The 288,358-nt window shown below is 43.0% G+C and overlaps 1 protein-coding gene and 1 long non-coding RNA gene across 3 annotated transcripts; both read left to right on the top strand.

The window, feature by feature from the left end:
• Positions 1–7,494: 7,494 nt before the first annotated feature.
• Positions 7,495–12,487, top strand: LOC142653002 (uncharacterized). The gene is made up of 3 exons (XR_012848013.1): positions 7,495–7,714; positions 10,587–10,747; positions 12,371–12,487. It is a non-coding gene; the product is annotated as an uncharacterized LOC142653002 (long non-coding RNA).
• A 103,173-nt stretch (positions 12,488–115,660) lies between these two features.
• ZEB1 (zinc finger E-box binding homeobox 1) lies at positions 115,661–266,643 on the top strand. 2 transcript variants are annotated; one of them, XM_075827486.1, is made up of 9 exons: positions 115,661–115,757; positions 199,226–199,420; positions 205,752–205,814; positions 211,579–211,740; positions 218,591–218,793; positions 219,321–219,426; positions 224,070–225,844; positions 259,493–259,673; positions 264,061–266,642. In XM_075827486.1, exons 1-9 carry the CDS (start codon positions 115,700–115,702, stop codon positions 264,588–264,590), a joined length of 3,273 nt encoding a protein of 1,090 aa, XP_075683601.1. In that variant the 5' UTR covers positions 115,661–115,699; the 3' UTR covers positions 264,591–266,642. The 2 variants fall into 2 exon arrangements, with proteins under 2 accessions (XP_075683601.1, XP_075683600.1); XM_075827485.1 differs by lacking the exon at positions 115,661–115,757 and adding an exon at positions 117,976–118,162 and having other exon boundaries at positions 264,061–266,643.
• Positions 266,644–288,358: the final 21,715 nt, after the last annotated feature.

Here is a 288,358-nt window from a genome sequence, read left to right as displayed (position 1 = left end):
ATCCAGTAGGCTGCCCCCTTACTATATATACATACACACAGTCGGAATATGGATGAAAAATGGCTCATGTGAAACTGGCTGTAGGATAGACTCTCCTGCATATATTCCTCTGCCTCGTCATGATCGACCTTAGACAGAATTAGGGCGCTGGGGACATATTTATATGGTGAACCTCGTCCCAACTGCTGTCTATGGGGCTCAGCAATATCTTACTGTGTTTCCATGTATTCTCTAACTTAAGCAGAGGTATAATAGTAAGAGCTTTTGACATCCAACATCTTCACCTCATAAATGTGATCCTAAAAGGTTTTCATCTACATTTTTACATACCATACATTTTTAGTTGATAGGTTCAATGCGAAACATGTGCCATTTATGACCGCTCCTCCCAAACACGAGAACAAAGTTCTATTCTCATAATCTGTTTTCTTACGTGTTCAGTAGATTCTAGTATACTGCGTGTCTTTTGCACAAAATGCATAATCTTGCCTGTGTGAATAAGGTTTAGTTCCTCCGCAACTGTCCGCATCAATGCCGCACAGAATCTGCGTTGCAGATTCTGCGGCGGATCTGCCCAAAATGTGCAGTAAATTGATGCGGACTAGCTGCTGCGGACTGCGGTAAAAGTGCTTCCCTTCTCTCTATCAGTGCAGGATAGAGAGAAGGGACAGCACTTTCCCTAGTGAAAGTAAAAGAATTTCCTACTTACCGGCCGTTGTCTTGGTGACGCGTCCCTCTTTCGGCATCCAGCCCGACCTCCCTGGATGACGCGGCAGTCCATGTGACCGCTGCAGCCTGTGATTGGCTGCAGCCGTCACTTAGACTGAAACGTCATCCTGGGAAGCCGGACTGGAGACAGAAGCAGGGAGTTCTCGGTAAGTATGAACTTCTATTTTTTTGACAGGTTGCTGTATATTGGGATCGGTAGTCACTGTCCAGGGTGCAGAAACAGTTACTGCCGATCGCTTAACTCTTTCAGCACCCTGGACAGTGACTATTTACTGACGTCTCCTAGCAACGCTCCCGTAATTCCGGGAGCCCCATTGACTTCCTCAGTCTGGCTGTAGACCTAGAAATACATAGGTCCAGCCAGAATGAAGAAATGTCATGTCAAAAAAGCAAGACGCATCCGCAGCACACATAACATGTGCATGACAGCTGCGGACTTCATTGCGGAATTTAGAATCTCCATTGAAGTCAATGGAGAAATTCCGCCATGAGTCTGCAACCAGTCCGCCACTGCTCCGCAACAGACAGAGCATGCTGCGGACACCAAATTCCGCTCGGCAGCCTATGATCCGCAGCGGAATTTTACGCATCGTCTAAACGAACACTTCTAAATTTAAGTGGAAGTCAATGGAGAAACGGCTCTGCTGCGGATTAACGCTGCGGAGTGTCCGCAGCGGAATTCAAGTGAAATTCCGCCACGTGTGAACCCAGCCTTAACGTTCCACCCTTGCTGCATCACTCTGCACTTTCAGTGTTGTCGCAGATTCTGGCAGGATGACAGACTCCAGCAACTTTATTTATATTCCCTCTATTCTAGCTATAAATGACTGTAACTACTGTTTGACTTTCCTCATCCATTTAGATAGTAAGCTCTTGCGGCCAGGGCAGGGTTTTGTGCTTGTAAATTGCTGCAGAATATGTAGGTGCTATATAAATACAACAGGTGGTTATTATTATAATTTATTATTATAATTTATACTATTATATATTGCTACGTACTGTATGTATACTGTTATATATGTGTGTGTATAGTGTTAAATGGTTTCAATGGTGACGGATCTGGTGCCAATGATTTCCGTTTGTCTCCGTTGTGCAAGGGTTCTGTAGTTTTGACGAAATCAATAGCGTAGTCGACTACGCTATTGATTCCGTCGAAACAACGGAACCCTTGCACAACGGAAATAAACGGAAACCATTGGCACCGGGGCTCCGTTCTGACGGAAAGCTCAGACGGAACGTCGTAACGGAGCCCTGACGCAGATGTGAACAAAGCCTAAGCCTTATATGTCTGTATATTGTTACAGAGTTTTTTATACTGTTATATGGGTGTGTATACAATTTATAAAAGTGTATACTCTTATGTTTGTATATTTTTATGTCTTTATACTAGTGGTTCCCAAACGGGGTGCCGCGGGACCCTGGGGTGCCGTGAGAACCCTCCAGGAGTGCCGTGACACTCCTCTCAACCACTGCGCTTAATGGAGCGCTTGATGTCTCTGTCCATATATGGACAGTGACATCAGGGGCAACTCCTGAAGCAGAATCCCTAATCACAGCGTTGCCGGCGCGGTGGCCGGTGATTTGGCTCCAGAAGAAGCCCCTGACATCACTATCCATAAATGGACAGACGTCAGGGGCTTCTCCTGGGGTGGAATCCTCAGTTACAGTGTCGGCAACACTGTGGATGTGAAATCCGCTTCAGGGGTTGCCCCTGATGTCACTTTTGCATTAACTTCAGTGGCTTAAAAAACGCAGGAAAAAAAAAAAAGTTAAACAACGCTGTCAATTCAAAATCTGCCTCAAAATTCCTGAAGAAATTTTGAGGCAGATTTTTTCTGCCTTACAAAAACACACCCCAAGAGTGTAGTGCTTGTTTTTAGCCGTTTTCTGACTTTCTCTAAACAATTTTTGGTAGGTGTGCCCTGAGGAAATTTTATTTCCCAGGGGTGCCTCGAGTCCTAAGATAAAAATTTACTTTTAATTGATATGTAGTAAAATAATAAAATAATCTTGTGGCACACAAGATAAATTGTGACTGATATTCAGTCACTTGTAGCTTCAACGTTCTGCCTGTTACAAAATCCCTATGTCAGGATATGTGACGGAAAGCAGATATACTAAGGTACAGTAGAGTATAACTCAAGTCCTGGCCGGGAACACAGCCCTTTCACTAGATAGACTGACACACTGAAGCGATGCACTGTTTCCTTTATCTTCGCTAGTCTAGATTGTAAACACAATGTTGCGATATTAGTAAGTATTCATTCTTGCACTCAAGGTGAATTGTGACTACTATTCGATTATGGACAGCTGCAATGTCCTGCCTGTCACAACTTCCCAGCTCAACCCCTTAATGACCGGGCCTGAAAAGGCCTTAATAACCAGCTAAATTTTTCTGTTTCTACCTCTCTGCCTTTCAGCAGCCATAACTGTTTTATGTTTTCATTGACATGGCTGTATGAGGCCTTGTTTTATGCAGGAGAAATAGTAATCCCCCGCCTCTGCGGTTTGGGGGTAAAAACAATAATGTAATTTTATGGCGTGAATATAGAAAAAAGCGATTCTTTGCATCGTTTTTCTTGTTTATTTTTTATCCCATTCACATTTTATGCTAAATACTGTTAAATTAATTCAAGTTATTAGGGTCATGTAGATACCTAATATGTGTAGGTTTTTTGTTTTTATGTAATGTAGGGACAATAAAAAAAAATTGGGGACATTTTTTATTTATTATTATTTTTTGTTACTTTCTTTAAAAATCCCATTAACAGAGAACTTTACTTACAACTTTATCTTTTACTTGTAATGTATTAGCATACTCTAGTTTGCTAATACATTATACTATGTCACTTTGACGCAGGCTGCTGTTAGGGCAGCACATGGTGTGCCCTAACAGCAGGCAAACGAAACATCAGGCAAACTAAACAGACAGCCCTGGGGTCCTTTCTAGGTCCCGAGGGCTGACTGCAGGGGGATTCCACGGTCTTTGATCACGTCACCAGTTTTCCGATGATGCAATCAAAGAGGGGAGTTCCCTTTGATCATGCCGCGATCACGGACAGCAGTGATCAAAGGGTTAAACTGCTGGGGTCGGAATGTTTTCCGACCCCAGCTGTGTACAGGAGGCTGCTCTAAGATCAGGAGCTGTTAGTTACAGCTCCTGCTTAGAGGAGGAGTGCTCGTCAGCCTCTTCTACAGCGACGCCAAAAGATGTAGCTGTAGAAGAAGCACCTGCAACACCTGTCGTCAAAAGACAGTGGGTGGTCGTTAAGAAGTTAATGGGTAAGTGAAGGTAGACAGATTACTGGGGTACAGTGAAGTGTAAGGCCCCATGCACACGGCCGTAAAAAACTCCATAATTGCAAACTCGCCCGGTTCTATTGGCCTCGGACACCTAGTGCTACGGAAAGGTGTCCGTGCCATAGAACCGTGCCGGGAAATATGGAGCATGTTCTACTTTTCGGATTTTGTATGGGAGCACGGCACAAAAATGCCACCCACGGGTGTCAGCGGCCGGCTGTGCCCGCTATCGCGGGCCGTGATTACAGGCATGGCCATGTGCATGAGGCCTAAATCAAAACCTGGGAGGAAACTCAAGCCCTTCCACTGAATAGACTGATAGACTATAGCGATACACTGTTTCCTCAGCCGCAGCTAGTCCTATGCACAATGTTGCAATATTAGTGAGCATTCATTCTCTACGCGTTTCCCTTCCCTTATTATGAGGGGGATCATCAGGAGATTACAATGTAACAATAGAATATTTAAAGCAGTGAAAACTACTGTTTGACTGCTGGATGGATAAGCTGTTCAAACTGCAGAACTAGGGCCCTGATGGTGGACTCTAGCTGCTCGATGTTAAGGCTGGGTTCACACGACCTATTTTCAGGCGTAAACGAGGCGTATTATGCCTCAATTTACGCCTGAAATTAGGGCTACAATACGTCGGCAAACATCTGCCCATTCATTTGAATGGGTTTGCCGACGTACTGTGCAGACGACCTGTAATTTACGCGTCGTCGTTTGACAGCTGTCAAACGACGACGCGTAAAATGACTGCCTCGGCAAAGAAGTGCAGGACACTTCTTTGCAATGTAATTTGAGCCGTTCTTCATTGAAGTCAATGAAGAGCAGCTCAAGATTTATGAGCGTCACAGACGCCTCGCATAATACGAGGAGGAGCTTTTACGTGTGAAATGAGGCAGCTGTTTTCTCTTGAAAACAGTCTGTCTTTTCACACGTAAATGCCTGCTATCGTGTGCACATACCCTTAGCCGCCAAGACAGGCAAGACATTGCAGCTGTCCATAAGCGAATAGTCGTCACAATTCACCTTGAGTGCAAGAATGAATACTTACTAATATCGCAACATTGTGTTTACAATCGAGACTAGCGAAGATAAAGGAAACAGTGTATCGCTTCAGTGTGTCAGTCTAGTGAAAGGGCCAGGACTTGAGTTATACTCTACTGTACCTTAGTATATCTGCTTTCCGTCACATATCCTGACATAGGGATTTTGTAACAGGCAGAACGTTGAAGCTACAAGTGATTGAATATCAGTCACAATTTATCTTGGGTGCCACTGTAATATTTTATTACATATCAATTAAAAGTAAATTTTTATTTGAATCCACTATTCATTCGGTGATAGTGCATGTGTGTATATGTTATGATATGTGTGTGTACTGTCCTATGTGTGCATACTGTAATAGTGTATGTATATTATTATATATGTGTACTGTCATATGTATGTATACTCTTACACGTATGTATCCTTTACCTGCTATGGCAATACTAAGTGAATGTGAAGACATTACCGCTGCTGTCTTTTCTGCGCACATACAGTTTCCATCTCATCATCTTCAGACTTTCTAAGGTGTTTTCCCTCAGGTCACTTAATGGGAATCTATGTGTTGCTTCACAGCTGGTAAATGACACAGTAAATGAAGAAAAAATAAACACTGTGGCTTGGATCCCCATCTGCATGATATTATCCTGTCCTGGTCCACAGGAAGTGAGTAATCATTTAGTCCTGACAGGTACACATTCTAACCACCTCTCCTGGAAGCTCAGACATTAAGGACAGAAAGTTTAGTTCAAGCCTTGGCTACACTGAGCCTCACATATCTATCAGATATCACATCATGTTTATTACCGTAACTAACTGGATACAAAGGCAACAATGTAGCGTTAGGTATAAATGCATAAAAAAAATCTGTTCTATATTAGTAACTCAGACTAATTATAGACATTTTAGGATGGAGCTCTACCAGCAATACATGCCTTATATTAACTTAGCCAATAGGTGGCAGTACAGAGGCAATCCATTCTGTCAGTGCTCCCATAGGTGATATAGGATCAGTGACCACTGTACACCATGCGGGCAGCTGGGTCTCTTTCAGTAATATTGTGGCCTGCTAGTAAATAACTACATGCACTGACCAGTAGAGGTCCTCAGCGGGCATAGCATAAACACAAGTATGAAGATGCCCAATAATGACCCCACCAGTTTGTATAAAAACACAATGAGGAATTGTATAGCATTCTGTATTCTATGGGTAGCTTTACAATAATCCTAAACTCTGTCATTTACATGCTTTATTACAATTTGGAATCCCCACAACTTTAGCTAAATAATGTTCTTTAGAATGGAGAAGACTGAATAACAAAAGGCTGCTGAGATCGATTTTTCGTCATTTTCTCATAATGATGGGACAAGGGTTACTCAGCACCAATTATCAAGAATAATCCCAACCAGAACCAAATGGTAATGCACCAAGATGCCAACACAAGATTTATTCTAGTCACCCCTCCCATGACAATGTGTTGTTCCTGTCTCATCAAGTGTCCTCTACATGAGAGCTGTACAGCACCCACCTGGCATTGAACTATAATTCAGACAAATCCTTATATACAATATAATAAGCGTTTCTTTCTGATAGTGATTATAGTTATTGTATCTAGATTATGAGTGAAGCTCACTTTAATTTTAGAGATGTTATGAGGGGTGTTAGTACCATAGAAGCAGCCTCTGTAGTGTTTGGTGCCTTTAGTGATTAGCACCATAATGTTAATAAACAGGGTAGAAGAACAGTTCAAAGGGCCATACAAATAATTTCTTCTACAAAGGATGGACAATCCCTGGGCCCTCATATCCTGGGGTGGGAGGTATGTTATCATGAACTAGCACTAGGAGGTAGCCATATTATGATTTTGCTATAGGTCTCCTGTTTGGGGGCATGGGGAGGGATGTGTTCCCGGGTGCTGGGTGCCAAGGAGCACCAAGAAGCCACTCATATACAATAACACCTTCTAAGACAATTGGACAAGTATTGGACCACAATGAATCACACACGAACTATTACCACAATATATATATATATATATCTTTATTAGAAAACCATTCAGTTAAAACAATACATAGCAGTTACGTTTACCCATAAAAAAAATGGATCCCCACATAAGTCGGGTCTAAAGCCTTAACATAATAAAGTGCAAATAGTGCAAAAAGGCAGAGTGGACATACTATTGGTGCAACATGTGCAGCTGCACAGGGGCCCAGTAGGTAGGGGGGCCCACTTACACCTTAACAGCAGCTTTGTACTCTCTATTAGATTGCATGTATGGAATGAGCTATTGACAATGGCTCAGAATAGTTCATGAATTGTTAGGTAGACATGACGGCGGGGTGTTCTTTGGTGAGATAATGGAGAGTAAGGGGCCCACATACTGTTCTTGCATTGGGGCCCTCTGCTGTCTATGTCCGCCACTGCAAAAAGGGGACTGGTAACTATATCACAGGATGAATAATATGGATGAAGGATCATCCAGAAATTCTAAGGCATAAACAGAAACCCAGTCCAGTAGTAAGGTCTACAGACCAGAGCTATGAGGGGATCCAACCCCAAAACGTGTTTCGCACGTAGCTTCTTCCAGGGGGCTATCAACGCAGCCCACTGATTGCAATGTTGGCGCACAGAACGAAGGTGACTGTCCTGCAAGGATTTATCCATATTGTATTATAAATATTTGTACTTTCCCTTTTCACCTTCGAGGTGACGGGGTTATTGTTACGTTCAGATGTCAGTACCATGAAATGAACACATTGTATACTACTAGTGAGTGTAAACGTTGTGAAGAATTGAGCGATTCCAGGAGCTTTGGTGTCAGCTGCTGTGTGAACGCAGTGCAGTAGGATTTACTCAGGTTCCCGTGTGCTTCTCCTCGGTCCTTATAAGGACACTGTTAATGTCTTGTGCAGTCCTTAGGCTCTAATAGGCATGCTTCCTCTGAAGAGCTCCATACGGTTTGGAACGTACCTTTTAGCCAGAAAGTTGAGAAAGTTCACAGTAAAGGATTTACACTAGGATCTGTGCAGACATATTGCACTGAAAGAATGTGTAGGAATGCAAGAGATTCTTACGAACAACCATGTTATGCCTAAAATAACACACTGTTGTATCATGGGTTACTTCATCTTGATCATTTTTAACTTTATGTTGAGTGTTTGCAATGAGTTCCTGCCCATAGTGAAGCTTGCAAATTAATTTCCCTACTTTGCACAAAAGTTCATTTTGAGGCGAGACTAAAAATTGTAACATTTTCAGGGGATTCATACTTTCTAGGGTTAATGGGAAGAACGTCCAATAGTTCAAGACATGCTGCTCAAAAAATAAAGCCAGCCACAATGCCTATATAATCATGCCTGGTAAATTCCCAAATATTAATTTGCAGTGACAGCCACAGTGTCCGTGTAAGGGTATGTTCACACGCTAGCTGTCATTTACGTGTGAAAAGACAGACTGTTTTCAAGAGAAAACAGCTGCCTCGTTTCACACGTAAATGCTCCTCCTCGCATTTTGCGAGCCGTCTGAGACGCTCGTAAATCTTGAGCTGTGCTTCATTGAGTTCAATGAAGAACAGCTCAAATTACGTGGCAAAGAAGTGTCCTGCACTTCTTTGCCGATGCAGTCCATTTACGCGTCGTCGTTTGACAGCTGTCAAACGACGACGCGTAAATGACAGGTCGTCTGCACACTCAAATGAATGGGCAGATGTTTGCCGACGTATTGGAGCCCTATTTTCAGACGTAAAACGAGGCATAATACGCCTCGTTTACGTCTGAAAATAGGTTGTGTGAACCCAGCCTTACAGTGACAGCCTCAATGCTCTCTTCACATAGACAGCCACAGCAATGTCCCCATAATAATGTTAACCACAGTGTCCCATAAGATTGACAGCCAAAGCGCCGCAGAATAATGCCAGCCACAGTTCCCCCACTACAGTGTCAGAAACAATGCTCCCATAACAGTGAGAAACAAAGTATGCCCATAATGCCAGCCACAGTGTGTCCATAACAGTGCCAGCTAGCGCCCCCATAACAGTGCCAGCTATAGTGCTCCCATGACAGTGCTAGTTAAAGTATCTCCTTAACCTGAACCATACACAGTAGCTATAAAACACTTGTCGCCTCCATAGTTTACCAAGATAGCTCATAAGTCAGTGGTCTCCAACTTGTGGCTCTCCAGCTGTTGTGAAACCAGAACTAGAACTAGAGTTGACAAGAGTTGACAAGACCATTGCTGATAAGGGGATGAATGGGGCCCATGTTGTGATTCTGATTGGTTCAGAGGGCTTACTGGGTGCCATTTCCAGTTATTTTCATATAGTACATGGTAGCATTGGCCCAAATCAAGGGGCCATACGGTGTGCGCAGAAACCCCCATTAGGTCCTTTCTATTACTGTATCTGGATTCTGACGTTTGTTTCCCTATAAATAACACATATTAGAATGTTTTCTTTTGAAACTATTTTGAAAAGGGAAAGTGGAAAATCTTTTCCTGGTAACCAATCAACTTAGTTTTTCTAACGGGCTTCAGAAAAGTGATCTTTAGGATTAGAATAGTCGCTATGGTCAAGACCACTGGTTTTATATAAATGTATAGTTTTATGGTTTTTATACATTTTCTCCACTATCTTGTAAGGTATCATGCGATCAATCCCTAGAAGCGTCTTTTAATCCTATAAGTTAATGCATAATTTCCATAGTGACATATGATAACTATGATCTGTCTAGGTGTTAGTTGTTCTGATTATTGAATTGTCTTGCCCCCAGCATTATGTCTAAAGGAAATCAAATTACAGACCATTATATGGACACCGCAGATGTTTTCGGCACAGTCAGGGTAATGGCTTCATAATGGTTGGAGGGTCCCCGAACATTGCACTTATGGAAAATTAATTTGTGTTAGTCATAGAAATACCCAAGTAACTGTACACCGTTTAAAGACAGGCTGCGATATAACAGCCGATATGGAGTGGGATTGTCGAGATCAGGGAAGTCAGATATGAGGAAAGGAAAGGCCTCATGCCAAAATACTGTGGAAAAACTGTCAATTTTGACTTCACTTGAAAAAAACAATATGGCCACATGGTTGACTTAGAAAAAAAAGGATCAATGCTGAAATGATTCTTTACTGTAAGAGCCGTGGAGCTGTGAAATAGAAACTGCGGATCTCTTAAAGGACTTGAGACTTTATTGTTCCCTTATAATAAGCCAGCGTTAAGATTTACTAACTGTATATAATACCTGGTTGAATTTAATTACCACTAAGATATTTTTCATCTGTTAATTTGGCAATTTGGTAGTTGTCCTGAGCACTTACTTACCTTGTTTTGAATCAACCAGTGTTCCTATTTCTTGTGTTTTATGTTTGTTAGGGTTGTACTTGAGGGATAAAAGTTGTTATCTATTACTAATTATGAAACTGCATCATAAAGAAAGAGCAGCCACTAAATACTATAGAAATAAAATGACACTTTGTATAAATGAGTGACAATTGCCCCCATGTTATCAAGTTGCAGATTTTCCAAAGATGAAGGGGAGAAACTCACTTCTAAGGTCAAAAAAGTCAATATCAGGGGGCAACACCATTTTTTCCCTGAAACATATTATTTCCCTGAAAATGATGCATTATGGGGGCAACAGACAGCCCCGAACCAAGATACAAACCGATGAGGTAAACTAATCCTTTAGAAAGATCTTTTTAAAAAATAATAAATAAGCAGTTAATCGGAAACACTTAGTAATTATTCACTTAAAGGGATTTTCCCAGAATCATAAATTATTACCAACCCCCTGTTCCTCCTCACTGTTCAATCACAGTGATGAGGACATTGAATGGGGCGGTGGTCGAGCATGCGCGCTGCCGCTCCATTCAAAGTCTGTGGGGATGACGAAAACAGCCGAGTACAACGCTCTGCCGTTTTTGTGATTTTCATAGACATTGAATAGAGCGGCGGGCACATGCTTGACCACCGCTCCATTCAAGATACTTCTCACTGCAGGGGGTGCAGTGAGAAGCATCTGGGGGTTCTGGACCCCTGCTCACATAATCAGAGAGGGTCCCAGCAGTGGGGCCCCCAGCGATCATAAAATTATCACCTATCCTGTGGTTAGGTGATAATTTATGAATCTGGGAGTCCCTTTAAAAGGGTTTTCCGGTTTTGTGTAAATAAAACCTAATTACTGTAAAAATGAAAAGTTATACAACTTTTTAATATACTTTGTGTTTCAATTCCTTTCCATTTTCTAAGATCTTTGTTTGCTGACAGTGAATAAGAAAACTCCTGCAAACATTCAGAGGCAGCGAGCCTATACATACCTAGTCCTGCTCTCAGCTGGGAGGTGGATACAATTGTATACAGTCTAGACAATGCTCTGAGCGTTAAATACAGCAGCAGCTTCACAAATCTCTCTAGTAGTACAATGTATCAGTATGGAGTCCAGGCTGTTTAATCCACAGAGCCGTTACCTAGATATAATTTATCCAATTCTCAGCGGAGATCAGGACTAGGTATATAGGGATATGCTGCCTTTTTATGTAAACAAGCGTGTTCTCATTCACTGACAGCAAACAAATATCTGGAAAATGCTGAGGAATTGAAACATAAAGTACAGTATATGAGAAAGTTGTAAAACTCTTTATTCATGCAGTGACTAAGTACTATTTATATAAAACTGGAAAACCCCTTTAAAGTTATCTGGCTTAGAAAACACATTTTGAAATATCCTGTAAGAGAATTCAATAGATGCGAGGCCCCATCACCTATTAGCCAGAGTGAAGAGCAACTACAAAAGGAAAGCCCATTGATGTCAATAGGCATTGTGTAATACTTCACTTCCCCTGCGGTGGTGCTGTAGGGCAATTGAATCTTGCTGTTAGGCTCCTGTGAAGACTAAAGCTGATTGCAGGGGGTCTCATCAGCGAGACACCCTGTCTAGGGACCCTTGTAACAAAAAGACATGGTTAAAGTGGACAAGCCCTTTAAGGGAAAGTAACTTTACAACAGAACAGATGGCAGACTATCGGATTCAGATATAGTCCTAAACATAAGATCCCCTGATATGTTAGCTTAGCCTTATTGTTCAATAATGGCTGAATACCATGCAGAATGGCCATAGCAATATATACTGTAAGTTAATTCTGAAGAACTTGATACCAGGCCTAAAAATGAAACCAAGTAGTTTTGCAGCTGTGTCCCTAAGTGTAACTGTTATAGGTTAATAAATGGCCGTGTAGCATAACAGAGTAGGATTTATCAATCTATCACAAAGTATTTTCTTTACAACTGTACCACAGAGATCTCTTAGAACCGGAGAACTGATTGTTCCCTCTTGGCGCCCTCTTGTCCGACCTGATTTGGCGTTACTCTGAATCGTACATGTTCCTATCCACACCTACAGTTTCCCTGGCAAGCGAAGGGTTGACCTTATTTCATGTGTAATAAAAATGCTTCCTTATGTCATCCAGATGTTGTTCCCATAACAGTTATTCCAAACACTAGAATTCTATTCTTAAGGCTAGGAATTACATTCTTGAAGACGTTTGAAGCTTGGGTTTTATTGAATCAGTACTGAGGTTTTGTTTCACAGCACAATAAATTTTGTGCTGTAGTTTTACTTTACCTCTGGAAAAAGAATTGCTTGTATAGAATATCTTCACCGCTACTGTGCTGGTTTTCCAACTAAAACAGATAACTCGTGGGCCGCAGGGTTTTAGTTCAGCAGCGAGCAGAAGTTGTATAAAGCGGAGAACTTGGATATGGCTTCGTGTAGGATTCTCAGAGGGGTGTTGTCACATGAAATGGCGCCTGCAATTATTTTAAATTGGAGCCTATGAGGTCGGGGAAGTTAAAACTGGTCTGGCTAATACAAAATTGTGCTCAGATTGATTGTCACTTATTACCCCCCTATTTATAACCCCCAGTACCCAGTGTTCCCAGGGGTTGTACTGCTATCAACTGCCTGTAACATTTAGGCCTTATTCAGACGTAAGTAAATTACGTCCGGGTGCTGTCCATTGAAATAACTGATAACACACGGACCCATGCAAATCAATGGGGCTTGTCACACATGCGTGATTTTTCAAACAGCGTGTGTCCGTTGCGTGAAACTCACTGCATGTCCTATTTTGGTCTGTTTTTGCGGACCACGTCGCCCATTGAAGTCAATGGGTGCGTGAAAAACACGGACAGCACACAGATGACAAAAAATTATGAGAAAGAAAAAACAAAAAAAACAGGAACAGTCAGTTATAAATGGTGGATCCTGTGTTATCTATAAATAGGTGTTACCTGTCAGTGTAATCCTGCCGGTGATGATAATGAGATGACTGCTGAGAAGTGATCTCTACAGAACAGGAAGGGTCAGTTTATTGTGAGGCTCAGTGACCAGAGTAAAAACGAAAAGATTATAGGATTTTTTTTTAATATAGGTAATGACATGAAAATAATTATATTACCAAAAATTCTTGATATACTTGATATAAACAATCAGTCATTTTGTGGTGACACATTCCCTTTAAAGTTAGCCATTATTTGTCTCTATGGGGTATACTAAGCATGGGCGGTGGCTTAAAGAGACTGTCACCACATTATAAGTGCCCTATCTCCTATATAAGGAGATTGGCGCTATAATGTAGGTGACAGCAGTGGTTTTTATTTAGAAAAACGATCTATTTTAAACCACTTTATGAGCGATTTTTAGCTTTATGCTAATGAGTTTCTTAATGCCCAAGTGGGCGTGTTTTTACTTTAGACCAAGTGGGCGTTGTACAGAGGAGTGTATGACGCTGACCAATCAGTGACCAATCAGCATCATGCACTTCTCTCCATTCATTTACACTGCACTAGTGATATAGTTATATCATTATGTGCAGCCACATACACAAAGACTAGCATTACTGCAGTGTCCTGATAATTAATATACTCACTACCAGCCTGGACGTGATGTTTATTCAGAATCCTGACACGTCTGTAGCGTCTCTGTGAGATTTACAGCAAGGCAAGCGTAATCTCGCGAGATTACGATGTAACCTGTCATTTCAAACGAGATTACGTTTGCCTTGCTGGAATCTCACAGAAAAGATTCAGAAGTGTCAGGATTCTGAATACACATGACGTCCTGGCTGGAGGTAATGTATATTCATTGTCAGGATACTGCAGTAATGTTAGTGTTAGTGTATGTGACTGCACATAACGATGTAACTATATCGCTAGTGCAGTGTAAATGAATGGAGAGAAGTGTATAACGCTGATTGGTCACTGATTGGTCAGCGTCATACACTCCTCTGTACAACGCCCACTTGGTCTAAAGTAAAAACACGCCCAGTTGGGCATTAAAAAACTCATTAGCATAAAGCTAAAAATTGCTCATAAAGTGGTTTAAAATAGATCGTTTTCTAAATAAAAAGCACTGCTGTCACCTACATTACAGCGCCCATCTCCTTATATAGGAGATAGGGCACTTATAATGTGGTGACAGAGTCTCTTGAAACCCTTTAGAACTCTTTTGCTATTTTGGGCCTTGAGGACACAGCTATTTTTTAATTTTTTCATTTTTTTCATCACTGCATTTCAAGGGTCATAACTTTTTAATGTTTCAATCTACGAAGCTGTATCAGGGCTTGTTTTTTGCAGGCCGAGTTGTATTTTTTAACTGCACCATTGTGGAGTACACATAATATATTAAAAAACTTTTTTGGGTGTGAATAGAAAAAAGTTTTTTGGGGTTTTGTTTTTACAGTTATCATAATGCAGTAAAAATGTCTTGTGAACTCTATTCTGTGGGTCGTTATGATCACAGCGATACTAAATTGATATAGTTTTTTTTCTGTTTTTCTACTTTTGTACATTACATTTTTATTTAATTAATTTGTTTTTGTGCCACCTCATTCTGAGAGGTATAACAGTTTTGGGTTTTTTTTTCACCATCAACGGAGCTGTATGATAGCTTGTTGTTTGCGGGCCGAGTTGTATTTTTAAATGGCACCATTTTGATAAATTTTTAGTAACTTTTTTTTGAGGCGGGAGATTGAAAATAAACAGCAATTTCGCTTTTCTTGGTTTTTTAACTTACACTATTCACCGTGCTGCATAAATAACATGTTACCTTTATTCTATGGGTCGGTACGATTACAGCAATACCAAATAACTACAGGTTTCCCTTTAATGTTTTACTACTTTTGCAGAATAATAGCAAATTTCACTGCCAAAAATTGTATTTATGTCGTCGCATTCCAAGAACCATAACTTTTTTATTTTTCCATCAATGTAGCTATGGGCTTGTTTTTTGCGGGTTGTTACGATTGTGACAATACCATATATGTATCAATATATGCACTCCAAAACGCATTAGTACTAAGGGCTAGGTCAAGGTCATAGGCCGACCTCCCATATATAATCAGATAGGCAACTCTATTTAAATATTGAAACCACAGAGCGAAAAGAGCTTGTAGCCAGGAAATTATGTTAAACATTAAAGATTTTTATTAACATATACACAAGTACATTCATATAAAATATATATAGAATACAATATGTAAAAAAGGACAAGACTCTAGAAAAAGTTTCAAGGAGCACACATCGAAAATGTCAATATGCAAAAATTAGGTTTGGCTATATTATCCATTAACACAGAATTTAGTGACTATCGTGAAAAGGTACCTCTTGTGGGGCAGGGTCACATTACAAACAGCCCCATATATAAACAGAGATATTGTATAGGGATCTAGATACCAAGTGTTGCATCAAGATAAGCTACCTTAACTTTGTTACTGAAAGATCAGAGGTGTTGGATAAGGCTTACCTATATTGAATAGCAGTGATAGTACGATGTGTGCTCCAGCACAAAAGCCCCAACGCGCGTTTCGCTATGGTATTGTGCTTGGGGCTTTTGTGCTGGAGCACACATCGTACTATCACTGCTATTCAATATAGGTAAGCCTTATCCAACACCTCTGATCTTTCAGTAACAAAGTTAAGGTAGCTTATCTTGATGCAACACTTGGTATCTAGATCCCTATACAATATCTCTGTTTATATATGGGGCTGTTTGTAATGTGACCCTGCCCCACAAGAGGTACCTTTTCACGATAGTCACTAAATTCTGTGTTAATGGATAATATAGCCAAACCTAATTTTTGCATATTGACATTTTTGATGTGTGCTCCTTGAAACTTTTTCTAGAGTCTTGTCCTTTTTTACATATTGTATTCTATATATATTTTATATGAATGTACTTGTGTATATGTTAATAAAAATCTTTAATGTTTAACATAATTTCCTGGCTACAAGCTCTTTTCTCTCTGTGGTAATACCATATATGTGTATATTTTTTTTAACCCTTTTGCTAATTAAAAGTACTCCATAGAAAAAATGTTTTTATTTTATTTTCACTCTGAAAACTTTTTTTTTCTAATAAACTTTATTAAACTGTGATGAACTTTTTTTTTTAGCCCCACTAGGGGATCCCACAATGCAATCTTCTTTTCGCTTATATAATGCTTTGGTATATTCAGTATACTAAAGCATTATTGCCTCTCAAAGTAAAACCGACAGGCAATAAATAGGCATATAGCCAGGGCAGGCCTGGGGGCATTTGTTAGGCCTTTGGTTTCCATGGCAACCCACCAGTGACCTGCAATCGCGTTGCCGGGCACCGATGGGGAGACAGCTCCTGTGCCAGTGCCACCTACTGGGTGTACCATTATATTCTATAGACTTTTAGGACAAGGTATGGCCATTTGCGCAAATGGGTTAAAACTAAATAAATACGCCAATCTTAAACTAAAACTGCACTGGAACAAAATGTGGCAAATTTATTAAGAAGTCCAGTTTTTAATTAATTTAATGTGTTTTTTGCATGTTCGTGCGCCAGTACATCAAATATACGCCTGCTATGAGCAGGGGTAAACTGCGCTGTTATTTACGCCAATTTCTGGCATAAGGTATAGTCAATCTTCGGTCTGCTGTAGGCCACACCCCTCTTGTTAAACCCCAACCACTTTTATTGCCACTTTTGAAAAAAGGCGAGAGAAGCATAAAATGCAAAAAAATCGCTAATTATTGCGCAAATATGGCGTGCGCCATCACTTGCAACTTTTCAATGCCACGAAAGAGGCATAAAGCTGATAAGAAATTCCGCCCTCAATTCGGAGCCAAGAAACGACTCTCTCCGGCGAACGTGTAGACAGGACAGCTTTGCCTGTCCACTCCATTTGCAGTGACTGTGCTAAAGGCTTATACAGGGACCAGTCCCGCTTACCACTTTCCCCCATATTGACACTGGAGGGCAGCAGTAGTCTAAGGCCTTGTTCAAACAGTGCAGATTTGATGTAGATTTTGCATGTATTTTTTAAGCCAAAACGAGGAACGGAACCTAAGGGCTCGTCCACACACAGCGGAATTGCTGCGTATTTTCCATCCGGAATTACGGACAGAAAATACGCAGAATACAGTAGCAGCAAAGTGGGTGAGATCTAATAAATCTCATCCACACACTGCATAAAAATTCCAACCAGAAATTGTTCTGCGGCGCGTATTTTTCATACCACAGTAGGTCAATTCCTGCTGCAGAACGTGGACTGAATTGCTGCGTTTTTCAGAGGAGATGTCGCCATCTCCCAGCATTGAGAAAAATGCAACAAAATCCGCACCATTTTCTACAGTAACAAACGCAGGAAATGGTGCGTTTTTGCCGCATAGTTAAGTCAGCTACTTTCAACGGAATTGCTGAAGAAATTCCGTTACGTGTGGGTTTCTAAACAGAACAAATATGTAAAGGAAGGCCTTAAAGTGTCTCCTCTCCTGAATCCAATTCTAGTTTTAGCTTTAAAAATGCATGCAAAATCTGCGTCAAATCTCCACTGTGTGAATAAGGACTTAGGCGGATTCATACGCAGCAGATTTTTTGGCAGAAATTTTTATGACTGAAAATCAGTTCCATTCACCTGCTACAGAAACAACCACATTGTTTTGTGGCACGGTCTTACATAAAAACATGTCAGGGCTGAACATTTCTAAAACCACTGCCACACCGCACAGTCGCCTTTAACACCTATCTCCGGCAAAACCTTTTCTGTGATATAATAACAATGAAGGAGGATTCAGGAAAACGACACGACTGTCCAGGCAACACCAGAAGCGTATTTCCCGCATGAAGTGATGAGGGGCATGTGTAAAATTGGTGCATTCTGATGTCATAATGCGGCGAATATACATATATTTTTTTATGTACATGTAATAGGTAAACTCTATTATAAACATCTATTTTAAATATATAATAATTAAAGTATGATGATATCTAATTCATATCTATCTATCTATCTATCTATCTATCTATCTATCTATCTATCTATCTATCTATCTATCTATCTATCTATCTATCTATCTATCTATCTATCTATCTATCTATCTATCTATCTATCTATCTATCTATCTATCTATCTATCTATCTATCTATCTATCTATCTATCTATCTATCTATCTATCTATCTATCTATCTATTTATCTATCTCTATCTATCTATCTATCTATCTATCTATCTATCTATCTATCTATCTATCTATCTATCTATCTATCTATCTATCTATCTATCTATCTATCTATCTATCTATCTATCTATCTATCTAATGTTACACTTTGTTGGTTTAAATGAACAGTGGTTTGTTTTTTACATCTGGAATAACATTGTCTGCTCCATCCAATCTGTGTGTTGCCATATGGCACAGTTTAGCTAGGCATCCTTCTTACAGGAAACTGAACTATTCCAGGTCATCAGTCTCTCTTAGTGCAGATGGTCATCATGGGACCAACCCCCACCTCTACCTTCATAGGTGACGTGGAGTCCTGTTCAGTCCACATATGTGAAAGAGAGAAAAGCCTCTTTACATACGTTCTCTTGTTGATAGAAAAGTTCCCTCCTGGTCTTCTCACCTTCTTCTTGCCTTTCACTACGAGAAGCTGAACTGAAGTTCCTGCTTCCCCACATTCTGCGATGAATCCACCTCTATCTTCTAATGTGACCACTTTTTTCAAATAATAACTTAAATTAAGGCAAACTACATACTATAGGCGAAAAGTGAAGGCCAAATTATTACTTAACCCCTGAATGAATGGCTATTGCGTCTGTGCAGGCCGCGTGGTTTTCACGCGGCTCGCATGGACCAATAGAAGTCTATGGGGCAGTACAGACAGTCCGTGCTTTTTGCGCAGCGTTTGTCCGCTGCGTAAAAAGCGCGACATGTTCAATATCTCGGCGTATTTCGCGCATCACGCACACATTGAAGTCAATGGGTGCGTGAAAACCGCGCATGCCGCACGGAAGCACTTCCGTGCGAACTGCCTGTTTCGTGCAACAGCTGTCAAAAGGATGAATGTAAACAGAAAAGCACCACGTGCTTTTCTGTTTACAAACATCCAAATGGCGTGTCATAATGATGGCGGCTGCGCGAAAAGCACGCAGCCGCGCATAATACGCTGATGACACACGGAGCAGGTAAGTGGCTTATGCGCAGGCAAAACGCCTATGACAGACCATGTGGCCATTGTAAGGCCCACCCAATTGCCATGGTTACGCATCAGCAGCCCGCAATCACGTTGTGCATGTATGTCTCGGAGTGCTAAGGGGTAAACTTAGATGCTCTATGAAAAGAATATGTGATACTGATCACATCCTCAAACATTCCAGAATAAATCAATGTCACAATATACACAGACAATCAGAAATCATACATGCAGAAAGCTATTAAAGCCGATCTGTTATTAGATTATGCTGCACAATGTGAGGGCGGCATAGTATGGGGACAGGTCCACTCTTCTATTAGCCATGACGGCAAATCAGGTCAAAAAAATGCAATTTGACCGTGTCATGTGAACACAGTCTTAGCGTCTGCTGCAATTTACAATTTCTGAATGAAGATGTGCTTCATCCACATGAATCTCCAACACTGTCACAATGTCATCATTTGAACTAGTCCTTAAAAAGATTAGGTAATGAGAAACCCTTCACCTTCAAGGTTAATGTTTCATTCTTCACCTCCCATTTTTGTGTTGTTTTTATTCCTAACCATGGCCCTTGGAAATATGTACACAAGGGTTCTGGATTCCATATGTCTATGTATATCTCCCATCTGTCTCCCCCTTCCCTTGATCGGACATTGCATATTGAAAATGCCTGTTTATCAATTTGCTTTATATTAGGCTGGGGCTACACAAAAATTGTTATTGAGTTGCATGTACATACATTTTTATGTTACTTTTTTTGGAACAAGTATACTGTATCAATAAAAAAGACATGGGTAGTAAAGTTCTGCCAAAGATTAAATTGAAGCAGTTGCACTATAAAGTCTGTTTGTAGCCCTGACCCTAAACCCCACACACTATGTTGTGTGTATTAGGGTATGTTCACACGCACTAATTACGGACGTAATTCGGGCGTTTTTGCCCCGAATTACGTCCGAAAATAGCGCCTATATAGCGCTGACAAACATCTGCCCATTGAAAGCAATGGGCAGACGTTTGTCTGTTCACACGAGGCGTAATTTACGCGCCGCTGTCAAATGACGGCGCGTAAATAGACACCCGCGTCAAAGAAGTGACCTGTCACTTCTTTGGCCGTAATTGGAGCTCCAATGAATAGCAGCGCCAATTACGTCCGTAATGGACGCGGCGTTCAAGCGCCTGCACATGCCGTTACGGCTGAAATTACGGGGATGTTTTCAGGCGGAAACATCCCCGTAATTTCAGCCGTTACGGACGCCCTCGTGTGAACATACCCTTAGACAAGATACAACTTTATCCTCTCCAGCACTGCAAATTGTTTTCTACCTGAAGCACCTTTAAAATGTAAAAGTATCCAGAAGGGAAACTATAGCATTAAGACATAAATCCCAACACGTGACTCCCAAATCACAGGACGTTTTAAGTTTATATGTTATATGGACAATATATGTTAAGATGCTGAAAACATATTGGAACGCTCATCTGATCAGGGCATCCATGATTTACTGCACAGCTGTCATTATAGACCTGTTATTGGCACATTTACGCCCAGTGATGACAATATTTTACTACGCTAATAGATTTGCCTTTTGATGTCTACCTGTGTCTATAGAAGTGAAGTGGTAGGCCGGGCGCACACGTAGTGTAAAAACTGCGGATTTCATTGCGGAAAATCTGCAGCGTATTTCAGTAGCAGCAGAGTGGATGAGATTTGAACAAATCTCATCCACATGCTGCGTAAAAAAACACTGAGAAAACATTTAAAAATTTACCTGTGGTGCATTTTCTTAATCTGCAGCATGTCAATTTATGCTGCGGAATCGCTGGTTTTCTGTTGCAGAAAGCAGATATTGCCATTTTTTCAGTGGAAAAGCTACGATTTCGCCGCAAAAGTCACAACTCAGAAAAAAAAGTCTATACTTACCCAGATCTCTCTGCTCCTGCACCAAGCCCGGCCTCCAGGGATGACATTTCATCCCATGTGACTGCTGCGGCCAATCACAGGCTGCAGCGGTCACATGGGATAAAACGTTATCCCAGGAGGCTGGGCTGCAGTACGTCAGAGGGACGCGTTGCGATGGCTATGGGTAAGTATTGCGTTTTTTTTATTTTATGTGCCGTTTTCCACAGCAGACATTCCGGCTGTAAAACTGCACCACATTTTGGTGCGGTTTTTCGTGCAGAATTCCGTTGGGGCTTCAGGGTGGATATGCTGTGTACCTTTATGCAGCGTATCTGCCCTGTGTGAACATACCCGTATGCTCATTCCCTGCCTGGCACTAGACCAGGTACAATTACAGCATGACAACGCAGTCCAAACCTCCTTGTGAAGCTTTTATTGTAAACATCTTCTTTTATATAGAATATTATTAGAAGAAAAATAACAATAATCTGGAGACGTGTGCATGTCTGGGACTCCAGGTACCAGCACTGCAAAGAATATTCCAGGCTGTTGATACACATTAGTCACTTGGGTTTTTACAATGTTTTTCCCATTTCCTTTCTCCCATCTCCTCTGTGGTCAGCAGTATAAGATTCCACAGGACTCCCACCTAAACACACATTTCCTGTTTATATTCTCGCCGCTGTTCTCAGGTTAAGGAGAGAGTTTACTCAAATAATGTCACAGGAAAGCAGCCACTTACAGGTGAATGGGACTGTGACTTTCTGCTGAACTTACCATATAAAATACAGCCGGTCACGATGTAACAAGCATGCAAAGGCGTACGTACCCGAGACAGACCGGGAAGCTGCTATGGAGTCCATAGATGGGGCCCAGGTTGGCTGCATCCCTTATTATAGTGGGTGGTGAAGACCCATGCAGGGATCCATCCACAGGCCCTAATATATATAAGTAAACAAGAAAATGAACCCAAGAATCAAGGAAATGAGATAGGGTGCAAACAACAGGTTGTTAGGGTGGTAAAAACCATCACACGAAAGAGGCCCAATTTTTTACTTTGCTATGGGGCTATAACGGCTGAATTCACTGACCGCCAGCATCTTCCACTTAGTCGTGACCACAGACCTCTGAAGACGTGCTGAAGTCTCCTCCCTCTGAGACGCGGACTGCTCTCCTCTTCAGCTGATGCCCGTAGTGCATCTTAAAGGGCCAGCGCACAGGTCCTTTCCCAACCTATCCCAGCACACCTGGAACTTTAAAAGGAACTCTGCCCACTCCTTCCTTGCCTGAGCAATATTGTACTCGGCACACCTTGCTTGTGTTACAAAAATATATATTTTTATTATGGATGCCAGAGGCTGCATGTGCGACGTCGACGTTTCGGTCAGACAGACCTTCGTCGGGCACTGAGCCGTGCTGGGGACTGGATCGGTACAAAACACAGAGCGGTAAGCCGCCGGTTACTGACCACAGCAGCGCTATATACGCATCATATTTTGTACCGATCCAGTCCCCAGCACGGCTCAGTGCCCGACGAAGGTCTGTCTGACCGAAACGTCGACGTCGCACATGCAGCCTCTGGCATCCATAATAAAAATATATATTTTTGTAACACAAGCAAGGTGTGCCGAGTACAAATTCTTAACCTACACCCGGGTTGGGACCCTACCTCGAGCACCCAAAGAAACCAGTGCCATCTGAACACAACCATATGAGCAATATTGTGTCTTCCCTATGTTTGTCTTGCGAATGGTTCCTTAGCTGTATCCCGTATCCTGAATCCCATATCCAGTATGTGTCCAGTTCCAGTGCCAAATCGAGTGTCCGAGACAACTTCACCATCTGTGCTCGGTACCCGTGCCAAATCGAGTGTCCATGATGACTGTACCATCTGTGTCTGGTGCACGTGCCAAATCTAGTGTCCGAGGCTACGTCACCATCTGTGTCAGGTGGCCGTGCCAAATCTAGTGTCCGAGACTACGTCACCGTCTGTGTCGGGTGGCCGTGCCAAATCGAGTATCTGAGATGGCTTCACCATCCATGTCTGGTGCCCGTGCCAAATCGAGAGTCCGAGATGACTTCACCATCTGTGTCTAGTGCCCGTGCCAAGGTGAGTGTCTGAGAGGACTTCACCATCTGTGTCCCGGTGCCCTTGCAAAGTCCAGTGTCTGAGACGACTGCACTACTCCTGCACGGTGTCCTAGCCAAGTCCAGTGACTGAGACGACTGCACTACTCCTGTTTGGTGTCCTAGCTAAGTCGAGTGTCTGAGATGACTGCACTACTCTTGTCCGGTGTCCTAGTCAAGTCCAGTGTCTGTGACAACTGCACTATTCCTGTCCGGTGTCCTAGCCAAGTCCAGTGTCCAAGAAGACTGCACTACTCCTATCCGGTGTCCTAGCCAAGTCCAGTGTCTAAGACGACTGCACTATTCCTATCCGGTGTCCTAGCCAAGTTCCATTGTCCTGCACAGGCCTACTTCCCCTGATTGTCTGGCATATACCCACCTCTAACTTTCCAGGTACTTTATCATCACTGACTCCCATAGACTCTGTTGATCAGCAGCTGCTCCATTACGGCTGAGTGGCCCTGTGGGTCCACATACCTGCCAGTCATTACAGGGGGCCCCTCATCTCTATGTATGCCCCTGCAAGGTTGTGATGTAGTGGCATTGAATGTAGACAAATGAGCATGTTTAACTATTTCTGATGCCCCCACCCAAGCCTATGGAGAATGATAGCCCATGGTTGTTCTGCTTTTCAGCCAAAAACTGGGACTAAGGCTTCGTTCTTAGAAAAGGTAACACCACCTTGTTGACAGGTTATAAAAGTAAAAAAGGGGTTGTCGTGGGTCAAACCCTTAAACAGAAGATATTACCAGGACAGATCCCTTTAGGCCAGCGGAATTCTGCAGCAGCCGCTTTTTACATTTGTTTCTATACATTTTTAGGAAACTTAGTTCAGACGTTGCGGAAAATAACTGTGCGGAAATCAGGCAGCGGTGCAGAATTCCCCCCCCCCCCCCCCAGCAGGCACATTATGTTGCGGAGAAGCAGCGGAATTTCACTGCGGAATACAGCCTTTGCAATGCAATAACTGAAATCTGTGGCAAGTCCACTGTGATATCTGCAACGTGTGAATTACCTGTCAAATATGCAAATGTTGGTGCAGATTGGTTGCCCACCTTCCCCGAATCTGCACCAACATTTGCAGCGAAAAAATTCTGCCATGTGTGAACGTGGCCTTAGACTTTTTTTTAGATGCCATAACACCATGGTACAAAAACATCAACCTGAAAGTTCTTTCCATTTCCTGCCAGTCATCAGCACCAGACAAAGAATTTGTTTCCCACTTTACTACTTTGATGGTATTTTTTTAATTTTTTTAAACAGGAATAAAATGGGATTGACTGTAGATATGAGAATTATTATCAACAATCAGAATTTGATGATTTTTAAAGGCGTATTCCATTTATTAACATTTAACTGTATAGGTGTTAAATGTCAGATCCGTGGGTGTCTAAAATGGGGGACCCTCGTGGCCCCCCCCCCAACTGTACAGCCCAAGCAGGAGGAGTTGTATGAATCGGTGGCTGATCACGCACATGGCCGCACCATGCTCCATTTTAAAGTTAAAGCTATAATACTTCCCATGGAGTTGTATTGAGTTTCCACACGCATGCTCGTCCAGCGCTCAATACAACTCCTCCCCACTACAGTCTTCCTGGGACAGTGCAGTCTCCCATTCTAGAGATTATACGTTATCAATGTTAAAGAGAACCTTTCAGCTGCCCATACATGTGCAGCTGAGTGCAGCATGTAATGGGCAGGGATGCACAAATCCTGGGGCACTTTAAATTTTTTCCTACCCTCCTCCGTTATTTAGATATCAACGGACCAATGATTTTCTATCTTTCCATCCTAAATGCAGAACTCTCCATTTTCAGAAACACTGTGTGTGTGTGTCATAAACCTTTATTATTAGGCTATAATTCACACTCATTTAGGTAAATCTGCTTTTACAGCAAAGGCTGGTTGAGGTCTTCTACAATTAATATAACATGACCTCAGTTCACAGCGGGCTCTATATGGATGAAGGGCATTTTCAGGTGATTAATTTCGAGTGTCTGTTATCTGTTAACCTTACGTTGTTGTTTTTTGTCTTTTTGTTTTCTTTCTTGCAGGTATGACACAGTCTCGTCTAGTTCACAGTGTAATTAGAATGTAATTTGGGATGCAGATTTATTTCTTGTATACCTCTGGCATGACTTCAGCTTGCTACTGGCAGAATAGAAGAGGCTGGACGCAGCTGCAGGCTTAAGGGAAGCCGACATGACCGTCCTGGTAGGGAAAGGGTTAATGTTACGAGGTCAGGGAAAGTTGAAGGAGCTGAAGGAGGGACGGGGAGGAGTTAAGGGGGGCGGGGGGGCCGTTACTGCGCTTCCCGCTGTTTCTCGGCATTGAGCCGGAAGCAGCGGGAGGAGTAACACACAGTAAGCAAAGCTCCCCGTTGCCCGGTTTTTTAGTAATGGCAGAGGCCTTGATTTTAGAGCGGCTGCGCGCCGCTGCTGTGCACCACGGTCCCGGATGGCTGGTGCATTAACGCGGATCCCGGACGCTGTTTCGCCACGTCGGGCACGGCGTTCGGGGTCTGTTGTAAGGGACAGGCTCCCCTCCCCCGGCCCCCCTACGAGCATGGCTATGGCGGCGGGGGGGGAGTCGGCAACAACCGCTCCTGCGCTGGGCAGGCAGAGAGCGGTGGCAGGGGTGACGGCGATGCAGGCTGTGTCGACCCGTCCCTCTCGGCGGTCCCGACCTCCAGAGCGCCTTAGTCCGGAGGTAGTCCCGCGGACACGGCGTCGCAGAGGGAGCCCGATCCCGGACGCTGCAGGCCAGGCAGCTGGGAGGACCGCCCCTTCCCAGGCCCTGCGTCCTGGCAGGAATCCCAGGCCGCGACGGGGTCCGGCGGTAAGCAGGGAGTCGCAGGCCGGGCTCCCTGTCACCCCTCCCCCATCAGATGGAAGATGTCGAGAGCAAGGTACGGCCGCCCCGCATGGTGATGTTCCGGCCAGGGGGCAGGCTTCGTCAGGATCGTCTAGACGGACGACTAGATCTGCAGCGACGTCGAGGCAACAGGTCCGGTCGGAAGTCTGGGTCCCGGCGGTCGGGCGGCAGGTTGCCGGCCCATCGGTCAGCGCGTCCTCATCCCCTTTCCGAAGATGTCGTTGGGAGGGACAGTCGTCGGCGAGAGAAGAACTGGAGGAAGGTGAACTGGACGTCTATCGTCGAGGTCAGGATGGTCCGGCTGACGGGAACACAGCGCCTGTGCAGCCCGGTGAGTGTATAACTCCATTATTGTCTTATCCAGCGATTTTTATGTCGGGTGTCGGCGGGGGGGCTGCTAGCATAGCATCGGGGGCCGGTAGTGGCGCGGGCGGACGCGACGGAGCGGGTTTGGCAGATTTAGTGGGTTGCTTACGGGAGCTGGTGGGGCGCCTTGATAGGGCCGCGGCGCCGGTTGTAACGGAAGTGTCCCCTGCGGTAGTTTGGGAAGGCCCCAGGGACGTGGGATCGTTGCAGGCGCGTCCTGTGGTGGCGGTTAGAGAGGCGGTCGCGGTGTCGGTGCAGACTGAGGCACAGAAGGACGGCGATCGAGTGCGCATGGACGATCGTGCTCGGGGGGAGGTGTATGTTTGTTTTGAGGGTCCGTTGGGGGCGCATTTAAAGCAGGAGGTGCGTGATCGGATCTGGAAAGATGAATACGTTGAAATTTTTTCTCTCTTGCCGCTGGCTAAATTCAATTTGGATAAGAGCAAGCGGGATGAGAGTAAAAAGGACGAGGAGGAACGGCGGCGGTATAGGCTTATCCCGCAGACGTTCGTTAATTGGTCGCAGGCGTTCGCCATATTGGCTAGTGTGATAGGGGAAAAGGCGCCGGAAAATTGTTCGGCGTTATTTTGTTATTTTGATGCTATTGGGGAGGCTCATAGGGCGTATGGGGGTCAGGCGTGGCTGCGATATGATGAGCAATTCCGTCAGCGGAAGGCGGTTCGGCCGGCGATTCGGTGGGACCAGAAGGATATTGCTCTCTGGTTACAGGTTACGGCTCCGGTTAGGCAGCCCTTTCCCGGGAGCGGTGGCCAGGGAGGCCAGACTAGTCAGAGTGGACCAAGCGGCGGGGGAAAGGCGGGGTTTTGCTGGCAATTCAATGAAGGCCAGTGCAAGTTTGGGGCCACGTGCAAGTTCAAGCACGTGTGCTCCGAGTGTAATGGTGCATCACACGGGGCGGCAAAATGTCTGCGGAAAAAGAGGTCCGGGAACCAGCACGGGGCTGGTCAAGGGGGTGTCGCCGGTGAGGGTGGAAAGGATGGCCCCTTATCTAAATGAGTATCCGGATAGGGCGGCAGCTAAGTTGCTTTATGAAGGGTTTAGTGTTGGTTTTGTTATTCCTCCGCCTACTTATGAGGTTCCGGTTACGCGGAGAAATTTAAAATCGGCTTACTTGCATGCGGAAGTCGTGTCGGAAAAGTTGTTAAAAGAAGTTTCGTTGGGGCGCATGTCGGGGCCATTTGTGGAGTCGCCGGTAAAAGATTTAGTTGTGTCCCCTTTGGGTATTGTCCCTAAACGCGAGCCCGGAAAGTTTCGTTTGATTCAACATTTATCGTATCCCAAAGGTTCGTCGGTAAATGACGGGATTGATCACGAGTTGTGTTCCGTAGTTTATACCTCATTCGATAAGGCGGTGGGGTTAGTGCGGGCTGCGGGTCCGGGGGCGCTGCTAGCAAAAACCGACATCGAGGCGGCGTTCAGGTTGTTGCCGGTCCACCCAGAAAGCCAACGGCTGTTGGGTTGTTTTTGGAATGGGGCCTTTTACGTGGATCGGTGCCTTCCGATGGGGTGTTCTCTTTCTTGTGCATACTTCGAGGCGTTTAGTAGCTTCGTGGAGTGGGTAACGAGGGGAGTATCCGGGGTCGATTCGTTGATCCATTACTTAGATGATTTTTTGTGCGTTGGCCCGGGGGGTTCGCCGGTTTGCGGTAACTTGCTTCATGCCCTGCAGAAGGTGGCGAGGGATTTTGGGATCCCTTTGGCGCCGGAAAAAACGGAGGGCCCGGTAGCGACGATTTCTTTCTTGGGAATCGAAATTGACTCGGTGGCAATGGAGTGTCGGCTCCCGGCGGATAAGTTGGGTGCTTTGAGGCTGGAGGTGCGACGGGCTTGTAGAAGGAAGAAAATGTCGCTGAGGGAGCTTCAGTCGCTGCTGGGGAAGTTGAATTTCGCCTGCCGGATTATGCCGATGGGGAGGGTGTTTGGTAGAAGGTTGGCGGCGGCAACGGCGGGAGTGCGGGCGCCGCATCATTTTGTGAGGCTCAAGGAGGAGCACCGAGCTGATCTTCAGGTTTGGGATGACTTCTTGGGCCAGTACAATGGTCGCTCGCTATGGATGGCCCCAGCGCAGGATACGAGTGATCTGAATATTTTCACGGATGCGGCTGGGGCGGGTGGCTTTGGAGCTTACGGGGGGGGTCCGTGGTGCGCAGGTCAATGGCCGGCTAGCTGGGTGTCCAGTGGATTGACGCGGAATCTGGCCCTGCTCGAGCTGTTTCCCATCGTGGTGGTGGCTACCATTTGGGGGGACAGGCTCAGGGATAAGAAGGTCCGTTTTTACTGCGACAACATGGGGGTGGTGCTTGCCATTAATAACATCACGGCGTCCTCTCCTCCGGTAGTTCAATTGTTGCGACATTTAGTGTTGGTGTGTTTGTCGCTGAACGCGTGGGTGGTGGCGGTGCATGTCCCGGGTGTACGGAATTGTGTTGCTGATGCTCTTTCTCGCTCGCAGTGGGACCGGTTTCGGGAATTGGCCCCGGGAGCGGAACGTCTCGGTTTGGCGTGTCCGGATCATCTATGGGATCTGGTATCGGTCCCGTAGAGCAGCTGTTACAAAGGTCTTTGGCGCGCACGACGTGGAGGGCTTATGCTGCTTGTTGGAGGCAGTGGGAGGAGTGGGTAAGAGAGTTGGGTGATGTCAATACGGATAGAGACAGGTTGGTGGCACTTTTGTATTGGTTAGGGGATGCCTGGGAGGGGGGGTTTTCAGTAGCGAAGGTGAACCGGTTTATATCCGCGGTGGCGTTTGGGCTTAAGTTGCGGGGCTTGCGGGATGTATCGAAGGAATTTCTGGTATCGCAGGCTTTGAAGGGGTTGCGCAGAGGTAGGGTGGAGGCGGATAGTAGAAGGCCGGTGTCGTTTGCTTTGCTGGGCTTGTTGGGCGGTTCATTGGCATCGGTATGTCGTTCTTCAGATGAAATGGATTTGTTTCGGTTGGCTTTCTCGTTGGCGTTCTTCGGAGCATTTAGAGTAGGTGAGTTGGTGTCGCCAAGTACTAAACAGGCAGGGGGGCTGAGATCTGGGGAGGTGTGCCTTTTTGCAGATCGGTTGGAGGTATGGTTGCGTAGATCAAAAACTGACCAATTAGGGAAGGGAAAACTGATAGTTTTGTTCGCTCTCCCGGGGTCGGTCATGTGCCCAGTAGAGTGCATGCGGGGTTTTACAAAAAACAGGGGGTCTCCAGATTTGCCTTTGTTACGTCATGTGGACGGGTCGTTCTTGTCCAGGTTTCAGTTTGGAGCTGTTTTTAAAAAATGTTTGACGGCGGTTGGGGTTGCAGCAGGCTCATATTCATCTCATTCCTTCCGGATTGGCGCAGCAACGGAAGCAGGGCGCTGGGGGTTGGATGATGAGGGGGTGAGGCGTATTGGTCGTTGGGAGTCTAAAAGGTTTAAGTCTTATGTCCGCCCCCATATGTTGTAATTTTGTTGTTATGCTTGCAAATGTTATATGGTGGTGCCTAACTGTGTTTTCCGTTTCAGATTCGCCTCCTTGTCTGGTGTGGTTGATGGGTCATTCATACGTGCACTGGGGGGCTTTGAGGGCGGACGTCCGCCCGGATGGTCGCCAGTTGCGCATTCCGCGACAGGATGCGGTTGTGCATTGGCTGGGGTTTAGAGGTATGTCGTGGAACAGGGTGTTGGCGGAATTCCAGACATATGTGCGGCTCGATAGGGTTCCGGAGGTTTTAGTGTTGCACGTGGGTGGGAATGACTTAGGAGTCCGCCCTTTTCGTGAGTTGGTGCGGGATATCAAACATGATTTGTTGTGTTTGTGGGTATCTTATCCCAAGTTGGTGGTAGTGTGGTCGGACATAGTCCCAAGGAAGCATTGGCGGTTAGCTAGATCGGTGGAGAGAGTCAATAAGGCTCGGATAAAAGTTAACCGGGCGGTGTCCCGTTTTGTGGCGAAGAACGGGGGCATTTGCGTGAGGCATAGGGATTTGGAGTCAGGATTGGGGAATTTCTGGAGGAGTGACGGGGTTCATCTGACCGAGGTTGGCATTGATATTTGGAGCTTGGCTATAGCAGAAGGCATAGAAAGGGCGGTGGTGGTGTGGAGGAACTCACAGGCTTAAGGTGGTCAAGGCCTGTTTCGCGGTGGCGGGGGGAGTCCTTGAGGCCAGTCAGTACAAAATGGTGGGGGGGTCGCATCGGGGGTATGCGTCCCCCAAAAAAGGTACATGGTTGAAGACTTCATCGGGTGTTATCCCTTTGAAGTGGTCTTCTGGTAGAAGGTATGTCACTTGAAGGCTTCATCGGGTGTTATCCCTTTGAAGTGGACTTCTAGTGGTCGGTATATCACTTGAGGGCTTCATCGGGTGTTATCCCCTTGAAGTGGACTTCTAGTGGTTGGAGCCATCTGCAGAGGTGAACGGTGCTTCCGAGCTGGTTTACGGCTGGAGGTAATTAGTGGTTTGCAGATGGCTAATTCGGTGTGTTCTTGAAAGGAACATCTGAAGGGGCTTCAAGGACTTCCTCTGCTCGGGTTAATGTTAACGTTTAATTGTTATTTATGATTCTGACCCATGTTGGGTCATGTGAATTATTAGGAGGAATTCTCTGGTGGATTCCTAACTAGTTATCCGAATGTTTCGGATTTAAATTGTTTTTATAAAACTGTGAAATTAATAAACGGCTGCTGTGGCCATTTCACATCCAACCTCGGTGTCATGTGTCGTTACTAAATGGGGATGGGGGATAGTATGGTTTAAGGTTAACACACGACTCTACCTAGGCAGGTCAAGAAGAGGCTGGACGCAGCTGCAGGCTTAAGGGAAGCCGACATGACCGTCCTGGTAGGGAAAGGGTTAATGTTACGAGGTCAGGGAAAGTTGAAGGAGCTGAAGGAGGGACGGGGAGGAGTTAAGGGGGGCGGGGGGGCCGTTACTGCGCTTCCCGCTGTTTCTCGGCATTGAGCCGGAAGCAGCGGGAGGAGTAACACACAGTAAGCAAAGCTCCCACCCTCCCACCCTTGTTTTGTTACTCCTTAGGTCTTATGTACGTCTGGCTATGAGCGTTGTGTTTTATTTTGTGTGCTTATTTAACATGTTTTTCTTTTTTCCGGAGTAGGTTCTGTTGTCATGGCAGCTGGCGGGGGGAGTCCTTGAGGCCAGTCAGTACAAAATGGTGGGGGGGTCGCATCGGGGGTATGCGTCCCCCAAAAAAGGTACATGGTTGAAGACTTCATCGGGTGTTATCCCTTTGAAGTGGTCTTCTGGTAGAAGGTATGTCACTTGAAGGCTTCATCGGGTGTTATCCCTTTGAAGTGGACTTCTAGTGGTCGGTATATCACTTGAGGGCTTCATCGGGTGTTATCCCCTTGAAGTGGACTTCTAGTGGTTGGAGCCATCTGCAGAGGTGAACGGTGCTTCCGAGCTGGTTTACGGCTGGAGGTAATTAGTGGTTTGCAGATGGCTAATTCGGTGTGTTCTTGAAAGGAACATCTGAAGGGGCTTCAAGGACTTCCTCTGCTCGGGTTAATGTTAACGTTTAATTGTTATTTATGATTCTGACCCATGTTGGGTCATGTGAATTATTAGGAGGAATTCTCTGGTGGATTCCTAACTAGTTATCCGAATGTTTCGGATTTAAATTGTTTTTATAAAACTGTGAAATTAATAAACGGCTGCTGTGGCCATTTCACATCCAACCTCGGTGTCATGTGTCGTTACTAAATGGGGATGGGGGATAGTATGGTTTAAGGTTAACACACGACTCTACCTAGGCAGGTCAAGTACAAACTCCCCCTAAAAAGCTGTTTTACCCTTTCTTCTCATATGAAGTATGTCAGTATGGCTACCAAATAAGTGAATGTACACTTTAAGAAGCTAGCTGCAGCAATTCTGAGAGGGGTGTTGTAGTGTTTGTGGGAGTCTTGGCCTCAAGGGTTATATTTTCAATGTGTTATGCAAAGGTGTAGGTGTTGTGTGCAATGAACATGATCTCGAAATAACTGGAACTTTTAGTTTGCTCAAACAAAATAAAAAGTAAGTAAACTTTTAAACATAAAAATAAATTCAGGCCTGAGAGTGTAGGAGTACTGACTCACATATTATACCGCTTGCAGCCGCTCAGGTGGATCGCTACCTCTGTTATATCTTATTAAGACCTAATCATCTGATTGTAACATTTCTTCTTTTCTTATCTCTTGTTCTCTGGTTATTAGGAAATGTTTTATGGCTATTCGTACCTTTCTCCAGTAGGTACCTGAGATTAATTTTTTGAAGCCATTTCTAAGGTAGTAAGAAAAGTGTCCAACTTTAGTGCCACTCGTGGGTCCAGAATAACATCTGTTTACAGTCCAAATTATCTCCTGATGGTATAGATACATTTTAGAATCTCACCAGATTCACCTCTGATACATATACTGTTCTGCACCTGTGTGTCCATCTCATGACCAGGACAGGTTTTTATTCCCTGGAAGTAAACAGTGAAGGTTCCTATTGAATGCAGCAAGCAGAGATTCTGAAAATTTTAATTATACAAAGAATAACCTTTATTTGCTAAAACTTTATAACCCAATTACCCCTTTCCTCCACAGCCATTTTTAGTTTTCTAATTTTTGCTTTTTCCTCCCCGCCTTCCAAAAGCCATAACTTTTTTATTTTTCCATTGATATAGCCGCATGAGGGCTTGTTTTTTGCACGACGAGTTGTTGTTTTTCACGGCACCATTTATTGTACCGCTTAATGTACTGGGAAACTGGAAAAAAAATCTTTGTGGGGTGGAATGGGAAAGAAAACAGTGATTACTCCATAGTTTTTTGGGTTTTGTTTTTACAGCGTGCACAGTGCGATAAAAATGACATGTTAACTTTATTTTACGGGTCAATATGATTACGAAGATACCGAATTTTTATAGTTTTTCTATGTTTTACTACTTTCACAAGGAAAAAACGCATTGTTAAAAATAAAATTTGTTTTGTGTTACCATATTCTGGGAGCCTTAACTTTTTTATTTTTCCGTCGATTAGTCGGTGTCAGGGCTTATTTTTTGCGGGCAAGCTGTCGTTTTTATTGGTACACATGAGACTTTTTGATCCATTTAATAAAGACCTTTTATTTCATTTTTGTGAGAGATAAGGTGATCAAATCTGGTGTTTGAAATGTTTTTTGTTTTTTTAGTGCGTTTACTGTGCAAGTTAAAGAGGCTCTGTCACCACATTATAAGTGCCCTATCTTCTACATAATGTGATCAGCTCTGTAATGTAGATTACAGCAGTTTTTTATTTAGAAAAACGATCTTTTTTGACCTATATTAGATTTATGCTAATGAGTTTCTCAATGGACAACTGTGCTTGTTTTACTTTTTGACCAAGTGGGCGTTGTACAGAGAAGTGTATGACGCTGACCAATCAGTGACCAATCAGCGTCATACACTTCTCTCCATTCATTTAGTCAGCACATAGTGATCTTACTAGATCACTATGTGCAGCCACATACACACACATTAACGTTACTGAGGCGTCCTGAGAGTTAATAGACATCACTACCAGCCAGGACGTGATGTCTATTCACAATCCTGACCAAGGGCGTAACTAGGAAAGACTGGGCCCCATAGCAAACTTTTGACTGGGGCCCCCCCTCCCCTGGGTATCACTCAACCCCCCCTTGTAGATAGTGCCTCCCTATAGATTCCGCCACACAGCGCCCCCTATAGTTAGCACCATACAGCCCCCTGTAGATAACGTCATACAGCCCTCCCCCTGTAGATAACGTCATACAGCCCTCCCCCTGTAGATAACGCTATACAGCCCTCCACCTGTAGATAACATCATACAGCCCTCCCCCTGTAGATAGCGCTATACAGGCCTCCCCCTGTAGATAACGCCTTACACCCCCTGTAAATAATGCCATACACCCCCTGTAGATAACGCCATACACCCCCCTGTAGACAACGCCAGACAGCCCCCCCTGTAGATAACGCCAGACAGCCCCTCCTGTAGATAACGCCAGACGGCCCCCCTGTAGATAACGCCAGACAGCCCCCTGTAGATAACGCCAGACAGCCCCCCATGTAGATAACGCCAGACAGCCCCCCCTGTAGATAACGCCATACAGCCCTAAACCCCCCCCTGTAGGTAACGCCATGCAGCCCCCAACAAAAAACGGCCTATAGTTTGTCCTACAAAAGACATGCATCCCCTATCCACAGGATAGGAGATACATGTGTGATCGCTGGCAGCGATAAGGAGAACGGGGGACCGAAAGTTCCCCGAAGTTCTCCATGACAAACCTTGGACTTCCGGCGTCTGCAGTTCAATAAAAATGAAAGGCGCGCTGGTCACGCATGCGCACAAGCGCGACCGGTGTGCAAGTCATTTCAATTGAGCTGCAGACAGACCCCGGAAGTCCGAGGTTTGTCATGGAGAACTTTGGGGGACTTTCGGTCCCCCGTTAAACTTATCGCTGACAGTGATCCCACATGTATCCCCTATCCTGTGGATAGGGGATGCATGTCTTTTGTAGAAACAACCCCTTCAGTGTCGTCGCGCTGTAGCAGCCATAGCAGCTGCTAGCGGAGCCTCCGGCCATGGTAGGGGGGGCCGTGCCGGCGGGCGAAGCGGGCCCCCTCATGCTGCGGGCCCCCTCATGCTGTGGTAGTTACGCCACTGATCCTGACACCTCGGTAACGTTTGTGTGGGATTTACAGCACAGCAAGCATAATCTCGAGAGATTACGCTGTAAATGACAGCGCAGCGTGATCTTGATGTGCTGTGCTGTAAATCATACACAAACGTTACCGAGGTGTCAGGATTGTGAATAGACATCACATCTATAACTCCATAGGTCATGACTCCATCAAAAATGACAGTTTTTCGAAATAAAAAACACTGCTGTAATCTACATTACAGCGCCTGTCACATTATGTACAAGATAGGGCACTTATAATGTGGTCACAGATGCTCTTTAAATAATGTTATATTGTAATGGTTCAGACTTTTACGGACGCAACAATACCAGTTATGTTGTGGAACTTTTAATGTTTTATATATATATATATATATATATATTTTTATATATATATATATATATATATATATATATATATAAAATATTTAATCGTATTTAACTTTTTTTATTAGTCCCCCCAGGGACTTGGACCAGCGATAGTTGGATCACTTGCACCATATACTGCAATACTAAAGTATTATCAAAATATAAACTCCAAAAGCAGTTCTGTAAAGGGCTGGAAAATGTTTGTAGCACCAACATCCCCCCATAATTTACCATATAAGCAGCTCCATAGATACATAGACTATACAAGAAAGAACCAGAGCATATAGCCAACCGTATGCAAAAATATAACAATTTTATTATACAAATACAACAAACAATTATTAAAAAACATATAAAGGCACGACTCTAGTAAAGTTTTTATAGAGCAAGACAATTCTGCTGGATGACATGTAAAAAATATTTAAGGCTGTACTAAATGACTGCAAGATTTTATTTCCAACCCAAAATGGGGAATCATGCTGATTAACTCAAATCCCTGTAAACGTATATAGACTATTAGGAAAGGGGAAATAGGAGAAAGTGTCAGTGCATGCAGATTTAGCTTAAAACAGCCTTACCCATAGCAGCAAAAGGAATTTCGCTCCACCACAGAGACCCAAACGCACGTTTCACTGTAAGTGCTTCCTCAGGGGTGTGTAGATTTGTGTCCTGAAACTATCCTTCCCTTATATACTGTAGAAATAGCTGTTGTGTATCATCACCGTAGTGAGAAAAGCGGCTCCAAACGCCGGAGCGCACGCGTAACAAGAGTTCCGGACATGCGCAGTGCGCACAAGGAGCCGAAGAGGGCAGTGCATCGCCGCCAGCAGACAGCGCGCATGCGCACCTCACCACCGGAGATGATTGCTAAAGAAGGTAAGTCCAAGAGATCTAAAGAACAATTTCTTCGCTTTATAAATAGACATTCTGGGTTAATTAACTAAACATGAAGTTAATGATAGATTTAATCAATAATCATATTTACATGTCCCCAATGAATAACCATAGATGTCTTGGACATGGTAGCAGGAGAGGGGCACGTAGGGAGATGTGACACAAAAACGCCTTGACGCGCATTTCGCCTGAGACCGTCTTAGTCTCAAGCTGACGAAGCCGGTCTCAGGCGAAACGTGCTTTTTTGTGCCACATCTCCCTACGTGCCCCTCTCCTGCTACCATGTCTGTAGGTACGGTTTATTTATATTTATATTCTTTGATGACTCATTTAGCTTAATTTTAGCTTACCATCTTCATTGCTGTATCTGGGGCTTAGTTTATGTGCATTTATCACCTATTTTTGCGTACCTATAGGGTTTATATTTGACTATCTGGCCATTGCTGCTTAGTTAGTCATGCTTTGTATTTCATGGTGAGGTGGAGTGTGGGATGTTTTTTGGTTGAGATGGGTTGTTCTGTTTACCCCTGGGTATTATTACATCTATACCACAGATGCTGCTCTTCGTATGTGACCTATTCTACTTTGTTCATTTATATATTTATGTGATATAATGTATTGTTATTTATTACTAATAAAGATTTATATTTTTTGATACATGGTAGATACATATTCTTTCATTCTATTCTGGGTGTTATGTTCCCTGCACTTTCTGTGCTTTTAGGTTGTTCTACTGTGAGAACTGATTGGACAGTATCAGTCTGTGTAGGGAACCCCCCCCCCCCAATCCGTAACACCCAGTTATCAATTTATTCATACATTTGTAGGAGGAATAACAGAGGAACGGCACAATGCAGAGTTCTAAGGAAAGATGTTGCAGAAGTTTTATTTAATCAGGAATACAATTATTTACTAAAACAGACATGTCAGGAGAGGAGACAGGTTCTCTATAACTAGGGGCTTTAAGGTGTCAGAAGAGTCCTCTGATTATACGCTGAGCACATCTTGCCCTAAAAATGGGACCCCCAGCAATCAGCTGTCAGTTGTGGGGGGATCTAGCAGAAAGTGTTTATTTCCCCTACAATGCCACTACAGTTGAACAGTTTATTACATTTAGATGTTCAGTGAGGGATCAGATGCATGGATGTATGTTTTTACTTATTTACTATTTCCCATTAGCACAATCAGGGGCATAACCATAAAGTGCTGAGTCCCATAGCAAACTTTTGAATAGAACCCATCACCGGAGCATTTACCAGACCCTAAGGCCTCATGCATACGACGGTAGCCATGTGCACGGCCGTGATTTTCGGGTCGGCCAGCTGCGGACTGTCAGCTGTGAGCCGCCCGCAAATCGCGAGCCATGCACATGTCCGCGGCCATTATTTTCAATGAGCCCGGACCGCAGAAGACGGCCGTAATAAGGCATGTCCGTTCTTTCTGCGGTGCGGGCTCCCGGACCATGCATGGACTGTAAAAACTTTGGTCGTGTGCATGTCCCCATAGTAATGAATAGGGCCGCAATTCTCCCGTGGATTTTCGGGGGAATTGCGGCCGCAAAAGCACGTTCGTGTGCATGGGGCCTAAACCAGACCCCAAAATAAATTCAGACCCCAGACCAGACCCCAAAATAAATTCAGACCCAGACCAAACTCCAAAATAAATTCTGACTAGAGATCAAACCCCTAAATTAATCAGACCCCAGACCAAACCCCTAAATTCATTCTGACCCCAAATCAGACTCCTTTATTCACTTACCTCTCCTTGCTCCGAGGCGCGGCCGCCATAAAGAAGCTCCTGTCACCGGCATCAGGACCTTGTATGCACCACTAGCTAGCTTGTGTGCCAGGCCCCCCTAACTGAGGAGCTTGATGTTGCAGGAGGGCCTGTAGCCCCTTGGTAAAGTGGACCGGCAACCCCTATAAATACGCCCCTGTGTACAACCTCCCATTCTTAGTCTTTTTCAGCTCAGAATAAAGATAATTCGTCATGTCCTTGAATGGGAAGGTTCCAGCCTTATGAATTGTAACAATTCATTGAAATGAAGCTGTAATTTTCCCAAGTACAACGAAGGAGGCTTCATCACTTGTTAAACGAGGGCCTAAAATAGTACAGTGATGGAAAATGGTCTGAGTCTCTGTGCCTAGAGGGCTAATTTATTCAGTTCAATGTTAATATTGCACATTCCCATCTAAATACATTTTACCTTTTAATCAAACCAATGTCAATGACTTAATTGATCCATATAACACAATACATGCATAATACTGCATGAAGCCCATTCTGCATAGAGATTTACAGAAGCAATAAGTGTTCTTCTTGGCAAAGAATGGCAGTAAGCTCTGTAATCATTTTCTGCAGCTGTTGAATGTATTAATCCGGGTAGGTTCATTCTCGCTTCTATGGGATTTAGCTGAATTATCCTGAAATGATACGCACAGTAAAGGGACAGGTAGAGTTTCCCACCTTTAATATACTGTAGTCGTATCTACTTATTTCATTGCATTGACTCCTTCTCCTTTTATATTCAGTTTTTTTCCGTGGATAGAATTTTGTTAAAAATAGCTTTCTTGTGAACTGTCTAAATAAATTATATGGCAGAAATGAAACAAAAGATGTGCTGTATTTTTGGCACAGAAAGCATCAGACATAGAGTTGAAATATTTCCAGGATCTGTATCCTATACAGACATTGGTGGTGGTAGATACAGTCTGTCCTGTAAATAATGCAGGTTTACCTTGGACATACATGAGAATACGATGTGTAATACTAAATTGCACTCAAATTTGCCTATTTTATTATTGCAATTAAAGAGATTGTCTGGTCTTGATAACCCATTTTCAAATATGGTGTGAGTTTCGCTACCTCTGGAGGACCCAACACATCTGTGCAACACATGGACAGCCCATTGATTTTAATGAAAACTGTGTAATGTTTCATTTCTCCTGCGGTGGCGCTGCAGGGAAAATTAACACATGATTATAGGTTCCCCCACAGATTACAGCTATAACTGGGTGTCGGAGAAGTGAGGAAAAGAGGGATTGTACAAATGGGGACAGAAAAGGGAAGGTCCAAAATGGGCCAATTCCTTTAAATGGGATGTATCAGTATCAACAATTATCACCAATCCACAGGATAGGTGATAATTGTCTGTTTACTGGGGTCCCTAAACCCCTGTTCCTCCTCACTGAGCCCCTCCTAGAGTCAGGAGGAGCTTAAATGGAGCGGCATTCAAGCATACGCCTGCAGCTCCATTCAATATCTATGGGACTGATGTAAAGAGCCAAGCGCTGTACTCGGCTGTTTCCGTTAGTCCCATAGACTTGAAATGAAGCGGCAGTGCACATGCTCAACCACCACGCCATGCAAAGTCCTCCTCACTGCGTTCAAGCATTAACGCAATTGGTGGGGGTCCCAGCGATCAGACAATTTTTACCTATCCTGTAAATAGATGATAACTGTCGATTCTGGGAATACCCCTTTAAGTACTATCCACATAGGCATTTGTTCAAACAGATAAACATTTTACCAAACGCAGTGGTGGAACTACCGTGGCCCGCAGCATTACGGGGCCTATGCCGCCCGGCCCAGCACATAATATTTATGTGTTCGGTATGTGCCCTTTAATGCCTGGTGGCGTTACTAGCACAGGGCATCCGGGACCCCGGGCGACTGCCAGATTCCTTAGGACACAGATAGAGTTGAATACTATGGCAGAGCAGAAAGCTAGCTCCCTGCTCTGCCATTCACTATGCTACATGCCACGTTAGGCCTGCAGCCTATAAGGTGCTGGGACAGAAACCCTGCGCAGGCCGGCGCGATGAGTCCACACAATCAAATTGGAAAATATATGTCCCAAAGTTACATAGCCCCTGACAAAGCCCGTGCTGTCATAGACAGTCTGTAACTACTAAGCTTGTTGCCTGTCAAAGAATGTTACATACTGTAAGATTGTTGCCCCACGTGAGTCAAGTAAAGACCGGCTTGTTTAAGTTACAACTGTGTCGGCCTGATTCCTTCTGCCATCCTAGAGTGTGGAGCCACAAGGGCCAAAAATATCCAGTCCATAAGGTCTGACCCCCTTACACACAGTCATAGAGTGTCGCACATATATTATGTATACATTTCATGTAGCCACCAGAAGCTGTCTATATGACAGGCATACTCTACAATTATTGTACAAGACAATAATACAAATACTTTAATATGCTCAAATGTGTCTACCAGTCCTTTTTATTACAATTTTTCGCATGTTTATAGCCACATCTTAAATCACTGGCTATCGGATTTTACAAGTCTCATTAAAAATGATTACATTTAATTTTAGAAGTGATATCTGCACGTTGTTACTGCCCACCGGCCCAGAAACTATTCAGATAATACAGTAGAACGGCATGTTATGTGTTCACTATAAGACCGTGCAATAAATGAGAAGCAGAAGTCGTTCCTTTCTAGATACATGAAAGGCCTTGTAAATTACTGGGAGAGTTCCTCTATGTTAGAAGGGAGCATCAGTCTCTGGGAGTAATGAATTTAAATTAAGTATTGTATAAAAATATGACCCTTATGTCTCTAAAAGGTCAGAATAGATAATAACCAAATTGAATGGCATTGAGGAGCTATATTTTGTCTAAATTGTAAGTGCATAAAAATGACTGGAGCTAGGCCAAAAATATATCTTATTCATGTAAAAGATAATAGTTACATATTATGATATATACAGTCACAGGGGAGACATCTTTCGCCCTTGTCCTAAAATGTTTTTAGAAATTCACAAGTCAAGAAGAGTATCAGGCCATCCAGGTAATTTTTACTCAACTTTATGTATAGAGTAGAGATCTCCAACCTTGATCCTGACTCGACAAATATCGTAATCCAAAGAGTAAAAATACTACTACTGGAAACGCGATGTTTGGGAAAAGGGACAAGTTGCAATCTGCATTGTCTGTGGTTGAGAGGCAGCTTGCTGCAGCAGAAACCTTCTGCTATTTTTCTATCTGCGATGGAGAGCAGACAAGTAAACCACTGATTGTTTTAGCTCATCTCTAGTCATTCAACTGAACCCCAAGACAAAAGTTAACTCGATCTGTATGTATGAAAGAGCGATCGCATCTCCGCATCTCCAATATGCCAGATTCCACAGACTTCTTGGTCCTGCTGGGTTCAGAGTCCGCATTATAGGGAGTAGGACGTGCGGGATCGGGTGGTAACCTGTGTATCCGACGAGGGGGATCCTGGAGGGAGCGGGAAGACTGGCAGTACAGGTCGTGTGCTGGGTGGGAGTCTTGGAGTGGAGTTGACTATCCCTTGTCAGAGTATGCCAGTGTTCTAGCCTGCACAACATGCAATTAAATATGCTAATATCCATGTATTGATGGTGAATTGTATGATGTTACTTCTCAACACTTGTTATGTCATCAGGCACTATCGTTTCTTTGTTTTTGTGTTATATTCGCTTCCTGGTTATGTGAATATTGTTTTCATTGTGCATTTTTCCAAAATAATTTTTTTTGTGATTTAAGACAAAAGAAGGAACAAAAGGTACCTCCTATAGATTCTATTTGCATTACCATTGATTTCAATGGTAATGATTCCATATCAGTTGGTTTCGTTCCGTAAAGTTTCCGTTGTTTTCACGGAAACAATAGCGTATTCGATTATGCTATTGTTTTCGTGAAAAATTTTTTACGGAACAGAAACGAACGGAAACCAACTGCAATGGAAGCATTACCATTGAAATCAATAAAATCAAACTATATTTCCGTTCAGCTTTACGTTCATCTGTTCCTCTGACGGAATGGATAAACGGAACAGGTCCTTAGAGTCAAGATAAAGATAGCTACATCTGTATATGTTGAGTTGGCTTCCTGTAAGCAATAAATGCCCTTATCTTTTGCCCACCAACCGCTTTTTGTAAACAATGATTTTGAAGATCACACAGTCAACAATACTACTGCAAATCTCTATAAAAAAAACGCTTCTTCGCTACGGTATGTGCTGTACAAACTATGAACATGTCAGGCATGTGATGTCACAAAGTTTATCCAACTCAGGAACTTATAAGTTTTGGCAATTACACTTTCCTCTATCAGGGTTAATGTACAGGTTCTCTTCCATAGAGCACTATATATTTTGTACGAACGGGGCTCTGTCAGAGTTCAGTTGTGGCGTGCGGCCGCTTTGAAATAATACGGGAGGAGCCTAGTCTTTAAAAAAGAGAAAAATAAGTCAGTACAGAGTGGGTAGACTTGCCGATCGGGGCTTGAGCCGCTGTTGGATAGCCGGGCAGGGCGAGAGCTGCCAGATTGGATAGCCGGGCAGGGCGAGAGCTGCCAGATTGGATAGCTGGGCAGGGCAAGAGATGCCAGTTGAGATTGCCAGGTAGGGTGCAAGCTACCAAGTGACTGATCCACCAAAAAGACTTTGTATTGCTAGGATAAATGGCGTACCGCCAGCTCAGCACTTCATATGAGAACAAAGATCCCTGCACCACAAGTTTAACTTGAGACTGAACCATTACCCAACACAATGTCCCGTTCCCACCAGTTAAATCAGAAACCGATGACTATAGAGCCTATTTATTAGAGGAACCGTCAAGCTTATGTACCAAATATTGTAACCATGAAGATTGTGCCTCTGTTGGAGTAAAGTTCTGTCCAGCATCTTATAGCTGTGTCGTCTGAAGTGCTTGCTGTACAATTTCCTCTGTGGGGCAGTAACCATCCTAAACCCTCTCCCACCTGTTACACATGTGTGCAGAATGTCCATGGACAGTCTTGTATGAGTTTTAATAAACACAGCTCCTACATACAGCATGTAAGATCTCAGCTCACTTAGTGCATTGGAAATAGCGCTATTTACAATGTGCCATGACTTCTTGCACTCATTCCAGGGGTGGGATGAGGGATTGGTGGAAAACACAGCTGCCTAGGGCACCATTGAGTTGGGGGGGGGGGGGCAATTGATGGATTGAGGGGGAAAACGCTCCGTCTTTAAAATTCTTTGTACAACCAATTGGATTCTCTGTCTAAACTGCTGATAATGCTGTAGGTGCCCCGGGTCCAATTATTTTGTGTGCACTAGTGAGCAGTGCGCTGTCACACATACACAGGGTAAGGCAGCCGACTGACCCAGTGATGAAAAATGCACGTAGAAAGGTTTGGAGGGAACTGGTGAGTATGTATTGTGCATAAGAACGTTAGGGATTGGTGAGGAAGGATAAGGGGACAAAGGCAATTAAATGAATAATTATCTATTCGACAGATGAACTCCAGGGATCAAGGGTAAGGATGCCTTCCTTACCTTTCTCCTATGAAAATTACAGATTGTCCTGCAACAAATAAGCCCTCACACAGCTCCGATGGAGCGTTCTAAAAGCGAGTAAGATTGGGCATCATTTATGAGTGCGACACTGGCCACTCATCTGCGGATAATTGTTTATTTACTACATTATTATACCTAATAATTATACCCTGATGTTCTCTGCACAGATTACATATATCCTGATGTACTCCGCACAGATTACATATTATAAACATTACACATTATAAACTGAAATACCAGCAAAACCCCAAACAGAACTATTACCAAGCAAAATCTGCGCACCAAATCCAAATGGTGCTCCCTCACTTCTGAGTGCTATAGGGTGCCCAAACAACAGTTTACATCCACATATATGGCATCGCCATACCCGGGAGAACCTGCTTAAAGATACTCTGTCACCACATTATAAGTGGCCTATATTGTACATGATGTGAGCGGCGCTGTAATGTAGATTACAGCAGTGTTTTTTATTTAGAAAAACTATCATTTTTAACGGAGTTATGACCTACATTAGCTTTATGTTAATGAGTTTCTTAATGAACAACTGGGCGTGTTTTACTTTTTGGCCAAGTGGGCGTTGTGGAGAGAAGTGTATGACGCTGACCAATCAGTGACCAATCAGCGTCATCCACTTCTCTCCATTCATTTACACAGCACATAGCGATATAGCTATATCACTATGTGCAGCCACATACACACACATTAATGTTACTGCAGTGTCCGGACAATGAATATACATTACCTCCAGCCAGGACGTGATGTGTATTCATTCTCCTGACCACTTCTATAGCGTCTCTGTGATTTACAGCACAGCACAGCGAGATCTCACTGTAAATGACAGCTTACAGCGTAATCTCGCGAGACTACGCCTGCTGTGCTGTAAATCACACAGACGCTACAGAAGTGGTCAGGATTCTGAATACACATAACGTCCTGGCTGAAGGTAATGTAGATTCATTGTCCGGACACTGCAGTAATGTTAGTGTTTGTGTATGTGGCTGCACATAGGGATATAGCTATATCGCTATGTTCTGTGTAAATGAATGGGGAGAAGTGTATGACGCTGATTGGTCACTGATTGGTCAGCGTCATACACTCCATTATGAAACTCATTAGCATAAAGCTAATATAGGTCATAACTCCGTCAAAAATGATCGCTTTTCTAAATAAAAACGGCTGCTGTAATCTACATTACAGCGCCGATCACATCATGTACAATATAGGCCACTTATAATGTGGTGACAGAGCCTCTTTAACATTTTATGAGGTATTTGTCTTTATTGGCACAAACTCGGCACAACATATTGTGCACTAAAATGACAAAACACTGGAAAATTGCAATCTTAACTTTGCACCATCCGCTACACATTAACCCCTCTGCGCACGATGACGTAATAGCATGTGGTGGTGCAGGGGGGCTATGTATGGAGCGGGCTCATGTGCTGAGCCACTCCATTTGCTGCAATACACAGCTGACACCCGGGACTAATGGACAGCAACAGCGATCACGCTGTTACAAAACAAGTTAAATAAAGTTATTAGTAGTGAAATAAAAACAAGTAAAAAAAATAACTTTTTCCCATTTTTCTTCTAAAGTAATGTAAAAAATAAACAAAATTGGTATTGCTGCATCCGTAAAATTCCTAACTATTACAATATACCATTATTAAACTCGCAGCATGAACGCCGTAAAAAATAATAAATTGAAAATGCCAAAATCGCATTTTCACCAATAAAAATTACAGCTCATCCCGCAAAAAATAAGCCCTCACACCGCTCAATCGACCAAAAAATAAAAAAGTTACGCCTCTCAGAATGTGGTGAAAGAAAACTTTTTTTTATCAAATAGTTTTTTCTTTGTAAAAGCAGTAAAATGTAAAAAAACGTTATAAATTTGTTATCAAATTTGTTGTCACCGTAATCGTATAGAGACGCAGAATAAAGTTAAGTTGTCATTTTTACCTGTAAGAATGAAAGTTGTAAAAACGAAACAAAAACAAAATACAATGGAGGGATCACCGTTTTTTACAATTTCAGCGCGCATAGAATTTATTTCAGTTTCCCATTACATAACCCAGTACATATGGTACTTTAAAATGTGTCAATAGAAACTACAACTTCTCCCGCAAAAAGATATGCCCTCACACTACTTTATTGACGAAAAACTAAAAAAGTTATGGCTCTTGGAAGGCGGGGAGTGAAAAAATGAAAATGAAAAACAAAAAATGGATCAGTCCTGAAAGGGTTAGTTAATTTCTAATGAAAAAAACATTTATGACCAAATTTGGGGTATTACCGTACTCGGGAGAAATTGCTTTACAACTGTTGGGGTGCTTTTTCTCCTTTATCCCTTATGAAAATGAAAAAAATTATTTTCACGGCCTAATTCTATTGAATTCTGCAAAAGACCTGTGGGGTCTAAATACTCACTATACCCCTAGATAGATAGATGGGGTGTAGTTTACCAAATGGAATAATTTTTGGGGGGTTTCCACTGTATTGATCTTTAAGGGGCTATGCAAATGCGACATGACACCGGAAAACCATTCCTCCTAAATTTGAGCACCAAAAGCCAAATAGCGCTCTTTCCCTTCTGAGCCCTGCCATGGGTCCAAACAGTCGTTTATTACCACATATGGGGTATTGCCATAATCAAGAGAAATTGCCTTACAAATGTTGGGGTGCTTTTTCTCCTTTATTACTTGTAAAAATTTGTGGCGTCAAAATGCTAAGTATAGCCCTAGATAAAATCCTTGCAGGGTGTAGTTTCCGAAATGAGGTCACTTTTGGGGGTTTTCACTGTTTTGGCACCACAAGACCTCTTCAAACTTGACATGGTGCCCAAAATATATTCTATAAAAAAAGGAGGCCCCGAAATCCACTAGGTGCACCTTTGCTCCTGAGGCCTGTGCTTCAGTCCGTTAGCACACTAGGGCCACATGTGGTATATTTTCATAAATTGCAGAATCTGGGCAATAAATATTGAATTGCGTTTCTCTGGTAAAACCTTCTGTGTTACAGGAAAAAATGTTTTACAAATGAATTTCGTCAAAAAAATGTAATTTGTAAATTTCACCTTGCTTTAATTCCTGTGAAACACCTAAAGCTGTTTTGAATACTTTGAGGGGTGAAGTTTTTAAAATAGGGTGATTTATGGTGACTTTCTAATATATAAGGCCATCAAAGCCACCTCAGAATTAAACTGGTCTCTGGAAAAATAGCCTTTTGAAATTTTATTGAAAATGTGAGAAATTGTTGCTAAAGTTCTAAGCCTTGTAACGTTCTATGAAAATAAAAGGATATTGAAAAAACGATGCAAACATATGGGAAATGTTAACTAGTAACTATTTTGGGTGGTATCACTATTTATTTTACAAGCACATACATTTAAATTTTGAAAAATTCTTATTTTTGCAAATTTTCTCCAAATTTTTGTGTTTTTCACAAATAAATATTGAATTTATCGGCCACATTTTTTCACTAACTTAAAGTACAATATGTCACAAGAAAACAATTTCAGAGTCGCTTGGATAGGTAAAAGCATTCAAAGTTATTACGACATAAAGTAACATGCTAGATTTGAAAAAATCGGCTGTGCCACAAGGCCAAAACAGGCAGTGTCCTAAAGGGGTTAAAAAAAAACACTGCCAAAGAAGTGTGTGAAAGAAGTTACTTGCTTATCTCACTCCTGTTTTTTTTCCACATCAACATGTTAGAAATAGTTCAGAACACCATAAAGATTCAAGTTAGGCCCCATGCACACGACAGCAAAAAACCTCCGTTTTTGCGGTCCGCAATTGCGGTCCGCAAAAACGGAGCCATTCACTTTCATTGAACACTGACACCTTTCTGTAGCACTACGGAAGGGTGTCAGTGCCGTGGAAATGTTCCGGGAATTATGGAACATGTCCGTTCTTTCGCATTTTGCGGGCCGTGCTCCCATACTTTGTATGGGAGCACGGGCCGAAAATGCGGCTGTCAGTCAGGCCGTGATTGCGGGCACGGTCGTGTGCATGGGGCCTTAGATAAGAATCTCAGTGTAGAAATAATTGTACGATAAACTTTCTTTGAGAAAGGTAGAAATATTGCATAAGTGTTTCAAAAATGGTAGTAGAGATAAACCCCTTACCCCATGGCCGGAAGTAGGACACATAAGCTTTTTTGCGAACATAAATGTCTGCTCACACATTAAACAGCATTTTTCTAAATCAGGAACCACAAAAACCTGGTTTTTTTTTAACCTAAAAACGGTGCACGTAAAGCCACCCATACCTGTGTCTAGTTTTGAGTGTTGTAGAGATGTATACATGCATTTTCCATCTTGGCTGCATTCACCATAGCTTCAACCAGGGGCGTAACTAGGAAGGACTGGCCCCCATGGCAAACTTTTTACTGGCGCCCCTCCCCACTTGTAGATGGCAGCCCCCATCTCCCCCTTGTAGATAGTGCCATACAGCCCCCCTTGTAGATAGCGCCATACAGCCCCCTGTAGATAGTTCCATACGGCAATACTCTAGCCAGGGATTCCAGCACTCCAGGAGGAGTCCCTGATTTCATTGTCCATATATAGACAGTGACGTCATCAGTGGCTCGCTCTATAAGTGGAATTCCCAGCCAGACGTCGGCAATGCTTTGGCCGGTGTTTCCGCTACAGAAGGATAGCTCCCTGCTCTGCCATAGTGTTCAATAGTATCTGTATCCTAAGAACGCAGATACTATTGAATGTGGCGTTACTACCGCTGTAGCAGCCATAGCGGTTGCTAGCGGCATAGGTCCCCTCATGCCACGGCCCCGTAGCAGCCGCTATGGCTGCTACAGCTGCAGTTACGCCACTGGCTCCAACAGCTGTTCAAGTAGAGCTCCCTGGTAAAATACTATATTTTCTTGTATGAACACTATATGTACCCTGTAGATATACAATTTGCTCTTATATTGGTTACTGTGCAATGAGAGCATGTTAACCAAAGGTAATGGTTGAAATAAAAGTCTGCACTGTGCTGGCACATGAGGTGAGCAGTCTCAGTAGTGGTTTAGAAAGGGAGAGATTTGCACACATAACGTGCCTTGAAGGGGTTGTCCACTTTGGATAATACCATTTTGTCTGAAGGGTTCCCCAAGGATAAGCTGATCACAAGATATCTAGCTGCAGCAGCCCCCAGCACTCAGCTATAATCTGTGAGAAAACCTGGCAGCAAGTTCCCTTCCAGCTGCACCACAGGGGACAATGGACTGACCGTATGATCGTGATGGGTTCTTCCTTAGAGTGAAGACAGCTCTTTGTAGCCCATCTCTGCTCTGGCTGCAAGATAAGGGCCCCAACTCAAAATTCCCTAATAGGGTGTTTGAAGATGTTTTATCTAAACCAGATAACCCCTTAAGAGGTTTATTCCAATAGACATTTATGCTATATTGACAGACTATGCCATAAATGTCTGATAGATGCTGGTTTCAGCTTTGGGATCCGCATTTATCTCAAGAACCAGGATGCTTTCTTCTATATGAGTCACAGAAACAGCGTAGCATGCCGACCTTGGCTGTTTTTGTACTCCCGGCTGACTCTACACTGAGCCTGCGCCTGGATGGCAGGGCTGGGGTTGGGAGACTTCCGTCCTCGAGATAGGTGCATGTCCCAGAGAAGGGACCTGCATTTATTAGACATTTATGGCATATCCTGTGGATGTGCCATAAATGTCTAAGATGGGAATACCCCTTCAAGTTGGTTATAGACATCTGTTAGTCTATTCATTAAAGGGATTTTTCCATCAGAGATATTTATGACATATCCACAGGATATGGCATAAATGTCAGATAGATGCGTGTCCCACCTCTGGAACCCGCACCTATCTCTAGAACAGGGTCCCCTAAACCCCGTTCTACTGCTCTGTGTTGTGGCTGAAGTGTGTGATTCCTGACCCTGATTTACGGAAACGGCATAGCACGTTGAGCTACGCTGTTTCCGTAACTCCCATAGTAGTGAATGGCAGTTGGCTATGCATTTATTTTTTCTTCTGTCTACATCCACCTTACCCACTGGGGGAACAAGACTCCCTGTTTTTATGTCATTTTTCCGATAAAATTGGAACTAGATTCCATTTTAACTTATTCGTGAACAACTTTTCATTCATTTCCTGCGCTGGATCTCAACTTTCTTTCTGCTACAGTTACAGGAGCAGCGTAGCCTGCGAGTTACACTGTTTGCGTAACTACCATTCAGTTCTATGGGACTTATGGAAACAGTGTAGCTCAGCGAGCTACGCTGTTTCAGTAATTCATGGTCGGGAATCACACGCTTCAGCCACAACGTAAAGCAGTAAAACTGGGTTTAGGGGGCCCCGTTCTAGAAATAGGTGCAGGACCCAGAGGTGATCCCCCCATGATCCCCACCGTTCAGCAGAATGAAGGCCACGGCTTCTTCACTGCAGTAGCCAGCACAGTAACACTGCGTGGCTGTGCCTGGTCCTGCAGTGCGAACCACACTCAGCACCCTTCACTTGATTTGGCTGAGCTGTAGTACCAGGCACAGCCACACTTGTTACTGTAATGAAGGGGCCACATTGCTCCAGAGAGTGGTCCTGTTCTTTGGTTCTGCAGATCGTGTGGGTCATGGGGATAGGCCTAAGGATAGGACATTAATGTAATATCCCGGAGAACCACTTTAATAGTCCATTCATTCAGGATTCAAACACATTTGTGCTGAAACCTCCATGCTCATTACAAATATGAGAGGAACCTTGGGGTAACAGTAGTTCATAGTGGGCAGAGGAAAGAGGAAGGAGAAACAAGAAATGTAAAGTAAGTAATTTAATGTAAACATAATAAATTATTTAAAAAGATTGTTTGTGCAATAGGCGTCATGTATGCATCCCGGGATTGGAAGTTCCAATTATGTTTTAGATAAGGTCCATTTACATGAGCAGATTCCTGCCGAGTGACAAGCGCCGATCAATGATAAAGACATTGATCAGCACTCGTTTGCTCCGTTTACATAGAGCAATGATTGTATTAACGATTGTTCATCCCCATACAGTTTCCATATTGTCGGCAGTACATCCCCTGTTTACACAGGGAGATGTGCTGCCGACAAACAACCATTTTATAGTATAAAAGATCCTTAAAGCCGAATGTCGAGCGATTGCTCTTTCGTCGGCTGATCGCTGAAATATTTACACAGGCCGATGATCGTGGATGAGCGTTCGGATAAGCACTCGTTCGCCCAATCATCAGCCTGTGTAAAAAGAGCATTAAGATCATCTCGTCATAGGTTTTGCTGTGACATGTAATAGTCACATTTAGCAGACAATATGTAGGCAAACATATGGGCGACAGATGTTGCACTCATGCTGTCCCCTTCTTTCTGGTCACGTGCAGTTGCAGAGTGTGGATTGCAGGTACTGTAGCTCCAGGCAGGAAGCCGGGGCAGGAAAGAGGTCAGACAGAAGGTAAACCTGGGCTGGTAACATTGAAAACACACCAAGACCAGCATTTAAGAGCTAGTTTTACACTGTTGTCCTATTGAGAGACGAAAAACTTGTTTATAGAAAAAAAATCACAGATAAAGTCTATTAACTGGTGTTTGTTTCCCACTTCACATCCTTTTCATGACCCGTGGGCAAATTGCCCGCACCCATGTTTGCCAACAATGCAGTTTTTCTGGAGAAGGGAGTCCTGCACAGGTTCTTGCCACCAAGTTGTAAAGGGAATAGTACAAACCAGGACAGGGCCCCCTCTCTTTAAAGGGAAGGTGTCATGAAAATTTTCTAGTGCTTTTAGTATGTCATTAAAATAAATTTTATTTATTTGTGTTTTTTTGTTGTACTTTTTAATTTTTCCTTTCTTTTACTTCTCTATGGGGCAGCCATTTTTTTTTTCATCTCTGTATGTGTCGATTAATGACACATACAGAGATGGAATACGGCACATACATCCCCATAGAGAATGCGAACGGGAGCATGCACCGCTCCCACACAGACCAAAAGGAAGGTCTTTGGTAGAACGACATCCGGCACCATTTTCATGTGGACCGGAAGCCGCAGCCGGACAGTAAGATGACGACTTCCGGTCACGACTTCTGGACATATGTTCAAGGCAGCGCAGACACAAGGACTAGGAACGGAGGCGGCAGCGGCGGCAGGAGCAGGTAAGTTATGTTTGTGTATGTATGTTAGTGTTATACTGTCTGATTACCACTGTATCTAATCCTCATACACTGTGCATTCGCTCAGAAAATGGCAGCACACAGTGTAGGAGGTTTGAACATTCAAACCCCTCCTTTCTCCTGGCGCTAGCCAGGATAAAGGAGGGGGGATTGTGTGAGGACACTAGAGCGAGTGTGTCTACTCCAAATTTGCAGCATAAAGCAATGAGGTTGCTTTACCACATTGCTAATGCTGCAATTTTGGAAATTGCTCCGTCTAGTGACCAGCACATGGAAATGTTATAAATTAGAATCTAATTTATAATATTTCCTGACTTGTGAAAAAATTAAAACAATGTGTAATCATTTATATACTAACTGTTTAACTGAAAAAAAATAAAAAAAATTCTAGCGACACATTCCCTTTAAGGACTGCAAAACAGCTGCATGGTTTCCCTCTATGGTACAGTTTGTACCACAATGGCTATTCCCTCCTAAACTGAGTTGTTCTTTTGAAGAGCTATGCGTCAAAACATATATTTTGAGTAATATTATGGATCCTTACTGCTGTAGAAATATTTATCCCGCCATAGTCATTCTACGGATGGTTTCCTTTACTTCTAAAAAAATGGGACATTTGGACAATTGGGATGCAAAAAATAGTTGCTAATGAAAAACACTTGCCAGCCCTCTCCATACATGAAAAGTGCCTAATTAAAAGTACTGGGACACGTGGGTAAAAAAATTGTGGGCAGCATGTGGGTTTCCTGGGATCCCTCTGGAGTCTGGACATAAATTGATCATCACCACATTGCACACAGATGAGATAAGTACTAGCTGCAGCAGGCTTTTTCTTGAACACTGTCTAAACTATCTGTAGATATCAAAGCTGAGGGATAGGATGAAGCTTTTGGGCCTTGATACCAGAATTTTAGCTGGGCCCACCATCAAACCCGTCATGGTTTCAGATTTAACATCATGTTTATACATATCTATTGGTCCATGCACAGAGATTAGGATCCACCACCACATGGAATATTCCTCTTGTCAACATGTCAGACTACAGGGACATGGTTTAACACAAAATATAAACATAAAAGTGCAAAGTGGTGAACAATCTGCTGTAATCTCACAATCGTGCCACTCCCTTACATAGTTTTACACGATGATCAGCAAAAAAAACAACATTACCAATCACCTTTTGTACAGGCATTGATCGGTTGTGCCCAGTTGGGACTATAATCTCTGTACCCATTATAGCTTTGCCACTTCATCTAACTCTATTCAAAACAACATGGTTTGAGATGAAGTTTGGTAAATATATTAAGATAACAAAAACTTACTTTATCCAGTCCCTAGAGTCTATATATATATATTTTTTTTATTTTTTTATTTTTTTTTACAGATTCCTCTTTAAGCAAACTTGAAAATTAAGTAAAAACAGTGGAATTGTCTTTCTAATTAAACATGGACGGTAGCATGATCATAAACAAGTAATTGTTTTGATAATCTTAATAAAAAGAGATTGGTCATTACAATTGACACATGAAACATGGTAATTATTGTATTTGCAGAGCCCTTGCAAAGGTGAACATAGACGAGAGGGAACCCCGTAGCAAAGGTCAATGAGCCACCCATTATAGTGCTGGGTTTTGTCACTCAGGGCAGAAGGGCTGGGTGTTCGTTTTCCCCTCTCTGCCTTTTCCTGGACCCATGGACCAATTTCTTAACCCCTTATTTGCTAACAATTCCTATGGAGGGGGGAGTTTTGCAGATGTTCTTGCCTCCCAGTAACAAAGGGGATGGGACCAACTCCAACCAGGGAAGACCCACTTTCTCTAACGGCCCCATAGCAGCCTTATGGTCTGTCTTTATGGTATGCATGACCTTGCCTAATTATCAATATTGGCGTGTCACTGTGTAATAATGAAAACAATATTAACAATTTTTTTTATTGGCTGTAACTTTTTAAGCATTGGGGCTTCTCTGAGACCCCTCTGGACATAGGATGATAAATACTACATACATAGGAAATAAACACCAACTCCCACTTGCAACATACTTAGACATTATCTACAATGTAAAAAGGGGAGGGACTGTGACAATCTCTTGAGATCATTGGTTGTCACAATTTATTATATCAAATCTTATGAATGCCTGGTCAAAATATAAACTGTGTGGGGTGCAAGAACCCAGGGATACTCCAAAAAAGAATGGGAACTAGCATCTTTGAGCTCTAAATCACAGTACATAGGGCAGGAGTTTCCAACTTTTGGCTTTCCAGCTCCTGCAAAACTACGACTCCCATCATTCCCTGACAGCATTGGAAATTGTAATTTTGCAGTTCTCCTACTGACACTATATAACTTGTAAAAGACCATATGAAATGATTTTTTTGATTTTTAAATTTTCAAACAGTTAACTATAAACTGTGTGTGTGTGTGTGTGTGTGTGTGTGTGTATGTATGTATGTATGTATGTATGTATGTATGTATGTATGTATGTATGTATGTATGTATGTGTATATATATATATATATATATATATATATATATATATATACATACATACATAAATACATACATACATACATACATACATATACAAAAATCATTATACATGCAAATCTCGGGAGAGTGTTTGCTTTGAGAGAGGACTTCCTGTAGAATGGACTGTGTGGCAGAAAAGGACAATGGCTATTATGTACATGAGCACATTAAGGAACCCCCATGACGATATGCCCTGCAGAATCCAGCACCATTAATAATCAGCCCATCATTTCCTTTGTCTGCACTGCCCTAATCTTCTATTGGGATTTTACGAGTCATTTCTTTTCTACTTGACTAAAGAAGGGGCCACGTGGCTTGAACATACAGTACGAGTAACATTCATGTAAATAAAGGGCAACTTTTAATGTTGCTTAATTCCTTACCTGCAAAATTAAAGCTGAAAGGAATAGTGCGAACCTGAATGCTATAAGAATAAATTATTCAATTACACACATTACACATACCCTGCTTTCCCCTGAGGTCTCTTTTCTGTAAATTATTAACACACATTAGTTCTCGGTTGCTGATCAATTATCTCTTAATGTTTCATGTGTGTTTTATTTGTGCAGCTAGTGGTATATGCATAAACAAAATTAGTTTTATATTTCTCATCACAAAAGAATATAAGTAAAATCCAGAGAGCAAGGAGAGCCTGAGGACAATGCACTTAATGTGGTAGTAAACGTGTATCTAATAGAGTGAATGGGTTCTGAAATGTTTTCATATGTTGAATATTTAAAGGGTATGTTCATATAAAAAGCTGAGTCAGTTTGCAAATACATTGCACTACTGATCCTAAGTTACAGCCTGTACTATAGTTCAGAGCTGCATTCACAATTCTGCTGGTTACTAATGAAAACAGTCAACAAGCTTGTTGTCAAACACACCCCTAACAGCTTAGGTGAGTTTTTATAATGCAGTGTCTCCAACATCAGATAAATGTCCCTGGTGTAAATAACACAGAATGTCAAGAACCAGAGCAAACTTAGTTCAGACATTGAATGCTGGCAGGTTTCAGCTCTGAAGCCTGTAGAATGGTGAATGCAACTCTAGGCTATAATACAGGCTGTAACAGGATCAGTACATAATTAGTGATGCAATTTATTTACAAAGTTATTCAACAATTTTTACCGATTTAAACTGTACTGGAGGAAATACACTGTAGCGTTCATGGCCACGGGCCATCGGGTTTACTCACCTCCCGACACCCGAAGCCATGGATCAGTGAGCGCTAGTCCCCATCTCCTTCCTAGGAGACGCCAGCGCTCACTTCCGCTCTGTTCTGCTGTGTCCCTTAAAGGGCCTGCGCGCGCACATCAGGAAATCATCATCATCAACGGCCCATGATTTCCTGGTCTATAAGAAGGCCCCAGCCCTTCTGATCCTTGCCTGAGCGTTGTTAGTTTATCCCAGTCTGTCTTGCAAATGGTCCCTTAGTGTTTCCCGTTGCAGTTGTTACCCATGCCCTGTTACCTGTTTCTGTATCCCGTACTGTTCTTGTTCCTGTGCCTACCAGTGTTGGAGTCGTGTCTACTGCACCTGCTGTCGTTTGTCACGTCCCATGTCTTCTGCCACGTCAAGTGTCTTCTGCCACGTCCAGTGTCTTCTGCCACATCGGATACTGCCCGCCACGTCTGGCGCTGCCTGCTGCACCGGCCTCCATCCGTGCTGAAGCCACAGCCACCATCTGGACTAGTTCAGGTACCCAGGAGTTACTATCTACTATTGACTTTCATATAGACTGTGACCTGGTCAGCTGCCTCTCAGCTATGGCGGAGCGGCCTAGTTGGTCCACATACCCTGTGACCGTGACAGTACGCTCAGGCCATGGAACCCGCTGGCCAGTCAAAGACCGCAGTCCAGAAGATACAGACGGAGATGCATGACCTACGCACACGTCATTCAGGCTGTGAATTCTATCCTGGTCCGTCTGGATCTACTCACTGTTCCACCTCTGGTTCTTCCTCCTGAAGCTGTTGCTGTGCCACTGCCCGTTGCTCCTCCTGTTTGTTCCGGATCCACAGTTCCTTTGCCTCTTCCTCCTCGCTACGACGGTGATCCCAGAGCATGTAGAGGATTTATTAACCAATGCACGGTTCATTTTAGGCTACGGGCTCATCTCTTCCCCTCCGAGAAGGCCAAGGTGGCATTTATCATCTCCCTTCTTGCTGGCAAGGCCCTCGCATGGGCGAACCCAATCTTGGAGCAACAAGGACCTGTATCCTTGGACCTAGCCTTGTTCCTGCAGTCCTTTCGTGCCGTGTTCGAGGAGCCGTGTCGAACATCCTCTGCCGCAGCTACTCTGTTGACGCTCAAGCAAGAGGGTTCCAGATTAGGGGAGTATGCTATCTCCTTTTGTACCCTGGCAGCCGAGCTGGCATGGAAAAATGAGGCACTGGTGGCGACATTCTGGCAGGGACTGTCCTCTCACATCAAGGACGAACTGGCAGCCCGCGACCTTCCTTCTACCTTGGATGCCCTCATCCTGTTAGCCACCTGGGTTGATATGAGAATCCGGGAGCGCACTCAAAAGGTTCGACAGGATAGCCGGGTCCACAGACCAGCACCCTCGGTCCAGAGACCACTATTGCCTTCCCCTAGTGCGCTACCTGAAGAACCCATGCAGGTAGACAGATATCGGTTATCTGAACAGGAGACGCAGCGCAGACGCTCCTCTGGACTATGTATGCATTGTGGCCTTAAGGGTCATTTTGTGCGCCAATGCCCACAGAAACCAGGAAACTACAGTACCTAGGGTTGGTTGGAGAGGCAACTCTAGGTGGAATGTCTCCAAATGTTAAAACCTCTCCCAAATTATCGATTCCTGTGGCCATCGTCTCCGTAGAGACGTCACATCCTTCCTCCGCCTATCTTGACTCTGGAGCAGCTGCTAATTTCATCCAGCAGGATCTAGTGGATCGTAAACGTCTACCCACAGTCCGTCTGGAGAGAACCCTGGCTGTTGCCTCTGTGAATGGTCTACCACATCCCGATCCGATTATGCTCATCACGGAGCCGTTAACACTACAGGTCGGAGCTCTTCACTTACAGCAGATCACCCTCCTGGTACTACCTAAGGCTATCAATCCTATCCTGCTGAGTCTGCCATGGCTCTGTCTACACGCCCCGGTTCTTGACTGGAGTTCCGGAGAAGTTCTTCAATGGGGTTCCAGATGCCATAGCCATTGCCTGTCACAAGTCTGTCCTGTTATGCCCCCTCTGCATCACTCACTCTCCGGTCTACCATCTCAGTATGCCAGTTTTGCGGATGTCTTCTGCAAACGAGAAGCTGAGACGTTGCCTCCACATCGGAATTATGACTGTCCCATTGAACTGGTTCCTAATGCTTCTCTTCCCCGTGGACGGGTATATCCTCTCTCTCCTTGCCAGAGACTTTATCTATGTCAGCCTATATCAAGGAGAATTTGGAGAGGGATTTTGTACGAAAATCTTTCTCCCCGGCTGGGGCCGGCTTGTTCTTCGTTAAGAAGAGAGATGGATCTCTTCGACCCTGCATTGACTACCGTGGTCTCAACCAGATCACGGTCAAGAACAATTACCCGTTGCCACTTATATCCAAGCTGTTTGATCGCATACGAGGAGCCAACATTTTTCCTAAGCTAGATCTGCGGGGGGCTTATAACCTAATCCGGATTCGCCGGGGTGACGAATGGAAGACGGCATTTAACACCTGCGATGGGCACTACAAATACCTGGTGATGCCCTTCGGACTGTGTAACGCTCCCGCAGTATTTAAGAAATTCGTCAATGATATTTTCCGAGATCTCCTCTATATGTGTGTTGTAGTTTATCTCGATGATATTTTGATTTTCTTCCCAGATCTGATGACCCATCGGAGGCATGTCCGTCAAGTTCTGCGACTAAAAGAGAATCGCTTATATGTCAAGTTGGAGAAGTGCGTCTTTGAAAATAAGGCTTTGCCCTTCCTGGGCTACATCATCTCGGATCAAGGTCTTAAGATGGATCCTGAGAAACTAAAGTCTGTCCTGGAATGGCCACGTCCTCAAGGCCTAAGGGACATACAACGGTTCCTGGGATTCGCTAATTTCTACAGGCAGTTTATTCCAAACTTTTCATCTCTGACGGCTCCCATCTCCACCCTTACCAAGAAGGGTGTGAATGCCAAGGTATGGACTCCAGAGGCAGAGTCCGCATTCATTAGCCTCAAGAAAGCCTTCACTTCAGCTTCGAACCTCCATCATCCTGACATATCTCGGCAATTCTCATTGGAGGTGGACGCTTCCTCTGTTGGTGCAGGCGCACTTCTGTTCCAGAGGAGCTCCAAAGGAAAGGCAATAGTATGTGGTTACTACTAAAGACTTTTTTCTTCTACTGAGCGCAATTACTCTATTGGAGATCGGGAGATACTGGCCATCAAATTGGCTCTGGAGGAGTGAAGACATCTTCTAGAGGGCGCAGCTCACCCCATCTTGATCTACACCGACCACAAAAACCTTACCTACCTTCAGTCCGCTCAACGACGAAATCCTCGTCAAGCCAGCTGGTCGCTGTTCTTCACCCGTTTCCAATTTCTGCTCCACTACCGTCCCGCTGACAAGAATGTGAGGGCCGATGCCCTGTCCAGATCGTTTGAGACGGAGGACACGATGGAGTCCCTTCAGACTATCATAGACCCGTCATGCATTGTCACTGCTAATCCTCTGCAGTTTAGAGACATCCCTCCGGGGAGGACTTTTGTTCAGTTGGCAGACAGGAGAAGAATTCTCAGCTGGGGACACAGTACTAAACTAGCTAGGCACGCTGGTGTCCATAAGACCCGAGACCTGATTGCTCGTTACTTCTGGTGGCCCACGAAACCTAAAGATGTTCTGGTCTTTGTCTCTTCTTGCACAGTGCGTGCTTCTAACAAAGTTACTCACTCCAAGTCAGCCAGCCTGCTCAACCTCTGCCTGTACCCAATGCCCCCTGGCAGCACATTGCAATAGACTTTGTAACAGACCTTCCCTTCTCAGCAGGATGCAACACTGTCTGGGTGGTGGTGGACCGGTTCTCTAAGATGGCACATTTTATCCCGCTGACCGGCCTACCTTCTGCTCCCCGACTGGTGAGTCTCTTCATTCAACACATATTTCGCTTGCATGGCTTGCCTCTTCACATTGTGTCTGACCGGGGGGTTCAGTTTACCTCAAAGTTCTGGAGAGCCCTCTGTAAACTCCTGGATGTGAGATTGGACTTTTCCTCAGCCTATCACCCCCGGTCCAATGGGCAAGTTGAGAGGATCAACCAGATCATGGAGAATTATCTCCGCCACTTCATCTCCTCACAGCACGATAACTGGGTACAGCTTCTTCCATGGGCCGAGTTCTCATACAACAACCACACAAGTGAGTCCACCACTTCCACTCCATTTCACATTGTTGTGTACAGTCAACATCCTAGAGTCCCTCTTCCAGTGTCGACTTCTTCTCAGGTACCCGCTGCTGACTCTGCATATGGGGACTTTCTGCAAATCTGGCAACAGACCCGGTCCTCTATTTTGCTGGCAGTCGATCGCATGAAGCGAAAGGCAGATACAAAGAGAAGAGAGCCGCCTCAGTATTTTCCGGGTACTAAAGTCTGGCTGTCCTCTCGGAACATTCGTTTGAAGGTACCCTCATACAAGTTTGCTCCCAGGTTCCTCGGTCCATTCGAGATTCTACAACAGATAAACCCTGTCTCCTATAAGTTGCGGCTGCCTCCTACCTTCAGTATCCCCAACTCCTTTCATGTGTCCCTCCTGAAACCCGTGGTCCTGAACCGCTACAGCTAGACTTCTAGTTCTACAGTTGCTCCCAGCGGTTCTTCTGATGTATTCGAGGTGAGGGAGATCCTGGACTGCAAGGGTAGGAGGAAGGACTTTCTATTTGGTGGACTGGAGAGGGTTTGGTCCTGAGGAGAGGTCCTAGGAGCCAGAAGAGAACCTCAGTGCTCCTGCTCTTATTAAAAAATTCCTCTCTCGCTCTGGTCCCAAGAAGAGGGTGAGTAAGAGTGGGGATACTTCGTGTTTACTCACCTCCCGGCGGCCGCAGCCATGGATCCGTGAGCGCTGGTCCCCATCCCCCCCTCTGATCCTTTCCTGAGCGTTGTTAGTTTATCCCAGTCTGTCTTGCAAATGGTCCCTTAGTGTTTCCCGTTCCAGTTGTTACCCATGCCCTGTTACCTGTTCCTGTATCCCGTACTGTTCTTGTTCCTGTCCCTACCAGTGTTGGAGTCGTGTCTACTGCACCTGCTGTCGTTTGCCATGTCCCGTGTCTTCTGCCACTTCCAGTGTCTTCTGCCACGTCCAGTGTCTTCTGCCACGTCCAGTGTCCATCCATGCTGAAGCCACAGCCACCGTCTGGACTACTACAGGTACCCAAGCGTTACTATCCACTATTGACTTTCATATAGACTGTGACCTGGTCAGCTGCCTCTCCGCTATGGTGGAGCGGCTTAGTGGGTCCACATACCCTGTGACCGTGACATACACGTTAATGTATGTGTACATATGGTCCTGTCTAGCGGTTTTTGTTGCCTTTATATAATAATATTTCTATACATATGGGTTTGTGTCTATGTATTTGACAGGGTGGCACATAAAAGGTTTGTGATCATCATCAGCTAGTGAGTTCAGGTAACAGAAAAATTATGATTTGAAGCACTTCATTCTATCACTTCTGTTTTTAAAGGGGTTTTCCCATATGTGACATATCCACAATTTATGCCATAAATGTCTGATAGATGCGGGCCCCACCTCTGGAGCCCTCACCTATCTCCATAACGGGTCCCCCAACCCTGTTCTGCCTAGTAAGGCGGTCGTTGGCTGACACATCCAGCAGAAAACGAATGAAGAGGTCGCCGGAATATAAAACATCCAAGCTCGCTGTGCTACGCTGTTTCTGTAACTCCAATAGAAGTGGATGGGACTTTCTGAAAAAGTGGAGCACAGCTAGCTCCGCTGTGGTCCACAACTCCTTTTCACTCCTTATCCTTCTCCGGCACATTTAATTTCTCTCTCCCCATTATCCGCAGCGATCACTAACTATCCCTCGCCTATGAGGGAATGGAAATGGGCCCTCTTAGTACAAAAAACAACAACAACTGTAACTGAATATAACATATATTATAATCTATGTAATTTATCATTCTCTTTTTCAGTGTGAACTTAATATATAGTACTTATTCATTTGCACTGTATTTTGCATTTATCTATGGTAGGATGGGCCGGGATGGAACAGTTGTGCGGCTGAACTACAAGTCAATGTAGGAAAGTCATGTCATGAGTCACGTCTTATGATACAGGTCATGTGATATGCCCAAAGTTTATGTCTTGCAAGAGCCTTAAGGGGGTTTTACACTGGGCAATTATCGGGCAGACAAGCGTTCACAGATAATCATTGCCGATAATTGCCCTGTGTAAACAGGGCAGCGATCAGCAGATGAATGAGCAAATGCTCGATCATCTGCTGATCGTATTGTTTTAAAAAAAGTAAAATATTATCGTTGCCAGCAGCACATCTTGGTGTGTAAACAGTGAGACGCGCTGCCGACATGATAATAATGTATGGGGACGAGCGATCGGAGTAACGACCGCTCGTCCCCATCCATAGCTCCTTGTGACAGGAGCAAATGAGCGGCCAGTGTAATAGGGGCTTTAGACATATACACAGCAATACCAGAGAGCTCCGTACCTATACGTTGATAACAATTACTACACTAAGGCCTCATACACATGGCTGTGCTACAAATCCTTCTTGTACGGATCCGTAATATGAGACCCATAGCTTGCTATGTACCTATAGTGTATCTCCTCATAGCACGTCAAATCATATGCTATATCACAGATATTCTGCAGAGAATATGCTCCTAGAGAAGAATACTGTAGCACAAGGAGTCCCTACCGGTCCATATTACAGACTTGTATGGGACTGCGTACCACCATACAGGAACTGTGTGTATGAACAGTAACACAAATAAAGTTGCCAATAAATTGCAACATCTGCTAGCTATCCATCGTATAGCACAATCTGAATGTTCCTCTAATTTGTGTTGCATCCCTTGTTTTTCACTCATCCCTCACTGCTCCAATCTTTCATCTTCTTATCTCAGATCTTTCATCATCTCTAATTTTTGAGCTTTGTACCTGCCAATCTCCAGTCTTCCCCTCGTTCTCTCCCTAGCCTCCCTCCGATGCCTTCATTCACAACAAATATACGATAATATGTTGAGAAATGAGAAATATATAACTGTCACTTAAACAAAATAATACATGAAACAAGGAAAGAGTTATATTATACATCAACAAAAACTACTGTATCTAGCTAGGAAACATTGAGAATACAAATCACTGGATATTAACTCAAAGTACTCAAACACAGATGAAATAGTATGTACAGGTAATTACACAAACACGTAGAAATGAATTGACACTTGTGTCCGGTCTTTGTGCTTGGTCTGGGATTTCTTATATTTTTGGATATCTCTACCATCATTTCATCTCTTTATCATGGAATACTTTACTGGTTTTATATAAATGTTTAATATCAGTACTTTGATTTCTTTTATACTTGTGTGTCGTATTTGTGTTTTTTTTGTGGAAATATTATTATTATTATTATTATTATTATATAATTTGTATAATTTTTGACTCTTTAGGATTTTTGTTGTGTATTCTTTATATGTAAATTTCCCAACTTTAGCCACTGTATTTTGTTACTTGCTTTAGAATGTACGTTCAAGTGATTGTCTTATTGCATACACGGGAGCTGCCAGAGAAGTAATTATAGGGGGTGCAGATGGTGCGGTTACACATGGGCCCTGAAGCCATGATGGTTCCCAAATGGTCTCTGCCCCAAATGAGGAGACCAGTACTATAAAGATGTTTGATCGTTAAGGGGCTCTGTTCCCCATTTTGGGGCCCAGAAGCTTCAAGCTATGCATCCGAAAGCCGCTGCGGCAATAAGTGATTGCCACGCGTCCAGCACCTAAAACCCCCAACATATATCTGATCTTGATGGGAGAGGTGTCCATTACCTGATAATTTTCCCTACAGTATTACACGGTGGGCAATTAGATGGCCCTGAGTCCGCCAGCGTGGGAGACCCTGCCTGTTAGCGGCCCTCAGCTCTGGCTCAAAGAGTTGAGTCCCTTGCAGGGTTTGTCCAACCATGTAAGGCCCCATGCACACGGCTGTGCCCGTAATCACGGCCCGTGATTGCGAGCATGGCCGGCCGCCAACGGCCGCCTGAATTTTCAGGTTGTTCTTCCATACAAAGTATGGGAGCACGGCCCGTAAAACACAAAATAATGGACATGCTCCATAATTCCCAGAACAGTTCTACGGCACGGACACCCATCCATAGCAATACGGAAAGGTGCCTGCGGCCAATAGAACTGAATGAGACCGCCGTAATTATGGCCCCTAATTACGGCCGAATTTACGGTCATGTGCATGGGGCCTAAGAGTGTAATAACACGGAGCTGTAATGGTGCAGCAGAAAGCAGCTAACCAAATAAAATTGGATGTGGTCTTTGCCGTGGATTTAGATGACCACTAATCATCCACACTGACATCACCACTGTGGCCAATAATTTGCTACCGCATTCACATGTCAGATAAGCCACCTCATCGCTGCAGCCTAGTGAGCAAAGACTGGTGGTGATGGGGACCATCGAGTGGTCGGACAATGTGGGTTATTTAAAAGGTAAGTATGTGACTACCGCCAAATGAAGCTCATCAGTGGGTTTTCAAAATGTGGAAGAACCCCTTCACCACATTGTCTGACAGTCCTTGACACATGTGTGGTGTCCTCCAGAAGACGTTTAATCCCCTCAAAGATGAAGAAACACACAGATATATGATATGGCAGTTTAGTGGGTGCATCCATTGACTTCTCTTAAGCAACTTATAGATTCCTGAAAACATAGAGCACTTACAGATGCTCTTTACTGTAGTAACAAAGCTTTTTTTTTTTTTTTTATATATATATATATATATATTTATTTATTTATTTTTAAACAATGCTAAAAATAATTGACTATTTTTTTCTCACTTTAACTAAAATAATCAGTTAAAATAATCAGTTATAAATGCTCAAACTTCTGACTGCAGGATGTGCTGGAAGCATTGCTTTTAAGTAATTAGTCCCTTGTTTTATCTGCTCCAAAAATATGGGAAACTGAGAAAAGTAAATCAAGGAAGATAAATGACTTTTTCTACCTTAACTTCAGACTAATTTATGCATCATTATATACCTTGTAAAGAACATTATAAACAGGTCTGTTAGAGATCACACATGGCATACAGACAGCTGGACTCAAGTAACTCTCTTCTATAGCCCATAGTTACAGGAGAGCATGGTCAGAGAACTGAAAAAAGTTGGCACTTGTGAGCTGAAAGGCCCGGCTCCCCAGACATGAATACATGATGTGCATAAATAATTGGCCGCTTCATTCACATGGAAAACCTCTGCATGACAACTTCTATTCACGTCCAGAAAAGGACATCGTTTTTATTTCTGCCTCCTAGTACTTTATAGAACGTATTTCAAATGTTCAGAAATTAACTACGTTTTTTAACATGAATAATATATTCTATTGCCTATAAAACAGAGGGGTCATACCAGAAAACTGGGGCAGAGGAAAACCTGTTGTGATGTCCATGTTATCCATTCTGATGATTTCTCTTATGTTGTCATTGTTAGATGGGTTGCCATGTGAAACACCACTGTTTTATTTGCACTAAATTTTTTATATGAATAAATAAAACATTTCTGGCTTCCTTGAGGCTCACTACTCTTACAAATAAAAGTTATACACGTTTTCATGAACAATCTGGTACCCTACTGATCTGAGGCAGCTGATCACTGCGGATTCAGCTTCTCTCACCCCGGCCATCTATTGTTATCGCCGGGGTACCTGACCACCGCAGGGGAAAGGTAGTTTTACATGTCGGCCATTAAATATGAATGGCCAATAAGGAAGTCCTCAAGTGGTGCTTCCCCCTCTATGATGTCCATATAGCCTACTAAAGTATATGGAGTGGGGTCTTCTTTATGACACAACTCTAAAAGGGTTGTTTCATCTAGACAACACCTTTCCGTATGCCTTATTAGGGCACATATATATGTCATACAGGGGTCCCCCTCAAAAGACATTTCTATATCAGTCAGAGCAGAAGGATCTGGCTGACCTGGCATGTCCGCATATTGTAATTCTACATTTCCCCTATAGTGGCCGCTGCAGCAGAAATGTTTAGTTAGCTGGAGCTTCCCTCAGCAATAACAACTGATCGCCAGGGGTTTCTGCAGATAGTCCTGTGGGATCAGCTGCCCTTTTATGAATGATTTAGGGAATTCTGAATTAATAAAGGGGGGCACTTCTGTTCAGGATCCTCATCTCTTGGCCAGAGTAGAGAGTGGGTGCAAAAGAGTGTGTCTCCCTCTGGAGGGCCTGTCCTGTCTTGTATTACACAGACAACCCATTCAATGGTAATGCAATACTAAGTAATCATAGATGTAGGTGATACAAAAAAATAAAATATAAATCAACTGAGTAACAAGGGAAGATCACCTAGGAAGGTGTCAAATCGAACCACGGACACAATATAGAGGAGGAGGTAGAACAAATTGCTACCGAAACGGTGTCCCAATTAGGAAGAGTGAGAGGAAAGGGACAATTCTGGTCCAGGAGTGGGCAAAAAAGAGACAATAGATATTTGGAAAGAGAGAGTAGAAGCAGGAGGGGCAAAAAGGAAAATGTAAACCAATCGTATTGTTTTCGATGCACAAGTATTGGAAGGGGGAACAAATCGTTCTAATAATGTTGCTCATAGATTTGTGTTTATTTTTTTAAAGAGGACCTGTCGACTCTCATGAAATATATGTTTGATATGATATCTATACTTGTATTTCACAGAAAATAACAATGCTGGAGCATTCTTAGAACGTTGCAATGTGTTGTTCCTCTGTTATTCCTCCTAGAAATGTATAAATAAATTGACAACTGGGTGTTTTCGTTTCCCTTTCCAGTTGACATACTATCAACTCGAAACATCCAATTGTCAATTTGTTCATACATTTCTAGGAGGAATAACAGAGTAATGGCACAATGCAGAGTTCCAAGAAAAAATGCTCCAACATCTTTTAATTATGGGGAATACAAGTATTTACTAAAAACAGACATATCAGGAGAGCAGACAGGTCCTCTCTAAGTGTCCCTTTGAAAGGAAATACCAGCCTTTTCCAGGCGGAACAATAAAATTGCATCCCGGCCATATATTTTCTGGTATAACGACAAGAATATTTTACCATTAAACTCCAGATTATCGAAAATAAAAGAATTTATTTTAAAAAAACTCCAGATTATCCAAGTACTTGCTTTGTATGTCCAGCTAAACTAACTATACTATTTGCATAAACACCAATGTTGTCACGGTGTTCTCTAAATTTGAAGCAATGTGGTAATTGTCCTGCTAGTGGCGACATCAGCTGCCCATTTATTATATGGAGGGATAACAGCTCGCAGCTAAATGTCTTATTTGAGCATTGCATTAAACAGTAACGTTATAACTACCAGAAATTGCTGCATGAATGGTTTTTATGCATGCAAAAAATTATGTCAAATAAAATTATGTATTATCTGAAATTGACGTCAGTTTACATTACAAAGTATCTAATTTCAGATTAATAATTTATTACATAAAATAAAAAATAATGGGTATGTAGAGTGTATTAACGGACTCACAATAGAGGTGAGGTCACATGCTTATGTATTTGCATATAAATTCCCATGTAGGCCATAAATCCCTATTGATTAGGTAACATAAATGCTCCTACTGTGTGTTTGTAATGCAAATGCTTCTCGGGGTGAGCAAAATGTGTACAGATGTATGTTCACTGAGTATTTCATAGATCCTGTTTAATCTAAAAGGGACATTTATGACACTATTGAACTTCATCTTCAGTCTGAAGAAAATTTTGCAAATATCTGGGTAATGGTGTATTCACAAGGTGCGGTTTTGCCGCGCTTCTGGCTCTGCGACTGAAAACCACACTGAAAAACGCATGTGCCGCTATTTTTCAAATTGCCGTAAAAACGACAAGACCGCACCGTGTGAATACACCCTTAAAATGACATTTTAGGCCTAGACTTTTGTAGCGCTACTGATTGATTTTTATCTCTTGTGTGGCAGCTGCAGTCCACAAGATTGAATGCAATCTTGTAGCTCAATAGTAAAAAATGAATCAGGAGAGCTACAAGAAGTTTTGTCGTATTTGACAACCCGAGTAATAAGTATTACCACAGTATCCAGTTGTGTAACCAAATGGAAAGACCAAGTATACCATGTGCTAGAGCAGCGGCCCCCAACCTTTTCTTGCGTGCAGGCCACTTTCAAATATGAAACGTGGTTTTATAGGTTTTAATTGGGAAAAAGTCTCTCTACCAAGTCATATGGAGCTTACCCTACTCATTTCGATTTGTCACATGCTGGAGAGCCACATGCAGGGTGTCCAGCGAGCCACATGTGGCTCCTGAGCTACTGGTTGTGGAACACTGCCCTAATGGTTACGCATAAATCTCCACCACAAAGTAGAAAGTTCATTTGTCCACAGGATAAGACCATTAATAAAAATCCTAAGGAATCGATTTTTGTCTACATCGTACATTTTCCCAGATCATGTAATCGTATTCTCCAAGCCCTACTATGGATCCAAGGTTTCCATATACTGCCCCGATAAGTCTATATGTAAGATGTCACTGATCAAAAATCACTTAACTGGATCCAACCGCTCCAGTGATCCCACTATGTCTTCTAATAGTTTGCCGCTGAAGCCAGTGCTGGCCATGACAACTTGACAACCAAGTAGCGCTGGCTTATAGGAAATACTACATCTGCTAATGCTGCGTGTTTCTCCTGTTGATATGCTTAGCGCAGCCTTCATCTGTAACCTAGCAGATGACAGTAGGGAATGACCAGGACGGCTTTGTTCAGGTTAGTAAAACATCAGGGACATGTATTGCTCCGTAGGTCTGGCCAGAGACTGCATTTTCAGTTTTGGCACCAGCAGTTCTAGATTCATAAAGGAACGATTAACATGTCCCGGTCCACAATCCCAGAATATAGATCTGGGGAAAAGCTGCATGGTGACAGTCAATGGGCAACAGCTTTGGCATTGCAATTCTGTGGCTGCTGAGCTCACATCTGCCAGCATTCCCTGCTTATTTTGTGTCTGTACCAAGTTTCCTTTGGTGATTTTAATTTTGTAAAAAATCTAATACTGTAAAAATATCTTTACAACAGACACTGGAAAGTAACTTGATGAATGAAAAAAGTCAATTTTTCAGAGTGCATTACAGCATAGAGCAAAAATTCACAAACTCGTTACCATTAAAAAAAAATCCAAGCATGGGAAACCCCTAAAACGATCCCATGCCCGCAGTAAAAGTTCAAACTGTTGCTGTCTTCTGGGGAACCCCTAAGAAAATTCCAAGGCTGGAACAAAATAGTTTAGAGTATTGCATTATAAGAGCTCTGTTGACAAACTGTTGACTGGAACCAGTAGCAACCAACAGTATTCTGAAGGCAGCTATGAAAGGAAATCATCTTAAAAGTACTATATATATATATCACTAGGGCAAGCACCTTTAGATAAAAGCATATAAAATTATCTATCATAGCTGAAACGGAAGACATAACCACGACCATTCAATACAGTATACACCAAAAATTCCAAATGGGGGTTTAGAAAATCGTATAGGTGGCGCTCCACTCCCACCATGTCATTCAACAGTGCTAAGAGTGTTCATGTTTTCTCACCCAGACATTTCCTGTTTCAAAAGAATCATGGGTGTGGGGAAGCAATGTACTATTTTACAATATTCAAATTCAAGGGCCCATCCAGTGGGGACACTACAACACCTTTTAAAAGCAACTTTTCAGATATAAAGTAGACACTGAACTGGCACCAGTGGATGTTAATAATAAAAAAAGACCCCAACAGAATGAAAACACTAAGGTTTCTTTCTCACTACCGCTAGCATACGTTTACCTCTCATCCGTCAGAGGAAGAGAGTATTGAAATATTAAACGGAAAAGCAATGGTTCCGTTAGAATTACCATTGATTTCAATGGTAATTATTTTGTTTCAGTTGCTTTCCGTTTGTCTCCGTTCGCTAGGTTTCCGCTTTTTTTCACTGAAGCAAAAGTGCAGTCTGCAGAACTTTTGTTTCTGTGAAATAAAACGGAAACCTAGCTAAACGGAAAACAACAGAAACAAAAGAATTACTATTGAAATAAATGGTAACTCTAACCGAACCGTTGCTTTGCCATTTAATCTTTCAATACTCTCTTCCTCTGACGGAAGAGAGGTAAAGGTATACTAATACTAGTGTGAACTTAGCCTAAGGCCGGATTCACACGAGCGTGTGCGTTTTGCGTGCGCAAAAAACGTGGCGTTTTGCGCGCGCAAAAGGTACTTAACAGCTCCGTGTGTCAGCCCCGGCATTTCGATGTTTGTAAACAGAAAAGCACGTGGTGCTTTTCTGTTTTCATTCATAGTTTTACAGCTGTTGCACGAATCACGCTCGTGCCACGGAAGTGCTTCCGTGTGGCATGCGTGATTTTCACGCACCCATTGACTTCAATGGGTGCGTGATGCGCGAAATACGCACAAAGAACGGACATGTCGTGAGTTTTTCGCAGCGGACTCACGCTGCGTAAAAATCACGCAACTGTCTGCACGGCCCCATAGACTAATATAGGTCGTGAAAATCATGCTCGTTGCACGGACGTATATCCCGTTCGTCTGAATAAGCCCTAACCTACATATCAGCTTGCAAAGACTTCTACTATCTCTTCTAATTTGTCAAAGAAATAGTGGCACTTAAAGGGTAACTAAACTTTTAAAAAAGTTTATACATGTCATAGACCCCGACCAATCACTAAAACGCAGTGGCAGAAGCGCTCAGGTGAGTGCTGTGCCTCTTCGTTTCTCATCGGCTTTCCTCAGAGCGGTGTACAGACTCGTAGACTTTCTATTGAGCCCGTACACTGCTCCGAGGAAAGCAGAGCCAATAACAAACGAAGCGACAGATCCCTCACCCAAGCAATTCTGCCGCTTCATTTTGGTGATCAGTGTGGGTCTCAGTGCTCAGACCCCCACCGATCAAAACTTCTGACATGTCACTATGACAAGTCAAAAGTTGTTTTTAAAGTTTAGTTACCCTTTAAAAGGGTTGTCTGTTAAAAAAAAAAAACATTTTTAAATACCCTATCATGGATTCTGCATTAATAGACAAGGATGGGTCCAGAGTTGTGAGCGGCTACAATAAGTTTTTCTAAATCTGGAGGACCCAGCATGTCTGTGCATTACAAAGACAGCCCATTGATTTCAATAACAGTGTAATGCCTCACTTTCCCTGTGGTGGTGCTGCAGGGAATACATATATATCTATATATTTTTTTTAAATTAAGGTCCTTCTTCTTTAAATCTAGTCTAAGGCATAAAAGGTTTTGCCCTGTTTCTTGATATACTAATCCAAGACTGAACATATATAACGATGATTAAACTAACTATGTTAGTTTAATCTGGGGCTGAAAGAATTTTCACTGCACAAGGTCAATAGATGTGTAAAAAAAAAATACTGGCAGTGCTAAACACTCGTGGCAACTGTTCCAGATCGATTGTAATGAGGCACTAATTAATTAATTATCTAAATTAACAGAGCAATGAGTACAGATGCATAACCTTCAAGCTCGTAAATCCAGGTGCCAGCCACAGAAGGAGGCTGGTGAGAAAAGACTCTGTTGAAATTCTTTGTATCAGTGATTCCGATTCCCTTGACTTTTTGCTATGACACGAGCCGATTGTAGACTTGTAATTCTCACACTCTGGAAAGAAGGGGGCACTGTATTCAGCTTAGTCCATGGACAATGATATATTCAAAAGGCTTCCTACACATGGAGCCAGCAGCTGCAAACAGACAACATTTCACATTGAATCATTTCTCCGTACAGGTGTTTTTCACACAAAGTCAAAGCTGGCAAATTTATACCAGACCTGGCTCAAAACTGAGAGCAAATTGGCAAATAGAAAAATGCACTGTATTGTGTAGTTTACTAATTTGCTAAGTGACATGTTAAGCTTTTTGTTGTCATGGAAAGATTAAGTAAAATTAATGTGTAATTTGTCAAAATTTGTTTGCAGGAAATAGGGCCTAATAAAATGTACAGTCTGCTCTGCCTGTAACTTCTACGTCAGCATCCATCTATAAATGTGTAAAGTTATAAATTATATATATATAAATGAATAATTCAAAAATTAAAACTAATATACTAGTCCTTCTCAATGAATTAGAATATCATAAAAAACTTAATTTATTTCAGTAATTCAATTCAAAAAGTGAAACTCATATATTATATAGATTCATTACACACAGAGGGATCTATTTCCAGCATTTTTTTTCTTTTAATGTTGATGATTATGGTAACAGTGAATGACAACCCAAAATGTAGTCTCTCAGAAAATTAGAATATTATATAAGCCCAATTTAAAAAATTATTTTTAGCACCAAAATGTAGGCCTACTGAAAAGTATGTACAGTATATGCCCTCAATACTTGGTCGGGGCTCCTTTTGCATGAATTACTGGCATGGAGGTGATCAGCCTGTGGCACTGCTGAGGTGTTATCAATACGGCGTGGCATGGAGGCGATCAGCCTGTGGCACTGCTGAGGTGTTATGGCAGCCCAGGTTGCTTTGATAGCGGCCCTCAGCTCGTCTGCATTGTTGGGTCTGGTGTCTCTCATCTTCCTCTTGACAATACCCTATAGATTCTCTATGAGGTTTGGGTCAGGCGAGTTTGCTGGCCAATCACGCACAGTGATACAGTGGTTATTACACCAGGTATTGGTACTTTTGGCAGTGTGGGCAGGTGCCAAGTCCTGCTGGAAAACTATATCAGCATCTCCAGGGTCGGCCTTGGGATAGATGGCGCCCCGTGCGAAATGATCTTTCGGCGCCCCAACCCCTTCATTAAAAAAAAAATGCCCCATAAAAAAAAATTATAATGCCCCTTTAGTGCCCCCATACATTATAATAATAATATTTAATAATATAATATATTACAACCCCTTCAAGGACACAGTATTTTGTCCTCTAATTGTGCCCACAGTATTATGCCAGCTGTAGTACCCTACACAGTATAATGTCCGCTTAGTGGCCCCCACACAGTATAGTGCCCTCCAGTAGATTTTCCATACAGTCTCCCTGTAGACTGTGCCATAATCCCCCACCTCCTACTTGCAAATCGTGCCATACAGCCCCCCCACCTCCCTCTTGTAGACAGTGCCATACAGTCCACCACCTCCCCCTTGTAGACAGTGCCCCCAAACAAAAACCAAAATTGTACTCACCTAGGCCCCGTTCCCATGACGAACTGAGCTGCTACACGACGGAATCCTGTAGCCTAGTACAGAGTTTCCCAAGCTTTTCAGATTCGAGGCAGCACTAGAAAAATAAAATTTCCGCAGGGCATCCCTACCAAAAATTGTTGCACGAAAGACAGAAAACGGCTTAAAAAAAAGCACTACACTCGTAGGGTATGTTTACACAGTTTTTTGTAAGGCAAAAAAAATCTGCCTCAAAATTCCCTCAGGAAATTTGAAGCAGATTTTGAGTTGACAGCATTGTTTGACCTTATTTTTTGTGTTTTTTCTTAAGCCGTTGAAGCTAATGCAAAAGACGCAGGCAAAAAAGCTCCAAACAGGCGCCACAGGTATTTTCTGCCTCCTATTAATTTCAATTGGAGGTCAGAGGCATAAACCACTTGAAGACCATGAGCGCCCCACTCACAGTAAAATGACCATCAGCCCGCCACTCACAGTAAAATGACCATCAGCCCCCCACTCACAGTAAAATGACCATCAGCCCCCACTCACAGTAAAATGACCATCAGCCCACCACTCACAGTAAAATGACCATCAACCCACCACTCAAAGAGTCCCCCTGTAGGCAGTACCACACAGCCCTTTGTAGGTCGCGCCACACAGCCCCCTTGTAGGTAGCACCACACAGCCCCCTTGTAGGTAGTGCCAAACAGCCCCGTTGTACGTAGCGCCACACTGCCCCCTTGTAAATATCGCTACACAGCCCCATTGTAGGTAGCGCCACACAGCACCCTTGTAGGTAGCGCCACACAGCCCCCTTGAAGGTAGCGCCACACAGCCCCCTTGTAGGTAGCGCCACACAGCCCCCTTGTAGATAGCGCCACACAGCCACCTTGTAGATAGCGCCACACAGCCCCCTTGTAGATAGCGCCACACGGGCCCCTTGTAGATAGCGCCACACAGCCCCCTGTAGAGGGCGCCAAACAGCCCCCTGTAGAGAGTGCCACACAGCCCCCTGGTAGGTAGTGCCACACAGCCCCCTTGGTAGTGCTACGCAGCCCACTGTAAGTAGTGCCACACAGCCCACTGGTAGGTAGTGACACACAGCCCACAGCCCTTGTAGATATCAAACCCCCCCTTCCTGTAGATAGCGCCACTGTAGCTCCCTCTCCTGACGAACTGAGCTGCTCGACGATGGGATATTTTAGCCTAGTACAGAGTTTCCCAACCTTTTCGGACTCGAGGCAGCACTAGAAAAATAAAATTTCCTCAGGGCACCCCTACCAAAAATTGTTGCACGAAAGACAGAAAATGGCTTAAAAAAAAAAAGCACTACACCCGTAGGGTATGTTTACACACTTTTTTGTAAGGCAAAAAAAATCTGCCTCAAAATTCCCTCAGGAAATTTGAAGCAGATTCTGAATTGACAGCATTGTTTGACCTTATTTTTTGTGTTTTTTCTTAAGCCTTTGAAGCTAATGCAAAAGACGCAGGCAAAAAAGCTCCATACAGGCGCCGCAGGTATTTTCTGCCTCCTATTAATTTCAATTGGAGGTCAGAGGCGGAAACCACTTGAAGACCATCAGCGCCCCACTCACAGTAAAATGACCATCAGCCCACCACTCACAGTAAAATGACCACTAGCCCCCCACTCACAGTAAAATGACCATCAGTCCCCACTCACAGTAAAAGGACCATCAGCCCACCACTCACAGTAAAATGACCATCAACCCACCACTCATAGATTGTCCCTGTCGGTAGCGCCACACAGCCCCCTTCTAGATAGCGCCACACAGCCCCCTTGTAGATAGCGCCACACAGCCCTCTTGTAGGTAGCGCCACACAGCTCCCTTGTAGATAGCACCACACAGGCCCCTTGTAGATAGCGCCAAACAGCCCCCTTGTAGATAGCGCCAAACAGCCCCCTTAGAGAGAGCTACTCAGGCCACTGTAGAGTGTGCCACACAGCCCCTTGGTAGGGAGTGCCACACAGCCCCCTGGTAGGGAGTGCCACACAGCCCCCTGGTGGGTAGTGCCACACAGCCCACAGCCCTTGTTGGTAGTGCTACGCAGCCCACAGCCCCTTGTAGGTAGTGCCACACAGCCCACTGGTAGGTAGTGCCACACAGCCCACAGCCCTTGTAGATAGCAAACCCCCCCTTCCTGTAGATAGAGCAACTGTAGCTCCCTAAAGGAGCGGAATCCCCGTGTGGTCGGGGATTCCACTCCTTGATGTTTCTGTCCATATATGGACAGTGACATCAGGGGAAACTCCTGAAGCGGAATCCCCATCCACAGCGTTGTCAACGGCGTGAATGGGGATTCGTAGGGTATGTTTGCACACTTTTTTGTAAGGCAAAAAAAATCTGCCTCAAAATTCCCTCAGGAAATTTGAAGCAGATTCTGAATTGACAGCATTGTTTGACCTTATTTTTTGTGTTTTTTCTTAAGCGGAATCCCCATCCACAGCGTTGTCAACGGCGTGAATGGGGATTCCACTCCAGGAGAAGCTCCTGTCGTCTGTGTCCATTTATGGACAGTGACGTCATTGGCTTCTCCTGGAGTGGAATCTCCGGTCACAGCATCTGCAACGCTGTGGACGGGGATTCCGCTTCAGGAGTTTCCCTGATGTCACTGTCCATATATGGACAGAGACATCAAGGAGCACTCCAGGAGCGGAATCCCCGGTCCCATGGGGATTCCGCTCCTTCAGGGAGCTACAGTGGTGCTAGCAGATAGCAGAGCAGGGAGATGGGTCGCACACCCCTAAGGCCGGCCCTGAGCATCTCCATAAAGCTTGTCAGCAGAGCGAAGCATGAAGTGCCCTAACATTTCCTGGTAGACGGCTGCGTTGACTCTGGACTTGATATAACACGTGGACCAACACTGTTACTCAGTGGTCCAAAGTCCTGTTTTCAGATGAAAGTAAATTTTGCATTTCATTTGAAAATCAAGGTCCCAGAGTCTGGAGGAAGTGTGGAGAGGCATCACAGTCAGTGATGGTTTGGGGAGCCATGTCATCTGTTGGTGGTGTTGGTCCACTGTGTTATATCAAGTCCAGAGTCAACGCAGCCGTCTACCAGGAAATTTTAGAGCACTTCATGCTTCCCTCTGCTGACAAGCAATGAATAGACGCGATGTCTATTCACAATCCCGACACTTCGGTAACGTTTGTGTGGGACTTACAGCACAGCAAGCGAAATCTCGCGAGATCACGCTATAAACTGTCATTTACAGCGTGATCTCGTGAGATTACGCTTGCTGTGCTGTAAATCCCACACAAACGTTACCGAAGTGTCGGGATTGTGAATACACATCGCGTCCTGGCTGGAAGCGATGTCTATTAACTCTCAAGACACTTCAGTAATGTTAATGTGTGAGTATGTGACTGCACATGATGATCTAGATCATCATGAATTTATTCATTATGTGCTGAATAAATGAATGGAGAGAAGTGTATGATGCTGATTGGTCACTGATTGGTCAGCGTCATACACTTCTCTCCACAACGCCCACTTGGTCAAAAAGTAAAAACACGCCCAGTTGGGCATTAAGAAAGTCATTAGTATAAATCTAAAATAGGTCATAACTCCGTCGAAATAAAAAACACTGCTGTCACCTACATTACAGCGCCGATCACATTATGTAGAAGATAGGGCACTTATAATGTGGTAACAGAGCCTCTTTAATGTATATGCATTAATACTACACAGTCACATTATTATGACCACCAGCTAATATCCAGAGTAACCGCCATGTGCAACATGGACAGCAGCTGGACGGGCTGGGAGTTACTCAATAAGGTGCTGGTAGGTTCTCTCAGGTATCTGGAGCCATGTTGACTGCAGAACATCCCACATTTGCTGGAGGGTGCGTGGCGGAGGATCCATAGAGCGAACAAGACGATCGAGGTCCCACAGATGCTCAATTGAGTTCAAGACTGGTGAATTAGGGGGCCAGGGAAGCACTTGGAAGTCTTGGTCGTGCTCTTCCAACCACTGTCGGACATTTACAGCCGTGTAACATGTCACATTGTCTTGCTGGAAGATTCCATCTGCCCCAGGGAAGACAAACAGCATGTATGGGTGGACGTGATCTGCAACGATGGATTCATACCCAAATCGGTTAAGAGTGCCTCCTACATGGAGGAGTGGGCCCAGAGAATGCCATGAAAAAATTCCCCAGACCATCACGCTGCCGCAACCGGCTTGTGTTCTTCCAGCAATTTGATGAACTTGAAGATCACAGAGGCTTTACACTGGAGTTTTTTTTATGTCCTGGCCCAAAAAGTTGACAAAGGTGATATATTGAAATAATGCTTCTGGTCAATAATTTGATTTCTAATGTGTCAGTACAACCTTCAACCTGTCAAAGATGGAAGAAGAACCAAAATTGCAAAAAGCAAATAAACAGGTAAATATAATTTATAAGTCCTTTGTAACAAAACACATGATAGCAAAAGGTGCATGTTTCTGATATTCAGACTACTTTAATTTTGTGCATGACACTCCTATATGGCTCCCAGAATTATTACATATAGCCTTACTGTCTGCTTTGACCACTTTTGTGCTACCCCGGTAGCAGCTTTTGTAGAAAGGTTGCCTCTGTCTGCATCCTGATTGGGCATAAACATATGGAACAAGGGTACAGGAGTTAAAGGCGGAAGGCCCCTAATTTGATATTGAGCCCATTTCTACTGTATGTATGCCATGTGGCTCTGTGACAGAAATGTTGGTGACAGTCGCATCTCATGGTATAGATTATGTGACCAGGAGTGTAAAAAGTAATCAATACGCCCCATAGAAAAGTTATAAAATAGTACCCCACTACAACATGACCATCTTCAGAGTTCAGGGCATGAAAAGATTATGATTATTTTAGACTCCAAACTATTCTATGTGTATTTTCATAATACACAGAGATAATGCTCACAGTATTTAAATAGCACAGAAATAATCCCCAGAATATTGTCACAGCAGTGATGTCACAGTACTGAAATAATCCCCTCAGCAAAGTTACAACACAAGGATCATCCAAACAGTGATGTCACAGTAGTGGTATAATGCACATAGTGATGTCACAGTACAAGGACAAGTATAAAGATAATACACACTATAGACATAATGCACAAAGTGGTGCCACAGTACAGGAATATTACACATAATGATGTTATAGTACAAGGATAATGCACATAGGGATATACAGCATAGAAATGATGCACACACTCGTGTCACAATACAGTGATAATCTTTTTAGCAAAGTTACAACTCCGGAATCATGCAATCAGTGATGTCACTAGGATAATATACCATTTGATGTGACAATGTAAAGATAATCCACAGTACTGGCTGTAGTGTCCACGGCCGCGGACCGCCGTTCCTTCTCATCCCCCGGTGGCCGCGGCCATGGATCTGTGAATGCTGGCTGGCATCTCCTTCCTAGGAGACGCCAGCACTTACTTCCGCTCCGCTCGGCTGTGTCCCGTAAGGGTGCGCACACACCCTCATGCCTGGCCTTAAAAGGCCAGCGTGCACACATGAATTATATTACAAATTAGCCCTAATCACTCTGGACTATAAAAGGGGCCCTGCCCTTTCACTCCCTGCCTGAGCGTTGTTTGTATTCCCATGTTAGTCTTAGCAAATGGTCCCTTAGTGTTATCCTGTTCTCAAGTGTTCCTGTGCCCTACTACCTGTTCCTGTATCCTGTGCTGTGTTGGTTCCTGAGCCCTATTGAATGTTGGAGTCGTGTTCTGCCATCGGTCACGCCTGCTCTCGTACCCGCTACGGCGGTGCGGCCTAGTTGGTCTACATACCCACAGATTATGAAACGGCATAATATACAAATTGAGGTCACAGCATAGGAATAATATATATAATGGTGTAACACCCCTGAAATAATGCACATAATGATGTCACAGCCCAACAATCAGTGGCGTAACTACCGCCGTAGCAGCCGTAGTGGCTACGGGGCCCACGGCATGAGGGGGCCCGTGTCGCCCGCCGGCACGGGCCCCCACCATGGCCGGAGGCTCCGCTAGCAGCCGCTATGGCTGCTACAGCGCGACGCCACTGAACACGACTACGGCAGAGCAGGGAGGTATCTCCCCGCTCTGCCATTAAACAAAAAGACATGTATCCCCTATCCACAGGATAGGGGATACATGTGTGATCGCTGGCATTGATAGGCAGAATGGAGGACTGAAAGTCCCCTGAAGTTCTCCATCACAAACCTCGGACTTCCGGGGTCTGTGTCGGCAGCTCCGTAGAAATGAATGGAGCACCGGTCGCGCTTGTGCGCATGCGTGACCAGTGCTCCTTTCATTTTTATTGAGCTGCGCAGACGCCGGAAGTCAGAGGTTAGTCATGGAGAACTTCAGGGGACTTTCTCACTATCAATGCCAGCGATCACACATGTATCCCCTATCCTGTGGATAGGGGATACATGTCTTTTATAGGACACACTGTAGGTCGCATTTTTTTGGGAGGGGGGACGCTGTATGGCGTTCCCTACAGGGGGGGCTGTATGGCGTTCCCTACAAGGGGGGAGCTGCATGGCGTTCCCTACAGGGGGGGGGGGCTCTATGGCATTCTCTACAGGGGGGCTGTATGGCGTTCTCTACAGGGGGGGGCTGTATGGCGTATACAGCCCCCTCTGTAGATAACGCCATACAGCCCCCCTTGTAGAGAACGCCATACAGCCCCCCTGTAGATAATGCCATACAGCCCCCCTGTGTAGATAACGCCATACAGCCCCCTCTGTAGATAACGCCATACAGCCCCCCCTGTAGATAACGCCATACAGCCCCCTCTGTAGATAATGCCATACAGACCCCCTCTGTAGATAACGCCATACAGACCCCCCCTGTAGATAACGCCATACAGCCCCCTCTGTAGAGAATGCCATACAGCCCCCCCTGTAGATAACGCCATACAGCCCCCCTGTAGATAATGCCATACAGAGTCCCCCCTGTAGATAACGCCATACAGCCCCCACTGTAGAGAACGCCATACAGAGTCCCCCCTGTAGATAATGCCATACAGCCCCCCCCTGTAGATAACGCCATACAGAGTCCACCCTGTAGATAACGCCATACAACCCCCTAGATATCTACAAAGGGGGCTGTATGGCGTTATCTACAAGGGGATGTATGGCGCTATCTACAGAGGGGGCTGTATGGCGTTATCTACAGGGGGGCTGTATGGCGTTATCTACAAGGGGGGGCTGTAAAAAAGGCACTATCTACAAGGGGGGGTTGTGTGACACCCAGGGGAGGGGGGGCCCCAGTCAAAAGTTTGCTATGGGGCCCAGTCTTTCCTAGTTACGCCCCTGCCAACAATAATACACATAATGATGTCATGGGAATAATGCACATAGTGATATCAAAAATAATGCAACAATTGATTTCAGAATACAGGAATAATGCACAAGGTGATATTACAGTACATAACGTAGTGCTATACATTATATTTTGCATGCTAGCATTATTTCACCCATACTCATAAATGATTGGGCCCCATAGCAGCTACTAAGGCTTCGTTCACATCTGCTTCAGGGCTCCATTCTGGCCTACGGTTTCCGTTTGTTTCATTCAGGGTTTCGTTCTGACGGAAAGCTCCGACAGAAGGCCAGAACGGAGCCCTGATGCAGATGTGAACGAAGCCTTAGCCTGTTAGGGTATGTTCACACGACAGCGCCCGTAACGGCTGAAATTACGGGGATGTTTTCAGGAGAAAACATCCCCGTAATTTCAGCCGTAACGGCATGTGCAGGCGCTTGAATGCCGCGTCCATTACGGACGTAATTGGCGCTGCTTTTCATTGGAGTCAATGAATAACAGCTCCAATTACGCCCCAAGAAGTGACAGGTCACTTCTTTGACGCGGGCGTCTATTTACGCGCCGTCATTTGACAGCGGCACGTAAATATACGCCTCGTGTGAACAGACAAATGTCAGCCCATTGCTTTCAATGGGCAGATGTTTGTCAACGCTTTCAAGCCGCATTTTTCGGACGTAATTCGGGGCAAAAACGCCAGAATTACGTCCGTAATTAGTGTGTGTGAACATACCCTTACTGTGATAGGTATGGCCATGTACTGTATGTGGTACTTTTGCACTTTTTAATAAATGATATGTGTGTATACATTATATATACACCTGTATCTTCATTATTTATGGTGACAACCAGTGGCATAACTACCGCCGTAGCAGCCGTAGCGGCTGCTACGGGGCCCGCGGCATAAGGGGGCCCGTGTCGCCCGCCGGCACGGGCCCCCACCATGGCCGGAGGCTCCGCTAGCAGCCGCTATGGCTGCTACAGCGCGACGCCACTGAACAGTACAGCAGAGCAGGGAGGTATCTCCCCGCTCTGCCATACTCAAAAGACATGTATCCCCTATCCACAGGAGAGGGGATACATGTGTGATCGCTGGCAGCGATAGGGAGAACGGGGGACTGAAAGTCCCCTGAAGTTCTCCATCACAAACCTCGGACTTCCGGGGTCTGTGTCGGCAGCTCCGTAGAAATGAATGGAGCTCCGGTCGCGCTTGTGCGCATGCGTGACCAGCGCTCCTTTCATTTTTAGTGAGCTGCGCAGACGCCGGAAGTCAGAGGTTTGTCATGGAGAAGTTCAGGGGACTTTCAGTCCCCCGTTCTCCCTGTCGCTGCCAGCGATCACACATGTATCCCCTATCCTGTGGAGAGGGGATAGATCTCTTTTAGTAGGACACACTGTAGGTCGCATTTTTTTGGGAGGGGGGACGCTGTATGGCGTTCCCTACAGGGGGGGCTGTATGGCGTTCCCTACAGGGGGACGCGCTGTATGGCGTTCCCTACAGGGGGGGATGCTGTATGGCGTTCCCTACAGGGGGACGACGCTGTATGGCATTCCCTACAGGGGGGGGGACGCTGTATGGCGTTCCCTACAGGGGGGGACGCTGTATGGCGTTCCCTACAGGGGGGGCTGTATGGCGTTCCCTACAGGGGGGACGCTGTATGGCATTCCCTACAGGGGGGGACGCTGTATGGCGTTCCCTACAGGGGGGGATGCTGTATGGCGTTCCCTACAGGGGGGGATGCTGTATGGCGTTCCCTACAGGGGGACGACGCTGTATGGCGTTCCCTACAGGGGGGATGACGCTGTATGTCGTTCCCTACAGGGGGGACGATGCTGTATGGCGTTCCCTACAGGGGGGGACGCTGTATGGCATTCCCTACAGGGGGGGGCTGTATGGCGTTCCCTACAGGGGGGCTGTATGGTGTTCCCTACAGGAGGGGCTGTATGGCGTTCCCTACAGACCCCCCCTGTAGGGAACGCCATACAGACTCCCTGTAGGTAACGCTATACAGCCCCCCTGTAGATAACGCCATACAGCCCCCTCTGTAGATAACGCCATACAGCCCCCTCTGTAGATAGCGCCATACAGTCCCCCTGTAGATAACGCCATACAGACACCCTGTAGGGAACGCCATACAGCCCCCCCATAGGGAACGCCATACAGACTCCCTGTAGATAACGCTATACAGCCCCCCTGTAGATAACGCCATACAGTCCCCCCTCTAGATAACGCCATACAGCCCCCTCTGTAGATAGCGCCATACAGTCCCCCCTGTAGATAACGCCATACAGTCCCCCTGTAGATAGCGCCATACAGCCCCCCTGTAGATAGCGCCATACAGCCCCCCTGTAGATAGCGCCATACAGCCCCCCTGTAGATAGCGCCATACAGCTCCCCTGTAGATAACGCCATACAGTCCCCCCTGTAGATAGCGCCATACAGCCCCCCTGTAGATAGCGCCATACAGCTCCCCTGTAGATAACGCCATACAGCCCCCCCTGTAGATAGCACAAATCCCATTAGCCATAAAGCTGTTTTAATTTTTTCCAGTCAACCAAGATATCCAGTTAGTTAAATCTTTCATCATCCTCTTGAGTTTATTTAATGTATTTTTCATCCCTACTTCTCTTATTCCTCCAATTGCTCCTCTATATTATTAAAGAAATTTCTCTTCATAATCTACATTGATTTTTTCCCTTTTCATATTCCCTTTCTTAGAGGGTTCTTCTTCTCCTCTATTTTTATTTGGGTTAAAACTGCTAAATCACTTTTAGGCCTCATGCACACGACCGTAGCCATGTGCACAGGCGTGATTTCCGGGTCGGCCGGCCACGGAGTGACACTCGCGAGCCGCCTGAAAATCGCGAGCTGTGCACATGGCCGCGGCCATTATTTTCAATGAGCCCGAACCGCAGAACACGGGCGTAATAAGGCTTGCCTGTTCTTTCTGCGGTCCGGGCTCCGGGGCCATGCACGGACCGTGAAAACCACGGTCGTGTGCATGGCCCCATAGGAATGAATGGGGCCACAATTCTCCCGTGGATTTTCGGGGAAATTGCGGCCGCAAGAGCACGTTCGTGTGCATGGGGCCTTCGAATTTTTGGGAGTTTTGACCTGTTTTTACTATTCAAGTTGTGCCTTAATTTGACTTCAGTAGATCTTAGGATCTATTCACATTTGGAGCGTGGTTTTAAACCTCAGTCACCCTTTTATGAGTCAGAACAGAGAGCCACTCTTAGGCTATGTTCACACAGGGCAGAAACACTGTGTAAATGCACACAGCGTATCCGCCCTGTGCGCCGCAGAGTATTCCGGTCAAAAAACCGCACCAAATTGTGATGCGTGATTGATTGATTGATTGTGATTGAGTGTCCGCTGCGGAAAACTGCACATAAAAAAAAAAGTTTCATACTTACATAGACATGACGGCACGTCCCTCCACCATCCTGCAGCCCGGCGTCCTGGGATGACATTTCACACCATGTGACCGCTGCAGTCTGTGATTCGCTGCAGCAGTCACATGGGATGCAACGCCATCCCAAGTGGTCGGCCTGGACGAAGAAACACATAATTCAGGGTAAGTATAAAGTTTTCTTTTTTATCTGAATTAGTTTTTTGCGGCAGAATTGCTTCTTTTCAAAAAAAATGCAACATCTGCTATTTGTTGCTGGTTTTACCTCTCCATTGAATTCAATGGGGGAAAACCCACAACAAATAAGCAGCGATTACGCAAATACAATTGACTTGCTGCGGATTAAAAAAAAAAAAAACAGGTACATTTCAGAGTGATTTTTTTCCCCTCAGCATTTATGCAAATCTCATCCACTCTGCTGCTACTGTATTATGCTGCGGATTTTCCTCAACGATATCCGTTGTGAAAAATCCAAATTTTTTTAACGCTATGTGTGGACTTACCCTTACAGAGCTTCTACCGTTTTGGCAGACTCGGCTATGGAATACATGGCGTGAAATTTATTTGATTGGCCACCATGAAATGTTACATATCCCCTGCAATGGAAATGTTTGGCCAGACGTGGTTCCCCCTGGCATAACAGCTGATCGCAGGGGGTTAGAGAAGCTGGCTGCCATTCAAAGAGGGGTTGTCTTTATCAGTTAGGATCAGTGGGTTACAAGGAATCAAGCCCTGTAGATACTACAGTCATTTAATTAAAGCAACACTATGGGATCTACTTTTTACATTTGTATCCAATGGTATCCCACGAAGATGGGTATGATGCTTACATGTAAGCCAATTTATAATTCCTGATAATGAAAGCCCTTAATATTACTTTCCCCCCTGGACCTGATAGTACAAAAACTGGCCATGGGAATGGAATTGCTCAACATACGGTGCCTTGATGAAAAGTTCCTAAATAAGCCTTTTTGTATGTTACTAGTCAATGAATAGAAAAGTCTGCAGGTTACAGAGAAAAGTCACTGCATGATATTACAGAGCAATGTCAATTATATTACAAGATCACATGGAATAAACAAACTGGATTAGTACTGGGTATGCGAGGATGTCTCAGTCTTTATCAGAAAGGTTATATATAACTTTTATCATGATTCAATTATATTTGTTCTAAGTGTAAATCACCTGATAATCACTGTGAATGCAGTACTGTAAAATACTGAAGAAGACAACCAGATAGAAACCCTTGTGAAACGCAACATTGCTTATTAATGGTAATCATATTGTGTTGTATTCACTATTGTTTTAAAATCTGTTTAACCCATCCCCTGCAATAAAGCTTCTTGTATCTGGTTGGGACCTATAGCACTTCCTTATTCAAGAATAGAATGCCAGAACTGCGGTGAAGACTGACACTTAAATAGGCAATGCAGTAGGAGAGAAGTATTGGGAATATAACCATTCATTGTCCGTGAAAAGCTGGGTAACAAGATCTATTGATTCTATAGAGTCGTGGTCACATAAAAATGCTCTTTAAAAGATATGTGGACCCTTGCAGCAATTTTTTTAAATGCTCCAATTTATCTAAAATAAAAAATGAAGCAACTTGGCAAATAGTCATGAAAAAAAATCTACTACAGTTTTGTGTCTACAGCTCCCATGCAGAACTATTTGTTTCCATGGTAACAGACTACAAACAAACCCAGTGTTCACCCCTTCATCTGTTTCCTACTTCTTATAATCTTCTTACAAAGTTAGCAAGAAGTAGGGGGACAGATGGAGGACAGTATGACTGCAGGGTCAGACTAAACAGAGTTTGTTTGTGGTCTGTAGCCATGGAGACACATAAGCCTGCATATAAGCTGTAGACACAATACGGTAGAAGGTTTTTAATTACAACTATTTGAAAAATTGCTTAGATGCATTGCAAAATTTAGATGCATTTCAATTGTGTTTTATTAACCCTTTCACGACTGGATGTCTTTTAAGCCATGAAGACACACTCTTTATGGACAAAATTATGTGGACACCCCTCCTAATTATTGATTTCAGGTGTTTCAGCCTCACCCATAAACAAACAGGTACATAAAATCAAGCACACAGCCATGCAATCTCCTTATACAAACATTGCTAGTAATATGGGTCGTACTGCTCAGTGACTTATAAGGTGGATAAGATGCCACCTTTGCCACAAATCAGTTTGTGAAAATGTTTGATCTGCTCGATCTTCCCTGATCACCTGTAAGTGCTATTATTGTGAAGTGGAAGCGTCTAGGAGTAATAACAGCTCAGCCACGAACTGCTAGACCACGATACCGCTGAAAAATCGACTAGGATCTGTTGTTTCACTCACTACAGAGCTCCGGAAGTGACATCAGCACAAGAACTGTGCGTCTGGAGCTTCATGGCATGGGTTTACATGGTGGAGCAGCTGCTCACAAGCCTAAGATCACTATGCACAATGCCAAGCGTCTGCTGGAGTGGTGTAAAGCCATCGCCACTGGACTCTAGAGCAGAGGAAACATGTTCTGTGGAGCGATGAATCACGCTTCTCTATCTGGCAGTCTGATGGACGAGTCTGGGTTTGGTGAATGCCAGGAGAACGTTACCTACCAGAAAGTATTATGCCTACTATAAAATGTGGTGGAGGAGGGATAATGCTATAGGGCTGTTTTTAACGGTTTGGGCTAGGCCCCTTTTTTCTAGTGAAGGGAAATCTTAAGGCTATAGCATACAAAGACATTTTAGACAAATGTATACTTCCAACTTTCCAGTTCTAGCTTGACTGTGCCCCTGTGCACAAAGGAAACACCATAAAGACATGGTGTGAGGAGTTTAATATGGAGGAACTCAAATGTCCTGCACACAGCCATGACCTCATACCCATCCACCACTTTCAAGATGAATTGGAACGCTCATCCAACTTCAGTGCCTGACCTCACAAATGCATTTTTGGCTGAATGGAAACAAATTCCCACATACCAAAATCTGGTAGAACATCTTCCCAGAATAGTGGAGGCTGTTATAGCCGCAAAATATCTCCATACAGGCGGCACCCAACAGAACCTGTACAGAAGCACACAGAGACTATTTGGCTCCGTACTAGGGAGCCATATACACAGTCGAGTCACATTATTATGACCACCAGCTAATATCAAGAGTAACCGCCATGTGCAGCACTGACAGCAGCTAGACCGGCTGGGAGTGATCAATAAGGTGCTGGTAGGTTGTCTCCAGGATCTGGAGCCGCGCTGACTGCAGAGCATCCCACATTTGCTGGAGGGTGCGTGGGCAGAGAACAAGACGATCAAGGTCCCACAGATGCTCAATTGGGTTCAAGTCTGGTGAATTAGGAGGCCAGGGAAGTACTTGGAAGTCGTGGCCGTGCTCTTCCAACCACTGTTGGACATTTCTAGCCGTGTGACATGTCGCATTGTCTTGCTGGAAGATTCCATCTGCCCCAGGGAAGACAAACCGCATGTATGGGTGGACGTGATCTGCAACGATGGATTCATACCACATGGATGAGTGGGCCCAGAGAATGCCATGAAAAAATTCCCCAGACTATAATGCTGCCGCCCCCAGCTTGTGTTCTTCCAGCAATGGTGGCAGGGTGTTTGTTCTCTCATGTTTCTCGCCTGACACGCCAACGTCCCTCCGTTCGATAAAGCAGAAAACGTGACTCATCGGAGAAGGCATCCGTTTGCCAATCATCGGTGGTCCAATTTCGATACTGCCGTGCAAATTGAAGCCTTTTTTTCGATGCACGTTTGTTAGCATAGGAGGAGTGACCATCTGTCTGCTTCGGAGCCCCAAACGCAGTAGTGTTCGCTGAACTGTTGTTTTAGACACATGTTCGGTAGCCCCTTGGTTGATTTTCACGGTGAGCTGATCCACTGTAGCATGTTGTTCGTCCATTGCGCACCTTCGTAGCTGACGTTCTCCTCTCACATCAGTGGCACGTGGTGCTCCGTAGTTTCCACGCTGCTTATTCTCAATGGTGCTATTTGTCCACTCATGATACACTTTCACCACAGCAGCACGCGAAGAGTTCACAAACTCCGCTGTTTGAGAAATACCGCCGCCCTTGGCCCGAAAGCCAATATTCATCCCTTTTTGCAACTGATAAATCGCCCCTTTTACCCATGACAACAATTAGTGATATGTGATCAGACAGCCTATCGCACACCTTATATACCCACCAAGCCCACGACACATCACTTCCTTCATGGACTAAGCGCTGCCAAAGTCGAAAGTAGGAGGTGGTCATAATAATGTGACTCGACTGTGTATAATAATACGGCCTCCATGCAGTGCTGTTCAGGTTCCGTGCACACAGCTCTGCTGTGCCATGAGCCCTAAGGAGAAATGTTTTTCAGTCGCCACCTGGGAGACTTTTTGTCAGTGCATTTTTCTGCAGATTAGAAAGTAGTTTTATAGCTCTGTAGTGTCCATGATAGGGGGAACAAAAAGTATGTTACAGCCTCCATTCATTTCTCTCCATTACAATGAGTATTCATGAGCTGGCAGATGCAGCGTGGCTCCAGTAAACACATGACTACTATCCTCAAGTGCGAGCCCTGACTCTCATCCAGAACTTATAAAAGATTCTGTCAAAGGCATATTTGTAGGATTACTTGTATGACCTTAGGAAAACTATATGCAATGACTCAGAAGATAATAAACGTATAACACAAAAATGTCAGAGCACAATACATGACTACTGGACGGCCCCTCTAAGATTCATTGTCTTCAAACATACATGCACTTTTGCAACATTACTATTAGGGATTTATGATAAAGTCTCATATGTTCTGTGATAATAAAAAAAAAAAATCTTCATCATTGGCATTTAACTATACAAGAAACAGGAATTATCATCCTTGAAAATAAAAATGTCATCACTTCAAAGTAAAAGTTACATTTAAAGGATAACCCCAGTAACCGATTCCCCATATCATTCTTAACACCTTCTTGCCGCTGCCATGAGCTGTGTTAGGGCTCGTTTTTTGCGGGACGAGTTGTAGTTTTTCATGGCACAATTTATTGTAAATATAGTGTCCTGGGAAACTGGAAAGAATTTGTTTTTTTGGGGTGGAAAAGGAAAAAACTGTGATTCCTCCGTTGTTTTTAGGATTTCGTTTTTATGGGGTTCACCGTGCGGTAAAAACAACATTTTAATTTTACTTTGCGGGTCAATAAGATTACGGCAATACCATATTTATATATTTTTTTATGTTTTACTACTTTGACAAGGAAAAAACGGATTGTTAAAATTTTTATTTGTTTTGTCACCATATTCTGAGAGCTAAATCTTTTTTTTTTTTCTGTCAATTGAGCGGCGTGAGGGCTTAGTTTTTGCGCGGCGAGCTGTCGTTTTTATTGGTACCATTTTAAGACTTTTTGATAATTTTTTATTCCGTCTTTTTGTGGGAGATGAAATGAACAGAAAGCTTTAAACCCTGCGGGCTAAACTATATACATATTGGGCGCGGACGTGGTGTCCGAGGCACAGTTGAGTCTTTTGTTACTCAGCTGCTTTTCCCTCCCTTACCAAATACAACCGAACTCTATTATACGCGCCAAACCTAATTTCTCTCCTTCTTTCAAATTCATTATTATTATTATTATTTCATTTAGACGATAAAAGCAACAACAGGTCAGTGTTACTGGACATGGTGGACAATCGAGTTGAAGCGTAGGATTTTCGGGTGGGAATGGTCGAGTGGTGAAGAGGGGGAAAGCCCGAAAGGGCTAGTAAACGCCCAAAGAGGCTAATAAAAGAGTCTACACTTTTTTTTGTAATATTTTTAAAAATACTTATCATCATTCCTTTTGCTAGCAAACCCGTGTAACGGTTTTCAATACTAGTAATATTATATTGTAATAGTTGAAACCTTTAGGGACGTGGCGATGTGTTAATTTTTTTTTTTTTACATTGCTTTCGGGGGAAAATAGAAAAAGGTTTTTAAACTTTTAATGTTTTTGTGAAATACAACAGACATCCGCGGCCTATGGAGAAGGCTCAGCATGTGATGTAGGGAAAGGGTTTAAGAGGTTTCCCACAATTAACATTCATCCCCTATCCACAGGATAGGTGATAAATGTATAATTGCTGGGGACACCACCATTGGGACCAGGGGTGTAGCTAAAGGCTCATGGGCCCGGGTGCAAGAATTCAGCTTGGGCCCCCCTACCCCTCCCCAACACCACCATCATTAGACCCCTGCACGCGCCTATGCCCAGACGCCTTGCCCAACAGCCCACATAGTATAATGCCCCAACACAGAATAATGCTCCCATAGCTGCCCCCAGACAGTATAATGCCCCATAACGTATAATGCCCCCCCATAACAGCCCCATACCGTATAATGCTCCCCATATCAGCCCCCACAGTATAATGCCCCACATAGCTGCCCCCATACATTATAGTGCCCCCCATATCAGCTCCCCATACAGTATAATGCCCCCATATCAGCTCCCATACAGTATAATGCCCCCATATCAGCTCCCCATACAGTAAAGTGCCCCCCATATCAGCTCCCCATACAGTACAATGCCCCCCATATGAGCTTCCCATACAGTATAATGCCCCCATATGAGCTTCCCATACAGTATAATGCCCCCCATATGAGCTCCCCATAGAGTATAATGCCCCTCCATATCAGCTCCCCATACAGTATAAAGCCCCCCATATCAGCCCCCATACAGTATAATGCCCCTCCATATCAGCTCCCATATAGTATAATGCCTCCATATCAGCTCCCCATACAGTAAAATGCCCCCCCATATGAGCTCCCCATACAGTATAATGCCCCCCCATATGAGCTACCCATAAAGTAAAATCCCCCCATAACAGCCCCCATACAGTATAATTCCCCCATATCAGCCCCCATGCAGTATAATGCCCCCCATATCAGCCCCCCATACAGTATAATTCCCCCATATCAGCCCCATGCAGTATAATGCCCCCCCATCTTATTAGCCCCCATGCCATATCAGCCCCCCTTGCAGTATAATGCCCCCCCCCCCGCAATATCAGCCCCCCATACAGTATAATGCCCCATATGTGCATAATAGAAAAATAACATAATTACTTACCTATCCTTGTTCCCACGCCGGGTGGAGGATCCTTCGCCTCCTCCGGTGTGTGCTTTGAGTGACTCGGCGCAGACAGGCGCGATGATGTCGCTACATCCCTCCTGCTTGCGTCGAGCCGCTCAGGGCACAGTGAATGCTGGATCAAGGAGACATCAGCTCCATGCTCCAGCATTGAATGGAGCCGGGACCACGGTGAGTGACTCGCGACCCCCCGGAGGTCTTCACACGAATCCCCAGGGGGATGCGACCCACAGTGTGTAATGTATTGCGGTGGAGAGAGGAGGGGGGGACTGTAATTTAACGGGCCCCCCCCCCTCTCTACTGCAAACAGCACAATACAACACAATACATTACAAGGCAACACAATACATTACAAGCCAACACAATACAATACATCACAACACATTACAATACAACACAATACATTACAATACAGACTCTGCAGCTCACCTGGAGTCCTCCGCACCGACTCTTCCACTGCACTGGCTGGAAGACGTGTCACATGACAACACGGTCACATGGTACACTAAGTGTACCATGTAACCGTAACCAGGAAGTGCCGGCTTCACGGCACAGAAGATTTATTTAACAAGCATGTGGTATGGCAACGGGGGCCCGTGGGCCCCCCAGGCTTAGGGGCGCGGTCCCAACTGCGACCACTGCGACCCCTATAGCTACACCACTGACTGGGAGCCCTACCGATCTCTAGAGCGGGGTCCTGACCCACTTTCTCCTCACCGCAGAAACACAATCACCACGTGCACTATCACTTCATTCAATTTCTATGGGGCCAAAGGAGACAGCTAAGTACAGCGCTCGGCTGTTGCCGTCATTCCTATAGACTTTGAATTGAGCGGCAGCTCACGTGCGCAAACGCTTCACCATTCAAAATCCTCCTGACTGCAATTGTGTAATAAGGAGGAATGGGGGGTTCTAAACCCCTGTTCTAGAGATCAGTGTGGGCAGGGGCGTAGCTAAAGGCTCATGGGCCCTGGTGCAAGAATTCAGCTTGGGTCCCCCTACCCCTCCCAAACACCACAAGAACCCTGCAGCGCCTATGCCCAGCCGCCTTGCCCAACAGCCCCCACTGTATAATGCTCCCATACAGTATAATGCTACCCGTAGCTGAACCGATACAGTATAATGCTCCCATAGCTGCCCCCAATAGCTGCCCCACACAGTATAATGTCTGCATAGCAGACCCCATATGGTACAATGCCCCCCATAGCAGACCCCATACAGTATAATGCCCCCATAAAGTATAATGCCCTCATAGCAGCCCCATACAGTATAATGCCTCTCATAGCTGCCCAACACAGTATAATGCCCCCCATAATTGCCCCCATACAGTATAATGCCCCCATAGCAGCCCCCACATAGTATAATGCACCCCCATAGCTGCCCCCACACAGTATAATGCACCCCCGTAGCTGCCCCCACACAGTATAATGCACCCCCATAGCTGCCCCCACGGTATAATGCACCCTCATAGCTGTCCCCACTGTATAATGCAGCCCTATAGCTGACCCTATAGTATAATGCACCCCCATAGCTTCCCCCATGGTATAATGCACCCTCATAGCTGTCCCCACTGTATAATGCAGCCCTATAGCTGACCCCACAGTATAATGCACCCCCATAACTGTCCCCACTGTATAATGCACCCCTATAGCTGACCCTATAGTATAATGCACCCCCATAGCTGCCAACATATAAGACAGCCCCCCTCCCATACCGAATAGAAAAATACTTACATATCCCTGTTCCCCCGACGGGTGGAGGAGATCTTTCTTCTCCGGTCTGTGCTGTGAGTGACTCAGTGCAGGCAGGCGCGATGACGTCACTACGCTGAGCCGCTCATGGCTCATGGCACAGTGAATGATGGAGTAAGGAGCCGTCAGCTCCTTGCTCCAGCCCTGAATTCAACTGTATCTGAATCCTGACAAAGCAGATACAGTTGGAACAGGAACCTCGGTGGCTGGCTCACGCCCCCCCCCCCCCAGATCTTCACACGACCCCCCACAGTTGGTAATGTATTGTGCTCTCCTCTCTCCACTCAATACAATACATCACATCACATCACGGGCCCCCTCTGCGGCTCACCAGGTCTTGTTTCCTGAGGAGTCGGATGATCGGCTCCAACTTCCAGGGCATCCAGGCTCTCTCTCACCGTCCGCACTTCATTGCGTTCTCTTCATGAATGGCCGGAACAAACCTCACGTGATGTCACATGGTACACTGAGTGTACCATGTCATAGTGACGTCACGTGAGGGGCCCTCAACCCGGCCAGTAAAGCATTAAAAAATCAATTGTACAGTTAGTGGCGTGTGGCAACGGGCGGCCCGCGGGCCCCCCAGGCTAAGGGGCCCGGTCGCGGCTGCGACCGCTGCGACCCCTATAGCTACGCCACCGAGTGTGGGTCCCCATGGTGGCACCTCCAGGGATCATACATTTATTACTTATGCTGTGGATAGGTGTTAAATGGTAAGTGTGGGAAAACCCATTTAATAGCATTTTAGGGTACATGCGACACATTTTATTCTATTTATTTTGGGGAGACAAGGTGACCAAATAACAGCAATTTTGGTGTTTTTTTTCTACGGCATTTACCACGTGGCATAAATAAAAGTATATTATAATAATTCAGACTTTTAAGGATGCAGCGACTCCAATTATTTAATTTTTTTAAATGATTTACAGAACTTTAAGGCCGGGTTCCCACGGGACGAATACGCTGCGTAAAAACCACGCAGTGTATCCGACTTGGAACCCGCAGTATATTCGGTCCACACCACATTGGTGCATTTTTCTGGACAAAATTTCTGCTGCGGAAAGCAGCGGTAAAAAAGGCTCATTCTTACGTAGATGTTTGTTATGGTGACGCGTCCCTCCATTGGCTGCAGCGGACACATGGGATACAACGTCATCCCAGGAGGCCGAATTACAGAAAGGAGGAGGGTGTTTTGGTTAAGCATGATTTTTTTTTATTTTCCGTAGTTCCGATTTTTGCGGCGTAAACGCTGCGAATACGCTGCAAAAGTTGCAACACCGGGCTTTCCGTTGTGGCTTTTGCATCCCCGTTGAATCCAATGGCGAAAACCCGCAACGGAAAAAATTCTTTCAATGGGAGGCGGAGGCGTTTTTTTTTTGCAGTGGCTTTTAGCCATGCCGAGCTTCTGCATCTGACCTCAAATCAATTTAAATGCAAATTCCTCCGTGTGAACAGGGCCTTAGATCATTGGTGCAATATAGTGCAATACTACCCCTGGCATAGGTGTATGAAGATAGCAGACTCGGGGCCCTCAGGCTGCCATAAGAACCATTGGGAGGCTGATGCGGTGAGAGAGAGCCCCCTCTGTCTAACAGCTTAGATGCCACGTTCGCTATTGACCGCAGCATCTATAAGATGTTATACTGCCGGGATCGGAGTGATCTCTGATCCCGGGCGTTAGAGCAGGGTATCAGCTGTAATACACATGCTGACACCCGCAGAATACAGAGAGGGCCCAGCCCGTGATATTGCTCCATTTTCCCCCCTACGATTTCATTACTTCCCCCTCCGACTTATTAAAAATGTTATTTCGTTTTTGCACTGCAGATTTTATGTATTCACTATACATAGAAATGCTTCGGTGTAAGCCGAATGTGTCAGTCAGCTGACAGCGGCTCCTGTGTGCCCCTGACACACAATAAAACCTTAATATCGTTAAAGTCTAAGTTCAACAACTAAGATTTGATCGCTATTAGACTGGGTTTACACTAGCATATTCGGACCGTATGTCGGCCGAATTTCCTGGACCAAACACACTGCAGGGAGCCGGGCTCCTAGCATCATAGTTATCTATGACGCTAGGTGTCCCTGCTTCGCTGCGGAAAACTGTCCCGTACGGAAAACATGATTACAGTACGGGACAGTTTTCCCGCAGCGAGGCAGGGACTCCTAGCGTCATAGATAACTATGATGCTAGGTGCCCGGCTCCCTGCAGTGTGTTCGGTCTGGGAAATTCGGCCGACATACGGTCCATATTTTACGGACCGAACATGTTTGTGTGAACCCGGCCCAGGAGCCGTTGTCAGCCGAGCTGGATTCGGCTTACAAAAGCGTTATGCAGCTTCTATGTCTAGTGGATAATACAAAAATAAAATAACATTTTTAATAAAACTATATTAGGAAAATGTTTAGGATGTCCAAATACATACATTACATAAAGAAAGGCTTCAAGGTTTACATAGCCATTAATAATATTTTTATTGTAAAGAGCTTTTTGTTTTTTTACAGATTATTTTCTTAATTTTTTTGCTTATCTATTTTATTACTATAATGTACTGGCATTTAACTACATGCGATTAGCCTGTGTACTAATAGTACACAGAAAGTTGCCAGGCATATCTAAATATGTCCTAACAACAGGGAATATTGCCAGATACCTTTGATGTCCTTGAATGTACCCTGGGCTGTCTGACCATATATGGTATGGGCCCAGATTATGTCACAGGGATTCCCTGTGACCCAATCAAAGGGGGCTTCCACCCTTTGTCAAGGGGTTAAACAGTCGAGGTAAGAATTTTTCTTTTATCGTGGCCGTTAGAACAAGACAGCTGCTGTATATTATAGGAGTTGTCCTACTCCTGATCACGTGGGCATAGTGGCAGCACCAGCGCTGTTAGTGTATGTTCACACGGCCTATTTTCGGCCGTTTTTCGTGCCGTAAACGCCCGAAAAATCGGAAGCAGAACGCCTCCAAACATCTGGCCATTGATTGCAATGGAAAAAACGGCGTTCTGTTCCAATGGGCCGTTTTTTTACGTGGCCGTTTTGAAAAACGGCCGCCCAAAAAAACGGCCGCGAAAAAGAAGTACAAGTCACTTCTTGGGACGTTTTTGGAGCTGTTTTTCATAGATTGAAAACAGCTCCAAAAACGGCCGTAAAAAAACGCCAGGAAAAACGCAGTGAAAATCGCGAGTGGCTTAAAAACGTCTGAAAATCAGGAGCTGTTTTCCCTTGAAAACAGCTCCGTATTTTCAGAAGTTTTTATTCTAGTGTGTGAACATACCCTTAGGCCTTATTTACACGAGCGGATTTCACGTCCGTGATACGTGCGTGAAAATCACGCATGTCGCACGGACCTATGTAAGTCAATTCATTCGGACATTCCGTGTTTTTCACGCAGCGTGTGTCCGCTGCGTGAAACTCAATGCATGTCCTATACTTGAGCTTTTTTTGCGCATCACGCACACATTGAAGTCAATGGGTGCGTGAAAATCACGGACAGCACACGGACGCACATCTGTGTGCTGTGCGTAATTCACGCAACAGTTGCTCAAGAAATGATGAGCAAAAGAAAACCACCTCCTTCATTTTATTTTGCATACGTCAAAACCCCTTGACATAAGGATGCCATACGCGCAAAAATAACGCAGACACGCACCAAACACTGATAACACACGGAACTGCAACGCGCGCAAAACGCTGAATTTTTTACGTGCGCAAAACGCACACAGTCATGTAAATAAGGCCTTAATGTGACAAGAATGCTAAACACAGTTGGGAAGCTGCCCCCCTCCCATGACGAGTACCAGTTAGGGTATGTTCACACGGCTTAGCAAAATACGTCTGAAAATATGGAGCTGTTTTCAGGCGAAAACAGCTCCTGATTTTCAGAGGTTTTTGTAGCAACTCGCGTTTTTCGCTGCGTATTTTACGGACGTTATTGGAGCTGTTTTTCAATGGAGTCAATGAAAAACTGCTCCAAAAACGTCCCAAGAAGTGACAGGCACTTCTTTTTCGCGGGCGTCTTTTTACGCGCCGTCTTTTGACAGCGACGCGTAAAATAACACCTCGTGCGAACAGAACATCGTAAAACCAATTGAAAGCAATGGGCAGATGTTTGTAGGCGTAATGGAGCCGTTTTTTCAGGCGTAATTCGAGGCGTAAAATGCCCGAATTACGTCTGAAAACAGTGCGTGTGAACATACCCAAAGACTGGGTTCACACGACCTATTTTCAGACGTATTGGAGGCGTTTTACGCCTCGAATTACGTCAGAAAAAAAGCCTCCAATACGTCGGCAAACATCTGCCCATTACTTTCAATGGGTCTTACGATGTTCTGTGCCGACGACCTGTCATTTTACGCGTCGCTGTCAAAAGACGGCTCGTAAAATTACAGCCTCGTCAAAAGAAGTGCAGGACACTTCTTGGGACGTTTTTGGAGCTGTTTTCTCATAGACTCCAATGAAAACAGCTCCAAAAACGGCCGTAAAAAACGCTGCGAAAATGCAGCGAAAAACGCAGCGAATAACGCGAGTTGTTCAAAAAACATCTGAAAATCAGGGGCTGTTTTCCCTTGAAAACAGCTCCGTATTTTGAGACGTTTTTGACTCTACGTGTGAACATACCCTTATAGCGCCCTTATCAGTGTCAACCACAGTTAATAACTCACCTGCTCCATACTCATATGTTACTCATGGTCCCTAACACACAGGGAGTTACATGTAAGCAGAGTTATGTTGTTTAACCCCTTCCCGCAAAATCACGTACAGTTACGTCATGGGAGATGGACTGTTCCCGCATCTCCACGTAACTGTACGTCATGGAGATGAAGCTGGCTCAGGAGCTGAGCCAGCGACATCACCGCCGGGTGACAGCTGTATGTTACAGCTGGCACCCTGAGGTATGACCGGAGCTAGCCTCCGATCCGTCCGATTAACCCCTCACATGCTGCGTTGAATAGCGATCGCAGCATGTGAGGAGTTCATAGCCACCGGCGCCCCAGCAACGTGATCGCTGGGTTGCCAGTGGCTGCAAAAGCGATCGGAGGGCTAATGCTTACCTCCCGGTCCGCCAGCAACGGAATCCTCCTATGCCCCGTCGTCGGCGGGGCCCAGGAGGCTTCCGGTACCATCGGCAAGATGGCGCCGGCTCAGCTTCCGGCTCAGAAGCTGAGCCGGCGTCATCAGCAGTGGGTGTCCGCTGTATGTTACAGCGGACACCCCGATCTATTGCCAGGAACCGGAGCTAGCTCCGATTCCTGGCATTAACCCCTTCGATGCAGCGATCCATTGTGATCGCTGCATCCTAGAGGTTTGCAGCAAATCGGCAACCTTGCCACGCGATGGCAAGGCTGGCGACTGCTACCATGGCAACAGGAGCCCTAACAATGGACTCCTGTCTGCCATTACGTAAGCTGATTAGGCCCCGCCCAGAGGCGGAGCCTGATCGGCTTGCTGTCAGTGAACAACTGACAGTTCTAATACATTGCACTACATAGGTAGTGCAATGTATTAGAACATCAAACAAACTGTTGGACCTTCAAGTCCCCTAGTGGGACTAAAGAAAAGTGTAAAAAAAAGTGTCAAAAAAGTTAAAATAAAAGTTGTAAAAAATACAATAAAAGTTTCAAATAATAACACAAAACACAATCGCCCTTTTTCCCTTATCAAGTCATTTATTATTGAAAAAAATAATAAAGCCATACATATTTGGTATCGCTGCGACCGTAACGACCTGAACTATAAAAATATTATGTTATTTATTCCGCACAGTGAATGCCGTAAAAAAAATAACTAAGAAAATACTGACATAATTGCTATTTTTTGGTCACTTTGTCTTCCAAAAATTGAAATAAAAAGTGATCAAAAAGTCGCATGTACCTAAAAATGGTACCTATAAAAACTATAACTCGTCTCGCTAAAAACAGGCCCTCATACAGCTCCATCAACGAAAAAATTAAAACCGTTATGGCTCTCACAATTTGGCGACAGAAAAAATCCATTCTCTTTACAAAAGTTATTTTATTGTGCAAAAAGTTGTAAAACATAAAAAGTGCTATAAATTAGGTATCACCGGAATCGGACTGACCTGCAGAATAAAGGTAACATGTAATTTATAACACGTGGTGAACGCTGTATAAAAAGAACTAAAAAAATATGCCAGAATTGCTGTTTTTTGGTCACCTTGCCTCCCAAAAAAAAAGGATAACAAGTGATCAAAAAGTCGCGTGTACCCCAAAATGGTACCAATAAAAACTACAGTTCGTCACACAAAAAAAAACAGCCGTCATACCACTACGTCTATGAAAAAATAAAATTAGTCAAGGCACCAATAAGCCAGGAAATAAAAATATGCAGTTGTGTTGGCCCGAGGGGAACGTTTCTTCTGTTTCAAGTGGCGAATAATCAAGGCCCCTAAAATTAAGGATCCAGGTTGGGGAGGGCCCAAACATATCTGCTGGAAGTGAGGGTGCCCGTATTATACCAGGACAACACTTTCCCAGCAAAATTCCCCAAACTTCAAAGGTGCGGAGTGCGGACCAAAAGGGGGATAAGTAAAGACCGTTTATTAGTGCGACACCGGCCTGTGCAGAAAGGATTGTGTCACAGCATAACACACATCTATGGATTATTTTATTGGTGTTTTTTACCCCACTATACCACCTGACTATGCCCCTTATATACTCCGCCCGCCTTACATGTGCCCCCACATTATAAACGGAAACACCAGTAAGACTCCAAACAAAACTACTACAAGCAAAATCCACGCTCCAAAAGCCAAATGGCTCTACCTCCCTTCTGAACCCTACAGTGTGCCCAAACAGCAGTTTACTTCCACATATATGGCATCGCCATACCCGGGAGAACCCTTTTAACAATTTTTGGGGTGTGTGTCTCCAGTGGCACAAGCTGGGAGCCACATATTGGCATATCTATTGAAAAACCATTTTCACTCTGCAACATCACGTGCACACCAATTTCTGCCAATCACCTGTGGGGTTAATATGCTCACTACACCCCTAGGTGAATACCTTGAGGGGTGTAGTTTCCAAAATGGGGTCACTTCTGGGGGGGATCCACTGTTTTGGTCCCACAGGGACTTTGCAAATGCGACATAGCGCCCAGAAACCAATCCAGCAAAATCTGTACTCCAAAAGCCAAATGGCGCTCCTTCCCTTCTGTGCCCTACTCTGTGCCTAAACAGCAGTTTATGACCACATATGTGGTATTGTCATACACAGAAGTTGCTTTACAAGTGTTGGGGTGCTCTTTTACATTTATTTGTTGAGAATATGAAACATTTTCAGCTAAAACTACGTCTTATTGAAGAAAAAGGATTTTTTTTATTTTCACTGCCCAATTCTAATAAAATCTATGAAACACCTGTGGGGTCAAAATGCTCACTACACCCCTAGATGGATTCCTCAAGGGGTGTAGTTTCGTGAATCGAGTCACTTTTGGGGAGTTTCCACAGTACTGGTACCTTAGGAGCTTTGCAAAAGTGACATTGTGTCAAGAAACCAATCCAGCAAAATCTGTGCTCCAAAAGACAAATGGCACTTCTTCTCTTCTGATCCTTGCCGTGTGCAAAAACAGCAGTTTATAACCACAAATGGGGTATTGCCGTACTCCAGAGAAGTTGCTTTACAAATGTTGGGGTTCTTTTATTCCTTTATTTGTTGAGAAAATGAAAAATGTTGAGCTAAAGCTACGTCTTATTGGAAAAAAAGGATTTTTTTTATCTTCACTGCCCAATTCTAACAAAATCTATGAAACCCCTGTGGGTTCAAAATGCTCACTACACCCCTAGATGGATTCTTCAAGGGGTGTAGTTTCCTAAATGGAGTCACTTTTTTGGTGTTTTCACTGTTTTGGTCCCTTAGGGGCTTTGCAAATGCGACGTGGTCTCCGCAAACCATTCCTGCTAAATTTGAGCTCCAAAAGCCAAATGGCGCTCTTTCCCTTCTAAGCTCCGCCGTGTGTCCAAAAAGCCGTTTATGACCACATGCGGGGTATTGTTTTACTCGGGAGAAATTGCTTTACAAAAGTAGTGGTGCATTTTCTCCTTTTAGTCCTTGTGGAAATTAGAAAAAATTAGCTAAACCTACATTTTCTTTGAAAGAATGTAGATTTTCATTTTCACGGCCTACTTCCAATAATTTCTGCAAAAAACCTGCGGGGTCAAAATGCTCTCTATACACCTAGATAATTTCCTCAAGGGGTATAGTTTCCAAAATGGTGTCACTTTTGGGGGATTTCCACTGTTTTGGTGCCGCAAGAGCCTTTCAGACCCGACATGGAGCCTAAAATATTTTCTAATAAAAAGGAGGCCCCAAAATCCTCTAGGTGTTCCTTTGTTTCTGAGACCGGTGCTTCAGTCCATTACCGCACTAGGGCCACATGTGGGGTATTTCTAAAACTGCAGAACCTGGGCAATAGATATTGAGTTGCGTTTCTCTGGTAAAACTTTCTGTGTTACAAAAAAAATAGATGAAAAATGAATTTCTGCAAAAAAAAAAGAAATTTGAACATTTCACATCTACTTTGCCTTAATTCCTGTGAAGCATCTAAAGGGTTAAGAAACTTTCTAAATGCTGTTTTGAATACTTTGAGGGGTGAAGTTTTTAAAATGGGGTGACTTATCAAGGGTTTCTAATATATAAGGCCCTAAAATCCACTTCACACCTGAACTGACCCCTGTAAAAATGGCCTTTTGAAATTTTCTTGAAAATGTGAGAAATTGCTGCTAAAGTTCTAAGCCTTGTGATGTCATAGACAAATAAAAGGATGTTCAAGAAACGATGCCAATCTAAAGTAGACATATGGGTGATGTTAATTAGCAACAATTTTGTGTGGTATTACCATCTGTCTTACAAGCTGATACATATAAATTTAGAAAAATGCAAATTTTTGCAATTTTTCGCTACATTTTGGTGTTTTTCACAATTAAATACTTAATGTATCGAGCAAATTTTGCCAGTAACATAAAGTCCAATGTGTCACGAGAAAACAATCTCAGAATCGCTTGGATAGGTAAAAGCATTCCGGAGTTATTACCACATAAAGTGAAACATGTCAGATTTGAAAAAATTGGCTGTGTCCTGAAGGCCAAAACAGGCTGTGTCTTGAAGGGGTTAAGTTGGGGATGGGGGCAATGTGCTATAGGCAAAGCAGTTGCACCCTAGGAGGCTGCCTATCATGCCTGCCCTCGTATCAGACTTGGTGGGGAGCAATTTGATTACAGAGCATACAGTATGTAGTAGTCACAAGTAATTAAATCTTTGCAACCAATTTATTTTTATTACTCTAATACACTAAAAATAAAAAATTACGCAACTTTGCAAATGGTTTTTCTTAAAAATTGACAACCATTTTGTGTCTACAGTTCCTATGCAGATCTATGTGTCTCTGTGGTAACAGATGATAAAAAAAAACCTGTATAGTCTGATCCTGCAGTCCTACTCCTTTCAATCTGTCCTTGCTAATCTACCAAATGTAAGTATGTAGTGTATGTATGTTTGTATGTACATATGTAAGAAATAGTAGGAAAAAAAGAACTGAATGTGACTGCAGGATCAGACTACACAGGGTTTGTTGACTGTAACCATGGAGATGCATAGGTCTGCATTAGAGCTGTAGACACAAAATGCATCATAGTAATTGATGTTATATTGCTAGGATATGCAATTACTTAATGATCAGTGGGGATTGGCCTGCCTGGACCCCAACCGGTCCATAGAATTTAGGGCGTTCCTTCCTTCACAGTCCCATTCACTTGAAAGTGGCTTTGAAGGAAATCCCTTCGCACTCTAAATCCGTCGGAACTCCACCGATCAGAATTTTATGCCGTATCATAGCAATATGCCATAACATTCAATGATGAGAATACCCCTATACCGGCTGCTGTAAAAGCTGTAGATGACTCTAATATGCAGATAAATCCGGAGGGCAATAGTTGGAAATTTTTATTTCCCTGCTGCTGCTTTATCATTGAATTTCTCCTGCTCATAATGGGACTGGCAAATATATTATAGAATTGCTGCATATACAATTCCCTAATATACCAATGTATTGTCAAGTACACAACATCCCTATATTATTATTATTATTATTATTATTATATATTTGGAATGGAAATTACCATAGGTTGCCCTAGTCCGATTCACCAGGAATATACTTTTGGCGCCCCTACTTACCCGGAAAAATCCTGAAGAGTGGCAGCACGAATACATAAAATGATACAGAACGATGTGATAGAGGAAAACCTGCCGCACAGCTACTATGGTTAACATAGGTGGTTTGGGGATAACCTGATTCATCGCAGATCAAAAAGAAATGGAATGACGTATTGAAACCACAACAGAACAGATGTTCTCTCCATGTGCCTACTACAGCGTACACGAGGAGTTCAGAAAACAAACCGTGTTACGAAAATTGCACATTTGCAAAAACATATAAATAAAGTTATTAAAACAAGAAATTGTTTATCTTCTAAACACGGATGATCGCTGCCATGAACACTGACATTTATGGGTATTTTATCCCATTACTGCGCTAGTCAGATCTTTCCAGTTTAGAGCAGCGATAGTCACATAACTACAAAGCATATCGAGAATTATGTTTCCACAGGTTGATTACTCACAAAAAATTTCTTACCACTTTTTGAAAGGTGCCAGGAATTGTGGTGGCACATAGGGGAGGGTCAGTTTTAGTTCATGTACCTTTTCTTTTCGAGACATTTTAAAGGGATATTTCACTTTCAAGGTAAGATGAATGAGGTTAAGATGTCAACTTTTGAATGGGAATGTCATGTTCATTGACATCTATATACACTTCCATACGAGAGTGGTCTTGGATTTTTAAAGCGGGGATTCCAAGTGCGTTGGTGCCCATGACAGAAGCAGCAAAGTTCTCCCTGATTATACTCACTCTACCAACTTTTACACACAGATATATGTATATATATACACTGTATATTCCTGTCATTCCTGGTGGCCTAGAGTAGTTTGGAGGTTAATACCTAGTCTCTCAAATGCTCTGGGGTGATGAATGGCTTAATATTGATATCTATTTCTTAGGGTGGTTATGTGTTTATATCTAATATCCTTGGAGGTCTAGGGTGCTTTAGTGGCTAACACTTAAAGGGGTTGTCCAGCCTATGACAACTGATGACCTATCCACTGGTCATCAGTATCTCATTAGTGCGGGTCCGACACCAGAACCTCGCACCAATAAGCCGCTCCGGTGGCCTGCGCACACCGTATGTTGTAGTGCATAATGCTATGGCAGTTGGCTCCGACCATTGCATAGCGGCCGTGCTGCAGAACTGCAGGTCCGCTGCTATTCACTTGAATACAGTACTGCAGCTTGGCCGCTATTCCGGAGCGAACTGCTTCCGGCATGTACGTCCAGTGCACGGAGGCACCCGAGCAGCTGATCTGTGTGGGGCCCGTGTGTCGGACCCGCACAGATCATGCACTGATGACTTATCCGGTGGATAGGTCATCAGTTGTCAGAACCTGGAAAACCACTTTAATATAATATGATAATATAATGTTATGGTTGTTATTATTATGTGGATTAGCATGGTGAATTGGTTACTGTTGGTGGACTAGTGGCAAGTATTTGTACTTTTATTTAATCCGTAGGTTTAGATGATAAATGTTTGATTGGTGGCGGCCTCACCGCTGGGATCCCCACCAATAACTAGTATGGAGTCCCAGCGGTGAGGAGGAATTTAAGTGAATGGAGTGGCGGTAGAGCATGTGCATTGCTATTCCGTTGCATTATGGGAGTGATGGAAACAGCCGAGCCAATAGTTGATAAAGGTATTTGGAGGGGAAACCCCTTTAACTCAGACGTGAGTGGGCAGGTACTAGGACCCCCGCCCTGTACACCTCTGGAGCTACGCACAATGATCTCTAAATATTCTCTAAACAAACGGCCCCTACAACTGCTATGTGGCCCATAAAAAGAGTCCCAAGCTCAGGTCGGTCTCTTTCCTCATTCAGCATGTGAACCTTTGTAGCGGTCTAAAGATCCTATTACACTGGACAATTTTGTCCAATGCAACCAGCGCCGATTAACGAGTCACCTAATTGAACGGCGCTCGTTTGCTCCTGTCGCAAGGAGCTATGTATAAGAATGAGCAGTCGTTACTACGATCACTGATCCCCATACATTATTATCATTACACAGAGATGTGCTGCTGACAATGATAATAATTCAGTTTTTTTTAAACGATACGATCAGCAGATGAATGAGCGTTTTCTCATTCATTGGCTGATCGTTGCCCTGTGTATACAGGAAGGAGCCTTCTATGATTGCTTGTCTGCCCGATAATTACCCAGTGTAAAAGGCCATAACTCTCCACAATAAAATAAAAATAACCAGATAGGACCAAATAAAAGGGGAAAACGGACATGTAGGACACTTTAAAGAGGCTCTGTCACCAGATTATAAGTGCCCTATCTCCTACATAATCTGATCGGTGCTGTAATGTAGATAACAGTGGTTTTTCTTTTGAAAAACGATCATTTTTGACCAAGTTATAAACAATTTTAGATTTATGCTAATTAGGTTCTTAATAGACAACTGGGCGTGTTTTTACTTTTTACCAACTGGGCGTTGTACAGAGGAGTGTATGACACTGACCAATCAGTGACCAATCAGTGACCAATCAGCGTCATACACTTCTCATTGTTCCAGCCCGGCTTCTTTCACTGCTCAATCACACTGTAACAATGGGCTGGAACAATGAGAAGTGTATGACGCTGATTGGTCACTGATTGGTCGGCGTCATACACTTCTCTTTACAACGCCCAGTTGGTAAAAAGTAAAAACACGCCCAGTTGTCTATTAAGAACCTAATTAGCATAACTCTAAAATTGTTTAGAACTTGGTCAAAAATGATAGTTTTTCAAAATAAAAACCACGGCTGTTATCTACATTACAGCGCCAATCAGACTATGTAGGAGATAGAGCACTTATAATCTGGTGGCAGAGCCTCTTTAATATTTTCTCGTACAGAATGGAAAGAGGTTGCAGGCCTTTGTACGTGAATGTTTTGGTGGGAACTAACACCATTAGCTGGTCCCCTATCCTCTGTGTAAGACCCTTTACCCAATCTTTGTGCCCTGATGTAAGCACCCCCGAACCAGGCAAAGGCCAATTATCAGTTCTTAGGAGTTTTCATTTTGAAGTGACCCTGCATCTAGTGCTCATTGGATTTAACTCCATACGGTGTAGGCGTATTACCCCTATGAGCAGTGGCGTAACTACCGCTGCAGCTACCGTAGCGGCTGCTATGGGGCCCGCGGCATGAGGGGGCCCGTGTCGCCCGCCGGCACGGGCTCCCACCATGGCCGGAGGCTCCGCTAGCTGCCGCTATGGCTGCTACAGTGCGACGCCACTGAACACTATGGCAGAGCAGGGAGGTATCTCCCCGCTCTGCCATTAAACGGGTTGTTCCTACATAAGACATGTATCCCCTATCCACAGGATAGGGGATACATGTGTGATCGCTGGTAGCGATAGGGAGAACGGGAGACCGAAAGTCCCCTGATACACCTGTATCTTCATTATTTATGGTGACAACCAGTGGCGTAACTACCGCCATAGCAGCCGTAGCGGCTGCTACAGGCCCCCACCATGGCCGGAGGCTCCGCTAGCAGCCGCTATGGCTGCTACAGCGCGACGCCACTGAACAGTACGGCAGAGCAGGGAGGTATCTCCCCGCTCTGCCATTAAACAAAAGACATGTATCCCCTATCCACAGGACAGGGGATACATGTGTGATCGCTGGCAGCGATAGGGAGAACGGGGGACTGAAAGTACCCTGAAGTTCTCCATCACAAACCTCGGACTTCCGGGGTCTGTGTCGGCAGCTCCGTAGAAATGAATGGAGCGCCGGTCGCTTCATTTTCATTGAGCTGCGCAGACTCCGGAAGTCAGAGGTTAGTCATGGAGAACTTCAGGGGACTTTCGGTCTCCTTATCAGTGCCGCGATCACACCTGTATCCCCTATCCTGTGGATAGGGGATACATGTCTTTTGTAGGACACACTATAGGTCTGATTTTTTTGGGGGGTTGGGGCTGCATGGCGTTACCTACAGGGGGGCTGTATAGCGTTACCTACAGGGGGGGCTGTATGGCGTTATCTACAGGGGGATTGTATGGCGTTATCTACAGGGGGGCTGTATGGCGTTATCTACAGGGGGGCTGTATGGCGTTACCTACAGGGTGGGCTGTATGGCGTTATCTACAGGGTGGGCTGTATGGCGTTATCTACAGGGTGGGCTGTATGGCGTTATCTACAGGGTGGGCTGTATGGCGTTATCTACAGGGGGGTTGTATGGCGTTACCTACAGGGGGGCTGTATGGCGTTACCTACAGGGGGGCTGTATGGCGTTATCTACAGGGGGGCTGTATGGCGTTACCTACAGGGGGGCTGTATGGCGTTATCTACAGGGGGGCTGTAAAAAAGGCACTATCTACAAGGGGGGGTTGTGTGACACCCAGGGGAGGGGGGCCCCGGGGAGGGGGAGGGCCCCAGTCAAAAGTTTGCTATGGGGCCCAGTCTTTCCTAGTTACGCCCCTGCCTATGAGATCAGCTTATATCTTAAAAGATTTTTCTGTTCCGACGTAACGTTGTCTTACAGATGGGTTTCTCTCTGCTATTAAAGTCTTCTTACATTGCAAAGGAGTAGACGGTAACAAAAAGTAATAACAGTTATCACACTGTCCCTCCTGACCTTGAGTTCATCCACCACATTCACTAAAAAGGTCCAGAAATTAGGATTTCTGCAGAAATTGTCTTATCAGGAAGGACTTTGCCTACACACAAAGGAAAAGCAATCATATCAACATCTCTCCGTGAAGCTAAATCAATATAAAATAAAACTGTTGTTATCTGTAAAAGATGTGGAGCTGATAGCACAAAGTGCATTAAGGAATAGAAGATTCCAACAGATGGAGCCAAATTGGAGGCCCAGCACGCCTGTCAATGTCAACCAAGCTTAGAGAGATGTAGAAGTTGACAGCATTTCTCTTTTCGGACATCTGTCTGGCAGGTAAAGGGTTAACACCAAACAATACAATAATTGAGTGTTCCTATCCCGTTTAAAGGAGCGCAAATAAAAGTGCAGATTTTTACAACCGGGGATATGTGAGATGAAGTGGCGATCATTGGGGCAGATATTTTTATGGCCTTCCTCTCAGTAATCCCATTGAAAAACACTACAGTCAGCCTCTTACCAGCCTGAAATGGCTGCTAACAGCGAATTGTAGCATGTATTCTGCGGGAAGATTTGTCGTTTTCCACTGGGAAAAATGTGGGGGTTGGAATGTGAAAAAAGTGATTAGTCTATTGTTTTTTGGGGTTTAGTTTTTACCGCGTTCAGTGTACGGTAAAAATGACTTTTTTTCAATACGAATATGAAGATACAAAATTTATATAGTTTTTTTATGTTTTAGGATTTTCCGCAACTCTTTAATTGCGGAAAATCCACAGTGTATTACAGTAGCTGCAGTGTGGGTGAGATTTCAACAAATCTCATCCCCACACAGCGGAGAAAATATGCAGAAAAAAACGCACATAAATGGAACTGAGGTGCGGTTTCTTCAGCCGCAGCATGTCAATTAATGTGGCGGAATTGCTGCTCTGCTGTTGCGGGTTTTTCCTATTGAATTCAATGGGGTGCTTAAACCTGCAACTAAGTAGTTTGTGTTGCGCCATTTGCGGTGGAATCGCAACCATTCCGCCACAAAAATTGCACGTAAGAAAAAAAAGTTATACTTACCCAGAGTTCCCTGCTTCTTCTCTATTCCGACCTCCTGTGATGACATTTCATCCCATGTGACCGCTGCAGCCAATCACAGATTGCAATGGTCACATGGTCTGCAACGTTTAGGAGGCCGGACTGCGAGCAGAGAAGACGGAGGTGGTGAGTATGAAAGTTTTTTTTATTTTTCGGGCGCCGCTTTACACAGTGGAAATTCCACCGGAAAAACGTACCACAATGTAGTGCGATTTTTCAGACGGCATTCCCTGCGGTGTTCAGGGTGGATAAGCGTATCCGCCCTGAACACGCTTGTGTGTATTTCTACTCTTACAAGGAAAAGGGGAGGAACACACACTTATGTTTTGTGGGGCGAGCTTTAGTTTCTATTGGTACCATTTATTGGGAAGCATAAGACCTTTTGATCACTTTTTATTCTATTTTGTGTGGGAGACAAGGTGACCAAAAAACAATGATTGTGGCGTTTTAAGTTGTTTTTTTTATTTCGTTCACTGTGCAGGTTAAATAATGTTATATTGTAAAGGTCAGTTTACAGAAAATCCGCCGCATTATACAGTAGCAGCAAAGTGGATGAGATAGAACGATTCTCATCCACACGCAGCGATTCCGCCGCAAAGATCGCAACCCAGAAAAAAAAATCTTATGCTTACCCAGATGCCTGTGTTTCTTCCCCCAGGCCAGCCTCCTGGGATGGCGTTTAATCCCATGTGACCGCTGCAGCCAATCACAGGCTGCAGTGTTCACATGGGATGAAACATCATCCCTGGGGTGCAGAGCGTCTGACATCATTATGTTGGAGGGACGTGTCGCCATGGTAAGCATCCTTTTTTTTTTCTGTGCAGTTTTCCGCAGCGGACATTCCGGCTGGAAAACTGCACAATTTGGTGCAGTTTTTCTTTCAATTTTCTTTATTAGTCCCCCCAGGGGACTTGAACCAGAAGTTGTTGGATCGCTTGCATGATATACTGGAAAACTAATGTAGGTTTAATGGGAACGCAAAGATGGCAGATCTGGGGGCCTTCATTAGGCCACCAAATTGCTATGACAACCATCGGTACCCCTCGATTGCTTCGCGGGTGGGATGGGCTGTCGGAGGGGGCTGCCTCCCCCTTTCTAACGGCTTGGATCCCGCAGTCGCTACTGGGGTTAAACAAGCTGGATTGTAGTAGTCTACAATGAATACAGCCGACACCTGCAACTTATGGAGCGGGCTCAGCTCATGAGCCAGATCCTTACCTTCCCTCCCAGCTTCCGCCATATATATACGGTGGATGTCGGGAAGGAGTCAAAGTAGCACGCCAGCATTTTTCCCCCCCAATCCCAATAGGGTAGAGTAATGTAATAATACCATCGATTCCCCCTTGACATACCGTAACGGCGTCATGTTTGTTTCTCGTTTCATCAGCCATCTTGGGAGCAGTTACCTCCTCCCTTTCTCTCTGAGAAAGCACTCTCTCTTGTGTGACCACGCTGCATCGCAAGTCAACACAGGGGGGAGAAGAGGTATGGAGGGTGGAGCCACTCAACGCGAAGAGCGGCAACAAGGGATTGACGCACACTTGGAGGCAGTCGGAAATGGGTCACGCCAGGGGATAGTGGCCCCTTCCAAATACAGAGACACCAGGAACTTCCATTAGATCACGTGACCCAACGGACAGGGAAGAAAACTTGGAACTGAGGCCAGGCAAAAAATAAAATAATAAGGTGCCAAAATATATATAATGGCATACATTAGGTGTCTAATGATAAAGAAAATTGCTGGAGTGGTTCTTAAACATACAGTATGTTACACTATGTATGCATTATCGGGTTTGTCCTTAAAGGGGTTGTCTAGAATTATTAATACAAACCTGCCTTCTTCTTAAAACAGCACCACCCCTGTCCACAGGTTGTGTGTGGTATTGCAACTCATCCCAATTCACTTAAATGGTGCTGAGCTGCAATACCAGACACAAACAACGCACAGGTGTGGTGCTGTTTCTGGAAGAAAGAAGCATGTTTTTCTAATTGTTTGAGGATATAAAAATGTTTCTGCTTTTTTTTTTCCAGAAAGAGCGCCACTTTTGTTTTGGGCTGTGTCTGGTATTGCAACTCAACTCCATTCAATTAATAAACCTGAACTGCAATACCAAACACAGCCCAATGACAGGAGAATTGTTTCTAAAAAAATAAATAACAAAAAGCAGATTCATTTTTAAAAATCTCAGACAACCCCTTTTAGATTGGTTAGGGTCAAACATGTTATAAGATCATGTCGGCTGACTTCCTGAATGAATAGGCCCCTGGGGTGCTGAGCCCCACAATATAAAAAAAATAAACTTTATAATATATTTACATTTAAAATTTTACGCCGTGGCTGTCCTGCCATTAAGGGGGGATTCACACGAGCGTGTATTCGGTCCGTGCGGGCCGCGTGGTTTTCACGCGGCACGCATGGACCAATACAAGTCTATGGGGCAGTACAGACAGTCCGTGCTTTTTGCGCAGCGTTTGTCTGCTGCGCAAAAAGCGCGAAAGGTTCAATAACTCTGCGTATTTCGCGCATCATGCACCCATTGAAGTCAATGGGTGCGTGAAAACCACGCAGGTTGCACGGAAGCACTTCCGTGCGAACCGACTGAAACAGCGCACCAGCTGTCAAAAGGATGAATGTAAACAGAAAAGCACAACATGATTTTCTGTTTCCGGACATCCAAACGGAGTGTCTTTGCGATGAGCGAAGCCGGACAAGCGAACCGAACTTCACCGGGTTCGGCCGAACTCGTTTTGGCCGAACCCGGCAAAAAAATTATCGGTACGCGACGTCAGGAGATAGTCACTGTCCATGGTGCTGAAAGAGTTAAACTGTTTCAGCACCATGGACAGTGACTTCCGATCCCAATATACATGAACGAAGTTCTGACTTACCGATAACTCCTGGCTTCTTCCTCCAGTCTGACCTCCCGGGATGACAATTCAGTCCAAGTGACAGCTCCAGCCAATCACAGGCCAAGCACAGGCTGCAGCGGTCACATGGACTGGCGCGTCATCCAGGGAGGTGGGGCCCGATGTCGAGAGGTGCGTCACCAAGGACGCGTCACCAAGGACGCGTCAGCAAGGCAACGGCCGGGAAGTTCTCGGTAAGTACGAACTTTTTCTTTTTTTTCAACAGGTTTTTCGATATTGTGTTCGGCATTCACTGTCGAGGGTGCTGAAAGAGTTAGCTCTTTCAGCACCTTGGACAGTGACGGGCGTCGACTAGCCTCATCTCTATGATGGCGGCTGCGCGAAAATCACGCAGCCGCGCATCATACACGGATGACACACGCAGCTGTCAAATGGTTTTTGCGCGCGCAAAACGCTGCGTTGTTTGTGCGCGCAAAAACACAACGTCCGTCTGTATCTGCCCTAATCAGGGTCCTACTCTTAACTATGTGTCATAACGCGGAGGAGCTATGGGGGACCCCTCTTACCAGTGGCGACAAAATGACGCTGAATTTTCAAGGTTAGTATAGTCTAAAGTAATTTTTTTATATTGTAAGGGCTTATTCAGACGCGATTTTCACGCGCCTCGCACGGACCTATGTTAGTCTATGGGGCCGTGCAGATAGTCAGTGATTTTTGCGCAGCGAGTCCGCTGCGTAAAATTCACGACATGTCCTATATTTGAAGTCAATGGGTGTGTGAAAATCATGCGCACCACATGGAAGCACTTCCGTGGGACGCGTGTGATTCGCGCAACAGCAGTGAAAAGTATGTTTGCAAACAGAAAAGCACCACGTGCTTTTCTGTTTACAATCATACAAACAGAGTGTCATAATGATGGCGGCTGCGCGAAAATCATATGGTGATGACACACAGAGCTGTTAAGTGCCTTTTGCGCACGCAAAACGCCGCGTTTATTGTGTGCGCAAAACGCACATGCTCGTGTGAATCCGGCCTAAGACTGAAGGAACCTATTCTTAGTAGTCAGTAAACCCCTCTAAACTAGAGATATAACCACCTATATGCGATTTCCATACTCCCAATGATTTCACATTCTTTGAAACCCCTTTAAATGTACCCTAATATAATTTTATTATCTGTCACACCCAAGTTGTGACCCCCCCACCCCGTTACCACCATCTTTGAATCAGCATTTGGGCACTAGTGGTTAAATTGAAGCTCTGTTTTTTAGCTTAAGGGTATGTTTACACGGCTTATTTTCAGCTAAGTGTGTGAACATAGCCTTAGTCTGACATGGCACTGAGCTGTCAGAAGGTGGCATTGGGGGTCGGGGTTTCCTGAACTGGCATCCCCTACTGATTGTCAAAACAATAGGGGCAAAAGATCAGTTTGCTGCCCTCATCCTTGTATCTAAATATCTTGGCCAAGACAAAGTGGCTTGTTGGCACCGCCCCTGAACATTCCCTGGTAGCCCCCCCAGCTATGCCGCTGTAAAGGGCCTACCAAGAGCCATGGCACCTCAGCTTTTAGTCCAGCTGTTTATCTCGAAAACTCAATGGGGAAGATTTACTATTGGTGTTGTGTCCGAATTCTGGCCTAAATTGCACGTTCTTTTTGGCGTAAATAATTTTAGACAAATTTATCAATGAAATGTGCCAAAAAAAACACAGATGTTTTTGCGACTCATCTAACAAGGGGGTGTGGTTTAGCTGGAAATGGGCGTGGCTTAAGATGCGCCATATTTATCATTCTGCGTGAGCCACTGTCATAAATTTGGTGCATGTAATATTAATAAATCTGCTACATTGAGTTCAGGGGAAGAATAGTGCGCCTGCACAAAACAATAATGGCTAATAGACAGACTGGCACAAAACGCACCACATTTATCACAGCGCTGGATGCTGCAGGATAATATTTGTGCATCTGGCATGACCTGTTATTCACTTTTGATTTGGCTTATTTTGCGCAAGAATTTTGGCGCATAGGGTCACATTTTAAGCCACGCCCCTTCCATACACTTCTCCATTGTGCCACACCCCTTTTTGGAACATTTCTAAAAAGTGTCTAGTGAGGTGCAAACATCAAAACTGCGCCAGACTACACCAATTTGGCGCATTTTTTTTTAGGTAAATCTGCCCTATTGAACTAGAAATCTCTGGTGACAGGTGGGGGTCCCAACTCACAGACCCCCCACTGATGCAATCTTGTACGTCTCACTGACATATTAGAATATATACTAGAGACTTTCAATGCTTTGTTAATATCTTCTGTTATATTGTTTGTTTGTTCATTACTGTGCATTGTAATATCCGTTAGATATGCTAATTAATTTAAAGAGACACACCCCAATAATCTCCACCCCAGCCTCACACACCATTACAGAAGTGAAGAGGAGCTGCAGCTCCGTGACATTTGTGTTATTTTATAGCCGCAGTTTATTTACTGAGCTCTGGGCGGTTGTTTCCTCTGCATTTGTTGTATTTTCCATTTGTTGTAGTTTCTCTCTTCGTTTCCCCTGTATGATGAAGTGTCAGGGGAGGGGGAGGCTGCAGCAGGGAGCCCCTCCCCACCTGGTTACGTGTCTGGCAGGTGGGCTGCAGCCCTGGCACAGGATGCTGAATAGACACGATGCGTTTGGCAGCAGCAGCTCCTGTCACATTGTGTCACTCAGCTGCCGGGGAGGAGGAGGGTGATGGGAGCTCCTCCTGGCCCGGGCCCCTCCTCCACATTCAGTGTAGCACATCTGATGGTGCCATGTGATGTTCTGCAGACCCAGAGTTGCCCCATTCACTGCTGCCCTGCTTATGTCTTACCTATAGACGTCCTATACAACCCACACCTGGAAATCTCTCTGCGGTAGTATGCCATTATCTGCCAGCCGATGCCCACACTTATGCCCTCCTATTCCATACAGTACCGTAGACTGTATGGGCTTGTGCCAAAAGCTTACCCTCCACACCTCTTTGTATTTGATGCTATATGGGCATCCCGGTGACAAGCCAAAGTTTCATTGGCACAGCACAAGTTTTGCCACTATAATTGGCATCCTCCTCATCCAGCTTATCAGACACTGACTGCAGCCTCCTGCACCACCCATTGCCAGTTTATCAGTGCCACAGGCACAGTAGCACCTGGCACTGAATGCAATTTATTAGGGGAGATGGCTCATTAAAGTGGCACCTATGATTTACAACAACCTGTATCTGCCTATAACATACCCACGATAAGCATGGTAGGAGTTGTAGTACCTCTAAATATTAGTCATGTGATCTCCATCGCAGAGGTGTTCCGATCAGATTGTCACAAGTTGCACAGCTCTTATTGTACCAATCTAATCATACCTTACAGATGGGATCTATAATGACATGCTGAGACTTGTAGTACCACTGGAGCTGGCAAACATTCACTCCTTAGCATAGCTGCCTATTATTTACAGCAACATGTGGCTGTCATGAACTACAGGTCCCAGAACACCCAGCACAGACATGACATGCTGGGAGTTGTAGTACCACAGGGCTGAGGTTGTGCCTATATTATAGCAGGGTATTATGTAATGATTGCAGCCTGTGGCTGCCCTCAAATTCAGATGCCAGAACACCAACACTAGACATGAGATGCTGGGACTTGTAGTGCCACAAGGGGATACTTGTACAGCTGATGTCACCATGGAGATGGAATTGTTACAACGCATGAAACTACAAGTCCCAGCACTCTCAAGACATAGAATGCTGGGACTTGTAGTGCCACAAGAGGATAATTGTACGGCTGCTGTCACCATGGAGATGAAATAACATATGGTTGTCCTGGAGCACTCCATACATAGCATGCTGGGAGTTGTAGTACCACAATGGCTGAGGTCGCTTCTGACATGATGGAAGTGTCACAACTGTCACATTTCCTCTTGCAGCAGCAGTGACAGTGTCTATAGGTGCAGCCTGTTCTGTATACACCTCTCCCACTGCCTCCTGGGTCACCTCCCCACCTGAGCCCTTCACCCAGCACCATGGGGTGCCCCCAACCCCCTAAGACCACTAGGGGGGCTGAGGTGATGTCGTAAACGAGAAGTGTCGTAAACCAGGTGCGGACCTCGCCAGGGGGAGAGGAGAGGAGAGCAGAGCAGAGAGGGAGGGAGGAGGTGGTGGTGTTAGGAGGGGCGGGGGAGGGAGGTGACTCGAGCATTTAGACACAAGAACGAGAGGATCATGGCGGATGGCCCCAGGTGTAAGCGCAGAAAACAGGCGAACCCCAGGCGGAATAACGGTGAGTGCCCGGGCTGGGGTGAGGGCGGTGCTGCGGGCAGGAGCCTGGGTGCTGGGCATGCCTGGTATCCGGGCAGAGCAGGGCTGGGGGCCGGGGCTGTGTGTACCGTTATGTTACCTGCTGCTGCCTCCTCCCTGGACCGTTAGACGCATCTAATCCCATGTTACTGTATGGAGACTGCCGATCCCCCACAGTCCCCGTTATGTGTCCCCTCCTGGACCCCTGAACCCAAACTTCCTCCATCCCCTCCCTCCCCTCCTCCTCCTCCTCCAGGTAGTGCAGAAGTAGCGGATCAGCGGCCACGTTATTCTAGAGGAAGAGGTGGCTGCTGTGTCCATGGCCTGGCGGCTCCTCATCATTGTTACATTGTATCATTCTTCATGGAACTTTCGTGCATTGATCTGGGTTTGGGGGCACACTGGAGTTCTGGTTACCTGGGTGATGAGCAGAGGGGGGCAGGGTTATTCTTCCTATACTGGGGATGGCACTGTTGCTGCAGTACTAGTGTATTGATTGTGTATGTGTCTATACCGCACAGCCAGAGCTCCATGCTGATCCCTGCATTTATAGGTGACTGGGTGCAGGTATATATTATATACACATCTAGGTAGTCTACATTGCAGGTAAAACTCACTTTTATTATTCAGGACTAATAATAAATTTATTTAGCAGCAATTGTGGGAATGAATTGTCACCACAGCTGCTGCAGAACCTCTTAAAACTATTTTAAAGGAACAGCAAAACCTAAAGTATAAAGCTTTTAAAAGTAAAAAGAGGCTTTTATAATTTATAAATACGTATGTTGATTTTTCTAGAGGTTCTCAGAACTGGAGATAGGTGAGATAAAGTAATGGTCATAAGGAAATTTTTCTGGACTTCCTGCCAGTAATCCCATTGAATAACACCATACTAAAAAAAAAATTGATGACAGGATGCATTGCTTTTTTAGGCATACTGCCCCTTTAAGAAGAAATAAGATTTTGATGGCAAAGATGTTCTGCAGTAGTTCATTTACTGCAGCGTCATTTTTTTTGATTGACAGGTAGTTGGAAGTGACTTTCAGAAGTAGTGCACAGTAGCCTTTGCCACTCTGACCTTAAATGGTGGCCTAGATGGGGGGGGGGGGGGTGATTGCCTCCCCCCTACTCCTAAGTGACGCCCCCTTCACCCATTGGTTTAACCCCTTTATGCTGCATAGAAGTAGCCACTAATGTGTTTCTCAAGGCAGAGCTGGTACTGCAGAACTGTCCAGGTTCATCATACAAGGGGTTAATAGAGCAGTGTATTTGATCATATTTCCACCCACTTTGAAGGTAATTTTCCTACTGGCAGTCACTCCCTCTGCTGGTTTCCATTCCTCTTTTTTTAATGACTGATCTATATCAGGGCTCTGCCCCTATATTGGGCTCTCTGCTCTGTACAGATATCTAGGTGCTTGTAGGTTATTTTGGTTGGGTGGTTTCCCACTGGGGGTGGGTGCTGATGGTGATAATGATGATGAATTTGGGTGCGGTGAAAGCTGGGGAATGGCCTACAGAAAGTTTTTTTTGTTTTTCTTTGGTCATCTCTCTCCTCCTTCTACAGAGAGGTACCTGCCTGTCTACAAAGGGGTGGTGTCTGTTTGCAGAAAGGGGGGCCCCTTTTTACTCCGGCTGCAGCCTATATAAGGGAAACATTTACATTTCACACTCCGGCTGCCTTTTATTCTTATCCCCCCCCCCCTCTCTTGTCCCCTCCTTTCGCCTCTCCATTCGTTATTGCCTTATATTCAGGAGTTTTGACCCATCCTTGGTGGGCGCAATCTTACTAAGGAGGGCACCTCTGCCCTGCAGACACTCCCAGGGATTGAAGTGGGTTAAATAAAGATATTTCCTAGTCCAGGAAAATCCAGATCAAGGAGGGGGAGGAAATACTTGTTGTTTTCGCAAACCCCCCCCCCCCCCTTCTTCCCTACAGCCGATGACACTTTGTAGTATTATGGGTTTTGTGATGATGGGACTTCCTGTCTTAGAAGGATTGTATTGGGAAGGGATTTGTACTGAGCTGCTGCATGACAGCCCTATAGTTGCCCTATTATATCGTCGACCTGCAATAAGCAGCGTGCATTTAACCCCTCAGAGGCCACATAGTGGGATGAAGGAGTAGGGATGCTTGTTAAGATGCAGGGCAAGGTAAGTTTGGAGATGCTGATGCTGGAAATGAGAAGGGGGGCACTTCTTGTCATTGCTGACGACATGTGTTTGACATGTGGGCATGTGCCACCCAGCGTTGAGACCTGTAAACATGTTTACCTGGGCAGGCAAGGATTGTGGATTCCATGGAAAATAAATCTTATGCCCTGAATGAGCCGGGATCTCTTGACATCTACGGGAAATCGCTGCACCAAATGGCAACTACTTGTGCAGGTAGAGGAATAATAAAAAGAAAAAAAAATGGTGTTTCGTTCATTCCTGCAATGCCTGGCAGCCCCCTCCTGCCTGCCGCCTCCTCCGATCTCCAGGGAAGCATTGATTTACCTCTCGCAAAGGTTTTTTTTTTTTTCCCCCCCTACCTTCTGTTTTAATTACATTTTTATAAGATGCTGACATATCGTGAGGTCTCCTTGGTGATGCCCCACCCTGGCAGCAAAGGTACACTGGGCAGGGATCATAGAAACAAATCTAATTTCAGGTATTTTTTATACTGGCAGTGCTGACGTCACCGTCTTGTCTGTTGTACGTAGATGATCCGGCATAATATGTATATTTTTGGTAATTCTTTAACCCTTTTGGTTCTGATGTCCGTTTTGTGCAATTTGCTCGCAATTTTGTTGACAAAAATAAAAATTTGCTTTGCTACTTTTGAATGTTGACGTTGATGTAGTTTTTGTTTGGTGTTTTTTATTTTGTCTGCTGCTTCTGGTATATTTTATGTTGGCTGTGACATAAACAAAGTGGATGAATAATATTATTCTAGACGGGATGGGGGCACTTTGCAGCAAGGTGCATTGAAGGGGGAGGGCGCCGCTACTAGGTAATGGAAGTTGACAGCCTGTAAACTAATTGCGAGCATTTGGCTCCAGTGCTAGAATCTATGCATTGGGCGTCACAGTAATGCAATTGCTCATGTATTATAAAGCTGCATTAGAGGTAGTGTTTTATTACTCATATTGTAAAGCTTTGCATGGGGGGGAAACAGAATTCTGATAAGCTTTTAAGCCCTTTTGTGGTGTGCGGTGCTGTACGGCGATACACAGGCGTAGTGTGGAGTATTATCTATCTGCTCAGTCCAGTAACAGTCAGGACAAATGCTATTAAAGGTCTGTACAGATACAGTGGGGGAGGAGTCCGCGCTTAAGAATGACTTGCTATTTTCTCCTTTCTAAAATGTCATTTGGTGGGTGAGGTGAGGCTGACCTCTACGTTCAAACGTGTCAACTGGATGGGGCGACAGCCCATGGCGGACCTGGAGACAATAAAAACCTAAACCGATGAGCTTGATGATGTCTTTGCCTCCAATCGCCAAATAAATAAATAAATATATATATATATATATAGCCTTTTACAGATGTAGCAGAGCTGAGTTGGTTATACGGGACTGTTCATTATGGCTGGTTTTTAATAATGCAGCAGATTTACCTGCAGTGCTGTCTCAAATCCGTGATCGTAAATGAGAAATCCAAACGTTTATCATTGAACAGGTGGGGTTTTTTGTTTTTTTTTTAATCGTGATAATTCTGAGTTTGGATAATGCGCAAATTCACCTCTGCTATATCTGTATTTTTCTGAGCAACCTGAATCATTTTATTGGTGTGTGCGTATTTAACACTATGCATGAAATATGTGCAGATGCAGCAGAGCCAAATGAGTCATTTGGCACATCTGCATGTGTTTATATCTACAACGCATATAACCTGGTTCAGTTTGTCCATTGGCACAGATGGAGAAGAGTTGAATTTGGAGTGATTGTGTAAGGCCGAATTCAGACGACAGAGTGAAAAGCTGCAGTTTTTCACATCCGAGTTCCACCCGTACGGGACACGTTCTCACAGATCCCCATTGACTTGAGTCTATCGAGGGAACCGTGGAACCGGAAGAAAATAGGACATGTTCTATTTATCAACGGACCCTTCACACGGTCCGTTAAAACAACGGCCTTGTGAACGGCCCCATTGAAATACAGCCGTTTTAAGAGCCGTCACGCGGATGTGTTCTACGTTCGTGTGAATAAGCCCTTGTGCTGCGGGTTATCATGATGCAGAAGCGAAAGCGATCAATAAAAAATGTGTCCGTATTCATTCATATATCCCAACTGCAGTAAATCTGGCAGAATGTCTGAACTGAACATACGACCAGTACGTATATTGAAAGTGACCTCTGGGTGCTATCTATAGCCTCCTGGTTGAGGACGTTTATGCAAAGGTGTTAACAAGTGTCAGGATGTCAGGTGGTCGTGACGCCGGGGGTACTGCATTCTCTGTTGCGGTTTCCTCCCCCGTTTTTAACTTCTACTTTAAACCTGGTGTAGTTTTCTCTCGAGCTGGATTTGAAACTTTCATTTGGGGAATAGAGGAATTCGGCCGACGTGAACATTCCAGGCCCAACGTGCTCATTTTTTAAGGCCAGATGAATTCTCTGGTTTGTGGGAAAACAAAAAAATCTTTACTTACTTTTTTTTTTTTCTGCGTTGAATACAATGTCAATTCTGATTGGCTTACGCACTGGAGAGTGATGTTTTATTTTGGTCAGAACCGTTTCCAGCCACTTGCTGCAGAAGTCTGTATCCATGTGTACCTTCTATGTTAAAAAGAGGACCTCTTACCAATCCTGACGTGTCTGTTGTAGAAAATATATTTATTCCTCAGGAAATAACAATTCTGGAGCATCTTTTATTAGAACCTTACATGGTGGCATTCCTCTTTTATTCCTCCTAGAAATGTATGAATAAATTGACAACTGGGTGTTACCAGTTGGGGGTGTGTCCCTACACAGACTGACACTGTCCAATCGTTGCTGACAGTTAGGACCCATGGACACTACCATAATTTTGGTCCGCAATTACGTACTGTAATTTGCGGATCAAAATACAATTCCAATCATTTCTATATTTACTGAAAGGTGTCCGGGCCATAGAAAGCATCTGTAAAAAATACAAATAATGTCTTATTTTTTTTATTTTACCAACTGTGCTCCCATAAGTTATAATGGAAGCAGGCCCGCAAATACAGGTGACGGTCCGCGGCCGGCCTGCCTGTAATCACGGACTGTGATTACAGGCACAGCTGTGTGCAGGGGGCCTGAGACTGTTTAGTGACACGCCCCTTTGATAAGGGGATTGGCAATGCCCAGTTCTCAATTAATCCTTACATTCCTAGGAGGAATAACAGAGGAATGGCACAATGCAGAGTTTTAAGAAAATTTTATTTCATGGGGAATACAAGTAGTTGCTAAAATAGATCTGTGATAGGTCCTCTTTACGTTAAAGATAAATGTCAGCATTCCTAGTTCCCGCATAGATTATCATCCAGCTTTCCCAGAACCCTGAATGGCAAATCTGCCCAATTGTGCAATCATGGCTCCAGTTTTGTTGTTCAGGACTCCTGGAAGGCTAGGTGACCACTCCTGTGGGTGCTGTAATAGCGCCCATATTCGTTACCGTCCAGCTAACCCAGAATATAAGGACCAGCTGTAGCAATTGCTATTTTCTTTAGGCCTCATGTACACGACTGTTTTCATTAGCGTGCTATCCGTTTTTTGTTTTTTTTTACGGATAGCACACTGACCCATTCATTTATATCGCCCCATGCACACAGCGGTGGTTTTCACGGATCTGTGTGGGGGCAGTGGGACCGAGCTGCAAAACTCAGAGCAGGTCCTATTCCTGTCCATGTTTGCGGCTCAGTCTCACACATTGAAGTGCATGGCCAAGGACAGCACACGGATGCCATCTGTGTCTTGCGGATCTGTTGTTTACGGACCGCAAAATACAAACGGTCGTGTGCGTCTAGCCTTAATTAAAAGTTTTGTGTATGTGTTTTTGTTGATTTTTTTTTTTTTGCCCCCCCCAAATATAACTAGTAACAGACTTTTCCAGCTCGGGCCTATGTGGTTGAGAAATTCTCTTCTGTGGATTTCTGTATATGATGGCATCCCTGCTGCACACATTTTCTCCCCGCTTGATACAGTAGAAGGTCCTGGACTGTTCTCCCTAGAGTTTCTGTCGCTGTCATTGCTAAATTGTACCAAAGTAACTTCCATACCCTCCAGGTTCAAGTGTGACTTGAACAAGCATTTATTTGTTACCACAGATGGATTAACAGTTTTGTAACATTTCCTGCGTCACATGCAGAAAGGTAAAGTATCGGACCTGTTTAGTAAGTTACCGTTACATTTTATGACCTACAGTTTGTCATAACGTGTTATCTATGGGTTTACATAGGACTGCTGGTAAAACCTTCCTCAGAAAATGTGTTAAGACGTCACTAATTGGTAAAGTTCCAGATGTCGGGACCTCCACCCATCCTTAGAACAGGCCGGTTTAGTCCTACCCGCTGTCTGCTTTAGGTCTTTGACCGGTTCCCTTTTTTTTTTTTTTTTTAACCATACATCACATTGTGTAGAATATTAGTGAGTTGGTGGATTTACCCACAAGGAAACGGCGATGCATAAGGGCTCATGCACATGGTTGTGGTATGGTCTGTGCTGTATGGATCTGTAATATGGCACCCATAGATATCTATGGGCCCATACTATATTCTCTGATTTCATATGGAGGCACGCTGTGGCATGTTCCAATGCTTGACATATAACGAAGGCCTCTTATGTGGTGGCACACGGACTGCCAAGGGCTCTGTACTATGGCACCATAGGGTCTTCATGTGCCGCCATACACGCTGATCTTTACAATTTAGTGTATTGTCATTTAGAGACGTTCACCCTAATGTGTTTTGATTTACGAAGTTTCTGCTGTGGGACAGCCAAAATAGTATTCATGTTAATCCACTGGCTGTGCCTGCGTACCAGGAATAGCAACATGCGGGAGAGCAGAGGACATATTAAAATAGACCGGTGATGGAGGCATTCGGAGGGGAGGACAAGTTTTCTCATGGCTCTATTTCATTATGTATTCTACACCTCAACCTGCTGCATTTTCCCGTGATTTTTTTTTTTTCTTTAATACGTGCAGTGAGGACATTGGAGGACAAATAAAAACTCATTTGCTTTGATTGGCAGAGGGTTTTAGGTTTGTAATTCTTTTAAATATATTGGAAAGCTAGATTTACTCCAGAATCGTAGCACGGCTGACCTGAACTCATCCCCCAAGAGAACTAAACTGAAGTTATTTGGCTCAACTAATATTTTTATATATCTCTCCAAAAATAAAAATGTTTAATTCTCAACTTTTTTCTCTTAACTTTTTTTTTTTTTGCACTTATATCTTCAGTCCATTTTTTTAAGTTTTTTTGTTTTTTCAGATCTGTGAACTAAAATCATATAGTGCCGCATGCCGCAATGCGTTGTCATCGCATGGACTAAATATCTTGCACTGTATATTTTTCAACCGGCCGTAGACACACAGATAAGGCTCTATTCACACTGCGTTTTAGCCTTCTGTTGGAAGTATCTGTCAGGAGGATTCCTAACCTATAGCTCTAGTGGAAGGCTGCGACCTGTCCCGCTTTATAGGCATACGTTGCCAATACTAACCCACAGTAAAAATAAACGTATACTGCGAGGTATGTTTTTTTTTGTTTTTTATTTTTTTACTATGTATCTGCATGGAATAACTTGGTCTACTAGGCTATTCCATACAGCTAAATAAAAGGTAAGTCGATGCATACCGTCCTGGCATATTCCAAAAGGACACCCCCTTGGCATGCACCAGGTGAATGGGGTCCTGTAGATCCATTCGGCATATGCCCCAGGATCTTTCCTGGCATATACACTGCATATAGTTCACAAACTCGGTGAAAAGAGCCTGATTTGGCTGCGACTGGCGCATTTACCAAAAATTTCCAACAGAAAAACTGTCTGCCCTCATAAAAAATAAATGACAATTACTGGGAGTCCCTTACCAGGGGTCACCTACGATAACCAGAAATTTAGCTAGACGACCATATGAGAGGCACATGCCTGGTAATATTAGGAATGTGGCAGTAAAGGCTTCAATTGGGAAAGTGGGGAACTGTTTTTCTTTTGTTTTATTTATATATATAATTTTTTTTTTTTTTTTTTTTGGAACAAGGAAAATCACCTTTCCCTGCATTAGGTGGTAACACTGGGCAAATTGTAAGTAACTTTTTATGCTAAATGCTGAGAGTTGTAGTTTTGTTACAACTTGGAAGCCACAGGTTAAAAACCATTGCTCCGGAGTGAAGTCGAAAGAGGTCAATGAGATTCACAAGGGTTCGGAGCTGTGATGAGCGCTCTAGTCCCTTTGCCCTAGAAATCTCCGGGGTCATGGCGCACAGACCTCCACCAATAACCACTTCGGACATGTCCCTATGAAGTGGGTTATAATTGGCCTTATGGTGTATTCACCCTTACACTTTAATATGCATTATCGTCATAATTAATTTGTTTTAATACAAGAATTATAGATATTTTTTTAATGCAGTTGCTATGGGGTTAAATGTTACCTTCCGCGTATGGATTGGAGGAAGGTGTCTTTATACAGAATGCTGTGCTGGTCCATGCAGCCTGTCAAGTCATCCTTCAGCTAAACTCATTACATTGTATTGTGAATTCTGATCTCATCCAGGTCTAGAGAGCCATCTGCTCCGCTCAGCCCTCATCCAGCTTACGCAGGACTCCGTGCATGGCCGTGTTTCTACTACCGGAGGTTGTGCTGTGGATTTGTTTTTTTTATCCACGGGGAATGCGCCTCTTGTGGTGCTGTTTTATAGGAAACCTCCAGAAAATAAATATAACACCGCTCAATACCACAAATGCTACAAATTAGGATGTAATACACCCGCTAAGAATAGGCCGTGTTTTCTATCAAAAGATTAGTGTTTGACCTTCCAGCTCACCAATAGCCGCACATACATGAACGTGGTCTGAGGGGCTTCATTTAACTTTTATGGGGGTAAGTGCTTGATGGACTTGTGGTAGGGTGAAAAAAGTTACAATGGTTTATTGTTGCTCCTTCCCAATACTAACCATCACGTCAACTATTATTTGTCTGTTATCGATATAGCGGCAACATTTCTAGCCGTGTGACATGTCGCATTGACTTGCTGGAAGATTCCATCTGCCCCAGGAAAGACAAACAGCATGTATGGGTGGACGTGATCTACAATGATGGGTTCATACCACATGGATGAGTGGCCCAGAGAACGCCATGAAAAAATTCCCCAGACTATAACGCTGCCGCCACCAGCTTGTGTTCATCCAGCAATGGTGGCAGGGTGTTTGTTCTCTGTTTCTCGCCTGACATGCCAACGTCCACCCGTTCGATGAAGCAGAAAATGTGACTCCTGAGAGAAGGCATCCCTTTTGCCAAACATCGGTGGTCCAATTCCGATACTGCCGTGCAAATTGAAGCCTTTTTTTTCAGTCTTTTTAGGGACACACTCCCAACTGGCAACACCCAGTTGTCAATTTCTTCATAAATTTCTAGGAGGAATAACAGAGGAACGGCTAAATGTAGCATTTGAAGTAAAGCTGCTCCAGAATTATTTTATACAGATATTTAGTGAGGAAAGGTGACTGATCCTCTTTAAGGCGCATGCACATGGCAAAGCTGCGTGTAGGGATCCTGTATAGCGCACATGGACTTCCCATAGCTTTGCGTTACTGATTAGTAGGCACTACGTCTAAGTAGCTCTGTGATCGGGTATGCGATGAAACATGCCACCATATAGTTTGCTATAATTTATTTCTTTTTTCAGTATTTCCAGTATTTCCATATATCACCTATATCCGAGGTAAAATTTGGATCCAGAGCAGAACACGGGCACCATATTCTATATTTGGACAACACTGATAGCGAATACTACCATGTGCATGATCCTCTATACTAATGGCGTAATCTGGATTACTCATAAGCTTATCTATACTGGCCGCTCTACACATGGGATATATCTGTTGAACTGCTGTGCAAAACAGATATGCCAATAATATAACTGAATATAAAATATAGCGTAACCTAATAAAAATATATCTATGGCCAATGAGGTTCGAGGACCTAAATTGGGGTTTATTTGGATAATAAAATTTTGGTAAGGCCTTGTTCAAATTTTGCAGTTATACCTCACCCTGGTTGCTGTGTCTTACCGCATTGGCCAGATGTTCTAGTGCATGTGGAAAAAAATCCCATTCACGCTGGCCCAACTGTTTTCTATGACATGCTTGGTCTCCCACCCTATCCTTGGTGTTTGTGGGGGTGAACACCATAAAAATCACATGAAAAACACCACTAAAGGTAGTTATACAACTGCGGTGACTGCAGGGTGTCCATGCTTGACCCCAATTGAAATGCTCTTTGGTGTGGATTATTCCTTAAAACTGGACGGGCAGGGGTCCTTAAGGAATGTAGCAGAGGACCCTTTGTTTTCCTGAGTTTGGAGGTTTTTCACTTCACGATTTTTTCCTCCCCTTCTCTGATTGACAGCCATCTCCCTCATTCATGGATCCAGGTGTCTGACCAATTCTTACAATAGAACTTCTCTGAGCTGCGGCTGCATTCTTCTCTAGATCTGAGTTACTCGCTTATCATATAATTGCTTAAGAATTTTGTTATTTTTTTTTTGTTACGTGAGTATTATAATATCCTGGTATTTGTGCTATGTCATCATTTCCTGATCAAAATGGGAGCGGAAAAAGGGTTTTTCCTGATAGCAGCCGTAATTATTAGGAACGGAAGAGGGATTTATGTTCTGTATTAAAGGGTTCTTCCCATTTTATAAAGTGATGGCATATCACTAGGATCTACAATCACTTTATGATTAGTGGGGGTCCGACTTCTGGGACCCCCACCGATCTTGAGAATGAAGAATGACCATTTTTCCCTGCACACCAGTGCCCCGGCAATGCAAGAAAAGAACAGCACTGCGGCCCTTTAATTCTCAGCATCGGTGGAGGACTGGGAGGTTGTGTCCCCACTGATCAAAGTTGATAGCATATCCTAGGCAAATGCCATCACCTTTCATGAGATAGGAATAACCCTTTAAGCCGTATGTAAGACCGATTTGCTATTTAGGTCTCTGGGTAACAACCAGTATAGCCTGGTTCACACAGTGCAGATTTGCTGCAGATTTTGCATGCATTTTTTTAGGCCAAAACCAGAATTGGATCCAGAAGAGGTAGACCTATAATGCCGTCCTTTTTATACATCTCTTCTGTTTTTAGGTTCCGTTCCTGGTTTTGGCTTAAAAAATACATTCAAAATGTGTACTGTGTGAACAAGGCCTTAGGCTGTCTATTATAGCTGTAAGGGTATGTGCACACACACTAATTACGTCCGTAATTGACGGACGTATTTCGGCCGCAAGTCCCGGACCGAACACAGTGCATTGAGCCGGGCTCCTAGCATTATAGTTATGTACGATGCTAGGAGTCCCTGCCTCGCTGCAGGACAACTGTCCCGTACTGTAATCATGTTTTCAGTACGGGACAGTAGTTCCACGGAGAGGCAGGGACTCCTAGCATCGTACATAAGTATGATGCTAGGAGCCCGGCTCCCTGCACTGAGTTCGGTCCACTACTTGCGGCCGAAATACGTCCGTCAATTACGGACGTAATTAGTGTGTGTGCACATACCCTTACATGAATTGTCACCCAGCTTTCCTAGACTCCTGAATGACAGATCCCGGTTCTCAAATAACTGTTTTGGTGTCCAGGCCTTAGAAAATTGGGTGACAACCAATATTGCCAACATTACAGTTCCCACAGGAGTCTTTTTTTATTTTTTTATTTTATTTTTTGAGCCGTGTATTGGTTCACTATTACTTAGTGTGTGTGTGTGTGTGTGTGTGTGTGTGTGTGTGTGTGTGTGTGTTTTTTTTTTTGTTTCCTCGGTTCTAAGATCACATAGGTTATACCGTATACACATAGGCAGGCATGTGATGTGCTCCTATGATTCTGAAGCTTCATGTCCTGTCACATGTCACCTACTAAAAGCTCTCTCCCTTATCGTGGGGGGAAACGGTTAAACCCCGCGCACAAGTATTCCGAGTTTTCCTGCGCTGTCAATAACGTTGTGTATTCTGTGTGAACTGCAGACTCCCCAGATGAAAAGAAAAAAACTTCTTTGCCTCTCGAGTCTTCATTTAGAGTTTTTGGTTTTTTTTTCTTCCTCACTGCAGGAGTTTGAAGATGCAAGCTAGGGTCACATCCCCCCCCCCCCCACCCCACACACACAGGGTGAATTTTCTCCCTCGCAGCCACATTACAATGGTTAGGAGTTTTTAGTGTTTTGCTTTTGTGTTTTTTTTTTTCCCCTCATATTTTTTGTATTAAAAAAAACCAAATGTAGATTTATGTGGTGAATATTTATTGCAATGCGTGCAGGTTACAACTCAGAATGACATTAAATATAAGCCTCCTCTAACATATTCCACTGCGATGTACACAGATTGTGAATGTTCACTTCAGTCCTTGTTCCCAGTGGAGCTCACAATCTAATTTCCATATCACACACTGGAGCCTATTAACCCATCAGTATGTTTTTGGAGTATGAGAGCACATTGAAGAACCCGAAGGAGATCCAAGCACGAGGGGAACGTACAAATTCCAGTCAGATGTTACTCCGGAGATATATAATATATATATATATATATATATATATATATATTAATATATATATATTACACTGAAAGCAGAGTAGAGTTTGTTGTGGCACTACATTATATTATCTGCCTAGAAACATTAGATAAAAATGGGCTGAAATGTTTTTGGGTAACCATATTATTAATGTTGTTGCCAACTAGTTTAGGCCAATACTTGGATGTCATACCTGACATATCTGCTGAAAAATTAGGTCGGACATGTTGGATTTTTTTCATTTGCATTGGTATGTACATGTCGAACAATTTTTTTTATTAAATTTTTTTTTTTATTTTACAAAACCGTCTGTTGAGGCCTATTTTTAGGACTATATTGCTATTTAGCAAGTTTTTTTCAGGAATGATTGTTGTTGGCTGCGTAGGGTCTGCTTTCTATAATATGATGACCTGATTTTATACATGCATATCCCAGCAATGTGCAAATAACTATTTTTTTATTTTTATTTTTTTTATTCTGTGCATAGCATATATTATGCCTTCAGCCCATAGGCAGTGTTGACTAATTTTGCTGCTTCCACCAGACTCTTAGATCTCGGCCTCTAAGGGCTTGTATCCATATGAAAAGATATCAGAGCCTGGAGCTGAAGTACCAGTTCTCCAGCACTAAAACTGTAGCCCTGTGAGGTTTAGTTTTCTTCTTGGCAGTCGCGAACATCAAACCACAAGTTGTGTTTTTTTGTTTTTTTTCTTCCGTCCCGTTGGGATTTGGATCCGGCAGGGTTGGAGTTTCGGAAAAGCCTCATTCCTTGTATCCCACTTGTGCATGTTGGAGTGACAGCTGGGTCCTCCCCGCTCCTTTGTGAGCCCATCATTCCCGGCTACTGCAGACATGGAAATTGGTGCATGTGTTATCCCTCTTGCCCCCTCCCCCAGTGCGGTCACTCTTGGTAAATTACCAGTCATCTTTCTCCCTTTTCTACAATTCAGGCTTGGTCCAGCCGTCCATTGTTGTAGCCTGCGCTCTGCATGGGGATTATTTTGAGCTATTGGAAGGCTATCATCGCAGGCTGGATTCTTCTGCATTAATCCAGTTCTGTGTTGTTTTTAATGGATTTTGTTCGTACCGCTGTTCAATGTTAGGTAGTATGGTTGGCCAACATCCTATGCAATATACAGTTTGTGTATACAGGGGAAGGTTTATTTTAATAATAATTTTTTCATCTTGTAATCCAGCACTTGTTTCCATCAATAGATTATGGAATTGCAGATTGGAGCGATAGAACTTTTTCCTAAATAGTTCTAATTAAAAAATTAGCAATAGCCAATTTTGTGTTCACATACAAGGGAGTTTTATATGGCTGTCTGCTAATCCAGAATATTTGATAATCCGGTCTCTATCATGCCATTGATGCCGGTTCATATGACTTTTTTAACGTTTTAGTAACGGTGCATGATGAAACCCGTGTGTGACTAAAGTCACTCCCATTACACTACTTCCTAACCCCTATTTTGATGGGATCAGAAATGTGTGGTGGCCGCTTATCTCTCCTTTTTTAGGAATCTATAGCTTGTCTTTGGGCAGCTCTATTCGTCCTGGCGTCACGTCTTATTACAGGAGCCATAACCGATCCGTTGTGTAACAATATTGGAAGATATCTAGAATCAATTGTAAGAGGTATTCGCTAAATACATAGGATAACAAAAGTTTTAGTAAAAACAAGATTATGTTAAAGGAGTATTCCAGCCGCAAACATCTATCGCCGATCTACCTTTCCGTAACTTCCAGAGTTTGAGTGGAATAGCCGCATACATGTCCGACCACCTGTCCATTTAATCTCCTCCTACACCTCCACGGTCATGCAGTTGAGGGTGCAGGGACCGGAGTCCACTGTTTTAGCGACCGGTTGGGGTCCTAGCTGACGGACCTCCACTGATCTAATATTTATCACTATTCGGCTGGGTTCACACGAGCATGTTACGTCCGTAATGGACGGAACGTATTTCGGCCGCATGTCCCGGACCGAACACACTGCAGGGATCCGGGCTCCTAGCATCATATTTATGTACGACGCTAGGAGTCCCTGCCTCTCCATGGAACTTCTGTCCTGTACTGAAAGCATGATTACAGTACGGGACAGTTGTCCTGCAGCGAGGCAGGGACTCCTAGCGTCGTACATAACTATAATGCTAGGAGCCCGGCTCCCTGCAGTGTGTTCGCTCCGGGACTTGCGGCCGAAATACGTTCCGTCCATTACGGACGTAACATGCTCGTGTGAACCGAGCCTAAGGGTATGTTCACACGCTTAGCAAAATACGTCTGAAATGACGGAGCTGTTTTCAGGCGTAAACAGCTCATGATTTTCAGAAGTTTTTGTAACTACTCGCGTTTTTCGCTGCGTATTTTACGGACGTTATTGGAGCTGTTTTTCAATGGAGTCCATGAACGGCTCCAAAAACGTCCAAGAAGTGACATGCACGTCTTTTTACGCGATGTCTTTTGACAGCGACGTGTAAAATAACACCTTGTGGGAACAGAACACCGTAAAACCCATTGAAAGCAAAGGGCAGATGTTTGTAGGCGAAATGGAGCCGTTTTTTAAACGCCCGAATTGCGTCTGAAAACCGTGCGTGTGAACATACCCTAACTGGTACATAAAAATTACATCCGTACCATGTAATATTTCTTCAAAATCCCCTTTATTTTATGACTTTTTAAAATATCTTTGTAAAAATTAGTTTTTATCTTTTTTAAATCCATTTATTTTCCTGGGCTCATTTTTATTTAAAATCCTGGCAGTGACGAATCAAATAGACGAATTGGCTAGAAATAAATGCAAATTAAAGTTTACTATCTTGCAGACGTGTGATAACCTCTCGACACCTATCACGGAGGACATGCATATGCTGAATTTTGCAAGTAATGTGTCAGACTGCCATTTTCCCCCTATGAAGAATTTATGGATTATGAGCCGGGTTATTTTAATTTGATGTCATCAAAGAGAAGATGCAGAGAAGTTCAGGAACTGACCTAGAAATCTTCTGTGCCTGCGATATCATAGGTATTCGATAACTCCATGACGCTGTATCCCTTTCAGATGGAAAGATTCAGTGAGTCCATTTTATAGCTGGGAAATTGGTCAATATTTCTCATTTAGGGCTACTTAAATATCTGTATTAAAGCCACTTTGTTTTATTTTAATGTGAAAAATTTATTTTAATGTATCACCGTCTCAGAATTTGAAGTTACAGGACGTCTGAGATCAACCGATGTGTTTTTATTCCCCATGGCAACACTTCCTTTCCCCATTCTCCGGCAGTGTTATCATAGAGACTGGGCCTCATAACAACCAATCAGATCTCTTCTTTCATTTTATAACCTATGCTAAAAAGGTAAAAACTGAACTCTAACTGGTTGATATGAGGATTAAAGTTCATTTTAGGCAATTTAAAAGCACTACTTTTGTTTGTCTTATGGACAAATTTCTGTAGAATTTAGGGGCCAATTTTTTTTTTTTTGTATGTATATATTTTTTTTTCAGTAGAAAACCTCCCAAAAAGTTGATGGCTAGCATCATGTATTAGCGACCTAGACTGGGATTTATCCACCCTGTGCCATTGGAATCCATCTTTCAACTCAATGTTGCTGTATTCCCTTCTGAATGGTGTGGTTTTCTTTTTGTTTTTTTTAAAAATCACAATTTAGATGTGATCGATTACCGGTGGATCCTGTGTCTCAGAGACACGCAGGACCCGCTGTCACAGAGGCCGTCAGTCCCGCTGGCTCTGAGTGCAAGATACAGTTGCTATGTACCTGGGATACATAGAAGCTGTATCTGAAAAAGTAAAAAAAATGTTTAAGAAATTCCAACTACAAAGTTGCTAAAAACACCATAATAGTTTTATAGAAAAAAAAGAAGAAAATAAAAAGTCTAGGAGTAGCTAGTTGTCTAGTCTATGGGTATTGGTGGCATCGCCGCTCATGTTATATTTAAATGTTTATCTCGCCATGCAGACATGTTAGTCAATTTGTCTACTCTGGATTAAAGAAAAAAAATAAATTCCCCTCCTGTAACTGTAGATTTTTTTTTTTTTACATTTCTTTTTATATAGAAAGTGCTACATCTACAAGTTTGTCTCCAATGAGTTTGTGAATTCTTTAATGAGCTGTTGTGTGTCAAAGAAGTGAAAGCGCGTTACAAAGGACTCTGTTACCTATACAGTTTGTCCGATGTACCTCGTAGAATGTTATTGTGAAGGAAAAGCTCTATTCAGTGCTTGGTGTATAAAAGCCAATAGCCTATTCAACAGGGTTGGTGGGAAACTTCTGCCTAAATTTAAATACTTTTTTGGAAGGTTTCTTAGGGAGAATTAAAATATATATATTTTTTAAATATATTTTGTGCCGATTTTGCTAAAACGTGAACGATAATCAAGAAGACTTTCTTTTCTTAAATTGCACATACATAATAATTTTCTTCTTCATTATGACTTGGTAGAGGTGTTAGGAGGCAAAATGTGTGAGGATGGGTTCTGGCATTATTAGAAGCCTACTTCATATCCCTGCTATGGCAATATGTGTTTGTTTTTTCTCTTCTCGTTATTTTTTAATCTACATTAGACACCTCATACCTGTGATGCATTCATAAACGTATGTGTCAATCGGAGATTGCACATACATTAATCCGACATAGACTAATTTCTGTACTATAATTGCATGCAGAAAGGACCAAGCTGCAACGTTCCCTGCCTTGTGCTGGCTGCCTTAAATTGAACCGGTCACGTTGAAAACGCAGTCCAATCTGCGGCAGCATGTAAGAGTAAAATCACACACAGAGTTTTGATGCCGTTTTTTGGTGCAGTTTTTTTTTTTTTTTAACCAAAGCCAGAAGTGGACCTAAAGAAAAGAAAAGGTGTATAGAAAAGACCGATGCATCTCCATACTTTGGTGTCCACTCCTGTGTTTTGCTCAAAAAACGAAGCCAAAAACTGCATAAAAACCAGTGTGTGTGGTCCTGGCATTATGGAGCAGGAGAAGGTGAGCAGATTGATGTATATTTTTGTAGCAAAAGACTCGGTATAACCTGTTTATTTATTTAAACCTCATTCTGGCTTAGGAGTCCAGTAGGCGGTCCAACTCACTGACATCTATCTCTGTATTCACACTAAGAAAGTGAAGCCTGCCAATCATGGGTTCGGACCGCCCACTGGACACAAGCCCAAAATGAGCAGATGTTTAAGTGAATAAATTACAAGTTCTACTGAATCTTTTGGTACAAAAATATATATCAATCTGCTCACCTACTCCCGCTCTATAACATGCTACCCGCAGATTGGATTGCTTTTTGAATGTGACTGGTTCCCTTTTAAGAGCATTTATTCATGATATTAGTATATTGGATAAGATTCTTTAACGGTTATGTGAATTTGGCCTAACTTGTTGTCAGGACTGGCAGCTATTTTAGTTCTAGTTTCGCTGCTTGCATGCCATTAATACAGTTAGACAGCTATTTAGTTGACTGATGTGTCACCCACACGGCCGGCCTTAAGGTGTGCGACGTGCGGTGTCACAGGGCGCGTCTCCTGTCATTACTGAAGTTTTATCTGTACGCTGTATAATTGTATTATTTGGTACACTTTAAGGGAATCGACAACATTCAACCGAAGGCCAGCCCTGGTCACACAGAAGTATGGCACTCCATCATAGTCCCTTCCTGCTGCATCTGTTTTTAGGCAATGGGAAAACCTACTTGGACTCTTCCTTGCCCACCTAAAGAAAAAAATCATATAAGGAGGACTCCTATCACATTATGAAGACCAGAAACCCTTAATATTTGCCATCTATCAACCTACATTTTGGTTTTCTTTTCCCCCAGAGCATATGAGATGACATTAATAGGCCTCATAAATGAAGAGTGAAGACAAAAAGTGGAGCATTTAAAAAAAAACAAAAAACAACACATGCCAGGTGTTCCTGTACCTGCTGATCAAACCCCCCCCCCATTTCTCATTTGAACAATCGCTCAGGCTGGCCATATACTTCAGATAGCTGTTCGCCGACAGTAATTTCTATCAACTCCCCCATACACATGCACGCAGGGGCTGAACTCCTTACAAACAACAGGATTTCAACAGCCCAAACGTTTCTTCCCCAACATCTGCCATCGGGGGAGAGTCTGGACACCGCCATACATATTAGATCATTGGCTGGTTCCGCCAAAATAGTCTGGTTCAGCCGACTTACCACCACAAATTAATATAACCGTAAGCGAACTTAAAAAGCGGGCCCTGTATGTAAACCGTACCCTAAACAGGATGCCAGGGGCCCACTCGGTGGGTGCAGAGTACCTATAGACTCTCTCTTTTTTTTTTCTTCTTTGGACCTCTTTAAAGTCCATCCTAGTGACTGATTCCCTTTAACCCGTACTTGGAAAATTTTAAACCTGAAATCTGTTTGCTATTGTGCACACCCCAAAGACCTCACTGAAATGTACCCACCAGCGTTCAATTTCCCCCAGACTAGACATAGACATTTGACACTGTTAATTTGACTTTGCTGCCATTTCATATACATGAGATGCTTCTAGTATTATGTACATTCACTCATCAATACAGAAACCCCAATGGATTATTAATCTTACAGTTTTACCTTTTTACTTTGCATCTTATTGTATAGATTTTTTTAGAATTTTTTTTATTGCAATATTAACCGGTTAAGGACTAGGCTGTTTTACAGCTAAATGACCAGAGCAAATTTCACAATTTTGCTATGCGCTTCTTTAGATGACTATAACGCTGCAGGTGAATAAAGTTCATCTTTGAATTTTACACTCTTTTTAAAGGACAGATAGGGCTTTGTTTTAGTGGCATTTGTCAGTATATATCATTTTTATTTTTTTCTCTAAAGTTGGCAAAATTGGAAAAAAAATGCAAGAATTTAGCAAATGCGTCAGTTTAGGCTAGTATTTTTCACACACGGTATAGTCCACGGACAAAATTCATCTCCTTTCACATTCTTCCACTTCTCCCGTGCATGGGGATACCAAATATGTGTGCCTTATTTGCTGTGCGGGCATGTGCCAGGGCTTGGCATAAAAGGAGGCTTTTTGGCCTTTTCGGTCCAGGAATTTTGCATTTGATTTTAGAGCCGCATACTGTTTTCTGGGGGGCCTAATGCTGCTGAAACATTAGAAACACCCCATAAATGACTTCATTCACACAAGTAGACCCCACAAGGTTTTCTTCAAGGGGTTTATCATATTTTTAGACAGTCCAGTTTTCTTCTGAAAGTTTCTTGAATAAGATGGAACAAAATAAAATCAGCACTTTTTTAGCAAATGCGTCAGTTTATACCAGCATTTTTCACACACGGTATAGACCACGGTCAAAATTCATCTCCGTTCACATTCTGCCACTTCTCCCGTGCACGGGGATACCAAATATGTGTGCCTTATTCACTGTGCGGGCATGTGCCAGGGCTTGGCATAAAAGGAGTCTTTTTGGTCCAGGAATTCTGCATTTGATTTTATAGCCGCATACTGTTTTCTGGGGGGTGTAATGCTGCTGAAACATTAGAAACACCCCATAAATGACTTCATTCACACAAGTAGACCCCACAAGGTTTCCTTCAAGGGGTTTATCATATTTTTAGACAGTCCAGTTTTCTTCTGAAAGTTTCTTGAATAAGATGGATCAAAATAAAATTAGCAATTTTTTAGCAAATGCGTCAGTTTATACCAGCATTTTTCACACACGGTATAGACCACGGTCAAAATTAATCTCCGTTCACATTCTGCCACTTCTCCCGTGCACGGGGATACCAAATATGTGGCCTTATTTATCACATAGAGATGTAGGAGGGCGGAGGATAGAAGAAGATTATTTCACATATCGCTTTTTTTCAAAGCTGGTTTTACAAAACTCAACAGAGTTTCTATAACACTTCCAAAATATCTGCTCTTGAAGCAGAAATCCCAAAATATTCATCTAGGGGTATAATGGGAATTTATTTTTTGGGGTTTTCTAAAATAAGAAATTGCAGGTTAATGCAAATGGACTCTCCAGCAGATGAACTTTAGAGAATATGCAAACATGACATCCACCCCCCACCCATTCCCTCCCTCACCCTTGGAGTAAAATCAGGGGAAAAATAAAAACGTAATGTAGGGCAAATATATTTTCAACAAATTAACTAAAATCTAATAATTCAGAACAGTGTGGTATTTTTTAAAACATGGCTCAATGCACAGGCCTGGTTGTGAGGGACATGAGGGACAGAAATATCGGGAATCTTTGCGGTGCCCGTCTTTTCTGCAGACGCGGCACTTTTTCTGGGGGTTGCTTCTGGTTGGTGTTGGGGGAATCCGAGTGATGAAGTGTCTTTCAGTCAGTCGCGTGACATCCTCAGACTGGGGGCATTCTCGGGTGTCCTGAACATCAAAAATGAGGCCTTCAATAATTTTTTCCTGGAAATCCAGATATGTGTCTCTGCCTCTGTTTTTTTTTGTAGAGCACAAATGAGTTGTGGATGGCCACCTGTAACAAATAAATGGCCACCTTTTTGTACCAGGTTTTAGTTTTGCGTTTTACTAAATAGGGCTGTAAAACCTGGTCGCTTAAATCCACCCCCCCCCATGTACTTGTTATATTCGCACACGCTCACTGGTTTGTGCTTGTCCGATGTTGCCCCTCTTTCCCTCACTGCCACTGTTCCTGCGGTATGAATCGTGCTTAGCACATACACGTCTTTGCGATCCCTGAACTTGACCGCCAGCAATTCTTCAGATGCATAAGCACAGGAGTCCCCCTTTACCATGCGCTTCCCCACTAATTGCTGTGGAAAACCAATTCGGTTTTTGCGCATGGTACCACATGCCCCAGTCCTTGCAGCATGCAAATGCCTAAACAGGGGCACACTCGAATAAAAATTATCACAGTACAGGTGGTACCCCTTGTGAAGTAGAGGCTGCATTATCTCCCACACGATCTTACTGCTGGTGGAAAGATCAGGGGGGCATCCAGGAACATTTATTGTGCGGTCCCGCCCTTCATAAATCCTGAAGGCGGTGGTATATCCTGACCCGCTTTCACACAATTTGTAGAGCTTAACGCCATATCTTGCCCTTTTGGAAGGTAGATATTGGCGAAAGCTAAGTCTGCCATGAAAGTTGAGGAGGGATTCGTCCACACTTACATTCTGCTCAGGGGTGTAGAGTTGCAGAAATAAATTATTCAGGGAATTTATTAGCGGTCTTATTTTGAACAACCGATCCCGGTTTGCATCGGTACTTGGGGGGGGCCTGTGCGTTGTCATTGAAGTGGAGGAACCTCATTATTGTCTCATAACGAGACCTGGGCATTACTGCAGAATATACTGGGGTGGCTTGGGCGGGTCTTGTTGACCAGTAAGACCTAATGGAGGGCTTTTTGACAATACCCATATTTAGGGTGAGCCCCAAAAAAGTTTTTTAATTCCTGCAAATTGGTGGGCGTCCAATCTCTGGCATGGGTGGATGAAAGTTTCTGCCTTATATATTGCGTGGCATATAAATTTGTTTAGTGGACAATCTGATTTAGGATGTCGTCCGTTATAAATAAATGGAAGTAATCCATTTGGACAAAATTTGTATTGTCCACGGTTATGCCAGGAGTGGCAGTAAATCCGTGGATTCTAGGCCCAAAAGATGGGGCAGGTGCCCATACAAGAGCCTGGACTGGAGGGACCAGGCTGTCCCGTGCTACAGCGCTACTTGGCCCTGCGCTTTCATGTTCTGCAGTTTCGACTGCATCAGGGACAACGTCCCCTGAAGATGAACCTGAAGTGACGCTGTCATCGTCACTACCTAAAACAGGTTCCATCTCGGACGCCATCTCTGATGCGGTCTCCGACTCAGACCACAGCATGGCGTATGCCTCCTCGGCGCTAAACAACTTCCTCGCCATAACGTAACTAACACTAACACTAACTAAACAAATTTTTTTTTTTTTTTTTTTTATAAAACACACAAACTAACTGCTATATATATCTACACTACCGCTAACAAAAAAATAAACCGCTATTGCTATATATATTATATATATGTGGATATATATATATAATTATATACTCCCTACCTGCCTATTCTAATAGAATAAAAGAAAGAAAGGTAGATAGATAGAAAAAAAGATAGATGGATAGATAGATTGTATAAATAGATAGAAATCTATCTATACAGAGAATGTTTTAGAGTGTAACTGTATTTTTTTGTAACTGTAATCTTCTGGCAGCAATTCTCCCGAGTCTCTTCTTCTCCTCAAACTGAAACAATGTTTGAGGAGAAGAAAAGAGGCAGGAGATTTACTGCCAGAAAAGTCAAAATAAAACAAATGTGGTCGCTGTGATAGGTTTTCACAGCGATCACATGTTCAGGGACCATCAGATTGGTCCCTGATACTCTGCCCAGTGCCCAGAGCTGTTGGTAACAGCGTGGGCACAGGGCTGTGTGCACGCGATCGCGTGCACACTGTTTTATAAGCAGGAATGCATGTGATCGCTGTGATTGGTTGTCACAGCGACCACATGTTCAGGGACCATCAGATTGGTCCCTGATACTCTGCCCAGTGCCCAGAGCTGTTGGTAACAGCGAGGGCACAGGGCTGTGTGCACGCGATCGCGTGCACACTGTTTTCTATGCAGAAATGCATGTGATCGCTGTGATTGGTTGTCACAGCGATCACATGTTCAGGGGCCAAAAGATTGACCCCTGACATTCTGCCCAGTGCCCATGGCTGTTAGCAACAGCCAGGGCATAGAGCTGTGTGCACGCGATCCCGCGTGCACAGTCTCTGAAGTGCGGCCGTATATATACTATACGCCGGACTTTAGAGACCCTGACCGCTGGCCGTATATTTACGGCCAGCGGTCGGGAACCTGTTAAAGGTGTTGTCCAGTCCCTAAAAATTGATGGCGTATTACAACCTTCTCCCATTAAGGTGATTCGCAGTATGAGCGGTAAGGGACGTGAAGGGGAAGCGGCGCTCACACGAGCGCTTTGGCCCCTTTAAAACAGCTGATCGGCGGGGGTACCGGCAGTCGGACCCCGACCGATCAAATATTGATGGCCTTAATCGAAGGATGTTTTTGGAGTGTGAGAGGAATCTATACAACATATAGTACTCTTCTCCAGTCCTCTTGTCTGCCAAGCTGTCTGAGTAGTCTCGTAAAATATATTTCCATATCTTGGTGTATGATTAATAATGACTAAATGATTGACCCTAGCCAACCTGTAATGAAATTGCTCAAATTGTTGTTATAATACCTTATGTACATTGAAGCATTATGGTGCTACCGACCGTGCTAGTTCACATCACCGTTATTCATTTCCATTGTACATTTCCATCAATGAAAATTGGAGCGCTGGATCCATCACATGACGGATACCAACCGAATGACTATAATTGGTCCCGTCGGCTTTCTGCAGCACTTTCTTGAAATATTTTTTTTTTTTACAATATTTTTGACGGAATCTGCGATGGTGGCTCCTAACTGGTTTCACGGTTGCATTTGGTTTTCTGTTCAGCACCATCATAGAAGCAGGATATCGAAAAAAACAAAGTGCCGAATCTGTTGCGTGACTGACACCATCGGTAACCATTGACTTTAATGGGTCTCCGTCATGGGGTCAGTCCTCTTACTGGAATAAATAGAAAAGCATGCTGCACTATTATTCTCCAGTATTTCAGACTGGATCTTTAACAGAAGCTCCTCACGAAGCCTTAGAGGCTGATGTGAACAGAACCTTAGCCTAAATCTGCAATGGATATTAAAGTTAGTGGGGTAGGAGTGATACCCTTAAAAAAAGGAGAAATTTGGGAAATGCTGAGTGGACTTCTTATTGTCCCTGTCCTGCATGACTTTTAAATAAGCCGATAATAATCTTTCCGACCCCCCCCCCCCAATCATGCAAGTCCCCAGCAGACCAAGGCCTGTAATTGATAATGGCTGCAGTCTCAGAAGTCCCCTCGTTGTGTGCTGAGGTCATTTCACGCTAGCCATTTTGACCCAGAGAGCCTGTAACTCTATATTTTGGGCACGGTCTGTATTTTCAGCTCTACCTGACTTTTTTTCGACATATGGTTAAAGTTAGAGGTGGCAGCTGCAAACACAATCAGGGATGACTCATAAAGCGTAGAGCATGAAATTCCCCAGGAATCAGTTCAGTTCCATGGCTGTAAGCGAGCTCAGCTAGTGTGTAGGTGTGGTGCTAAAATGCAAATCCTCCATCAAGATTTTCTTTCTTAAGATGTTTCGGAAAAAAAGAAAAGTTCATCGTTTTCCTTTTGAGAGATTTTCTTTGTAATGTTAAAAATCGGCTTTCAAACGACCGTATCACCCCTGGTAAATGCACACTTTAGTTACCTGGGAATGATCGCAAGTGAAGTTTAACTATGGGAAAGAATTAAAACTTTAGTTTGTGCCAGGACTCTTAAAAACGAACACGTTTTAGGCGTATGCTGTTGTAAAAAAATAAAAAGCACCAGTTTACAGCATGATGTAAAGTAAGGCAATGTTTGGTGGGGGTCTGTGAGCGTAGGCCATTGTTAAACCCAACGACTGTGTTGGTGATGTTTTACAGTGTACCCATGGCTGACTATCTCTGGCACAATTTATTGTACTGATATGGATTTAATGTTTTTAAGGTGGACTTCGCAACCTTAAAAATCAAACTTCCCTTAGGTTCTGAAATGCAAGTGGTTCATCATATCTTTTTCCTCTGGATCATGACCGCTTCAGAATCTGCGTAACCCCCAGACCCATTTCCTTTTCTATAAATACTGTCTCCGCTGGATCTTCCAATATCCTTTAGAGGGAGTATTGTTAATACAGATAACTGGTTTGGGGAGGGGGGGGGGGGCAGGAAGACCCTGAGACCTCAGTTTGGTTTCCACAATACAAAGTACAATTTCAGGCATTTGACCACCTTAAAAGCTGTCTGAAGCTTCTGTGTTCCCATGACAAAACTTCCCATCATAGGGACATCGTGGGGATCCAAATATCTAACAACATTCTAACAATCCGTCTTAAAGGGTGGAGTATGTGTGGAAAATGAATCGGAAGCACTAAATGCCCCCATAATTGAAGATACGGTATAGGTGTTTAAAGTGACCCTCTGGTCCGAGGACAAAATTATAAATGTGATGGGGCATATGGAGTAATATTACCTGGTGCCCTCCAGCAGTTGCGCCCCCTCTGTTGTGGATCTGCCGCTTTGGGGTCCCCTCTGTTTTGTCCCAACATGGCCACAGTGCTGTACAGAATCTAAGACACTCCCTTTGTTCTCGGATTGGCCAGAACTGCTCACGTGAGCAGCTCTGGCCAATCTGAGAACAGTGGGAGTGTCTCAGACTCTTAGTCTAAGAAGGGCAGCAGTCATGTTGGGACAGCACAGAGGGAACCCTAAAACTGTGGATCCCACGGCAGAGGGGGGCAACTGGAAGGGACCAGCTAATATCACTCCATATGCACCATCATATTAGAAATGTTGTCACTGGACCGGAGGGTCTGTGGGCTCTGTATGATGGATCTGTACAAGACGGATCAGTAATACATGTACCCTAAACCAAAGGCTGATCATAGGGAGTGGCTCTCCATGTGCTCACATTTTGTACCGCTATATTAGATTAGTGGAGTACCCCTCAAGCAAACTGAATTGCATTCTTACTATTGCGTGATGTCAAAATTAATCTGTAGAGTAGAAATGTAATCCACATTGCAAGTAAAGTACGACCTGAAAAGGTATTATTAGGCCAGGATCACACATGCAGGTTTTTGGCTCTGTTCTTTTTTTTTTTTTTTTTTTTTTTTTTCTTTTTTTTTTTTGCCAAACACAGAGCTGGACTCAAAAGAAAAGAGATGTCTGTCTGTTTTTTTTTTTTATACCTTCCCCTTTGGATCCACTTCTGGCTTTGGCTAAAAAGAACTGAGCCAAAAACTGCGTCAAAACGGAATGTTTGTGATTCTGGCCTTATGCAGCAATGTGGAATGACGTAATCAAGCGAGTAATTCAGGGAATCCATTAACTATCCCTTATTCTAGTTTGGAGGCTAGCCAAGGTTATTCGTTGTCGGCTTTTGGGTGATGTAACTTTTAATAGATCAGACCCTGGTAGAACAGCGGCCCTTTGGGTATGTTATTGTTTGCAGCGTACCGGTAACTTGAAAGGGTCTACTGAAGAATGAGGAGACCAGGATGTGACCGCTGCAGATATATCATGTGACTGGACCAGGATAGTCACTCAGGGCAATTCTGATCAGAGGTGGAATCCTGTGTCCTATGACCATCTCCATGTAGTTGCGCATTGGTCATTTTATTTTGATCTGATATGACCATCAGTGATGTTCTTTTGACTACCGACCTACAAATCTCAGCATGAAGTACTGACCTGCTACAGCGGGCGCCTAAAAGATGCCTACCTAGGCCCCATGCACACGACTGTATTTTTCATCCATATTTACGGAATTTTTATTACGGACCCATTAATTTCTATTGGCCACGGACACCTTTCAGTATTTTTACTGTTGGGCGTCTGTGCTGAAAAAATTATAGAACCTGTTCTATAGACTGACTCTCCCATAGAAGCCTATGGGTGCATCCGTAAACCGTCCGTATTTACATAAGCGCTGCTATGCAATATGTTGGTGACATATTTTGCATTACGGATCCATATTTGCCGACCGTATTTACGGAAAGATGAAAATACGGTAGTGTGCATGGGGCCTAACCAAGCATTTCCTCCAAAAATATTAGATAAGTCTGAGTTTCTTCTGTCAATTTGTTAAAAACTCTGTTCAGTAATTTTTGAAAAGCCAGCTATTTCAGAAACTGATATTTTAAAGTTTTAGCAACTAAAGAGTTTGAGTTTACTGAAATGTGTTAGTTATTTTTTTTTTTTGGTTAAAAATGCTCTTTAAGGCCCTGTTCACACAGTTTGTTTTTTTACGCGGAAACTGCGTCGGAAACCGTGCCAAAAAATGGCCGAAAATGTCTTCCATTGATTTTAATAGGAGGCGGAGGCGTTTTTTACCGCAAGCGGAAAAAGTCTCGCTGTAGAAAGAAGCGTCATGCCCTATCTTCGGGCGTTGACATCAATGGTCGGCAGAGAAAGCGTATTTCGTCGCGTTTTTTTGCCCGTAGCACTCAATGTGCGCAAATTTAAATTGGGTACAAATGTACAGACTATATACTGTATTCCCTTTCTCCATTAATGCATGGGAACCAGACACTCTGGAAATCTCTCGCTCAAATTTCCCATCTATGGTAGAATCGTCTGTTTTAGTTGATATATTGTATATACTGTAGTATCTTTTTAGGTCTGCTACAATTTAAAAACACCATTTGACTGATTTTTCTGTTAAAACCCAGCGCCATCTGCTTTCTGATTTGCGTGATTTGGACATTTTCCACAAAGGGGTTTTGGGAACGCTCATGTTTTGCACCACAAGTTTTACTATAGTTGAGAAAATCACCCTTTGTATCATAACAGGCACCTCTCCTTGACATTAGGACCGCTCGCTAGAATGGACATTGATATGTAAATGTCTTCTACAGACATCAAAAGACGCTGTGACAGCCACTTTCGCTACACTCAATCACTGACTTTTGTGGCAATCTTCTACCATACTTCCCAAATGTCCCTCTCTTGGTGAAACAGTCCCAGCTTTTGGCTCAAATCCCTTGGTCCCCTTTTTGAAAGTAATCAATAGAGTTGCAGTAAGAAATCTACTTTCTGAAATAAAATAGTACCTGTCTGGATCCTAGATGCACAATACCTACTACCCTGTACTATATTTATTTTTTATTTAGTGTTTATAGCATTTCTATATTATGTAACACAAGCCATAGCATCAGGCTGAATCGGTCGTAAGACGGATCTGAACAGTGCCCAATAGACGCCGTTGACTGATCAGGATTTTATCAAGGTTTCCTTTCGCTGCATGCGCTCCTATTTTCGTAGTCGAAAGCGATGGAAACCCAGAGGGTAACCCTGATGGGGATGCCAAATGCAAATGTGAATAGAGCCTTAGAATGGGAAAACCTTTTTTAGAAGGTAAATTTCAATCTAGCAAAGGCAAAGACTAGAGATGAGTGACTCAATCGAATTCAGTTCGAATTTCCTGAAGGTTTCAGATTTGGCGAAATCGACCTCAAACCGGTTGACTATCGCAAGCGCCAGCTACTGTTATGCTGGCTTTGCGTTTAAGGTGTTGGCCACTTTATGTTTATTTTCACTTCCGTGTGGGAAACCGGATTATGTGCCGCTTACCAATACATAGTTATTAGATCAGCCCTGATGATGAAGGGGCATGTGACTAGGCACCTCTTTTGCACTATTATTACACTGCACACGACAAGTGAAACTAGCGCACGCGCAGTACCGTACGCATAACAATTTTTTTAAGGATGTTTTCCAGGATTAAAACAGCACCACACCTGTCAATGGGTTGTGTCTGGTATTGCAGCTCTGCCCCTTTTCACTTTAATTGAGCTGAACTTCAATACCGGACACAACCCATAAACAGGTGTGGGGGTGTTGTTTTTTTAGGAAGAAAGCAGCCACGTTTTTTTAAATCCTGGACAAACCCTTTTAATGTTTTATAAATTACCAAATAATTCTAGCAATAATTGCCTTGTATAAATAAAAATGCTTTATTTTAATTTAATTTTTTTTAAAATCTTTTTTTTTTTTTTTTTCTTTAAAGATGGAAAGCTCTAGTATTTGGAGACTCTTCAATAAATTTAAGGTGCGCTCACAAGTGGTGTACTTGCACTGTATTTCAGCAGCGTAATCCAGCCTAATCCTACGCTTCGGAAAACTTTACATTGTATTCCTATGGGAAAAAAATATTCCACAATGCAAGAACAAGAGAAATCTGTTGCGGAATATTATTAAAATAGGCATACATTGTATTGTACATAGTACAAGTATGTCGACCTTTGCAACCAATGTTGTTGTTTTTGACCCAAGGCGATTACATTTTTTTTTTTTAAATCCAACCGTTTTGTGTTTACAGTTTTTATCAGACCTGTGTCTCCATGGTGACAGACTACAAACAAACCCTGTGTAGTCTAATCCTACAGTTATACACCCTTCCATCTGCCCCTATCTTCTTGCAAGCTGCAGGCACAAAACAGTAGGAAATTTAATTCTAGGCTCTTTGCATAGTTGCCGTGTTTTTTTTTGTTTTTTTTAAATTGCAATAGGAGAATGTGGTTGCCAAGAGGGACATCCCCTTTAAAGCCACAATAGCAGTAATAAATGCCACTACTTACCGGTCACAATGGTCAAATTATGTCAACAGTCTGAATAAATTTTATCCAGATTGTCTTGTCTTTTCAAGCTCCTCTAGGATGTGTTTATGATCTCTGCAATTGTATTCATCCGTCTTGTTGCTGACTGTCCTCTTCTTCTTCTTCTTCTTCTTCTTCTTTTTTTTTTTTTTTACCATTTGATTCTTATAGACACAATTGTGTTCTATTGATCATCTTTAAATATGTCTAATACAGGAGTTTGGCCATTTGTGCTTCAAGTAGAAGAATTGTCTTTCTCTACGATCCACTAATGTGGTGTTCTTTTTTGCAAACACCTTGGATGACAAGAAGTCCTCACCATCATAAAAGCAGGCATGCTCGTTCAGCTTAGGGCCATCTCTCCTGACTCCGCCACGAACGTGTACGCTCGCTCGGCTAAGCATGCTTGTTTGTTTCAATTATAAGATCGGAATAAGGCGCTGCCAAATGTTTTTGGGAGCAGCTTATCTCCCGCAGCAAACTAAGGATTGGTTGTGTTGAAATCCAACTCGCCCAATCTTTTTATTTTTTCCTTTTTTTTTTTTTCCCCCCTGACGTCAGGAGGCCCCATAAACATTTGTTCGTCATCCGAAATTGGTAAATTTAGCTGGTCAACCACATTAGATCAAAGCTTAAGTGCGTCAATATTTTTCCTTTCCCCATAGTAACATTTCTGAACTACTCATTTTTGTAGACGTACCTGGTGACTCTTAGGTTCACTTTCGTATGTACTTGTGAAGAAGTTACAGTAGATCTATGAAGAACCTCCTTTCCTGTATTTTATTTTCTAGTTCCTACCTACCTGCATGTTCAATCCTTTAAATTGTATTGTTTGTGCTGTCCATAGCAAATCAGTTTTACAGTTTTTGTTTTATGGACCGTCTTAGGCTTTGTTCACATCCTGTGTTGGGTTCCCGTTCTGATGTTCCGTCGAAGCTTTCCGTCAGAACTGGACCCGGAACTGACACAAACTGACAGGAGCGGAGACCAGAGGTTTCCGTTTCCATCACTATTGATTTCAATGGTGACTGATCCGGTGCCCATGGTTTCCGTTTCTCTGTTGTGCACCGGACCCATCGTTTTGCCGGAAGCCATAGCGTAGTCGACTATGTAACTGACAACCGTCTGTCAGTTTTGTCTGTTCATGGCCCGTTCTGACGGAAATCTCCAACGGAACGTCCGAACGGGACCCCAGCGCAGATGTGAACAGAGCCTAAGCCAGGGATAACCTCACACTAACGAAAAGCAAATGTTCTCTTCTATTGTGCGGAGGAAATCATGGCATTCGTGGACACAATTAGTATAGAGGGTGAGGACTTCCTGCATTGTTCCCGAATACAAAATAGAGAAGGTTGAGGTCATGTGACTGAACAAAGCGACGTTGGATACATAATGTTTATTATACGTATAGGTTACCAAATCTAAACTTACTATAGGTAAACCTGCCTTATTATAGCCTATTCCACAAGATAAACTAACTGTGTGAACGGACCCTTATGCAGACATTTATCTGGTGCTGATTTTGGTGCAGAAACTCCATCAGATTTAGCGCCCCAAAAAAAAATAATGGCAAAGCGTTTTGTTTTTTTCCCGGCCACTTGCGGGGAAAAAAAAGCTGCATGTCCTCTCTTGCCGTAGTTTCCGCCTCTGACCTCCAATCAATGGGAGGCAGAAAAAACCTGTGGCGCTAGTTTGTGAGCGTCTGTCGCTGCGTTTATTTGCCTACGGTCCCTGCATTAGCTTTAATGTGCGTGAGCGAAAAACGCAGCGGAAAAATACGTTCAGAGGCAGTTTTTTTTTTCTGCCTGGAAAAAAAAAACGGTGTGAACATGGACTAAGATTATAAGGTCATTCTATGTATTCTGTGTGTAGAAATGAAATGTAGTTGTCCAATTTACAGGGGGTCACATCAGCCAAAAACCTGTTCAAACTGTGTATTAGAATGGAACAGATTAGAACTATTACAAAGTGTCATTTTTGCCAGTCACGTGTAGATATAGGTAGGCGTGGATGTGAAGTCGGTTTTCTGATTCATACCAATGACCTGTTTATATCAGGAGCTCCAGAGAGCGCCACGGGCCCACAAAGGAAAGTTACTGTTGGTAAAAAAGCGCAAATAGAAAAAGGAGTGGAGGTTTAGAAAATCATTGGTTTCTCATAAATATTTCGGTCACTGGTGTTTATACAAAAAATATGTTAATTTGTCTGGAAAATGTACTTACTAATCCGGATAAACGGACACTATGAAAACGTGTTAATTATTTTAGTAACCTCGTTTTTTAACCCCTTAATGACCAGCCTATTTTAGACCTTAATGACGAGGCCATTTTTTACGTTTTTTCCATCGTCGCATTCCAAGAGCTAGAACGGTTTTATTTTTGCGTCGACATAGCTGTATAAGGTCTTGTGTTTTGCGGGACAAGTTGTATTTTTTAATAGCACCATTTTGGGGGACATATTATTTATTGATTAACTTTTTTTGGGGGGGGAATAGAAAAAAACCTGAAATTTCGCCACTCTTTTTCGCGTCTTAAATCTACGCCGTTTACCGTGTGATATAAATAACACAATAACTTTTTTTGCGGGAAGACTTGTAGTTTTTATTGGTACCATTTTGGAGTAGATGAGACTTTTTGATCACTTTTTATCACATTTTTTTTTAAGTCCGGATTCACAGAAAACAGCAATTTTTCCATAGTTTTTAAATATTTTACGCCGTTAACCGTGCGGATTAAATAATGTAAGATTTATAGTCGGGGTCGTTACGGACGCGGCAATACCAAATATGTGTAACTTTTTTTTACTTTGGGTTTTGTAAGGGTATGTGCACACACACTAATTACGTCCGTAATTGACGGACGTATTTCGGCCGCAAGTAGTGGACCGAACACAGTGCAGGGAGCCGGGCTCCTAGCATCATACTTATGTACGATGCTAGGAGTCCCTGCCTCTCCGTGGAACTACTGTCCCGTACTGAAAACATGATTACAGTACAGGACAGTTGTCCTCCAGAGAGGCAGGGACTCCTAGCGTCGTACATAACTATGATGCTAGGAGCCCGGCTCCCTGCACTGAGTTCGGTCCGGGACTTGCAGCCGAAATACGTCCGTCAATTACGGACGTAATTAGTGTGTGTGCACATACCCTAATAGTAAAGCATTTTGTAAGGGGAAAAGGTTGGTTTTATTTATTTTTTTTAACTTTTTTTAAATTAACTTTATTAAACTTTTTTTTTTTTTACTAATCCCACTGGGGGACTTTAATATGCGATTCTCCGATCGCTATTATAATACACTGCAATACTTTTGTATTGCAGTGTATTACTGCCTGTCCGTTTAAAACTGCCTTTATTAGGCCCGCGGCTGCCATTGGAGACACAGACACTCGGCGATCTTATCGCCGGGTGTCGGTGGGGGAGAGAGGAAGTTCCCTCCCTCTCTCCAAAACCACTCCGATGCGGTGCACGCTATTGTGCTCCGCATCGAAGGGGTTATACAGGTGAGATCGATACTAATATCGATCTCACACGGCAGAGCAGGGACGCTCCCAGCCACCTCTGGCTTCTGAGAGAAGGGAGATTTGACAGCTCTATTTACTTTATCCTGATGCAGTGCCGTAAAAAGATCAGAATAAAGCCCGTTAGTGGCCGCCGTGAAAAGGCGTATTGGCGGTCACTAACGGGTTAAGCCACTCGCGATTTTCGCAGCGTTTTTCACGGCCGGTTTTGGAGCTGTTTTTTATAGAGTCAATGAAAAACTGCTTCAAAAATGTCCCAAGAAGTGACCTGCACTTTTTCGCGGCAGTTTTGAAAAACGGCCGCGTAAAAAGACGGGCCATCGGAACAGAACGCCGGTTTTCCCATTGAAATCAATGGGCAGATGTTGAGGCGTTCTGCTTCCGAATTTTTTTTGGGGCTTTTACGGCCCGAAAAACGACCGAAAATAGGCCGTGTGAACATACCCTTCCAGTGATTAATGACTCGAGGAGCACTAGTCCCTCAGCAGAAATGAGAACCCTTTAGTCCTTCGTTTCCATATTACCTTCTTCCTTTTGGATCATAATTTATGTTTAGAAATGCTGCTCGATCCAACTCATTTCCTTAAAGAGGCTCTGTCACCACATTATAAGTGCCCTATATCCTACATAAGGAGATCGGCGCTATAATGTAGATGACCGTAATGCTTTTTATTTTAAAAAAACGATCTATTTTTACCACTTTTTATTAGCGATTTTAGATTTATGCTAATGAGTTGCTTAATGCCCAAGTGGGCGTGTTTTTACTTTAGACCAAGTGGGCGTGTTTTTACTTTAGACCAAGTGGACGTTGTACAGGGGAGTATATGACGCTGACCAATCAGCCTCATGCTCTCCTCTCCATTCATTTAGGCAGCGCATAGGGATCCTGCTAGATCCTTATGTGCTGTCTTCTACTAACACATTAACAATACTGAAGTGTTTAGACAGTGAATAGACATTCCACGGGATGTCTATTCACAATCCCTGCACTTCGTTATTCTGTCTGTGGTACTTACAGCAGAGGAAGCGTAATCTCGCGAGATCTCGCTGTAAATGACAGGTTACACTCCTCTGTACAACGCCCACTTGGTCTAAAGTAAAAACACGCCCACTTCGGCATTAAGCAGCAACTCATTAGCATAAATTTAAAATTGCTAATAAAGTGGTGAAAACAGATCGTTTTTTAAAATAAAAAGCACTGCTGTCACCTACATTATAGCGCCGATCTCCTTATGTAGGAGATAGGACACTTATAATGTGGTGACAGAGTCTCTTTAATGTCTTCAGTTGCACTTTATACTTTTGTGACCTCGAATTTTAGGACCTCCCAACCACAAATCTGTTCTAGTGGATCCAACATGGCTATTTGTATAAAGCGCGTGTGATCTGACAATAGGGCAAAAGTACGCGGCATAGCAGAAGCGCAGGAAATTCCACCTCGAAAACCACACCAAATTGTGGTGCAGTTTTTTTTAGGTGTTTTTTCATAGTGTCTATGGAAAATCCGCTCCAAAAACTCCTCAAGAAGTGATCTGCTTCGTTCACACGCTTACCAAAAAACTGCTGTAAAATACGGGGCTGTTTTCAAGGGAAAATAACCTCTGACTTTCATCTAGTTTTTAAGCATCAAGCGTTTTTTTTACGCCCGTTTTTGGAGCTGTTTTTCTTTGAGAATCAAATGGCTCAAGAAATGACTTGCACTCCTTTTTTTACGTGCCGTTTTAAAAAACGGCTGTCTAAAAAACGCCCCGTGGGAACGGAATGCCGGTTTTCTCATTGACCTCAATGAGCAGATGTTTGGAGGCGTTCAGCCCCTGTATTCAGCTGTGTGAACGTACCCTTACAGCACCCGCATTTCCATCAGTAAATAGATTAAATTACAACCTTTTTTACTGACATACAGCTTCCTCTCCTTCTTAGGCCGGATTCACACGAGCGCGTGCGTTTTGCGCGCACAAAAAATGCGGCATTTTGCGCACGCAAAAGTTACTTAACAGCTCCGTGTGTCAGCCCCGTATGATGCGCGGCTGCGTGATTTTCGCGCAGCCGCCATAGTTATGACACTGTATGTTTGTAAACAGGAAAGCACGGGGTACTTTTCTAATTTCATTCATAGTTTACTGCTGTTGCGCGAATCACACGCGTCGCACGGAAGTGCTTTTGTTTGCTGAGCGTGATTTTCACGCACCCATTGACTTCAATGGGTGCGTGATGCGCGAACAACGCAGAAATATAGGACATGTCGTGCGTTTCACGCAGCGGACACACGCTGCGTAAAAATCACGGACTGTCTGAACGGCCCCATAGACTAACATAGGCCTGTGCGAGGCGCGTGAAAATCACGCGCGTTGCAAGGACGTATTACACGTTCGTGTAAATAAGCCCTTAGGGTATGTTCCCACGTAGTGAGTTTTGTCATTCTTTGTTAAAAGTTACTGGAAAATGTATTTGTAATTTTATACAAAAACGCTGAAAAAACTAGGACAGAAACTGGCGACATTATTGGTGTATAGAATACTGGCCGGATGAAAAGTTGAGCCATAAAGAGGCCACGTAAACCTGGTGCCGGCCCGGAGGGGGGGGGGGGGGGGAGATAACCGGTACCTCCAATAATCACAACCACTCAGTATCGCACACACATTTTCTGGCAAACCTCCCTTCAATGATCTGATTCTTTTGTAGTTTTCCATAAAAAAAAAAAAAAAAAAAAAAAAAGATAAGAACCGTTTGTGCATAAAAGTTTTGTGGCGGGTCAGATGGTCTCTCTAACCAGTGTTTAGGTGAATGGCCCCTTTTTTTTTTTTTTTTTTTCCAGAGTTTGACCTGAAACCTTTATTGGGGTTCACACATAGTTCTTTGCAGGCAGAAAAATAAGGCAGATTTTGACCTGCCTGCACTTTGCAGCGTTTTTCGGCCACGGCCATTGAGTGCCGCAGGTAATAAAGGCAGCAACAACTGCTTTCTCTGCCCCCCATTGATGTCAATGGGAGGTCAGAGACAGAAACGCCTGAGGTAGGTTTTTTCCCACAAGCGGTTTTTTTCCACTCGCAGGGAAAAACTCATCCGCCTCCCATTGAAATCAATGGGAGGCGTTTTCTGACTTTTTTTTTGGCACGGTTTCAGACACTGTTTCCGCGTCAAAAACAGTGCCAAAAAACTCTGTGTGAACTAGGCCTAATGGTTCAAAGAGCAGATATTTCATTAAAAAATATAAACGGGACAATTGTTTGAAAAAGCACCTCGATTCAGTCCACCCTAGGGAAATCGGTGTTAATAAATTACTTTTACTTACGTTCCTAATATCTAGTAACTTTTTCCATTGTGCATTCTCGGGTCTGTCCACCATTTTGCCCACCGCTCTGAGTAGCGGGCGGAAGCGCCTGTATGTCCCAATGCTGATTCATGTCTGGGCTGAAATCCTACAATTCCCATGCTGCCCCACGACTCCTAAAGCAGAGAATGGCGGAGTCGCTGCTTGCCTTGCTGCTCTTCACTGCGTGTGTTCTATGGGTAAAATGTAAATAAGGAGTGCTGTTTAAAATCAGAATCTCGTTTTTGTTTTTTTAAGATGACATTTGCACAGCTATAATATGTCTCCGTGTGAAACCCATATATTTACAGCCAAAAACTCAGATCCTATCATCTTATTAGAAAAGCCTTTACTAAATGTGTTCTTTTATTTATTTATTTTTGCTTTTTATTCATACTCCTGACGAATTCGTTTCAAATTAGGCCATGTATGGCAAGTGTTAGGGCACATTCACACGTGGCAGAATTGCTGTTGAATTCCGCTGGGGACGTTTTTTACATTTGTTTCTATACATTTTTATGAAACTTAGTTCAGACGTTGCAGAAAATAACTGTGCGGAAATCAGGCTGCGGTGCAGAATTTTCCCTCCGCAGCATGCTCATGACGTTGCGGAGAAGAAGCGGAATTTCACTGCGTATTTCAGCCTTTGCAATGCAAAAACTGAAATCTGTGGCAAGTCCGCTGTGATATCTGCAATGTTGGTACGGATTCGTTGCGTAATTGCCCCAAATCTGCACCAACTTTTGCAGCGGAAAAATTCTGCCACGTCTGAACGTGCTCTTAAAGTACCTACATTAGTGCCCTTTTTACGTCTATAGAGCCATGTTCACACAGGGCGGATACACTGCGTAAAAGGAAATTCGGGCCGAAAAACCGCACCAAACTGTATCTGCTACGAAAAACAGCAGGTTAATAATAATAATAAATAAATAAAAAACAGCTTATACTTACCACGGTCTACATAGTCATGGCGACATGTTCCTCTGTTCAGCCCAGCCTGCTGCGTTGACGTTTCATTCCGTGTGACCGCTGCAGCCTGTAATTGGTTGTAGCAGTCAGATTTTTGTTTTTTTGAGTTGCAATCTTTGTAGCCGAATCGCACATTTTCTATTTGTTGCGGTTTTTGCCTTCCATTTGAATTCAATGGGGAAAATCAGCAACCGAAAATCAGTGATTCTGCTAAATAATTTGTGTCATGCTGCGGATTAACAAAACTGCACCGCAGATCAATTTATGGACGGTTTTTCGTCTTTTTTTAAAATATTTTTTAATTTTTTACGTAGCGTGTGGATGAGATGTATTCAAATTTCAACCACTCTGCTGCTACTGTATTACTCTGAGAATTTTCCGCCATGAAATATGTTGCAGAAAACCCCCGGTATTTATGGTAGGTATGAAATTACCCTATAAATATATTTTATTTTTTTTTGTTTACTTCCATATATGCTGACTGCGTTTTGCCTGTATCGACAAGTAAAGAAATAGTAAGCTCCACTTAGTATTTTTTTTTCCTACTATATTTGCTCTTTTAGTACTTCATGTAAAACCCATTTAAACTAACCACGAAGTTATTAGAAGTCTGTGTTCTACTTCTTTCTCTGCTCTTTTCATCCCTCCCAGTCAAGAGTCTGCTTTTTAGTGCCGAGCCGGGTGCATGTGGACGACATTTGGTTTATAGCAGGAGCGGGCATTGCTGTTTCGTTCCCTCCCCCCAAATCTTCCTTCAGCTGCCTCCTGATTACACACCTGCTCCCACTTGTCAGCACAACGCACAGCAACAACAGGCCGGGAAACAAAATTCTGCTCCTCTGCAAAACTTATTAAAATGCGGAGGGAAATGAATGCCATTTAGGATCTCCTTATTCTTCCTGTAATCTGCAGTAAAAGTTATTAGTCCACGTTGAGATTTCATATAATCATTTTATGAGAAGGTATTGCAAATAATATAATAATAATATAATATATTTTATTATTATTTATGTATTTTTTTTTTCATAAACCTATGGACAAGTGCTGTGAAGGGCGGGCAACCAAATTCACATTCGGCCAGAGCTACACTGAGACTTTTTTTGTAGTGCTAAATTTTTGAGTGACCGCTGCCGTCCACAAGATTGCCTGCAACTCAACGTATTCATTTGGACTGCAGCTGTAGCTCAATGGTTAAAATCCGTCAGTAGCGCTACAAAAAGTCTAGGTGTAGTCCTGGCCTAAATGTTGAGCCTGTCCTGGAACAGCTACACCGGGTCTGAACGGGTTTGAAACAGCGGCCGTCCCATGGACCTATATAATTCAATGGGGCCGTTCACACAGCCGTTGTTTCAACGGACCGTGTGAAGGATCCGTGGGAAAATAGGACATGTCCTATCTTTTCACGCATCACGCATCCCTCCATAGACTCTCAACTATGGGGGATGCGTGACATTGTATCCCGCAGCGCTGAGCACGGATGCACCTCGGACGTGAAAAAATGCAGTTTTTCACGTCCGAGATGCGCAGCGCTCGTGTGAATCAGGCCTTACCGAAGTATAGAAGGATTTTCTCTCCTACCCTCTACCTTCTTCTACAAGGCATAGTTGGGGGCATTTAACTGTTGCCAACCAAACGCTGGTATATTGTGATCCCACCAATCATTTAGCAGGACGTGCATGTATAAGGCTATGTTCACACTGAGTTTTTTTTGCAGGCGGAATTTCTGCCTCAAAATTACGCTTGGCAGTTTGAGGCAGATTTTCCTCTACCTGCACGCCGATTTTCGCTGCGAAATACGCTTTCTCTGCCTCCCATTGAAGTCAATGGGTGGTCAGAGGCGGAAACGCCTGAAGATAGGGCATGTTGAAATCAATGGGAGGCATTTTTGGCCCATTTTTGACGAGTTTTTTGGCGCGGTTCCCGCGTCAAAAAAACTCGTCAAAAAACTCAGTGTGAACATAGTCTAAGACTTCTTAAAATTTCGCTCAGTTACCGAGTTACCTCACTCAGCTCGAAGCAGCTGCCCGTTAATGAACAAGTACAGCCCTGTGTTTACTTTGCAGCCAGCAGCTGGCTTGTGAGCGGGCATATGTGCCTGCTGTTCCAGGTTGGCTTATATTGTCACTGATGGACATGCCCATTTGTGCTGCTTTCATGCCATGTGCTTCCCTGGTAAATTTACTGCAGCTATTCCAAAGTAAAGATGTAACCGTGCAGCTCATTTCATCTGAAGTCCCAATAAAACTGTAATGTTTGTTGCCTTAAAGCGGTTGTCTGGTTTAGAAAACGTTCTAATATTCTATTAGGGAAGTTTCAGTTAAAGGGGTATTCCCGTCATATACAATTATGGCATATTCACAAGATATGCCATAAATGTGTGATTGGTGCGGGTTAGACCTCTGAGATTCTCGCCTATTAGGAGAGCAGGGGTCCTGTGATCCCCGTTCACTGATTCGGGGGGGGGCAGCGCTCCCTTTAGCTTGTGGTGCCTGTATTGAGGTGGGCTCTTTCCTTTACTTTTAGGCCTTATTTACACGAACGTGTTAAACGTCCGTGGGACGGCCGTTGAAACAGCGGCCGTCCCACGAACCTATGTAATTCAATGTGGCCGTTCACACAGCCGTTGTTTCAACAGGCGTGTGAAGGGTCCGTGGGAAAATAGGACGTGTCCTATCTTTTCACACATCACTCATCCCTCCATAGACACTCAATTATGGGGGATTCGAGACATCACGTCCCACAGCGCTGAGCACTGATGCACCGTTTTTCACGTCCAAGATGTGCAGCGTTCGTGTTAATAAGGCCTTAGAGAATTCAATTGAGTGGGCCACACAAAAGCGTGGCCACCTCTCCTCCATTGCAGTCTATGGCAGTTCAACCTCTGTGAAACGGGGAAAAATGGATGTGGCATACATTTTTATGATGAGAATACGCCTTTTAAGAGAGGACCCTCGTCTGTTAGCCAGAGCAGAGAGCAAGAGCATTCCAATAACATCCCATACACTTTAATAGGCAGTGTGTAATGCTTAATTTCTCCTGTGGTGGCACTGCAGGGAAATTGAATACTTTGTTGTCCCCCAAAGATTACAGCTGATCAGCCTACCATCAAGGAACCCTTCTAGGGATTGTCTAAAGTGGATCATCTCTTTTTTTTTTTAAAGTGGTTTTCCACCTGAAAAATAAACAAACAAATGTTCTTCACATTATTCTTCACTGGTATTTTATTGATGTAACCAGATGTTACATTAATGGAATTGTAAAAATCCAGTTCATACTATTTGCGGCTGGAGACCGTTCCGTTTTTAGGACACGCTGTGGATTTTATGCTTTGCTCCATTTTCATGGTTTTTCATAATTTTACTTTTAATAGGGAAAAGTTACAGTATAAAAAAACCATAGAAATGTTTCTGGGAGCACATGGATCACACATGAATTGTTTCAGCTTCCTGCTGCATAACCCGATTAGTACATATGAACGTGCCCGTAGACTGCACAATGTTTCTTTGCTTCAGAGCTGCTCTTCTTTATGTAACCGGAGATGTGAAGCTGCATCTATAGTCAGCCCTTTCGAGGCGATGTCCTTTGTCACCCAGCCAAAGTAGTTGAGTTAATTTTTACAATCCTTGATATGCTTGAATACAAGTATCCAACACTTCTGAAACCACCAAATTTAACCACCAGACCTTGAATTATGGGCAAATTGTACTCTATGGCCATCTGCCCATTGACCTGGTGATGCAAAGGTGAGGAACAGGATGTGGTAGTGAATGGTCTTCCTGTATCCCTGAGGACCGGGGCTACAGGGAAGCGCCCGACAATGACACCTACTCTATAATCCGTCACTGTCATGTGACCATATGCAGGAACGATGGAAGCTATCTGATGAGACGATATATACTTCTATTTGTACAGTGAGATGACCACCTAATGTACAGTGAAACCTCTTTGAGATGACCACCCAAAATTGCATGAAAAAGTGGTCTTCTAGAGGGTTGGTCATCTCAAAAAAGGTGGTCCATATGAAAAATATATGATGGTACTGACAATCTGAGGTGGTCTTTTGGAGAGGTTCCACCTTTTTATATTGTTTATGTGTGTGTGTGTGTTTCATATTTTTGCCCTGTCCAATCAGTGCTTAGTCTCAGACAGTGTAGGGACGCCTGCTGGTCAAAGCGAGTAGTTACATCCAGTTGTCAATTTATTCATAAATTTCTTGGAGGAATAACGCAAGAACGGCACGATGCGGAGTTCTAAGAAAATATGATCTAGAATTGTTTCATGTGGAACACAAAAATTCCATAAAATAGACCGGAGAGCCAAGGGATTATTTTTAATCATCACCGTTGTCTTGGATCCTGGGTTAAAATCCAACCAGGATAACAAGTGCATGAAATTTGTATGTTCTCCCCATTTACTTGTGGCTTTTCAAGGGCTGAGGCGAGTGCATGCTCAAGCATTGAGCAACTCATTTTTGTATTGGGCTTACAAATTAGCTTTGAAGGAGACCTACTCTCTAGTGCCATCTATAGGTAGCTACCCTGTAAGTCCATGTTCAACCCATTAAAGAGTAGTCCTGTTTCAAGGCTTTTTAATGCTTCGGATACTGATTTACAGGTTAGCTGTCTATAGGTTGCACTAGAGAGACAGTCTTCCATTTGGAGGAGAGCTGGTTTGCATACTTTTTCCCAGGGAGCATTGCCTGTAAGACTCCGTATACCAGCTTTATCTTCGCAAGGAGAACCGATGCCCCCTGAGAGCGGTTTTTAGGCCTCATGCACACGAACGTAAAAACGGCTGTAATTACGGCCCGTGATTACGGGCCCATAGACTTCTATTGGCCACGGGTACCTTCCCGTTTGCTTACGGGAAGGTGCCCGTGTCGTTGAAAAATATGGAACATGTCCTATTTCAGGCCGTAATTACGGCACGGGCAGGCCCATAGAAGGCTACGTGTGTGCACCTGTAATTACGGGAGCGTTGCTAGGCGACGTCCGGGGATAGTCACTGTCCAGGGTGCTGAAAGAGTTAACTGATCGGCAGTAACTCTTTCAGCACCCAGTACAGTGACTAACGCTGGAGTTAATAGTATTAAAAGTTAATTTACCTGCTTCTTCTTCCAGTCTGGCCTCCCGGGATGACGTTTCATCCCTTGTGACCGCTGCAGCCAATCGCAGGCCAATCGCAGGCTGCAGGGGTCACATGGACTTCCGCGTCCTCCAGGGAGGTCGGACTGGATGTCAAAAGAGGGAGCATCACCAAGACAACGGCCGGGGTACGTATGAGCTTCTTTTACTTATAATCGCTGCGGAAACTCTGCCTGAAATGGCTGCCCCTTCTCTCTATCCAACACTGATAGAGAGAAGGGGCTACCGATTAGTGCAGAGAAAACGGGTCTGTAAATACGGGTGGAATACTAGTGACAACGGGCCCGTATTTACGGGTACAGGTCCGTAAATACTGGTGGAATACGGGTCGACTACGTGTGACAAAGTACCCGTATTTACGCCAGCATTTACGGGAGGAAAATAATGTGTGCATGAGGCCTAAGGCTTTGACTGACTTCTGCATTACCCTATGATGGCTGATGAAACTATGGTTCCTCATCTTCTAGACATATTTTCAGTTGTTACTTTTTTTTTTTTTTGGAAAGGTGGGTCCAAGGAAGCATTTTTTTTAAAACCTTTAAACAATACGGCGTTTTCTATTTTTAAAATTGTAATATTGTAGCTTTTTTTTCTTCATGCGACCTCTCCTGCCTCCGTGTAAGAGCAGCTTCTTACGTACTATAAGTAAGCACAGGGCTTTGACTGTGGTAGTAACATACACAAGACAGACCTGAAGAGTGATAAAGAGAAGAGGGCAGGAAGTATGTTTTTGTAGTACTCAATGAAACATATGTAAGTATAAGGGTATGTTCACACTGCTTATTTTCAGGCCATAAACGGTCGAAAAATCTGAAGCAGAGCACCTCCAAACACCTGCCCATTGATTGAATAGAAAAAACGGCGTTCTGTTCCGACAGGCCATTTTTGTCCGTAGCCGTTTTGAAAAAGAAGTGTGTCTCACTACTTCAGACGTTTTTGGAGCCGTTTTTCATTGACTCTATAGAAAAAAAGCTCCAAAAACGGCAGTGAAAAACGCGAGTTGCTAAAAAAAAGTCTGACAATCAGGAGCTTTTTTCCCTTGAAACCTGCGTCAGGGTTACGTTCTGGCGCTCCATCTGATTTTCAATGGTGACTGATCCAGTGCAAATGGTTTGTGTCCGTTGTGCAAGGGTTCCGTCGTCTTGATGGAATCAATACCGTAGTCAAACAGAAACCTATGGCTTCTGTTCTGATGGGAAGGTCCAACAGAACGTCATAACGGAACCCTGGTGCAGATGTAAACGAAGCCTAAGCAGGTGTATGTTTTTGTTTTTATGAGCATACCTATAACATACGAACAATATTTTATTTTAATCCTTTTCTTACTTAAAAGCCGTTTCAGGTGAAGTTGCATTTTTCAGCAATTTTCCCCTTTGCAGGCTCAATCTCGAATTGTCAGATGTCCCTATACTCTGCTACAGAGGGGAGGACACTAGCTGCTATGATGTCTCCCATACACTGCACACCTGGAGAAGAAAAGATCCTGCTCCCCTTTCTCCCATACACAGAGAAACCGCAGCAGCAGCATGGAGGACACTATACATCAGTGATGAGTAGTTTGTGGATCCAGTGTCGGTGTGAGATATTACACTTACTAGAAGCCGCAACATCTCTGTCTGTGCGTCTCTCTGCAGCTGCTTCCTACTCCCCCCTCTACATCGACATCTATGACAGCAGCTGTAACCTGTAGAGAAAAAAAATCCTTCTCTCTGCCTCCCTTAAGATTGATATTAGTGTGAATGATCAGTGCGGAATGCTGGGTAGAGGGGGGGGGGGGGATCTTTTTGAAGAAAAATACATTTTGCTGTAATAAGATATATCACAAAGTTTATCTTTGCTTGTAATATTGATTTATGGAAAGTTGGTTAAAACGACAGTGACTATTTAAAGAAAGCCCACCCTATCGGGCATTTGGCGAAGAAGTAGTAAAAGTACAGGAACATCCAAAACACACAAACTAGAGCGCAGAATATGGTTGCATATTGATTTCTCTTCTATAGAATTGACATAAAAGGTATTTTCATCCCAGAACCCTATATTTAGATTGGAGCATAAGACTAGCTGGAGCCTCCAGATTATACAGATACATCAACACGGTTCTGGTTACTATGTCTTCCAGGTGCAATAAAAATGTCAAGTTTGTCTGTATACGCTATTTTTATTTTTATTTTTTTTTGTAAAAAGTCATTGGGCATATAGGTCAAAAAGTATGGCATACGTTTGCTTGGTAAATGTTTGGGAGGACCTTCAATTTCTCGAAAAAAAACAAAAATAATAATTTGCGTGGATCGAAACATATACTTTTTGACAGCTGCATGGATAGGAGCAGAAATTGCAGTGACCACCAGGGTCCTGGAGGTCAGAACCCCACCGATCACACATTGATATTCTAAGGATAGGCCATCAATGTGAATTGACCACCAATTGCATATTAGTGACTTGTTCACATGGCTTTATTATAGTTCTGTACAAACTGAGTTGTAAGGGTATGTTCACACGGCCAAATTTCAGACGTATACGAGGCGTATTATGCCTCGTTTTACGTCTGAAAATACGGCTCCAATACGTCGGCAAACATCTGCCCATTCATTTGAATGGGTTTGCCGACGTACTGTGCAGACGACCTGTTATTTACGCGTCGTCGTTTGACAGCTGTCAAACGACGACGCGTAAAAATACAGCCTCGTCAAAAGAAGTGCAGGACACTTCTTTGGACGTTTTTGGAGCTGTTTTCTCATAGACTCCAATGAAAACAGCTCCAAAAACGGACGTAAAAAACGCCACGAAAACGGCGCGAAAAACGCCGCGAAAAATGCGAGTTGGTAAAAAAACGTCTGAAAAGCAGGGTCTGTTTTCCCTTGAAAACAGCTCTGGATTTTCAGACGTTTTTGTTGACTATGTGTGAACATACCCTTAGCGTGCGTAGCGATGTGCACACCCACCTAATCACCCTCCCTACAGCCAGGTCCCTGCATAGTGATCCTCTGTTCACTGCAGAGCAGCCAATAGAAATAGCTTTCTGCCCTGCTTGTCAGGGAAGGAGCAAAGCCTCTGCACTAGCGCGACCCTCCTTCGTAGCTTGTTAGGATTTTTAAGCTCTCCATCCTGACAGCTGGCATAAACGCTGCACATGCCCACTTAGTCTTTATTATTTTAGTTCATTATATTTTCATTGGTTTCTAAGTGAGAAACACTGCAAATTACTTTAAAAACCGCTATTAACAGCTTCTCTGGAATTTTACATATGAAAATGTTTAATGAGACTTGTATGGCTTTAAAATGTTAGTCTGTTTTTACATAAAAAAGCAGTAAATTGTAGTGCGCTTCTCACAACTTCTAGCGCCCTCTGCAGCCTTCCCCTTGCCCCTCCCTGGGTCTCCTCCTTTTCACGCAGTTTTGTGATTACGTTATTAACATATAAAATCATAGAATCTATGTATAAATGCACACTGTTCAGTATATTCAGCAAGCGCTTTTTCCATAGGACAACCTGTAGGCATAGGCCTACTGTGCCTGTAGGTAAATTCAGCCCTGTCTTTTGTAAGCAATGCTTCTAGGGGAGATTATCTCCATACTACTGACTCTGTGTGCGGCTATGCTGGCTCCTTGCACGGCTATACTGGCTCCTTGCACATGACCCTGCTGTGTGTACGAGCCCTTATACAGCTGTGATGTTTGATGCACTGAGTGCATAAACTTCAGTGTATTCATGATCTCTATGGTTACACATGGGTAACTATTTGTGGCCGAAATTTCAACTGACTGAATTAGGCTGGTTTCACACCGTGTTTTTCAGAAAAATGCCATGCCTTCTCATGCCGTTTTTTTTATGGCTTTTTTTATTTGTATTTTTTTTTTCATGCGGCAAGACTTAAGTTTATTGTACAATGTGTTTTTGTGGCATTTTAGGGTCAGTTGTGTTTTTTTTTGTTTTCCAAAACGCAGCGTGCTCAGGGTATGGCTTTTATTGTTTTGGTTTTTTTTCTGGCTTTTTGTTTTATTTATTTTTTCATGGGCTTGTTTATAGGACTTGAAATAGTTGATTGATTGGAAAAAAAAGTTTTTTGCAGGCAGAAAATGTGCCTCAAAACTCTGTTTGGAATTTTGAGGCAGATTTTGCTCTGCCTGCATGCCGGTTTTCACGGCGTTTTTCGCCCCACCCCCCCCGGGCCATTGAGCGCCGCGGGCAAAAAACGCAGCGAAACTCTTTCCTTGCCTCCCATTGATGTCAATGGGAGGTCAGAGACGTAAACGCCCGAAGAAGCCGCGAGCCGTTTTTTTCCGCTTGCAGGAAAAAAACTCCTCCGCCTCCAATTGAAATCAATGGAAGGCATTTTCGGAAATTTTTTGGCGCGTTTTCCGAAGTGGTTTACGCTTCGGTTGGGTTCACACGAGCACATTAACGTCCGTAATGGACGGACGTATTTCGGCCGGAAGTCCCGGACCAAACTCAGTGCAGGGAGCCGGGCTCCTAGCATCATAGTTATGTACGATGCTAGGAGTCCCTGCCTCGCTGCAGGACAACTGTCCCGTACTGTAATCATGTTTTCAGTATGGGACAGTAGTTCCATGCAGAGGCAGGGACTCCTAGCATCGTACATAACTATGATGCTAGGAGCCCGGCTCCCTGCACTGAGTTCGGTCCGGGACTTCCGTCCGAAATACGTCCGTCCATTACGGACGTTAATGTGCTCGTGTGAACCCAGCCTTAAAATTAACTGTGTGAACTGACCCTTAGGGAAAAAACAGCTTGCAGGAAAAAGAAGCGACATGCCCTATCTTCGGGCGTTTACATCTCTGACCTCCCATTGACATCAATGGGAGGCAGAGAAAGCGTATTTCACTGCGTTTTTTGCCCGCGGTGCACAATGTTCGCACAATCTCCGGGAACACAATAGTTTTTTTTACTACCGGTCTGTAAACTTACTGATGACTTACAGCCTTGAATGTACTATTACTACTACTTTCTTATCGGGTTATTGTTTAGCCAAGAATATGGCGACTTTGATGCGTTTAATACACAAACACTTTTAGGGGATGTTCACACGGCTTAGCAAAATACAGTGCGTGTGAACATACCCTTAAAGTGGAAAAGAAGAAAAAAGAAATGTGACAGTAGTATAAGGTCGCCCTCCTGCCCAGCTGGCCATGCATGGACACACTGCTACTGTTGTACAAGATGTATTGTTTCAGTGGCTGCCATGTGTATATAATTAGCAGTAATTACAGCAGCGTCATTAGTCACCCAGATGATCAGGGGATAAGTGGTCGTTCAGTGTGAGGGACATGAGTGTACGGATTCTTCACCATATTGTCCACCGTTGACTAATGGAGCTGAATGTGTGACTCTACTCTTTTATGTGTTCATTATGTTTGTTGTAAATAACATGTAAAATACTTGTGATGTACAGGAAGTAGGTACAAGTTAAAAAAAAAAGGAAGTAGTCCCGGGTGTCATGTTGTTGTTTTTACTAATGGTGTAGGTTCCAGTCTGTTGTATGTGGGGCTTGTTTAATAAGTTTATTGTGTGTTCCTTTTGGGCAAATCGCACTTCGTTCAGACTTCACTGGTTTCCAGTAAAGCAGAACCATGTTAATTAGTGTTTAGCAGGTCGTAAAAGTCAGACTTCATACATTAAGTAGCACAAGCATCCTGCCCTTCATGTCCAGGAGGCGTTCAAGCTCACAAGGTCATCATACCCATATTTAAAAACTATTTAAATATATATATTCTGGGTGTATGTGCAGCGTAAGGTCCCACCATTTTATAGAGGACGCCTTGTCGTGGCAGGTGGGCTCACACAATTTGATCAAAATGTGTGCGAAGAACCTCACTATTTGTAAGTAGATTCAGCAGTAATTCATATTTATTTATCTGTAGTGCTTAGGTGGCATTAGTGTTCGCAGTGTGCTGTCGCCATTTTCTCGTATGTATGTGTATGTGTATGGATATATATAGATATAATCTCAATAATTAATTTCACTATATTTAAAATAAAAATCTAAAAACTACTGCTGCTATAAAATGAACCGTTTTAGGAGAACTACCATCTCAGGCATTTAAGGCATATGCACAGGACATGCCTTAAATGTCTCATAAATGCGGGTCCCACCCGTGGAACGCTCCCCTATATCTCCAAAGAGGTCCTCCGACTTCGTCCGCTGCATCCAGGCAGAGAAAGAATGAAGGTGTCTGGGATTACGGAAACAGCCGAGCTCGCTGTGCATAACTCCCAAGATTTTTAGTTTGCTTCCACAGCTATAATTAACTATTTAATTAATTGCTTAATATTAAAGAAATTTGCTAATAATGTCAAGCAGGTTAAGAAGTGCCGCAATGTAATTTGTGTTTTGCAGTCTCTCGGAAGGCGGACTGATATTTGCGACTCTGTCAGTTTGGTCGGATGGGACTTCCACTGTGACAACCCAATCTATAATAGTAGATAGCTATTGCACGCTGCCATTAAAGTTAATACATATGTTTGTCCCAGCTGCATGGGGCATGGTCTGCTTGGTTGTATATATACAGGCTGTGATTGTTAAAGGATTAATTGAGAGATTTCTGATCGTCTACAGAAGTACACTATTGGCCATTCACTGCACTGGCATCTAGGTGGCACATCAGGTTATAGAAGAGAAAATTCATCTAGCGTTTTTATTAAGCTGCTGACAATTTAACTCATAGACTATGTACAACTTTTGAACTCCATTTTTAAAAAATAAATAAAACAATGTGTTAGGTGCAATTTTTCAATTGACTTTAATAAAAAAAAATGTTTAAACCGGTATCCTGCATACTTAGAAGCGGTATCTTTCCATCAATGCCAAGTCCGTCAGGTCAGCTGGTCTGGCGGCTCAACTGATAGTTCATGCACTTAGATGTGATTGTTAGCTAGATTCTGCATGTCCGAGACCAGCAGGACTAGCTTTTAGATGAAAGGCCAGTCCAGTTGACTTGACGAAATCTGTTTTGATGGCAAAATATCTCCCGAACCATTCGCTCGGGGCATATGTCCACAACAGGATGGGAATAGACATGATACAGCATGAAGACCTACAATCCCCCCCCCCCCCCCATAGGCTTATGAGATCACTAGCGGTAACACAAAATATTGCGCAGCAGCGATCTAGTACAGAGTGATCTCGCCAGGGAGCCGATGTCTCTGGGTGTAACCGTGGGTTGGAGCAAGGCAAGCAAAGTCCTTATGGATTTAAGTGAACTGCTTCAGTACATCTGACGCTGTGTAATCAGTCCTGTCTGAAATGCTGTGTGGGGACATACCTCTATTGACAAGGGGAATGGTTAATTACCATCTAGTTTTCTATTTAGTCATACATTTCCAGGAGGAATAACAGAAGAACGACAATGCAGAATTCTAAGAAAATATTCTTCAAGGGTAACTAAACTTTCAACAAACTTTTGACATGTTATAGTGACATGTCAGAAGTTTTGATCGATGGGGCTCCGAGCGCTGGGACACCCACCAATTGCTAAAACGTAGCGGCAGAAGCCGATGTAACGGTGTACGGACTCAATAGAAAGTTTATGGGCCCGTACACCGTTACATCGGCTTTCAAAAAAAGCAGTTCAGAAACGAAGCCATTTAGCGCTCACACGAGCGCTTCTGCCGCTTCGTTTTAGCGATCGGTGGGTGTCCCAGTGCTCAGACCCCCACCGATCAAAACCTCTGACATATCACTATGACCTGTCAGAAGTTTAACCGTTCAGTTACTCTTTCAGCATTTGTTATTTTATGGAAAGTGCAAGTGTTTACTAAAAGACTTGTCAGAGGAGCATATTTTAGAACAAAACCACCACCTCCAAAGCTCTGCTTTGGAGGTACTTTGTTATTTAAGTATTACTCTAAGGCCCCATGCACACGACAGCAAAAAACCTCCATTTTTGCGGACCGCAATTGCGGTCCGCAAAAACGGAGCCATTCACTTTCATTGAACGCTGACACCTTTCCGTAGCACTACGGAAGGGTGTCAGTGCCGTGGAAATGTTCCGGGAATTATGGAACATGTCCGTTTTTTCGCATTTTGCGGGCCGTGCTCCCATACTTTTTATGGGAGCACGGCCCGAAAATGCGGCTGTCAGTTAGCGGCCGGCCGTGCCTGCAATCGCGGGCCGTGATTGCGGGCACGGTCGTGTGCATGGGGCCTAATGTATTCTGCAATAAACCGAATAGGTCTGGCTACGTCGGCATGACTTGAACATGCAGCCATGGGAATTTGGCATTTACTGTGGTTGCCCTGAGTTTCCCTCCGGCTGTTTACAGCAATCTGTACTATGTGACTGTGATGCCGGCTCCAGACTGAAATTCCATGGGGCAGTTTTGCTGTATTTTTGGATGGCTCTCGACGCTTATGGAAGTGATACTCATGGTAATTGTATATTAGGGAATTGTTATTTAGGCAAATTTCTTATGAATTCTATTATAGAGGTTCATTTTAAGATTCTCTCCAAAGGCTCCATCTGTAATAACATACATTACTTGAGATTAGTCCCAGTCTTTTCCCTTTTTTTTTTTTTTTTGCTGTCCCAGACACGATGTTCAGTATTTCTCGCCGGTCCTGACAGCTGGCTGGAAGTATTTTGGCTGTTTGTCTCCTGCCAACAGGTGCTTACGTTGAGCAGTCTATATATTCCCACAGTACAGCTGACCATTTGCTGCAGTCCAGATGGAAATCTTGTCCTGAGATCCTGTTCCAAAGTGACGCAACCCTGCGCAAACTTCAGCTGAAAACAATGAGGATTGTGCATGACTCGGTTGCGCCTTGGATACATGTATCTGCTTTCACAGCAGGATTTCAAAGGTTTCCGCCAAGAAATAATCTGTGTCCGTATGTGTTGGTATGTGCTCTGTGCTCTGCTAGTACTAGTGACTGCAAAGCACTTGGATAAACAGATTAAAAACTGGAATTATACAGTTCTGTTCTTAAAGAGAAGGTCCTCCTATGCAACCATTTGAAATTAATGAATAGATAAAAATATACAGTAAGTCTAAAATGAAATATAAAGCAATTTTGCAAATAGTCGTAAATAAAAATTACTAATGTTTTCTGTGTACAGCTGCTGTGCAGAGCTATGTGTCTCCATGGTAACAGACTACAAACAAACCCTGTGTAGTCGGATTCTGCAGTCCCAAATCCCTTCACACCATTTTTTAGCGTTTTAAAACTTGTGTCAAAAAACTACACCATGGGGAGATTCATTAAGGTCGAGTTCCGATGGGACAGATACGCTGCAAAAAAAACAAACGCAGTGTTTCTGACCTGGAATCCGCAGTACATTTCATCTGAAAACCGCACCACATTGTAGTGCCTTTTTTCGGACCAAATTCTCGTTGCGGAAAGCAGCGGTAAATACGGCTCATACTTACGTAGGCCGTTGTTATGGCGACGCGTCCCTCCTGCGTAGTCCGTTGCGGCCTCCCCGGTTGACGCTGCAGTGGCGGTCAAATGGGATGTAACGTCCTCTTAGGAGGCAGGTCCGCTGACGTCATCCAGGCCGGCCTCCTGTGATAACGTATCATCCCATGTGACCACTGCTGATCCCAAAAACGGCACAAACCAAAATATTTTGTATGCAGACGTTCTCATATTTTAATATATACTTTTTAAAGTAACATCTGTCTCATTTTGGAGAAAAAAATAAAATTAAACCATCACTGAAAACTGTGTGTGTGTGTGTGTCCAGCCATACTCCCCTCCATCTGTCCCCTACTTAGGCCTTATTTACACGAACGTGTGCGTTTTTTGCACGTTGCAGTCCGTGTGTCATCAGTGTTTGGTGCGTGGCTGCATGATTTTCACGCATATGCCATCCTTTTGACACGCGGTTTTAAGGTTTAGAAACAGAAATTAAGGCGGTGGTTTTATTTTTCCCTTCATTTCTTGAACAACTGTTGCACGAATCACGCGCAGCACATGGAGGTTGGTCCGTGTGCTGCACGTGATTTTCACGCACCCATTGACTTCAATGGGTACATGATACGCAAAAACGCTACAGTATAGGACTTGCTGTGAGCTTCACGCAGCGGACACCCGCTGCGTGAAAAACACGGAGTGTCTGAATGGCCTCATTGACTTACATAGGTCCGTGCGACGCGCGTGATTTTCACACGCGTATCACGGACGCGAAACAAGTTCGTGTAAATAAGGCCTTACTGAAGTGTTTTCTTTAGGTTCGCAAGAAGTAGAGGATAGATGGGTGGCAATATGACTACGCACGGTTTGTTTGTCACCATGGTGACGTAGGAGAGATTTAATTAAGACTATTTACAAAATTGCTTCATTTTTCAGTTCAGGTTTATTGGAGCAAGAAAACGTGGTTGAGAACGTGGACCATCCCTTTAAAGTGAAGCTGTAAATCGCCCAAACTCCTTTAAGATTTTTGTCACTGGGGCAGGTCCATTAGAATTAAAGGGGTACTTTACAGAGGAATCTATATTAGGGGAGTACCTCAGGTTATACAACGTGGCAAGCACTTGTGTTCTTTCTTGGTGAAATTTAAATAAACTTTTTCTTCTTCTGCATTCCAGCGTTTGTGGTGTGCTGGAGCAGGGCCGGAGCAGACATGTGATAGTGTTGTGTTCATTGTCATGATAGAAGCGTGGTGTTCCCGTCTCTTATGGCGTGATTTGACTTAATGGAAGTTATCGTGATGCTTATGATTCAGGCATTACTAGGCAGGAAACCATTCCTAAAAATAGCTGCGTCCCCTTCAAGAAGCATGAGCTCAGCTGTAGGGTGCTCTCTAGCTCCCCCACCTGCTGACTGAGGTAATGATTGTATAGAGCAGTGCTGAGCAATGAGTTGGGGTATATTCACACAGTGCAGTTTTTGAAGCCACAACCAGGAGTGGATTCAAAAAAGAGAAGTAGAATCTTTCCTGAATCATTCCCCTCTCTTCACCATCCAATCCTGATTGTGGTTTAAAAAAACTGCACAAAAACAGCACTGTGTGAATAAGGCCTTGTAGTCCAAAAAATGATTCTGTGTATAGTAATTAAAGTGATTCCTTTAGAAAAGCTTTGCCTGCAATATATAAGGCCCCGTGCACACAACCGTAGTGTTCATCCGTAATTTCGAATGAAATTGCGGACCCATTCATTTCTATTGGCTACGGACGCCTTTCAGTATATTTGCGGATGTGTGTCTGGGCCTTAGAAATGATCCACAAAATACAGAACATGTCCTATTCTTGTCCGCTCGGACTCCCCCTTAGAAGTCTATGGGCGCTTCCATGATTGTGGACGGCTACGGAAGTGCATCTGTATTTGCAGACAGTAAAAACCCTTACGGTCGTGTGCATGATGCCTAAAATCAAATGATTTACTGCAGCGTTGCTATTTCAATACCTATTAGGTTGGCGGTCCCTGACCACCCATCTGCCAGTGAAAAGTGGCCACCGGATGTCACTGCTTGTAATATGACTTGCGTTTAAGGTATGCGTCATGAAAAACTATTGATAAGTTCATGACGTATACGTTTTCTGATTCCTGTAACAAATGTTATACAGTGGCCTACGTCACCCATGGGCTCCCATGTTAAAAATATATACTGCACGGTATACTTTTTATTTATTTATTTTAATGGAATTCCATTCTATGGAATAGCATAGTCTAGCCTAAAAAGTTATACCAACCCCGACAGCCTCTGTCAAGCTTATAGAGAGCTATGGACATGTTTAACTTGTACAATGGGAGCTTTCCACACCTACACACTGAGGCTTCATGCACACGGCTATATAGGGATAGGCCCGTAATCACATTTTCGAGCCGTGCTCCCATACAAAGTATGGGAGCATGCGCCGTAAAAAGAACGACAAGTAGGACATGCTTCATAATTCCCGGCATGGTTCTATGGCACGGACACCTATCCGTAGCGATATGGAAAGCTGTCTGCGGCCAATAAAATCTGGCGGGTCCATAATTGCGGACCGTGTTACGGTCCGCAACTACGGAGATTTTATACGGTCGTGTTCATGGGGCCTAAACGTAGGGCGAAATGGGGCCTGCGGTATAAATCCATAGAGCTCTGTATGTAAACTTTTCCTGGACATGTGGTTTGTAAGGAGACTTTAGTATCTGCTCTAATAGACCAGACTAATGCATGACCGACCTATATTACATTCAATGCTAATTGCCCCTCAGAATAACCCCTTCTTAGAAGGAAGCTGCCCCCAATGATCATTTAACCACCGCCAGTCCAGGTTTTCTAACCCCCAGCGATCAGTTATCTCTGTGCGAGTAGCGGCGGACTGTTATTTCCCCTGCAGCAGCTAAATATATTATTACATGGCATTTATACAAATGAATGGTCAGCCATATAATGCAAGGCCTGGTCAGGTCTTATTAGATTATTGGGGGTTGGGGGGCCCACTCTATACTGTCCATATGCCCTATTAAGGTATATGGATAAGGGTTGTCCAGATGGTATTACCCCTTTTAAGGAAAACGCAGCGAGCCCCCTTAAAGACTCCACCTGTAGATTTTTCTTCCTTGGTTTTTCTTTCCTTCTTGGCAGGAGATACGGATATTTCTAGACTGACATTCTGATATAGTGACTACTAAAGCATACATCTTAAAGTTCCTATTAATTTCTCTTCGGATTGATCATTGTTTCAGTCCATCAAGACGTCCTTGGCAAAAACAGAGAAAGCTTGTAGAACATTTGGATTCCTTTTGAATATAAACATGTATTCATTATGTGACTTGGACTCAAAGCAACGCGGCTTAGTCATTTTCTATTTGGGGATCATTTTTCTGTGTTGCCTCCTAATTTTGGTTGTTTCAAACAGACATTGTGTTCTCTAATTTTGGGGGTTCATAGGTGGCAATCAAAGCTGCAGAAACATGGCGTACACATTGCTTGTCCATGGACACACTAGATATTCGTCCGAATTGTGACCTCCGAGACTCCACTTACCTATCTCTCAGATTGTCCAACAGTCTCCTGAAACTCGGTAGAACTTTCTGGCAGAGTAGGCAAGTCTTTTGCAAAAGCCTTGCTGGCAGCTACCACTAGGGGCACTAGCTACATATACATTTATATTATTGGCTTCAAATGGCACTGTATGAAGAGCTTCCCCTAGTGGCGGTTACAGGCTGCTACAGTTGTGTTATTGAATTCTATGGCAGTGAGAAGGGAAGCACTATGCTGTCATGGTCCGTGTTGGGGCACTCTGCTTGCCCTGTAAATGGGACTTTGGCAGTCCATGTGGGGGCGTGGCCTGTTCTTCTGGTCAGGGATTACATAGAAAAAAATTGCACCTCCACATCTCCCCGAAATTTATTTTTAGAAGTAGGCAAGCATGTATTACAGAGTTTGATGTTGCATTTTGCCCAGTTAAACTCCACCTAAATGTATATTCTGGTATGTCAGAGGGTGACACTGACGAGAATCTCGGCAGAAGATAAATTTAGTTGGACATTATCGGCATAGTCCCAAGTTTAAGCCTGCCTATGTCGGCGTTCATGCTGAAAGCAACACCATGGAAATTAAGCTTTAATCCTCACTTGCCGAATGTGAAGTGGCCGGCTTCCTGCTATGACCCTTCCCCTCTGCTCTTAAGTGACCGCTGTTGGATTTCACAATGTATGAGGTGGAGGACCAGTAGAGCTGTCAATCAAGAGAAGAGTGGTTATAACGGGAAGCCGGACACTTCACATGCCGTGCGTGAGGATTAAAGCCTAATTTCCATAGTGTTGCTTTCAGCAAGATTGCCGACATAGGTATGCCTAAAGTGGCTTCCTGGGAATTTTAGTTTGATGGACTATTCTTTGGGGTAGGTCATCAATGTCCGACTCCTGGCACCCCGCCGATCGGCTGACTAAAGGGGCACTAGGCACAGCGCCGTACACATCCTTAACGGATGGATTGCGGCGCCGTCCCATTCATTTGAAAGGGATCGGAACTACAAGATGCCACAGTGTTTGTCGCCGCAACCCCTTCGGACATCTGGTCAGTGAAGGTGCTGGGAGTCGGACCCCCACCGTTCTGATATTGATGACCTAACCTAAGAATAGGCCATCAATAAAAAATGCACGGAGAGAATCCCTTTAAACTTGTCTTCTTTACCTCTATCTTCTAGTGTTAGCGGTGTGGTGGAGGACAAAAGTCATGACAGACTCACTTTAACTCTACATTGAGCTGTAAAATATTTCCTAAACGGGTTGTCATCCCTCAACGTCCCCTGTCCATATGGCCTATTAGGGCTTATGGAGTTCATAGAGGGGCAGGATCAAATAGGTGACCCTTTTATGTGCCAGAATGGAGAAGAGGTCTGGTGTGCATGGGGCACGTCCATGTATGTATTTATATGTCTTGACGTGGTTTTCTCTGGCTTATCACAGAGGGATAGATAAGCCAGCGAATTTTTAAAAATGGGTTGTGGTTATGAGACAAGCTCTTTTTAAAGTGAACCTGTCACGCTGAACATCTGCGGGCAGGAGGGAGCGGAGTACATTCATATACAGTTTTATGGATTCAGTATACCTTGTAATTTAATGATTTAAATCCCTGCTCACTCTGATCTTATAAATCTAGTGGGCGGTCTTTACTCCGTGATTGACAGTCTTCCGTGTGATTGTGTAAACAAGGATAACTGTCCTTCACTTAGTAGAACCGCCTTCTAATCTACATATCTGTTCAGCTCCTCCTCCTGTATAAAATGCTGCCTGCTGATAGGTCAGCATGTAAACATGACCGGTTCCCTTTAAACCTATATTATAAATGTCCGTGTTTCCACCTACTTGCATTCACGTTATAATATAAGCCGACGTGAGGAATCCTCGTTGAGAGACGCGGCCTGAGCCTCTGCAGCAGCTGTGAGATCTGACACACCAGTCTTGGTTACACATGCACTGAGCATTTCATTTAGTCATCAATCTATGCCTCTTGTTTTCCTATTTTTATTTTTTTTTCGTTCTTCCTAATGTGCATCAGAGTTAAACTCTTGCAGCTGTTTAGTCCACCCGGTGCCATTTTCATTATTACATGTCAGAATTTAATGGTGATGAAGCTCTTTGGCTTGAAGGTCTCCTAACTCCGTGGAGCAGTTTGGTCTGCACAGCGGCACGTTCCTGCTCATCCCGTACACTGGGCATGTGCAGTGCTCCACATCTGCTGAATGTTTGGATGCAATTTCGTAACTTGCTTAGTAAAAGGCCACCTGTAGCACTCCAAATATTTACCACAAATTACAGGAAACCCCTGACCTGAGTAGGGGGTGGCGGTACTCGTGAAAAAAGTCTTGTTGGTTTATAGCTTTCATTCTCTTCTCTGCAAATGCCTGATGTTTGGTCATGGTGGATTTTTTTTTTTTTACAAACAAAAATTGAAAGTGGTTGTCACTTTAGACAATCCCTATTTGTTAAGATACTTTTTACACGGCCCGACGTGGGGCATGTAAACCAGCGCCGATCAACGAGACAGGTCGTTGATCGGCACTTATTTACTCCTTTCACAAGGAGCTACGTATGGGGACGAGAGGTCGTTACTCCGATCGCTCGTCCCCATACATTTTTATCATGTCGGCAGCGCGTCTCCCTTTTTACACAGGAGGATGTGCTGCCAACAACGATAATCGTTTCTGTATTTAAAATGATACAATCAGCCGATGAACGAGCATTTACACTGGTCAATTACTGGGAACAAGCGTTTTCTGATCGCTCGTTTGCCTGATAATTGGCTGGTGAAAAAGGGCCTGTAGAACAATAAGCTGATCACGAAATGTCCCCCCTATTGGGACCCCCTAGTAATCCGCTATAATCTGCGGGAAAACCTGGCAGAATGGCCCAGTTCACATTGAGTTTTTTGACGCGGAAACCAATGGGATGTAGAGGTGGGGTTTTTTTTTTCCCGGACAACTTTTAGCTGCTCGTGGGGGAAAAAAGCGGGATGTCACGATTCCGCCTCTGACCTCCCATTAAAATCAATGGGAGGCAGAAAAAAATCTGCGGCACTTGTTTTTGCTAGCATCTTTTGCCCACAGTCATTTCATTTCCTTCAATGGCTGCAGGCAAAAAACGTTGCATAAAAGCACAGGCAGGTCAAAGATTTTTATTCTGCCTGCACAAAACTCTGTGTTTAATTTCCCTGCAGCGCCTCCACAGGGGAAATTAAATATTACACAGTGCCCATTCATATCAATGGGTTGTCTGTGTAATACAGGACCGATCCTGCAGAGTGGGAGACTCTCTCTGTAACCGCTCTCCACTCTGGACAAGAGATGAGGATCCTCAACATAGGACCCCCCCTCTGTTTCAGAATTCCGTAATAGGGTAGCATATAGTGGTCAAAGTTTGTTTTTTTTGTTTTTTTAGCTTTTAGCCATAAGGCACAGGTCTACCTTTTTTTTCTTTTACATTTATATGGCTCGCCCTTTTGTAATAACTTTTGAAACCAAGATTTGTATAACATTGTAAGACATATACTGCAGAGTAAAGCGCTCTGATGTACACAGTGAAACATTTGGATGAAGCGTTGTACTGAGGCGACGTACTCTCTGACAGGGTATTGTAATGAAATAGATGTGGTTTATTCGGTTGCTATGTGAGCCGCTACAATACAAACTGCACATCTCCGTCCTGACCGTGTGCTGGGCGCGCTCTGATGGAGAACAGGTTTCTTTGCTCTAAACTTACTTTTGGTTTATATTTGTGAGGACAAGAATCACTGGATTAACCCCTGTGTGCCAAAGACTCCTTGCTGAACTCCGACACCAGAAACACTGCGGATCTTCCGCAACGGTTTTCATTGTGGAAAATGTAATTCAATGTAATACAGTAGCAGCAAAGTGGATGAGATTTGCAGAATTTATGCATTAAATTGACCTGCTGTTCTATTTATTTTATTTTTTTTTCCCGCACATGTGAATTTATGCTTCGGCATCGCTTTTTTTCTGTTGCGTATTTTCTCTATTGAATTTAGTGGGAGGTAAAATCTGCAACGAATAGCATGTTGTGATTTTTGCGGCCAGAATTCCCTACAACGTATCCGCCCTGTGTGAACATGGCCCAATAGGTAATCATCCATTAGGCCTCTGTGTAGTACGGATCTGTGAGTAAAATAAACAAATATGGTGCCATATTATGGCTCCATAATATAGACTCTGTGCCCGCCCTACAGGCTCTGTGCGTGCAACTTTGCCCCATTCATGAGGCTTTATGGGTTAGAAAAAAAATAAAAATCTTAGCTGTGGTGATCAATCCTGAGCTTTGCTCTTTAAAATCGCAACACCGCTGCTCTTACTTGTGCTATGTTTTTACATTTATTTTAAGATGTTAGATGATTGCCGTTATGTATAAGGCCCGATGTACTACGGCCGTGCCCGTAATCACAGGCCTCGATTGCGGGCATGGCCGGCCGCGGACAGCCACTCGCATTTTCGGCCCATGCTCCCATACAAAGTTTGTCCGTAAAAAGCAAAAGATAGGACATATCCTGTCTTTTGCTACACTTCTACGTCCCGTAAATAAACGGTAAGGTGTCCGTGGACGATAGAAGTGGATGGGTCCGTAATTTATTTTAACGGTCGTGTGCAGGGGGCCTAAGTAGTTTTGAGGTTTTCATTTATGTGAGGTTTTATTTTTTTTTATATACCAGTTTATTTTCTTTAATGCAAATTTACATAACTTTACTTTAACCTGGGCCTTTAAAATGGGCAGTATCCATGTCAACATTGTCACTTAAACAAATTCTGCGTGTGTACGGTAGATGACCATACGGTATTGCGTATTATTGTCACTATGAGGGATGCATAAAATCGCGTGCTCCTTTTTTGATTTCAGATCACAAAAAAATTCAAAACACTTTCTGGGCCTGGGCCAAAAGCACATCGAAAAACAAAATCTGCATTACTAATGAGTGTCTTGTGTAGGTAGCCGGCAGTTCATTAACTGACTGTACAATGTAGTAATGTGAGTGTAATTGGCTGACCTCATATTGGGTGTCTCCAGGATGGTATGGAAGGTGACATCCTTGGCACAATTTCCACAACTCTGATATACATGGGAGCTGTCACATGAGAGCCTTAGGCTAAATAACCATCATATTGTGTTTTCTTAAGTGATTTTCCCAAACCAATGAGCACTGAGACGTTGGCTTAATTAACGGTAATACATTGCCACAGACGTTTACAACTGGCACCTCGAATGTCGTCTTTATGCAAGTGCAGATGGATAGGGTCGAATGTTGTCTTGATGCACGTGCAGACGGGCCCGGATAGGGTTTGATGCGTCTTTCCATGAGGTCAAGTTACTTTCTATTAACCTTACTTTGTCCTGTCAACAATATGGGAAGTATAATGTAATAGTGCTCTTGATATGGAACAGTCTTCGTAACATATTGTGATGCTATCCATAGTGTTTTTTGCCGTGCCCGGAATCGTGGGCCGTGATTACGGGCACGGCCTTACAAAAACAAAAATATTTTTGGGGTTTTAACGAATGAGTTTAGTGGAAAAAAAGCTATGAATTTTACCATTAATGGAGTTGTTTTTTTCGGAAAACTCTTCCCAATATGTTTTATCCGCTCCTAGTATAGAGGTGGTCCAGCGATTTAATACTCCCCATTCATTTTGCCAGAGCGAATTATGGCTACAAAGAGCGGACATCGCTCCTCTTCTTTTTTTTTTTTTTAATATACCGGTATGTACAGGGGCTTCCAAATGGACGACTGATGTCAATGGCCACTGTGTAATGCTTCATTGTATTAGGATCTGTGTACATGGCAGAGCCCAGTGTGCAGGGCCGTGTACTTTCCTAGTACGGAGCCGCACGGCCTCTGTGCACCGGTGTACAGGTTCCATCAGACTCTGTATAAATGAAGGTATTTCCCCCTAGAAGCAATTGTTCTAGGAGGAGTCCTATAGGGCGTGCCGTCATCCAACATAAAAAAATCTTCGTTTGAAGTTGGGGGAAAATGGATGTACAGTAGAGGCCTCTAAGGTGGAGTCCACATGGAGTTTTTTTACGCGGAAACCGTGCCGGAAAACCATGCCAAAAAACGGCCGAAAATACCTCCCATTGATTTCAATGGGAGGCAGAGGCGTTTCTATCTCCGGGCGTTTACGCCTCTGACCTCCCATTGACATCAATGGGAGGCAGAGAAAGCGTATTTCGCTGCGTTCTTTTGCCCGCAGCGCTCAACGGCCGTGGGCGAAAAATGCTGCGAAAATCGCCGTGCAGGCAGAGCAAAATCTTCCTCAAAATTCCAAACGGAATTTTGAGGCAGATTTTCCTCCTGCAAAAAAGTCAGTGTGAACCTCGCCTAAGGCAGCCCTATTATGGCTCCGTAAAGAATAATACACCAGTGTGCATGAGCCTTTACTTCGAGGAAACTAGTCAGATGCTGAGTGGCTCCCCTGCCATTCACAGCAGAGCATGGCTGGTTAGGGGTGCTAGTAGTGGGACTAAAAAAGCTAAGTCGCAACACCTGTGGGGGCTAGAACGGTAACCACGTTTTGGTTTTTTCCCGGTTATGTGTCATTTTTAGATGTGGGGGAAGGGAAGTGACAACGTCTCTTAGCATAGTTAACACTCAATGTGCTAGTTTTCTCAAGCTCTTCAGGCCTAATCTGCTGGGAACTGCAGTTTGTACTTCTGTTTTAAAACCGACCTTCTAACGCTTTTTGTGCGGCGCGTTATCCGCAGACCTGGCTATGCTTTAAGTATTGTCTTTTTGTCTAGTTCAGGTGATGCAGAATGAATGCAAGAAAGACTTGAAGCGCGGATGTTGGCATTAGCCGCCAGGCTTATATAACCCAAGAATAGCACTTACTGTTATTAACGGAGTCATTCTGGAACGGCTTATAAAAAAAGGGATCATTATGTCCTGCATGAAACATACAATTGTGACAACGTGGTACAGCAGGTATTACACTGTGGTGTTTAATGGAGATAATCGTAAGTGGAGTCATGGAGAGAGCCGTGGTTCGCTGTATTTATATGTCTGCCCGTTCCGTGTGGTTACTTTTAGCACATACAGTGTATCCCACAGCGATAACACACTTGTGTTTTTATCAACTTTTTCCTTTAACCCTCTTAAGAGTTTCCCTGTCCCCGTATCGTTTGCAGATAGCACTAGGAGAATGTTGTATGATACAAACCACAGACGAGAGATTCCATTATGTCGCCCATTGCTGCAAACTCGGGGAGTGCTGGCTAGGGGCACTTGTCTCCAATGACCGTCTTGATTTTACATCTGAAACCACTATTTTTGGGAGTCTTGTATTCATGCCGATCCTGGACAAAGTCGAAAGACCACATGGACATTGGTTTTGATGGGAACAGATCTTGTTGAACAACTGATGTGTATGGGAGGGATGCCAGACACTCCTAACCGTCTGCTCTTGGTAAGAGGGGAAATTCAATACCACCCAAAACTCGCATTACCAGGGTCTTTTAAAAACCTGCAGATTTTTCTTAACCCTTCAGAGGCTGACATTTTTAAAGAGAACCTTTCACCTCCCCATACATGTGCAGCATTTTATGGCCAGGGCTGCACAAACCCTGGGGCACTTTACATTTCTTTTTCTATATTCCTCCATTATTTAGATATCGGTGCCGTTATATTTGGCGCCCGATATTTAAATAACCACCTGAACTGTCAATGGGGAGTGTACTGGCAACGGGGCGTGTTACTATGGCTGTGACACTGTCCAATCAGATACGGACAGTGTTACAGAGAGAGAGAAAACGCACACTCTCACTCTTCAGCTTTCAAGACCAGTCTTCTGCCGAACTGGCAAGGGGGTGTGTCTGCTATGGACAGTGCAAGCGTCCGTAGCAGTGACACGCCCCATTGCCAGTTCGGCAGACAAAATACAAGATTGATCTCTTGCAAGAGCTGAAGAGATGAGAGCGCGCATGGGTGCTCTCCTCTCCACAGCACTTACACTGTCCGTAGCAGTGACACGCCCCCTTGCCAGTTGGGCAGAAGACTGATCTTGAAAGCTGAAGAGTGAGAACGTCTGTGTGTGCGCGCGCGCATTCTCCTCTCTCCTTGCTCTTGCTGTAACACTGTCCATATCTGATTGGACAGTGTCATAGCCATAGTAACATGTCCCCTTGCCTGTACACACCCCATTGACCGTGTTATTTAAATATCGGGCGCCAAATATAACGGCACCGATATCTAAATAACGGAGCAGGGTAGAAAAAAATGTAAAGTGACCCGGGGTTTGTGCACCCCTGCCCATTACATGCTGCACATGTATGGGGAGGTGAAAGGTTCTTTTTAAGACAGTAGGCCTGATGTCTGGTAGTCTGTTCTAGTAGAAATAGAGAGAATGCAAAGCGAACAAGTAGGAGTGGACCTTCTGAAATAATCTCACGGCTGCCGACACCTGCCATTAATAAGCTTGTTATGTCTCACAAAAATGTCTTTATTCATCGTAAGAAAATATATTTTCATTCTGATATAGCTACACGGACAGACCACAAATGAAAGTCATGAAGGGCCACGTGGTTCTCCTGTACAACATGGATGAGGCAGAAATAAACCAAGTTTGTCCCGTCCCTTGTGTAACGTCACATGACTTTAGAGAATTTGAGCCAGGGTTTCATACTCCTACACACTGAATATAAAAATAAACTTGTTAGATGTATCTGATAGCATTTATTTCTGCCTGGTAAACCAGACGTGTTTATGGACTGTAGTTTAGAGGACGGAAATTGAAAACCATTTGTGATGCTTGCAGTAGAGTGGTCAGTAGACAACATTTCAGAAACTACCTTGAATTTTGTGCATTAAGGTTCCTCTGAAGGCTTTGGTAATGTGTGTGATTTTGTTCCCGACGATCGTCTCTGTGTAAATACTCGGCGATCTTCATGTATGCTAAAAATTTTGATGATCAGATCCACTAATTGCTCTGTGTAAAAGCAATCGCTCGATGGTCTGGCAATGAATCCACCACCTAGACTCTACTGCCTCTGTACCATTTGACTACGATTACAATTCCACTGCAATATTGAGGAATTGCTATATGTAAACCTACAGTTTTTTTGTTTGTTTTTTTCGTTTTTTAAGACCAGTATCGATCCGTTGCACAAGTGAGAAATTGCAGAATCGTAAACCTTATCGAAGTGTTAGTTTGGCATGGATTTAATCCATGTAAAACCCCCTCCCAAAAAACTGTAATTGCCGATACCCGCTTTCCAGATGCACGCGGTTTGTTTACATTGCTGGCCTGCAGTTGTTGGGCATGTTTGTTCACTTCACCTCATGCTGAGGCTGCAGTTCCCACTATGCCCTGCACGCTGTGAGCAGCGTGTTGTAGGCTCCTCCATTTTATTCCTGGAGAGCACTCCACTCCCCCTCGTCACCCTGCAAGCACTTGCACTTTGTTTCATGCATGCTTAGAGTGTAGCGGGGCTTGCACATGCGCGTTCCCTGCAACATAACTACGCGCCCCAAAAATAAAATGTCACTAGTTACGTCCCATGTATTGGGCTAGAACTGCACACTCGGCCTACGTGATTGGTATATGGGACGTCGCTAGAGCTGGAATAAAAGGTGATGTCACGTGTTGTGTGGCCGGATCACAGAACAGGGGCAGTTTTGAAAATGTAAGTCTATTAGAAAGTAAATGCTTCCTAAGCGTTAAGATGAGTATGAATTTTTTTTTTTTTTACTTGGAAAACCTCTTTAAGAATCTGGGTTCCAGACTGCACTTAAAGGGAACCTGTCACCAGCATTTCACCTATTAAACCAGCAATACCTGGTGGAAGTGGGTGAAAAATCATTTTTATGTAGCCTATATTTATATTCTAAGTCGGCTCTGTACCTTTTTAGTATTCAGTTTCTTAGTGTTCCTGTGCCGTATGCTGATGGGAATGAGTCATATCTTCATTCCTCAAGCCTTTCCGAGTTAACCCCACCTCCTTACTTTTGATTGACCGCTCCTCGCCTCCCCCAGCTCACACTAAATCCTGCGCTTGTGCATCAATGTCCTTTTCTGGTGCGTGCGCATAACGGGACACCGTATTGGACCATACATGGCACGCTATCTTAGATGAGATTTTGGCATTCAGGACGGGCCAGTTTTTGGTGGTGGGCGGGCATAAGAAGAGGAACGAACTAGACTGACGGATTATTACCATAAAAGGCGCAAAATGTTTGCAGACTGTTATTTACGGTCAGGAGTTTAGGAGAGGGGATAACGGCAATGAACTTTTGACAGTAGCGGCCAGTGAGGGGTGAGTAGAGATCAATCGGTGAAATTCTGGTGACAGGTTCCCTTTTAAAGCTCAAGAGATATATGTCAAGCAAATGGTGAGAGGGAGCACCTTCTGCGAATTGGTAGCACCTTTAGAGCTTCCTAGAGCCTGTCGAGTTGAAAAGAAAGACGCTTCCTCCACCTACTTGAGCAGAATTTGTCCCGATTATGGTTAAATAAATGTGATAATTTTGACCAAGGATGTGCCCCCACTTCCAAACCCTCTCATGGGATTATAAATCACAATTCATAATAACCCTTAACATTACATACAAGAAATTACAACTTAAAAAATAAGACACATGGAAACGATCATTAGTGGAGATAAAATTTGGCCACGGTCGTCTTATTAAAGATCAAGTAAATAATTGAAACTCCACAAACAAATAATTATTCATATTATATGATTATTCACATCATAGTCCATAAACTTGGACTAAACCGACTTATCAACTACTCGTCCTCCCACCAAGATGAGCTACTTACCCCTCCTTCTAATAAAGTGGCCGTGATGACAATACAGAACATAAAAGGTTTACTATTTTTTTAAATTAATTTTAGATTAGAGCCCTAAGAGGGGGAGGGCGAGCGGCACAAAAGTCAACAGTCCTGAAGGGTTAGGAGAGGGACAAGGACCCTTCCTTTAAATAGCGAAATAAGTGGATCCCTTGGATTTACTGATGTAATGACCCACCTGTAACTGGGCAGAGGTTAAAATCTTCCTGAGCAACTTCGTCACATACGTCATAGGTCTTGACCCAATCAGCTGTTGTTGCCAGCTGAACCTGAATTTTGCACACCTTCAGGCGGGAAGAGCATTTGACTTTTTTTGGTCGTTAAGTTCTCGCCAATACTATACATAACCATAAGGACAGACATAAAGCTGATTATAATCCTTTGCGCATCCCTCCTTATGGTCCAAGATGCCTACATTCTGAAGGGTCAATTCTTTGAGGTGAGATAAGTCAGCAGGAACTATGCATCTCTGGTGCCGCTTATCTTCTGGAGGGGAGGTGAACCAATTGATCTGGACATTCGGATCAAATATGTTGGTGTTTGACAGTTCTTCATACATTAAATCAATAGTCAACCGCAATATACTGTGAATGAAGGATAAGGGTGTATTCGCTTTGTTGAATGATGGGATTTTCAGAAGACTTATGGTCATACAGTCTTTTGTACAAGCAAAACTTGACCTATCTATTTCCCATTATTAGGCCAGGGTAAAACTTCCTGACACTGGTGAGATGTTCCCTGGTTTGGAGATAAACATGACGTGCCTGACTGGAATGTGCCAATTGTATATCCACTTGATCTTTTTGTAAAACTGTATTACACACAACTTTTTTTTTTTTTCTCCCCCCAGCTTACCATATGAATTATAAATAAGCACCATTGTGGTGTTTTTACAATCTTTTCTGAATTTTAGAATTACCTTCCTGTTTAAGAGACCGCTAGGTGGACTTCCTTCAGCAGCTTTTAAATATTTACACTATTGTTAGTATCTTAGTCCTTTTCTTTAAAGGGAATGTGTCGCGAATTAAACCTTTTTTATTTTTTTTTTAAGTTAGTTATTTCTATTGTATTTTTACGTTTTTTGCTGTATTTTTTTTTTTGTGGAAAGTATTAATAATGAAATAATAATTTGACATCTTTTCCTATGTTGGCCACCAGAGGGAGCACTTCCCAGAATTACAGCAAGGTGAATAAGGCAAAGCAACCTGACTCACAGCTGCCGTAAATGTGGGAGGGAATCTCACCCCCCCCCCCCCCTCCTACAAGCCAGGAAAAGGTGTCTTCAAATTGCTAAGCAGTGTCCGGCTGCCGTTTTGGGTGTGATTGTTGAAATGCAGCTCGCAGAAGATATAGGACACACCAAAAGGCTAAGGGTATGTTCACACTCTTACTAAAGAAAGGGAAAACCGCTCCCGATTTTCAGCCATTTTTAAATCAAACTCGCGTTTTTGGCGGTATTTTTTACGGCCGTTTTTGGAGCTGTTTTTCTATAGAGTCAATGAAAAACTGCTCCAAAAACGGCCCAAGAAGTGACATGCACTTCTTTTTGGCGGGCGTCTTTTTACGTGCCGTTTTTTGGAAAATGGCCGCGTAAAAAAATGCCCCGTCAGAACAGAACGCCGTATTTCCCATTGAAACCAATGGGCATATGTTTGAAGGCGCTCTGCTTTCTGATTTTTCAGCCGGTTTTCGAGATGTTTACGTGTGAACATACCCTTAGAATGATGAAAGTGAAGTGAATGACTCTTTTCAGTTGACCGGTTCACACGGCGTGTATCTGACAAGTTTTTTTGCGCATTTTACATGCCTCTAGAAAAATAATAGAACCGGATTGATTGCCATACCCAACACCACTCTTTCGTGGAACGAGGCCTCCCCATTCCAACTAATGATTCAAGTTCTAATTGAGATATATTGTTCCATATACGTTAAACTGTAACATACTTCAAATTTAACCCTTCTACATTATTTATTAGAATTTATCTCTGTAGCTTTAAAATGAAAGCACTTTCCCCCGTATTCCTATTTCATGGCGAACAGATGACAAAAGTTCAGTCACCGATTCAGCTGTAACACATTAACCTGATCCTTCACCAGTACTATTATTTAAGGTAGATGATTCTCCCTTGCACAGTTTACATGCTCCTTTGTAGTTAATCACGCCCTGGTCATGGATACAGTATCTGTACAAATAGACTTTGTTATGTACCCCATAAATACCTAGACAATGACCACATCCAGACTGCTAATTCACACCATACCTCACAACTAATAGAAAACACTGGCCATGAAGCACATCTCTCAGGACAGTCTGGCAGCCATGACCTGGACCATCATTTTGTTGAATTTGGATCTCCTGTGCCATTAATTTCCTCGTGTTACATGGACATACGCTGCGGGAGGGACTTTTTTTTTTTTTTTTTTTAAATCTATAACCATTAGGAGGATGATACAGACCATGTAAAAATTTTGCTTCTGAATGCTTGACATGGCGTAAATGGGCGTCTTTCATTCGTGGCGCTTCTTGGGGTTAGGTGACCTTATAAGTGTCCTTCCTATGAGTCCAGGCCTGTTGTTCCACAGTTACTTTTGCCGATCGATTTTTCAACAATCCACAAATAAAAAGCTTTAAATGCAAAAATGAAACCATTCCCAAGCCAATAATTCTAAAATGCAAGATTTATATTCAACAAATTTGTCTTTGACGTCTGTCTGTTGGTTATTGATTAGTCAAGTTTTTTGTTGCTTTTAGTCAAAAATCTAGAAAAATATTTGGAATTGTGTTTTTGCTGATCATGATCCGAAATCTATGGTCCGCTTAAAGGGTAACTAAACGTTCAACAAACTTCTGACATGCTGTTATAGTGACGTGTCAGAAGTTTTGATTGGTGGGGGTCCGAGCACTGAGACCCCCACCAATCGCTAAGACGAAACAACAGAAGAGCTCGTGTGAGCGCTCAGCCACTTCGTTTCTGTTCGGCCTTTTCCAGAAATCCAATGTATCGGATTACGGGCTCAATAGAAAGTCTATGAGGCAGTACATCGGCATTCTGGAAAAAGCCAAACCGATACGAAGCGGCTGAGCGCTGACACGAGCACTTTTGTCGCTTCATTTAAACGAATTTGGTGAGGGTTTCATTTATAGCCATGTTGTGGTGTTGGTTGTCATTGATTATTGATATCCGTGAATACATACATTGCATGTCTTAGCCAAACCTAGGAGTGGATTCTAAGTGGAGGGAAATATAAAAGAAAGGCTTATTCCAGTCTTGGCTACAAAGTGCATGCAAAACTGCACTTTGTAAACCGCGGCTTAAAGTGTTTAATTTTTAACACCATGTCTTTTTTAGGTCCAACATAAATTCTGGCTGTCTGCAACCACCACTAGGGGGAGCTTGAGAGCTTTCTGAATATTGTTGTATTGAATTTACTGTATGCGATAAGCTCCCCCTAGTGGTGGCTGCCGGAAGCCAGAATTTAACTATATCCTGGGGAATTTGGAGCTTCGACCACTAGAAGGATATATGAAAAAAATGAACAGCACAAAATTGAGAACCAAATTTGGTAAAAAAAAAAATAAAAAATAAAAGTAGGTTTGAAGTTTACATGTTGCAGATGTTAAAGTTTGCCAAAATTTGGTATATTAAAATCACCTGTAACATGTATTGTTTTACCTTTTTTCTTTATCCCCTTTTTTTTCTAATGTTCAGTTTGTTTAAGTTAACTAGTCTTTGCTGAGGAATCATTCTTGCATACCTCATTATTCATCTGACTACAAAATTAAAAATCAAATGTATCAGAATTTTTATTAACACATTCTGCTCCTGTTTAAAGCGTAATATTGTAAATAAAATAGGAATGATGGGAATTCCGTAGAATCAAAATGATCAAGGATTGGCGTTGGCACCTTTTTGGACCACCATAAAAAAAAAACTGATTTTGGTGTCAACAAGCTCTGAAGTATCTTCCTGCCTTATGTAAACTAGATGAACACTGACTGTATGGAGAGATTTTGGGCTCTTCAGATCCATCATTATCCCGGATTAAATATTTTAAGACCGGATGGCTATGCGCTGATAAGTACAATATGAAATCTTTCCGTTTAGTGGTTGACTTTGTTGCTGAACTCTAGTTCCTGCATTGCCTTTTGCGTATGTGAAGCACATGCTGGCTGGACGCCAGGTTGTAAACCTTGACTGTGATTCCTCATAGTAGGTGCTGTATAGTGTCCAGGAAATTTATCTTTACCTTTCTTTTTCCCTTGGCTGGTTCCTGTGTGGCCTGTAGCTTTGTTAATCAGCAGGCCTCCCAAGTGTGTCAAGATTGCTGGCATCTTACCTTTTATAGCCGGTGGTTTCCGGACTGGTATAAATACCTCCACGGCCCCAACCTGCCTGTTCCCTCTTCACTTCACTGCTTACCTAATTGGTTTGAGCTATATGTAGAAACATTTGTCTGTTTTGGGCATTTAACTGTTCCGCTTCCTCGTTCTGCTCTTGATTTATTTATTTTCTTTTGTTACGTTGCATTTTGTGCAAATTATCTGGGAGTTTTTTTTAGGGGCATTTCCTTGTATATTTAATGACTTTTGATTGCCCTAATTAATTTTTTTTCAAATAGAGATTTTCCGCGAAAAAATTAAATAAAATTCGCTTGAGTTTCTCTTTTTTTTATTTTATTTCTTTTTAAATTCACCCAGGGTTGGAAAAAATACTGTAGACCAGTGTTATTTCAACCTGTGGCTCTCACCTGATCTAATGTACTGGATCATGTTGTCCTGAAGAGAGGTGGACAAGTTTTGAAGGTCAAGTGAACGGTGCTAAGCTGCAATACCGGTAACAGCCCATGAACAAGAGTGGCGCTGGAAGAAAGCAGCCATGTTGTTCTAATGTCATACACATCCTTAATATGGGTTTTCATATCACTTTACTCCACACACTAGTACTTCAAAGCTTGTCCACCCCTATTTAGGGCAACATGGTCCCAGTACATTAGATCAGTGAAGACCTTTACTGGAGAGACTTGCTTAACATGCAATGCATGCAAATCTATTCTTCTTGTGCAGACTGTCAGGACATACTGGGAGTTGTAGTTGAACGACAGCTGGAGAGCCAAAACTTGCACTTTCCATCACAGAAAGTGATGACATGTCACTAGGATATGCTGTCACTGGGATATGCTGTCACTGGGATATGCTGTCACTAGTGATATGCCTTGTATTTAGCTGTTTGTGTTATCTTTCTCAGCGTACGAAATCCATTATCTGTTCCATCATCGCCTGATGGCATACATTACCCAGGCGGACTATCCCTGGCTAGTAGCAGGGCATTGCCATAAAGCAACACCGGGCACATTTCTAGAAGCATTGGCTACCTGCCTCCTGTACCACTCCTGTTAGGCAAGGCTCTAAGGAGTGGTGGATATTCTTTGAAGTACAAGTGTAGGGAGTGAAAAAACATGGAAACCTATGTTAAAGCTTAGTACAACAAAGTCTTTTTCCAGAAACCGTGCCACTGCTGTCCATGGGGTGTTACCGGTATTGCGGTTTTATCCCCGTTCAATCCTTGTCCATGCTTTTTCACGTTTCTTCTAGGCAACATGGTCCAAGTACATGGTAGCACAGACCCCACAAAATAAACCACATTAAAAGAAAACACAATAGTATCATTGGATAATTAAGGCCACGATGTTTATTAAGGGTAACAAAATCCATAATACTTAAAATATATAAATAACCATAAATTGAAATCAATAAACCAATAAAAAAATCCAGCTTTTATAATAAAATACCAAGTCCGCCCATCATTAGCTGGGTGACAAAAACCCACTAACAAACATCGTGACGGAAGGGAAATTCACACATAAGGAAGGGTGGGTGGGCGACGGTCCAAATGGCTCCAGACGACTGCTTGACCACGAAGAAGCTCACTCCTTTATAGTACAGATTCCCGCCGTTTTTGAAATTCCAATAACCAATCAGCTGTATCTATGAGAAAACTGCCTGGAGATGGAATATTCAGGAACCTGCTCATGCCAACAGCACAGCTGACCTCGTCCAATCAGCTGTTCACCAGGAAACATCTGCCTGGAAACAACTGGAACCCGCTCGTACCAACTTGTACAGCTTACATAGGGGACGTCCTGTAAGGTAAGTACCATTTCACTACATTTGGAAAAAAGAGGGGAAGGGGGGGGGGGGAGAGAAAATACAACCACACAAAACCATACTACAGAACAGACTTAAATACCAATAAAAACATATTTTTGGGGCTCGTGCGACCATGTATCCCCCAAGCCTATGGCTCGGAGGGGCCCTTGTCATTAGATCAGTGGAGAGCCTTGCTGACCATGAATGGCAGATGGGACCTAACATTTCTGGTTGACTGTGGACTAAAAATATGTGTGTTCCTATTTGCTGGTGAAACCTCATCACAAAATGTTTGTTCTAATTTGTAATAAAGTAAACTAACCAGCAAATTAGTGAGGTTATTAGTGAGTGAGACTCTCACTGCTGGGATGACCGCTTGGAGCGAGGTCTCGGCCCTCACAACTGTTCCGGTTGCCTGCAGGCGTCCTGCTTCTCTGAAGTAACGGGTAAGCCATATGCTATGCCATGTAAATAGGCGTCACAGGTCATTAGCAGTCGTACAATTACAGTCTTCAGTTCAGATACCGAAGGACATGTATAGAAAACAATTAGTAGTGGGTCACTGGACCATGTGATCATTTACGTATAAACAATTGGTATTACTTGCGCGTGCCAATTCTATCAACGAGAATACAAGTAGAATTTTTTTGAAACATAAACTGATGTACGTCTGTCATGTGCAAATTTACATTTGTTTAAAAGGAAAAATAGTCATGGTTTTTGACGGCCTAACCCACCAGGGCAGTTGGAATTAAAGGGTTAAAGGATTACTACTGAGACTCTTTAATTCCATTACAAAGAGGACTCTGCTAAATTTCCCCGGCTGCATCTGGGAAGCTGTTTATGATGTAATGCTCCGGCCGGGGGAAGTTATGACCTCGTTCCAAACAGCTGGCTTCCAGTGGGTAATGGAGGTTAGCGTAGACAGGGCCACATCCTAGCTTGGGTGTTATCTTTCTGTACAGTTACAGGCGCCACCATCCTCAGGAGTGCAAAAAAAAACCTTACACGTCTCTAGGAGACAGTCGGAAAGTGACTACTAATGTGCCAAACAAACTGTTCAACAGTGTCTATATTGGATCTCCATTATTATTACTGAAATGACTTCCAGTCCTATGAAAAAAAGCCACAGTATGAGTTGAGTTGCACATGGTCTGTATTGGGTTATAGCGACTTTTAGGGAACCGAAAACAATCCTGTAACCGCTGTACTTCATAATAATAGACGGAGGGAATTGTCACCGTTGTGAGAGAGTTGCACGTTTCATGGACTTACATGGGGGAAAAAACAATTCTGCAAAAGTTGCATCTTTGAGCTCCATTCAAGCCAGACTTCAGAGGGGACTGTCCTGAGCTGGCCTATGACCAGGTTCACATATTGCCAGGGGCTTCACTATCGAGGGTGCAGAGGTAGCAGGACCCACCCAGGCTCTGGTACCTGTGGTATAAAGCCCCCTCTACCGCATAATTATTAAAAAATGTCACATGGTAATGAGTTCTAGGAAAATTACATGATGGTTCCGCATTTAAAGGGGTTTTCCCAGGAAAAAAACACATTTACATATCAAGGGTCGCTCCCAGTGTCTGATGCGCTGTTCCTCCATTTTCATTGCTAGTCACCTGAAGTCCTCAGCCCCACCACTTTATTAGTAGTTGGTGGTAACAACCACCTCTCCTTCCCGCAGTAGCTCCTAAGCCCGCCCTCATTAATCGACCCGCATCATCCAGACAATTGATTAGAATCCATCCTCTTGCTTACCGTTCTCCTCCTTATCCTTTGCATGTTAACTGCGCACGCGCAGTAAATTGAGGATAGATAGGGCACCGCCTCGGAGCTTCACCAGCCCTTAGGGTATGTTTACACGCTTAGCAAAAAACGTCTGAAAATACGGAGCTGTTTTCAAGAGAAAACCGCTCCTGATTTTGAGAAGGTTTTTTAACGAACTAGCATTTTTCACGTAGTTTTTTACAGGCGTTTTTGGAGCGATTTTTCTATAGTCAATGAAAAATGGCTCCAAAAACGGCTCAAGAAGGGACATGCACTTTTTTGCGTTTTTTTTTATTTTTACGCGGCCGTTTTTCAAAACGGCCGCATACAAAAACGCCCTGTTGGAACAGAACACCGTTTTTCCCATTGACATCAATGAGCAGATGTTTGTAGGCGTTGTTCTTCCGATTTTTCAGCAGTTTACGACTCGAAAAACGGCCAAAAATAAGTTGTGTGAACATACCCTTACTGTTCATATGCATCATGCAGAGGAGTAGAGGGAGGGGTTTAGGCATCATGATGGAGCGGGAGGGATTCTGGCTCTGTGTGACTTATATGACCCACCCATTTTTAGTGTGCTCACATAGAAGAACAGAACTTGGTGCTCACATGACTGGCAATGAAACTGGCGGATCTAAGTACCGGAGTGTTCATCTATATGTAAGTATTTCTCACTTACATATTAAAGAAGCCTAAACTTTGCCTGGAAAACCCCTTTAAAAATTGGCTGTTTTTATGTGCTGGTTAACAAAAACCCAATGGACAGGGATTGATGCGGATTTGAGGGAAGAAAATGAAAAAAAAAAAAAGCCCTTTACCCCCCCAAAAAATAATTTAGCAATTGATTTTAATAAAATAAAATGAATGAAACTCTACAGACAGTGGTCCAGGAATACTGATAGTCAGGCATTTGTCACCGACACTGAGCTTCAAGGCATTTTAGCCGGAGACATAGCTAGTGAGGAGCCTGATGGGGCATGTGCACCAACCGGCTACTTAGTCTTGGTCAGGGTATTTAAATAATGGCTAGGAAAGCGAACATAATCTTTATTGCCGGGTGAAAACCGCTGAAAATAGGCCGTATGAACATACCCTATATGTTCACACGGCATATTTTCAGGCTTTTTGCAGGCCGTAAATGCCCCTGAAGAACGGCTAAAAATAACTTCTTGAGCCGTTTTTTTATTGGGTCCATAGAAAAACCGCTCCAAAAATAGCCGTAAAAAACGCATAAAAAAACACCTGATGCATAAACGGCTGAAAATCAGTGGCTGTTTTCCCTTGAAAACGGCTCCATATTTTACATCCGTTTTTTGTTTAGCGTGTGAATATAGCCTTAGTTACAACTTTGTTTTAAGATACCAGAAGCGGAAAACGTTTCTTTTTTTTAAAATCCTTTTACAATTCGGTCTTGTACACTTCCTATGACCGTGCAATAATCCAGAATATCATCGGTCACCTGTCCAGGTTTCTTTATTGCTTTCGAGTCTTGAGGGCACCAATAAAAAGGCTTTTTTGGAAGAAATAAAGAACTTTCACTCTTGGACTTCCTGTAAAGACTTTTAATTAGCAGGTCCATCCAGATTAATATTCTGCTTACACCAGGCCCATTATCCTCTGTCCTGTACTTTACTGCACGGATGCCTTTCTACACGACTCCGACATCACCGCTAATATAGTCAGAAAGGTGAAAACGTAATGGCCTGAACTCCGAGTATGTATTTACTATGCGTGGCTCATGAGAACAAAAGTCAACTCTTAGTTTTCATTGCAGCGAAGGGGCTAAATCCGTTTCTTTAATGCGTAAACTAAAACATTGGAATTCTACTTTAAAGGACTAAATGATTCATTTACCTGGCTCTAGTAGAGAAGGAAGAAGTGAAATAATTGGCTTCGCATCCCTCTGGCGGTTCACATGTCTTTATTTTTCCATTGGCACTATTATTTATTCAAGGCAGAAAAATATGTTTTTCAACTCTGAATTGTATAAATGACCTATTTTCATCTCTTGGTGTCTGCCGGATCCCGTCATGTTGTCTATTGCAAGCTTTTATAGCCATTAATATGTATGGATCTCCTCTGTGATGCCGTAGGGTCAAAATTATTGCATTGAGGAGTCACTATTATTTTCTTCAGTCTTCCTTTTCTTGGCTTTTTTCTCTTCTTTGCCAAAGGCATGAGATTTTTTGGGAGAATCCTGCTGATGTTTTTTGTCCTTTTGGACGAATTCCAAAGGACGATTATGATTCGACGGGTTGGATTTCTAACTCATCCAATGCTATTGTTTTTCCTGAGATAAGCGACAACATAGGTATGGCAGTTGCTTCTCTCCATCCCTCCATATAAATAACATTGCCATTTAAAAGACAGCAATATTTTGTGTCTATCTCCGTTTTAGGGCAGTGGTTTGATCACTCCAGCTATAGTGCTCCGTGTAATTTCAGAAAGAATCTCCTGTCTTTTATTTGATGATGTCAGAGGTTCAGGTTGTTGCTCCCTTCCTGCCTCCCCTTTTTTTTTTTTTTTTTTGCTTTACACTGCAGCTTTACTCATTTGCATTGGCTGCCGTGTATAAGATGAGGCCCATATCTAAAACTCAAGCTGGGACAATGGTTGTTTTATTAATAATTTTGGATAGTAACATCCTGTTAGTCCTTTATCAGTTGGTCCAGTCAGCCCATTAATTAACAGAGACCTTTGATCCTTATTTTTTAATTTTAAATATTTTTATTTTTTTTTTGGTTCCTGAAGTTTTAAACCGTTACTACTTTCACATCCAGGTTGTTTGGATCTTTTTGGGGCCAGCATTGCAAACCATTACTGTGCACAGACCTATGTATTTTACCTTTTTTAGGGTTCATACAGGTGGTCCAAATTCTCCTATTTCTATTAGGCTGGGTTCACACGACCTATTTTCAGACGTAAACGAGGCGTATTATGCCTCGTTTTACGTCGGAAAATAGGGCTACAATACGTCGGCAAACATCTGCCCATTCATTTGAATGGGTTTGCCGACGTACTGTGCAGACGACCTGTCATTTACGTGTCGTCGTTTGACAGCTGTCAAACGACGACGCGTAAAAATACAGCCTCGTCAAAAGAAGTGCAGGACACTTCTTTGGACGTTTTTGGAGCTGTTTTCTCATAGACTCCAATGAAAACAGCTCCAAAAACGGACGTAAAAAACGGCGAGAAAAACGCCGCGAAAAATGCGAGTTGGTCAAAAAACGTCTCAAAAGCAGGGTCTGTTTTCCCTTGAAAACAGCTCTGGATTTTCAGACGTTTTTGGTCACTACGTGTGCACATACTCTAAGGGCGGATTCACACGAACGTGATTTGCGTCCGTGCAGCCCGCGTTGTTTTCACACGCCTTGCGCAGACCAATAGAAGTCTATGGGGCAGTACAGACAGTCAGTGTTTTTTGCGCAGCGTTAGTCCGCTGCGTAAAAGTCGCGACAAGTTCTATATATCGGCGTTTTTCGCGCATCACGCACCCATTGACTTCAAAGCCAGGCATGCCGCACGGAAGCACTTCCGTGGGACGCGTGTTATTCGCGCAACAGCAGTAAAAGAATGAATGTGAACAGAAACGCACCTCGTGCTTTTCTGTTTACAAACATCCAAACGGAGTGTCATAATGATGGCGGCTGTGCAAAAAGCACGCAGCCGAGCATCATATGGTGATGACACACGGAGCTGTTAAGTGCCTTTTGCGCACGCATAACGCCGCGTTTTTTGCGCGCGCAAAATCGTCACGTTCGTCTGAATCAGCCCTAAGACTATAGGGACATGCCCCTTAACAAGGGGAATAGTAACACCGCGCTCTCCATTTATTAATAAACTTCTAGAAGGAATAATGGAGGAATAAAACAACGCAGAGTTCTAAGAAAAGATGATCCAGAATTTTTATTTCTTTGGAAATAAAAGTATCTGCTAAAATGGAAATGTCAGGAGAGGCGTCAGGTCCACTTTAATCGCTATGGCTGGTAATTATGAAGGCCATTTTTGCATCGTATTTAAAGGGACACTAAACATGAGCGCAAATTTAAATCCATTGTACGTTATCAGCCATTTCAGGGTGAGAAGAAGCTGACTGTTGTGTTCTTCCATAGGATTACTGACCGGAAGTCCCAGAAAAATTCCTTCCTGCCATGATCACCACTTTATGTCCCATATCTCGAGTGCGGAGGCTTCAGCACCTAATTCCTTATCAAATCCGCTGACCTTCAATATTCAATGCAAGTGAATGGGGTTTTGAAATCCCATTCACGTGCACTGGAAAAAGATGTTAACACCTTGCGGGTGCTTAATCTACAGAGACGTCTTTTGGCGTCGCTGCAGATGAGGCTGATGAGCGCTCCTGTGAGCGCTCATCCTCTAAGCAGGAGCTGTTACTAACAGCTCCTGATCTTAGAGCAGCCTCCTGAACACAGCTGGGGTCGGCAAACATTCGGACCCCAGCTGTGTAACCCTTTGATTACGCGGTCCGTGACCGCGGCATGATCAAAGGGAATTTCCCTCTTTGATCGCATCACCGGGATTCCAGTGATGCGATCAAACAATGGGGAATCCCTCTGCAGTCAGCCCTGGGGACCTACAAAGGACCCCAGGGCTGTCTGTTCCGTGTGCCTGCTGTTCAGGCACACTATGTGCTGCCCGATCAGCAGCCTGTGTCATTGTGACACAGTGTAATGTATTAGCGTACAGAAGTATGCTAATACATTACAAGTAAAAAATAAAGTTACAAATAAAGTGATCCCTTGATGGGATTAAAAAAAAAAAAAAGGAACAAAAAAAATAAATAAATAAAAAAAGTGCCAAAAAGAGTCTTTATTTTGCATTAAATACATTTTATTGCCTCTACACTAAATAAAAACAAAAAACCTACGCATATTAGGTATCTACACGACCGTAATAACCTGAAGAATTAATCTAATGGGTTATTTAGCGTGAAACGTGAACGGGATAAAAAATAAACAAAAAAAACTTCCGAGAATCGCTTTTTCCTATATTCATGCCGTAAAAAAATTTTTTCTTACCCCCACGTCAATGAAAAAATAAAAAAGTTATGGCTGCTGAAACGCAGAGAGGCAAAAACAGAAAAATTTAGCTGGTCATTAAGGTATTTTCAGGCCCGGTCATTAAGGGGTTAAAATCTGCAGCTTGTTTATTATTGACGAAAAATCTGAAAAGCCAGGGATTAGATCCGTTGAATTACAATGAGGCTAATCTGCGTGAAGATCCGCTGGCCAATCCGCAACCGAAATCCGAGTTTGGCCCCATGCACAAGTGTCAGATTTTGTTTCCGATTTCGTGTTTGCTGCAGAGACGTCCCCATTCAGATGAACGGGAATGATTTTCAGTTGCAGAAATTTTTGCAACAAAATCTGCAGCAACAAAATCTTTCAGCCTCTTAATTTCTGCCGTAGATTTCCTGGAAAACTAAATTGAATCGGACACGTAAGCAAACCCTAAATTAGAATGGAGTTTGAAAGTCTGTTCCATACATCTGAGTGGGGTTGTTTCTGCAGAATGTGCAGAAATTTCACAGAAATTTCTGCAATACATCTGCTGTGTTTGAACATACTCACCTGCACGCACTTCAGATTTTCCATCAGTTCCATTCATGTGAATGGGGTTGTTTCTGCAGCACCAAATATGCAACAAAATCTGCCGCGAGTGCAGGGGGTCTTTTTTTTTTTTTTTAGAAGCTTTTAACTTTATACTTGGTGGTCTTTTAAGTAAACACACATCTGTCCCTCCTTCCCATATGGACACCTTCTCTAAATAAGGTCCTGCTGGCGATCAGCTTATATTTATAAATTTCATGGACTGGGTCAAATTAATGTAGAATATCCCCGTAGAGGATTTTTACAGTTTATGGCCTTTTTTTTTTTTTTTAATATATATATATATATATATATATATATATATATATATATATATATATATATTATATTATTTTTTTTCATTTTTGTATTAATTACAAAATAAATAAATATTTGGCTAGAAAATGAAGCAAACCGGTTGTATTGTGGAAAAAAATTAGGACTTTTGATTGAAACATTTTTTTTTTGGTTATAGCAAAATATCTTTGCATGCCGTTCTAAGGGTATGTGCACACGTAGTGACCGAAACCGTCTGAAAATACGGAGCTTTTTTCAAGGGAAAACCGCCCCTGTTTTTCAGACGTTTTTTTGAGCAACTCACGTTTTTCGCGGCGTTTTTTACGTCCGTTTTTGGAGCTGTTTTCATTGGAGTCTATGAGAAAACGGCTCCAAAAACGTCCAAAGAAGTGTCGAGGCTGTATTTTTACGCGTCGTCGTTTGACAGCTGTCAAACGACGACGCGTAAATGACAGGTCGTCGGCACAGTACGTCGGCAAACCCATTCAAATGAATGGGCAGATGTTTGCCGACGTATTGTAGCCCTATTTTCAGACGTAAAACGAGGCATAATACGCCTCGTATACGTCTGAAAATAGGTCGTGTGAACCCAGCCTTATAGTAAATATGGTGTTGTTGGCTTGACTAAGTCTTTCCTTTGTGTACGCTAGGTGTGTTCTATAAATTTTTATTTTTTTTCCATAATTAATTTTTTTTAAATGCAAATTAAGGTGACATTTTTTTATACAGAAAATTGCAAACTTTTATTTAAATACTTTGGGTTTACACAGGTTACTCATTCGTTTTTCTACCTAATATATCACATTTTTGTATGTAATCCAATTTTTTGGACAAACCCTATTTTTTCCCCCCTCCTGAATTTGCAATATCTTCTTCAAAACTGAATTTCCAGATTTTATTTACTGTAATTTCTTATAATTGTTTCTTCACTTGTTAACCCCTTAATGACCGCCGATACGCCTTACCACGGCGGCCACTAATGGGCTTTATTCTGATGCATATACCTTTTCACGGCGCTGCATCAGAATAAATAAACCGAGCAGGGAGCCGTTAAATATCCCTGCTCTCAGCTGCCAGATGTAGCCGAGAGCTGGGGGCGTCCCTGCTCGAATGGGTGAGATCGATATTAGTGGTTTTGGAGAGAGGGAGGGGAGCTCCCTCTCATCCCACTGACACCCGGCGATAAGATCACTGAGCGTCTGTGTCTCCGATAGCAGCCAGGGGCCTAATAAAGGCCCCCAGGTCTGCCTGTAGTGAATGCCTGCTAGGTCATGCTTGAGATATGGCCTAGCAGATCCCTGTCCGTTTTAGGGGGGATTCACACGAGCGTGTGCGTTTTTGCATACGCAAAAAAACACAGCGTTTTGCGTGCGCAAAAGGCACTTAACAGCTCCGTGTGTCATCAGTGTATGATGCGCGGCTGCGTGATTTTCGCGCAGCCGCCATCGTTATGACACTCCATTTGGATGTTTGTAAACAGAAAAGCACGTGGTGCTTTTCTGTTTCCAAACATACTTTTGACTGCTGCTGCGCGAATAACGCACGTGCCACAAAAGTGCTTCCGTGTGCTGCGCGTGATGTTCACGCACCCATTGACTTCAATGGGTGCGTTATGCGCGAAAAACGCAGAAATATAGGACCTGTCGTGAGTTTTACGCAGCGGACTCACGCTGCGCAAAAATCACTGACAGTCTGCACTGCCCCATAGACTTGCATAGGTCCGTGCGACACGCGTGAAAAACACGCGGGTGGCACGGACGTATATCGCGTTCGTGTAAATCCACCCTTAAACGGACAGGCAGTAATACACTGCAATACAGAAGTATTGCAGTGTATTATAAAAGCGATCGGATGATCGCATATTAAAGTCCCCTAGTGGGACTAGTAAAAAAGTAAAAAAAAAGTTTAATAAAGTTAATAAAAAATGTAAAAAAAATAAATGAAAAACCCACTTTTTCCCCTTACAAAATGCTTTACTATTAAAAAAACAACAAAACAAAGCAAAAAAGTTACACATATTTGGTATCGCCGCGTCCATAATGACCCCGACTATAAAGCTATTACATTATTTAACCCGCACGGTGAACGCCGTAAAAAATAAAATAAAAAACAATGGAAAAATTGCTGTTTTCTGTGAATCCTGCCTTAAAAAAAATTTGATGAAAAGTGATCAAAAAGTCGTACCAATAAAAACGACAAGTCTTCCGGCAAAAAAAAAGCCCTCATACAACTGCATCGGCGGAACAATAAAAAAAGTTATGGCTCTTCAAATATGGAGACAAACAAATAATTTTGAAAAAAAAAGTCGTAAAACATACAAAATCTATACAAATTTGGTATCGTTGCAATCGTAACAACCCGCTGAATAAAGTTATTGTGTTATTTATACCACACGGTAAACCGCGTAGATTTAGGACGCAAAAAAGTGTGGCAAAATTTCAGGTTTTTTTTTCTATTCCCCCCCCCCCAAAAAAAGTTAATCAATAAATAATATGTACCCCAAAATGGTGCTATTAAAAAATACAACTTGTCCCGCAAAAAGCAAGACCTTATACTATGTCGACGCAAAAATAAAAAAGTTATATCTCTTCGAATGTGACGATGGAAAAACTATAAAAATTGCTTGGTCATTAGGGCCCAGAATGCAAGCAGGGGGAAGGGGTTAAAAATGAGGGGAAAAAAGATTTAACTATTGGGACTTTTTTTTTTTTTTTTTGTGAACGATGGTTGTTTTTTTTTTTTTTTTTCTTGATATACCAATTAGAAGTTTAGAATTCCCAGTGTGGTCTAGGGATAGAGTAGCTCATGGTTGGTGCTTTGCTAATGTGCCATATGAACTCATTGTAAATATCTGCTATTCTAATGACTTTAGCACATCATTGTTGTAAAACACGTTCGCTAAAATCTTTGTTTTTGGGTTTTTTTCTGCCACAGTTACCAATTACAACAATGTGTTAGACGCAAATTCTGATTCTGACGATGAAGACAAATTACACATAGTAGAAGAGGAAAGTGTTACAGATGCGGCAGATGGCGAGGGCAGTGTGCCAGAAGACGACTTGCCAACCGACCAAACAGTATTAGCAGAAGGCAGTGAAAGTGTGAAGCAAACTTGTTGGGATGATGAAGGTATTCTTTTCAAATTCTCAAGGGAAAAATTTGACGGTGCATGTTAGTCTCTTTTGCAGTACTTTTTTTTTAAAATAATTGTAATTTTTTTTGTTTTTTTGCTATATGTTACACACAAATTTTTTGTTGCATAACATCCACATGTGAAAAGAATATATCAATGTGAAATCACATTGGGTGAAAATAAATAAATAAGTAGGGCTCTATTCACACCTGCCTTGCGCTGTTCCATTGTTCTGCTCCACCAGAGGAGCAGAACAAGAGAATAACGGAACCAACGGTTTCGTTGCACAACGGGCACCGCCGGTTGCCAACGGAACCCATTGACTTGGCTTTCCGTTGGGGTGTTTGCGATTTTACCGGACACGATAGCACAGCATTCTGCGCTATTGTCTCCGGTAAACCCTGCTGGATCTGCGACGGAGGCCCCTAATGGAGCCTCCAACGCAGATGTAAACCGAGCCGAATATGTGTTGTGTGCAAGTGACAAAGACGTTTTGAAGCTGGCACGTAGCAAAGCTCCTATGTAGCCCCAGTCTCTGTTTTCTACTCATTTTTTTCGTTCTTATGAATCAATTGAAAATGATTCAAAACTACAATAAAAAAATAAATCTTATTCCCCACTAATTGTAACCAATCAGATTCTATTAAATATCGCTCCACTTCATAGCACCTATGAGCACTATTGATTTCAACCAACTCAACATGGTTTGGATGTCACTTTTTTGGGCGACGTGGTGGAGTTCCCACGTCTTTTCTTTTGACCTTTCTCTAAGATTCATTTTTACCTTTCTTTTTGAAAAAAAGCCCAAGTATATTCATTGCCTATTGCAGGTAAACAATGCTGCCATTATAACTACATTAATGCCGGCTTTAGAGGTAGCACTTGGCCTGTCAAACTTCTTCTCTAGTGCCCTCCCAGGCTGAGAGGACATTCCCATAGCCTTGTGGGCACGTTTTGGGAGGTTAGATGAGCTGCTGGCCATGTCTCTTGCATCTGAAAGACCCACCACCCTTCTATGCAAATATACAAGGTTGTATATTTGCTATTTTTTAATACTACAAATGACTGTTAAAAACAAAACACCTTTTAAGAACACTGGTTAGGCCTCATTCACACGGCAGGGTTTCCCGGCCGGGTGCCGGCCGTTCATAAATCGGCCGGCACCCGGCTGCATTAGGAATGATAGACCCCTAATGGGGCTATTCACACGACCGATTTTTTGACGGCCGGAAAATCCGGCCGTCAAAAAATAGGACATGCTCTATCTTTGCCCGGACACCCGGCCGCCCGGCTCCCATACAAGTCTATGGGGCCGGGTATTACACGGCCATCACCGGAATGTGTTCCGAGTGATGGCCGGGTTTCCCGGCGCTTGCGCTCTATCTCCTCCTCCTCACAGCGCAGAGTGCATGTGAGGAGGAGGAGTTGATGCCATTCTGACGAATGGCATCGCTGTACACTGTGTTGCAGGGCCGGGGTGTACAGCAGGTGGAGGGAGCGCTGCGCTGGCTCCCTTCCCCTGCTTGTTAAAAGCACCCTGGCTCGGCGACACCTTTGATGGCGCCGCTAGTAGCAGCAGCAGCTGCGGCTGCTACTACTGTAGCGACGCCACTATAGCAGAGCGGGGAGGTATCTCCCCGCTCTATGTGCTAGCCGCACTTTAGCTCCTTGAAGGAGCGGAATCCCCGTGTTTTCGGGGATTCCGCTCCTGGACAGAGCGCTTGATGTCTCTGTCCATATCTGGGCAGTGACATCAGGGGAAACTCCTGAAGCGGAATCCCCGAACACATGGGGATTCCCCTTCAGGAGCTGCCGCTGATGTCACTGTCCGGATCTGCCCGGCCCGGCACGGATGCATAACTTTATGCAAACCGGCCGGGCAAAATGGCCGATTTTACCGGCCGACACTCGGGCTCGGGAACGACCCGGTCGTGTGAATCCCGCCTTACTCTTTTTGAAGTTCTCCTGTAAGGAGATCTTTCATATAATGCATTATAAACTTTTTTTCAATTTGCACATCAAAATATATATATAATATATATAATATATTTTATTCATTGCTTATAACATTGCAATCTAGTTTTCGTAAAATACCAACTTTTCCAAACCTTAAAAAATATTTAATATTTTCTATAAACACATCTTTATTAACAAACCATAATTAACACAAAATAATGTGTCCACCTGTGAAATAACGGTCTTCTGAGAGAGTCTTTAGTAGCAATCTCTCATCCGCTCCCACGTCTCTTACTGGTTCAAACAGGTGTGTGAAGAGTCGGTTGGAGAGAAAACCACAAACGTTGTAAGAATATATATTTGATGAAGGATGTCGTATGGGAATGTAAACCTTATTATCGCCATTTATCAGGAAAACATTGTGATTGAAGTCTTGGTCTTCCGGTCACTATGATTGCCGTTCTCTGGTGGGATAGCCATGTCCCTGTTATCGCCTGCTATATGAAATTGGGTAATTCCATGTAAAAACAGATTTTTATCTAATATACCTTCTCCCCCAATTAGAAGAACCTGGGGGTCGCCAACACAATAACTACTTCTTATAAGACACTGGCATCATTCGGAAGGGGTTATGCATAATTATTGCTACCAGAGGTGAGCTTTTATGAACCATGCTGCCATCAAAATCAAATTTTGTTAAAATATAAGCATTAGTCCAAGTCTTTGTGGAAGGTTTTTTTGGGGGCATACTTACCTCGTAGCAGCTAGCCCCGCCCCCTTCTTAGCTTTACAAGGAATTAATATTAAAATATTAGGACTGATATTTGGGCTTGGGTGAATCCTGATTTCTGCGAGTCCATGTTAGGGGCTGCACTTTGATAGCCAGTACTGCCATAAAAGCCTTATTCCACTTTTTGAATAAAGCTTTCCTCTGAAATTGTAAAAATGGTCCGTCTCCCATGAACAAAAATGCTCACTCATCGTCTTTATTTATGCACAGGTATTAAGTGCAACTCCCCGTTTTTTAATTCTAATGATTCATTGATTTTCTTTGGGGGTGCAACATAAAAATTAAAATAAAAATAATCATTGAGACTCCATATTTTATGGAGAGGTCTAGTGGTGCAGCTATTGGGGGATCAGAGGTTGCACCGGGCCCTGGTACCTGGTAGCACCCAAAAGGCCCCTCTGCTACATAAGAAGACCCCATATTATAAATGACAATGATAATTGAGGGGCCCTGTTACTAATTTTGCACTGGGCCCCAGGAGCTTCAAGCTTCACACCTGAAGATGACTGATTATTTAATAGAAGTGGTAAACCTGCATCTTGACCACATTACGCCTTGTGCCATTGTGTCTTTTTAAATTTTTCCAAGATTTGGCCTCATTATGTAGTAAAAATTCAAATTAGCGGGAGGAGAGTTAGGGTGAAGTGACATACGGCAGATTTTGTTGCAGAAATTGCAGCGACTAAATATCCATTCCATTCATCTAAATGGGGTTGTTTCTCCAGCAGGTGCATGGATTTCTACAAGTTCCATGAGGATGAACTTAAAGTGTAGCTAAACGTTCGAGAAACTTCTGACATGTCCTAGTGACATGTCAGACGTTTGTATTGGTGGGGGTCCGAGCACGGAGACCCCCATCAATCGCTAGAACGAAGCAGCTGAAGCGTTCGTGTGAGCGCTCAGCTGCTTCGTGTCTGTTCGGCTTTTTCCGGAAATAAATGTATCGGTGTACGGACTCAATAGAAAGTCTTTGAGCCCGTACTCCGATAAATTTATTTCCGGAAAAAGCCGAACAGAAACTAAACAGAAGTTTGTCGAACGTTTAGCTATACTTTAGAGGCTATGTAAACCTTTTGAAAGTGATTTTTTTTATTTTATTTTTTTATAATAAAAATGTCTGTCAGTGATTGGTGCAACTTTCAAATTTCGTTTTTATTAAAAAATATTTTAACTTTTTGAGATGCAGCTGCTCGTTCGCGAAGACCTGAATCCATCTGGGGACTGACATGTGATCCACCTGTAATCTATCACATGTAAGTTAAGAACTTCGATGTGATGAATAACAGGTGTGTTGACACGCAGGACCCGCTGACACTGAACCCGTCAGTCCTGCGGACCTGACTGGTACAGGATTCGACAAACGATACAACAGCTCTATCTCAAAGTAAAAATAATTTTTATTTAAAAACTAATTTGAAAGTTGCACCAAACACACTGATATATATATATATATATATATATATATATCTCTTTCAAAGGCGTGCATAGCCTTTAACTGATTTTCAGTTGCAGAAATTTCTGCAACAAAAATTTCTGTGTGTGACTGAACCCCTAGACTGGGTTCCCACGTAGCGTAAACAATGCAGAAATTTCGCAGCATTCACAGTAGCATTCCGCCCCCACTTCAGAAAAAATATGCAGCGTAAACGGTAATAAATTGACCCGAAGTTCGGAATTTAATGCTTAATTTTTGTGGTTTTTTTTGCTTGTTTTCCCCATTTGAATTCAATGGGTGTGCAAAACCCGCAACAGAAAGCAAAGTGTGTTGCGACTTTTGTGGCGTTCTCGCAGCGATTACATTGCAAAAATCGCAACTCCAGGAAAGAAAAATCATACTTACCCAGAACGCCCTCCTCCTTCCTGCAGTCCGGCCTCCTGGGATGACATTTCACATGGACTCCAACGTCCTTGTAGAAGGCCGGAGCGCACGTCAAAGGAGGGAGGGGGTAAGTACGAGCGCTTTCTTCTGCAGCGGAAATTCCGTCCGAAAAACCGCACCACCGGACGCAATGTACTGCGGGTTCCTGGTCGGATACGCTGCGTGATTTTTACGCAGCGTATCCGACCCGTGGGTACCTGGCCTTAAGGGTATGTCCACACAGGTTTTTTATGGTGATTTTGATGAATTTAACGAGTTGGAATTATAATTAAAAAAAATGCCACGAATCTGTCTTCCGTTGATTTTCAATGGGAATCGGAAGCGACTTTTTTTTCAAGGCAGATTTTTTTTCTGCTTGCTGCTCTGTCTTTAGATCAAATTGTAGGCAGAAAAAAAACGTACCTTGCAGCTCGACGTGGTTCTTGACGCTTTTTTTTTTTTTGGGGGGGGGGGGAATACGCTAGTAAATTTTACAGATTTAATAAGGCTTTTTATTTTTTTGTTGGGAACCTTGACAACCGCTTCAAAAACCACCTGCGTTTTCAAAACCTTCTCCAAAACCCTGGAGGAAATTTCAAAGGCAGATTTTGTTTCTGCTTGACAAAAAACCCTTAGTGGGCGTTGACACAGAATTTTGACGCGGAAACCGCGTCGGAATCGGCACCAAAAAACGACCAAATCTGCCTCCCGTTAAAATAAATAGGACGTGGAGACGTTTTATTTTTCTGGGCAGCTCTTAGCCGCTCGCGGGGAAAAAAAGCGGCATGTCCTTTATTGCTGCGGTTCCGCCTCTGACCTGCCATTGAAATCAATTGGAGGCAGAAAAAGCGTCCTCAATGGCCGCGAGCGAAAAACACAGTAAAAACTGCGCCAAGAAAGTGCAGGCAGGTCAAAATCTGCCTCAAAATTCCTGAAGGAATTCTGAGGCAGAATTTTTTCTGCCTGCAAAATACTGTGTGAACAGGGCCTTAGAAGGGATGCACTGATTTATTTAAAGCATGGTTTCCAGAATTCATTAGTTAGGTGCAATCCGGGTTACAACAGAAATTACAATGAATTTTTAAGGTAATCAATCGCAGTTGCTGTGAACGTTCATACACAAATAGTCTCCTCCGGAGAGCATAAAGTCAGCTAAACTTAACTTGTGTTATTCCCCTTTCCATGTCTATAAATAACATGACTCCGAATAGTAAACCAGTCCCACCATAGCACACCAGTTGCCTATTTATATCTACTGTGGAGTTGCACCTCGAGACGTTTTCCCATGGCGGATGACTGATGCTGCCCTCGTAAATCAAAGGTCACTTGGAAAATGTAATTGCGTTTTAAATGATTTTAACAAATGGGTAAACGCTTTATTTTTAGCTTTTGCTAAATCTGTTCTCTACAGCGGGAGCACGGACTGCGCGCCTGGATGCTTGTCTGTGACTAGGAGAGATATGGGCATAGTTCAGGGACTGGACTATGTGTTTAGTCAGACGGACATGGTGGGATTTGATTAAAGGTGGATTTGTTTTGGCCTCACTGCTCAAGATATAGAGGCCTGCAGTGTAAAGAGTGTGTGTGTGTGTGTGTGTGTGTGTGTGTGTGTGTGTGTGTGTGTGTGTGTGTGTATGTGTATATATATATATATATGTATGTATGTATGAGAGAGATATCTCAACACCTAATATTCATAATTGTTTATGTGCCTATTTTACAGATGGGACAGAAGGCAATGAAATCCTGGGGCCTGAAGCTGAGGTGGACGATACAGAATGTGCAGGTACTTACTTATTTAAAAAATAATTATTTTTTTTTTTTTTACTTTTGATCATTCAATATACGAGGGTGAATCAAAAATTATCCGCACTCTGGCTGTAGAATTTATTTTAATCAACTTTCAGGAAAGACAAATACATCATTTTTCAACCTAATCTCCCTGCTTGTCCATACACGTTGTCCAAGCTCTCGTATTCCCACATTCACAAATGTTTTAGGGCGGATTTACACGAGCGCGTAATACGTGCAACGGACCTATATTAGTCTATGGGGCCGTGCAGACAGTCCGTGATTTTTGCGCAGCGTGAGTCCGCTGCATAAAACTCACGACATGTCCTATATTTCTGCGTTGTTCGCGCATCATGCACCCATTGAAGTCAATGGGTGCGTGAAAATCACGCATGTCACACGGAAGCACTTCCGTGTGACGCGCGTGATTCGCGCAACAGCAGTAAGAAGTATGAATGAAAACCGAAAAGCACCACGTGCTTTTCTGTTTACAAACATACAAACAGAGTGTCATAATGATGACGGCTGCGCAAAAAGCACGCAGCCACGCATCATATGCTGATTACACACGGAGCTGTTAAGTACCTTTTGCGCGCGCAAAACGCACACGCTCGTGTAAATCCGCCCTTAGGCTGAGCTGCGAGCCACGAATGTACCGCTGTCTTCACCTCTTCTCTAGACGTGAATCTTCGTCCCCGTATGGCTTCTTTCAGGTGACCAAACAAGTAATAGTCCGATGGGGCAAGATCAGGACTTTAGGGAAGATGCACGCTTAATGTGGTCATCGGTATTGGACGTGGACCAGCGTCCGGCTCCTTCTTCATGGCTGACACTTGTGCGACCTTCCTTAAACTTCTCTATCCATTTATACACACTTATTCGAGACAAAATACTTTCTCCATACTGTGCACAAATTCTTCGATAAATATCAGCACCAGACATTCCCTTAGACCACAAAAAACGAATCACTGCACGCTGCTCTTCTTTCGTGCAAATCACAAGTGGGGCAGCCGTTGTTTGTCGCACCACAGTCACAAATAAAGAGACGTAACATGTTAAAACCTGCACAGCAGTGACTGGGGAGACAGCGACCGAATACGGAAAGCGCTAATGAGATAATAATTTTTTTACTCACCCTCGTATGTTGGCCTAGAACATGTACTATAAAGTCGTGAGTTTTGAGCGGGGTTACGCTTTCCTGATTGTAAGCTCTGTGGTCACACTGCTTGGATAAGCTTGTTAATCTGCCAGTATGGGCAGAGGATCTCCTGCTTAGAACATGACGCTGCAATGTATGGATGATCCAAGACCAGCAATGCTTCTCGTCGAGAACGGCTTCGTAATATGGCGTAAAATGTAGCATTAAATCATATGCAATATAATAGAAAAACACCTTTACATGCCTCAGTATTGGCAACATACGGAGGTACAATAGAGCTGTAAAGACTTCTATGGGTGCCGTAATACAGCAGTCAGAGGATATACGAAGCAGTAATCCGGTGCTGTACATCAGCCCTTACAGAGATTGGCCTTTCGTGGTATTCGTTTAATTCTGATTGCATCTGCCAATTATCACAGCATGTAATTGACCTGTAGCAATTGTTTTCAGATGATAATTGCGGCCATCGTAATTGAAATGACATCTTTTGCCGCCCTCAGTCACTAATTGACAGTATTCCGTCAGCCGAGCGTGCGTGTTTATTTCAATGGGGTGCGGCAATGAATATTCTAATTCAACGTATCCAACCCAGCTTTTCCTCAGTGGCAGACGTCAGGGATTGTCGAACTGCTCCTATACAATCCGCGGTTTACGGACACATTCAGTTCTTTTGGCCACGGACACCTTTCCGTATCGCTACGGATGGGTGTCCATGCCGTAGAACCGTTCTGGGAATTATGGAGCATGTCCTACTTTTTGTATTTTACGGGCCATGCTTCTATACTTTGTATGGGAGCACGGCCCGAAAATGTGGACGGCCGTCAGCGCTCGCAATCGCATGCTGTGTGCATGGGGCCTTAGGGCGATTCACAGGTATTGCAGCCTTTTCTCCTATTGAAGTAATGGGAGAAAGGGCTGCAATACCTGTGATTCGCCGCTAAACGCGTGTCGAAGATTCAGGGTATGTTCACACTGAGTTTTTTCGGGCCGTAAACGTCCTGGAAAACGGCTGAAAAATCGGTAGGTGAACGCCTCCAAATATCTGCCCATTGATTTCAATGGGAAAAACGGCGTTCTGTTCCGACGGGGTGTTTCTTACGCGGCCATTTTTCAAGCGCTGCACCTTCTTCAAAACAGCTGACCAGCGGAGGTCCCGGGAGTCGGACCCCGACACATCAGCTATTAATGGCCTATCCTGAGGACAGGCCATCAATTTTTACTGGCTGGAAAACCCCTTTAAAACTCAACTGAGTTCAGTCCGTGAAAAACTGATGATTTTGCATCACTTTTTTCTACGATTTCCTTCAGTTTGTCCATGGGGAAATTTTTTTTTAAGAATTTACTCAATTCCCAACCCACTGAAAACACTCCCTCGATGGTCACACCCTGCAGAAACGCCTTTTTCTATTGCTTTTTAGCACAGAGAGCATTGAGGTTTTTCTTGTGCAGATTTTTTTTTTGGGCTTCTGGCCATTACTTAGGGTTGCACAATGCATTGAAATTTCGATACTATTTAGATGCCGTGCACCCTCAAACAGTTCAATACCGTTAATTCATGTATATCGATGCCAAGCTGTGCGGCGCCACCATTCATTAGTGTTGTAACACATGAATTTAGTCAGTATCAAGATGTGATGCGGCTGGTGCTGCTCTAATGAGCGGCGGCACCGGCCCTGAAGACAGAGATCATGGCGGGCGCACTGCAAAACACCCCCATGTTCTGTCTTCAGTGCCGGCGCCGGTGTTCATTAGAGCAGCGCCGGCCGCATCTCATGATGCTGACCGTGCGGGCACAACAAGTGTGCGAGCACGATCAGGAGCAGGGCAATGGCTGTATTACACCTCCGCAGCTCCACTCTAACGGCGGAGATAAGAGAAACCTCTGATCTTCGCCGCGATCAAAGCTGACCTTCGCATTCAAGGGGAAAATGTGAAGGGGGGATACCCCAGGGTTCGAGGGCCATACCACATATGGGCAGACAGCCCAGGATCCATTGAAGGACCCCAGGGCTGTCTGATCATATTTCCTGGGTGTGTCTTAACAACTGCCTGTGTACTATCAGTATCTAGATATGTCAGTACATTAAAGTTTAAAAATAGAAAAGTAAAAAAAATAAAGTACTGCTAAATTTAAAAAAAAACACACTTTTTGCAATAAACATTAAAATAAGTCTCAATACATAAAATATACACACATTCGGTATCATCGCGACCGGAAAAACCTGCACAACAAATTTTATAACGTCATTCATGTTGTGTACGCTGTAACAAAAGAAAATAAAACTGCTTTCTTTCACTTATTAGGGTATGTTCATATGGCTTATTTTCAGCCGTTTTTTGGGCCGTAAACGCACCGAAAAACGGCTGAAAATATGGAAGCTGAACGCCTCTAAACATCTGCCCATTGTGTTTAAAAACCGCTCCAAAAACTGCTGCAAAAAAACGTTTGCTTAAAAAACGGCTGAAAATCAGGGGCTGTTTTCCCTTGAAATCCGCTTCGTATTTTCTAGCAGTTTTGTTTTTCGTGTGAACATACCCTAAATTTGAGGCACGAGGTATTACAAATTTTTAACCTCCATGTGCCACACAGTAATAGTAATTAACCCCATCATGTACCTCACACATTAACCTAATGTGTCCATTATGACTGAGAACCCTGATGGGGTTAATTATTATTAATGTGAGGCACGTGGAGTTTCAAAATTCATCACACCTCGTGCCTCATATCAGAAAATAGAACTTTTATTTTTTATTGTTGGCAAAGTATTCTTTTGGTATGGAGAATCGCAATACTACCCAAAGTATCGGTATCTAAGTCTGAATTCTGGTATCGTGACAACCCTATTAAAGACCATACTGCTCTGGCTCTACTACCTGGCTTCTCTTTTCAATTGTCTCCTGGCAAGCCTTTGTGAAAAACGGAATGAAATGGATGCCATCTGCTTGGCGTCTGTTTTTTACGGAGACCTATTGACTCCGATGAGCCATTTTTGCGTGTTAAACTGACAAAGATAGAGCATGCTGCGATGTATTTTTTTTTCCATCACGGATGGATGGTTCGTGAAAAAAAGCTGCCGTCTGAATTGGCCCATTAACTATAATTGGGCAGATTTATTCAGACTGGCGTTTCATACGCCACTCTTAACCAGTTTGCTTGAGTAAGATGCGACACATTTATTAAGAAGCGAACGGCTCTTAATAAATGTTTTGCATCTTTCTGTTGGTCTTGCGCCACAATAGTTGTGTAACACCCGTGCCTTATCCATCCGCATCCATCCATCACATCAAATATAAGAAAAAAATACACACTCTCCTCACCGCTCCTTTTCTCCCCATCGGGTTCTCTCTGCCTCCCTCTTCATGCCTCTGCTCACTCAAGGTACGGCCGTACCTATGTGACTCAGCACTCCGCATCATCAGTGCTAAGTCGTCGCATAGGTACTTGTGCTGCCCGGCGTCCGTACCTTGACTGAGCCATGGCATGAAGAGGGAGCCGGAGGGCACTTGATAGGGACAACACTGGCAAGGTGAGTATTTATTTAAGGTTTTTTTTTCTTGTTTTTTTTTAATGTGTACAATGGGCGTAGTCCGATCAGGGGGTGGGGCAAGGTAAAGGCCGAGACCCACAGACTGAAATCCTAGCTGGCGTAGGTTTTTGCTACAATTTACGACAGTTTTCTGCCGTAAATTATATTAAATTTGTCGTTCCAGAGGAGACCCTGCCGCATTCGGCTAAGCCCCGCTCCTGGCGAGAAAAGTAAAGTCACACATTTTTTCACAGCTATGGCGTGTGCCAAAATATGCAACTTTTAAACACCAGATAATTGGCGGAAACTATTTGAAATATTCCCCAATGTGTCAGTGTTCAGTCCGGGTGCTGTCAGTTATACGATTGGACAGCACCCGAACGTGAAATTTGTGTGTCTGAATGAGCTCTTATAACCGCCACTGGTCGCCAGGCATTGACTTTCATGGAGGGTCATTTCAGCCCTGACGTTTCTCTGAGAGGACGTAGGACAGGGCGAGAATTGATGTATTTTCACATCTTGTCAGTCACTTCTATATTAATGAGGTTTCCTGGTTTATATCCTCTATTTCTGGAAATCACAGGTTTGTAATGGATTTATCAGCTGTCACTTCTGTAATAAATCCAACTATATCGCAATTATTCACTGGTCTGGCAGAGTAGTATATATTATGATCGAATGCGCATACATAGTAAAGGAGGCACAAATTTATAGAACATTACTAAAAATCTGTAAATCGCCAGTAAGTATATATGTCCTTGAGTTAGTCTCTTCTCGATTTGGCCACATCTGGGTTTTTTTCTTTGTAATTTGACTATTGCCGCCATTGTAGCGTCCATATAGGTTGTCATCCAGCTTTTCCAGTCTAGCAATGCACCTAGTGACGTAATAACGTAAACTCGTTGGCAATTTATGTAGGTGATGTAGTAACGTCCAGAAGCGGAAAATGTTTTCAGCTAATCTATGTAATCTAGTCTTATTTTACATGACTAAGCCGAGGTATAGTGTGTTTTTTTTATTTTATTTTTTTTATTATTTATTTTTTTCATATTTTTTTCCAAATTTCTTCCTAGTTCACGATGAAGAATGTGACTCGGATGTAGAAAATGAACAAAACCATGATCCTAATGTGGAAGAGTTCCTCCAGCAAGGTGATACGGCTGTCATCTATCCGGAAGCTCCCGAGGATGACCAGAGGCAAGGCACGCCCGAGGCTAGTGGCCATGATGAAAATGGTAATTATCCGTCGGACACTGTTCCAAAATTCTTTTGTGAACGAATGTTGAACAATGCTCAAAAATGTCCGGAGGCGTTTGGTCTCTTATTATAAATATCTAATTTATTCCCCTTCCTTCTTTAAGCCATTTGTTGACGGCTGTTCCAGATATATGCCATTTACATAGCAGAGGTCCTTCCCTGTGGCTTTCTTGCTATATTTACTGATAGTTTTCAAATGTAGCAGAGCTGAATTTGTTATATAAGTTTCTCTTGTGCACCACTATGAATAAATGAGTTATGAGACCAACTTATAGTCCTTTGGATGGGAAAACCAGCAAGCAAATAAAAGCCGGATAGCACATTTTGATTCATTCCGATCTCACCATGAATTATGCCAAAACTCACCTCTCCAGAATTGACTAAATCAGTCCTGCTACATCAGTTTGCAGCAAATATCTAATCGGTAGATAAGGTCACTGCAAGAGAAACGTGGTACTACTCCGCACTTAGGGATCCACCCTCTGACGTTCATATGTGTCCTTGTGACGGCAGGATTGACAGCGGCAGGTTGTTACCAGTTGCGGAGTTACCAAATTTTAGATTTGCAAGGTCAGAAGAAGAAGTGTGCCTTTAAGAGAACCAATCACTATGACAGACCTCTTTAACCCTTTATTGACCAGGCCTGAATGGGCTTTAATGACCAGCAAAATGTTTCCGTTTTTTAGTTACTATTTTTTTTTGTTCATTGTGTGGCTGTATTTATGCGGAACAAATTGTATTTTTGTTCCTGTGCAGTTTGGGGGTATAAATAAATTACTGTGTAACTTATGTAATTGTATTTTTGCGGAATGAATATGGAAAAAAAAAGCTTTTTTTTTAATTTATTTTATTTCACCGTTCACGTTTCATTCAACAACCCGTTAAAATAATTCTTCAGGTTATTACGGTCGTGTAGATGGCGAACGTGTTGATTTTTATGCAATGTATTGGCAATAAAAATAATTTGTGGACATTCTTTTATATATATTTATTTATTGAAATCCCATGAAGAGATGACCTTTTAAGGCTACATTTACATGTGTGACAAATTTGCGCGCGTAAAATCTGTCCGTGTGCGTTGCGTTTTGCATTGGTGGGCTTTGCGAGTGGTATGCCTTTTTCACGCAATAGCTTTTTTTTTTTTTTTTTTTCAATATAATTGATGCATAAAACACGGATAGCACATGGATGTGCTGTCCGTGGTTTTCACGTTCCCATTGACCTCAATGGGTGGCTCGGTGCGTGAAAACGCACCAGTATAGGACATGCAGTGAGTTTCACGCAACAGATTCTTGCTGCATGAAAAGTCACGCGTGTATGAATAGCCCCAAATGAGATCAATGGTGCCGTATGATGTGCGTTGTGTCAATGTACAGTACACTGCCGAGATTCACGCTCGTGTAAATGAGCCCTAACAACTTTAGTTTATACTTCTATTGTATTAGCATACCCCTATACTCTAATACATTATACGGTGTCGCTATGACACAGGTTGCTGTTAGGGTAACATATAGTGTTTCTGCAGCAATGCTAAAAGACGTCTCTGTAGACTCGAGACCTGCACCGCCCGCCGTCAAAATACATTGGGGGTCGGGAACAGGTTACATTAGAGCATCAGAGTGATGCCTTATATATTTAGATTATTGACTAGAATTACAACAACTACACAGTTCCTGCTTCCCCCCCCCCCCCCCCCCCCGAGGTGCCAAAAAGCTTATGTGACTTACGCTCCGTGACTCCTCAGAAACCAGAGTCACGTTCTGCATCGCTAGTTTAGCTTTATCAGGGCATAATACTGATGTCCTGATTTAATGGATCTGTTATAGTGACAGGTTCTCTTCAATTTTTAAGGTTTGGGTGAAGGTGGGTTTGGAAAGGGAGTTATTCGTATAACATATTAGAAGATTACGGACGACTAATTAACACAAAAGTTTCACCCAAAATGATTGCATTTGACCAATGGAACAAATGACCGTTATTAGAGCTGTTTCCAAATTCTTCTTGTCGTGTGGTAAATCTACTGTCTAAGCACCTGTTTTACTATTGTCACAGAAAAATACATGCCAACGTGCCATAAATACTCACCGCTATACCTCTCTCAACGCCGCAGATCCCTCTTTCCGACTTACTACTACAGATATCCTTGACAAAGATCCGATTAGGATCGAAACGTTATATCTGTTCTTCTCACGTTTGTCGGAATAAATCCCCAATGTGTTGAGGCATCATAACTTGGACTCCTCTCTTAACTTTTTGTGTGCTGCGGACTCTTATATCTCACTCCTATGTTGAGAGGGTAACAACCCTAGGTATAGCCTTTACTACAGACTATTGACTATGCAATAAATGTCGTGACCGAGAATATACACGTGTGTGGCCGGCTTTACTACTTGAAAAATATTCACCAGGCCTAACTTGCATTAAAGCACTACTAGATGTGTCGTCTTCACACTATGAAGGAGATGAGACCACTTTGAAGGTGCACAGACCGCAGAAGACTCTAGCAGCGAGAATACTCTTTGAAATGAAAAGTAATACAAATAAATCATATGAATTATAATCGAGCGGAGTTGGTAGAGTCTGCCACAAGGTGCAATTTACAGTAGCAGCTGGAAGCAAAGAATACTTTGTAATAAAACTACAATGACTTATGATCGCCGTGTGAGGAGAAAGTGATTGCTGTAAGGAAGAGTTATAACACCTAACCTCCGTTTTCATCTTTCAAGTCACCAGCTACTATTTTAGAGGTCAGGTTAACAATGACATTTTAAGGATTTCAGATTCCGCGCACCCTGTAATACCTTGATAAGAAAAGGTTTACCGCCCCTTAGATCTGCACCGATATCCGTGTAGTGTGACGATAAGAGTTTTAGCAAAATTAAGAGTGGCCAATGTATAGATGGATACAGCCATATTGTTGACTGGGTCGGAATCTCTTGACACCCACTGGTGTTGAATATTATTTAATTAAAAAAAAAAAAGTTACAAGCAAATGTGTCTTAAGGTTATTTTCAAGGAAATTAAATCATTTTTCATATATAACCGCTGACTGTCTGAGGAGTGCCCCGTTTGCTCACATTGTGAATTCCATGTAGGCCATCTATTGATCACAGCTAGTAAGGAGTTCCTAAGCAAAGGACTCAACTTTTTTTTTTTAGTTTAAAGGCTTTTTCCACTAATGTTTTTTTTACCTATCCACAAACAGGATAGGTGCTAAATTTCAGATCTCTAGGGGCCCCTCCACTTAGACCCACGTATTCCCTAGATCCTCCTCACCAGGAATCTAAAAGAAAAATAGTAGCGATAGCATCCTTAAGTTTTTGGCACAATAAAGATTCTTTTTAGAATAAGGATGCTGTCGCTACGATTTACTTTTGGATTCCATGTTTGGGATTGTGGACCATCCCACTTCAGTGTACGTGCATTCTATGAATCGTTTGGTCTTGTGCTGTCTCCACTTCGTCACGTCCTCACCAGGATGTCTGCGGTGATGGAGGAGTTGTATGGAGTGACACGAGCATGCTCAACAGCCTCTCTATACAACTGGGAGATATGGATGCAGCTGAGTGAGAGTGCTTTTTTGCTTCTGTGTCTCCCATGAGTTGTGTGGAGTGGCAGCGCAATCATGGGGTTGGACCTCTAGAGTAATAAGTGCAGCAAGGAAGGCCGCAGTGTAGTTTATTGAAAACATGTCTGCTGAAGTGGCCAAGGGGCTACACCGCATAGCTAATGCTGAAGAGCCGTCAAGCACTACATCAGTGAACAGTTAGAGGCTCACTGGATATTGGTTCTGAAGTTGTTTGGAGTTAAAGGCTATGTACACTTGGTTTTTTTTTGTTTTCTTTAATAAAAATGTGTATCCAGGGCCGGCACCAGGTTTATGTGGGCCATTGGGCGACACAGACATAGTGGGCCCCTTTGCCAGGGAACTCACGTCGGCAGTAAAATGTCAAAAATCGTCACTTTGGGCCCCCATATGCCCCCTGTTTATGCCCCCATATAGAAGTTAGGCCCCAGTTTGTACCCCCATAAATTTAGTGCCCTCTGTAGACGGCCCCCCCTTCCAGGTATATATTGTCAGGAGCAACCCGAGATCCATAGTCCTGGGCAGAGCACTACTCGCACTCTGCCTGGGAGTGGCGTAGCTAAAGGCTCATGGGCCCTGGTGCAAGAATTCAGCTTAGGCCCCCGCTACCCAACACCACCTGACCCCTGCGCACCCCTTTGCCCAGCTGCCTTGCTCGACAGACCCATGAATGCCCCAACACTATAATGCCCCCATAGCTGCCCCCACAGTATAATGACCCCCCCCCCCATACCTGCCCTCACACAGTACAATGCCCCCCATTGCTGCCCCAACACAGTATAATTCCGCCATAGCTGACCACCACAGTATAATGCTCCCCATAGCTGCCCCCACACAGCATAATGCCCGCATAGCTGCCCCATACACCATATAATGCCCTCCATAGCTGCTCCCACAATATAAATCCACCACACAGTATAATGCTCCCCATAGCTGCCCCCACACAGTATAATGCCCCCATAGCTGCCCTATACACCATATAATGCCCTCCATAGCTGCTCCCACAATATAAATCCACCACACAGTATAATGCCCCCATAGCTGCCCCCCACACAGTAAAATGCCAACATAGCTGACCACCACAGTATAATGCTCCCCATAGCTGCCCCCACACAGTATAATGCTCCCCATAGCTGACCACCACAGTATAATGCCCCCATAGCTGCTCCCACAGTCTAAATCCACCACACAGTATAATGCCCCCCATAGCTGCCCCCACACAGTATAATGCCCCTATAGCTGCCCCCACACAGTATAATGCCCCTATAGCTGCCCCCACACAGTATAATGCCCCCCCCCCATAGCTGAACACCACAGTATAATGCTCCCCGTAGCTGCACCACACACCGTATAATGCCCCCATAGCTGCACCATACAGTATAATGCCCCCATAGCTGCCACATACAGTATAATGCCCCCCATAGCTGCACCATACAGTATAATGCCCCCATGCAGTATAATGCCCTCCTCAGCTGTCCCATACAGTATAATGACCCCCACAGCTGTCCCATACAGTATAATGCCCCCTGAGCACCTACAATAGGACACCCCTCCCATACCTAGTATAATGCCCCCATATGTACCTAATAGAAAAATAACATAATTACTTGCCTACCCCCCGTTCCTACGACGTGTGGAGGATCCTTCTCCTCTGCACTGTGCTGTGAGTGACTCGTCGCAGACAGGCGCGATGTAGTGACGTCACTACATTGGGCCTGCCTGTGCCGAGCTGCTCACTGCACAGAGAATGCTGGAGCGAGGCTGCGGACGCAGGCTCAGTTGGAGGCGGGACCAGCGCAGTCGGACTGGGACACTGCTCTGGTCCTGACAGGGATGTCAGGGGCTTTCCCAGAGATGGAGTCCCGGAGCAGAGCCGCTAGTGCTGTGCTCCGGGACGCTTCTTCTTACATCACTGTCCATATATGGACAGTGATGCCTTAACGATGGCTGCGTCAGCACCCGGCGGCCGAGTAGGCCCCCCCCCCCCCAAGTGGAGTGGGCCCCGGCACTTGCCCGGGTTTGCTGGGTGCTGATGCCGGCTCTGTGTGTATCAGTGTGTTTGTCTAATTACGATTTATTGAAAATAATTTTTACTGTGAGATACAGCTGCGTTGTATCCTGTATACAGAGCAGCTGTATCTTGCGTTGAGACCTGTATCTGTCAGGTCAGCAGCACTGACAGGTTCTGTGTCAGCGGGTACTGCATGTCTCTGACACGCAGGATGAATCTGTTACCAATCACATCTGTTCATAACTCAGATGTGATCGATTTACAGGTGGATCCTGTGTGTCAGAGACAATCAGGACCCGTTGTCACTGAACCCGTCAGTCCCGCTGACCTGACGGATACAGGTCTCAACGCAAGATACAGCTGCTGGGATACAACGCAGCTGTATCTCCAAAGGTAAACATTATTCTTAATAAAATGTAATAAGAAAGCTTCACCAAAACAAACTGATACACATATATATATATATATATATATATATATATAACATTTTCAAAAAGGTATACATAGCCTTTAAAGGGGTTGTTCCAGAATCATAAGTTATTACCTATCCACAGGATAGGTGATAATATTTTGATCACTGGGGCCCCACCGCTGGGTCCCCCACCGATCGTGAGAACGAACCTCTTGTGAAAGAGGACATTGAATGGAGCGGAGGTCAAAGTCTATGGGAGTAATCGGAAACCGCTGAGCGCTATTTCAGTCATGCTCGACCGGCACTTTACTCAATGTACTCCTTAAGCAGTGTGGCTGAACGGGCGTTTGGGACCACTTTTCTCACCATTGGTGGGGGCCCCAGCTGTGGGGCCTCCAGCCATCAGAAAATTATCACCTATCCTATGGATAGGTTTCATTTATGATTCTGAGAAAATCTTTTAAAGCACTGTGTGGACAACCACCGATCCACTGTGCAGTGACCCATCTGCAACGGCCCATTTCCAGAATTGTCCATCAGCCAATCCGGCCTCCTAATATGGCAAATGATAAAAGGTTGTCTAAAGCAGGCAACCAATTTTGGCTGACCATACATGATACAATTTTGGTAAGATTAAAGAATGGATATCTTCACACGACTATTTGAACTTCCTACTATCTGATATCTCTTTTGATGTCTACTAAGTGCAATGGACAACCGATAGATCGACAACTTCTGTTTCAAAATACCGTCTGTCATACACATAATCCACTGCGTTAATATAACTTTTAATATGTAATCGCTCAATGTAATCTACAGGAACTCCAGACGCGTTTTCCCAGCTCCTTACCTGCCCATACTGTGATAGAGGATACAAGCGCTATACATCATTGAAGGAACACATTAAGTACAGGCACGAGAAGAATGAAGATAACTTCAGCTGTTCTATGTGCAGTTATACATTTGCCTATAGGACCCAGCTGGACCGTCACATGACCTCACATAAGTCAGGAAAAGATCAGGTACGTTACGTAGGGGGCAAAAAAGAGGTAAGGAGGTTTTGTTGTACTCGGGCAACTTTTCCTCTGGAGCAGCATGGGGGCTCAGTGGTTAGCATTGTTGTCTTGCGGCGCTGGGGCCCTGAGTTAAAATTATTATCAAGGACAACAACATCTGCATGGAGTTTGTATGTTCTTCCTAGGTTTACATAGGGTTTCCTCCTACACGCCAAAAACATACCGATCGGTTAATCGACTTTCTATGTTTTTTGCCCCAGCATGAGTGTGTCTGTGAAATAGGGGAAGTTAGATTTTGAGCGCCATTGGGAACAGGGCATGATGTGAATAATGACAAAAACTGTGCAGCGCTGCAGAATATGTTGGCGCCATATAAACAATGAGAAATAAAATGAATGATCTCTTTGCCATATTCAGATTTTTAAAGACTAAATTTGATTGGAGAACCTTCTGCTTTGTTAGAAGTTTGGGCTCTCCCTTTGTAGTATGTATTTATGTATTGTTACTGAATATACATGTTTTGTGTCTCACAGAGGCATGTAACACAGTCTGGAGGAAACCGTAAATTTAAGTGCACTGAATGTGGAAAAGCTTTCAAATACAAACATCATCTAAAGGAGCACTTACGAATTCACAGTGGTAAGTATTTTGTATGCCGTGCTTAAGGATGTTTAATTAAATGGTGTGCAGGACTGGGGCGTAGTCCCCTCAAAAAAGTGCCGGGACTATGTGGCCTGAAGTAGCATAGGCAGAGCTTTTAGCATAGGAGGAGCTAACAGCAGAGGTGGAGCTATCCATTTAAAGAGGCTGTCGCCACATTATAAGTGCCCTATCTCCTACATAATGAGATGGGCGCTATAATGTAGGTGACAGTAATGCTTTTTATTTAGAAAAACAATCTATTTTCACCACGTTCTGAGCGATTTTAGCTTAATGCTAATGAGTTGCTTAATGCCCAACTGGACGTGTTTTTACTTTTGACCATGTGTGAGTTGTAAAGAGGAGTGTATGACGCTGACCAATCAGCGTCATGCACTTCTCTCCATTCATTTAATCAGCGCATAGTGATCTTGCTAGATCACTATGTGCAGTCACTTACTTACACATTAACGTTACTGAAGTGTCTTGACAGTGAATAGACATCACCTCCAGCCAGGACGCGATGTCTATTCACAATCCCGACACTTCGGTAACGTTTGTGTGGGACTTACAGCACAGCAAAGCGTAATCTCTATATAAACTGTCATTTACAGTGTGATCTCGCAAGATTACGCTTGCTCACCTGTAAGTACCACGCAAACGTTACCGAAGTGTCGGGATTGTGAATAGACATCCCGTCCTGGCTGGTAGTGATGTCTATTCACTGTCAAGACACTTCAGTAACGTTAATGTGTAAGTAAGTGACTGCACATAGTGATCTAGCAAGATCACTATGCGCTAAATAAATGAATGGAGAGAAGTGTATGACGCTGATTTGATTGGTCAGCGTCATACACTCCTCTATACAACGCCCACATGGTCAAAAGTAAAAACACGCCCAGTTGGGCATTAAGAAAGTCATTAGCATAAAGCTAAAATCGCTCATAACGTGGTGAAAATAGATAGTTTTTCTAAATAAAAAACACTGCTGTCACCTACATTACAGCGCCCATCTCCTTATGTAGGAGATGGGGCACTTATAATGTGGTGACCGAGCCTCTTTTAACATCAAATTTGTGGGGTGCTCATGAAAATAAAAGATGACATTGTGTAAATATGGACTATGGAGAGATATTGAATGACTTTTTTGTGTTTGGGCCGGTTAAGTTCGTTATTAAAGGGGCATCTACCAGAGGCCAGTACTGCTTTTTATCAAAGGGACATCTACCAGAGGCCAGTCCTGCTCTTTATCAAAGGGACATCTACTTGAGGCCAGTCCTGCTCTTTATCAAAGGGACATTTACTTGAGGCCAGTCCTGCTCTTTATCAAAGGGACATCTACTTGAGTGCTGCATTTGCCTTCACAGATAAGAACCATCAATTAACATAGTACCCGGACTAGTAAATGTAGTGAAAGCACGTACAGTACACAGTGGCGCATAGCATCCTCCACATTCAAGGCTTGTGGTTATCTACTACGTAAATTCAATTCAGCTCTGAAGCAGAGTTTTCCTGGATTAATGTGCACATTGAGGATCATGTACCAGAACCATCAGTTGCATTTTCATTTCTACGCCAGCAAAAATGGTGATATCTGTGACATCATTTTTAGATGTTGCACAAAAACTCCCATTTGTCGCAACTTGAGTGACCTGTCTATGACCAGTCAAGCCTACTGTAACTGGTGCCACAACTGCAATATCATTTTTGTTGGAGCTGGAAAATGGTACTAAACATCACTAAATATGGCCCATTTGTTGCGCCATTGTTCTGATCCACAAGAATGGTCAAACCTTAGCATAAACTTCTAGAGGTTAGTTAGAAATTCCCATCATACAATCCCTTTTTTTTTCTCAATCATTGATTACTTAATTTCCAGACACCGTTGTCCTGAACTTGGGACACATCCCATCCTCCATATCCACTCTTACCTGAAGAAGATGGTGTAGGTGATGGCCTTTGGTAGCTTCTCCAAAGAGCGGGAGGTCTATTAAGATTATTTGCCAAATGGGGTAGCTGGTTAATAGCAGCATTTCTATGGGGGAAACGGTGGGGGGTGTGGACTGACAGGAGACCCCTTTGATGTATATGCTGGTCATGGTGATGCTGAAAATATGGATGGTGGGTGGGTTTAGTCTGTGGAGAAAATCTACCTCCGAAGCCAGGGCTTCCATCGTGGGGGAAATTTTGGAGCAGCAATGCACCATTATTTATCGAAGCAGCAGTGACCCCTCCCTGGGGAAACAAGCTTGCATCCTTTTTAATGATCGTGTTAGAAGAAAGGGTGATAGTAGTTGATCAATTGCTGAATCCAGTGAGGAGGGAAGCAGAGGAGGTCAGGGTCTGGTTTGATGACCCCAGCCCTGATGTCTCTTGGTAATTGAACACTGTCAACACAGGGTACGCTATTCCTATTTTCTCCTTGCCATTTTCCAAAGAGTTGTTTCCTTGATTTTTCTCAGATTCACCTTCTCGGGGGGTCAGGTAGGATTCCTGCTTCCTTGCTTTGGCTAGGGGAAAGTTGCTGTTTTTCTAAAGTTTCTTGCTCTTCCTGTTGAGATTTGGATTTGTCTGACCCCAGAATCTCATCCTGAATGTTATGGGCAGCTGGAGCAGGAAAAAGCCAAGCTGACCCAGCACTACTGCCATTGGCAGCTGTATTATTTATAAAAACAGCGGGGCTTGGATTGGCGTCTTGATGAGAACGAGGAGGCTGCAGATGTGGATGAAGCCTGACTGGAAAATCTTATTTATTCCCAGTGTTATTTTGCACCAGCACTCCAAACTTGCTATACCCCATTATTACAAATTTCAAGTACAAAAATCAGGTTTTTCTTTTTTCTGCTTGAGGCCAAATTGTTCTAATTCCTAATAATCAAATAAGCTATTACAGTATTCTAAATTCATCCTATATTAATGTGAATCCTAAATAAATATTTAAGTGATATCCTAGAAACTTTTTAAGCTTGTGTGGCTCCTTACATAGAATGTTTAACTGGATTGTCACATATAGTTACACTTGTTAAATTAAACTCACCCATTATGTATAGAACTATATGTGCACTTTAAGTTTCCTAAGCATGCCCAGCCCATTTTGTTAGGCTGTGCTCTGTGAGAAGGGTGGAGGACAGTGCGCGGCATCTCAAAGGTATTTGACGCATCCACCAAATACAAATGTTTAGTGAAAAGATACAGTATCAGATTCAAGATTAATGCATAAATACGGTGCCAGAACCAAGCTCAGTACATATATACAGCACCAGAACCAAGCTCAGTACATATATACAGCACCAGAACAAAGCTCTGTACATATATGCAGCACCAGATCAAAGCTCATAACAAAAACGCAGTATCGGAACCAAGCTCAGTACATGCAGCACAAGAACCAAGCTCACTACATCAATACCGTACCAAAACAGGGGTCATTACATATATATAGCACTGGAACCAAGCTCAGTACATATAAACAGCAACAGAACTAAGCTCCATATATAAATACAGCATGAAAACCAAGCTCAGTACATATATACAGCACCAGAACAAAGCTCCATGTATAAATACAGCACAAGCACCAAACTCATAACATATATATATACAGCACCAGCACAAATACAGCTAAATGCAGAGATCACTTGCAAATTCAGTTGAACCTCTGCCATATAAGTTTGTACCTTGTAAAACCACATCTCCCAGTATGGCTCGAACAATAGTAAGCATATGCTGGGAGTTGCTGTTTCACAAAAAAAGAATGCTACCATCCATCATCTCGCTGCAGATCATATGAGTGACGACTGCACTGATCAGGCAGAGGAAGAATAAACATTTACATTTAATGACTCACAGGTGACGTATTTTCTGACTGGTATTGTTCATTTTCTATTTTTTTTCCTCTATCCGGTCCAGACCTCTATAATGACTTCTCCCGACCATGACTCATCTCTGCAGAGTTTGCCACTCAGATGTATATGGCGCCTACCTTTTCCAACATAATGGAAAATAAAATGGTGTCACATGCTGTGCCCCCTGAAAATAGTGCCCTAAAAAAATAAAGCGTCAAAAAGGCAGCGCCTGCTAAAAAGTGCCTCATGCAAATAAAGCACAACATTCACACGCTGTGCACCATGTAGAGGGCCGCACACACAGTGCCCCTCCTTAGAGAGTAGCCACACGCATACCCACCTATTCCTGTTCTCACACTGTCCATCTTCTGAGCATGCCTGCTCCAGCAGAGCGGCACAATATCACATGACCGGGACATCTCCAAGGTAACTGCCCTGTCGGTGCATGTGACCCTCTGTACTATCGCAGACAGGAGTTTTTATTATTTAATAAAGAAAATCAAGGGTGTGAGGGGCCTCTTTTCAGAGCACCCTGGCAGCAGAAAAGTGTCGGGCAGCACCCTGGCGCAGGGATGCACCTCTGTTGCTGCTTATCCCAGGGGAAACGATAGTATCAGGTTGGTAAAAATCTGTACAATACCGATAGGTTTGAGAGATTCTATTGAAATTATGAGAATTGGACAGCTGAATTCTGATGCTATGGCTCTTTGAACCTTAAATTACTACTAATGCAAAATAACAGATTTCTCTGAATATTTCATAATAATACATGCTTTAATATGCACATATATTTTTATTTTAAAGGAGAAAAGCCATATGAGTGCCCAAACTGCAAGAAGAGATTTTCCCATTCTGGTTCTTACAGTTCCCACATAAGCAGTAAAAAATGCATTGGAGTTGTTCCTGTTAATGGACGAGCACGATCCGGATTGAAGACCCCTCCGTGTTCTTCCCCATCTCTTTCTGCATCCCCTGGTAGCCCAGCGCGGCCACCAATTCGACAAAAGATAGAGAACAAGCCTTTACAGGAACAACTTCCAGTAAACCAAATTAAGACTGAACCTGTGGATTATGAAATTAAGCCCATACTACTTGCGTCAGGAATCAACTGTTCAGCCCCTTTGCAAAATGGGGTGTTTAGTGGGGGTAACCCTCTACAGGCAACCAGTTCTCCTCAGGGTGTGGTACAAGCTGTTGTTCTACCAACTATGGGCCTGGTATCACCTATAAGTATTAATCTTAGTGACATTCAAAATGTTTTAAAGATGGCTGTGGATGGGAATGTAATCAGACAAGTGTTAGAAAATAGTCATGCAAGTCTTGCATCCAAAGATCAAGGGACACTCACCTCCGCAACATTTCAGCAAGCGGGTCATTCTGTCATTTCAGCTATTAGTCTTCCTTTGGTTGATCAAGATGGTACAACCAAAATAATCATAAATTACAGCTTAGAGCAACCAACTCAGCTTCCAATTGTTCCACAAAACTTAAAGAAAGAAGTCCCAGCAGAAGTTTGCAAGGCGGAAAAATTACCGCAAGATCTCACTATTAAAACCGAAAAAGACACAAAGTTTACAGCGGGCAGCACTTGCACGATTTCCGATGATGGTCCACAAAACACAAATGCACTTCAAGAACTCAAGCACTATGACCAGAAGAAGAGTGATCTACTTCCTGAAAGTAGCAAAGATGAGCCTGTTCAGTCAGAGTCCTCTTCTGTGGAAACCACAGATGGAAACCTTACTCCCAGTCAACCACCATTGAAAAACCTCCTATCTCTTCTAAAAGCTTACTATGCGCTGAATGCGCAGCCAAATGCCGAAGAACTTTCTAAAATTGCCGATTCAGTAAATCTACCACTAGACGTGGTAAAAAAGTGGTTTGAAAAAATGCAAAGTGGAGAAATTTCTGTTCAGTCCTCTAGGTCGTCTTCTCCGAAATCTGAACAAAATGGTGTCTTGACAGAAAAAAGTACGGAATCAAAAGATGATGACAAAGCTCAGAATGGCATAAATGACTCGCAGGACCTTCGTAAAAACGAGCCCTCTCAACCATTGACCACAAATGGTTCTACGAGTGGCACGACCTCTCCGTCACCACTAAACCTCTCTTCTCTAAAAAACTCAGATGATGCAACAGTCTCTGACGAGGTACAGAGCCCATCGGAGCAGCAAGAAGAACCTCTAGACTTATCCTTACCAAAGCAGCTTGGAAATATACCGGAACGACCTTCCATAACTAGCGTTTACCAGGGCAGTGTTTATTCTGTTCAAGAAGAACCCTTGAACTTATCTTGTGTTAGAAAAGAGCCAATGCCAATGGACAGTATTGAAAAGCTTGAGCCAACTCTTATTATAAACCCAAGTGCCAATCCCATAAACATTGCTATTCCTACACTCACTGCCCAATTACCAACTATAGTTGCCATTACCGATCAGAACAGTGTACCCTGTTTAAGAGCACTAGCTGCCAACAAACGGACTATCTTGATCCCTCAAGTGACATATACTTATGCCACCACTTCCACACCAATCGTTCCCGAACCACCACAAAAAAGCCTCCAAACAAACGGGAGTCAGGTAAAATATATTATATATTCTATAAGTTTTCTGAAAACCTATATGGACTATGGGCAAATGGATAAGTTTGCTAATATTGGAATCCTGATTTAAGGCTATGTAGTAGTGTAATTTATTTGTGTGCATGTTACAAGTTTAAAGTCTATGTCTCATTAAAAATATCCCACCTTTTTGTGTCTACAGCTCCTTTTACAGGCCTGTCTCCATGGTTAGACTACAAAACATGTAGCCTGATCCTGCAGTCATAAACTCTTCCATCTGTCCCCTACTTCTCGGTCATGTACCAAATGTATGTAACAAGAAGTAGGGGAGAGATGGAATGAATTATGACTGCAAGTTCAGACTACACAGGTTTTGTTTGTAGTCTGTTACCATGGAGACACATAGGACTGTATAGGAGCTGTATACCCAAACTAGTAGGATATTTTTAATAAAGACTATTTGCAATGTTGCTTCATTGTTCATTATAGATAGATTGAAGCAATAAAAATAGCCTTTAATTGGTGTATATTATTTGGAAGAAGTAGAAGGTTTAGGTCTTACTTACACAACTCCTAGATGAGTATCCATCTTTTGCTCAAACCCAGCAGCTGTACCCATAGCTCACATGTTCATAAGCAGACAATGCCATACTCTATGCACCATGCAAATGTGGCATTGCGATGCAACATATACAATTTACATTAAGTGTACCTACTGAATAATTTAGAGTAGAAGTAACAATTTAAGGCCCTGTTCACACTTTGTTTTTTGCAGGCAGTAAAATCCGTCAGGAGTTTTGAGGCATATTTTGACCTGCCTGCACTCTGTGCCGCATTTTTGGTGGCGTTTTTCGTCCACGGCCATTGAGCGCTACGGGCAAAAAAGGCAGCGAAAGCCACTTTCTCTGCCTCCAATTGATGTCAACAGGAGGTCAGAGGTGGAAATGCCTGAAGGGCATGACTCTTTGCTCCCAGGAGCGTTTTTTCCGATGAAATTCCCAATGAAATTAATAAGAGGAGATTTCTGCCGTTTTTTGGAGCGGTTTCCAACGCAGTTTCCGTGTCAAAAACTGTGCCAAAAAGATCCATGTGAACTAGTGGGAATTTAAAAGCCTGTCATAGTTATATTGGTGCTGCTATGTGTGAGCTATCACCAATCTCTGATGTGCTACCATGATTTTGTGTAGGTTTTCCTTGTATCCATTATCTGTGTTATTTGCTTTTCTGTATTTTCTTGTGACAGATGTTGGAGTGGCTTAGCTGTGACATGCTCTAAAAGCTAAAATTGATTGGAAAAACCTAGTATACTGCAATTGTATGCTATTCATTACAGTGAATGTACTCTATGTATAAGCAGCTGTATTATAATTAAACTAGTATAGAAAACCTGTTACACAGACACACAGGCAAATAGAGGCACAAATAGACAGAGACTGAGCACTCACATCTCCTTCCTCACAGGCTTCTTGCAAGTCTGGCTATGGGGGGAGCTAACCGTGCCTCGGACACCACGTCATTACCAAATATATATATATATATATGATAATTTACCGTGTTTATGGCATGTGCAGTTTTAGCTAGGCAAGCTGCAAACATGAGGCAAGATGTCCGCAGGTAATTTCGGCCTCCTATATAAGGCGTTTTTCGCATGAGTGTGTGAGATTTTCGTCTGAAAAAATGGGCCTTATTTTTATCCAAATGAATGTCCGTGTGTTATCCATTTTTCTACGCCACAAGCACTTTTTGATTTTGGATGGATAGCGCGCGGATGTTGTCCATGTGCTGTCCGTTTAAAAAAAATTTATAAAAAAAACACACCTATACTTTGAGCATGTCTTCGCTACTGAAATGGAACAGAATAGGGCATGCTGTGAGTTTCTTGCAATGGGCATATGCTCCATGAAGAAAACTGATGTGTGAATAGCATTTTTGGTTGGTGCATGAATTTTTTTTTATACATAATGTATCGCTGTTACCGTATCGACCCCCGAATAAAGTAAATTGTCATTTATAGCACACGGTGAACGCCGTAAAAAAAAAAAAAAAAAAAAGAGATGAAATAACATTGTGAGAATTGCTGGTTTTTGGTCACCTTGCTTACCAAAAATGAAATTAACCCCTTAAAGACCTTAAAGAGGCTCTGTCACCAGATTTTGCAACCCCTATCTCCAATTTCAGCAGATCGGCGCTGCAATGGAGATAAGAGTAACGTTTTGTTTTTTTTAAAACTAGCATTTTTGGCCAAGTTATGGCCATTTTTATATTTATGTAAATGAGGCTTTCTAAAGTACAACTGGGCGTGTTTACAGTAAAAGTCCAACTGGGCGTGTATTGTGTTTGTTACATCTGGGCGTTTTTACTTCTTTTACTAGCTGGGCGTTCTGACGAGAAGTATCATCCACTTCTCTCCACAACGCCCAGCTTCTGGGAGTGCAGACATAGCGTGTTCTCGAGAGATCACGCTGTGTCGTCACTCACTTCCTGCCCCAGGTCCTGCATCGTGTCAGACGAGCGAGGACACATCGGCACCAGAGGCTACAGTTGATTCTGCAGCAGCATCGGCATTTGCAGGTAAGTCGATGTAGCTACTTACCTGCAAACGCCGATGCTGCTGCAGAATCAACTGTAGCCTCTGGTGCCGATGTGTCCTCGCTCGTCCGACACGATGCAGGACCTGGGGCAGGAAGTGAGTGACGTCACAGCGTGATCTCTCGAGGACACGCTGTGTGTCTGTGCACTGCCAGAAGCTGGGCGTTCTGAAGAGAAGTGGATGATACACCCAGCTAGTAAAAGAAGTAAACACGCCCAGATGTACGCACATAATACACGCCCAGTTGTACTTTTACTGTAAACACGCCCAGTTGTACTTTAGAAAGCCTCATTTACATAAATATAAAAATGGCCATAACTTGGCCAAAAATGCTCATTTTTAAAAAAACAAAACGTTACTCTTATCTCCATTGCAGCGCCGATCTGCTGCAATAGGAGATAGTGGTTGCAAAATCTGGTGACAGAGCCTCTTTAAAGAGGCTCTGTCACCACATTATAAGTGGCCTATCTTGTACATGATGTGATCGGCGCTGTAATGTAGATTACAGCAGTGTTTCTTTTATTTTGAAAAACCATCATTTTTGACGGAGTTATGACCTATATTAGCTTTATGCTAATGAGTTTCTCAATGAACAACTGGGTGTGTTTTACTATATGACCAAGTGGGCGTTGTACAGAGGAGTGTATGACGCTGACCAATCAGTGACCAATCAGCGTCATACACTTCTCTCCGTTCATTTACACAGCATATAACGATATAGCTATATCACTATGTGCAGCCACATAAACACGCTATAACATTACTGCAGTGTCCTGACAATGAATATACATTACCTCCAGCCAGGACGTGATGTGTGTTCAGAATCCTGACCACTTCTCTGCACTTCTCTGTGATTTACATCATAGCAGGCGTAGACTCGCGAGATTACGCTGTAAGCTGTCATTTACAGCGAGATCTCGCTGTGCTGTAAATCAGAGAAGTGGTCAGGATTCTGAATACACATGACGTCCTGGCTGGAGGTAATATATATTAATTGTCAGGACACTGCAGTAATGTTAGAGTGTGTTTATGTGGCTGCACATAGCGATATATCTATATCGCTATGTGCTGTGTAAATGAATGGAGAGAAGTGTATGATGCTAATTGGTCACTGATTGGTCAGCGTCATACACTCCTCTGTACAACGCCAAAATTCATTTAGAAAAAATGATAGTTTTTCTAAATAAAAAACTGCTGTAATCTACATTACAGCGCCGATCACATCATGTACAATATAGGGCACTTATAATGTTGTGACAGAGCCTCTTTAATGACCAGCTAAATGCTTCTGTTCTTGCCTTTCTGCCTTTCAGCTGCCATAACTTTTTAATTTTTTCATTGACATGGCTGTATGAGGCCTTGTTTTATGCGAGAATATAGGAAAAAGCAATTCTTGGCATTGTTTTTCTTGTTTGTTTTTTATCCCGTTCACGTTTCACGCTAAATAACCCATTAGATTAATTTTATTAATTTTATTACAGTCGTATAGATACCTAATATGTGTAGGTTTTTTGTTTTTATTTATTTAGTGTAGGGGCAATAAAATATATTTAATGCAAAATAATAAGTTTTTAGGGGCTTTTTTTTTTCGTTTTTTTTTTTTTTTTTTTTTTTAATCCCATTAAGGGATAACTTTATTTATAACTTTTATTTTTTACTTATAATGTATTAGCATACTCCTGTATGCGAATACATTACACTGTGTCACTATGACACAGGCTGCTGATCGGGCAGCACAAAGTGTGCCTGAACAGCAGGCAAACGGAACAGACAGCCCTGGTGTCCTCTCTAGGTCCCCAGGGCTGACTGCAGAGGGATTCCCCGGTGTTTGATCGCATCACCGGAATTCCCGTGATGCGATGAAAGAGGGGGAATTCCCTTTGATCATGCCGCGGTCACGGACCGCGGCAATCAACGGGTTTAAACAGCTGGGGTCCGAATGTTTTCTGACCCCAGCTGTGTTCAGGAGGCTTCTCTAGGATCAGGAGCTGTAAGTTACGGCTCCTGCTTAGAGGATGAGCGCTCGCACGAGCGCTGATCAGCCTGATCTACTGAGACGCCAAAAGACGTCGTAGACTGGGGACCTGCACTGCCTGACGTCAAAAAACGGTGGGCGGTCAGGAAGGAGTTAAGAGTGATAGAAAAAAACGCATGTACCCCAAAATGGTACCAATGAAAACTACAGATTGTCCCGTAAAAAAATAAGATATCACATCGCTCCGGTGAAGAAAAAATAAAGTACTGGTGTTACAAAAGGGGGAGAATATTGGGCACCATTTATCAGTGCGACACTGGTCACATATCTGCAGATTAATATTTTTTGTTTACTGTATTATTATACCCTCTTATTATGCCCTGATGTACTCCGCACAGATTACATATGCCCCCACATCATAAACTGTGGTTTTGCTGGTTTTTCAAACCGAACAACTGCCAAGCAAAATCTGCGCTCCAAATGGCGCTCCCTCCCTTCTGAACTCTACAGTGTGCCCACACAGCAGTTTGTCCACATATATGTCATTGCCATACCCAGGAGAACCGCTTATGGCTATGTTCACACAGAATTTTTTGACTCGGAAACCGCGCCACAAAACTCGTCAAAAACGGCCCTAAAATGCCTCCCGTTGATTTCAATGGGAGGCGGGGGCGTTTTTTTCCCGCGAGCGGTAAGGCCGCCTCACATGAAAAAAAAAGGGATATGCCCTATCTTCGGGCGTTGACATCAATGGGAGGCAGAGAAAGCGTATTTCGCAGCGCTTTATGCCCGCGGCGCTCAATGACCGCGGCCGAAAAACGCAGCGAGAATCGGCGTGCAGGGAGAGGAAAATCTGCCTCAAACTTCCAAACTGAATTTTGAGGCAGAAATTCCGCCTGCAAAAAACTCAGTGTGAACATAGCCTAACATAGGTATTTATCTTCAATGGCACAACATACTGTGCACTAAATTGGCTTATCAGTGGAAAATTGCAATTTTCACTTTGCTCTATCCGCTGATCGTTCATTTCTAATAAAAAACAAACAAACCCTGTCTGGTCAAAATCCTCACTACACCCCCTTAAAAAAATGCCTTGAAGGGTGCAGTTTCCGAAATGGAGGTCACCACTTGTTTATTTTTTTTTTACTATTTGACCTCCAAGCCCTGCAATTGTGGGCCAATGCTGAAAAAAATCACCAAAATAGGCCTCACATGCGCATATGCACTTTCACTCCTAAATCCTGTCATGTCCAGCAAATTATGATAAATGACTTGAGGGGTGTAGGTAAAAAAATAGGGTCACTTCAGGGTTTTCCACTCTACTCTGGTAACTAAGGGATCACTGCAAATGCGACATGGCACCCGTACACCAGTCCAGCCAAATGGCGCTCCTTCCGTTTTGAGCTCTGCCATGTGCCCAAACAGCAGTTTAGCCATACATGGGGTATTGCCATACTCAGAAGAAAAAAAACACCACACAATTTGTTACTTAATTTCTCCCATCCCCCTTGTGAAAATAAAACATTTGGAGCTAAAACTACATATTTTTGGAAAAAATTCATTTTTACTGCCTAATTCTAATAAAACCTATGAAACACCTGTGGGGTTAAAATGCTCACTACACCCCTAGATGCCCTGATGGGTGTAGTTTCCAAAATGGAGTCACTTCTCAGGGGTTTCTACTGTACTGGTACATCAGGGGTTCTGCAAATGCGACATGGCACCCAAAAAACAATCCAAGCAAAATCTGCATGCCAAGTAAGTAGCGCTCCTGCCATTCTGAGCCCTGCTGTGTGTCCAAACAGCAGTTTATGACCACATATGGGGTACTGCCGTTCTCAAGAGAAATTTCTTTACAAGTGTTGGGGTGCTTTTTCTTTATTCCTTGTGACAATGAAAAAACTCACATTTTAGTGGAAAACATGTAGATTTTCATTTTCACTTCATAATTCCAATAAGTTCAGCAAAAAAACAGTGGAGTCAAAATGCTCACTTTACCGCTAGATAAATTCCTTGAGGGGTATAGTTTCCCAAATGGCATCACTTTTGCGGAGTTTGCACTGTTTTGGCCCCTCAGGGGCTTTGCAAATGTCACATGGTGCTGCAAACCATTCTCGCAAAACTTGAGCTCCAAAAGTCAAATGGTACTCCTTCCCTTCTGAGCCCCGCCTTGTGTGCTAACAGCAGTTTATTACCACACTTGGAGTATTGCTGTGCTCAGAAGAGTTTGTTTTACAAATATTGGGGTGCTTTTTCTCTTATCTATTGTGAAAATGTCTGAGCTAAATTTTATTTAAAAAAATTTAGATTTTTTTATTTCACGGCTTAATTCCAATACATTCTGTAAATAACCTGTAGGCTCAAAACGCTCAATATACCCCTAGATACATTTCTTTGAGGGGTGTAGTTTCCCAAATGAGGTCACTTTTGGGGGGCTTTGCAAATGCGACATGGCATGCAAAAACCAATGCAGCAAGACGAACTCCAAAAGCCAAATGGCGCTCCTTCCCTTCTGAGCCCTGCTGTGGGACCAAACAGCAGTTTATTACCAAATATGGGGTGTTGCCATAATTGGGAGTAATTGCTTTTCAAATATTGGTGTGCTTTTTCTCCTTTCTTACTTGTAAAAAGTGAAAATTTCTACATTTTATTGGAAAAAATTTCGATTTTCATTTTCACGGCCTAATTCCTCCAAATTCAGCAAAAAATCTGTGGGGTCAAAATGCTCCTTATACCCCACGATAAATTCATTGAGGGGTGTAGCTTGGCAAATGGTGTCTTTTAGGGGTGTTTCCACTGTTTTGGAATGACAAGACGTCTTTAAACTTGACATGGGGCCTAAAATATATTCTAATAAAAAGGAGGCCCCAAAAACCACTAGGTGCTCCTTTGCTTCTGAGGCATGTGTTTCAGTCCATTAGCGCACTAGGTCCACATGTGGGATATTTCTAAAAACTGCAGAATCTGGGCAATAAATATTGAGTTGCGTTTCTCTGGTAAAACTGTAATAATTTTGTACATTTCACCTCCACTTTGCTTTAATTGTTGTGAAACGCCTAAAGGGTTAAGAAGCTTTCTAAATGCTGTTTTGAGTACATTGAGGGGTGCAGTTTTTAAAATAGGGGGATTTCTAATATATAAGCCACTTCAGAACTTAAAGGGGTTTTACACTTTCTCAAAACTGATGACCTATCCACCAGATAGGTCATCAGTATATGATCGGTCCGTGTCAGACACCCGGACCCCTCACCGATCTGGCACTCCGGTTGCCTCCGGGCACCAGACGATGTTGCCGGAAGCAGATGGCTCCGGTCAAAGAATAGCGGCCGAGCTGCATTATTGCAGCTCTGCTCCTAATCAAGTGAATAGAAGCAGAGCTGCAGTTCCGCCGAACGGCCGCTATGCAGTGATTGGAGCCACCTGCTTCCGACTCCAAACTACTGCATCCCGTTCCAAACATCCAGTGCACGGAGGCAGCCGGAGTTGTGGATCGGTGCGGAGTCCAGATGTCTGACATGCACCGATCATATACTGATGACCTATCCGGTGGATAGGTCATCCATTTTCAGAAAGTGGACAACTCCCTTTAACTGGTCCCTAAAAAATAGGTTTTGGAAATTTTCTTGAAAATGTGAGAAATTGCTGATAAAGTTATAAGCCTTGTAACGTCCTAGAAAAATAAAAGGACTTTTAAAAAATTATGCCAACATAAAGTAGACAAATAGTAAATGTTAACTAGTAACTATTTCGTGTGGTATTACTATCTGTCAAGAAAATACCTTTTTAAATTTAGAAAAAAATAAATTTTTTCAAATTTTCACAAATAAATTACTCTGTTAGTGGTAAAATGTGGTCGATTACATTCAGTACAATGTGCCACGAGAAAAGATTCTCAGAATTGTTTGGATACATAAAAGCATTCCAAAGTTATTACCACTTAAAGTGACACGTCCGATTTGAAAAAATTGTCCGTTTCCTTAACAGGTTCCCGACCGCTGGCCGTAAATATACGGCCAGCGGTCAGGGTCTCTAAAGTCCGGCGTATAGTATATATACGGCCGCACTTCAGAGACTGTGCACGCGCGATCGCGTGCACACAGCTCTGTGCCCTGGCTGTTGCTAACAGCCATGGGCACTGGGCAGAATGTCAGGGGTCAATCTTTTGGCCCCTGAACATGTGATCGCTGTGACAACCAATCACAGCGATCACATGCATTTCTGCATAGAAAACAGTGTGCACGCGATCGCGTGCACACAGCCCTGTGCCCTCGCTGTTACCAACAGCTCTGGGCACTGGGCAGAGTATCAGGGACTAATCTGATGGTCCCTGAACATGTGGTCGCTGTGACAACCAATCACAGCGATCACATGCATTCCTGCTTATAAAACAGTGTGCACGCGATCGCGTGCACACAGCCCTGTGCCCACGCTGTTACCAACAGCTCTGGGCACTGGGCAGAGTATCAGGGACCAATCTGATGGTCCCTGATCATGTGGTCGCTGTGAAAACCTATCACAGCGACCACATTTGTTTTATTTTGACTTTTCTGGCAGTAAATCTCCTGCCTCTTTTCTTCTCCTCAAACATTGTTTCAGTTTGAGGAGAAGAAGAGACTCGGGAGAATTGCTGCCAGAAGATTACAGTTACAGTTACAAAAAAATACAGTTACACTCTAAAACATTCTCTGTATAGATAGATTTCTATCTATCTATACAATCTATCTATCCATCTATCTTTTTTTCTATCTATCTACCTTTCTTTCTTTTATTCTATTAGAATAGGCAGGTAGGGAGTATATAATTATATATATATCCACATATATATAATATATATAGCAATAGCGGTTTATTTTTTTGTTAGCGGTAGTGTAGATATATATAGCAGTTAGTTTGTGTGTTTTATAAAAAAAATCAAAAAATAAAAAATTTGTTTAGTTAGTGTTAGTGTTAGTTACGTTATGGCGAGGAAGTTGTTTAGCGCCGAGGAGGCATACGCCATGCTGTGGTCTGAGTCGGAGACCGCATCAGAGATGGCGTCCGAGATGGAACCTGTTTTAGGTAGTGACGATGACAGCGTCACTTCAGGTTCATCTTCAGGGGACGTTGTCCCTGATGCAGTTGAAACTGCAGAACTTGAAAGCGCAGGGCCAAGTAGCGCTGTAGCACGGGACAGCCTGGTCCCTTCAGTCCAGGCTCTTGTATGGGCACCTGCCCCATCTTTTGGGCCTAGAATCCACGGATTTACTGCCACTCCTGGCATAACCGTGGACAATACAAATTTTGTCCAAATGGATTACTTCCATTTATTTATAACGGACGACATCCTAAATCAGATTGTCCACGAAACAAATTTATATGCCACGCAATATATAAGGCAGAAACCTTCATCCACCCATGCCAGAGATTGGACGCCCACCAATTTGCAGGAATTAAAAAAATTTTTGGGGCTCACCCTAAATATGGGTATTGTCAAAAAGCCCTCCATTAGGTCTTACTGGTCAACAAGACCCGCCCAAGCCACCCCAGTATATTCTGCAGTAATGCCCAGGTCTCGTTATGAGACAATAATGAGGTTCCTCCACTTCAATGACAACGCACAGGCCCCCCCAAGTACCGATGCAAACCGGGATCGGTTGTTCAAAATAAGACCGCTAATAAATTCCCTGAATAATTTATTTCTGCAACTCTACACCCCTGAGCAGAATGTAAGTGTGGACGAATCCCTCCTCAACTTTCATGGCAGACTTAGCTTTCGCCAATATCTACCTTCCAAAAGGGCAAGATATGGCGTTAAGCTCTACAAATTGTGTGAAAGCGGGTCAGGATATACCACCGCCTTCAGGATTTATGAAGGGCGGGACCGCACAATAAATGTTCCTGGATGCCCCCCTGATCTTTCCACCAGCAGTAAGATCGTGTGGGAGATAATGCAGCCTCTGCTTCACAAGGGGTACCACCTGTACTGTGATCATTTTTATTCCAGTGTGCCCCTGTTTAGGCATTTGCATGCTGCAAGGACTGGGGCATGTGGTACCATGCGCAAAAACAGAATTGGTTTTCCACAGCAATTAGTGGGGAAGCGCATGGTAAAGGGGGACTCCTGTGCTTATGCATCTGAAGAATTGCTGGCGGTCAAGTTCAGGGATCGCAAAGATGTGTATGTGCTAAGCACGATTCATACCGCAGGAACAGTGGCAGTGAGGGAAAGAGGGGCAACATCGGACAAGCACAAACCAGTGAGCGTGTCCGAATATAACAAGTACATGGGGGGGGTGGATTTAAGCGACCAGGTTTTACAGCCCTATTTAGTAAAACGCAAAACTAAAACCTGGTACAAAAAGGTGGCCATTTATTTGTTACAGGTGGCCATCCACAACTCATTTGTGCTCTATAAAAAAAACAGAGGCAGAGACACATACCTGGATTTCCAGGAAAAAATTATTGAAGGCCTCATTTTTGATGTTCAGGACACCCGAGAATGCCCCCAGTCTGAGGATGTCACGCGACTGACTGAAAGACACTTCATCAGTCGGATTCCCCCAACAGCAACCAGAAGCAACCCCCAGAAAAAGTGCCGTGTCTGCAGAAAAGACGGGCACCGCAAAGATTCCCGATATTTCTGTCCCTCATGTCCCTCACAACCAGGCCTGTGCATTGAGCCATGTTTTAAAAAATACCACACTGTTCTGAATTATTAGATTTTAGTTAATTTGTTGAAAATATATTTGCCCTACATTACGTTTTTATTTTTCCCCTGATTTTACTCCAAGGGTGAGGGAGGGAATGGGTGGGGGGTGGATGTCATGTTTGATGTTTTCTAAAGTTCATCTGCTGGAGAGCTCCATTTGCATTAACCTGCAATTTCTTATTTTAGAAAACCCCAAAAAATAAATTCCCATTATACCCCTAGATGAATATTTTGGGATTTCTGCTTCAAGAGCAGATATTTTGGAAGTGTTATAGAAACTCTGAGTTTTGTAAAACCAGCTTTGAAAAAAAGCGATTTGTGAAATAATCTTCTTCTATCCTCCGCACTCCTACATCTCTATGTGATAAATAAGGCCACATATTTGGTATCCCCGTGCACGGGAGAAGTGGCAGAATGTGAACGGAGATTAATTTTGACTGTGGTCTATACCGTGTGTGAAAAATGCTGGTATAAACTGACGCATTTGCTAAAAAATTGCTAATTTTATTTTGATCCATCTTATTCAAGAAACTTTCAGAAGAAAACTGGACTGTCTAAAAATATGATAAACCCCTTGAAGGAAACCTTGTGGGGTCTACTTGTGTGAATGAAGTCATTTATGGGGTGTTTCTAATGTTTCAGCAGCATTAGGCCCCCCAGAAAACAGTATGCGGCTATAAAATCAATTGCAAAATTCCTGGACCAAAAAGACTCCTTTTATGCCAAGCCCTGGCACATGCCCGCACAGTGAATAAGGCACACATATTTGGTATCCCCATGCACGGGAGAAGTGGAAGAACGTGAAAGGAGATGAATTTTGGCCGTGGTCTATACCGTGTGTGAAAAATACTAGCCTAAACTGACGCATTTGCTAAAAAAGTGCTGATTTTATTTTGTTCCATCTTATTCAAGAAACTTTCAGAAGAAAACTGGACTTGCTAAAAATATGATAAACCCCTTGAAGGAAACCTTGTGGGGTCTACTTGTGTGAATGAAGTCATTTATGGGGTGTTTCTAATGTTTCAGCAGCATTAGGCCCCCCAGAAAACAGTATACGGCTATAAAATCAAATGCAAAATTCCTGGACCGACAAGGCCAAAAAGCCTCCTTTTATGCCAAGCCCTGGCACATGCCCGCACAGCGAATAAGGCACACATATTTGGTATCCCCATGCACGGGAGAAGTGGAAGAACGTGAAAGGAGATGAATTTTGGCCGTGGTCTATACCGTGTGTGAAAAATACTAGCCTAAACTGACGCATTTGCTAAAAAAGTGCTGATTTTATTTTGTTCCATCTTATTCAAGAAACTTTCAGAAGAAAACTGGACTTGCTAAAAATATGATAAACCCCTTGAAGGAAACCTTGTGGGGTCTACTTGTGTGAATGAAGTCATTTATGGGGTGTTTCTAATGTTTCAGCAGCATTAGGCCCCCCAGAAAACAGTATGCGGCTCTAAAATCAAATGCAAAATTCCTGGACCGAAAAGGCCAAAAAGCCTCCTTTTATGCCAAGCCCTGGCACATGCCCGCACAGCGAATAAGGCACACATATTTGGTATCCCCATGCACGGGAGAAGTGGAAGAACGTGAAAGGAGATGAATTTTGGCCGTGGTCCATACCGTGTGTGAAAAATGCTAGCATAAACCGACGCAATTGTTAAATTCTTGCATTTTTTTCCAATTTTGCCCACTTTAGAGAAAAAAAAAAAATGATATATACTGACAAATGCCACTAAAACAAAGCCCTATCTGTCCTTTAAAAAGAGTGTAAAATTCAAAGATGAACTTTATTCACCTGCTGAGTTATAGTCATCTAAAGAAGCGCATAGCAAAATTGTGAAATTTGCTCTGGTCATTTAGCTGTAAAACAGCCTAGTCCTTAACCGGTTAAAGAGGCTCTGTCACCACATTATATGTGGCCTATATTGTACATGATGTGATCGGCGCTGTAATGTAGATTACAGCAGTGTTTTTTTATTTAGAAAAATTATAATTTTTGACGGAGTTACCACCTATTTTAGCTTTATGCTAATGAGTTTCTTAATGGACACTGGGCGTGTTTTTACTTTTTGACCAAGTGGGCGTTGTGGAGAGAAGTGTATGACGCTGACCAATCAGTGACCAATCAGCGTCATACAATTCTCCCCATTCATTTACACAGCATATAATGATCTTATTACATCACTATGTGCAGCCACATAAACACACAGTAACGTTACTGAAGTGTCCTGACAGTGAATATACATTACCTCCAGCCAGGACGTGATGTCTATTCACAATCCCGACACTTCTGTAGCGCTTCTGTGAGATTTACAGCAAGCCAAGCGTAATCTCATTTTAAATGACAGGTTACATCGTAATCTCGCGAGATTACGCTGGTCTTGCTGTAAATATCACACAGACGCTACAGATGTGTCAGGATTCTAAATACACATGACGTCCTAGCTGGAGGTCATGTATATTCACTTTTAAAACATAAAAAATAGGACCATCGACGCTGCAAGGATGAACAGAAGGATGGAGGACTTAGATAAACATCACGGCAAGGTTTTAATATGGAGGGCTACGCGTTTCAACACCGGACTGGTGTCTTCATCAGGACAAACTTAGTTTGATGTGATTTGGACCTGGCAGCAGCAGCCCTAATACTCTTTTGACACCCATTAGTGTCTTTTGGGGCAGGTGAGCTTATTCCTAACAAAGTTTGCTCCCCTGCCCAATTTTACTTTTACTTTGCACCATGTGGCGCCGTGTCTCTTTTTGTTTCCTGTTTTAGTATGTATATTCACTGTCAGGGCACTTGAGTAACGTTAGTGTGTGTCTATGTGGCTGCACATAGTGATGTAATAAGATCATTATATGCTGTGTAAATGAATGGAGAGAAGTGTATGACGCTGATTGGTCAGCGTCATACACTTCTCTCCAAAACACCCACTTGGTCAAAAAGTAAAACACGCCCAGTTCTCCATTAAGAAACTCATTAGCATAAAGCTAAAATAGGTGATAAATGTCAAAAACGATCGTTTTTCTAAATAAAAAATACTGCTGTAATCTACATTACAGCGCCGATCACATGTACAATATAGGGCACTTAAAGAGGCTCTGTCACCACATTATAAGGCCAAAACAGGCTGCGTCTTCAAGGGGTTAAGAGACAGATTTTCTTCTAATCATGGCAACCATGACATCTATGTTAACGGGCTAACTTACATAGGATGTGCAGAAGAATTTATGTTATTATTAAACTACTGTATGAGAGGTTTATTGGATAATTCATGCGTCTCCAGGACAATGGTGTCCCCACCATTGTAAGTTGAAAATATTATAACTTGAGACCATAACTCCCATAGAAAACTAGTAATTGGTTCCAAAGCCCCCAAAATATCAGATAAAGCAGATAACTAATACAGACTAGGGTTGTCACGATACCAGAGTTTGGACTTCGATACCGATACTTTGTGTAGTATTGCGATACGCGATACCAAAACGATACTTTGCCAACAACAATAATAAAAAAAGTTCTTCCATTTTCTGATGTGAGGTACGAGGTGTGATGAATTTTGAACCTCCATGTGCCTCATATTAATAGTAATTAACCCCATTATTGCTCTCAGTCATAATGGACAACTTTGGGTTAATGTGTAAGGTACATGATTGGGTTAATTACTATTAATGTGAGGCACATGGAGCTTTAAAATTCATAATATCTCGTGCCTCATTAAGTGAAAGAAAGCCGTTTTTATTTTATTTAATTACCGTGTAAACATCATAAATAACGCTATAAATTTATTATGGTCACGACAATGCCGAATATGTGTCTATTTTATGTATTGAGACTTACTTTAATGTTTATTGTAAAAAAAAAGCGTGTTTTTTTTTTTTTTTTTTGGGGATTTTTAAACTCTAATGTACTAACATATCTAGATACTGATAGTACACAGGCAGTTGTTAGGACATACCTAAGTATGCCCTAACAGGAAATATGGTCAGACAGCCCTGGGGTCCTTCAATGAAACCTGGGCTGTCTGCCCAAATATGGTATGTCCCTCCATCGCGTCACAGGGATTCCCTGTGACGCGATCCAAAGGGCATCCCCCCATCTCATTTACCCCGTGAATGCTGCGGTCAGCTTTGATCGCAGCATTCGGGGGAATAACGGCAGAGATTAGTGATTTCTCTTATCTCCACCATTAGAGCGGGACCGCGGCTCTGTAATACAGTCATTGCCCTGCTCCTGACAAGAATTGTGTGCGCGCGGTCAGCATGATGTGATGCGGCCAGCGCTGCTTTAGTGAGCAGCAGCGCAGGCACTGAAGACAGAACATGGGGGTGTTTTGCAGTGCGCCCGCCATGTTCTGTCTTCAGTGCCGGCAATCATTAGTGCAGCACTGGTCGCATCACATCATGCTGACCGCGCACACTAGTCAGGGGCGGGGTATGGCTATATTACACAGCCGCAGCCCGCTCCAACAACATTCAAAAACGCTCCAACAACATTCATGTATTACTATACTTAGCTGTGCGGCCACACAGCTTAGTATCGAAATACATGGATTAATGGTTTCGAACCTTTTGAGGGTGCACGGTATCGAAACCGTATCGGATTTTCGATGCATCGTGCATCCCTAAGGCCCCGTTTACACGAGCGTGGGGGCATGCAGACAGTCTGAGTTTTGCTCAGCGTGAGTCCGCTGAAAAAAACTCACGACATGTCCTATCTTTGTGCGCTGTTCGCGCATCACGCACCCATTGAAGTCAATGGGTGCGTGAAAACCACGCATGCCGCACGGAAGCACTTCCGTGCGAACTGCGTGATTCGCGCAACAGCTGTCAAACTCTGAATGTAAACAGAAAAGCACCACGTGCTTTTCTGTTTACAAACATCAAAACGGAGTGTCATAATGATGGCGGCTGCGAGAAAATCTCGCAGCCGCGCATCATACGCTGATGACACACGGAGCTGTTAAGTGCCTTTTGCACACGCAAAACGCACACGCTCGTGTAAATCAGGCCTAATACAGATAAAACAAGTCCTTACATATAAAAGTCAGAACTAGCTGCTGGAGGCTGTAAATCACTTTCTCTGATGAGGACAGGAGCTTCCTCAGAATTCTGCACAATACACCGTCTGCCAGAAAAAGAACAGAGCGCCCTCACCCGGTGTCCAAAGGAGCAACTCACCCTGGCAGAGGAGAAGAGCAGTACAGGACATGTAGTACCGTACTATACTGTAGAGAGGCGCTACTAGACAGCCAATCAGTACGTGCACTGCAGTAATACAAGTGTTTTACAAGAGAAATGCCCATGCTGATTGGCTGGATCTTCCAGCCGAGGACACGCCCCGCAGATCCGGACTGTCTGTGGCATTGTGCGCTGAATGTGGTTTTAAGTTACAATGACCCAGGAAAGACCATTCATTGTATATTGAAACTATTGTAACCTGAGGCCATTGTAACTTGAGGGACCAGTGTGGTATGTAAAGCAACAACCCTTCCACCATCATGTGGTCATGGTCTTCAGAATCCTCTTTGGACCACATTTCATCACTAGTTTTCTGCTGACTTGTAATTGTATCTATGGAGTTAAGGCGTTGTCCAGGACTGGGCATTCCCTTCAAATATTGGATAAATGTTGCTAATTTAGTTGGAAAAGAAAGTGTGGTTGGAGGATTTTGTATTTATTGAGTAATATTTTGTGACACTCTGACCTTGAGTATAATGAGTATTAAACCACCCAGATCTGTACAGAATTGATGTTACACAACTAAGCCCTATGTCAAGTGCTTTCTTCCATCAACGCTAAACCCAAATACACAGTAGGAAGTGTGTACATTGCTGCCGGTCACACGCGCCGTCTTGCATGTGGTTACTGCTCATTTTATTATCTCTATGGAATCACTTCACATTTCTTTGCAGAGTGTGAGAACTTTTCCTTGGGAAACCACAGTAATAACACCTGTTCCTGCGCTAATACTTGTATTCTGCTCTGCTACCTTGTCCTGCAACACCTGGATGCTCAGTCCAATTCTGACTTAGGACTTGTTCACATCAGCGTTGGTTTTCCGTTCGTGGGTTCCGTTGCAGCTTTCCATCTGAAGAACCTGTGAACGGAAAGCCAGACGGAAACTAAAGCCTCAATTTGAATTACAATTGATTTCAATGGTAATACTTCCGTTTGCCTTGGTTTCTGTTCCGTAAGGTTTCCGTTTTTTTTGGGTTGAAAACGATAGTATGGTTGACTGCGCTATTGTTTCCACTAAAAAAAAAACAAAAGCCTAAAACCTTTTGGGAGGGAAATAAACGGAAACCAAGGCAAACGGAAGGATTACCATTGAAACCAATGGTAATGCAAATGGAAGCTTTAGTTTCCATTTGGCTTTCCGTTCATGGGTTCCTCCTACGCAAAGCTGCACCGGAACCCATGGATGGAAAACCAACGCTGATGTGAACCCAGCCTAAGGGGGCATGGCGTAAAATGTGCCAAAATTTGGATAAAAAAAATGTTAACTATGCCAACCAAGAGGTTGTACAAGGAAATGTGTCTAGCAAGATTAGACAAATTTATCATACAGCGTGCGCCAGGGTGATAAATTTGGTGCCTCTGCCAACTGCCTGGTCTAGTTTTTACGCGGTCTAAATCTTAAAGTATATGTACACCTTTGATACTTGTGTATTTGTGTTTGGTGCAACTTTTATAATCACTTCTTTTACAAATAATTTTTACTTTTTGAGGTATCTTGCGCGAAGACCTGAATTTTGGTGGCAGCGAGTCCTGCGTGTCTCTGACCTATACCTGTTATTGATCACGTCTAAGGCCCTGTTCACACGCCTGTTTTTAACGGCCATGTGACGAACGTTTTCTTTTTTAACAGCCATCACACTGCTGCAATAAAATATGTTAACCCCAATGCGGCTATTAACATGGCCGATTTTTCGACAGCCTGTTCTACCGGTCAAAAATTGAACATGCACTATTTCGGGCCGTTCTCACAGCCACACGGCTGCCATAGAATTCAATGGGGCCGTGTAAAAAATGGCCGTCACTTGGATGCCATCCATTAAAAAAGGTTCCTGCCCTGGAGTGACGTCAGGAGTTTGCTGGCCCTGGAGTCCCTGAGCAGAGCATCCTCTAGCACTCTGCCCTGGGGCTCCAGCACTTACTGAAGCTCCTGATGTCACTGTCCATATTTGGACAGGGCATGGTGCAAACACCAATTCCCAACAGGATGCAGACAAACCACAATGCTACATAGAGGGAGATTTATAAACAAAAGGAGATAAAGGAGCTAAATAGCCAATAGTAATAAAATTAAATATCTTTTATTGACACATAAATACACAAAATATATTTTAAAAAAAAGGACAAAGGGACTCTGTAGTTCCAAAACAGCACAACAGGAGAAACTCCCAGAAATAATCCAGGGCAAAATAAACAGACAAACCAGGTCCAGAGTATAAGACACAGTGTCTAATGATACAGATGACAACCTTCACATACAAAGGACAGGGTAAAGAGTGGAGATGAATCACCTGAAAGAACAGGTCCACAGACTGAAAAGTCAGTCACCACCCATCTATTCAAAAAAAGTCGTCTTACCCATAGTAAATGGACCGGGAGAATCGATCAAGTGTGCTGTTTTACCCCAACGCACGTTTCGCGGTCTGCTTCCTCAAGGGGTATGATGTATCAAAGAATGAGACAGCACTATATCTGATAGCCAACAGGTGTTCATCACTGGTTCAATTAACACCCTCCAATGAACAGCGGCGCGCATTCCCTGCCGAAAACCGGAAGTGAGGCATGCCCCACTTTCAGCCCCCGGCGCCGTAGCGCACATCCGGAATCCCCAACGCGTACAGGGATCCCGAGCATGCGCAGTGTGCCAAAGGGGGCGGGAGCGAGGCAGAGCCACACAGCGGAGTCGTACAGGAGATGCGCGCAACTCATTGGAAGGTGGAAAGAGGTCAGAAGAAACGATGCACTGTCAGAGAAAGTAAGTGGCAATATATAGAGCGTATGGATCGGAATCATCTAAATGAAGCGATAACTAGGTAAAAAAATGTGGGTAATGAAAGTGTAATACCGAGAGAAGTGAAATAAGAAATCGGCAATTTAAAGAATACATATAGTACTCAGATAATAGCATTGACATTTAAATATGGTTATGTGTAGGAAATCCTAAACATTTGTCGTGGTTAGAAAGTTAAATTAAGACTGGGGACACTGGAAGACACAGTCTAAGTCCGCAGATATAAGAGAGACACTAAGTCTCATATTAGAGTGAGTGATAGGACAAGGATAAAAAAGGAGAGATGCAGGGATAAAATCACATAAACCAATATGTGTATGTATAGTGCAAACATTGCAGTGGCATAATTAATATATGGGTATACGATATTAAAAAGACATAAAACATACTGTCAGCAGAATATAACCTTAGGCACAGTATCACTGATCAGGGAAATAAGTGTTAACAATATTAGGCCTCATTTACACGAGCGTAATATACGCGCGTGCTTTTCACGCGTGTCGTACGCACCTATATTAGTCTATGGGGCAGTGTAGACGATGCGTGAATTTTGCGAAGCGTGAGTGCGTTGCGTAAAACTCACGACATGTTCTATAATCGTGCGTTTTTCGCGCATCACGCACCCATTGAAGTCAATGGGTGCGTGAAAACCACGCATGCCGCACGGAAGCACTTACGTGCGAACTGCGTGATTCGCGCAAGAGCTGTCAAAAAGATGAATGTAAACATAAAAGCACCACTTGCTTTTCTGTTTACAAACATCCAAACGGAGTGTCAAATTAGAGATGAGCGCACCGAACTTCACCGGGTTCGGCCGAACTCGTTTTGACCGAACCCGGAAAAAATGTTCGGGTACGCGACGGCAGGAGACAGTCACTGTCCACGGTGCTGAAAGAGTTAAACTGGTTCAGCACCATGGACAGTGACTTCCGATCACAATATACATATACGTGTAAAAAAAACAAGAGGTTCTGACTTACCGACAACTCCCAGCTTCTTCCTCCAGTCCGACCTCCCGGGATGACAATTCAGTCCAAGTGACAGCTGCAGCCAATCACAGGCCAAGCACAGGCTGCAGCCAATCACAGGCTGCAGCGGTCTCATGGACTGCCGCGTCATCCTGGGAGGTGGGGCCGGATGACAAGAGAGGGACACGCGTCCCTCTCTTGTCATCCGGCCCCACCTCCCAGGATGACGCGGCAGTCCATGATACCGGCCGGGAGACCGGACTGGAGGAAGCAGGAAGTTCATGGTAAGTATGAACGTCTTTTTTTGATTCACAGGTTGGTGTATATTGTGATCGGAACTCACTGTCGAGGGTGCTGAAAGAGTTACTGCCGATCAGTTAGCTCTTTCAGCACCTTGGACAGTGACGGGCGTCGACTAGCCTCATCTCTATGATGGCGGCTGCGCGAAAATCACACAGCCGCGCATCATACACGGATGACACACGGAGCTGTCAAGTGCCTTTTGCGCGCGCAAAACGCACACGCTCGTGTAAATCAGGCCTAAGAGAAAGACAAGGAGAGATACAAAGCTATTGCTGCCTTAAACACATAAATTGTGGTCAGTACAAGGATCGAGAGTATACAGAAAGACATGTACATCTATTTCTGGTATTACGATGTTATCTTCTTTCATCTTGATAGTAGGATCCAGTGATGGATTTCAGGGTCTCGTCAGAGATAAATGCTGTCACAGAGTTAATGCATCAAATCCCCATGTAGCAAAATCAAGATACAGCAATTAAAATAAAATTACATTAAAAGCAAATGGTGGTACGGAGATTTATAAAAAGGGGGCGAAATTTAGTTGTTCATTAAGCCCACTAGGGGTCATAGTTCCGAGTTTCACGATCCACATACACTCTTTTTGAGCCAATACCTTCCTCAGATCACCCCCTCTGATGCCACAGTGTATGCGGTCAATTCCGCGAATCATAAGAGACTTAGGATTACAGCCATGGTATTGTTTGAAGTGTCTAGGCAATGTTTTAAGTTGTCTGTAGTCGCTTATTGCCTTAGCTCCGATGATATCGCGTACGTGTTCTCTGATGCGTATCCGCAACTGTCTGGACGTTAAGCCTATATAAATTTTAGGACATCCACAAAGTGCGTAATAGACTACATGTGTAGTGCTGCAAGAGATATAATCTCTAATTTTGAATGTTCTCATACCATCCGCAGTCAAAAAATCGGTGGCTCTACTATTGGGGCATGCACTGCAGTCACCACATGGGTAACATCCGGTTTTATGTTCGCGATAGCTAAAAGGGTTAACGTGTTTCGGTATATAATGGCTTTTAGTGAGGAGATCTTTGAGGTTTTTACTTCTTTTTGCTGTCCTCATCGGTTTTGAGGGTAGGCATTGTGCTAAAACTGGTTCCGATCTCAGAATGGGCCAATGTTGTCCAAGAATTGACCTCATTTTGTCCCATTGACTATTATATGTTGTGATAAATCCAACGTTGTTATCTACATTTGGGGTTGTTTTCGTACGCAGTAGATCGGTTCGTGGTGTTTTTCTAGCTCGATTATACCCTCATTTAATAAGGCGTGTGCTATACCCTCTATCCTCAAATCTGGTTTTGAGATCACCTGACTGCTTTTCAAATAACTTGTTGGTAGAGCAGATCCGCTTCATCCTGATGAACTGCCCAACCGGGATGGCTTGAACAGTAGACCGTGTATGGAAAGACGTAGCGTGCAGCAGTGAATTTACTGATGTTTATTTCCGAAAGACATCAGTCTGGAGGAAACCATCTCCATCAGCAAAAATCCCTATATCAAGAAAATCTATCTGTTGTCTATGGGATTTATAAGTTAATTTGATGTTGTAGGAATTGGAATTTAGCTGCTGCATGAATTTAACCAAACTACATTCTGACCCCTGCCAAATAAATAGAATGTCATCTATATATCGAAACCAGCACTGTACATGTTCAGCAGCCCGAGCGCCATCCCCATGAAAAACCTGCCTCTCCCAGAGGCCAAGAAACAGGTTCGCATAGGATGGCGCACAGGCCGCGCCCATCGCAGTGCCACGGGTTTGTAGATAGTAGTGGTCCTTGAATACAAAGAAGTTATGGGTCAGAATGTACTGTAGAAGTTCCAAGATGAATTTGGACATATCGCCATCCCGGTTGCTCATCTCCAGGAAAAAGCGGACCGCCTCCAAACCGTCGCAATGCCGTATGCATGTATATAAAGACCCTACGTCAGCCGTAACCAATAGCATGTCTGACTCTATTTGTATTCCATCTAACCTCCCCAGGACCTCCGTCGTATCTTTAACGTATGAGGGTAGCTCAGCGACCAAAGGTTTAAGATAGTAATCAACAAATTTACAGATTGGGTCACAGAGACCACCCATACCTGACACGATCGGACGTCCCGGGGGGTCCAAAAGATTCTTATGCACTTTGGGTAGGAGGTAAAGTGTAGGGATCTTTGGCTCCTCTATGAGAAGTCCCTCGTATATTTTCTTTGGGATAGTTCCCCTATCCAGGGCTTTATCAAGGATCTTGACTAGGTCTGAGGAAAAAGCAGACAGAGGACTATGTGTCAATTTAACGTAAGTCTGTTTGTCACGTAGTTGTTTGAAAGCTTCCTTTTCGTATTTAAGTGCCGGCCAGATCACGATGTTCCCCCCTTTGTCTGCTGGTTTTATCACTACGTCATCCAATGATTGTAAATCACTCAATGCTTTCCTCTGCGTGCGTGTAAGATTATCCACCCCTCTAATTGTGGAAAGTTTTTTTAATTCATTTATAACCACTTTGGTAAAGATCTCCACTTGGGGGCACAGAGACAAAGGGGGATACCTCGTAGATCTAGGCAGCACAGATGTTGGAAATGAGCCCATTACCTCTGCCGTCTGTTCACGTAACAAATCCTCTAAGGCTTGTAAGGCCTCTCTTTCCATCTCACTAGTGATCGTTAGAGTGTCTGAGCTCCTGTTGTATAGCTTTTTTAAAACCTATCCTCTCACACTCTCTCTGATGCCCAAATTGAGGTTCTGAGCAAGGGATTGACTTTTTAACCTACCAACCCTTTTGACTTTTTTACAGCATTAAAAGATCTTCACCTTTTTGCGCGCAAATTGGTTTTAAAAAAAACTATACAACAGGAGCTCAGACACTCTAACGATCACTAGTGAGATGGAAAGAGAGGCCTTACAAGCCTTAGAGGATTTGTTACGTGAACAGACGGCAGAGGTAATGGGCTCATTTCCAACATCTGTGCTGCCTAGATCTACGAGGTATCCCCCTTTGTCTCTGTGCCCCCAAGTGGAGATCTTTACCAAAGTGGTTATAAATGAATTTAAAAAACGTTCCACAATTAGAGGGGTGGATAATCTTACACGCACGCAGAGGAAAGCATTGAGTGATTTACAATCATTGGATGACGTAGTGATAAAACCAGCAGACAAAGGGGGGAACATCGTGATCTGGCCGGCACTTAAATACGAAAAGGAAGCTTTCAAACAACTACGTGACAAACAGACTTACGTTAAATTGACACATAGTCCTCTGTCTGCTTTTTCCTCAGACCTAGTCAAGATCCTTGATAAAGCCCTGGATAGGGGAACTATCCCAAAGAAAATATACGAGGGACTTCTCATAGAGGAGCCAAAGATCCCTACACTTTACCTCCTACCCAAAGTGCATAAGAATCTTTTGGACCCCCCGGGACGTCCGATCGTGTCAGGTATGGGTGGTCTCTGTGACCCAATCTGTAAATTTGTTGATTACTATCTTAAACCTTTGGTCGCTGAGCTACCCTCATACGTTAAAGATACGACGGAGGTCCTGGGGAGGTTAGATGGAATACAAATAGAGTCAGACATGCTATTGGTTACGGCTGACGTAGGGTCTTTATATACATGCATACGGCATTGCGACGGTTTGGAGGCGGTCCGCTTTTTCCTGGAGATGAGCAACCGGGATGGCGATATGTCCAAATTCATCTTGGAACTTCTACAGTACATTCTGACCCATAACTTCTTTGTATTCAAGGACCACTACTATCTACAAACCCGTGGCACTGCGATGGGCGCGGCCTGTGCGCCATCCTATGCGAACCTGTTTCTTGGCCTCTGGGAGAGGCAGGTTTTTCATGGGGATGGCGCTCGGGCCGCTGAACATGTACAGTGCTGGTTTCGATATATAGATGACATTCTATTTATTTGGCAGGGGTCAGAATGTAGTTTGGTTAAATTCATGCAGCAGCTAAATTCCAATTCCTACAACATCAAATTAACTTATAAATCCCATAGACAACAGATAGATTTTCTTGATATAGGGATTTTTGCTGATGGAGATGGTTTCCTCCAGACTGATGTCTTTCGGAAATCCACATCAGTAAATTCACTGCTGCACGCTACGTCTTTCCATACACGGTCTACTGTTCAAGCCATCCCGGTTGGGCAGTTCATCAGGATGAAGCGGATCTGCTCTACCAACAAGTTATTTGAAAAGCAGTCAGGTGATCTCAAAACCAGATTTGAGGATAGAGGGTATAGCACACGCCTTATTAAATCAGGGTATAATCGAGCTAGAAAAACACCACGAACCGATCTACTGCGTACGAAAACAACTCCAAATGTAGATAACAACGTTCGATTTATCACAACATATAATAGTCAATGGGACAAAATGAGGTCAATTCTTGGACAACATTGGCCCATTCTGAGATCGGAACCCGTTTTAGCACAATGCCTACCCTCAAAACCGATGATGACAGCAAAAAGAAGTAAAAACCTCAAAGATCTCCTCACTAAAAGCCATTATATACCGAAACACGTTAACCCTTTTAGCTCTTTCCACCTTCCAATGAGGTGCGCGCATCTCCTGTACGACTCCGCTGTGTGGCTCTGCCTCGCTCCCGCCCCCTTTGGCGCACTGCGCATGCTCGGGATCGCTGTACGCGTCGGGGATTCCGGATGTGCGCTAAGGCGCCGGGGGCTGGAAGTGGGGCATGCCTCACTTCTGGTTTTCGGCAGGGAATGCGCGCCGCTGTTCATTGGAGGGTGTTAATTGAACCAGTGATGAACACCTGTTGGCTATCACATATAGTGCTGTCTCATTCTTTGATACATCATACCCCTTGAGGAAGCAGACCGCAAAACGCGCGTTGGGGTAAAACGGCACACTTGATCGATTCTCCCGGTCCATTTACTATGGGTAAGACGACTTTTTTTGAATAGATGGGTAGTGACTGACTTTTCAGTCTGTGGACCTGTTCTTTCAGGTAATTCATCTCCACTCTTTACCCTGTCCTTTGTATGTGAAGGTTGTCATCTGTATCATTAGACACTGTGTCTTATACTCTGGACCTAGTTTGTCCGTTTATTTTGCCCTGGATTATTTCTGGGAGTTTCTCCTGTTGTGCTGTTTTGGAACTACAGAGTCCCTTTGTCCTTTTGTATTTTTTAATATTTTGTGTATTTATGTGTCAATAAAAGATATTAAATTTTATTACTATTGGCTATTTAGCTCCTTTATCTCCTTTTGTTTATAAATGTATCTATAGGAGTTGCCTTTTCTGGTATTTAGGGAGGATGCGTTAATCACATAGCACCTAGCCCCTGACTTTAGTTGCCATATGAGCCCCCTTTTTGTGTGTTTAATAGAGGGAGATTGCTCTTGTGCAAAATACTAATGAACAACAACTCTCACGCAACTATTCATGAGGGGGTTGACTGCCTAGTATTATCATTGGCACACTTATAGAAGCAATATCTGTGTGCAGTCACACACTTACATGTAGTTCATCATGCTGGCATACAGCCTATTATTTACGCACACACTATTAGAGGGGGCTGCCCAGCACCTTCTAAGTGTACCACACAATTTTACACTATTCTCCCCAACAGTACAAGGCCTGGCTGCATCCTGAAAATATATCCATGGTAAACGGTAAATATCCATGATAAACATGAGGTATTACTTGATATTTTGGCCAAAATACGCAAACTCGCAACCCACGTCATAGAAATCATCGGGCTGATTTTACAAAACCATGTTCCGTTTTTTCACAGTGTTTGGTCCGTTTTTTACATATAAATTTCAGCAACATTACAAAAACTGCAAAACCGTTGCTATTCCTTTAGCAAGAAACGGAACAAATGCGGATGAAAAACAGACAACTCGTAACAAAATACGGAAACAAAACCGAATAAAATTTTAAAAACATAAATCCAATTTCTTTCCCTGTGTGGACCAGGGTGTGGGTGGGATCAGAGGGGTGAAAAGTCTATGATAAAAAGTGAAATGATTGCATTTTACTTATAATTGTATTTGAGAAAAATTAAATAGTTGTTAAAATCTGTATTGCGCTTCCATATTTAATTCTTATTTTCATACACAAGTGTGAAGGTGCCCTAAGGCTGGGTTCACACGACCTATTTTCAGACTTAAACGAGGCGTATTATGCCTCGTTTTACGTCTGAAAATAGGGCTACAATACGTCGGCAAACATCTGCCCATTCATTTGAATGGGTTTGCCGACGTACTGTGCAGACGACCTGTAATTTACGCGTCGTCGTTTGACAGCTGTCAAACGACGCCGCGTAAAAATACAGCCTCGTCAAAAGAAGTGCAGGACACTTCTTTGGACGTTTTTGGAGCTGTTTTCTCATAGACTCCAATGAAAACAGCTCCAAAAACGGACGTAAAAAACGCCGCGAAAATGGCGCGAAAAACGCGAGTTGCTCAAAAAACGTCTGAAAATCAGGGGCTGTTTTCCCTTGAAAAGAGCTCTGTATTTTCAGACGTTTTTGGTCACTACGTGTGCACATACCCTAAAGCTGCATGACCCTGTCAGCCAGACAGTATTTGAGCCCTCCTGGATATAAAGTGCATAATGATGTGACAAGGGGAGCTAGAGGAGGACAGGATAAGGGGAGATAGCTGTGACCAGGTTTAGCTTTACTATGTGACATAAGTCTCCTTTGAAGAAATGAGTTTTGATGAAACGCTTGAAACTGGGAATGTAAGGAGCTAGTCTGGGGGTACGGGGCAGCGAGGTCCACAGAATAGGTGCAGCACAGGAGAAGTGTCTATTTTTTTTAAAGATAAATGTCTTGTAGCATTAATGTAAAAAATTGCATAACTTTGATAAATATGGCACCTGCCACCTGCAAAAAATTTCTGGCCCAACTTTTTCTTTTTTTCTTTTCTCATGTGTTACATTGATAAAACTGCCTCACCTATTCAAGTAACTTTGGATGTGAACAGTGATTTGGATCTACATAATGCCCTGATGATAACACTGGACCCCCTGTACACTAGACAGGAAGTGTTGACATAAGGAGCTTGTAACCTTTCAAACACGGATAATTGATGGTTAAAAAAAAACAAAAACCGCAGCCTTCTGAAAAACCTCTTTTATCATTTTTCATGCAAACTGCGAAGTTCCTTTAATCTATTTTTCTGGTAGTTTAGCTCTAACTAATTCGCAATCTAGACCATCTCCGATTTGATGTCCTATTGATGTTGCAGATGTGATAAATCGATCATTTTATTTAGACTTTTTCTGATTTTAGTAAATGTACATATTTTCCTTTTGAGTGACGTGTGCAAAATGTAATTGTGCTGTAATTGATGGCACGTTGTGAAGTGGAGGAGCGCGTGTAACTGGCTGATCAGAGTGCGGAGGAGTGCGCTGCTTTGTTTGTTGTGACACCTGTGTATATGAGATTAGTTCTCCGCTGCATTCTGTGTACGTAGTCGCGTCCAGTTTGCGTTCATCACAGCGTGTGTCAATTTCACATTCTCCAACAGAGAAACCTAGACTAATAAAAGCATAGGAAAATACGAAGTACTCTATCGAAGTTGATCTTTTCATCTATGCTATAAAATAGTCCTAATTTTGAAGCCACTTTAACTCTTAGAATAGGCAATTGCATTTCAAGCAGTTGTCTAATATACTGGTATTGTATTTACATGCTATCCAATAATAATCCTTTAAGGCCGGAAAACAGTTTTATCCCTTCCAGTAACGTCAGGTCCGTATTTCACACCAAATAACCACCTCTGTAAATTGAAAGCTGAAGGCATGCCTGGAGAGAAGTACACCACACAGAGATATTTGGTACAGCTTCCCTCTCTGTCAGGAGGAAGACTGAAAAAAAAACTTTTTATTCAGAACAAAGAAACACAGAAAGAGACACATGCCTCCTCCCCAGAGATGTGGGAGTGCCCACGCCCCCACCAGTTTCTCAGACTCACTCTTCTTGCATTCCAGGGGGCGGTGTCTTCCATAGGTGTGTCCGACATGAACAAAGAACTTGTTATATATATCAGTATATTACACAAAGAACTGAAATGTATATACATATGTGTGAGGATAATATTTTTCAAACAATATACATGGTAATGATCCCTGACAGTACTAGGGGATGTACAGAGGAAGCGCACTGCTACGTGAAAGAGCTTGTATCCGATTTTTTTATTTTTTTTTAAAAACAGCGCCGCCCTTACTCAAAGGATTAGTCTGGTATAGCCGCTATTTAAAGCGGCTCTGTCACCACATTATAAGGGGCCTATATTGTACATGATGTGATCGGCGCTGTAATGTAGATTACAGCAGCTTTTTTTTTATTTAGAAAAACAATCATTTTTTACGGAGTTATGACCTATTTTAGCTTTATTCTAATGAGTTTCTTAATGGACAACTGGGCGTGTTTTACTTTTTGACCAAGTGGGCGTTGTACAGAGGAGTGTATGGCGCTGACCAATCAGCGTCATATACTTGACCCCATTCATTTACACAGCACATAGCGATATAGCTATATCGCTATGTGCAGCCACATACACCAAAAAAGTATCCTGACCGTGAATATACATTACCTCCAGCCAGGACGTGATGTCTATTCAGAATCCTGACACTTCTGTAGCGTTTCTGTGAGATTTACAGCAAGGCAAGCGTAATCTAGTTTTAAATGACAGGTTACATCGTAATCTCGCGAGCTTACGCTTGCCTTGCTGTAAATCTCACAGAAACGCTACAGAAGTGTCAGGATTCTGAATAGACATCACGTCCTGGCTGGAGGTAATGTATATTCACTGTCAGGATACATCAGTACCGTTACTGTGCGTTTATGTGGCTGCACATAGTGATGTAATAAGATCACTATATGCTGTGTAAATGAATGGATAGAAGTGTATGACGCTGATTGGTCACTGATTGGTCAGCGTCATACACTCCTCTGTACAACTCCCACTTGGTCAAAAGTAAAAACACGCCCAGTTGGACATTAAGAAAGTCATTAGCATAAAGCTAAAATAGGTCAGAACTCCGTCAAAAAATTATCGTTTTTCTAAATAAAAAAACACTGCTGTAATCTACATTACAGCGCCGATCACATTATGTACAAGATAGGCCACTTATAATGTGGTGACAGAGACTCTTTAAGTGAATGGGACTGAGCTGCAATACAAATTTTATTTCCAAACAATCCCTTTTCACCTAGATTAATATAAAACATTTACTTGTATTAATTGATAATTAAAATATCAGCATACAATTTGCTAGTGAGCTTTTATTTTATTAAATTGACCCGCATTTTCTGGATAACTATTCTCTATACTGAACCAGATATTTAAATATATACTTTTATTGGAACATATACATTGATTCTTTAGTCCTGCCATTCAATTCTGAAGCAACGCTATGAGCACTCTTATTAAAAATCACACAGTAGGTTCCCCAACACGTTTCGCCGAGTCTGGCATCTTTAAAAGAACACGGCGAATACTGAGCTGGCGTGCGACCTATAGCATTTATAGGGTCCGCGCTGACGAAAATCCCATCTTAACACTGGACAACAAATCATTGTCCCGTAATGAGACTTACTAATCTGAATTCTGTTTAGCCCTAACTGATTATAAGGGTCACCAATGACAGCTGCAGTACCAGGCCCAGCCTATGGACAAGAGTGGCGCTGTTACTAGAAGTAAGCAGCCATGTTTTTCTCATGTAAGGCAACCTCTTTTGTAAGTGTCAGGTTTATTGACCTTGGCCATTACAACCTCTCTAACTCAGCAGTCCAATACTGGTCATGGTGTCAAAGGGATGGGGTTTATTTTTGTTCTTTACGAAGAACCCCAGTAACGCCATAATGACGTTCTTTTTCTCTGTTCCTTTGAAAGAATTGAAAGCGCCTCTTAGCGGATACTTTACACCCTAACGTGTATGGATAGGCTTAATATGCTAGTGTAAATACATATACCCGAGCATTTACAGTTCACAATTAAATATTAAAAATAAAAAAATCCCTTGGTGTGATTTAAAAAATAAATTTAATGTAAAAACAAAATTGTCAGTTAAAAAATATTCGGATACTAAATATCACATGACCATGAAAAAAACCGGAATATCTGGTATTCCCATAATATACAATCCGTTTTCTGTATTTATGGAGACAGGTGAACGGCGAACAAAAACAACATGATGATAGAATTTTATTGCTAAATTAAATGGATCTGAAAACAACATTTACCCTGATAAAACTAAAAATAATGACTCAGTTACAGCAACATAAAAATGAAAAGAAAATTTTTAATTACATTACATTCTACCAATCGGACATAAACATTTGAGAGCTGTAGGACAATCCTATCTTTTGTGGTCACTTTATTGTACTCTGTCCTGATTGCCCCAGTTGAAAGTGGGAGGCAAAAAAGTTCATATGATGTGCTACCATGTATCCCGCTGACAACGGCTTACTACGGCTGGGAAGTTACAAGTGGCAGTAGCCAAAAACCTCTTTTTTAATTCTTCCGGTGGTTCCTTACCTTGCCTTACATATTGCTTTTTCATAAGGGATTCTATTGATTTCAATTTCTATATCTCGTCCCAATCGATTTGTGTCTGTTGTAGAATATAATAGAATTTCAGTGCTCGACAAATAGCATAGGTATTACACAAGGATGGAGTCCCACCAATTCCCTTTGGTCTCTATGGTAAATTTCCACCTATTGACATGTCACAGCTGATAGGATTGACTCTCCTTCCACCATCAGGGTTTTCGCTTCCAGACATAGTTCTTAATCCTTTAATGTTTCATGCTTTCCTCCGGTCTGGCATCCTGAGTGACACAAACATTGTGAGATGCTCTTGTAGTCACTTCCACCTTTCATTTGGTGACTGCATTTACTGTATATCTTAAGAACTAAACTGTTCCGGTCACCTAGTAGAGACATTTGGGCTGAAGTTTATTTGTAACTCATCCATTTACCGAGAACTGGTGCTATCACTAAAATATTATAATCCTCATCCTATATTTATAAAGCACGAACATAATACACTTTTCATTAGTGGGAGAGTGCAAATACAACTCCAACAAAACACGACAGAAACGCAACGTGAGGAGAAGAGTCCTACATGATTGATCCGTGTCGGAGAACAGTCAGGCTTTACCTAATAATATTAGGTTGCCGTACCACTCAGTTATATATTGTGTTTAGCCATCTTTAGTGGATTCTTCAGAATTAAGGTTTACTTGTTCACTGTCTGTGCGAACACCATTTAAGTGTATGTAACTACATGCACTGCGATGGTCACAGGGAGTTCTCTCTGCTATATAGTACACTGTTCCCAGAGTCACGGCAATGTCCTTTATTGGATTTCCCATGTTTTGACCTCAGCCAATACCTTGACGATCCGTGCAATACCTTTTACTTGGTCACCCATGACTAACTTCTGCCGCCTGCCCAGACCATTAGTTACGTGACCCGTTACGAACCTTGCCACCTGCCCTGACCTTTTGGTATACCAGTCCATGCTTATTGGCACTACACATGTGACTTTGGCAGTCACCAATGGAGACTACTCTGAGGGTAGCGACCTGGTGTTCCCCTGCAGCGAAGTCCAGATCCCTGTACAAGGGTTAAAGAATGAAGACCAGGGGCCCCCTTAGACTCCGCTCCCTAGTTTAGTCACACTTCAAATCCTTTGGTGACAAGGTGGGTTCACACCGCCCTCTGCTGACCACATGACCGTAAATCCCACGGGCTCCATGACACAATCTTTCCCAACCAGTGGCTCAGGAGCAACATGTAATCTCAGAAACCCTACATATAGCTTCCCAGCTCTGGGCACCTTCAAATACGATTGTGCCCAAGTGACACCAGGGATGTCTTAGCATTACTGAAGCTTGGCACCAGGCACAAAAACATATTACCGGCAGTTAACATTAGGCAGGAACCATGCAACTTGGTCTTATCTTTAATACACTTTATGCCTTTTAATACCCAGTATGGCTCAACACCACCTGCCATATATGAAAGGTGATTGTGAGCAAGAAAAGGTTGGGAACTTCTGGTCTAGATATTGCTTTTACATACTTGTTATAGTAGCCCCGGTATTCTTTTAAATCTTCTTCAGTACATCCACCTAATAGGTCCAGTGCTGGTGAGAAGAAGCCGTTACTATTACGCCGATCCCTATTATCTGGCGCAACAGCAGGAATCGCTCCGCCGCCCATGTACAAGAGGAGCTGAGCGGTGGTGCTGATCTACGGAGCATGTGTGACAACGGGCTTTGGACACATTAGGTGGACGTTATGAGAGGGAATCAAAAGAACAATAGGGGGCGCCATAACAAGTATGTAACAGGAATATCTAGACACCGGAGCATAATAATAATTATTCCAATCAAGAGATTGGCATGTTTTGCCTGATCTAACAAAGAAATGTAATATTTAATTGTGGGAACGACCCCTTTAAAGAATACCCCCCCCCCTTTTCTGTGATATCCTGTAAATGTTGAGAAATCTGCCTACATTTGGTGTTAAACGTTCCTAACTCTCATAACGCTGCAAAACTAGATGGAAGTGTGGCGAAGCTGGATGACCACTCCTTTGGGAACAGTAGTGGCCTCTGTTTTGGTTCACACCCAAAAACATAAGTACAGGTGAATTACATTTTAATAACTTAAATTGAGAATGACAAGTCAAGGACCATTTCAGAAGGAAAATGAAAAAATAAAGAATTAATGAAGCTGGGTGACGTTTCAGCTATGACTGTAAGTTTCAAATCTTAGTGTTGCAAATTAGAACAAATGGAAATGACAGCCCCTGTGCACTGAAGATTGTAAATTGGCTCAGACATTTGTATACACAGGCTGGTACGCAACTCATTTCATAGCTCTGAGCAGAGTCACATCCCAACTAGGAATACGACTCACATTGCTTATAGATTCCAGTGGCATAATGTTATACACTATCTGATCACAGTAATTATGTTAAACCAGTCCTGCTGGGGATGTAACAAGCATTGAATTGCAGCATTTATTAATCCGAATAATCGCGCATTAGCCAGCTGGCACTTCATGCAAAAATAAGACTAAGCAGAATCTAACGTTACAATTTTTATTCCAGGATGAGAGACAGGATACAAGTTCCGAGGGAGTGTCAAATGTAGAAGATCAAAATGACTCTGATTCTACGCCACCCAAAAAGAAATTGAAGAAGACGGAGAATGGGCTGTACGCCTGTGACCTCTGTGATAAAATATTCCAGAAGAGCAGCTCCCTGCTGAGGCACAAGTACGAACATACAGGTATGTAGTCACTGTAACCTTTCCTTTACATTAACCCTTAATATTACCCTGTCCATGCAACCCCCAATCAAACTACTGGCAGATATTCACAGTCGAGTCCCATTATTATGACCACCAGCTAATATCCAGAGTAACCGCCATGTGCAGCATGGACAGCAGCTAGACCGGCTGGGAGTGACTCAATAAGGTGCTGGTAGGTTGTTTCAGGTATCTGGAGCCGTGCTGACTGCAGAGCATCCCACATTTGCTGGAGGGTGAGTGGGGGAGGATCCATAAAACAAAAAATTGATCGAGGATCCACAGATGCTCAATTGGGTTCAAGACTGGTGAATTAGGGGGCCTTGGAAGTCTTGGCCGTGCTCTTCCAACCACTGTCGAACATTTCTATCCATGAGACATGTCGCATTGTCTTGCTGGAAGATTCCATCTGCCCCAGGGAAGACAAACCGCATGTATGGGTGGACGTGATCTGCAATGATGGATTCATACCCAAATTGGTTCAGAGAGCCTTCCACATGGATGAGTAGACCCAGAGAATGACATGAAAAAATTCCCCAAACCATAACGCTGCCGCCCCCAGCTTGTGTTCTTCCAGCAATGGTTGCAGGGTATTTGTTCTCTGATGTTTCTCGCCTGACATGCCAACGTCCATCTGTTCGATGAAGCAGATAATGAGACTCCTCGGAGAAGGCATCCCTTTGCCAATCGTCAGTGGTTCAATTCCGATAGTGCCGTGCAAATTGAAGCCTATTTTTCCGATGCACCTTTGTTAGCATAGAAGAAGTGTCCATCCGTCTGCTTCGGAGCCTCATACACAGTAGGGTTTGCTGAACTGTATTTTTATACATGTCTGGTAGCCCCCTGGTTGATTTTCACGGTGAGCTGCTCCACTGTAGCATGTCGTTCGGCTCTCGCGGACCTTTGTAGCCGACGTTCACTTCTCACATCAAAGGCACGTAGTGCTCTGCAGTTTCCATGTTGGTTATTCCCAATGGTGCCATTTGTCCACTCACGATAGATACAGTTTCACAACATCAGCACACGAACAGTTGACAAACTGCGCTGTTTGAGAAATACTGACACCCTTGGCCCAAAAGCCAATAATCATCTCTTTTTGAAACTCTGATAAATCGCCCCTTTTACCCATGGCAACAACGAGTGATACGTGTTCAGACAGCCTATCGCATACCTCACACCTCAAATACCCACCAAGCCAGCCCACAGCACATTACTTCCTTCATGGGCTATGCGCTGCAGACGTCGAAAGCAGGAGGTGGTCATCATAATGTGACTAGACTGTGTATATACAGTTTGTTTAATAATTGACTTTTTTAGAGTGCAGTGCTTTTATGGAATATCTCTCCAATATAACATTATTTAAACCACACGATGAGTGGCGTAAAAAAGAAAATGTAAAAACGTCAGAATCGCTGTTTTCTCGTCAACACCGCTTTAAAAAAAAATTACATAAGAATTTTTTGAGCAGTTTTTATGCACCAAAAAATGGTACCAATTAAAACATCCTGCAAAAAGTAAGCCCTCACACTGCACAATTGAGGTAAAAATAAAGTTATGGCTCTCAGAATATGAGGATACAAAAAACTGTAAAATATGTCATAACTTTGCAATCAGCGGGGGTCCAACAGCCGGGACCCCCACCTATCCTGATAATGAAGAGGCCTCTTCTAAGTTTGTCCTGAACAGCACTGCGGCTCCTTTAATTTCAGAATCGGTGGAATCCCAGCTGTCTGACCCCCATCGATCGCAAAGTAATGCCATATCCTAGCGATGGGAATAACCCATTAAATAGTAGTTTCATAAAACGTGACATGTCATAGTGACTTGTCCGAGAAGTTTTGATCGGTGTGGGTCCGGGAGCCGAGATGCCCACCAATTACAAAAAAGAAGAGGCAGAAGCGCTCTACCGAGTGCTGTGCCACTAAAGCTGTAATGGGATAACTTTGGCACTTCTTGGAAAGATCGTTAGCTGAAGACAGGCTGATAGACTTCTATGAGCCCGTCTTTAGCTAACCCTGCCGCTCCGAGAAGACCCGAGGAGATCCGAAGCTATACCGGAGCACTGTGCTCGGCTGACCGCTTCTCCCCTTTCATTTTAGTGATCGGTGGGGTTCTCAGTACCAGGACCCTCACCGATCAAAACTCTTGACATGTCAAAAATTTTATGAAAAGACAGCTCCGTCTCTTGGTATGTTATCAGTTAAATTTATGCAGGGGATTTGAAGTTCTTTACCACAAAAACAGAGCTCTGTCCCGCGTATACAAATATTGAGAAATAAAAGTGAACAGAATCTTAGACCGATTTGAATTTAAAAAAATGGTGGACACTCTTTAAAGTGTACCTCTGTTTGCCGACCCGTTCAGGAAACTGCTCCACATTGTATCCTCATAGACTTCACACAAGTTTGTATTTAGAGACACGTTCACATTTTTTAAAATGTTTAATATGCCCTAAAATCTTTTTTATTTTTGTTACTTTCGTTTGCAATGAACGTTGTGACTGCTGACGGCTTCTACTTCTCAGCAGGTTTAATCCTCCTCCTCCAATCAAAATAAAATGAGCATTGTCACGCTGGTTATTGAACATTTGGGCTGTAGCATTATGTGTATATCTCGACTAATCATGTATTCAAGCTTCAAAATTGTCCTTCACATTTCTCTCTTGGATTTCTAATTAATGAAATGTAATTTGTTCGCTAAACTTTGGAGAATAATAACGACAATTGAAATCTGTGTATGCAGAGATTGCAAGGACTTGTGATAATCGCCTATTATAAGAAAAAACATAAAAGCCGAGCTGCTCCTGTCGCTTTCTTACTGGGATTTAAACTGTATCTTTATTTTAGAACCCGATTCCAGAACTGTTTAGGCAATTTTGCAATTAATTTGTTTCTCTGTGTCAAGTCGTGATTTGTTAATTTTCCACACAAAATGCTATTTAATAAGAATAATAGGAATATTGAAGATATGAACAAGAAACCGGTGTCATGGGATAAGATAAATGTACATTATAAGGGTAGCTTTCTTATAGTGTCACAGACAACACCTTTACTCTGTGGGCCGAGGCGACAATCGGCAGATTGCTGTGGGATGGTTCCCGAGCCCCATAGCAAACATCCTGCTCATTTCCCCTTTGTCGGCCAAACTGTAGTATCTGTAGTAACAGCAGCTATTCAGATCAATAACCAGCCAGTCAGGGGTGGGACAAGCTCTGTTGGTGCCCAAGGCAGTGGTTTCAGAAAAGCAGAAAATTGCTTTTGTGATTATTAATAAATAAATTGCGCCCGACCCCAGTAACGCCCTAGGCGATTGCCTTCTCCGCCCACCCTTTTTTTTTTTCATTTTGATACATGAACGGTTCGATTCCACCAGAGTGGTTATCCTCTCTCTGATCTGGCTCATAGAGAGGGGTCCTGAACTGGGACCCTCCCTCCACGATGTCCATATGCCATAATAAAAAATGATACGCTCATGCACGCTCATGCACGCTCATGCACGCTGGCCAGTATCTGGCACAGGTCCAATTCCTATTAATGGAACCCTAGATACTCTATGTTGTACGATTGCCATGGCAACTGTATCGCCCAGCGTGCAGGAGCGCCTCCACTTCTGATGTCAATTCAGGCAGCAGAGTACAATTGGAGGACACTTTGAAGAGGGCTCAAACTGTAACGGTTTCGATAAGATGCAAAAAGTGTTCACTTTTTTATAGGATACAGAATAGCATGCATGGTGTTCCCTTTCATTTTACTATGAGTCACTGAGCAGATGGAGCCAAATATATAGCATATGTTGGAATCCATCTGAAGAAAGTCAAATCTAGCTGAAACCCATCCAGCTTTACTACCCAACGAAAACGAAAATACTAAGGTTTAGGCACATTGGTTAAAACTAATGCTAGCCACGATCCCTGCCTCCGAGGTTGCCTGAAACCTTCTATAGACATTCGAAAATTAGCAAAACACACGCATCACATTGTTTCCAGTTCATTAGATTTCCCACGATCCCGGTTTGGGCAAAAAGAGGTCTAAAACTACTAAATACTAATGCATATTGTCTATATGCTTGGTATGTCTTTATCTCCTATCGGTGTCCTGCCAGAAACAGGTCTTTGACCTTGAAAACATAATGTCTAATGTAACACTTCAAAAGAATTCAAAAACATTTATGTAATCCAACACCATGTTCTACTAAGCACATTGTAAATAATACCAGCCAGTTAGGAGTAACATTATAGTAATGATAATTACGTAAGAGAAAAAAAAAATCAAGGTCTGCAACATTCTTTCCCATGCGTTAGTCACTTAGTCATATTTTTTTTGGTCGTCATATGCGTTATTTCAGCTTTCTTTTCATTCAATGTTTGCAGGAAAGCGGCCGCATGAGTGTGGGATCTGCACGAAGGCATTCAAACACAAACACCATTTAATTGAACATATGCGTCTCCATTCTGGAGAGAAGCCCTATCAATGTGACAAATGTGGTAAGAGATTTTCACACTCCGGATCCTATTCCCAACACATGAACCATCGCTACTCGTACTGCAAGAAGGAGGCAGAGGAACGTGATGGCATGGAGCATGAAGAAACTTTACAAGAGACCCTCAGCAATGAACATGTAGATTCCCAAGCTTCTCCATCTCAGATAGACTCTGACGAACATGAGAGCATAATACGGGAAGATGACAGCGAGAAGGAGGAAGAGGACGAGAAAGATACGGATGATGGACAGGATGAAAAAGAAAGTGTTCTAATGCATGATCTAGAAGAGCCAGAGTTAGGGGTTGAACCAGGACCATTGGAAGGTACTTTGAAGGATGACGAATGTGTAGATAAAATAAAAAATTTGGAACCGGAAGTAGCAGAAAATCATGTGGCAGAAAATGAGGCTGCCCCTTAGCTGGTCTTCTCGATATTTTCCACTATGGAAAGGTCTTTTGACGTTCTAATGAAGTTTATTCTATATTATACATGCTTTTCTCCGAAACGCAGTAGTGTGTATACTGTGATTTCTATTCACTACTGTGTTAAAAAAAAGAAAAAAAAAAAATCCAGGTGTGCCTGAATCTCAAACTTAGAAATTTTTCACTGCAATTTTAAAATTTAGGAAATGCATTTGTTACATGCAACGTCCAGTATATAATGACTCAGAAGCTGAATCAGGTTTTAAAGGAACCTGCTCATCCTGCTCATATTCACATCTGGAAACAATTATTTTATCAGTATTATGTTTTGTTATGTTCGTTAGTTTGTACATTTGGGAGAAATTTCTATCTTTTTTTTTAATTTTTATTATAATTATTGTTATTACCGTTACAGACATCTACTAAATCTGCTTCAGTATTTTATTTTATAAAAGAAATGTGAGTATAACTGCACTACAAAATTCCTTTACAAATCCTATTTTAAATGCTACTACTACCTTGTCATATCCAAGACCAGGTAGAGTTTTATAGATAATATAGTTTGAAGAAAAAAATTATAATTTACAGCATATTTTTTAGCCTTAAGAAGACCGCAGCGTGGAAGTAAGAGGTGTGTTCTTATCAGTGAGTTGTTGTTTTTTTTTGTTTTTATTTTTTCACGAAGCTCCGATTTGCAGGGACTAACAGTTTATTCTGGGAAAGAAAGAAAACTTCAAACATCAGTGTTCATATTTGCTTGAAATGTACGTATATGAAGGATTTAAAGCTATGTATCTTCTCTTGGCCTTATGCAAGACTTTCTGTGCTGTAAGTGCCATTTTCAGTATTTTAAAGGCTTTGCCTTTATTTAATGGTGGTCTGCAATCACTAGCATTTGTAGTATTGGTATTCTATCTCTTCTGTGTAGCTAAAGCCAACAAAGTTTTTAATCCAAATTCTTATTCCACTTTTAATCTTTCTCTGTCATTTATTTTATTTTATGTTATTTTTTAGTTCTGTTTTGTTTTTTTAACACGGCCTTCCCCGTGGGAAAAAAAAAAGCCAATATTTGCTCCAAAATGCTAACTATTATAGACCTCGTTTTACTAATGGTGTTCGCTAAAAGTTACCTATCAGTATTATTTTTAAGTTCATTTAGTTTAGGTTTGTGCAACTTTTTTTGTTTGTACTGTATGTCTTCAAAACCTGGCAGTATTAATACCCTTCTTACTGACCTGTACCTTTTAGTTTTAGAAAACTTTTATATTTATGTGTCTTATTTTTATATTTCTTTATTTATTACACAGTCTAGTGTATAAAACTGTAGTTTGTATTAATACAATAATATATTTTAGTATGAAATTTTGGAAAGTTGATAAGATTTAAAGTAGAGCTACAAATGGTTCTCTTGCATTGAGATTTGATTTAAACAGTGTTATGTTAACATTTATACTTGCCTTGGGCTGTAGAACAGGTAATTTAAGACAGGAATGTATTAGATTTACACTTGCAATCAAATCCTTGTTACCGTTATCTGGATTTTGATATGTAAAACAAACTTTTGAAATTCACTGTGAGACTTGTGGCCCGATGCCAAGCAGTTTATTTCAGATTAACGTTAAACACCACAATTATTGTCCTTAGCAAGCCAAATTAGATGACTTTACGAAACAGTGTTGGGAAGTGGGAACAAAGTTTAACATTTTTTTTTTTGTGCCAATTAGTTCTTGTATTCATGTGTTCTGTTTTGTTTTTGGTTTTTTGTATGTTTTTGGCAGGGAAAAAAAGCAAATGAAACATACCTTTTTATGTTCATTGTAATATCATAGTCATTTTCTAGTTTTTTACCAAGCTCCCTCTCTCACAATAAAATACATCAACAAGTTACATGTGTCTGTCTTCTTTGTTGGGTAAATTACATAGCGGCATGTTTCTTTTCACAATTTTCTATTCTGTAAGGTTGGTGGCGGAACCTCTCCATGTTGAGGACACGGAATTATAGAAAATAGCCTGGTAACATTTTTTCCTTTGCTAATACAATGGTAATTCAAAGCTCCCTTACAATAAAATGTGAATCGATAATCTGTTGAACCGTGTAACATTTTTTTTTAAATGTAGTTTTTAAAATTCTGGCGAGAAATTGTGTGTATTTAAATTACATTTAGCCGAGTAGCTGAAATCTTCCTTTTCCGCCTCAAATATTTGCAAATATCTAAATTGTATCGAACATTTGCGTCTAAAGAAAATGTTCACCACCTGTATCCAGTGATTTTTGTTTTGAGGCTATGTACACTTTTGAAAAAAAAAAAATTCTATTTTTTTTTATTGCTCCAATGAATCTAAAATAAAAAAAGAATCAAGTTTGCAAATTGTCTTGATTAGAAATATCCTACCGGTTTATGTATGCAGCTTCTATGCAGACCGATGTGCCTTCATTGCATTCTACCTGTCCCTTTTCCTTGCTAACCTAACAGGACTTAAAAGAAAACCTATGCAAGGAGATATAAAATTCCTTGCTCACCTTCTCCGGACTTGCAATAGTAAAAACGAGACATTCTAAGGCAACACGGAACGGAATCGGAACGGATGCAAACCGGCTGGGAAAAACGGCCCAAAACGGCCGATTTTATCAGCCGACACTAGGACCCTGTCGTGTGAATGAGGCGTTTGGCCGGGTTTCCACGAGCGTGTGCGTTTTGCGCACGCAAAAAACGCAGCGTTTTGCGTGCGCAAAAGGCACTTAACAGCTCCGTGTGTCATCCCCGTATGATGCGCGGCTGCGTGATTTTCGCGCAGCCGCCATCATTATGACACTCCGTTTGGATGTTTGTAAACAGAAAAGCATGTGGTGCTTTTCTGTTTTCATTCATACTTTTTACTGCTGTTGCGCGAATCACGCGCGTCACACGGAAGTGCTTCCGTGTTCTGCGCGTGATTTTCACGCACCCATTGACTTCAATGGGTGCGTGATGCGCGAACAACGCACAAATAATGGACATGTCGTGAGTTTTACGCAGCGGACACGCGTGAAACTCACGACAGTCTGCACAGCCCCATAGACTAACATAGGTCCGTGTGAGGCGCGTGAAAATCACGTGTGTGGCACAGACGTATATCACGTTCGTCTGAATAAGCCCTTATTCAGATCTAATTTTTGCATCTCAAGTGTTAAAATTGTCACGCCATCAAAAGGCTTTAGAGGGAATGTATCATTAGAAAATTACATTTATTTAAATCAGGGTTTTTTATTAAAATATTTACAAAAATGTATATTAAAAACTAAATCTTGGAATATTCCAGTTATCACACTGGCAAGTGGCAAACACAATAGGCTGATTCCTGTTTTCAACTCATTTGTCAGCTTTGCTGTATAGACTGGGACAGTATGCGCATCACATCATTAGAAAGTTAATGACCACTTTATTGTACTGCTGGAGGCCTAGATAAGGCATTGTGTTAATACTAAACACGATGCACACGGTTCTGTATGCAGCTCCCCTGTCAGTCCCTGGTCTCTAGGGGAGGGGCTGTAATAGTTAAGGAATTTCTCTGTCGATTAGCTGCCATAAAGCACATATACCCTGCTGCACTGTCCATACAGACAATGCAGGAAAGATGTTTGTGTCTCCAAATTGTCCACCTCCAGAGATGTTGGTTTTTGTAAAAAAAAAAAAAACTAATAACAAAGACATTTCTCTTCTACAGTGCTAGATCAATGAAATGAAAAGAAAGTGAAATACATAAAATAATCCCTTTTTAAATTTAAAAAACATGAAAAAAAAACCTGAACTATGAAAAACTTCAAGCAGAAGAAGATAGGACATGACATAAGTGGGCTTATTATGTTCTCTGAATTCAATTGGCTTTGAAACCTCTCGCTGCTGTGAAACGTAGTAATTGAGATTTTTTAAGAGCACCAGTCCTTTTTTTTTTTTTTGGAAGACTCGTAACTCCGAGATGCCTTTTTTAATCCTAATGTTTTATTGTAAATTCCTGTAATCCAGCTTCAGGTAATCCGGCAATTTACATAGTTTAGTATTTATTTCCCTGAAAAGACGTAATCTTGTAAGGGGGGGGGGACACACAGCGTAAACACTGCGAATGTCATTGCAAAAACTCTGCAGTGTATTACAGAAGCAGCAGAGTGGCTGAGATTTGAACAAACCTCATCCACATACTGCGGAAAAAAACGCAGAGAAAACGTTCATAAATTTACCTGCGGAGCGTCTTTTTAATCCGCTTTGTTGTGTTAGATTGGAGCGTATGAGATGGTAATAGATCTTTCTGCAGGGAATGAAGTTCTGCTTACTTTATGTATTTTTTACAAGAGAAGAGCAGTCTGACCACAGTCTGCATGACACCGGGAAAATGTCACCGTAAATCTCCATGTGGATGACATGAATCATGGCTTACAATATTTTTCCATAACCGTGCTGCAAACCGCACATTTAAGCACCGCTGTAAACGTTTTCTAAAATCCTCCCATCTAATGCCATTTTAAATATTCACATCAATAGCTTTACTCATGAGGACAATAAAGAAAAGTGACTTGAAAGCGGAAACTTTGTTAGGCTATGTTCACACGCTTAGCAAAAAACGTCTGAAAATAAGGATCGGTTTTCAAGGGAAAACAGCTCCTGATTTTCAAAAGTTTTTTAAACAACTCGATTTTTTCGCGGCCTTTTTTGGAGCTGTTTTTCTATAGTCAATGAAAAACGGCTCAAGAAGGGACAGGCACTTCTTTTTCGCGGCCGTTTTTTTACGTGCCCGTTTTTCAAAACTGCCACGTGAAAAAACGGCCCAACGGAACACAATGCCGTTTTTCCCTTTGAAATCAATGCGGCAGATGTTTGAAGGTGTTCTCCTTCCGATTTTTCTGCCGTTTTACAGCCCGAAAAACAGCCGAAATAAGCCGGGTGAACATACCATTACAAAACATAACGTAGAACTCCGCACTTTCGAAGTTTTGGGTGTGTTCACACACAGCAGTAGTGATGCAGCAAAGAACTTCAAAACATATCAGAGAGATTTACATAATGAAAGACATATTGCCTTTCATGATGTAAATCTCTGATATAATATGCGGTTTTAATACTTTTTATATCCTTATCTTACCCCTACTGATCCAGTGTATGGCTGATACATTTTTGTGGGTACCGCTTTAAAATAATAACCATGAATTGCTCCCCACGACTCTGAAGACTCATTTGTCGGAAGAAATGAAACAGGTGCTTTTATATATATATATATATATATATATATATATATATATATATATATATATATATATATATATATATACAATGCAAGAGCAAGTAAACACAGCACTCCACGAACCCAGAAAATCAGGCCATGTGCTCGTCACCAGGGGATGAATCAATTCCCCTTCTTTTTAGACAGAAACCAGCATAGAGTATAGTAAAGGCACCAGGACTTCAAGTCAGATGAAAAACAGGGTGGATTTATTCACCTCAAACACAGCAACGTTTCGGTTCAACAGGAACCTTTCTCAAGCCATGGCTTGAGAAAGGTTCCGGTTGAACCGAAACGTTGCTGTGTTTGAGGTGAATAAATCCACCCTGTTTTTCATCTGACTTGAAGTCCTGGTGCCGTTACTATACTCTATGCTGGTTTCTATATATATATATATATATATATATATATATATATATATATAGCACTCCGTCTGAACATCGTATATTTTTTTTTTGTTTCTGTATTTATACCAGACAATGGCATAAATACATTAAAACAGTTTTCCAAACACAGCTATAAATCCCCTGCTTTCCTTACATAGTACATGCTAAAACTGGCTATCTGCAGTCACCACTAGGGGGAGCTCAGTGCATATGAGTTTATACAGCTACCATTGAACTCAATGGAAGCTGTAAAAATATCTATGCATTGACCTTCCCGTAGTGGTAGATGTTGAAAAACATGCACACGACCATATATTTCATCCGTAATTGCGGACCGATTCATTTCTATTGGCCACGGACACCTTCCAGTATTTTTATGGATAGGTGTCCGTGCTGAAGAAATGATAGAACCTGTCCTATTCTTGTAAGTAATTACTTTTACTAGAAGCTTATGGGCACTTCCGTAAATACAGACGACTATGGCTGTGCATCGGTAAACTGTCCATATTTACAGAAGCGTTGCTATGCAACACGGTGACATCATTTGCAGCCTCCTTTTTTTTGCTTATGGATCTGTATCTACGGATCAAATACAGATGTATTACGGACCGTATTTGCAGATACCGTTCCGTATATTCGGATAAGTTACAGATGACTATGGATCCGTATTTATGGATAGATGAAAATACGGTCGTGTGCATGGGGCCTAACAGGAGGAGTACAGTGGCGGAAAAATCTAAACTCAGAAAAAAATAAAAATCTTACACAGAATTCTGTGCTTCGTCCAGGCCGGGCTCCTGGGATGACGTTTTATCCCATGTGACCGCTGCAGCCAATCACAGCCTGCAGAGGTCACATGGGATGAAAAGTCATCCCAGGAGGCCAGCCTACAGGACGGCAGAGGGATGCGTCGCCATGGCTACGGGTAAGTATGAAACTTTTTTTTTTACATGCAGTTTTCCGCAGCGGACATGTCGAAAAACTGACCACAATTTGGTGCGTTTATTCGGCCGGAATTCCCTGCGGCGACCAGGGCGGATATGCGGTGTGCTTTTACGTAGATCCGCCCTGTGTGAACATACTCTTAGGCCTCATTTACACGAGCGTATTATACGCGCGTGCGACGCGCGTGCTTTTCACGCGTGTCGTACGCACCTATAATAGTCTATGGGGCTGTTTAGACGATGCGTGATTTTTGCGCTGTGTGAGTGCGTTGCGTAAAACTCACGACATGTTCTATATTCTTGCGTTTTTCACGCAACACGCACCCATTGACTTCAATGGGTGCGTGAAAACAACGCATGCCACACTGACGGTCCTGCGTTGCATGCGCGAAAATCACGCAAGAGCTGTCAAACTCCTGAATGTAAACAGAAAAGCACCACGTGCTTTTCTGGTTACAAACATCCAAACGGAGTGTCAAATTCGAGATGAGCGCACCGAACTTCACCGGGTTCGGCCAAACTCGTTTTGACCGAAACCGGTAAAAAATGTTCGGGTACGCGACGTCAGGAGACAGTCACTGTCCACGGTGCTGAAAGCGTTAAACTGGTTCAGCACCATGGACAGTGACTTCCGCTCCGAAAATCCATGAACCTGTAAAAAAAAAAAAAAGTTCTGACTTACCGATAACTCCGGTCCGACCTCCCGGGATGACAGTTAAGTTCAAGTGACAGCTGCAGCCAATCACAGGCCAAGCACAGGCTGCAGCCAATCACAGGCCAAGCACAGGCTGCAGCCAATCACAGGCTGCAGCGGTCTCATGGACTGCGGCGTCATCCTGGGAGGTGGGGCCGGATGACAAGAGTGGGACGCGTCACCAAGGCAACGGCCGGGAGCCCGGACTGGGGGAAGCAGGAAGTTCTTGGTAAGTATGAAAGTCTTTTTTTATTCACAGGTTGCTGTATATTGTGTTCGGCATTCACTGTCGAGGGTGCTGAAAGAGTTACTGCCGATCAGTTAGCTCTTTCAGCACCTTGGACAGTGACGGGCGTCGACTAGCCTCATCTCTATGATGGCGGCTGCGCGAAAATCACGCAGCCGCGCATCATACACGGATGACACACGGAGCTGCCAAGTGCCTTTTGCGCGCGCAAAACGCAGCGTTTTTTGCGCGCGCAAAACGCACACGCTCGTGTAAATGAGGCCTTACAGTCCTAATAAGCTGAGGAGTCTCCTCTGCTTTAGGCCTCATGCCCACTTCAGTTTTTCTTCAGGGTGCTATCCGTTTGTTTTAACGATTAGTACACTGACACATAAATTTCTATTGGGCCATTCACACTTCCATTGCTTTAACGGAGCCGTGTGGCCGTTCCGTCAAAACTAGGACAGGTCCTACGCCTGTCCGTTTTTGATGGAACAGTCTCAGCCTTTTCATTGATTTGGTCCGTGAAACAACAGACTGCACACCGAAGCCATCCGCGCGCGGTCCGTGTTTCACTGATCCGTCATGAACGCCCGTACAACGGCTCTGCAGTGAACAGAGGATCATTATGCAAAGACCTGGCTGAGGGAGAAGTAACTGAGCATGCCACCAACACATAGCTCATTAGGTGGATGTGCAAATTGTTATACACTCTGAACACCAGGTGGCACCATACTATGTAAGCAATTGTCATAACGCTTCACATCGGTTTTTTAACAGCAAAGTAAAAAGGGCAAACATTGTTAATTCTCTATGATCTATATACAATTAATATTATATTTTGTGTTGGGACAACCCCTGTAAGGATCCATCTCAGTGACTGGTTCCCTTTAATGGCAACCTATAGTATAAATGTGACTAATATTAAATACAAAACTAAACAGTTTACAATCTTTACTTTTCTATATGTTACTAGCTTTTATACCCGGCGTTGCTCGGGTGGTTGACTTACGGTATAGATAGAGTAAAAGCTCACTATTTAAATACCCAATTATGTGTTATAAGGCCAAATGCGAAGACCGTAGAATTCGTCCGTAATTACGGATCCATTAACTTCTATTGCATATTTATATTTACAGGAAGGTGTCCGTGCCATATAAAGGCTCCGCAAAAGATAGGACATGTCCTGTTTTTGCTTTTTATGGATCGTGCTCCCATACTTTATATGGGAGCATGACCCGCATAATAATTAGAGAGTATTAAAAGCTAGTTACCTGCTTCTTCCTCCAGTCCGACCTCCCGGGATGACGTTTCATCCCATGTGACCGCTGCAGCCAATCACAGGCTGCAGCGGTCACATGGACTGCCGCGGCATCCAGGGAGGTCGGACTGGATGTCAAGAGGGACGTGTCACCAAGACAACGGTACGTGTGAACTTTTTTTACTTTCAATTGCTGCGGAAACTCTGCCCGAAAGGGCTGCCCCTTCTCTCTTTCCAGCACTGATAGAAAGAAGGGGCTGCCGATTAGTGCAGAGAAAACGGGTCCGTAAGTACAGGTGGAATACGTGTGACACTGGACCCAATGTTATTGGAAGCACCATTAAATATCCTTAACACTATAATCATATGATCAAAAAAAATGTATTCCCTTTAGGAAATAAAAGTCCTAAGCCAGTGCTCCTAGACTAAACTACGAAGTGGTGGATGAGGGGCGGGGACTTCTGATTCATGCCCATTTGGCATCATTTTTCCTCGCTCCTCATCTTTACCATTAGTCCCTCCATCTCTCATTGCTTCTCCATGCATTTTAGTCCCTCCATCGCTCATTGCTTCTCCATGCATTTTAGTCCCTCAATTATACGAGACAGGACAACTGTCCTGCCTCTGTGTAAACCCGCGGTGGCCAACATCGCAGTGCTGCTGTGTTAGGCAATTCAGCGAGGAATGATGTACGTTGCAGCCAATTATGGGCTGTCATGTCATCAATAGGGGGCGGAGCCTGTCAGTGCAATCCGTTACCTGGGAACGCGTGTCCAATCAAAAATAGCTATTCCCTGATTTTAAACCAATGAAAAATCAGGCTTCAAACAAACTTTCGAAAATATATATAAGATTAGAACAATTTTCATGAAAAATCATTCAGCTATCTTGTATTAAATCACCATCATTACATGGACCAAAAAGTAACAATTAATCTGCTTCATTTAGGTGTCATATAGCAATATACTTATGGTAAATCATCTAAAAGTTTCCTTTATGAAAACAATGTTACTGTTATCAACCAGATTATCATCTAATTTTCATTGTAGTTTGGTAATTTGTCATTCTGTATATTTTCCAGTAAGAGAAAAAAATACTAGAGTAAAATGCCAGATCATAATGAGATTAGTAGAAAATGTCCTGATAATTTGATCATTTACATTTTACTCCTATGTACTTTTTCTTGGGAATATTTTTTCTTTGGTATACTTACTTATCTTTGCAATTTGGGAAAGATCACTTGTAAAAATGAAAAGATTCTGGGAGAGTAACACCTTTCAAAAATAAACAAAAAAAAAAAGTTTCCTGTGATCTACAATCCACAAAATGTGAATGTACACGGGGTCATTGCGTTGAGATTTCCAGGGGTCTCTTCTCTTTCATGGCGCTCCAAGCTATAATTCTTCTAAATGCCAGTTTCTGCATGGAAGTACAGAAATGATGAATCTGAAGTAAACTGGCATGGTCTTGCTGTAAATATAGCTGCCATAGCCTGCACAAAGTGTGGGCAGCATAGGTAGCCACTTAGGGCATATATCTGTCCCGTGCTAGCTTGGGTGGGTGGGGCTGATAGTATGAGGGCACTGTTAAAAGGTGAATTTTTTGCCAGGTTTGCCTTGAGTGCCATATGAGCTTGTCCCACACGTGATATATGGACCCATCTTGTGGTCATAGAGGATCAAAATTATTATTTTTTTTATGCTTAGTAAATTATTTTTCCCAAAAATAAATCTTTGCGGAATCCATCATCATCATAGAGTTCCGTTCTCCATTGCAGTTATGGTTCTTAAAGGGGTAATCCGGAGACCTAAAACTTCCCACTGTTATTCCAATATACTTGTATTTCCAATTCTGTGCAGAAACGTTGCCCAAAAGCGCAATCACGTGATGCAGGAAGCTCTGTAGTTTCCTTCTACATAATGACGCGCCGACACAGCCCAAGTGACTTCTGCCTTCGCGTCACCTATTGTTGGTGTCAGCGCATCATCAATCAGGTGACCTAGAGCATCTGGCAATGTGACTGCCGCTCTCTTACACCAGCCCCCTCAGTACCGGCCGCGTGCACAGCCTATCAGAGGCAAGGAATGGGTGGGGATAGGCTGCAGTCAGGTAAGAAAATCATGATGGGATATGTAGTTTATCAGGAGAAGCTAAATTACTAAGTCCCGGAAGTAGAGGAGCATTTGTGCTGCAATATTACGGGTAAATTAACGGCACTATATTATTTTAGGAAATTATGTACATGTGTTAGGGGATTTTTTCTATTGCTTTTTGGGCCGTCGGACAACCCCTTTAAGGCCCAGAAAATGCATGAAATAATGGAAAAGTTGAAAAATCACTTAATTATATGCACAACTACATAAACACTAAAATGATCTTCTTATTTTCCTCTCCGCATAAACTTTTCCATCGCTTATAGAGAAACAGCTGAGCTATATCCCCACATGAGAAATTAGAGTAATGACTACATAGAGATTTAGCGGGAAGTTCCGTATTATTGACATCTGAGGACACATAAAGGAAAGAGTCGGCCGTGCATATATGACAAATGGAAACATGTTCAACAAAAATGCTGCTTCTAGTCGTGTACTGTGTGGGAGCAATAGAAAATAAAGTAACATTGTTTCAATGTTCATTGTTGTAGATGACACCGAAGGGTGAATTCACACACTGCAGAATTGCTGGAGATTTTCAGTGCGGGTTTGCTGCAAAATCCGCTGCGGAAAAAGCCTAAGCCAGTGGCCTTAGCTGCACCACCTGTGGGGACCACTACTACATGTCATAAATCAGTTTCATAGGACTGTTCACTTCAACTTACTGCCTTCTGGGCTGAAAAGGAGGTGGAACTTTAATGGGTTATTCACTTTGGAAGATCAGTTTTTATTAGTAGGGACACAGTTGATAAGCTGGTCACAGGATATCCCGTTGCTGTGACTGCCAGCGATCAGCTGTAATCTGTGGGGTATATAGCAAGTGTTTAATTCTCCTGCAGCGCCATCACTGGATAAATTAAGCATTACACAGTCTCCATTGAAATCAATGGGCTGTCAGTGTAATGCATACACGTGCAGAGTCCTCCTGCGATATTTCTTGTAGCCGCTCTCCATTCTACTGTAGCTAAGAGTTGAAAATCCTGGAACCCTAGGGACCCTTTAGTCACAGACTTCTCCAATAAGGTATTTAAAATGGGGGTTCTAAGCCAGACAACCACTATGAATATTAGGGTATGTTCACACTGACTTTATTTAGCGCTGTTTTTGACCCGGAAACCGCGCCAAAAAAATTCCGAAATGCCTCCCATTTATTTCAATGGGAGGCGAGGCATTTTTTTTACCGTGAGCGGAAAAAAACACTTGCGGGAAAAAGAGTCATGCCCTTTCTTCAGGTGTTTCTGTCTTTGACCTCCCATTGACATCAATGGGAGGCAGAGAAAGCGGTTTTACTTGCCCACGGCGCTCAAAGGCAGTGGCCGAAAACGCCACGAAAAACGCTGCAAAAAACAGCAAAGAGAGTGCAGACAGGTCAAAATCTGATTATTCCTCCTGCAAAAACTCGGTGTGAACAGGGCCTTAGAGTTCTAACAGAATATGAAAAGATTTGACTTAGAATAATCAGGGGGTCAGAATAATTTGGAGAAAAATAAGCGAAGACTTTTTTATGTTGTGGTGGGATTATTTTTTGCTTTTTGTTAAATATTTCTCAATGTTTTATAAATAAAATGAGATAAAAATGATTATGTAGATTCAATAAGAGCTAATTGCTTCATTTAATATTAGTAAAGGGCCCTTATCCCTACTACCGTATGTATTTTCACACTCTCTCAATTCCCTGCTGCCTCGTCCACATGATTTCCAAGCTTGGCTGCTGTTTGGCATCCTGCAATCATCTCTAGTAATAACGTTCTTGTCTTACACCTGGTAAAAAGGATCTTTGCTCAGCTCTGAAGTCATTGAATCTGAACAGGGCACACACAACTTCGCATGATTTACTTCTAGACCGATACATTTCATATGGGTTCTGCTTACAAAAATGATTGATCTATTGTGTAAGGGTATGTGCACACACACTAATTACGTCCGTAATTGACGGACGTATTTCGGCCGCAAGTCCCGGACCGAACACAGTGCAGGGAGCCGGGCTCCTAGCATCATACTTATGTACGATGCTAGGAGTCCCTGCCTCGCTGCAAGACAACTGTCTCGTACTGAAAACATGATTACAGTACGGGACAGTTGTCCTGCAGCGAGGCAGGGACTCCTAGCATCGTACATAAGTATGATGCTAGGAGCCCGGCTCCCTGCACTGTGTTCGGTCCGGGACTTGCGGCCGAAATACGTCCGTCAATTACGGACGTAATTAGTGTGTGTGCACATACCCTTAAGAAGACAGGTTGTCCCATGTTGACAAATCTTGATCATCACTTAAAGGATATGTCGTCACTTGCAACATGGCCCCATTAAAGTAGCCTTTTTATTCTAGGAATTTGCGGGGGATCCAGCGGTTGGACCTTTAACGATCAAGAAGTGACAACATATGCAAGCCATATGCCGCCACTTGCTTAAAGGGGAAAACCCTTTAAAAAAAAATACTGCAACACAGATCACACAGGCAGTTGCAGTTTTTGTAGAAATTGAGGTCAATGGGTAGAAAACATCTTCTGAAACCAGAGCATGCTACTGGCACCGGTGGCAGAAACATCTAAAAACACCATAAGGCCAGAATCACACACACACACAGAGTTTAAATGCAGTTTTTGGCCAAAGCCAGAAGTGAATCCAAAAGAAAGGAAAGGTGCAAAAGGAGAAACGGATGTATCTCCTTTCTTTTTTGTCCACTCCTGTGTTTGGCTTAAAAAAAACGGAGCCAAAAACTGCGTGTGTGATCCTGGCCTAAGGGGAAGTTGCTGGTGCATTCTTTTTGGCTGTTTCGGTAACTCCCATAGACTAGAATGGAGGGTGCCATGTGCATGCACAGTCATCTCTTCCCACATGTAATACAGAATGGAGGTCCTAGGACCCTGGTTCTCAGACATGACAGATCTATGAATATGCAATAAATCTATGGTTGAAATACCCCTTTAATTATCATAGAACAGATAAAGATAAGTTGAATGATTTTTACTGTAGATGCCCTTCAAACAGCCCTGGCGATAAGTCATTGTATTACTAGTAAATTATTCTTTTTACCATCTGTAAGGAATAAAATATGGACAGATCTGACATAAAACTGCATTCCCTGGCTACAAATCTGTATCCTAGAAAGGATTTTCTTTGATTAGATTTTGTGCGGACACAAGCAGAAAACGAAGCGACTTGTCAAAAGGAAACAAGCACTGGCCTCTGTTCACCATTATTTACAGTTTTGTTTACGCAGCGATGGTGCCAGGGATATTGATTGCCAGCCTGCTAAATTATAAATAGTATTCATGACCAGGAAAACATTGATTACTGTACATTTCGGTAAAGGGATTTTTTTTTATCTTCAATCCTAGGAAGAAAAAATTACCCTGCACCGCTGCTTACTAATCTACATTAAATAGATCAATATTTTATTATCAATATTTTACAAGTGTGAAAAAGCTGTAGAACCATATATTAAAGACACTAGTGCTTTATAGCGAGAACTAATACTGACCGATACCTCTGTATAAACCTGGCCAAATAGCATCTCATACGCTATACAAGAGAGCATAAATTCAAGCTTACAGACATGAAGTTTCCATAAACAGACCTTGGTAGTAGTATGGGTCATACTGAAGAGCTCGGTAACTAGAAACATGGTATTCGATTGTCATATGATAATAACTCAGCCACAAGTCAGTTCCTGACATTTCTCATCTATTAGATCTGCCTTGGTCAATTGTAAGTGCGATCATTTTGAAGTGGAGGCGTAACAACATCTCAAGCATGGAGCCAATAGACCACGTAAACTCACAGAACGGGTGTTGAAGCACGTGGCGCGTAAAAATCGCCTATCCTCTGTTGTGTCACTCACTACAATATTGCAAACGGCCTCTGAAAGTGACATAACCGTGCGCCGAGCGGTTCACGAAATGGGTTTCCATGGTCGAGCACGAGCAGCCTAAGATCACCATGCACAGTGCCAAGTGGCAGCTGGAGTGGTCGCCACTGGACTAACTAGTAAAATATTTTATCTGTGTAATAAAATATTTTGATATAATAAACTGATCTGTCTGCATTCCTTTGAACCTGGGTTGTGGCGGGCCAGGCAGCTCATGTGCGGTACACGCTACCTGACTGACCAAAAAAAAAATAGTCAAGAGAGCATGCTCTAGTTGGGTTCTCAACTAGTACCAGTATGGTGCCAGTTGTAGTAGTTTGATTTTTTTTTGCGCCTCTTATCTGTGACTTTTTGACTTAGGATTCTGACCAGACCTCTCTTTACTTTTCCTTTGCTTTATCCTTGGCGTCTCATCTGATCATTCGCTTACCGAGCCTGTATAACAACGCATCTTTATGTACCGCTATTATAGTCAACCACTTGCACTGTTGAATGACCATTAACGTAGGTGCTTTAAGCTAAAGATAAAAAAGGTTTTATCCAGGGGAAAACCACCTTGAACCTGAGGGACATGGTGCAGTAAAATGATTATTGCTGCAAAATTACGTCATTTTGCGACAATAAATCACGGCCTCCGTACGGCTCTGTACAACGACCGAGTTGTAATATGGCACCCACAGACGTCAAAGTGGCTGTACCTCTGTATGACTACTATTTCACAGAGGCATAATGGGGAGATTTATCAAAAGCAGTGTAAAGAAAACGTGGACGGATTCCATCTCTTATTTACCAAACTCACTTTGGGAGCTGAAATCTGATCGGTTTCTATGGACATTACTCCACTTTTCCTTTGTACTACTTTTGATAAATCTCCCCCAGAGAATTTATTTTCTGTTACTTTCCGTATAGATAAAAAAAATGTGGCATGTTCTATTGGATGAGGAATTTTCCTCTAGAAGCTTCTGCTGGAGAATAATTTTGTAAAATGGCACCACATGAACACCATATGGCGACACACAGGGTACCTACTGGTATGTAATAGGAAGCCCAGGAACACTGTACCTCCCCACAGCCCCCTGCACATTGCTCCGTCTTGCTTATGAGGCCGAAATGGTCCTATAGGTAAAAAGTGTAGACCACTGTTCTTCCATAAACATATGTTAGAACAGATTACCGTGGTTTTTTTTTTTGTTTTTTTCTTAAACCAGGTAATCTAGATAAAAATCGTAAAATGTAGAACATATAATAAAGGAATTAAACGACCTGTCCTTGAAATAGTGACGTGAGTTTGATCTCACATATAAGTAGCTATTTAGTTGACAAGATACAGTAATTACATAAGTCTGTTTTACAGAAAACTCTGTTATTATTGAGACTTTAGAACAAATGAGTCTCCGAAACGCGTAGCAGCAGAATACAATAGCATTGACATAACAAGAACAACAGGCGACTTAATTACAAAGAAATATTTCTTCCATCCCTCCTTGTAGCGCTAAAACTCGAGTCTTGAGTTGAAAGAAAGGAAATTGTAAGTTATCAAAGCAAATGCAAATGAGCAACAATGAGACAAAAGGATGCTCCATGGAACATGATTGTATATTATAGACCTGTTCTGCCTGTCCTGGTTGGTTCGCACAAACACAGCTGATGTAATTATATGTATAGAGCATTAAGACACAAGGTTGATTGCCTTTTAATCCGCACAAATGGCGGGACGCTGACTGGCCAGGGAGCTCAGCCAAGCTGATGGGAATGAAGAAAGACATCTTCTCTCTTTCGAGTAATCCTTTGGCTGTGAAATTCAAGATACAATACAGCTCGAGAGCTAAGACTCTCATTGTGACAGGATGGGATATTACTGATCTCTTCAGCTTTTTCTGTGTATCGGGATGAAACTCTCAGGAGCTTTAGATACGTTATAACTGGCAAGAGTTCCCAATTTGTGATAAACGTTCCTTCTCTCCTAGCGGACTCTACTCTTTTCCATTCACTGAGGCATGAAATATAATTCACAGTATGGATGTGCAGATGCAGAATTCTACAAAGATCTACAGTGCTGTGAATGTGGAGTGTCTCGATAGATCTTTGGGGCATCATCTGAAGATGATGAGGGGCAGGTGTACAAAATGTCAATGCTATATCAAGTTTTAAACTGGAAAAAATGGCTAAGCAATATATTCATAGAGATGACATGACAACAGACCCCTTACGTAAGTTTCTTTCTATCAAAAAGAAACTTTGCAGCTCTTGAAAATATGTGACATGGTGTGCAAAACATATTCTTAGAGTAGCTTCACCCCAAAACGTAACAAGGAGAACACGCAAAAAAAAAAAAACAGCAACCATGTGGCGGCTATGGGGCACTTGGAGAGAAGAGAAGCACAGCCCTGGTAGATCCCATCCTTTTTGATACTGGGTAGTGAGAAACTGTGGAGGACTCCACTCTCCAGAGCACCTGCATAGTTAGCAAGCAAAAAGGAAGGAAATAGACCCAAGGGTCACGGAAAGGGTATGGCGGGGGGGGGGGGGGAACAAGCACTTTCACCTAAATGGTTAAATCCGGCACCATAAAGATGGGCACATTTTGATCTTTTCTATGGGGCCCCCTCTCTTCTCTGTACGCCACTGGGTAAGACGAGAAAAAGATCTATGTCTCAAGATCTAAACTTTTTAGAGTGTGAAAAGAAACGAGTATATAGAAGAAATCCATACAAACAAAATGAATACTGTGTCTTCCAGGCTTGAGAACGACTGCATCGTGGGGTTGAAACGTTGCATTATCATGTACCATGCGTGAATAAAGCCTAACCATTTTTGGACTACTCTGGAGTGCCGCTAAATCTTCTTTTGTTTTTACATATTGAATGGGATTGGAGTCAACCCCTTGGAAGCGGAGCAACCGACCTGGGAGTACAACTCTGTGTTCACAGTAACGCCATACCCTCAGTTTACTATATCTTCCATACAGATGTCGCCCTTGTCAGATTCAAACTCATGACACCAGTACTGTAAAGCCATAGTTAATAGGACTGGTGTAAGTCATCCAAATTGTAAAAAACGTCCATCGGTTGTTTGCCATTCAATCCAAAGTTTTACACTAGTTTCCAACACTCAGTAAACTTTGACCTGCATCTTGCTCCTTTGTGCCAAAAGCCCACAGAAGAGTAAATTCATATGAACATAGCTCTATTATGGATCTGTGTTGTGTAGATCTATAATACGGTGCCCATACTGTACCTCCAATTTTATACGGAATCTATTCGACTAATCTATGTATAGTGCAGGCATTCTCATGAAGGAACATGAAAACATGAATAGTGGAACTTGTAGTTTCTTCAAATAATGATGTTAATATCCGAGTGCCGATGATCCTACTAGACTTGATGTTCTTAAGCGGGGTATCCAGCAAAGTACAAATGCTGCGAAATGATTATATGTGGGCTGGTGACAAATGTAGACAATATCATGATGGAGCTCACTATGACAATCTCTTTGGTTATCCATTTCTTGTTTCTCAAAATATCTTACAGGGAATGCCATCATTGTACTACAAAAAATGTGTAATAAGCAAATAAAGCTATTTTTTATTACAATTGGTGGCTTTCAAGATGATGTAAAGGTACTCAGGGATAGACTGGCCCAGTGGAGTACCAGAGGATCCCTCCGCCCCAGGCTATGACACAATAATAGACCCCAGGGGTCCAATAGAAGGCAACCCTATTTGGAGTTGACTTTAAAGATTTTATTGATGATATGTATTATTAGATCTTATTGATGATATGTATTATTAGATCTTATTGATAATATGTACTATTAGATCTTATTGATGATATGTATTATTAGATCTTATTGATGATATGTATTATTAGATCTTATTGATGATATGTACTATTAGATCTTTTTGATGATATGTACTATTAGATCTTATTGATAAGTATTATTAGATCTTATTGATGATATGTACTATTAGATCTTATTGATGATATGTATTATTAGATCTTATTGATGATATGTATTATTAGATCTTATTGATGATATGTACTATTAGATCTTATTGATGATATGTACTATTAGATCTTATTGATGATATGTACTATTAGATCTTATTGATGATATGTACTATTAGATCTTATTGATGATATGTATTATTAGATCTTTTTGATGATATGTACTATTAGATCTTATTGATGATATGTACTATTAGATCTTTTTGATGATATGTACTATTAGATCTTTTTGATGATATGTACTATTAGATCTTATTGATGATGTGTCCTGGGTGTGCAATGACAACAACAAAGTATACAATGTAATTATAAGTGGAAGTATACATGTTCTGTATAGATGGAGGGTGGACCCTTTTAACTTTTTCCTCTAGTGGACCCAAGGAAGATTCTGATTCCAGAAGAAGGGTTGCATACATAATTGATACACCTATTAGGCTGGGTTTTCACATCGCGGTCAAAATTAATTGTAGGCCTTTTTTGCGACATGTGAACCCAGCCTCAACCTCTTACACAATGGTTACTTAATCAATATTACAAATATTGGGTGGTTTCTGACTCCATTTGGATGAAGGTAACTTTCATTCTTAAACAATGCAGCTATTATTGAAGCGCGCATGTCAGTTTACCTGGTTATATATAAGTAATGACAAAAATAAATCCTCTGTGCACGGATACATTGTATGAATCTTTGGCAGTGTGAAAGTTAAAGCTATTAATAGGGTTTCAGAAACGTACATATTATTTTACCATAATGCTAAGAGCAGAAAAGTCTTCACAGTATGTTATTAGTGTTAAACCTCCTGTCATTGCAGATGATGACTATTGTATTCAGGGGTGCTGTAAAAATTAGATAACCCTCCTTGCTGCTCTTCTTATAGAGTCTGAATGTTCTTTCTCAAGGGGGAAAGTACATCCATCTATCTATCTTTATACCTCATATCTATCCATCCATCTTTATATCAATCTTTATATCTCATATCTAGCCATCCAACTATCTCATATCTATTTATCTATTTCATATCTATCTATCTATCTATCTATCTATCTATCTATCTATCTATCTATCTATCTATCTATCTATCTATCTATCTATCTCATATCTATCTATCTATCTATCTATCTATCTATCTATCTATCTATCTATCTATCTATCTATCTATCTATCTATCTATCTATCTATCTATCTATCTATCTATCTACCTCATATCTATCCATCCATCTTTATATCAATCTTTATATCTCATATCTAGCCATCCAACTATCTCATATCTATTTATCTATTTCATATCTATCTATCTATCTATCTATCTATCTATCTATCTATCTATCTATCTATCCAACGATCGATCGATCTATCTATCTATCTATCTATCTATCTATCTATCTATCTATCTATCTATCTATCTATCTATCTATCTATCTATCTATCTATCTATCTATCTACCTCATATCTATCCATCCATCTTTATATCAATCTTTATATCTCATATCTAGCCATCCAACTATCTCATATCTATTTATCTATTTCATATCTATCTATCTATCTATCTATCTATCTATCTATCTATCTATCTATCTATCTATCTATCCAACGATCGATCTATCTATCTATTCGTCTCATATCTATCTATCCATCTTTATGTCTCATATCTATCTACGGGGCCTGTGGCATGAGGGGACCCGTGCCGTCTGCAGACGCTGCCTCCCCATGCCCGGTGGCGCCGCTATGGCTGCTACAGCAGTAGCGACGCCACTAAGGGGCCTGCGCTGCCCGGCCCCTAACATTTATGGGTCAGGCTGCACGGGCCCCCTCATGCCCGGTGGCGTCGCTAGCACCGGAAGGGGCCCCGGTGCTAACGACAGCCACATTCACTTGCAGATACAAATTAATATTATAGGCCTATATACAAGGGGGGCACTATATACTAGGGGAGGTCTGTGTGGCGCAGTCTACAGGGGGCTGTGGCACTATCTACAAGATACAATACAAGAGGGGGCTGTATGGCACTATACACAAGGGGGAGCGGTGTAGCACTATTTACAAGGGGGGCTGTGTGTGGCAGAATCTACAGGGGTCTGTGTGTGGAGCTATCTAAAGGGGGCTGTGTGGCACGATCTACTAAGGGGGGCTGTGTGGTACTATATACAGGGGGAGCTGCATGACACTATATGCAGGGGGGCTTTAAGGCGATATCTACAGGGTGGGCTGTATGCCACTATCTACAAGGGGGAGGTGGGGGTGCTATTTACAAGTGGGGTGTGACACTGTCTACATGGGGGACTGTATCTACAGGGGGCCCTATCTATAAGGGGGCTGCCTGTGGCACCTAGGGGGGGCCCAGTCAAAAGTTTGCTATGGGGCCCAGTCTTTCCCAGTTACGTGCCTGTATCTATCTATCTATCTATCTATCTATCTATCTATCTATCTATCTATCTATCTATCTATCTATCTATCTATCTATCCTGTATACGTTATATCAGTGTCATAAGGTTAATTTTAAAAGCAACATATATTAGCTGACTTAGTTCACACAGTTTTTCGACAGGCAAAACAAAAATCTGCCTCAAAATTCCTTCAGGTAATTTGAGGCAGATATTTAAATTGACAGAATTTTTGGCCACTTTTTTTTCCCGCATCTTTTGCAGTGTTTTTTTACAGTTGGATCTAATTAAAAAACCATGGGCAAAAAAAACGCTGCAAAAAACGCTCAAAACAAGCGTCGTAGGTTTTTTCAGCCTCCCGCTGTTATCAGTGGAGGTCAGAGACGAAAACCGCTCAAAGAAAGAGCATGCCACTCTTTTTTCCATAAGTGGCCAACAGCCACCCAGGAAAAAAAACAAAAAACACTTCTGCCTCCCATTGAAATCAATGGGGGACGATTTGGTCCGTTTTTTTGCCACTGATTCCGACGCAGTTTCCAGTCAGTGTCAAAAAAGCTATGTGAATTTAACCTAATAATGGGTAGCTAATGTAAATTATAATTGTAAATAATAAAACTAGATGTCCCTGATGAGTTCAATAATCGTGTAAAAGCATTAGACCACAAAATCAAACTGGACTATCCTCGGTGAGCGGACATCAGGTTGGACACCCCAATAGTGAACATATTGCTCCATAAAGGTATTTCTCCCAAATACTACTGGACACTGGAATGAGCATAGGTGGAACGAAACATAACCAGGGGTGAAGCTATAGGGGTGCAGCGGTACCATGCGCACCTAATCCTTGGTGACTGAGGAGGCCCAAAGACCATTCTGCCACATAAAAGAGCACGACTATTATAAAGCCAGGTGGAGGGCACTGTTACAGATTTTACTGAGATCCAGTGCTCCAAGTAACACCACTGATCATATCTGTGGCTTCCTAGGGGGATGGGGGACAGAATCCAAAAACAAAATCTTGCTTGATATTTAATGTTATGTTTTATACCCTCTGTTTTTTTTTCCATAAACTTATCTTTATTAAGTTTTGGTAGATAAAAGTAGCAGACAGAATCGAAGTGAATCATACAAAAGTCAGTTTTTCAAATAATCATTTGTGAGATTAAATTAGGTTCTGCTTCTGCCCTGGGGATCCTGAGGGCCGAGAGATCCTATGGGTGCTGCAAGAGCCAGAATAGGGTTCCTTGTGCCCACCTGAGAAAATGACTCAATGGGCCCACCCTCCTTCCATATACAACATGTCCCCTTTTAATTGATCCTTCAAATTTGTTTTTATCGTTGTACTCACAGGACAATCAATAGGATTATTTGTAAATCAACCTATAGAATTAGAGCTTAGTGGCAAGTAATTAGCTACAAAGTCCCCTCCCAATAGTGTTGTGTTCTGCTGGAACTTTAGTATAAGGCCAGATGTGGCGGAAAAAAATCCGCTGCCAATTTTGCTGTGAATCCGTGGCAAAAATCGGCACATGTGGATTTTGCAGGGGATTTCACCTTTTATATTCCAAACCTGCAGCAGAATTCTTATTCTGCAGATTTGAAAATTTGCAGCATGCCCTGAATTCCGCAGATTTTTTTCTGCGACATGTGGTTTGGGTTGTGGTGAGTAATGTGTATTTTTTTTTTATTATTACATATTCTGCTGCCGAATTATTATTTTTTTTTAACTCTTGGACAAACCCTTAGGATTTTAATGTGTTTTTAGTTGACTTGTAAGGTATAGCAGGACAGGTTTTTCTCATTTTGTGTTCTTTGAGATAGAAAGCAAACATTTTAAATGTTTATTAAAATGTTTTATGGGTTGGTTTTGGAAAAAATTCTCACACAGAGAATCCAGGGGCGCAGTGTGAGAAAAGTCTTGGAACGTAACTTCTTCCCTGGCTTCATCTGCCAGAACTTTCATTACTGATCCAAAGGAGGCCCTTAAACGTCTGACATGGATAACAACCATGTGTTGGCTGTTAGGTGGCATGTTGTGACTGTTGTCACTGCAGACTAGTATATAAAAACATTAAAGGGAACCTGTCAGCAGAATTATGCTGCCTTAACCTGCTCGGCTTGATTGACAGGTCTCTCCCTATACGGTTCTTCCCCAGCCCGGCTCTTTTTCAAACTATGGGGGGGATTTAATAAGACTGGTATTTCATACGCCAGATTTCATATAAAGTTGGAGTAAAATACAATTTATTAAGAGACGCACACCTCTCAATAAACTAGGCGCATTTCTGTCTGTCTGTGTGCCAGAGTCGAAACTACTCCTCCAGTTATGATCTTGCGTAGATTTCCACCATAATTTACGCCATTTTTTGGCAGTAAATCATAGTAAATTTGTCGAGCCGTCGGTGTTCTCCTCCTTGCAAAGCCATAAACCGGTAGCGTAAAAGTAAAATAAAAAGTTTGTGACTTTTTGATCACCAGAATACAGATGTTCAGCGTTTCAGAAAAAAACCCATAGGTGGTATTCTATTAAACAATACAGGGTTTCAGAGTAAAACGTAGCCTATCGGTATTCAGTTTTGCCTGTAGTTAA

The sequence above is a fragment of the Rhinoderma darwinii genome, chromosome 5, assembly GCF_050947455.1.
Source record: "Rhinoderma darwinii isolate aRhiDar2 chromosome 5, aRhiDar2.hap1, whole genome shotgun sequence".
In the NCBI taxonomy this organism is placed as follows: Eukaryota; Metazoa; Chordata; class Amphibia; order Anura; family Rhinodermatidae; genus Rhinoderma; species Rhinoderma darwinii.
Note: the sequence above shows the minus strand (reverse complement) of the source record. Positions and strands in the feature narration are given on the sequence as shown.

Coding starts and splice junctions, on each gene's coding strand:
- ZEB1 (XM_075827485.1), top strand. CDS start 118,075: ATGGAAAATAAATCTTATGCCCTGAATGAGCCGGGATCTCTTGACATC. Junction 205,815..211,578: donor GGACGATACAGAATGTGCAG/GTACTTACTTAT, acceptor ATTTCTTCCTAG/TTCACGATGAAGAATGTGAC. Junction 219,427..224,069: donor GCACTTACGAATTCACAGTG/GTAAGTATTTTG, acceptor TTTATTTTAAAG/GAGAAAAGCCATATGAGTGC.